Source organism: Lissotriton helveticus, chromosome 8 (assembly GCF_964261635.1).
Source record: "Lissotriton helveticus chromosome 8, aLisHel1.1, whole genome shotgun sequence".
NCBI lineage: Eukaryota > Metazoa > Chordata > Amphibia > Caudata > Salamandridae > Lissotriton > Lissotriton helveticus.
This window is the reverse complement of record NC_136069.1, coordinates 16,871,713-17,160,070: the sequence shown is the minus strand read 5'-3', so window position 1 is coordinate 17,160,070 and position 288,358 is coordinate 16,871,713. Positions and strand designations below refer to the sequence as shown.

The 288,358-nt window shown below is 48.8% G+C and overlaps 1 protein-coding gene across 2 annotated transcripts; it reads right to left on the bottom strand.

Moving 5' to 3' along the window:
- Positions 1 to 60,626: 60,626 nt before the first annotated feature.
- Positions 60,627 to 265,754, bottom strand: PKNOX1 (PBX/knotted 1 homeobox 1). 2 transcript variants are annotated; one of them, XM_078656380.1, is made up of 12 exons: positions 265,462 to 265,754; positions 220,533 to 220,634; positions 181,469 to 181,603; positions 160,398 to 160,525; positions 150,335 to 150,506; positions 133,941 to 134,111; positions 107,333 to 107,429; positions 104,978 to 105,075; positions 95,927 to 96,055; positions 85,148 to 85,224; positions 74,952 to 75,136; positions 60,627 to 63,705 (listed from the first exon to the last, which is right to left on the bottom strand). In XM_078656380.1, the coding sequence occupies exons 2-12, from the start codon at positions 220,584 to 220,586 to the stop codon at positions 63,485 to 63,487; spliced, it is 1,467 nt and encodes a 488-aa protein (XP_078512506.1). In that variant the 5' UTR covers positions 220,587 to 220,634; positions 265,462 to 265,754; the 3' UTR covers positions 60,627 to 63,484. The 2 variants fall into 2 exon arrangements, with proteins under 2 accessions (XP_078512506.1, XP_078512507.1); XM_078656381.1 differs by lacking the exon at positions 181,469 to 181,603 and having other exon boundaries at positions 60,789 to 63,705; positions 265,462 to 265,596.
- Between the last annotated feature and the right edge of the window lie 22,604 nt (positions 265,755 to 288,358).

Sequence of the window (288,358 nt, the reverse complement as noted above, 5' to 3'; positions counted from 1 at the left end):
GCGCGCTGCAATGCTAGGTCTGCAAGACCTAAAAAGGTCCTGTTCACTTCCTGATCACTCCACGGTACGCTGCCAAGTTCAAGTTCAAGTTCAAGTTCAAGTTCAGAGATTTGTATAGCGCACTACTCACCCATAGGGTCTCAAGGCGCTTGTGGGAGGGGGAGCATTATTTATCGAATAGCCAGGTTTTAAGTTCCTTTCTGAAGGAAATGTGGTTCTGTGTGAGGCTGAGGTGAGCGGGGAGAGAGTTCCAGGTCTGGGCCGCCAGGTAGGAGAAGGATCTTCCTCCCATGGTGGATCTGTGGATGCGCGGAACTGCGGCGAGCACTTGGTTGGAGGATCTTAGTTGGCGGGTGGGTGTGTAGATGGACAATCGTGTGTTGAGGCATTCGGGTCCTAGTTTGTAGAGGGCCTTGTGAGCGTGGGTGAGGAGACGGAACGTTATTCTCTTGTTGACGGGAAGCCAGTGGAGGTCTTTCAGGTGGCCGGTAATGTGAGCTTGGCGAGGGATGTCCAATATGAGTCTGGCCGATGCATTCTGGATCCGTTGGAGTTTTCTCTGTAATTTGGCTGTTGTTCTGGCGTAGAGGGTGTTTCCATAGTCCAGTCGGCTAGTGACCAGTGCGTGGGTGACCGTCTTTCTTGTTTCGGTGAGGATCCAACGGAAGATTTTTTTGAGCATACGGAGTACGTTGAAGCAAGAGGATGAGACGGCGTTAACTTGTCTGGTCACCGAGAGGGAGGAGTCTAGGATGAAGCCCAGGTTGCGTGCGTGGTCTGTGGGTATGGGTGCTGTGCCCAGGGCCAATGGCCACCAAGAGTCGTCCCATGCAGAGGGTGAAGATCCTAGGATGAGAACTTCCGTTTTGTCTGAGTTAAGTTTTAGGCGGCTGTTTTTCATCCATTCGGCTACTTCTTTCATGCCTTCTTGAAGATTGGTTTTGGCGGTGTTAGGGTCTTTGGTGAGGGAAAGGATCAGCTGGGTGTCGTCAGCATAGGAGATGATGTTGAGGTTGTGTTGTCGCGCGATGGATGCGAGGGGACTCATGTACACGTTGAAGAGGGTGGGACTAAGTGATGATCCTTGTGGGACTCCGCAGACTACTTCGGTGGCTTCTGATTTGAAAGGGGGGAGTCGGACTCTCTGGGTTCTCCCGGCGAGGAACGAGATGATCCAATCCAGTGCTTTTCATTTTAATCCGACGTCGCTGAGGCGTTGTATGAGGGTGCTATGACAGACTGTGTCGAAGGCGGCGGAGAGGTCGAGTAGGATGAGGGCAGCTGTTTCTCCGTTGTCCAGTAGCATTCGGATGTCATCTGTCGCTGCAATGAGGGCGGTTTCGGTGCTGTGTTTGGCTCGAAAGCCGGACTGTGAGGGGTCGAGGGAGTTGTTGGATTCAAGGAAGGCGGCGAGCTGGCTATTGACGGCTTTCTCAATGACTTTGGCTTGGAAAGGGAGGAGGGAGATGGGGCGGTAGTTCTTAAGTTCAGAGGGGTCAGCTGTGGGCTTCTTCAGGAGGGCAGTGAGTTCGGCGTGTTTCCAGCTTTCTGGGAAGGTAGCGGAGTTGAAGGAGCAGTTGATGACATCACGGAGATGAGGTGCGATGATGGAGTCTGCTTTGTTGAAGATGTGGTGGGGACAGGGGTCGGTTGGCGATCCTGAGTGGATGGAGTTCATCAGGCGGATGGTGTCTTCAGTGGTGATTGGGTTCCAGGTGTTAAGGTTGTTAGATATCGGTTTGGTTTTGGGGGTGGGTGGGGTGGGCTGTTCTTTCGAAGTGTTCTTAAAGCTGTTATGTATGTCGGCGATTTTATTGTAGAAGAAAGAGGATAATGAGTCGCAGAGGTCTTGGGAGGGAGTGATGTCGTTTGAGGCTGCGGTGGGGTTGGTAAATTCTTTGACGATGTTGAATAGTTCTTTACTGTTTTGGGCGTTGTTGTTTAGTCGATTCTTGAGTGCTGATTTCTTGGTGGCGCGGATCAATTGGTGGTGTTTGCGGGTGGCTGCCTTGAAGGTGGTCAGGTTGTCAGTGGTTGGGTTTTTTCTCCATGTTTTTTCTAGAGTACGGCATAGTTTCTTGAAGTTCTTAAGGTCATCGTTGAACCAGGGGGCCTTTTTGCTATCTTGTGTGATCTGGTGGTTTCTTAGGGGTGCTAATTCGTCAGCGCTGTGAGTGATCCATTGTTTGAGTTTTGTGGCAGCTTCGTTTGGGTCTGATGAGAGGGTTGGAGGGTTTTGGTTGAGCGACGTGATGAGTTGGTCGGTGGTGATTTTGTTCCAGTTTCTTCGAGGAATAGGTAGTGGGGGGTTGTGAATCGTGGTAGTTTTGTAGCTGAAGTGAACACAGCTGTGGTCCATCCAATGGAGAGCTGTGGTGTGATTGAAGGAGATGTGTTTGCTGGAGGTGAAGATAGGGTCGAGCGTGTGTCCAGCTAAGTGGGTGGTGGTGTTAACAAGTTGTTTGAGTCCGAGATTGGCCATGTTGTCTAGAAAGGTGGTGGTGTTGTGGTCGTTTTTCTTTTCCAGGTGGAAGTTGAAGTCTCCCAGTAGAATGTAGTTCTCGGAGGGGAGGACGTGTGGGCTGATGAAGTCAGTGATGTCTTCGCAGAATTGTTTACGGGTTCCTGGTGGTCTGTAGATGAGGGTACCTCTAAGTGTGGTTCTGGGGTCGGTGTGGATCTGGAAGTGGAGGTGTTCGGCAGTTGCGAGGTAGTCGTCGAAGCTGGTCGTGATTCTGATGGTGTTTTTATGAACGATGGCGATGCCGCCTCCTGTTTGGTTGGTACGGTCTTTTCGGATGATTTTGTACGTGTCTGGGATGGCTATGGTGATGTCTTGTGCTGATGATGCGTTCATCCAGGTTTCTGTAAGGAAGGCGATGTCCGGTGACGCAGTGTTGAGTAGGTCCCAGAGTTCTGTGGCGTGTTTGTGGATCGAGCGGGTGTTTAGCAGGATGCATTTCTGGTGGTTAGAGTCGGAGCTGTGTTTGGAGGTCGTGGATTTGGTGTGGGTCTTGATGCTGGTAAATTTGCAGGAGTGGCAGGCGAAGGGACCGTGGGTATGTCCTGGGGCAGCTTCGTAGCATTGTGGTTAAGGGCTAGGAGGGTGGCGGCGTCATACGTTATGAGGCTGGAGTGTGGTTTGCGGGGGCCAGGGGGTCTGGCGCTGGGCGCGGTCCAGGCGCGGACGGGCGTAGACAGGCTTACCTTTGGCGCACCTTCGGCGCGCATGTGGCGTGACCGCTGCGCTCAAAGACATCTGTCATATATAGATAGTGGGGGGGAGGGGCGAGGGCGGAGCAGCTGGGAGGCGGGAGGCGGGGTGGAGATCCGGGGAGGGAAGGCAAAACAACAACAGCAAAAACAAGATGGCAATCGGCCAAATTCAGTGCAGGGTTGGGGCACAAAGTATGCAAAAACGCTAAGATACTTCAAGTGGGACCGGCACAGGACACAATTAATTAAAAAGTTAAATGTTGGCAGCACAAACAAAGCAGAGCGTTGCAGCGCGCTATGGAAGGCTACCGCTACGCAAATATGCTAATCAGCACAAGCGCTACGTTCCTATGTTAATCTGCACAAATACTTCAAACAAATCGAGCGCAGTTAAATGCAGTTGAATCGAGCGCAGTTAAATTCAGGCAGTGGTCTTGTGGTCACGATACCGGAATGAGGGTCGGGGAAGCAGCGTGAGGAGGAGCGACCGCTTCTGACGGGTCAGGACGCCACCACTGCGCTCTTACCCCTGCACTACTAGTAAAGGCAGTAGCCTCCACCACTATGAGGGTGTCGCTTTGGGCACCCGTCCAGATCCAATAAGACCGCAATCCGTGAGCCACGCCTATGTTATGGCGCACAGGCATGGTCCGTATTTACCTATTACAGCATCTGCATTAGGGATACAGATAGTGCAGTTGGGCGCTCAGGGCGGGGGTGCACATCTATTACCATGCAGAGGGCGTTTCCATCCCAACTCCACACGGTGCGTTGTGGTCCTGTCCTGACACAGGCTGTGCTGGTGCTTCGTGTTGTAGTGACTGCGTGTGAGGCGGGCACACCATGTACTGTCCCAAAAAGAGGTGTAGCGTGTAGTGAGTCTAGTGGATCTCCAGAGGTTGTACAGAGGCTAAATAGATAGCACTAAATCTCTATGTTGTGGTAGTGTGGGCGAGCAGCTAGGCTTATCAGAGGGTTGTGTTAATGTATTGTACTCACAGTGGCAATAAATGAGACACACACTCAATGAATACATCTGAGACCAATTTATAAAAATTTAAATTTGCTATATTTATTTACTGAGTCCACAAAACTTTTAAAGAAGGAAATACGTTTGTGAATAAAAATACTTTTCACTTCCCAAAGTGGACGCAGTGCAATTTTCAGCCTTTGCAATGTTAACCTATAGGAAGAAAACAATTATGCGGTTTTACAGGTAAATACACAACTTACAGTTCCATTCTTCTGGGTGTAGGTTCAGCAGAGGGCAAAGTTCAGGTAAGCACCAACACTGCATCACCAGCAGTAGAGGGGCGACTGGGTGCACAGGGGTCAAATCTAGGGTTAGGGCCCAATGTTATGCAATGGAGACTCGGGGTGCTTGCAGACACCCTGCTTGCAGGTGGATAAAGCGGCTGCTGGGTTCAAGCTTCGTTTTTTGGCAAGCTTGGGGGGGGGATACAAGGCAGCACCTACCATACAACACCAGCGGCACAGGGGTGGCCGGATGCAGGGTGCAAACACAGTGTTGGGCGCCTAATGCAAATAAATGGGGGAACTATGTTTTGAAAACAGGATGTAGGCGTCAATCCGGAGGCTGCACGAAGATCATCAGTGACCGCAGAGGTACGTTGGGATGCTGTGGGTCTCAGGGACACTGTCAGTTTAGTTCCCCAAGGCCCAGGGCCCAGGGGCTTCGGGTGCAGGGGAGTCCTTTGACCTCGGGTTTCTCTTGCCAGAGCCGGTTGTTGGTGGGGGGGAACCTTTGGATTCACACTGCAGGGGTCATCATGTAGCCCAGGAAGGGCCAGCCAATGCAGAGGCAGGATTGGCTGCAGGGCACTCTAGGAGCCTGTTCCAGAAGTGGAGAGGGGTGCGATGCGACGAGCAAGTAAGTGTCTTTTTTATTGTCTCTCCTGTACCCCGAGCCACACATCCCCCGTTCCCCAACAATCCTTTGCCCCACCACTCTGTCATCACGCCGGCTGCTACTGGTCTGGGAGAGACACCTAAATAAATACTAGATTTAAGGGTGTCACAAGGGAGTAGCAGGTAGCGAGCAATGGGTTTCTTACCTGTGGAAGGGGGCATAGCCCTAGCCCTGATTGGATAAGTCCACCATCTTCAAAATGGTGGTCACTGGACAGTGTGCTTTACATCGCCTCCTCGACCCGAGGGGTTGAGTTGGGGAAGCAGGGCACACCTCCTATTCTTACTAAGTTCTCCCACCCAAAGTGGGGGTCTGAACCAGGAGCTGCCATCTTCTGCTAGCAGCAGAGGCCGGGGTAGCATTACAAAGGAGGTAAGGCCTTGAAGCTTCTCTCTGCAGCACGGTGCACATCCTAGGGGAAGAGGTGTGACACTTCTGCCCAGGATGAGCATTGTTTTTGGTCCCAGTGAGCAGGGCCCCTCTACCCAGGGGTCCAGAAACATGCCTGTTGGTGGCAGGCTGCCTACAACCCATTCAGTGACCACACCAGAGTTGGTAGGTCTTCAGGGGACACTACGAGGTGCCCTCTGAGTACATGGTGTAATAATTCCAAAACTGGCATCAGAGTGGGTTTATTAAAGAGAGTCATTTGGTACCAAACACTCCTGGGTTCAGAGAACCTATCTTGGTGCGGGGGAACTCGAGTTGTCGAGTTTCCAGCCCATGTACGCTCTATGGCTTCCCTGACACTTACAATATCTAAGAATTGAGTTAAGTATTGTAGGGGCATATCGTCTCACGCAGCTATCCCCTCGCTTGTAGTATAGTGCACCCTGCCTTAGGGCTGTAAGTCCTGCCTGAGGAGGTGACTTACCTATACCCTAGCCACTGCTTGTTGGCATGGCACACAGGCAGTGTGCCATGTCGACTTTGTCATTTTTCACTGTGCCAAAGCATGCAAGCTGCAGGGGCAGAGGCATGGCCTTGGTGAGGGGTACCTAGGAGACTCTCTTCAGTTCCCATGCCCTCGGTACCCTGGGTACCATTTACTAGGGCGTTACAGGGGGCAGAAGATTCCAATTGTGGAACAGTTTTAGGGAGGAAGCAGTGGCAGAGGGGACCTGGGTGGCAGGGACCCTGTGCACTATAATAATCCTTTTCCAAAAAGTGGGGGCTAACCATGTCAAAAGAGGCACTTTCTAGGTGCTTTATCTTAGTTATATTAAGTCTATCTATTGCTCCGGCCTGCGCCTCGAAGTCCCAATCCTGGTGCTTGAGGCTCTACTGCGAGGAATCAGGGTGTCCATTGCTCTGTAGCGCCTGGAGACTCCACAGGTCATCAACCAGCTACAGCAAATAAGGCCGTGCAGATATGGGTTTATGTCGTGGCCACCACAACATAATAAATTCCGGAAATCTGTGCTGTGTCTTTCTCCTGTTGTCACACGCCGTTGCCTCAGTGTTTCAAGGATGTCACCGCCCTTTTCAATAGTCCTGCACTGTCCTGTGGCACCACGCTGCACCTCTGCTCCATCACACGCCCTGGGAGGGCTCCCTGCAGTGCCATGTTCTGAAGGCCTGGGCTTCTAGCCACCAATAGCTGACACCAAAAGCTTTACACACCCTGGGAGGTCTCCCTGCCATGTTCTGAAGGCCTGAGCTTAGAGCGGCTGGTAGTGTGAAGCTGATAGCCCATCTCCTTCACATGCCCCAATAGGTCGCCCTGCAGTGCCATATTCTGAATGCCCGGCCATCTAGCCTCCTGAAGTCGTAAGCTTCCAACTCAGCTTCTTCAACCACCCTGCAGGATCTCCCTGCAATGCCATATCCTCAAGGCCTAGGCTTCTAGCCACCTGTAGTTTCAATCTATTAAGCACTTGCACTTTGCACAGAGAATAGATACGAGCTGTCTTACGTAAAAACACAACAAATACGGAGACAATTCAATGGGTTACTGTGGTGACATAAAGTGAAATGAGTGACCTTTCAAATTCTATAACAATATCATAGACATAAATTCTCTTTCCTTTTCCGGTCTTTCACTCTAGCATATCTTATTTCCATTAATTGTTAGCTATAGTGAACCTGGACATGAGATAGTTTTGAGTCGACGTTTCGACCCGGTATTTGTAGTTACATCACGTAGGGTCTTCTTCAGGACAAAAGTGGACTAAAGACAGCCCTTGTTCAGTTAGATTTCCAAAGGAAAAAAGACTCATCGTAGCTCGTATGGAGCTTGTCAAAAAAACATTTTAACAGATGGGGATCATCAATGTGCCTTCATACATGAGTCTGTAAATTTGATCAGCTGTTTTCCAACTTGCAGCTATATACCCAGCTGGTTGTGTGCTCAACCTCCAGGGCGTATAAAGGAAATCTTTCATGATTCCTCCTCTCACCATCAGTATTAGTAGAGGATTTCCAAGTCCATCAAATTAGGGGGCCACCCGCACCTCCTCGAATTGGCAGTTTTCGAGCGCCTCTCTCCTTCAAACCGCAGTGCCATATTCTGAAGGCGCGAGCTTCTAGCCGCCTGTAGTTTGAAGCTGACAGCCCATCTCTTTCACATGGCCAAAGAGGTCTCCCTGCAGTGCCATATTCTGAAGGCCTGGGCTTCTAGCCGCCTGTAGTTGCCAGCTGATAGTCCAGCTCCTTCACATGCCCCAGTAGGTCTCCCTGTTATATTCTGAATGCCCGGGCTTCGAGTCGCCTGCAGTTTCAAGCTGACATCCCTGCCGGCTCTCGATTCATATCACCTGCTGCCCTTGGTCCTTTCATGCCTGACCACTTCCTGAAAATGTGACAGCACAAAAAGACCAGAAGGTCACTCCAGCGCTAAGGAGCGGAGAAGAGGAAATAGACTCACAGCACCAAAAGGCATCCGATATATGTTTATTAATCTGGCATCCACCCTCAGATTATTCACAAGAAATGCTAAGCTTGACCCTTAATAAGCTGACAAGAGCTTTGTGCTGTTTGGTAGACCCCCACACACCCTACTGGTGTCATGCTTCATCACTGGGTCTGATCCTGGCCCCTAAAAACCAGGATGGGCTCAGCCATATTCCAGGGAGCACTTAGGATATTATCCTGCTGGGGCTCCTAAAATAACAAGCATTTGCAATGCAATTGGTCTTGCATTTTTGAGAGGTGAAGCTATTGGCATTGTAAATAAAAATGCCTTTTATTTATCTGTCTTGATAATTAACATATAAATAAAAGGCATTGTCATTTACATTGCCAATAGCTAAAAATCTTGCAAATACGAGACCTATTTAATTTCATAGAAACGCCCACCATTGTCACAGCCTGTTTGGAAAGTGAAAGCGTGCATGGCACGCCGAATGTTGCAGGAAAGCATGTCGTGCCTGCAGTAGGAGAAACTCATTAAAGAAAATAGTGCTCACAGACTAAATAAGACATACCGTGTAACAAACAAAGAAAAAGGGCCAGACCTCATGGGAGGTTGCAAATGAAGACAAGACGGTGCTAAGGAGGGACTAACAAGACAATTAACGAATCAGAAGCCAGCATTTAGGAAGGACAATGACACAAGCCAATGACAAATATGGGCGGAGAGTGGGCGGGGCATCAAGTCCATACTCAAATACAGCATGCCTCGCAAAGCAGTGAATGCTCTGCCCAAGCTCGACCTTAAAATAACTCAGAACACCTAGGTACCCCTTTATTAATTGTGCTCCGGATATAATTAAAAGTATATTAGAGGGGGGTGTCTATCTAGATAATTATCCTACACCCTGCATTTGAGTCAACATGTTTCAGCCCTAATGTGTAATGGCTGTAGGGTCCATGGTTTTCCTCTGCCCCTGGGCCATATGTACAAAAAAAGAAAGTTTGCAATTTCCTAATTGCTAATTTTTGCGATTCGCAATAAGGAAATCGCAAACAACTATGTACAACAGTGTCTCAGATACAGTTTGCGATTCCCAATGAGTCGCAAATGGACCTGACTCGTCTATATTTATGAAGCAGGTCGCAATTTGCGACCCTTTGGGAATGGCTACCATCACGGGGATGGTGGCCTGTTGGAGTTCAGCAGACCACTATGTCTGTGATTGCTTTTTAAATAAAGCAATTTTTTTTAGTAATGCAACCCATTTTTCTTAAAGGAAAACAGGCTATGTTGCAAAAATAAAAATGAAAAGTCTTCTTTTCGTTTTTTAAGAGTGGGCAGTGGTCCATGAGACTGACAGTAAAGTGCTTCATACATCTGGCCCCTGAATCTAACACCCTGGGAAATGTCAGTTGGAAAATCTCACAAGAACTACTTAAGTTCCGTCAAGACAACAACACAACATGCATCATATCTACCATGCAAAGGACAAAATCGCCCTCTTTCCATTGGAATTTCCGTCTTGGGTCCCTGTATTTTAAGGACAGTGTGCTACTCGGCACACCATCACCTTGCGATCGCAGACATGACACCCTTGATGAATGTGTGACTACAAGGGCCAATGGAGGCTAATCTCTATTCCTCTGGTGTGATGACCGGTCACCTCACAGGGACATTGAAATGTAGTTTAATCTCTGTTCCCTGCATAGGATTTTACGAGTGTTCTAGCCGCGAACCGTGCCTTCTTTCTGTACAACCGAGTGCAGCTCCACCTGAACCGTATGGGCATCTTCATCTGCCGGCCATCTCTAGCTATGACCTCAAGCGCTAGAGACAGCTGTGGGTCCAGGGAGACCATGATAGCACCTGCCTGCCTGGGGCTCATTACAAGTGGTCACTTGGCCTACCCAATCCTGGAAAGGCCCTGCGATGACAGGAGCAAGAGTCTCACCCATGAAGTGGGCAACACTGGCAGCTTCGCCACTTGACTCTGATCCTCTCAACTAGCCGGTCTGTCCTCCACAAGAAGGGAAGAGATTCGACACACCCCTAAGTGGAGGTAGTTACCATCTGTATACTACAAAGGACATTTATGCACAACACTGGCACATCCAAATCCCTACTTTCTGCACAGGCACAGCAGGGAGCCTACTAGTGTCTATCAGCAGAATAGAATCCATAACCCATCTGGAAGCAGAGCGACAGCCTCAGCCGCCCCTGCTGTCCTTCCATGCACAAACAGCACAGCAGCACCGGTCCATATCAACTGCTTAACTAGTCCCACTTGGGGTCACCAGTCCATATCAACTGCTTAACTAGTCCCACTTGGGGTCACCGGTCCATATCAACTGCTTAACTAGTCCCACTTGGGGTCACCGGTCCATATCAACTGCTTAACTAGTCCCACTTGGGGTCACCGGTCCATATCAACTGCTTAACTAGTCCCACTTGGGGTCACTGGTCCATATCAACTGCTTAACTAGTCCCACTTGGGGTCACCGGTCCATATCTACTGCTTAACTAGTACCACTTGGGGTCACCGGTCCATATCAACTGCTTAACTAGTCCCACTTGGGGTCACCATGCGTGTCGGCATCCAGTCTCCCACATATCCCCACCACTCTTGCACCCAGTGTCAGGCAACAGTACATAGATAAAACTGCTTGCGGCACAGAGCATGTCTGAAGCTACAGAAACATGTTACGGGACCCTCCTTCCAGGCTCTGGGATCACACCTTCCCTGGAGCAACCCACACTGAGTTCTGTGACAGCCCGAGGCAAAGCTAATGAGACAGGTGCCCAATATATGCCTTTCCACCACCTGAGCTTTGAGTGAGAGAGGCATGCATCCTCCCAACTGACGTGCTTGATTGGATGAGAAGGTTTCCTCTGGGCTGGGGCTGCTCAGTTATAAATCTTGTAATTGAGAAAGGCTCCAAAACGCAACAAACAGGGAAGTGGTTATTTATCCGTCCGCCGGACAGATAGTGCATCGTCTCTGCAATTTAGTCAACGACCGGCCAAATATCTGAAACTTCACTGTTTACCCGGCCACAGGCTAAATAATCGAGATCACTCGATCTCTTATTGGCAACCGGATAAATAGTGTAAAGCAGGTCTTTATTAAGCTGGACATGAATAAAAGAACAAGCATTTACAATGCAACGGTCTCGCCTTTGCAAAAGTTAGAGCTGTTGGCATTGTAAATGACACATTTTTCTCTACGTGTTGTTTTTGAAAACAGATAAATAAATAGCATTGCCATTTACAATGACAATAGCTTAATCTCTCGCAAATGTGAGTAGTGAATAATTGTAGTAGAGTTAGTAGTAGATAGAGTGAGTAGTATAGTGATTTGAGAGTAGTAGAGAGTGAGTAGTACAGAGTGAGTAGTAAAGAATGTGTAGTAGAGTAGTGGAGAGTAGTGGTGAGCAGAGTAGTAGAGAGTAGTAGAGCGAGTAGTAACCGGGTCTTGACACCGAGGTTCTGGCTAACTATAGGCCAATCTCGCTTTTACCTGCACTGGCGAAGATCACGGAAAAACATGCCCACGGTGTCCTGTCGAGCTTTTTGGAAGCGAACAATCTGCTCCACTCATCTCAATCGGGTTTCCGTCCTAATTTTAGTACGGAAACGGCTCTGTTGGAGGTCACTGAGATTATTAGGGAGACTCTGGATGTCGGCGGTAGGGCCATGCTGGTCATGTTAGATCTGTCGGCGGCCTTCGACACCGTCCCCCACAAGGCGCTTTTAGCGAGGCTTTATGACATCGGCCTCAGGGGGACGGTGTTCAGGTGGTTCACCTCTTTCCTTGAAGATCGCCGCCAGACGGTCTGGGTTTCCCAGAGCTCCGCCGAGATGCCGCCACTGGGAGTTGGGGTTCCACAGGGTTCTGTGTTGAGCCCCACGTTATTTAACATCTTTATGTCCCCTTTGGCGGCCTTGGTGGAGGCTTATGGGGCCCAGATCGTCTCTTACGCCGACGACACGCAACTCCTCTTCACTTGCGGGAAAGACCAAGAGTTTGATGGAGAGAGAATCCGGGACTGCCTCGCGCGGGTCTTCGACTGGTTCCAACGGAACAGTCTGAGGGCCAACTCGGGCAAGTCTGAGATTTTATTCTTTGGAGGTGTCGTCGAGCCGGACTGGCAGCATTGGTGGCCGTCCGATATGAATCCTCCCGCTCAGTCCTCCCGAGTTGCCAAGAATTTGGGCGTTAAGTTAGATAACCAGCTGGCGCTGCGAACCCATATTCTCGGCCTGGCCGGTACCTGTTACGGAATCCTGAAGATGCTCCGCAAAGTTTTGCCGTTGTTGTCGGAGGAGCACAGGAGGATTACCGTTCAGGCTCTAATCGGCTCAAGGCTGGATTATGTAAACGCCCTCTTTCTTGGCCTCCCCGACTATCTGGTTCAGCGACTCCAGGTGGTGCAGAACTCTGCCGCCCGGGCAATTTTTGGCCTTGGCAGACGCGCACATGCCTCGGGGTTGCTTCAGAAGTTGCATTGGCTCCCTATTAGGAAGCGGATCCTATTTAAATCCCTGACCCTGATGCACAAAGCTTTGCATGGATCAGGGGCGGGATATCTGCAGCGGAGACTGCACTTTTATCATCCAGTCCGCTCTCTCCGCTCGGAATCCCTCTTTAAAGCTGTGGTTCCACGGGTGAAGAAGGCTCGCGCTGGAGGGCGATCCTTTAGCTGTCGAGCTCCCCAGATGTGGAATTCGCTTCCACTTGCGTTGCGCAGTACTGCCAATCTGCTTCAGTTTAGGAGGAGCCTGAAGACTTGGCTTTTTAATGCTTAGCTTTTTCTTTAATTAAATTGTTTCTTTCTATTTTTCTTTTCATGTTTTGGTTTTAGCTGTGTTGTGTTACCTTTTTATGAGTCACTGGTGGAAAAGCGTCGGGACACTCCTAGTGAGTAGCCGTACGCTATACAAAAACAACATAACATAACATAACGTAGTATAGAGTTAGTAGAGTTGTAGATAGTGAGTAGTAGATAGAGAGTGATTAGTAGAGTGTGAGTAGAGTAGAAGAAAGTGAATAGTACAGTAAGTAGTAGAGAGTGAATAGTAGAGTGAGTAATAGTGAGTAGTAGAGTGGAGGGTGGAGTTGGAGGGTGGAGTTAGAGGGTGGACGGAGGAGTTGGAGGGTGGAGTTTGAGTTGGAGGGTGGAGTTTGAGTTGAAGGGTGGAGTTGGAGGGTGGAGTTGGAGGGTGGAGTTGGAGGGTGGAGTTGGAGGGTGGAGTTGGAGGGTGGAGTTGGGGTTGCAGGGAGTTGAGGGTGGAGTTGGAGGGTGGAATTGGAGGGTGGAGTTGGGTGGAATTGGGTGGAGTTGGAGGGTGGAGTTTGAGTTGGAGGGTGGAGTTTGAGTTGCAGGGTGGAATTGGAGGGTGAAGCTGGAGGGTGGAGTTTGAGTTGGAGGGTGGAGTTGGAGGGTGAAGTTTGAGTTGGAGGGTGGAGTTTGAGTTGGAGGGTGGAGTTTGAGTTGGAGGGTGGAGTTTGAGTTGGAGGGTGGAGTTTCAGTTGAAGGGTGGAGTTTGAGTTGGAGGGTGGACGCTTAGCCAAGGTGCAGGACTATCCTGGCCTCTGTGCCAGCAATGCAGGGCACGTGCGGAATGGCGCTGGGGGGCACACACTCACGCACCCACCATGAGTTAAATATAGCCAGCCCTTGGCCGTGGCGAACAATGGGCGAGCTTGGGTTACACGGCAGCAGGCTGAAGCGGTTTGTTGTGAGCGGAGGGGGCGCGGGCGGGGCAGAAACACTTGAAAGGTGCGTGAAGAGCAGTGTTCCCTCTAGGTCGCGCGCGCGCGTACCTCCCCTGACATCAGCGCGCACCACCTAGCGTGGAGCGCGCACACAGGACGTCCCTAGAGAGTCGCGCCGCCCGCCGCTTTTAAAAAGCGAGCGGCGCGATCATGAGGCACTTTTCCGTGTGGCGGCGGAGCGGGCGCGAGGAGTTCAGGTAAGGAGGCGGGAGGGCTGGTGGGGGCTGGTGGCGATTGTGGCGCTTACTGCTGTGTGGAGCGTGTGTGGCAGACTGTGGCCTTTTGTTTAAGTATTGCTGATAATCAGAGCCCCTTCACGGGCTCCGATTAACAGCAATAATTAAACAAAATGCCACAGTCTGCCTCGCGCTTTACTAACAAAAGCGTAGACACTTTCCAAACACAGCAATTTTCCAGAAGTGAAAGGTGCTCAGACATCAGCGTTCTCCACAACTGCAAAAGTGTGCGGAGGGCAAGACCGATGCCAGCGGGCAGGATGCGGGGGCACTCTGCTCGAAGTGAATGGTGAATGCGAGTGGAGGCATTGTCAACACAAAGTTCGTGTCCTCGAGAGGCAGCAAGCCCCGTCCTTTTCAGACTGGGGGGGCGTGTTTTTTTACCTTCCAGCCATTGGAGAAGAGGGGAGAAAGAATGTCAAAAACACGCCCGCCAATCCAAAAAGGACAGGGTTAGATCCAAAGAAGAATGTCACTGGGACCTCTTCTCCAATGGCTGGCCACCGTTTAGGAGGCCAGCCAATGGAGAAGAGGGGCAGGGTTAACCTCGCTACTCAAAGTCAATAAATCTCGCGAGCTCGAGTGCGCATGTGCGCAGCCAACGCCACGCAAGACCTTAAAAGGGCTCAGGGCAATGGCAGGGTGGCGGCCATCTTTTAATGGGAATGCAGCATTGGAAAATGCAAATGTGCAAACGAATGTACAAAGGTATAAAACATTTATGATAATATAAAGAAGAAATGTAGGAATCAAGCTTCTGTTTCAGGAGACTGAACATATGGCCTACAAATTTTGTGCTGCAGTCTGTTTTCTTCACTTATGAGAATATATTGTTTTTGTGTTTTTCATGATCTTCCGTTTGAGGTTTTCTTATGGTTGGGATCTTTTTGGGCTTCTTGCAGAAATCCTTGCACTAGTTTTGGGCTTCCTTTTAGTATTCCTATCTTGGCGTACAGCAGCATCAAACATGGAATACAGAGAGATAGGTGGTATTGGGGCCAGAGAGGGAAGACCACTTGTAGAACCAACTGGTGTTTGAGGGGGGTCACAGTGCTTTGGCAGGCCTGTCTAGTCAAGAAATAGTTTATTTCCAAGAAATAGATTCTTATAGACGTATTACAGACTTTTCTCACTTCATAAAAATAGACAATTCTAAATAGCCTACAACAACCATACATGGTTGTATCATTCGACCACACATACTTACAAATGATACAATTACAACCATTTGAACATAACAAATTCTCCATATGAAGACTCAATAGAATCGGCGCCCCAATATCTCACGTTTAAAACATAAAAAAAATATATAGAAATTTGAACAATAGCAAACAATTCATTTTACCCCATTAGGCATTTATAAAGTGCACTGTGAATAGCAGCTTATGTCAACCGCAGGGATCTCTCTTAATCATGCTTCTGTTAGGGACATATTTCCCGTCTTATAAACATATTCCTATTTGGAGATCCTCTCACTGCACTTAACATCTCCTTACTAAGTACAAACACACACATGCCAGCCCAGATCTTAAGATTTAACCCCTTGCATGCTGCCGCGATTCTGTGCCTGTGCGGAAAAATCGCGAGTGGGCGGGTTTATGACGGCCCCCAGCCGTCCTCAGCACACGAGCGCCGTAGTGCATGACGGCTGGGGGCCGTCATCAGCATGCAAAGGGTTAAGAAGGGGGTAATAGCACCTGATCTTCTTTATTTTACACAAATAGCTCCATACCAGACTCTTAGGCCTGGAACCAAGTCTTGGGTCATTTCCCTCATTTGGATCCTGTATTTTCTAAACACAAGTTGAAGAACCTTTTTCTTTTCTTCAATAAAGAACACACAATCCATCGTAGGTGGCTCTCTGAATATTTCCTGCCTCGCTTACAGGGGCACTGACCATTATTCTCAGCAACTTCTGGTTTTAATCCCTTAATACACCACCTTGGGTCAGCTCCCACCCTCAAGCGCAAGACTTCATTAACTAAGCGCTTGTCCAGAATTCCATACAGGTAACGGAAACAGATCTGAACTCTCCAGTGAGGTTAAGAAAGGAATAACTGAGCTCTTAACTTTAAGGTAGCGAAATCCTCTCTCTAACTATTTTTTAAAGCACTTTGCCTGAGACTACTCTTTTATATGGCTGATTGATTAGAACATTGGAATGTTGGGAGCTCCATTGAAAACAATGTAGTGCTCCGGGCTTATAATGGCTGGTATAAGCCTGGAGCTCCAACATTCCAATGTTTCTTTGTTCACAGCTCTGGCTGTCAACTAAGGCTTCAGGGAGCCTGAGGGGATTCCAATCCCCTCACGCTTCCATAAGGCTTTGTTCTTTTTTGTTAGAACATTCTGCCCTCTAGTGGCAGAATGTTCTAATAGCCTTATAGCCCTTCGTAGCTGGGCTATACCGGCTATTAAAGTCCCTCTCCCTTGTTAAAGGCCCTTGTCTTCGGCTCGGGCCTTTAACGCTGGAGATGGTCTTTAATAGCTGGTTCACCCTCTACGGCGGGCTATAAGGCTATATTCAACCTACTTCCCCATCTTCAGTGCCCATCCCCGGGGCCTCCAAATGCTCTACCATCAATGTCACAGGGTTCCTTTTTGCAGAGGAAATTTAACATCATCTCGGGGAAGATTTGTACTGACAAATTGTAGCCAGGGGCCCCATCTTTAAGAGAAAAATATAAGCGCTTGGCTCAGGCATCCGCCAGCGCACTCCAGTCTACGGTTCTAGCCAGTCCTGAAGTACGACACAGGAGGACACAGGACGACACAAGAGGACCCAAGGGAGAGGGAATTCAGGCAGTCACAGGGCATAAGCCGCACTGACTCACTAGGACGGTCGCCTCCACCCCCAGGCCTATCTGCACTGTAATCACCTAGTGTGCCTACCTCCACTTTAACATCATCTACCACTTATTATTAGTAATTCTGGCCAGCTTTTAATGGTTCCACTGATTTTTCATATCACATCACTTCCATATTGCAATTTTTTTTTTTAGGAAGTGATGAGGAATTACTGGGAACCACAGTCAACTTATATCAGTACCACTCGGCTCAACTTTGAGACTTTTGGGTCGCCTGGGCTGTTATCATTTCTCCAGGGGACCACTGCAGCCGAACCAACACACTCTGGCGAGAACAGCGTTGCGAGCAGTGACCTGCAGTGTGTAGTGCGCCACACCCCTGTATGAGCAGAGTCCCCTCTACGAGCAGCATCCTCTGTATGAGCCGCGTCACTCCCATCCTTTCAACGAGCAGCGTTCCTCCAAACTGACAAGTACCATGCATGAGGGGTTAGACTAACGCATTTCAGTGCAGGTTTCCACATCGCCATACTAGTCACGCATAATTACAGCTCCTCATCCCCACTTGCAATGATGAGGAGCTGATATTTAAGTAGATAGCATACTTCGCTGCAGCGGCTGCTTTCTGCTGCCACAGGCAATTTTACGCGGCTGCCGGGTCTGGAAGTCCCTTGTTGCTATGGTCACAGTCAACTTTAAAAGAGAAGTTGATACTTTCTATCCTGTTTCACCAGGCGCAGCCAACAGTGTAAAAAACAAAAAAACAAACTGTGAGTCTAGATGGGGCCCGGCCTCCCTGGGCCACGTGGTTCAAGCCACGACCCTGGCGCCACTAAAATAAACAGCAAGTGCGCCAGACCCAACTTCACGTGGATTTGGCGGTGTCGTTGTCAACATAAAGCTTCTCAGGTCTCCACACACTGACACAGCTTATTCATGTGTGGCAGCAAAAGTTGCCATATTTCGTAGTGAAGCGCACCGCACCTGTTCATGCTTTGAGCTTCTGAAAGGTGCAGTAGGTGAGTGACCTTCTATTTTAGGTGTTTTAAGGCGGTTTCAATTTTGATTCATTTATTTATTTTGACAGATTTGTATAGCGCGAACAAGACCCTTGCGGGTATCAGAGCGCTTTACAAGGCACATAAAGGTGATTTGACTAATACATAAGAATACGATGACTTAAGCAAATACATTCCTGGTCAAAGTTATCGACTAGCACCTATCAGCAGGTATTTATAACAAAGTTCAGGTGAATCTAGCTAAGAAGATCGCTTTCACGCAGGGGAGGAAACCAGACTGTCTCAATATCTCCCTTTAGAGCTTCTCATTGTTCACAAGGGTGTAATCTGCCTCTTTCCATGCTTGGTTTGACTTGAATGTCACTCATACGTACACTGAAACCATGGAATGTCACACACCAGCATTCTGAAAACTTGGCAACTATGCTTTGGGACATTTATAGGAGGTAAATCGAGTGAGACACAACAATAGCTTTTTTGTGCAACGGAGGAAGTGAAAGCTGCACACAGATAAGCAAAGCATCTGGGTAATTCACAGGAGGAATGCCTGTTCACTCAGCTGCCACCTGAAAAAAACACATTTTCATATTATTCACTGAGAAAAGTGGGTTTCAGGCACAGATGCCTTTTAGTCCCATTTTTACATTTTTTTTTTGGGTTTTATATAGTGCGAATTAGCCCCGATACATGGGATATTAGAGCGCTTTACATAGCATTAGTTTAGTTACAGAAGGACGCGTTCATTTTTGTAAGGCACAGGGAGATTAATGGATTTGCCCAGAATCACAGGATGTTGAGGGTCGTTGCCGTGACTTGAACCTGGATCCCCAGCTTCGAGCTCGACCGATCGACATTTTAGTCACTCTCCTCATATATATCAGGAATGGTCACTTCGTTTCTTTTTTTGTTTTTAACATGCTAAGGAGTGATTTAAGGGTGTCCTTTCCCAGAGAACAATATTGTCCATCTGTTCATGCCTTAATGTTCTACAAAGGCCCAGACATGATTCTTAAGTTGAACTTTATATGTAACGGTCTATATTCATTTTTAACATGACCTCTCTTTCTTTTTGCATTTACTGTTTAAAGTATGTATGGATAAGGACAAGAAACTTGGGCTTAAGGAAACTAAAACCAAATATTTAACAGGCCAGGACATTAAAGAACAAGCTACTTACCTTCAGTAATGCCTTATCTGGTAGAGGCTCTATCTAGCCGCTGATTCCTTACCTTTAAATAATCCTCAGGCATCTGATTGGCTACGGAAATTGTTTGAGCAGCATACTGCGTGCTTGTAGGTTTCTTCGTTCGGCTCTGTGTTTGCGTTATCTGTGATGGCAGTGCCTATATAGGGGTGCAGAGGTTACTTTAAGTGACCTTTCCACGCCAGAATCACGTAGATACTAAGTTTCCTGATATACCAGTGTTCAGATACTAAGGACCTCATAAGCGTACCTTGTAAGGAGAAATCCGTTCGCAGAGCGGGGAGGATGGCAGGGCCGGTAAGGGATCTGCAGCTCGATCTCCACCAGACGGGTAGGTACCTTGTTCATCTGACAGAAACTTCTAGCTGTGGAATGTTTAACTTAGAATAGGTACCTAAGCAATACCTCCCATGAGGTGGGTCTGCGAACAGATTAGCCAAAACGTTTTGTAGGGCCGAGCGTGCCAAATCACGTCACAACAGACCTGACTGTGCAGGAAGTGGCGCTTAGTAAAGGTTTGCAGAGATGCGCACTTTGCAGCCTGACAGATGTCCAGGACAGGGACTCCGAGCTTACGCAGTGGTCGCAGCCTTGGCTCTGGTGGAATGAGCTCGCAAGATCTCAAGGGGTTGCTTCCATGTCCATGTACAGGAATTTATATAGTGCAAATCACCAAGCGGTTTCTAAGCGCTTGCTTAGGGAACCCGTCCTGGTATTCCCCTGTGAGATAACCCCGGCAGGGTATCCGCAAGGTGAAAGCCAGGCATCCCGCCGCGAGGGGCCGTAGTGGAGATTAAGCAAGCTATTGTCCAGAGTCGCAGAGTGTGATCCCGTGAATCGAGTAGGCACCGGAGTGAGAATTGTCGAGTCCATGGACATTTTAGGACTCAAGACCCCGCCGAGCTGGGAATTGAACCCTGGTCCCGAGCTGACCTCTGCTTCCAGGTCTGCCTCCTCTAACCAGTGAGCCACACTTCTCCACTCGTGGCCAAAGTGTAGCAGTGTTTAACGCAGAGCTCAATCCATTGTGAGATGGTGCGTTTCTGCAGGTCTTTTCCTTTCTTCACTTCACCGAACCCCACAAACTGTTGATTGTCAACCCAGAACTCTCTGGAACAATCCATGTAGAATGACAACACTATTCTTGGGTGCAGTCTGTGGGGTCTTTCTTCTCCTTTGGAAGGGTGAGGGGGAGATAAAGGTAGGAAGGCAAGGTGATAGTCCGGCCTACATGAACGGGGTCCCAACTTTTGGAATAAAGGAGCACAAGACCTCCACACCAGTTTGTCCGGGTAGAGTGTTGTGAAAGGAGAGTGCACAGAAAGTGGAAGTCGTTCACTACCCCTCTCAGATGATGTAATGGACACCAGAAAAGCCATTTTGATGGTTAGTTTAAGCTTTAACTGAGGTAACTGATAACATCAGAATGGCCCTGGACAATGGTCAGGCGGCACTTCTGGTGCTGCTTGACCTGTCGGCGGCATTTGACACCATCTCGCACCAGATCCTACTGGAGAGACTTCAGGACATTGGAGTACAGGTGCTTGCACTGAAGTGGATGACGGACTTTCTTACTGATGGAGCCCAGACGGTCACTCTGGGGACCTTCAGATCAAAAACCACCAAAGTTACCCAAGTGTGGAGCCCCACACTTTTTAACATCTATGTTACACCCTTGGTTAAACTTATGAGGAACTTAGGGCCAGATGTAGGAGCCTAAATACCGGTCGGTAACGGCCGATTTCGGCCATTACCGACCGGTATTCAGGAATTGGCATGTAGGGGCCCTATTTTACCGATTCGGTAAATTTACCAAATCAGTATTTTTACCGATTCGGTAACTTGCAGATGTAGGTGGGACTCTTCCGAGTCCTAAAGGCCTTACAGATTCGGTATTTTACCACCCAATCCAATTGGGTGGTAAAATACCGAATCCAGGTGTGCATGCACATGTGTGCATGCACACCTATGCCATGTGACAGACAGACATGCCCTTAGGGCATGTCTGTGTGCCACATGGCACACATGCCTGAATTCGGGGTGCTAGAGGGTGTCAAAGTGACACCCCCTGCACCCTTGCAACATTCGGTATTTACCGAATCGGTAAATACCGATTTGGTAATGCCCATTGATTCCTATGGGCTTCAATGCCCATAGGAATCAATGGGCATTACCGAATCGGTATTTACCGATTCGGTAAATACCGATTTTTACAGAATCAGTAATTCAATTACCGATTTTACCTAAATCTCCTCCCTTCTATTTTACCGATTCATAAATACCGAATCGGTAAAATTCGGTATTTATGAATCGGTAAAATAGAATTACCTACATCTTGCCCTTAGGGTTCAATACCATCTCATACACGGACGACACCCAGCTCCTCCTCACCTTTGATAAGAACAGACCTGACATACAACTCATCTTTTCTGAAGGCATGAAGACTATTGCTGCCTGGATGAGGAATAACTTCCTCCAATTGAACGCCGAGAAATCGGAGATCATGTTGTTTGGAGGAGCAGCCATACGCTGGATCCCCAGATGGTAGTCCGAGGTGCTGGGCAATGCCCCGTCCCCTAAGGAAGTGGTCATAAATTTAGGAATCAGGATCGACCAGAACCTCACTCTTGACGCTCACGCCAATACTACTGCTGGCCCCTGCTACTACACCCTCAGTTTACTTAGAAGGATCTTTCCCCTGATACCTTCCTCTACCAGAAAAACATTGATGCAAGCTCTGGTACTAAGTAGACTGGACTATTGTAATGCACTGTTAGCATCGGCCAACGAAGCCTCCTTAAACAAGCTCCAAGTTGTGCAGAACACGGCTTCCCGTCTGGTAGCAAATGCCCCACCTAGAACGGCCTCCACTTCCCTCCTCAAAAAACTTCACTGGCTCCCTGTGAGAAAGGGGATGCAATTTAAGATAGGCTGCACTGTTTTTAAAGCCCTTAACAAACAGGGGCCTACCTACCTATCTGCTAAACGTATCAAGTATACCCCCTCACGACCTCTTAGATCAGGCTCCAAGCTCCTCCTCTGCACCCCTAGAATAAAAAAAGCGCGCAGCATTGGCAAAGCTGTTTCACACCTTGCCCCTGCTTACTGGAATGAGCTGCTCCTCCAGCTTCACAATTGCCAGAACCTCTCTCAGTTTAGGAAGCTTCTGAAAACTCATCTCTACTGATCCCCTCGGAACTGGCTATAGCACTCCGTCCTTAGAGCAGACATACCCCCTAGGGATGATTTAGCGCTATATACATTAAAAATAATAATAATAATTAGGAAGTGCAGAGGGCAATTATGTAGGGACTGGAAGAGTGCAAACATCTGGAAAGTTACAACCAGTTCAGGTTGGGGCATGATGAAATTAAATTCTTGGAGGTAATGTGTTGAAGTCATTTTAGAAAGCGAGACAGAACAGGTGACATAATTTATAAGCTTATATAGCGCAAGAATCGACCCCCGAAGGGTATCAGGGTAAGCATGAATAGGGAGGACTAATCTGGCGACTTCAGGAAAGCAGGTATGGCAGAAAGGTATCACCTGACGGTGCCCAGAGCAAAGCTTTGCTGGACGGATGTGAGAGCAAAGTAGAGAACCTGGGGCAAAGGCGCAGAAATGGTATCAACATCTTTGGTTAGAAATGTGTCCCAGCGGCAGACAAACTGTCTTAGGTTGAGGAACATCTGGCTGCCAGAATGACTTCACAGACTTCAGAGGAAGGTCAAAAACTGTCATCTGCTGCCAATCCACCTCAAAGCAAATGCAGGTTTGGATACAGGATCCTTCCCTGCTGCTGAGATGGAAGATCCTTCCGAAGAGGCAGCCTGACCGGAGGGCCGATGCTCTTGCTCAGGAGTTCGGGATATCATAGTCTCCGTGCCCAATCCAGAGTCACATGAGTGACTTGGGCCTCGTCATTCCTGATCTTCTTGAGAACTCTAGACAGGAGTGGTATCGGCGTAAAGGCATACAGCAGACCCGAGTTCCACTCAAGACAAAAAGTGTTTCTGAGCAAGACTTGCCTTAGAATCTCCAGCATCCAGAAGTGCCGACATTGCACGTTGTCGGCGGTGGCGAATATATCTAACCAAGGTTCCCCCTAAACTCTGAACAAACCTTGCACCACCTTCGAATGGAGACGCCATTCGTGATCTGATAGGTATCAATGGCTGAGTTTGTCCATTCAAATGTTCAGGAAGCCCAACAGATGTTGAATCATGAGGTAAATACCCTGACGTACCAGCCATGCCTCTTGACACCGGGTCCACAACCCCACCCTGCCCTCACCTTGTTTGTTACAATACTACATGCCGGTGGTGATGTCTGTGAACACCTGCACAAGCCTTCTGTTGTTAGAAGGATGAAAGGCTTGTAATGACAGTCAAATCGCTCTTAGCTCCAGCAAGATGATGTGGAGCGGACACTCTGTGGGAGAACAGGGCCCTATGATCTCCGCCTCTCCCAGGAGGCTGCCCCCGCTCAGACTTCACAGTCAGCTCTGGTTGCGGAAGGGAGAGGTCAGCTGCTGACCCAATCTTGGTACGACAGCCGCCACTGCTGGTCTTTTGCAGTACCCTAGCTGGAACAGGTTGGAGAGATTATCCTGATGCTGAGCCCATTGGCCTTCAGGTCCCACTGCAGAGTCCACATGTGCCAACAGGCCTGTGTCACCAGCGGTGCAGGAGGGCTCAAAGTCAGTTTCACGGAGAAAGGGTCCAAACGACACTGTACATAGAACAGCTGTGATGAAAGTGAGCATCTCAGAGAGTTAGGTGTGACGTGAGCACATTTACAGTGAACCTAAGAAAGTGCAGAAGGTCCGCCATGGTCTGGAGGTGGGAGACGACCGCCTGGTGCAAGCCCGCCTTCAACTGCCAGTCGACGAGGTAGGGGAAGACTGAACCCCGACCTCCGCAGAGGTCCTGCAACAGCTGCCATCACCTTGGTGAACATTTGAGGGACACTGGAGAAGCGAAAGGGGAGCACAGTTAACCTACAATGCTAGTGGGCCACAGTGAACCGTGGCAGGAACGATGGGGATATGAAATACGCGTCCTGCAAGTCCAATGCTACCACCCAGCCTCCGGGGTTCGAGGGCAGGCAGAACCTAAGCCAATGTGCGCATCTTGAATTTCTCCTTCAGAAAGAAGTAGAGAGGGTGCAGGTCTGGAATAGGGTGAAGGTCAACATTCTTTTTGGGCACCAGTAAGTAGTGGGAATAGCATGACTTTCTTTTGATGCCCGCATCCTCTCGATGGCTCCTTTCGAAAGGGCCGGGACTTTCTAAAGTGGCAAAAAAAGACCATCCTCCACCACCAGGTCCAAAGATGGTGGAATGGGCGGCAGGGTTTCAAGAACGGGGACGGTGTAACCTGCCTGAACGATCTGAAGTGCCCATTAATCAGATGTTCTAGATTCTGCCACCAAATGGGTTTCCATGATGGTATGAGGGCAAACTAAACTGGTTTGGAGGCTGCACTTAAGGGGGGGGGGAATATGGGGGTTGGCAGACGGGGTTGTCCTCTGGCTGGTTGTCCTACTGGGCTTAAGGTAACCACATCCGTGGCCACAAAAAGACTGAGGAGTCTGTTGACCTTGGAGGCTGGGCAGAAATGGACATGGCTAGTAAACCCTACCGTAACCACAGGACGGATGAAAGATAGAATGGAGTTGGAGGGGGCCATAGAGAAGCGCAAGGGGCTGTCAGCAGCCCAGCTGTACCGAACGTGCTCCAGCACTGAATTGGCTTTTCGCTAAAGAGGCGGTGCCATCGAAGGACATGTCCATAGGGAGAAGTGTGGCTCAATGGTTAGAGCGGCAGACCCTGATGCAGAGGTCTGGCCCGGGACCAGGGTTCAATACCCCGCCACGGCGGGTCTTGGGCTCAAATTTCCTCGGACCTGATAATTCTCGCCTCGGTGCCTATTCTAATCATGGGTCCCACTCTGCAACTCTGGGCAATAGCTTGCTTAATCTCCACAACGGCCCCAACAGCGCTGGGATGTCTGGCTTCACCTGGGGGGGCCCAGGAGTGGACATTTCACAGGGAAAAACCAGGAAGGGTTCCACAGCGGTATACGGACAGCGCCGGGACACTTCCGTTGGAGGTAGCTGTGCGCTTTACAAATGCTGGCATTTACATTTACATAAGGGATGCCTGGACATCCCCTGAAAAGCCAGTGGACCTCAACCAGGCATGGGTATGAGTGTCACTGATGATGCAATTGCTCTGTTTAGTGAGCCGGTCGTGTCCTATCCACAGCGAATAGTGAACTTTGCAACGTCACTGCCATCTGTCGAGCTTCTCATGGGGAACTTAAGAAGGGTCAAGAACAACAGTTGTCTGGCCTATTTGGGAGCCACCCAAATGAGAGTAAATGAGGTTTGCTGAAGCTTCCTGACGATGTACAGAAGGAGTGGGAGAGGAGGAAAAGTGTAGGCAACTATCCCATACCAGTTAATCTATAGAGCATTGTCCATGGTCTGAATGAGCGGAAACCTGGAGAAGTTAAGGTATTTTGCGTTGAAGTGGTGAATTAGGATGATCTATGACCCCCCCTTACAACGGGAGTAGGACATGTGGGTGCAGTTGGTACTTGTGGAGTTATTTCTGCACCCAGCTGAACAGGTCTGCAAAGTAGTTATCCGCTCCCACAAGGTACTCAGACATTAGGTGAATCTGATGGGGAATCACCCAATGGCAAATACTTTGCACAACTGTGGGGAGTGTGTGCTGCCTTGCTTCTGTAGACAGTACAGAGCAGTCATGTTGTCAAGCAACGAAGACCACTTTGTAAAGTGCTGAAGGAAAGCCTGGAGAGCTAGCTGCAAGGCCAGAAGCTGGAGGTGACTGATCTGGAGACCCCGCGGTTGCGGTGACCACATGCCCTGAACGGTTAGGTCTGAAAGTGAAGAATTAGTGGTGATGGTCACCTGCAGAATGGGGTCCATGAAAGGCTGGCCCTGTAGAACAAGTTACTCGCCGTCAATCATACCGTTTCTGGTAGAGACCCGAACCCCAGATTCCTCACCCTGTGAATTTCCCCAGGTGCCAGACTGGATACAGAAGCGTTTCATCAATTCCTTAACATGTAGATGGGTGGCATTCTGCAGCTTCGCATCAGATCCATTCTGCTCCAGATCGAATGTCGGGCCACCATATAGATGCCACCCCAGTGTGCAGACGTCAGTTTCTTTCTGATCTCCGTCCACGCCGTTGGACGCGGAGCTATGGATATCAGATACTGCAGTGCACAGGTCTTTAGATCTGGCTTCTTATTAATGGACAGTAAGAGTCCATTCCAAAGAATGAGGAGAAGGGAGAGCCGGTGAGGAATCTGTGGTTAGAGTATATCAGAAAAGGAGTTACAGAAGGTAAGGAAGGTAGTTTTTCTGAAAGAAACTTCTACCCACAGATTCATTACCTTGTGAATAGATACAAAAGCAGCATACCTCCTCTAGTGGCAAGTATGTGGACTGGCTCAGACCAGGAAATCCTGCAGGATAGATTGAGCTACAGGCCTGTCCCACAGGACCAGGCTACCCAGGCAGAAATGCTCTGTGAAAATGTGGAGAGACACCTACACCACGGCCTGGCGAATGTCCAGAACTGGCACACCGCAACCAGCGCAATAGTGGCAGCCTTTGCTCTGGTGGAGTGAGTGCACAAGCCTTCTGGGGGCTGTTTGTTGGCCAGCCCACAGCAGATCTTACTAAATAACACATTTCATCTAGAGATGGTCTGCTTTTGCTATGTTAGCCCCAGACAAATATGAACCATCCTTTCGAAAGTCTCGGGTTCGGTCTATATAGAAGCTAAACACCCTATTAGTGTCAAATGGTTCCTCATAGGCAGGATAAGATGGCACGTAGGAAGACGGCAAGGTGATGGATTACCCTACGTGGAAGGTTGTGACCACCTTAAACAGTAATGCTGCTTTTCTGCGGACAACTAAATTGTACGGGAAGAAAGATGTATATAGGGGAACTACTGACAAAGGCTAGAGTTCACTCACTCACCTAACAAGCTGTTGTTGTGGCGATAAGAAATGACATCTCGATTGTTAGGAGACGAAGATGACAACTGTGCATGGGTTCGAAGGGATTGCACATAATGTAAGTGAGCACCAAATGAAGGTCCCAATGTGGCATCACAAACGGTATTGGCGGAAACATGTGCATCAGCCCTTTGAAAAAACTCATCACGACAGGTGACCTGAAAAGAGATGGCTGATCAGGTAAATGCAGAAGGGTTGGAAGGGCTGAAAGGTAACCTTTAACTGTTGTTAAAGGGCCTTGCTGAGGATAAGGATAAACAAAACAGAAGAACATGTGATAAACATGCATTCAGGGGTTGGATATGTTTAGTACACCAAGCACCAAACATCTCCCAAGCCTGTCCTGTTGCAGCAAAAGGATGTCCTCACGACGTTGCAGCCGGATCAGAAGACATACGCTCATGGCCAGAAGTTTTGGGTACCGCACTCTACTCACCCAGTTCAGAGCCACTAGGATGTCTTGGGCTGAGTTTGTCTGCCCTGGCGTTTAATGCTGCCAGGTGCTGGGTAGAAGGGACATGCTATGAACATTAATCAACTTCCAGAGACACATGAAGTCCTGGCATAGAACCCACAAACCCCACGCTGCTCTGTTTGTTGCAATAGCAGGCGAGGCTGTGTTGTCAAAGAGAACCTGTTCCTCCTTGGTGGCCAGAATGAACACCTTCAGTGGCAAGAAAATCGCTCGCTACTCCAGCAAGTTGATGTGGAGCAGAGTCTCGCCCAGAGACCAGAGTCGTCCGATCTCCGCCTCTCGCAGATGACCTCCCCAACCCCAGAGACCATAGTCGTCCGATCTCCGCCTCTCGCAGATGACCTCCCCAACCCTAGAGACCAGAGTCCTCTGATCTCCACCTCTCGTAGATGACCTCCCCAACCCCAGAGACCAGAGTCCTCTGATCACCTCTCGCAGATGACCTCCCAACCCCAGAGACCAGAGTCCTCTGATCTCCGCCTCTCGCAGATCAATCAATCAATCATGGGTTTGTAAAGCGCCCTACTCACCCGTGAGGGTCTCGCCAGGTCTTGAGGTCTTTCCTGAACTTGTGCAGGGTCGGGGAGCGTCTGATGTTCACAGTGAGCTTGTTCCCAGTCTTGGCCGCGATGTAGGAGAAGGCTCTCCCGTCTGCTCTGCTTCTGCGGGTGACCTCTGCCAGGGCGAGGTCGGCGGAGCGGAGGTTCCCTTTGGGTACATGGAAGGATAATCTCTTGTTGATGTATTTGGGTCCGGAGTTGGTGAGGGATTTGTAGGCGTGGGTGCGTAGTTTGAGGGTGATCCTCTTCTTGACGGGGAGCCAGTGGAGGTCTCGCAGGTGTTGGGTCATGTGTTCGTGGCGCAGTGTCCCGAGGATGTCTGGCTGCGGCGTTCTGGATGGTTTGGAGGTTGTGTAGAAGGGTTTTGTTGATTCCGGCGTATAGGGCGTTGCTGTAGTCCAGTCTGCTGGTTATGAGTGTGTGGATGACGGTCTTTCTGCAGTCGGGGGGGGGATCCATTTGAAGGTCTTACGGAGGATGCGTAGGCAGTTGAAGCTGGTGGATGCAAGGGCATCGACCTGGCAGTTCATGGAGAGGGAGGAGTCGAGAATGATGCTGAGGTTTCGTGGGTAGTCTGTAGGTGTGGGTGGGTTCCCGAGGGCGGTGGGCCACCAGGTGTTGTCCCAGGCGGAGGTGAAGTGTCCGAGGATGAGGAGCTCGGTCTTCTCAGAGCTGAGCATCAGGTAGCTGGCTTTAATCCAGGCAGCCACGTTCTTCATTCCTTCTGGATTTTTTGTGAGTGAGAGGATGAGCTGGGTGTTGCCGGCTTAGGATACGATGCTGAGTCTGTGCTGTCTGACTATAGCAATGAGGGGGGCCATGTAGATGTTGAAGAGTGTGGGGCTGAGCGATGATCCTTGGGGTACTCCGCAGTTGATAACGGTGGGTTCGGAGAGGAAGGGAGTGAGTCTGATCCTCTGGGTTCTGCCGGAGAGGAAGGATCGGATCCAGTCGAGGGCGGTTCCTTGTATTCCCGCGTTGTGAAGTCTGGCTGCGGGAGTAAGGTGAGAGACGTGTCGAAGGCTGCTGAGAGGTCTAGAAGGATAAGGGCTGTGGTGTGACCATGGTCGAGTAGCATGCAGATCTCATCGGTGGCGGCGAGGAGGGCGGACTCAGTGCTGTGGTTGCTGCGGAATCCAGACTGTGAGGCGTCCAGGATGGAGTTCTCTTCTAGGACGGCGGTCAGTTGGGCGTTTGCAAGTCTCACAGTTACTTTGGTCGGTAACTTTTCAGGACTGTAGGGTTGGCCGTGGGCTTCTTGAGGAGGGGTTTAACCTCCGCCTGCTTCCAGACATCTGGGAAGATGCCGGATCTGAAGGAGGCGTTGATGGTTCGTTGTAATTAGGGTGCGACGGCAGTGGCTGCTCTGCGGAATATGTGCGGTGGACAGGGGTCCGTATGGGCTCCTGAGTGGGTTTTCTTCATGGTAGAGGAGATGTGTTCTGCGGTGGCGGGATCCCAGGTCATGAAGGTAGGCTTGTCGGTGGCCTGGGGGGAGGGGAGTGGTGTCCTGCATTTGTTCGCTGAAGTTGTCGTAGAGGGCCTTGATCTTCAAATGGAAGTAGGAGCTGAGCTTGTCGCAGAGTTCCTGGGGAGGTGTGACGTCCATGGCTTCGGGGGGGGGGGGGGAGGTTGGGGTTATATGATGCTGAACAGTTCCTTGGCATTTGTTGCGTTGGTCTGGACTTTGTCTCTTATGAAGTTCCGTTTGGTGTCTTAGGCGCTGGTGGTATTTCTTCAGGGCGTCCCTGTGGGTGTTGTGTGCTTCCGTAGTTTTCTGGTTTCGCCAGGTTTTCTCTAGGCGTCTGCAGGAGCATCTGGCTTCTTGTAGTTCGGTGGTGAACCAGGCGGCATTCAGGGGGCGTTGTTTGGCGGGGCGGCGGACCGGTGCGAGCTTGTCGGCACAGCAGGAGATCCATCAGTGTAGTTCCATGGTTGTGACATTGTTGTTGGTCATGGCGTTGAGTGGGTCTTGGAGGAGGGTGGTGTTGAGGTGTTCCTCCGAGACTTTGCTCCAGTCCCTTTGTGGTGGGCGCGGGGGGCTTTGGTGCGGTGGTGGTGTAGAAGGTGAAATGGACGCAGTGGTGGTCTGTCCAGAGGGCTTGCGTGCTGTGGCTAAAACGGATGTTGGTTCCGCCTGCGAAGATGGGGTCGAGGGTGTGTCCCGTTTTGTGAGTGGGTGTGTTGACTAGCTGCTTCAGTCCGAGGTTGGCGAGGAGTGAAAGGAGTCGGGGACGTTGCTGTTGTCACGGTGGATGTTCAGGTCCCCGAGTAGAATGTAGTCCGTGGAGGTGATGGCGTGGGGTGTGGCAAGCTCGGTGATGGCGGTTGTGGACTGGGGGCGAGGTCCCGGCAGTCTGTAGATGAGGGTACCGCGTAGCGTGGTCCCGGGGCTGGTGTGGATCTGATAGTGGAGGTGTTCTGTGTTGGAGTGGGAGTCGCTCATGCTGGATGTGGAGAGTCGGAGGAGGGTCTTGTGTGCGATGGCGAGCCCTCCTCCTGGGCAGTGCAGGCAGTCCATTCTCTGGATCTTGTAGCCGTCGGGGATGGCAGTGGCGATGTCGGTCCAGGTTTCGGTGAAGAAGGCGACGTCGGCGAGAGGGTGTTGATCAGGTCCCAGATCTCTATGGCGTGTCGGTGAAGGGAGCGCACGCTGAAGACAACGCAGGTCAGGGTTTCGGTGGTGTGTACGTCAGGCGGGCCTTCGGTGGTAGTGGTAATTGTGTCGATGGTGAAGGATCTGTGGCAGAGTCTGCAAGAGAACGGTCCGTTGGTGGTGTTATGCAAGGATCTTTCGCAGTCGGTGAGTCTTCTGGGGTTGAGTGCGTGGAGTGCGGTGGAGTTGATTCGGCGGGGTCCCGGAGATCCAGGGTTTCTGGCACTGGCCGCAGTCGGGTCGCAGACGGGCGCAGATGGGCTTGCCTTAGGCGCACCTTCTGTGCGCCAACGGGCGGGACCAGGTTAGGGAGGTGGAAGCGGGGCTGTGTCCCGGGGCGGGGCCGCAGGGGCAGCTATAGCGGGGAAGGGGAGACACAAAATAATACGAGGCAACAATCAGCCACACAGAATAAACAAGGGCACAATCTGCACACTAGAAACAGAGGAAAACTGAGAAAAATGAGATGACGTCCCCAACCCCAGAGACCAGAGTCCTCTGACCTCCGCCTCTCGCAGATGACCTCCCCACAACCCCAGAGACCAGAGTCCTCTGATCTCCACCTCTCGCAGATAACCTCCCCAACCCCAGCAACCAGAGTCCTCTGATCTCCACCTCTGGCAGATAACCTCCCTTACCCAGAAAGATGTGTCTGTCACAACCATTAGCTACAGGTCGAGTAGGAAGAAGGTTCTGCCGGACTGTTCAAATGCGGTCTAGCAACCACAACTTCACAGTCTCCTTCGACACCTAGATGGAATCTAATGGGTTGCCCTGGTGTTGAGCCCACTGAAACTTCAAATCGTACACAGAGCCTGGATGTGTGGTCCACAAGAAGGAAACAAGAGGCCCAGAAGCCTTAAAGCTGCCTTCATAAGACCCAGGTCAAGGGTTGAAACATTTGGATCATAGCCCGAATGTCCTGGACTCACTGAGGAGGAGGGACGGCACGGAAAAGGACAAAGTCCATAATGGCTCCAATGAAGGGGAGCCGTTGTGAAGGAGTCAGGTGTGACCTCGGCACATTGATAGAAAAACCATGACAATATCAACAGGTTGTCTGAAGGTGGTTAATGACTGTTTGAGGAGAGCCTGCCTTCAGTAGCCAATTGTCGAGGTATGGGAAGACAGGTATTTTTAAGCTCCGCAGATGGGCTGCAACCACCACCATCACCTTTGTGAACACCTGAGGAGCACTGGTAAGGCCAAAGAACAGCTCAGAGAACCAAAAGTTCTCATGGCTCACCTAAAAGCACAAGTAACGCATGTGGGGCTGCAGGACGGGGATGTGAAAGTATGCATCCTGTAAATCCAATGCTACCATTTAGACTTCTGCGTCCAAGGCAGGGAGGACTTGCACCAGGGTGAGCATCTTGAAATTGTCCTTCTGGAGGAAGAAGTTAACAGAGTAAAGGTCTAGTACAGAGTAAAGACCTCCAATTTGTCTTCTGCACCATGAAAGAATGAGGGAGCAACCAGTTCTTATATCCGATACCAGCGCCCTCTCTATTGCTTCCTTGGCCAAGAGGTCTCCCAGGAGTTGTTGCAATGTGGGTGGTATGTTGGGGGGAAGGAAGGGAAAGGGATATCACTATTACACGATCTGGAGTAGCCATTGCTCTGAAGTGATGCTCTGCCATCTGGGGAAATAAAAGGTACTCAACCTCCTACCGACTGTGTGCCACCAAGGACAATTTAAAATAGTTGCCAGTCGCTGCAAGGGCATGAGTGGGGTATGACATTGCCCCGAGGGCTTGGTCCACGGACTCCCCTCAAAAGGATTAGCAGGCCTGTTGCTGCTGGGGCAGGTATTGATGCTGCCTCTGCTGATATCTCCTTCCAAGGCCTCGAAAGGGGCGCTGTTATCTGGGAACTGACGAAGAGGTTGAGCTGGGACCAAAGAACAAGCCAGCCCTGGCTTTGCTCTCCATCAATTTTTCCAGGGCGGAGTCTCTCTTTGACCCAAAGAGTTTCAAGCCATTAAAGGGCTTGTCATAAGGGACTGCTGCACGCCTGATGAAAAGCATATACAGCGATTGAGAAATGGCGCCGATTCACCACGCTGGTCCCTATTGGCCTATCCAGACAGCCGGTCGTGTCCAGACCTCAACGAACTGTGTACTTTGCTACACGTTGATTGTCCAAAATAAAAATTTGCAGGGTCAGTCCGATGTCTTCTGGGATGGTGGCAAGATGCCCGCCACCCTGTTTCACAATGTGTTCATGTTCTGTCCAAGAAGACAGGAGGTGTTGACCAATCAATGGCAAAGACTGGTACTCAAATATTCTTGTTTTGAGTTTGGGCTCAGGCAGCTGGCGGAGGCCTGTTTTTACTAAGCTCTCCGGGTGGGGTTTTAGCATAAAAAATCAGGGTCCTTAAGAGCAGGCCTGTGTCATCTTGCCTCTGGTCTGTTAACTGGAGGGTAAGATCCTGGGTTCACCCATGTGCCCACCAGCACCTCAGTGAGGGCCTCTTTAAAGGGCACAAGAGGTTCTTGGCTGTTCTGTGCTGGATTCAGGACCTACATCAGGACATTTATTCTAGCTTCCTGCATAGGCAGCTTGAAACCCATGACTTCTGCCTCCCTCCTAATGACTGTGGAGAAGGAGGCAGAGACTGTGGTAGCCCGATTTGGGGAGGATAGCTTGATGATGTGTCTAAGTTCCTGGCATCCTGAAAATCTTCAAATACATCCCATTATGATACAAATCGTCAGAATAGCCATCATGATCACGTTGTTGGGGGTACAGTTCTGGAATGGAGTGGGCATTGTTTTGCATTCTTGGTGGAGGTTGCGTCTCCGAATCGGATAGAGCTATCAATTACAGAATCAGTGACGTCAATATTTGCTTCAAGGCTTGGGTAGCTAGGATGAACGCAAACTTGACTGGAGGTGGAGTGCCGCTGTCGGGGAAGGGTCCAGCGATGGGGATCTGACTGGCAGCTACCTTTGGGCCCGAAGGCGCTGTAGAGGGATCCGGCACTAGCCCTTCAGCAGTTAGTTCGGTAGAATGGCTCCTAGGCTAGAGGTGTCAAGGCTGCGTTTGGACTTTTTGTGCTTTTTATGTGACTCTCGAGACTTGTAAATGTAAATGTAAATTGATACTTGTATAGCGCACTACTCACCCGCAAGGGTCTCAAAGCGCTTGTACGAATACCGCTGTGGAACCCATCCTGGCTTTCCCTGTGAGGTGTCCACTCCTGGGCACCCCCAAGGTGGAGGCCAGGCATCCTTAGCGTTGTGGGGGCCGTTGTGGAGATTAAGCAAGCTATTGCCCAGAGTTGCAGAGTGGGACCCATGAATGGAATAGGCACCGAGGCGAGAATTATCAGGTCCGTGGAATTTTGAGCCCAAGACCTGCCGAGCGGGGAATTGAACCCTGGTCCTGGGCTAGACCTCTGCATCAGGGTCTGCCGCTCTAACCATTGAGCCACACTTCTCCACTTACTCAATCTCCGCAACTACAAATGCTTGCGTGAGTGGGTTTGGGAATGGGAGTACATCTGAGTCCTCGACCTGGCTAGGAGGCACATCACTGTTCGGACTGTAACCGGACGGTGTGGCTGAAATAGAGGCAGTAGCTGCTGGAAGACTGGTACTCGGGGTTGGCTGGAGTGGGCCTTGCTGGTGACTGAGTTGAGAATGGCCCATAAGAAGGGTCGAGTCTGAAGAGTCTGGAGATGTGATTTGGGGGTACTTATGGAGAATCCAAATCTGTGGAGGGAAATGGTGGCCTGGGTGTGCGTCACGCACTGCTGCCTGCCTGTGCTCTTGATTAGCCAATGAATGAGATGGGGGAACACTTGAACGCCCCCTTCTGGGATAGACAGCTACCACCGCTAGCCACTTGATCAACGCCCTTGTGGGCTACGGTGACTGTCTGCAATCCATATCGGGCTGAGGAGGGGAGTAGGCGGACACACTTTCCCTTACCTGCTGCTGGGGCTGCTGGGGCTGCTGGGGCTCTGACGCTGCTTGTTCCCCTGCCGCCGTTGTTCCACCTTCTCGGCCGCAGTTGGGGGAAAACTACAGCTCCCAGCAAGCCCTGGGTCAACTTCCTGCTCCGCCCACGCATCCCGAGGATTAGCGCGCCCGGAGGCGCTTAAATTGAGGAAGCTCCCATCAAGGAGCGGGGACCTGTCTGCAATCCATATCGGGCTGAGGAGGGGAGTAGGCGGACACACTTTCCCTTACCTGCTGCTGGGGCTGCTGGTGCTTTGACGCTGCTTGTTCCCCCTGCCGCCGTTGTTCCACCTTCTCGGCCGCAGTTGGGGGGGGACCTACAGCTCCCAGCAAGCCCTGGGTCAACTTCCTGCTCCGCCCACGCATCACGAGGATTAGCGCGCCCGGAGGCGCTTAAATTGAGGAAGCTCCCATCAAGGAGCGGGGACCTGTCTGCAATCCATATCGGGCTGAGGAGGGGAGTAGGCGGACACACTTTCCCTTACCTGCTGCTGGGGCTGCTGGGGCTCAGACGCTGCTTGTTCCCCCTGCCGCCGTTGTTCCACCTTCTCGGCCGCAGTTGGGGGGAACTACAGCTCCCAGCAAGCCCTGGGTCAACTTCCTGCTCCGCCCACGCATCACGAGGATTAGCGCGCCCGGAGGCGCTTAAATTGAGGAAGCTCCCATCAAGGAGCGGGGACCTGTCTGCAATCCATATCGGGCTGAGGAGGGGAGTAGGCGGACACACTTTCCCTTACCTGCTGCTGGGGCTCCGACGCTGCTTGTTCCCCCTGCCGCCGTTGTTCCACCTTCTCGGCCGCAGTTGGGGGGGAACTACAGCTCCCAGCAAGCCCTGGGTCAACTTCCTGCTCCGCCCACGCATCACGAGGATTAGCGCGCCCGGAGGCGCTTAAATTGAGGAAGCTCCCATCAAGGAGCGGGGACCTGTCTGCAATCCATATCGGGCTGAGGAGGGGAGTAGGCGGACATACTTTCCCTTACCTGCTGCTGGGGCTGCTGGGGCTCTGACGCTGCTTGTTCCCCCTGCCGCCGTTGTTCCACCTTCTCGGCCGCAGTTGGGGGGAACTACAGCTCCCAGCAAGCCCTGGGTCAACTTCCTTCTCCGCCCACGCATCACGAGGATTAGCGCGCCCGGAGGCGCTTAAATTGAGGAAGCTCCCATCAAGGAGCGGGGACCTGTCTGCAATCCATATCGGGCTGAGGAGGGGAGTAGGCGGACACACTTTCCCTTACCTGCTGCTGGGGCTGCTGGTGCTTTGACGCTGCTTGTTCCCCCTGCCGCCGTTGTTCCACCTTCTCGGCCGCAGTTGGGGGGGAACTACAGCTCCCAGCAAGCCCTGGGTCAACTTCCTGCTCCGCCCACGCATCACGAGGATTAGCGCGCCCGGAGGCGCTTAAATTGAGGAAGCTCCCTCTGCGTCGCGGACGCCGGGCGAAGCCCGGGCAAAGGGCGGGCCCTCTACGGCCCTCAGAGGCCGGAGGAGGACGGGACGGGCCACCCCCCTTGACCTTGTCACATCACATCACTGAGGTAACGACTTATTGATCCCTTCTCACACTGGTCGGAAAACATCGAATACCACCAGATTGATTTGATGTCCTATACAAATCCCATACCAGCAAACTCTGTCATGATTCGCAGGGGGGGTACCAAGACCCCTATTAGCCAAAGAGGCTTATGTTCTGGGTCACAAGACCAAATAAGGTTACCTCCGTCCACTGCCAGCACGAATGGATCTCGTGAGATCTCAGATAGCATACTCACTAGGCATTCTCCTGAACAAACTATTAGCACAGCGCCAAACTTTTCACTACTGGACGAGCTAAATTCTCTTTGTAATACAAGGTATGCTACTGTAGAAGATAGAAATGATCGTAAAATCCCTCAACCTAGCCCCGCTAAAAGAACCAGCACATCAATTACAATCGACAGCCCACAGGAAACCCCCCCCCCATCACCTAAAAATGCACTTAGGCAAAATATAGTACCTCCCCAGCTCTTACTCAGTAAAAGGAAGCGGGTTGGGGTTAATCCCATAGGGAACGAACCCAAAATACAAAAGTTGTGCTCTAATCCTACGTTGACCACAGATAATTCCCCCCCAATTTCGGAGGAAATACTAGACCAACTAGTACCTCCTTTCAACCTGATTTTTCTGTCTCAGATCAAACAACTGGTTAGATCAATTATTTCCCCGTTGCTTGAAAAAATGATCACTCTAGAAGACAGGCTCCTGGGAATTGAGAAAAGTATCAGGGCTAACTTATCTCCCATTGAGAAAATTGCAATACCTAATTGTTCCCACTCACTTGGTACAACCGAAGTCCCAACGCCACTTGTAGAAAACAGTAATGAACAAACTAATTCTCTAGTCACTAACTCACCACCCCCTGTTGCCCCCAAAGTGTACCCTAAATCTGGATTATCAAAAGAAATTCCCAATAGAGTAAAACCTTTTAAAACAACCCACATACAGTTACCTCCGGAGGCCGCTCCTTTTGTGTGTGTCCTTGCGGGAGTTCCCCCAATCAAACATGGAAAACCTGAAAGGGAACAAGACCTATTGAACAAAGTCACGTTTTGGCTAACTAAAAACAGGCCCTTGCCTCCAGACCTTGATGGGACAATCACGGCCGTTAGGAGGGTGGGTTGGTTAGGCCCCCTACAAAAAGACATTGCCGGCGATCTGGTCCTAATAAGATTTAGAAGCAGACTAATCGTACCCTACCTCCAAACTTTGCATCCCCGAGAAGGTGACTGCCCTATATCCATCTGGGACCTACACGATTTTTATCCAAGCATGGCAGTCACCCCTCGACCAAAACTAGAGGCAGAGGCAATCTACACAAGGGGTAGAAGCATTGGGCCATCGAGTGGCAGGGGCCTCTCCACTTTTTAATATCCCGTAACAATGGTCAGTGCCCACAAATATGGGAAATAATGAACTCTAACAGGAATCTAGGAAATTTATTCCCATAGCTTGGACAAATGTTTTTTAATGTATGTAAGTTTTTAATGTTTGTTTTTTACTGTATGCTTTTATGATTTTTAATTCAAAATCGAATAAAGCTAAAGAATTGACTCTAAATGGCAAAAGTTTGAACTGATAATGCTGGTGACTTAGCAGGAAGTGGAGGTAACAGCAATGAGTGTGAAGGGGGGGTCTGTGGAAGTCCTTCAGATCGAGTGCAGTCATGAAGTTGATTTTTTAAAGCAGTGCTATGCCATTCTGCAGAGTAGCGATGTGGAAGTGCTCTGAGGGGATGAACTTGTGGAAGAGCCCGAGGTCTAGGATAGGTCTTAGGGATCCATCCTTTTTGGGGAATAGAAGGTACAGGGATTTCATCCCATTGCTGTGATGTTGCAGCGGTACTGGCTCTATGAAACCCCCAAAGGATGAGCATCAGAACCTTCTCTTGAAGAAGGTGATGGTGCTCAGGGCTGAGGATCTGTTTGTGGGGTGGGATGTTTGTTGGAAATGAGGTGAACGTGAGGCAGTAGATGTGCTCATTGATGGAAAGAACCCACCAATCGGAGGTGATCTTTTCCCATCTGGGAAGAAACCCTCCCCCCCAAGTCTCCTCCCCAAAAGGTGTTGTGTGGTCATGAGGGATATGAGAGGCAAGTCACTGCTTGGAGGTAGAGACTCCCATGGAGGAAGTGCCTCTGCATCTACCCTTGGAGTTGTTACCTCAGAAGGACCCCCATGTGTATCCTCTGCCTTCTTGCTGGTGGTAGGCCTGCTGCTGATAGCACTGGGATTGGTCAGTGGCGGTGAACTTAATAGGTGGCTGTACCCTGCTGTTTCGGAAAGAAACCCCTGGCTGAAGGTGTTTGAATAGCACCCATGGCTTTCCCTGCGCCGCTGTCCTTATTTATCCTTTCCAGCATCTCATCAACTTCAGGGCAAAGGGCAAGCGGAAGAGATGCTGCTGGACTTCCAGCCTGAAGCCAGAGATGTGCAGCCAGGAGTGGAGGAGTAAGATGACGAAGGCATTAAGCCCTCTGGCCCAGGTATCCGCAGCATCCAGGGTAGAACGGAATGTGGCATTAGAGATTAGCTTTCCCTCTGCCACTATCTCTTCCCCCGTTTCCATACGTTCAGGAGGGATATGGTGGAGCAGATCATCCATTCTGTCTCGTACTGCTCTGTTGCAGCTTTCTCGAAAAGATCTGGCGTCTTCAGGAAGAATCACTGCTTCGTCAGGTGGGCCCAGCGCCTGTCTCTCCATTGCCAAGAGTCGTTTTGCACATGAGCCCAGACAGATGATACACTGAGTATTGTCGTGCTTTGGGGGGAGACGAAAATTACAAACTCTGTGTCGACTTATTGGTATTTTATGTGGCACCGAGGTCATTCCCTAAAGGTTGTCTGCTCCATTATCTTCTGCGCTTTTTCATTCTTTGGAGTATAGAAGGAAAGGAGCCCTGAAGGGTGGGGGTGTGCCCCGAGGATAGGTTATGTGGTCTTAGATGACGGTCCCCTAAGCGCAATGAGGGAGAACAGAAAATAACATCTGTAAAAGGTTTTCTCAATGACGCAGTTGGCGAGATCAGGTCCCGGAACCAGCGAAAGTTGAACGTGTCGAGGCTGCATCAAAACACATCTGAACCCAATGGTGGAGAAAAACATTTACCATGCAGCCAATGCCCATGCACATTACCAAGTAAGGGAGAACGTATAGTTTCTTACCTGTTGGTGTAGTTTTGGAGCTTGAAGACTTTCTGAATTCACTATGCTCTGCATTATTCCGCCATCTAGTGTTTGGGTCCGGAATTGTAGTCTTTTTTTTTTCCTGGCCCGGGTGGGCGTCGACATACCACCATTTGGTCCGGAAACTCCCACCTTTGGTCGCCATCTTCGGATTCTTTTTTTCTTATCTTGTGTTATTCTTGTTTTTCCTCTTATTTTCTAAATTCTTGTTCATCTTTAATCCCTTTCCTCCTGTCTCATGTTTCTGACGGAGGAGGGTGGGTTCGCCAGTTAATCCAGAAAGTCTTCAAGCTGCAAAACTACACTGACAGGTAAGAAACTATACGTTTTGCAACGTGAATCTTTCTGGATTCACTATGCTATGCACAGACTTTGTGGCGGTTTGCCCTTATTGTGGTGGCTGGGTGTAAGATGAGCTCTGGTTACTGAATATGTGTTGTAAGACCTTCTGTCCCACTTGCACATCCTTGTTTGGATATCCACACAGTAGTGCTTAGTGAACATGTGCACTGAAGACCATGTGACAGCTTGGCAAATGTCTTGAATTGGAGTGTTGGCTAGAAATGCAATTGTTGCTCCTTTTTTCCTTGTCGAGTGAGCATGAGCTGCTCCTTGTAACAGTTGCCCAGCTTGTTTGTGGCATAGTTGTATGGTTTGCGCAATCCATCGTGCAATGGTATTTTTGGTAACCGGTCGTCCCAAAAAACTGCTTGCGAAGGAAACAAAGAGTTGCTTTATCTTTCTGCACTCCTTTGTCCTTTCTATATAGTGCATCACAGCCCTCCTGGCGTCTAGTGTGTGCAGCACTCTCTCTGTGCTTGTGGTTGGTTTTTGGGAAAAACTTGGTATATGGATTGTTTGGTTGATGTGGAACCGAGACACCACCTTTGGCATGAAATGTGGGTCTGTTCTCATTACAATCCTATCACTGTGTATCTGCAGGTAGGGCTCTTGAAGTGTTAGCACCTGCAACTCACTTACTCTTCGTAGTGTTGTGATAGCCACTAAGGAGGCCATCTTTAGCGTGAGCATGTGCAGTGTAGCTTTGTGCATCGGCTCAAACGGTGCATTCATCAATTGAGTCAAACACTGCATTGAGGTTCCATGCTGGTGCTGGCATTCTGTTTGGAGGTGCGATCCTCTTCGCTCCTTCTAGAAATCTTTTTACTACTTGGGATGTGAAGAAACTTTTCCCCGTCTCTCCTCTTGTGTAAGCCACAATCGCCGCTAAGTGTACCCTTAGGGATGTGTAGCTGAGTTTACTTTGCAGTAGATGTGTTAAGTATTTTAGTACTGTTGACTCCCTTGTGATTTTTCTTTGCAGTTTCTCTCTAATGCGCCATTCTGAGAATCTTTTCCACTTTGCTACGTAGCATTTCCTTGTGGTAGGCCTTCATGTCTCCCTGAGCACTGCCATTGTTTAGGAGAGTAGGGTCTGCTTTCCTATGGTCACCCCACTTTTTGCTTTTGCTTTACTGGTTTTCGACTTTAATGTGGCTGTTGGCCTGCTAATCAGACCCACAGCCCTGCTGTTCTCTCTCTAAATTCATACCATGTACTTTAGGTACATCACCAATTGGGAATTGGATCACCTTTGTGAGCCCCTGTATAGTGTACCATAGGTACCCAGGGCATAGGTGCATCCAAGGCCTACCAGGGGCTGCAGCATGCATTATGCCACCCCTGGCTGACCATCCAGATTGACACAACTGGATAATCACTCAGCTGGGGCAAGGTCGTGTAATCACCCCTTGCTTAGATACAGTATTCCTATATCTAACCTTATATATAGACACATATGCACCTATAAGTCACTCCTATGGCAGGTCTTAACAATCCTGAAGGCAGAGTGCTTGGTTTTATGTGAGATGAGGCTCTAGCATGAGCTGAGCCTGTCTGCAGCTTTTGCAACCATGTCCTCATAGCTGTTCTATGATATAGCCATACCATATACTTTTAAGTGCATTATAATCCTCGCGATTGATTGCTAACTTTGGTTTGGCTTTCTCAAAACTTGTCGTGTAAGGTGTTATACACTTTGGAATACTACCCCCTCGCCAGTTCTGGCGACGGGGGTAGCATTACACCCTCCTAGAGGCAGAAGACATGTTCCTGTTAATCCCGGTTAAAGTTAACCAGAGCCTCAGCATCACAAAATGGATGCTGCTGCCACAGACACAAGTCTGACCTCCTGCTGCTGGGAGTCCTTCCAGCGAGGGAGGCTTGGACAATAGGTTTCCTGCCTTGGGAGGTGCTAGCACCACCCCAGACAGGCCTTAGTGTATTGGGGCAGGGAGGGCTGAATGAAATGAAACACTGCCTGGGGCACACAAGGTGCTCCATGCATAGTCCGGTTCAAACCAGTTGCTGGGGCACTCCAGCCCCAGCTCTGGCGCGAAACTGGACAAAGGGAAATGGGTGTAACCACCCCCTCCCCTGGTCCCACCCATAGGAGGGACCTAGCAGGTAATCCAGCCCCTTTGATTGGTATAAAGGTAGGAGCTGAGTCAAGAGACTTTAGATTTATCCTGAACTGAAACTTTAAACGAAACTCTGGACCTTCGACATTCTACTGCAACTAGAAGACTGAAGAATCTCCCTTGTGGTCAAGGAGTGACCACCCTGTGCAAACAGGCACCATCCAGCGATCTGCGGTTTGCTTTGTCGACGCTCCCGCCGGAGCCCGAGCACAGAGCCCGACAAGAACTGGACTTACAGGCTTCTTTGACCCCGATCCACAGCCACAGCAAAGCTGAGACCCGTGGAGGCGACGAGAGACGTGGGACCGGACATCTTGAAAAACCTGCTCATTGCTACTTGTGCAGCTTCTGAGGCACCCTCGAAGTTGTGCATTGGGGATTGAGAAGCCCCAGCCCCGAGCACCTTTTGCACCGACGCACAGCCCTCCACACTCACCGAGTGCCGCATGGGGCCTGCTGGTACTTTTGTGTTAGACGCGTCTGTCCGGTCACTTGCCCGTTGGCTAGTGGCCTCTGTGACGACGAACCTTTGAATTTGCACCGCCTGCCTGGTTGCTCCAGGCTTGCTCCTGCTTCCCTGAAAAGGAGAAGCTCCCCAGACCTTGCTGGTCTGCCTCGAAGCGAATATTCGATTCCTGCGTGGGTTGCATTTGCCAAGGCCTGTTGACTCCAATCCGGAAGCCGACACCGCCGACAGCGAGATCCTTCGTGGGACAGTCCGTATCCAGCTCCTGGTCGTCGTCGCGCCTCCTGGTCCACATGGCTGCAGAAACAAGCTTCACGACATCACCTGATTGCTTCGTGACATCGCCTGGTTCCTTCCTGGTTCCTTCCTGGTCACTGGCTAGTGATCCAGACTCTGTCCCCTCTGCTTTCAGGTACTCTTCATCCTCGATCCGCCCTTGGATCCAACTCTCCAGGTCGCCTGCAGCATCTTTTTACAGGTCTCCATAGGATTCAGCGACGAAGCCCGACACACCTTGACACCTATGCACCCGGCTCCTGTGGGTGAGGTAACACGAGTACTCCGGTGCTCCTGTGGGTATTGACTATCCTAGTGTCCTAGTTTTCAGTAGCTTTCTCCTAGTCCATCCGGAAGTGTCCTAAATCAACTAGTTTCTAACTCTTACATTCTCATTGTATCCCTATGGTAACTCGCGTGTGTGTTTAGACACTGCACACGCATCCCGTGGGCCTCCTGCTTCCTAACCTTTGGTAGTAGAGCGTAGCCCCAGCGATTCCCTAGGCCCTAGGCCTACTCCCTGTTCGTGACGTGGTTCTTATACCACTATTTTAGTATATGGTTTGCAACGCCCCTAGGGCTCGACTGTATTTTGTGCAACTTATTGTATGATAATTGAGTAACTTGTTATGTGCTTTGGCCTCTGACCTCATAAAGAGTTCAGAGGGGTTGTGTTAGTAATAAATACATATATAATTTATATATAACCTGTGTGGTGTCCTTTCATTTGGAATTCAAGGGGTTACATATGGTAAAACAGCTGGCTTCACGTGCTCTCTGAAGTTTTAGCCTAAGGCTGCTTTGTCCATGCTACCACTAGGATAGCTGGTCTATAAGGTTGACTTTACAACCATCACCATAAGGGTTGTTTGGACTGATACAGGGTGCCCACTAGAATAGTGGACATCACATATCAGGCCAACTTCTCACATTGGTGTGCAGCGGTTGGGATAAGAGCTTGCTGTTGTTTTACCAATTGTAATCTTAAGATATCATTTGAAAGATCACATTAAGGTACCATATAATACTTAAGTTCTACTGAACTTAGTTGTTGTAGAGCAAAGGGCCTAGCACACACCCTGACTACAACTCCTAGAGAGGTTTAGTAGGTAACACTTAGTGTAGGTAGGTGCACATACCACACCTCACTAGATCATGTCTCTGAGAGCAGAACCAAGTGGATCTCTCCCAGTGGAGGCAGATCCTTTAAGGATACTTTCCAGATATGATACCCTAACTTTCCAAGATTTAAGGCACGTGTGCACATCTAGAAGGTTAAAACAGGGTTCCAACCCTACCCTCAAGCACCTGATAGAGCTCATGGAAGAATATGATGCTCAGAAAGCCTCTAGCTCAGGCCCCTCTGGTAATGCAGATGAGGTACTACCCTCAGCAGACGATGCCACTGACCCTACTGTCATAGATGATGAGGAAGAAGTGGAGGCAGAAAAGTAGACAGACAGGTCCAAGTTAGAAGACTTAGCCAGGCTAACCTAAGCCTACATGGGGCTGATGATGGGCTAGCCCCATACAGACCTCTAAGTGGACTTAACCAGAGGTATAGGAGGAGAAGATCCCACTCTAGGGATTCTCTCTACTCTAACGCTTCAAGGTGCTCTAATGCCTCTGCTCAGAGGGGAATGACTTCTCCTCTGAGGAGAGAGCATCAGGCAAGGATGAAGGAAGTCAATCTGAGGATTGAGAGGGAAGAACTTGCCCTTGCCAAGGAGAAACTTGCCCTTGCCAGAGAGCAAAAGTTATGTGGGTTAGAACCCACTGGTGGCAGCACTATCCCTAAAAATAAAGACAGGGCCTATGATAATAGAAACCTGAGTAAGATTGTGGCCCCTACAAAGTTGGGGATGACATCCACAAATGGATAACTGCTTTGGAGAGGGTCTGCAAAGTACAGCAGGTACCCCAAAATCAGTGGGCAGCAGTCTTGTGGCTCCCCTTTTCAGAAAAAGGAAGAGACAAGCTCCTCACAGTTAGTGATGATGATGCTACCAATTACACTGTCCTGAAGAGTGCTCTGATTGATGGGTTTGGCTTAACCACTGAACAATACAGGATGTTGTTCAGAGATACCCAGAAGACACAGACTCAGGACTGGACTGATTTTGTTGATTGTGCCACTAAGGCTCTGGAAGGCTGGTTGCTGGGAAGTAAAGTTAAGGACTATACAGGATTGTATAATTTGATCATGAAAGAACAAATACTTAACAATTGTCAGAACCAGTTATTGCACCAACACCCGATTGACTCTGATCTGACCTCTCCCCATGAATTGGGAAAGAAGGCAGAAAAATCGGTCAGAACCAGGGTTAAGCAGAAAACCAGAACCAAGGTGGTGATCAGAAAAAGGCAGACCAAAAAGGTGGGGGATCAGAAACCAATAGACCAGAAGTCTTCAACAGGCCCCCGAAAATCTTCTAATGAGGGGGGGTCCCAAACTTCTAAGAAGAAGAAGAAAGATGGCCAAAAGAAACCTTGGTGTAACTTTAGTAAATCTGCCTCTCACTGGTTCAGTGAGTGCACCAAGAAGGACACAGCTCCCACCACTATTGCCCCTAAGGCAACTGCACCCCCTAGTTCAGTTAACAGTGGTAGTTCTCAACCCAAGGCTATAGTGGAGTTAACCCTGGGTACTGAGATGGATTCTGGCCTAGTCAGGATTACAACTCAGGCTGTTCTTGTCTGTGGTGTGGACATGGCAATGTCCCCTACTGTGAGTCCCAGTACTCTGGGCAAGTACAGGCAAACACCTTTGACCAATGATAAAGTGGCTCAGGCCTACAGGGACACATGTGCCAGTGTAACCATGGTGACACCTAGCTTTGTGGACCCTGGACAGATTATACTGGGTGATAATTACCTGGTGACCAATGCAAGCAATGTCACTACTTCACATAGTGTGGCAGTTGTTAACTTCTCCTGGGGAGGGGTAACTGGCCTCAAAAGAGTTGTGGCAAGTGCAGATCTCCCTGTAGAGTGTTTGCTGGGCAATGATCTTCAATCCTCAGTCTGGTCTGAAGTGGAGTATAGGACTCATGCAGAGATGTTAGGCATATCAGCTAATGTCCTTGCTGTGACCAGGTCACAGGCCAAAAAGAGCCAAACTGAACAGGCCTTGGATCCTGAAACTATGGACCAAGTGCCACCCAAGAGAAAGAGCAGTAGGGTTAAGGCAGTGCCTTCCCCCTTGCCTCAATGTGAAGATCAGCCTTCTCAGGAAGCTGATAGTGAGTCCCCTGAAGGAACTGTCCTAGAAGAACTTGAGCCTGAACAGGTTGAGTTTCTTGAGACAGGAGACCTTCAAGGGCAGACTTGAGGCAAGCGCAGTTAGACTGCCCCTCTCTTGAACCCCTTCAGACAGCAAGCTGCTGCTGAGGCTGCTGGGAATGCTACAGGTACCCATAAAGTGTACTGGGATGAAGGACTCCTTTATTCAGAGGCTAGAGACCCCAAGCCTGGTGCTTCCAGGAGGTTGGTCATTCCTCTGGCATTCAGGTGTTTCCTTCTTACCTTAGCCCATGATATTCCCTTAGCAGGATATCTAGGCCAGAACAAGACTTGGGACAGGCTTGTCCCTCACTTTCACTGGCCCTATATGTCAGAAGATACCAAGGAGTTTTGTCGCTCCTGTGTGACCTGCCAAGCCTGTGGCAAATCAGGTGGCACCACAAAGGCCCCCCCTTATACCACTACCTGTGGTGGGGGTTCCCTTTGAAAGAGTAGGGATTGACATTGTTGGACCAATGGATCCCCAAACAGCCTCTGGGCACAGATTTATTCTGGTGGTAGTGGATCATGCCACCAGATACCCAGAAGCTATTCCCCTGAGGACCACAACAGCACCTGTTGTGGCAGGAGCCCTCCTGCGAGTTTTCTCAAGAGTGGGCTTTCCGAAGGGGGTTGTCTCAGATAGAGGTGCAAACTTTATGTCTGGGTACCTAACTGCAATGTGGAAGGAGTGTGGTGTAAATTACAAATTCACTACACCCTACCATCCACAGTGCAATGGTCTGGTGGGGAGATTCAACAAGACCTTAAAGATCAAGGGTTTACCTGAAAAGCTTAGGCGAAGATGGGACATCCTTCTGCCCTGCCTTCTGTTTGCTTACAGAGAGGTCCCACAAAAAGGGGTTGGCTACAGCCCTTTTGAACTTTTGTTTGGGCATCCTGTAAGTGGATCCCTATGTCTGGTGAAGGAAGGATGGAAGTTACCTTTCAAAAAGCCTAAACAAGACATAGTGGACTATGTACTTGGTCTCCGCTCCAGGATGGCCGAATACATGAAGAAGGCTTCTAAAAACCTTGAGGCTAGCCAAGAACTTCAAAAAGCTTGTCATGACCAAAAGGCTGTGCTGACTGTGTACCAGCCAGGACAGAAAGTGTGGGTGTTGGAGCCAGTGGCCCCAGCAGCACTCCAAGACAAATGGTCTGGACCCCACACAATTGTTGAGCAAAAGGGAGAGGTCACCTACCTGGTGGACCTTGGAACTCCCAGGAGCCCCCACAGGGTGCTCCATGTCAACAGACTCTAGGCATATGTTGACAGGGCAGACATGGGCTTGCTCATGGCTACAGATGAGGGACAGGAGGAAGAGAGTGACCCTCTCCCAGACCTGTTGACTCAGAACCCTGATGATGGTTCAGCTGATGGTGTGGCCCTAGCTGGCAGCCTCACAGGCCAGCAGCAACAGGACTGCAGACAAGTTCTCCAGTCCTTCAGACATATGTTTTCCTTAACACCTAGTCAGACAAACTGGTGCACCCATGAGGTGGACACTGGTGACAGTCTGCCTGTGAAGAGTAAAATCTACAGGCAACCTGACCACGTCAGGGACTGCATTAAGACAGAAGTGCAGAAGATGTTGGAGCTGGGAGTTATTGAGCCCTCAGAGAGCCCCTGGGTCAGTCCAGTAGTCCTTGTGCCAAAACCGCACACCCAAGATGGTAAGAGAGAGATGAGGTTTTGTGTGGACTAGAGGTCTCAATGCTGTCACTAGGACATATGCCCACCCAATTCCCAGGGCAGATGAGCTCATAGACAGATTGGCTTCTGCCAAGTTTTTGAGCACATTTGACCTGACAGCAGGCTACTGGCAAATCAGACTAGCTAAGGATGCAAAAGCCAAAACTGCTTTCTCAACCTCAGGAGGTCATTACCAATTTGTGGTGATGCTCTTTGGCTTGAAGAATGCACCTGCCACTTTCCAAAGGTTGATGAACCAAGTTCTCACTGGGTTGGATGATTTTTGTGCAGCTTATCTAGATGATATTGCTGTCTTCAGCTTCACCTGGGAGGATCACCTGGTCCACCTGAAGAAGGTTTTAGAGGCCCTGCAGAAGGCAGTTCTAACTATCAAGGCCACTAAGTGCCAGATAGAACAGAGTAAGGTTGTGTACCTGGGCCACCTTGTAGGTGGGGGTCAGGTTCAACCACTGGAGAGCAAGATCCAGACCATAAAGGACTGGGCTCCTCCAACCACCCATACACAGGTCAGAGCTTTCTTGGGCCTGTCTGGCTATTACAGAAAGTTTGTTAAGAATTATGGGTCCATTGTGACACCACTTAATGACTTACCTCAAAGAAGATGCCAAAGAAAGTTTAGTGGACAGTAAGCTGTCAGAAGGCATTTGATGACCTGAAGAAGGCCATGTGCTCTGCACCTATTCTGAAGAGTCCAGAGTACTCCAAAGAGCTCATTGTCCAAACAGATGCTTCTGAGTTGGGGGTGGGAGCTGTACTTTCACAACTGAATATAGATGGTCAAGACCAGCCCATTGATTTTATTAGCAGAAGGCTGACCCCTAGAGAGAAACGTTGGTCAGCTATTGAGAGGGAGGCCTTTGCTGTGGTTTGGGCCCTGAAGAAGCTGAGGCCATACTTGTTTGGAACTCACTTCAAAATTCAGACAAACCATAAACCCCTCTTGTGGCTAAATCAGATGAAGGGTGGAAATCCCAAACTACTCAGGTGGTCCATTTTCCCTACAGGGGGATGGACTTTACAGTGGAACATAGACCTGGGACTGACCATGGCAATGCAGATGGCCTCTCCAGATATTTCCACTTAGAACATGAAGACTCAACTGGTCAAGGTTAGTGTAATGTCCCTGCGTTTGGGGGGGGGGGTGTAGGAGAGTAGGGTCTGCTTTCCTATGGTCATCCCACTTTTTGCTTTTGCTTTACTGGTTTTCAACTTGTCTGTGGGCCTGCTAATCAGACCCACAGCCCAGCTGTTGTCTCTCTAAATTCATACCATGTACTTTAGGTACATCACCAATTGGGAATTGGGTCACCTTTGTGAGCCTCTGTATAGTGTACCATAGGTACCCAGGGCATAGGTGCATTCAAGGCCTACCAGGGGCTGCAACATGAATTATGCCACCCCTGGCTGGCCATCCAGATTGACACAACTGGCTGATCACTCAGCTGGGCAAGGTCGTGTAATCACCCCTTGCTTAGATATAGTATTCCTATATCTAACCGTATATATAGACACATATGCACCTGTATGGCAGGCCTTAACAATCCTGAAGGCAGAGTGCTTGGTTTTATGTGAGATGAGGCTCTAGCACGAGCTGAGCCTGTCTGCAGCTTTCGGAACCATGTCCTTATAGCTGTTCTATGATATAGCCATACCATATACTCTTAAGTGCATTATAATCCTCGCGGTTGAATGCTAACTTTGGTTTGGCTTTATCAAAACATGTCGCGTAAGGTGTCATACGCTTTGGAATACTATCCCCTCGCCAGTTCTGCCGACGGGAGTAGCATTACACCCTTCTAGAGGGAGAAGACATGTTGTTCCTGTTAATCCCCGTTAAAGTTAACCAGAGCCTCAGCATCACAAAATGGACGCTGTTGCCACAGACACAAGTCTGACCTCCTGCTGCTGGGAGTCCTTCCAGCGAGGGAGGCTTGGACAATAGATTTCCTGCCTTGGGAGGTGCTAGCACCACCCCAGACAGGCCTCAGTGTATTGGGGCAGGGAGGGCTGAATGAAATGAGACACTGCCTGGGGCACACATGGTGCTCCATGCTTAGTCCGGTTCAAACCAGTTGCTGGGGCCCTCCAGCCCCAGCTCTGGCGCGAAACTGGACAAAGGGAAAGGGGTGTAACCACCTCCTTCCCTGGTCCCACCCATAGGAGTGACCTAGCAGGTAATCCAGCCCCTTTGATTGGTATAAAGGTAGGACCTGAGTCAAGAGACTTTAGATTTATCCTGAACTGAAACTTGAAACAAAACTCTGGACCGACCAGACGAGAGACGTGGGACCGGACATCTTGAAAAACCTTCTCATTGCTACTTGTGCAGCTTCTGAGGCACCCTCGAAGTTGTGCATTGGGGATTGAGAAGCCCCAGCCCCGAGCACCTTTTGCACCGACGCACAGCCCTCCACACTCACCGAGTGTCGCGTGGGGTCTGCTGGTACTTTTGTGTTCGACGCGTCTGTCCGGTCAATTGCCCGTTGGCTAGTGGCCTCTGTGACGACAAACCTTTGAATTTGCACCGCCTGCCTGGTTGCTACAGGCTTGCTCCTGTTTCCCTGAAAAGGAGAAGCTCCCCAGACCTTGCTGGTCTGCCTCAAAGCGAATATTCGATTCCTGCGTGGGTTGCATTTGCCAAGGGCTGTTGACTCCAATCCGGAAGCCGACACTGCCGACAGCGAGATCCTTCGCGGGACAGTCCGTATCCAGCTCCTGGTCGTCGTCGACACCTCCTGGTCCACGTGGCTGCAGAGACAAGCTTCACGACATCACCTGATTGCTTCGTGACATCGCCTGGTTCCTTCCTGGTCACTGGCTGGTGACCCAGACTCTGTCCCCTCTGCTTTCAGGTACTCTTCGTCCTCGATCCGCCCATGGATCCAACCGGACACTTCTCTCCTGGTCGCCTGCAGCATCTTTTTACAAGTCTCCATAGGATTCAGCGACGAAACCCGACAACTTGACACCTATGCACCCGGCTCCTGTGGGTGAGGTAACGCGAGTACTCCGGTGCTCCTGTGGGTATTGACTATCCTTTTTTTAATTTTATTTTTTTATTGAGAGACATGGTGCAATCCAAACAGTAGATCAATGAAAGTACAGTTCATTAAAAACCTAATCCGGAAAATACAATATTATAAATAGACATAATTTAGTTGGAATAAAACAGTCAAGGGATATACATTTTATACAAGTTTGAATGCTAAAAAGACCCAGTAAAGGGAGAGATAGGTAAGACCTGATAAACCCAAATGAATATGTATCGTAAGATTAATTTATTTCAGGTCCCTCCAGTCTTTTAGTGGTGCCCAAATTGTTCTGCCCATTTCTTTGGATTTTTTACCCTTAAATTTGTATAGACATGACTCTACATTGTGAATGTCCAGAAATTTGGCAAGCCACATCTGGAACGTGGGGGCATTGGTATCCTTCCAACCTGCAGAGATTAGGATTCGCAAAACAGCGACTGCGATAAAGACAAGGGCTTTACCAACCCTCCCCTCCTTTAGCTTGACGTCTGCCCCTGTTAAGACCAGGGTAGGGGATAGATCGATGTTATGACCTAGCAGCCCCTCCAGAAACCGAGTTATCTCCCTACGAATTAAAATAAGATTGGGGCAGTGATAAAACATGTGTAAAAGATCGGCAGGGCCGCTATTACATTTAGGACATCTGTCATCTTCTCTTACTCCCCATCCATACAGTTTTGCGGGGGTATGATAGAGATTGAACAGGGTCTTATAGTGTTGGGCCCTTAGGTTTGAGGACCAGAATATTTTCTTATTTAAAAGCAGGGCAAGGTCTAGATCGACATCAGGGTCCCCCAACTTCTGTGCAAGAGAGGTTTTAGTTTTCTCCAAGTCGTCCTGCAGACTAAGGAGCAGATGATTATATACTATTCTTATCTTTTTACCCCCTCCGATTAAGTAGTCAACCAATGAGTTACCAGGAGGCAGCGTGAGCCTTGGTCTTATTGCCGACAATGATTGAACAATTTGCCCGTATAAAAACCAATGGCTTTGGGGGACACCGAATTTCTGCTGTATCACCTCAAAGCTGAGAGTTTCGTTACCTGACATAATATCTCCCAGACACCTTATCCCACACTCCCTCCAAACCGTGGAGGTATTACTCTGTCCTAGGTGGGGGAAAAGGCTGGATTTCCACAAATTCATATTGACGTTAATTTTGGGGATATTCAGAATTTTTCTAATGGCCTTCCAGGTCCCCCAGACCCCTTCCAAAATCTTATATCTGGCTTTCTTGTAGTATCTGCGCTCAACTTCACAATTCAATACCCCAAGGGCGTTCCTCCCCAGCAGCAGCTCGAAAATAGATGGGAGGCTCTGATTCCCGGCCAGGTCTTCCTGAGGAGCGGGATCGAGTTGGAACAGTATATTAATTTGTGTAAGTAAGCAGGTAAAATGATAAAATCTAAGGTTTGGCATACCCAATCCCCCTCTTGCCAATGGGAGTGACAGAAGATTAGTTGAGCGCCTAATCTTACCGTATTGCCAAAGAAATCTTACAAAAGTGGCTTCTATTTTCCTAATCAGGCTATCTCCTAATAATAATGGGATGGCCCTAAAGAGATATAAAACTTTGGGGAACATGGTCATTTTTAGGACATTGACCCTACCGATCAAAGAAAGATGTAAAACATCGATTCTTTTCAAATCGGATTCGATTGATTCGATGAGGGGTGGGTAGTTTTCTTCAATGATCTTATCTACCGAAGCATTAACCCTAACTCCTAAGTATACTGCTGAATCTACAAATCTTTGATCCGTCTTAGTGATATTCTTAGTGCATATGATCTGGGTTTTCCTTCGTTTAAACGATAGCCTGAGTGATGCCCAAATTCCTAAGCCAATTGTGATAAGACAGGCATAGCTCGATGAGGATCCGTAGTTATTATTGCCAGATCGTCGGCGTAAGCCAGCACCTTTGTGGTAAAGCCGTTACATACCACTGGACTGATCTGAGGGGAGGCTACGATTTTCTGTATGAGGGGGTCTATGTACAGGGAAAACAGAATCGGGGAGCATGGACAGCCCTGGCGCGTCCCCCTCTTAATTGATATTTTGTCTGAGCGCTGGCCCATAACAAGAACCCTAGCCACTGGATCAGAGTACATGGCTTTAATGACCCTCACAAATTTGTTGCCGAAGCCTCTACCGGCAAGAATAGCCCACAGAAAGTCCCAGACCACGCGGTCAAAAGCTCAATTGAAAATAATTAATGAAGGAAGGACTCTATTTTTTGCCTCAGAAATCAAAGCCAAAGAGTATCTAGAATCCCAGGGGAAGTAATGAATGTTAGTATTTTCTGCATAGGTAATTAAGCATCACACAAAAGGTTCTGTGGGTCGGAGGTTTGCGGAGCACTGTTAGCATTGTTAGTTTAAGAGCTGTCAAGGGGCATGGCGATCAACTATATCTGAATGTATTGTATTTTTCTCCACTGCTCCAAATGTGACCATCATGTGCACAGACTTCGTCTGAGCGCCTCACGAGTGAGGGTGCAGGGAATGGGAGGGGGTCGGGGTTTGGGCGGGGTGGGGACGAAGGGGGGGAAGGGAGGGAGGCCAGAGGGGTCTGGTTGGGGGGGTACTGGGGGGCGGGGGAAAAAAAGCAAAAATTGAGATGACCTGGTGTTTTGAGATAAACAATATTGGTTTGTTAGTATCATTAAAAGTCGTAGTAGTAGTAGTGGCAGTTACGGATTGCTTGGAAGGTTCAACTCTTATACATGACAGGCATTAGAATTTGTACAGTCTATGTGGGTGGGCTGAATGACTGGAGGAAGCGCCAGAGGTTGGGACACTTTACTAAGTACAATAACATCGATATTCTCTGTTTACAAGAGACTCATCTTCCCTGGTCAAAAAGAAACCAAATGAATATCACGGGGTATGAGCTGCTGGCATGCTCATCCCAAACATCGACAATAAGGGGGGTCGCTATCTTGGCAAGGCCCTCACTTGTGGGGAGTAAGCGCTCTAAGGCAGATAGCTCAGGGAGGTGGGTAGTAGTGGAGCTCAATATAGGCTATACCTTATGTGTAGTTTACGGCTCCAACTAGGACGACCCAGAAATCTACGATTACCTGGAAGGAGAGCTAGCCAACTGGCCTACCCCTATCATAGTCTGCGGGGATTTAAACATCTCAGCTGACTGGAATACGGTGGCCGTTTATTCAGGACGTAAACCCAGAGTATATCGTGCACTAGATGCTCTCATAAAATCTCATGGGCTTATGGACGACTGGGGGACCAAGGAGCCGTTGGACCCTGGATACACATATTTTTCTTGCCCTTCTCAACGATATTCTAAGCTCGATTATTTTCTGATCTCCTCTCCAGAGATAAATAGGTGCATATCAAGAAACTACCGAAGTCAATTTCGTATCATAATCCTCTGATCTTGGTCTGCGAAGTGACTAAGGTGGAGAGGAAGCACAACAGCTGGACATTCGAGAGGAAACTACTCTCAGATGCCAGGTTTGTGGAGCATATTAGAAAATGGGCGAGAGAATTCTATGATGCAAATCGCTACAGTACGTCGCGTAACGGTGTCTGGGAAGCATTCAAAGCCTCTTTCAGGGGCGAAACGATCAGCTGCTCAGCAAGGTTAAGGAGAGAGGATAAGAGAGAGATCGAGAACCTCATGAGGGAGCTAGCGGTAGCGGAAGAACAGCACAGTAAAGATATTAGTCAAGGGGTAGATGGTCAGGCAAACTTAAATAAAATCAGTACTACTAAAGCTGATCTCCAGAGACTAATAACACAGAAAGAAGTTAGCGAATACCAGGTTTCTAGGGCAAGGCGCTACGAAACAGGAGAGCAGGCAGGGAGGGCACTGGCCTTACGAATAAGACAAGAGAGGACTAAGAACACCATCTCTAGTATGCAGGAAAATGGAAACGAGTATAGCGAGCCAACAGACATTCTAAGGGTTTTTAAGAACTTTTATCAAGCGTTGTATGATGATGAGGGAGGGATGTGTGATCAAAACCCGGTTTATGAAGACGTGGGTCCAGGGCTAGATGAGCTGGCCAGGGAAGATCTAGATAGAGATATGGCTTTGAGCGAAATAACTACAGCCCTGCAGGAGCTAGCTGCCGGCAAGGCCGCAGGCCCAGACGGGATCCCCCTGGAGGCCTATAAATGTATGGAACAAGAGATTGCCCCTATCCTGCTGAATAGATCAATGGTATCTTGTGTACAGGCATAATACCGGACTCTTGGAAGGAGACCAATATCGTCATCTTTCATAAGAAAGGGAAGCCCAAAGAGCTGCCGGGGTCCTATCGCCCAATTTCGCTTATTAACGCGGACACAAAGTTATATTCCAAGGTCTGGGCTAACAGGTTGGGGAGGATCATAGGTCATCCCGTCTCCCCGTGGCAGCATGGTTTTGTGCCGGGTAGAGGTACGACGGACCACACCAGTCTAGCAATAGCCTTATTCGACGCCCTTGGTGCTGCTGGGAGCGAGATGGCCATGATCCTCCTCGACGCGGAGAAAGCTTTTGACCGCGTGGGTATTGACTATCCTAGTGTCCTAGTTTTCAGTAGCTTTCTCCTAGTTCATCCGGAAGTGTCCTAAATCAACTAGTTTCTAACTCTTACGTTCCCATTGTATCCCTATGGTAACTCACGTGTGTGTTTAGACACTGCACACGCATCCCATGGGCCTCCTGCCTCCTAACCTTTGGTAGTACAGCATAGCCCCAGCGATTTCCTAGGCCCTAGGCCTACTCCCTGTTCGTGACGTGGTTCTTATACCACTATTTTAGTATATGGTTTGCAACGCCCCTAGGGCTCGACTGTATTTTGTGCAACTTATTGTATGATAATTGAGTAACTTGTTATGTGCTTTGGCCTCTGACCTCAAAGAGTTCAGAGGGGTTGTGTTAGTAATAAATACATATATATTTTATATACAACCTGTGTGGTGTCCTTTCATTTGGTATTCAAGGGATTATATATGGTAAAACAGCTGGCTTCACATGCTCTCTGAAGTTTTAGCCTAAGACTGCTTTGTCCATGCTACCATTAGGATAGCTGGTCTATAAGGTTGACTTTACAACCATCACCATAAGGGTTGTTTGGACTGATACAGGGTGGCCACTAGAATAGTGGACATCACATATCAGGCCAACTTGTCACATATTGTGCTCGCCGGTAATTTGAGGTGTGCAAACTCTAGGTCTTCAGGAGCCATGCCGCCAGTCTGAGGCTCTCTGGCTCTGGGTGTAGCACCCTTCTGTTCTGCATTGTTAACAGGTCCCTTAGTTTTGGGAATTTGTGTGCTGGGGCCTGCACCATCTCCACTATTTGTGAGAACCATGGCTGTCTGGCCCACTGAGGTGCTACTAGTATCAGTGACATGCTGCTGATCCTGCATTTGTGGAGCACCCTGTGTATCAGTGGTATCGGGGCAAAAGATACTGCAAATGTCTTTGACCTACTTATCCATCGAGCATTCCTTTGTGACAGATGGTCTGGTTGTCTGGATGCGAAGTGTTGGCATTTTGGTGTGTTGCAAATAGGTCTATTTGCGATGTCCCCCACTTCCGGAATACTTTCTGTAATTCCTGTTGGTTGATCTCCCATTCGTGGGATGCTGACGTCTGCCTGCTGAGTCTGTCTGCTTCCAAGTTGTCCTTCCCTGAGAGATGTATGGCTAGTAGGTCTATCCTCAGTGGAATGGCCCATGTCCAGATCTCCTGTGCTAGCCTCGATAGCGTTACTAACTGTGTTCCTCCTTGTTTGTTGATGTAGAACATGGTAGTGGTGTTGTCTGTTTGGATCAACACACAGTTTCCCTACAGCTCCTTCTGAAAAGCTTTTAAGGCTAAGAACACTGGTTTTAGTTCCAGGTAATTGATGTGCTTGACCGCATCCTGTTGCGACCATAGCCCCCTCACCTTGAGCTTGTTCATGTGCGTGCCCCACTCCATCTGGGAGGCGTCCGTTGTGATGGTCACTGTTGGAGTTGGTTGTGTGAATGGTTTCCCCTGTGACATGTTTTGTTTGTTCCACCACACTATTTCCTGATGCACTGCGTGTGTGACAGCCACTAGAGCTTCCCAACTCCCAGTTGCCTGGGACCATTGCTGCTGTATCCATACCTGGAATGGTCTCATGTGGAGTCGAATATTTTGGACTAAGTAAATGCATGACGCTATCATGCCCATCAGCTTGCTCACCGTCCTCACTGTCAGAACTTGCCTCTTGAGGTAATGACGTGTTTTCTTCAGTATCGCCAATGTTCTCTTCCTGCTAGGGAACACTTTGGCCTGTATGGTGTCGATCTCTGCCCCCAAGAATATCTTGATTTGTTCTGGTTCTGTTGACGATTTCTCCCAATGAATCAAGAAACCCAGTCTTGTCAGTATTAGTATGACCTGCTGGATGTGTAGTTTGCATTGGCTGTACAAACTTGCCTTTACGAGCCAGTCATTGAGATAGGGGTATACGTGTATTCCTTGCCTTCGTAGGTGTGCTGCGACAGCTGCTAGGCATTTTGTAAACACCCTTAGTGCAGATTTTAGGTTGAATGCCAGTACTGTGAATTGGTAGTGGCTTTGGTTGATCACAAACCTGAGCAGGCGCTTGTGTTTGTGGTTGATGGGGATGTGTAGGTATGCGTCCTTTAAATCTATAGTAGCCATGAAGACCCCTTGTTGTATTTGCAGTATTACCTCTTGTAAGGAAGTTATCTTGAATCTTTGAGTTCTTATGAATTGGTTCAGGAACCTTAGATCTAGGATAGGTCTTAGTGTTTCGTCCACCTTTGGCACCAGGAAGTAAGTTGAGTAAACCCCTTTGTTCCTTGGTTTTGCGGTACCACCTCTATTGCCTCCTTGCAGAGCAGTTCTTGCGCCTCTCGCTGCAAGAGCGAGAGCTCCTTTGCTGAGTGTGCCTTGCTTCTTGGTTTTCTGTTTGGAGGTTCTTTTTCTAACTCTATACAGTATCCGTATTGTATGATGTTTAGTATCCATTTGTCTGATGTGACCTTCCTCCATTCCTGGATAAAGTCTCTTATTCTTCCCCATACCCGTGTTGAGTGTTCGAGGTACTGTTTGTCGTTGAACGTTCAGCTGCATTTTTTCTTTATGCCTTTCCGCCCACCCCTAGGTGTTTCTAGGGTGGGGGCCTGTTCCATGGTGGAGTCACTTGGTTGAGGGCTTTTGGCCTCCCTTTCGTGTTTGTCCTCGTCGGTTTCCGCGCCCTCGAAAGGACTGTCCGTTCTGCTGCTGCTGTCCCTGCTGCTGCTGGCCTTGGTTGCTCCATTGGTAGCCTTGCAGTAACGTTTGGTGCGATGTGGTAGGCACGTTGCCTCCTCTACCACCCGGCCTTCTTGTAGGTGTGCCTCTTCTCATTCCTATGAACTGCACCGCTCCCATGGACTTTGATGTTTCATTGTCCTTCTTGAGCTGCGTCAACTTGTTGTCAATTGGTGTGCCAAACAGTTGCTCTCCATAAAAAGGTGTATTTAGGATGTTGCTTTGCACCTCTGGCTTGAATCCCGAAATTCTGAGCCATGCGTGTCTTCTCTCGGTCACTCCTATCATCATTAGCCTGCTCGATGTTTCTGCAGCATCCAATGCCGAATTTAGGCATGTGTTCGCCATGTTCTTTCCTTCTTCTACCAGGTGAGCTGCTCTTTGTTGGTACTGGTCTGGGAGATGCTTTAGGAGCTGCCCCACTTCATCCTAGTGTTGGTATGTGTGCATGTTGATCAGGGCGTTGGAGTTTGCGATGCACCAATGTATTGCCGCATTTCTCTCCACCTTTCTCCTTGTGAGATCCATGCTCCTATTCTCCTTGTCTGGAGGTAGTCCGGCATTAGTGGGTACATTGGCCCTCTTCGTAGCCGTACTGCAATTATGGAGTCGGCTGGCACGGGCCCTTGGATGTATGCAGGGTTCTTTGAAGAAAGTTTGTACTTTTTCTCAGTTCTTGGGGTCACAGCTTTGCATACTGCTGGCTCCTTAAAGGCCTCTCTTCCTTGATCCAGCACACTAGGGAGCATGGACAGCAATTGGCTCCTAGTTTGTTGAGGCAGTAGAGTCTCCAGGAGGAAACATGCCTTGGGCATTTCCTTCTCCATTTTCACTCCATAAGTCTGTGCAGCCTTCTGTATGACCGTGTTGTAGATCCCTATGTCGTCTGGCGGCGAGGTCCTCGAAGGGTAAGTATCTACCCCTTCTTCCGGCGATTCGGCATCGAGATCTTGCCATTCCATGTCTTGTGCCTCCGCGGACTTCGATTCCCGTTAGGATTGCAGATCTTCGTTGTCTTCTCCCACGAAATAGTAGTCTTCGTCTCCCAGTTACTTGACTGGCTCGGGCGTTTTCGGCTGTTCCGCGTCCTCGTCGTCCCTTTCGGCTTAGAGTGCGGGTTTCGGCAGGATGGTGTAGCTCATCTTCTCGTCTAAGTCCTTTTTCCGCTGCAGGATGCTCGCCATTTCGGCCTCGAGCCTCCTCTTCTTCCTCTCTATCTCGGCGGCATGTTTGGCGTCGAGGGGTGGAGCGCTTCTTTTCGGGGACGTCGCCGACGATGCCGGCCCCTCTTTTCTCGGCACCGAGGTGTCCTTTTCGAGGGCAACCTTCGACGATCTTTGTTTTTCGAGGGCTTACGCCGATTGGGCGTCCTGTTCGAAGGATCCAATCGGCTGAACTGTCTCTGGTAGCTGTTGCTTTCATCAAGTGTTTCGGCAGCAGAGCTCCCTTCGAGGACTTAGCTTCACTTCTACGAGTGTCGCTCGGGGCTTTAGCTTCACCCTTTCACGTGTCGCTCGAGTGTTTAGGGGTCAACGACTCCCTCACCTCCTTCGTTGTCTTCTTATGGACCTCGACGACCGTGTGGTCCTCCGGTCCTTCAGCGAGGTTGTCCTCTTCTCCACTGGAGAGACCCAAGTCTCGGAGCGATGGAGGTGGCCCCTGCCCCTGCATGTTGTGGTTTGCCCTCCTTCTCTGCCTCTCCCTTACTCTGAGGGTCGTGGGTGTAAACGCCGAACACGCGTTGCAGTCTTCGCTGCTGTGGTCGAGGGGCAGGCAGAGGTTTCAGACTGGATGTTGATCCTTCTGGGCGTACTTGTGGTGGCAATTGGTGCAAACCGTGAACTGTGTTTTGTCCATCCCTGCGCTCAGGGAGCCCCCTGCGAGCGTATTCTCCATTGAACGTTGAGGTTTTGGTCATAAACCTTCTTCCTCGTCGCCCCGGTTACCTGACCTGTTGTCCGGTGTAGCTGAAAACTTGATTTTCCTTGATTCCTCTTCAAACTCTAGAACTCTTCTGCAACGATCCAGACCCAATGGCAGAAAAAAGAATCTGAAGATGGCGACCAAAGGTGGGAGTTTCCGGAGGAAGCACGTCAACGTCACAAAGGACACCAAATGGTGGTATGTCAACGCCCACCTGGGTCACGAAAGAAAAAAAAAGAAAAAGAAAAAAAAAAGACTACAATTCTGGACCAAACCTAGATGGCGGAAAAATGCACAGCATAGTGAATCCAGAAAGATTCACGCTGCAAAAATATCTATACTTTCATTCTATAAACATTATGTTTCTGAGCATAGCTCAACACAGGGACTAGGTTCCAAACAATGTGGTTACAAATCTGAGGTATGGTGGCTTCTGGCACAGTGTGACTTTATCTCATCTGTTGCACTTTGGGTAATTTCTATTGATATGAAGGATTTTTCAATATATTTCAAAGGAAATTTGACTTTACTGCTATTGTTATGTAAAAAAGGGGCTTTTATCTCGACAACGGGGGAATAATGCAAGCATGTGAATCTATGAAAGATCCAACGCTGGGAAATATAGAACTTGCCACACATGAGAAGACAGAGCTGCCTACAGAAGTGAAGCAAAAGGAACAATACAATGAAAAACATTAACAAATACAGTGAGGGTCACAAAGACCTTTACTTACATATACCAGACAGTCCTACTTTCTGAGGTAGGAAATTCAAAGAGTGAGCAATACATAAACAAGACAGTGAAACCGATGAACAAAATATTACTCGCCCATGGTCATTATACCTTATAAATCAGACCAGTATATGATATTGTTATCGTTATGTGAATTTATTCCATTCCTTCAAGATTCAGAACCTCTCAAAAAAGGAACTTTAGAGTTTTATTCTCCTTCCTTTGCATCATTTTCATTTTGAATGAAACCTTAATTTCCAATTCTTAATGAATTTATAAAAAATACCGTTTTTTTTAAATCCAGTAATTCTTGGTAACTGGGAGATCCACGTTTCCTGGTGAGAAGAACAGAGGAAGGATACAGACTGGGAACAGCCACCCAGTCTGTACTATGTGCCATAGCCTGCTTCCAAGCCTCTGTCAGGGGTTTGGACACTTATTCTTTTAAGATTGGTACTTTATATTTAAGGTGCAAATAGTCTTTCAAACGTGCAACCAATCGACTTACAAAATTCCAAGACCAACACAAACTAGAGCTTCTCAAACAAGTATATAGATTCAATACAGAGCTGTACAACCTAGTGTCCTTCGTCCCATCAATAACATGAACCACGCCCCTGGGAATACACAGAAAATCCACACGAAACTCCGCATCCAGGACTTGAGGCCCCACGTGCAAGTTTGGCGAATCCGTAGGAAGACTCAAATCTCAATTCCATTCCTTGAAGCATTATGGTGATCTGGGATGCACACACAGTCCAGGCCTGGTCTCTAAAAATGTCCATGACAAGCTTGAACCAATGTGCCACACTTGAAAGCCCATGTCGATCACTATAAGCCATTGGCGTCCAGTCCATGAATAACATGAACCCGTGTTCAGGTAAGCATGAGGAAGATCCCCAGGAACCCTTGACCACTAACGTCCTTCCTCCTTCCACCAACGAGTAAAATAGAAATGCTCCTTGACTCGTTGTATCTTAGACTTCCCACCCCTGGATAAACTGTAATGCCACCCCACCAACATGTAAAGGCCAATCACCCGCTAAACAAACGAAGAAGGGACTCAACATACACACACGTGGGCCTCACTGACGAAACACTCAAGAACATGGATCCGAGCTTCAAAACACGTGCATATACGTTGCGTCTTCCTCCATTCATGAGCTACATTAGCTAGATCTCTAAAGTCTTACGTACGGCCCATATCCACCCTCACAGCCCAAAGGAAAACAAACACAACGTTCACATTGAACCCAACATTTCAGTCTCTCTAAAGGGCTTCTGAAACACACCCACTGCAAGCAGGTTGTCCGATGAACTCATTAATATAAGCCATGAATAATATGAACTGAAGCTTCACAAAACCACTACACATTAGCTCTTTGGCCTCTGGGGCTCTGTGCTATTGGGACAAAAATCCAGTATGTCTGCCTTTATGACCGATACACACACAAGCACACACACATGCTTCACCTCCCCTAAATAATCAACTAAGGGGGCACTACAACTCCCTTACTCTTAGCAACAGGATGGAACAGGGCTTCGGAGCACACTTACCATTCTCTCTAGGTTTACAGTTCAAGGCTTCATTCATATAGTTCATAAGAAGGCCCATATGTCAAGGTCAACAAGCAAACCAGAAACTTAAATCACAGACAGTCAATATATTGCCAGAAAAACGACCCCTCCAGGTCTCCAGATGTCACAGACAATTTGTAGTAAAAAGGCCAAATGAAAAACCATGCCACACCTCTCAGAAAATCAACTCAAGAGTAAAGATTGAATCAACAGGTCTCAAAGCTCTTCCTCACTGTGCTAAGAATCAACTAGAACACATGTTGCTCAAGTATCATCACCAATGTCACCTGTGAAGCCACGCCTTCAAAGACACACACATTATCCACAGGGCTTTTCCAATTCCACCTACAGCCTCTTGGTAAAAAAGAACCAGGAACCTAGAAAAGGACGTTCACAGTTTATTTAATGTGGGCTCACATCATTTTTTTATCCGGTGAACATTAGAGGCAAATGTGTATGTGCCTATCAGAAACAAACCAGATATCTCACAAACACACTTCGCAGTAACTCCACGTCTACCTGTATCACAACCCTGAGCACCACCAGCACACAGCTCACAGGCTGTTTCGAGTTCCTCCTGAAGTCGAGATGAACGAAGACTCAACAAACACTTCGCTCGTCACAAGCATCGAAGCCCACAGCGTCACACACATTCTCAAAGGCCACTCTTGCTAGGCATGTATGGAATACGAAGGAGGGCTCGCACAGACACTTTCTTTCCACCAGAAGCCCCACATCTCAGTCTATCAGATGAACAAGACTTGCCAGAAACACACAGGGGCACCTAAAGTCTCACATCCCACTTCCCTCAGGTTGGGTCCTTCATCTCGAAGGGGAGATCATTTGTGGCGCACTCCTTTGGCAGTCGTCTTACTCCTTCCTGGTGCTGTCCGCTGTGACCTCAACATCTGGAGCGGTGAAATGACATCAGCAAAGTACATGGCTGAGAGATGGGCAGCAGGTAAACTACAGGGCAGGGCGTGGTAGGCAGCGTCATCCATTCTTCGTAATATCCTGAAGAGTCACTTTCTTTCCTCAGACAGCAATACTTGACCTCAGGTTTTCAGCTCACAATGAAAGTAAACCAGAGGTGGCGGGTGCATGAGACTTTAAGCTATGAAATACAAAAGATGCACCCATCTATGCCTAAATATAAAACAGGCCAGAAATAAAACGTGTAAAATGTTTGCTGTGCAAACTTTAAAAACAGTCTTCTGCAGTGTTATGAGAGGTGAGACCCCTACATTTCAGTGTTCTACTGCAAGGGGTCACTGTTGTCCAGAACCAGTCCTGTAAGGTTTGATGTGGAGAGGTCCTCGTCGTCATCCTCCTCGTCGCTGCTGTCTAGTGTCTCTTCATCGTCGCTCTGCCCAGCCATCATCACCTGCTGCACCGCAAGCGTGGCCCCATCAGAGGACAGGGATTGCAGGCTGTCCACATTCATATTGACCGGAGTGGCAATCGTCACCACTGTTCCTACAACACAAGGAAAAAAGAATCAATTTCCAACATACCCAAAAACTGTGGTCTCCGTCTATTAGGCACAGCTTTTCTCCATCTGTTCCCATTTCAGCCTGTAAAGTACCCTTAATCCTTTCCCTTTAGATCTGGTCATCCCATGCATACATCTTTGACGCTACATCCATCCTCTGACCTCTCTTGTCTTTCTTCAGACTCGCCATGTGAACCCCCCCCACCCCATCATCCTTACGCTGACTTTCAATCGAAGCTGCTCTCCTGCTTACAGTTATTGTCATACTCTTTGGAGTCACCCTCTATTAAGAGAGCGCTTATGAACTGTAGCAATGAATGCCTATAGAGTGTGGACAGCTGCACCAGCCCACCTTAGCTTTGTTTCCCAGACCTGCTTCACCGTACTGTTGTTCAAATCAATGCAGGAGAAGGGTCTGGCCATCTGCAGAGTACAGGGAGCACACTGACACGTGCACACATTGAGCACATGCAATGACACACGGATCACGAGTGGAGGACGGGTACTGCTCCCTCCACAGGTTACGGGGAGACGATGATAATTTTACATACATGCAGAGGCCTTTTTATTTGTAGTACCGAGAGAAGGCCGGTCGCTATACGATGACTATATTGGACTCTTAACTTCCTCTGTTGTGTTAGTGATTGATTGTGGGACGCAGGGCACAACAGTCTGGGTTACGATCCAACACTTGCTCAGGGCAGCACGTGACCATCTAGTGTCATCTCGACATGCAGTCAGGAACTGTGCCCCTTCTAGGACACTTTGTCAGTAAGCTCATTCAAGTATTCGGCCATATAACCTGAAGTAAAAATATCTTGGATCACACCTCTCTTTGTTTTGTAAAAAATAAAAATCTGGTCACGATCCGTAAGTGCTTAAAAATTATTGCGCCCTTTAAAACACACTTCTACTAAAAGTGCTAAAAAGGTTGCTACAACCTAACTACAGGTTGTTCTGGCACAACAGCAAAGACTGGGAGAGTTCAGTAAGACGTCAAGCCAAACAGAGAGATGGAGAGAGCCCTATTCGATGTGCAGGACACCCTCATCGCTATATGGATCATAGGCAACAGTACTTTAAGAACATCCGAAACATGAGTGGCAGTGGGTATTGGAGAGAGCTCAGACCTTTCCTCTCGGATTGACAAACACAGGTGACAATAGGAGATGCATGGTCCGGCCCTGGTCGAGCAGCCTGCAGAGTCCCACAGGGTTCATTACTTTACACAGACCCAACATAGGATATTTCAAGACACTGGTGCATCATTCCACAATCATGCACAATATAATTCCACAGCAGGCGAACAGTATATCCCCCAAGATAGGATTCATTAATCGTTGATCAAAATCAGCAGTGGATGCTTGAAGACTGGCTAAGCATCAATAGAGAGAAAACTGAGTTTCTAATTGTTGTTTCCTACCTCACTTAACAGACGAATCAGAGAAACCCACTTTATATTAGACAAAGTGGTCATTCCACTGAAAAATAAAGTTGAAACTCTGAACCCTGTAAATCCATGGACTGTCAAACAACTGCAATCGCGGTGACTTCCCAATCCCATTTCAAGGTACTTGGCAGAGTCCATTATTTTTAGTAGGATCCAGAGAGATTACAAGTTATAGCCAGGGTGGATTATTCTAAATGTTTTGAACAACACAGAAGAATATCGCTCAATGTTAGGTAATTCAAAATGTTGCAGTCCCAGCTGGGATCAACAGAGCTGCCTGTAATTGTGTTTCCTCTGGAAGACGAAACCTCTCAGGTGAAATATGACAATGCCCTAAACTACCCTACATCATTCACGTGTGACCTTATGAGAAGATTTAAAGTAATTTTCAGTACCACCTAAGATTAATGAGGTAGGGTAGGAGGACATTTCCACCTCAGAGAATCATGTAATGGAAGAATTACCCAAAACACCTACTGCTAAATGAACAGTCGTGCTTTCACAAGAATTTAAACATTCATTTGTTCTGTTGATGTGGGAGGTGGCTTGCATGATCCCATTACCTCAAACACACCTATAGGTTTTGAGCTCCTCTGATGGATACTGACTCACTCACATGTCTGTGGGTGACCATGCCCACATCAAGTTTGTCTTTCTTTGAGCCGTTACCACTACCATCAAAGAAAGGAGACACGTGCGCTGCAGGAAATGGCAAGCAGGGAAACACCTCAACAGAAAGCTATAAAAACACGCAAAAATGTTGTGTTTTAGTCAAGCTATGCCGTAGAGTTTTCACGATCATTGCTCAACAAACAGACAGAAAGCCTTATCTGGCATTTCAACAGAACAGAAAATCTACCAATTTCTAACGGAAAATCTCAATATAGAGTGAAAGCCATCAGCTGAATTTGCTCCACAAATGTAATAGTATAATAAAGGATATTTAGCTGGTGGATTGTTTCCTGAAATTGGAGGATTTTCAGGTCTCTAGAAATTCTAAATGGGAGCTTAACTCTCTTGTGCAAGATGAGAAAGAGCAGCTTCTGCATTTCTTAAAGTGTCATGTTTTCACTGAAGTTACAGCCCACTTCCTCCTGTATTTTGTCAGTTAAAATGCATTTACAAAGTGGTATTTTTAGAAAATGGACTGCCCTGGTTGAATTTACTAGCACAATAAAACAAACGAAAATAAACAAAATATTGACACTTATAGCCAATCATTAGTTGAATATTTTCAAACGAAAACATATTTTGCAAGATCCCGCATGTGTGGATATATTCTATTAGCAATGAAATGAAAAGAACATGTATAAAGCGTGGTAGCTACCCTGAGGCGTCCTAGCGCTGCAGATGAACGCGGACAAGGAGAGTACTGAAGTCTATAGGGGGTTGTTGAATAGCAGAGTTTTTAGGAGTTTGCGGAAAGATAGTAAGTTGGGCTCTGCCCGCATGTAGAGGGGAAGGGTGTTCCATAGTTTAGTTGAGTTGTGGGAAAAGGAGCGGCCGCCACGCCTCGCTCTCTTGATTTTGAGGACTAAGGCGAGGGGAGAGGACGAGTATCTGCAAGACTTCCATGATGGAGAACTAGCTACTTCACTGCTAAAGGTGTATCCACTGCACAAGCATATTACCAGCGGTTCTAGAGGTTGTGCCAACACCTAGTAGTGCCTACTCCTGCCAGTCCAGCCCATGGGTAGGAGTCTGAAAAGCAAACATGGGAGTCAGGAGGAGAAGGTGAAACAGTAGGTCGGGTGAGGGTCAGGCACTGGTGGACAGTGTAGAAGTCAATACTCATGGGCACGGTAAAGAGATGGAACAGGGAGACGGTGAAGAGCAGGCGAAGGTGGACAATGTGAGAAACCCGTACTCCAGTAACTGCAGACTCCTTGCCTTTAGACTAGATACCACAGCAATGCATCCCAACGTGAAGGGTCTGGGGAATGGACTCTGCAGAACCAAGTGGGCGCCGTGACCTCTCTGCAAGACTCGACAGTCAAGGCAGCAGTGTTTCATAAATGTATACACTGATGCCCACGTCACAGCCTGGCAGATGTCTAGAAAAAAGGTATCCCTCTCATTAAAAGTCTTTGTAGCAGCCTTGGCTCTGGTAGAATGAGCCAGCAGGCCTTCAGTGGGTTGCTTCTTGGCCAGTACAAAGCAGATATTATTACCGAGGAAAATCCACCTTAACAAGGTCCTCTTCTACACCATCTTCCCTTTTTTTATCCAAAGAAACCCACAAAACGATGATCGTCCATGCAATTGTCTTTTGTGCAGTCGGTGCAAAAACGTAGAGCCAAGCTGAAGCGTCACCTCTTCCTTCACGGGGCGTGGCGACACAAAAAACGCTGGAAGATTAACGGACTGGCCATCGTGGAAGGGAGTTACGACCTTTGGTAAGAAGGCCATCCTAGTCCTCAGTACCATTCTGGGAAGAAAGTGCTGAAGGGCGGATGGACCAAAAGCATGTGCATCTCACAGGATGTGCTGACGTAATAGCAATGACAGACCCTTAAAGAATAGTTGTGGCTAGGCTTGAGGGCGTGCACCTGGGAAATGTCAAGACCAAATTCTAATTTATTAGGGCTATATTAAATGATTGTGGGAAAACACAGGATTCAAACCTTTTATACAATGCATCACAACAGGTGACAAAGACGGTTGGTCAGGGAAATGCAGAAAGACCAAAAGAGCTTAGCAAATAATCTTCCATTGTGCCCACAGAAAGGCACTGCTGGGCTAACAAAAAGTACAAATAAGAACAATTAGTGGAAGAGGCCAGTGTTTTGAGCACCACAACTGGCAACAAATTTGTCTAAGCGCTCAGAACAGAACGGCTTTGCACAAGGCGGTCCTGCAGTGAGGATGGCACCCACCACCTTGGCCAGCAAATCAAAAGTATTTAGCCGCAGCTGCTCAATCCCCACACAAGGGCCGTGGAGACTGATGCAGGACCCTCCCCTGCTACGGAGGATGGAAGCCTTATCAGAGGACACATGCGGATGATGAGGTGCTCTGGGTACCACACTCCTGGCACAGTCCACAGCGATAATACGGACCCCAGTCTGTCTGGATATTCCTCTTACCTCGAGGTAGCTTCAGAAACGTGCACAGGCGTCCTCCCGTCTATTCCTCCCAGAGTGAGTCTTCTCACGAGTGCCTTGGAAGAAGCTGCAGTGCACAGAACTGTTGACTCTGCGCATTTTCTATGGGTGGGAAAGATCTAGCCGGGGCACACACCACTGCTCGAAGATGCCCTATGCCACCTCAGGATGAATATGCCACTCATCGTCTGCCAGACGAAGCCTGCTGAGTTCATCCACTCTGGCATTTAGAGGTCCTGCCAGGCGGCTGGCAACCAGAAAGATGTTCTGCTGATCCAGCCAACTCCAGAGGCTCCAGGACCCCACTCTGCTTCTTGCAATAACACAAGGTGGTTGCGTTGTCCATGAGAACTCGCTTAAAGCTTCAAGAGACCAATATGTTGCTGTCTTTCCGCTGGCGAGCAGAGACCTCTGATCTCCACTTCACTCAAATTTACACCCTCCCCTCCATTAGTGACATGCCTGTCACCACTGCAAACTCTGGGTGTGGAATGGGAAGTTGCCTGATGTAGCGCAGTGTTGATGTTTGTTTGCAACTGCATGAGATCCTGAGCAGCCTCCTGCAAGATCTGGATGGAGTTGGAGATGGTTGCCTGATGCCGGGCCCACGGCTGAGTCTACGTTTGCCACATGGCATTCAGAATGCGAACGACACGAAGGCCAGAGGACCAAGAAGCCTCGGAGCCATCACCATAGAGACCCAGGACGATCCCTCACATTGGGATTATATTGTGAATGTCGTGGACACGGTGCACCTCGGTGTCACATACCACTCACATAGCTAAAAATTCTGCTATCATACAGCCAAGGTGTAAGTGGCATCAGCTAGCTTCTAACCTCAGACTGCCCACACTCGCCCAAGACAGTAGTCCAGCTTTATCTGGTGACACTACAGAGGATTCCCTTCGCTTTCACTCATAGATGAATGCAATAAGTGATGAGTTAATCCCGCTTAAACTGTCCATCAGAACCTCAAAAGTGAAATAACACAACGATCCATGGTTACGGCAGATTTAGAAAACAGCATCTTCGCTGCAACCAGCTCGAACGTAGGTGGAGTAGGGGCTATGAGCCAGCAGGCTTGCAGGCTTTCAAAGTATATAGGAAGCAGGAAGCAATTAAATCAGCAAAAAAAAGACTACCTTTTTAATAAAAAACCTGAGGCCAGGCATGATCAAAAAGCGATCCTTTCAATCGTAAAATCTTTCACTGAACCAAGAGCACTGTGCTTATATATCCCCCCCTCTGAGTCCCTTTGAAATGAAATAGCACTCTTCTTTCATGACAAAATCAAGAATATCCATAAGTACTTTGGAACACCCAGCTCAAGAAAACCTGACAGTGATCAGGAATTGGATCTTACGCACAGTAGGCCCACTCTACAAGTCTTCCAACCGGTCACGCTTACGGACACTCAGGCTGCAAATACAGCCTGTAAATCAGGCTCACCACTGGATGCGTGTCCCCCCGCAATTTTGCACCAAATTATAGATATAGTTAATCCTGTGATCAACCACATTGTAAACTCCTCACTATGCACCGGTATGGTCCCTGATGAATGGAAACTGGCCATTGTGAAACCACAAAAAAAAGCAAAACGTAGAGCCATCCAACTTCTCTAACCTTCGCCTAATTTCTCTGCTAGTAATTCTGGGGAAAATCACGGAAAAAATGGTTAACAAGGATCTCTCTACATTTCTACAAAACTCTCTGATTTTCCATCCAAGACAGTCAGGTTTCCGTCCCAAACATTCTACAAAATCTGCACTCCTTGAAATAGCCGACACCCTAAAATCTATTACAGATAAAAGGTAGAAAAGCAGTATTGATCCTGCTTGATTTGTCAGCCGCTTTCGATACCATCTCCCATGAAATACTATTGGCTAGACTAAAAACCAGCGGCATCTCCAGCATTGTTTTGCCCTGGACTAAATCCTTTTTGTCTAACCGTGGGCAAGCGGTATCTCTGGGTACTTTTCTCTCCCCGAACGATCCATCACAGAAGGAGTTCCACAGGGCTCTTCACTCAGTCCGCTCCTATTTAATATATACATGACCCCATCATTTCCTTTATCTCGTCATTCGGAATTGAGGTAACATCCTACGCCGACGACACACAGCTGATCTTGTCCCTTGACAAGTATTCTACAGCTGCAGAAGGGAACTTTAAACTCTGCCTCACTGAGGTCATTCATTGGATGAGAAATAACTACCTCAGGTGTAACTCTGACAAGACGGAGATTTGGTTAATAAGGAAAGAGAATCCCTTTCAGCCCAGGGCTTGGTGGCCAGAAGACGCAACAGTACCCCCCTCAACTGTCGAAGTGGCTAAAAATCTGGGAGTTCTATTGAATGCTTCCCTCTCATTCAAACCTCATGCACTCAAGTTAGCAGGGACTTGTTTCGGCCTAATCAGAACATTAAAGAAATGCTTTGATTTGATTCCTCTTTCGCTAGGAAGACAGTGGCGGTGGCGTTGATTCTCTCGCGGCTGGACTACTGTAACAGCCTTCTGGCGGGGATTAACTAATCTACTTTGAAAAAACTACAAGTAGTTTAGCATGCGGCGACCCACTTGGTACTAAAAGTTCCGCGTAGGGCTTCCACCTCAGCGCCTTTGAAATCTCTTCACTGGCTCCCCCTTCACAAGAGAATCCTATTCAAACTTCTCTTAACCACTTTCAGAGCGGTTCGTCAACTAGGCCCAACATATCTTTCAACAACATTTGCACCTTATACCACAACGAGGACATTTAGATCCACGTCGGCTAACCTCCTCAAACTCCCCTATTTCAGGCTTAAAACCCTCGGAGGGAAGTTGGCAACGGTGTTAGGAACCAAAGCCTGGAACCTTATTCCGAAAAAATTGAGGACCCTAGAAACAGAAGCACAGTTTAGGAAGGCCCTAAAAACCTGGATTTTCGGAGCATCAGATGCATTCTGCTCAGCCCTTATTTAGGTCCCTGTTCCGTTGAGCTAGTCCTCAATTGTTCAGCGCCAGGATGCTCCTTTCGGAGTGACAGATTGCGCTCTATAAGTCCCATATTCCATTCAATTCAATTCAATTCAATTCAATTCAGTGGAGGAAAGGCCTTGAATTGCCCCATTGAATGGAAATATTTGCTTAGGACTCAGGATGGACTTCGGCTTGTTGAGGTTGAGACCCAACAACATCAATAGTGGGGGTGTCATCTAGAGGTGACCTACAACTGACAGAGCTGAGCCCGCCTTGAGCAGCCAGTCGTCTAAATACATGAATACGTGTACCCACAACCTCTGAAGATGGACAGCGACCACTACCATTACTTTCGTGAGCACCAGAGGGGCAGCAGTAACGCCAAAGGAGAGCACAGTAAATTGAAAATGGTCCTGGCCCACCTTGAACCGCAGGTAAAGCCTGTGGGACCGCAGGACGGGTATACGGAAAGGAGCGTACTGCATAGCCACTGCAGCATGGGAGGAAGAATTAGAGGATTACTGTTCATCCTGGATGGAATGGGCTGGCTCTATCTCTATTCTAGCTCCCTGAAACAGCCTCTGAATTTCTCACACTGGTGAGGAAAGTGGTTGGCTGGCATCAATAACTCAAAAGGTCCTGTTATAGCACGACTATCAGTCCAATGACTAATAATTTTTTTCTGCAAACAGCCTGCAGTCTTTGAAAGGCAACATGTCTCTTAAGGTCCTGTGGAACGGCCAGCAAGATGCTGCCGGCCTTGTCCCATAGTTCATGGGGTACCTCCCCAGAAGGTAAATAGCATTACTAGAGTGCTAAACATGCCAATGAAAACCTTTTCGCTGGTCGGAAAGGAACTAAAACTAACCGTACTTGTTGAGCCTTGAACAATGAGGTTCTCCAGAGAATGATGCTTGGTTAGGAAGTCCGGGCCACCGGGGGCTGGCCTACACTGCCTAGGCCACAGGTCGACTGACTGGTGGAGATATGACTTAGACGAAAGACAGAAGAGCATCAGTAAGGAATTTATAAAAAAATAACAACAGCTCGCATGAAGCTGGGCCTGGTTGAAGAATCAGTCAAACATTTTATTTTGTCTTTACAAGGGGCAACTGCAATCGTACTGCTCCAGCTGCCCTCCAAATCACCACTGGAAACTAGTTGCTTTCTTCTAACGGTGGATGAGGTGTCAAATCTAACTCCATTTCAGGAGATATATCTAGCCTACTGGTGTTCTGTACGTCCGTGTACAAGGAATTTCAGTATAATGAGGGGGAGCAACCTATCCTCACCATCATCAAAGTCTTGAGGGACAATGAGTGAGTCTTGCACTTTGTCTGAATAAGAACTACCAGCTCCTGAATTTGGACAGGCCTGTATAATCGTTGGTTGTGTACTGTAATTTCATAGAGAGACACAGGCCTGGATCAGTGGACGTGGGTTTGGGGCCAGAGATCGGCGCCGGAACTGGATCGTTGATCATACCGTTGGAGTCAGTCTGGGCACAGGTACAGAAAGAACTGCCACGGACATTAGTGCTGGGGTAGAAGTCAGTGGAAAAGTTGGCAAGGGCCCAGAAACAAGCCCCGCAGGGGCAGGCAAATTATGATGGAGCCGCCGAGAGAAGTCTGACTGGGGACCATGGTAGCTCTGTGTGGATCCAGAGGGAGCTGGAATTGCACCTAGGATCTGCAGTACAGCGAGACAACATGGGATTGTGATCTTTGCCAAGATGCCCTCGCGCCTTCTCACTATACTTTGAGTGGCAGTATAGGCGAGTCCTACTTTGCCCTCTCACGCTTGTGTCTAGACTTTGATATGGACTTACCAGAAGACTTTGACCTAGAAGTGGATTTCTTGCAGGAGCAGCCCAGTGGCAGGGCCTGTGCCCAGTCCCAAGACCTGGAGTGGGAGTGGGACCTGTGCTTCGACTGTGACCTCTTCTTGTGTTCGTCTGTGTACAGTTTCACTTCTCAGTCCAAAAACGCCTTCAGATGCATGAAGGCACATTTGCCGCACAACTAAGAGTTGTGTCTGAAGCCCAAGCATCATAAACACACCTTGTGTGGGTCAATCACCGACATCTGCTACTGCAGTCTCTGCATGGCTTGAATCCTGTTTGTGGCACAGATATCAATTTCTAGCACACTGAGGAGCTCCAGATCTGCCAGGTAATGTCCAAAAAGAAATGAAGTCAGGGCACAGGTGTGGAACTTATATGCAGCTCCGCTTGTAACTTCCAGGGCAGTATGTTGTCATTGGGGAACCGCACGGCCCTACCTATTGGCCCTCTGGGGAATTGCTAAACAATTCTCCAGATCAAGTCTGGTACTGAGGGACAGTCTAAAAGTAAGGAATCCTCAGTTAGAAGTATCCACAACAATATTATTGGTGGATGGGTTGAATTAAATTAACTTAAATTCAACTGAGACTGTGGCAATACCTGGACTTCAATGGTAGCTGGCCACTAGCCCTGACGGCATTTCTCAGAGCAATCGGAAATATTTTTAAAGCCATTTTAAAGGCTGTATATTTCAAATGTTTTGTAAAATGCCATCTTTTGCTCAGGAGCATTCTTGGGTACAAAGGTGCCAGCATCAGAGTAAATGTAGGTATACTGGTATCTCTGCCTGTATCCTGCCAATAAAGTCAATTTTTAGGTAAAGAAACATGGGTCTTTCCAAACTTTTCTGAGTCGACCCAAAGCATTCCGCAGTAGAATAACAAAGACTTGGGACCTCAGTGTTAACTAGAAATCAAGCCCCTACCTCAAGAGAGAGTAAAAGACTTTTGTGGTTGCAATTTGAGACTAGAAGGCGGTAGGTCCTTCTGGTTTTCTCTGCTTATGTTAATTGTACTGTTTACTTACAAATTAATAAAGGTCATTTTATTTTCTTTATAACGCAAACCTTAATAGCACATTGAAGTTATTGAGGAGTACAGCTCAATACCCATCTACAGGTCCAATCTCTGCTGGTTCACTTACCTCTGCCCCACCCTGTGGATAGTTCCTTCTTTGATTTTACCATCCTCAGCTTGTAGGTACAGCGGTCCACCTGTTAGCCTCCACCCTTCCACACCGGTGGAGACGGCTCTCCACATCTAAGCTATTATGTTTCGATATCGCAGGTACAGCTGTCCACCTGTTAGCCTCTACCTTGGTCATACTAATTTAATATAACTGTCTAACCGTTAAATTACTTACATCTTCCATACCACATAGTCATCTGTTGAGACCTCGCACACGCTCCAATCCTATAAGTTTTTACTTACTAGTTAGTTTCCAACTTCCCCAGGCTGTAGATATTGAACTCAACTTAAGCTTGGACACACTCCATCGTGTAGATGTAGCTCTCCACCCTGCTCTCCCAGTAGGCACAGGAGTCTACTAAGCTTGCACCTCCACCAGCTCATGCGTACAGTTGACTACCGTTACCATCCACATACCCAGATGCAGTTCTTTATCTGCTTGCTTCCATCTTTGCCATTCTCTACGTACAACATTTTGTCCGTTAGCTTCTATCCCACAGGGGTGGCTGTATATTTCTAAACTTTCACCTTTCGTACCCAACAAGTGTTGCCATCTATGAGTTCACTCAGACGTTCTCCACTCCTTGCATACAGTTCACCACCTCTTAGCTTCCCACTTCCACATCCCTTTGGTACAGTTCACCTCCTCCTAGCTCCCACCTTCCACGGGCTAGAGACGTGGCTTCCTACCTTCAGATGATACAGTGTATTGATGAGGCATGTCTTGCGAAGCACCTGATGCTCCTGATGCAATGGAGTCTGGCCAGAATCTCTGCACAGATCGCATTTGAGCGACCTTTTTCTTGGACTTGGGGAGTTCAGCAGAGCTGGAGTCCAGCATGGGCTGAAGAATTCGCCTTCGAGCATTGATAAACCTGAGGGGGTTCAAGATACAAGTGAGCAACATTGATTTAGTAGGTCACATAAAAAGTCAAAACAGTTGCTCTTAGTAATGGTCAAAACTAAACTAAATGAGATGATGGCATTGCAGTTACAGTAAGCCAAACAGAGGAACGTCTAAGGCTCTAAACAACACCTAGAAAACAAGAAGAGCTCTGAATGGCTGACCAGCATCCGGAGGACAAAGGCCAGGGAAAGTTACTTATTGTCTAATTTAACAATTTCATTCTGTGTGTTGTAATGGCGATTCTCCAATTAACATGCATAGAGATCTTGATTTTATTATAGACAACGGAGGCTAACATTATACCTGTATAATAACTTTTTATTGATGCTTCAACATGCAGCCCTTTAAAGAACATAAAATACACCACAAACAAAACATTCCAGTTTTAGAACTTTCAAGACAATATACAACTCCATTTCACTACGATAGTCCTCTTTTAGGTTACGACGAAAACAAAAGATGCTCCTTGGATTGACTGGAAGAACAAGTTACTTACCTTCGGTAAAGCTTTTTCTGGTGGATACCGTATCTGCCTGTGGATTCCTCACCTTTTGAATTACCCCATGTGCAGCATTCCACTGAAACCTTTCTCAGTATCTCTCCCATGTCGACGAGGACGTCACAATGGAATGGCTCTGCACGGGACTCCACGTGACGTCATCGGAGCCATGAGAAGATCTTGTCGGTGCGCTGACGTCCGTTCCACCCGTTTTTTCCGTGCTCTTGAGGTGAACGGGTGAACCGACAACATTTCCTCAAGTATACGTAGTATACAAAATACAATTAAAACTGGAAATTCCAAATCATCGACATTTCCTAGTATCAAGCATCACATTATTTCAACAATAAAATGCACAGAATGCATATCAATTATTTGTTGGTATAAACAGGCAGCCAAAGGTGAGCTGGGTGGATCAGTGAGGAATCCACATGCAGTTATTGTATCCACCAGAAAAAGCGTTACCAAAGGTAAGTTGCTTGTTCTTCTGATAGATACATCCGCCTGTAGAATCCTCACCTTTTGAACTGAATCCCCAAGCAGTCCTGCTCCTGGCGGAGGGTGCCTGCCTACCTACACCACAAAAACCTGCAGTACAGAACATGCAAAATGGCCGTCCCTCCTCACCTTCGAGTACAAGCACTAATGCTTCGCAAACGTGTGGAGGGAGGCCCAAGCTGCCGCCTTGCAGATGTCTTCAACCGGGACACTTCTAGCCAAAGCCGAAGAAGAAGACCTAGCTGTGGTAGAATGAGCTTGAATACCTTCAGGAGTCTCCTTTTTGGCCAAGGCATAGCAGATCTTGATACAGAAGAGGATGATCCACCTGGACAGCGTTCGCTTGTGGACAGCCTTCCCCTTCATCTTACCCACATATCCGATGAAGAGTTGGTTGTCCAACCTGAATTCCTTGGTCCTGTTCAGGTAGAAGCTGACAGCCCTCTATGGTCCAGGCCGCGAAGTGAGGATAGAAAGAAGGCAAATTGATGATTGCATTGGGTGGAAAGGAGTAACCACCTTAGGCAGGAAAGCAGCTCTGGTCCTAAGAAGTATCTTATCCGCATGGAATAAAGTGAATGGGGCTTGGAGCTAAGAGCTTGCAACTCACTCCTAGCGGAAGTGATTGCAACCAGAAATATTGTCTTAAACGCCAAGAAGCCTAAGGGACAACTATTGTGAGAAGCTGGCCTGGAATATGGTGTCCACTAATGTAGGTGGGCACCTTGCACCAGTCCAGACATTACTTATGGAGATTTAAGAGGTCTTAGACAACCATAGAAAGCTCTTGAAGTTTTAGCTGTGGAGAGTAGCCTTCAGGCTTAGTCCAGAAGGAATGTAAAGCAGCTCGTTTTACCAGAATGCAATCTTATAGTAAAGATAAGTATTTATAAAAATATGTATTTATTATAATACACTCTCTAACACATTTAGATACCTCATACACGGAGATAAACAATGCACACATTATTTTCCATAGAAATATAGTAAACAGCATGAAATACACAGTGGACCAATCGGGGGACCAAACCATATACTAAGAAAGATGTATAAGAAACATGACTCGGGTCAAGACAAGGTTGAGAGAACGTAGAAGTGCTGGGGTCCTAAGGAACCAGCCAAGGTGAGTAGGTAGGGACCCCACGGAGTGCAGTGTGGGAACACAACTGCGTGGTCTGTGCAACTCTACGTGTGAGTCATGGTTGGATTTTTAAAGATTAAGATCCCTTCCCAGAGGACCCTGAATTAACCTCATGGAGGACAGAGCCACCCCACTTGTGGATACCCTAGTACCCATGTTGCCTACATGTTACCTGCACCAGGGACGCCTAGTGCATAGGTGTCAAGTGGTGTCGGAAACCACGGTCGAACCCAATGGAGGACTTCAGGAAAGTGCCGCTGCTGAAGTAGGAGAAAGTGTCAGGTGAAATCCGAAGGTGGATTCTAGATGAAAGGTACCTGTGAGCAGAGAGGACAGAATCTATGTCACTTAGGAGTGACCAGGAGACTTGGAAGATGAATGCCCTCTAATCTCTGCGGCTGTGAGGACCAGGCGACCCTGAGGAGGACCAGGGGCTGTGCACAAGCTGTCCCACAACAGATGTCGAGTGCTGATAACGAAGTTCTTGCTATCAAAATTTATTTTAAAACAAGTTATTTTTCTAAATATATCTCAGATTGATTCTTGAGTGATTGTCTAATTTTTTGCATCTGTGAGTAAAACAAATGCTTAGCACTACCCTCTGTTAAGTCTAAACTGCTCGCCCACACTATCACAAAAGAGAGCGTTTAGTATCATTCATTTTGCCTCTGTAAACTGATGAGGGTTGCCTGGACACTTTACACTGTGGACCTCGTTTTGCTCCACTAAATAAAGAGCCAGCGTCCTACATCTATTAGTTGTTGGATACACGGTGGAAGGTGCTGCAGCGAAAGAATGAAAGGAAGGGCGTATGCCTGCCAAACAATGCGCGGAGCCACCTGTCCGATGGCAAGAATTGTGGGATCCTCCCTCCCACCAGATGGCTGTGCTATTCTAAGGGCTCGCTGACTGGTTTGCAGGTGGGGGTCACTAGGGAAATAGTGGCCTGGGTGGGACCTTGACCTGGGCAGTAGGGGAGGTGGGCACCAGGCCTCAACTTCAAATCTGTTGGGCACCTTGTGACGGTTGGTTTGGGTGGTGGTAAGGGGCCCCTCAGCCGAAGCCATGAAAGGAGTGGTAGGGTTGATGCTGCTGGCAAAGCGGGGCAGACCAGCCCAGAGAGCCTGCCGTGACCTTGCTCTCTTTGAACTGCTTGAGAGCAGAGTCTGACTTGTGCCTAAACAGGCAAGTCCTATCGAACAGCATGCCTATGAGAGAAGAGTGGCCGTCACTCGAAAAAATGGGTGGACCAGTGGGAGCCCAAAAAGTCTTGGCAAATGCAATCAATGCAGGAATTGAAGAAGAAGCAACGTCGGGACCAGCAAGGTCCAGGGGACTCACCACAAGCAGGGGAGTCAGGGCAGTCCCCGAGCAATCAGGGGAGCCCAAAAGAAACAAGTGAGACCCTCAAGTGGACCCACAGGCCAGAGGCACTGGAGTCGAGAGCGGACTTGGAGCAGATCACCAAAAGATGCAGACCACAGCGCACACGATGCGATGGGGCTGAAGATCCTGGTCTCTAGGGGTGTTGGAGGTTGGAGCTACTTGGAGCCCGAAGATCTTCTAGAAAGGAAGCCAACAAGCCTTTGCAACTGCAAAGTTGACGCAGAGCACAGGGGTTTTGTTAATGCAACTCTCATGAGGGATACTGGCCTCAAACTTGGTGAAAGGGAAGGGCAGGACTCGGGAGCTGTGGAAAACCACCACCTGTGTTGCAGAACCTTTCGGAGTCCAGAGGAGCTCAGGATCAGCAGAGCGGTCGACTTAGTTGCTGTGCCTGCGAATGCAGCGGAGTGACTCCTTCACTCCAAGGGAGATTACATCAGGTGTTCTTGATGCTTCACAGGCTTGGAAGGCTCCTGTATGGTGCACAGGCACAGACGGAGCAGCAGACTGGAAGGGAAACAAAGTTAAGCCCAAACGAAGCCCAGAGTGCCCAGATGGTAGAAGTAGTGGCGTCTGATCTGAATCTTATCCCACGACACATCTAGGGACCTACACTAAATTAAGCCCTTACGTCCCCTAAGGGAAGAGTTGTGACGATTCAGGGGACCGGGCAAATTAGCTAATCAAGAGGCGTGTCCCCCTCTCAGGCTAGTTTCACCCCTAAGATGGGCTACCTGATGTGGACACGACTTTTAGAATTCCACCATCTTGGTCTTGACTGAATTACGCTCTCTGGGTCAGGGTTATGGCCACTTCCAAAAGCAAGTGGCCATATAGAGGGTGTAAATACCCTAAAGGTAAGTAGCCCATTGGCTACTCCCTGTTACTCCCCTTAACACCCCTAAAATGAGTATTTAGGTGGCACAATTGACACCAGGAACGTAGATTTGATGGATCCAGAAGATGAGGACAACGAAGAGCCATGTGATTTGAAGACTGGCTGTAGACTTTGGGCACCAAAACCTGCCTGCACCATTCTTGACAATTGTGACCAGCGGCTCGTCCTGCAGCTGAACAGCTTCCAAGAAACCTGGGAGACTGCCAGCCCTTCGCAAATTGCGAGCAATCTCCAATGGATTAGAGGCGCTACTCCCTTGTTGTCCACAGGTGCCGTAAACGCAAAGTCCGGTTTATCAAGTTACCGCTCCCTGGACAGCCCGACACAACAAGAGGACCCCTTGCTCCTGAAGGTCAGATCTGTCTCCGCACCAAGTGAGCGGATATCAGGACCAACTGGAGCCCCACAGGACAAGCACCCGGGGTACCAGGCCCCTTGCAGCAAACAGAACCCGTGAGAGTCCAATCCGGATTCCTACTGCACCAAGACCGAGCAGGCATCAACAGACATCAGCACTGCAGAGACCCACCTCCAGAATAGCCTAGCTGTCCTGATTTTGCGTATTTCAACCAGCGAGACCGACGACTGCAAGGCCCTAGGATGCACAGAGCCCAGACGACCTTTCCACTCTTCACCTGAGCACCCCAGCCCGGAAACCAATGAACCGGTTGTGCCCCCTAGCCTCCAGGACTCTTGTGATCAGAGCCCCACCGTTTGGAGCTCCGGGACTTGTCCCGAAGTCCCCCTCTGCAGCATGTTTCTAGGTGCCCCCCTTCTTTCCACCGGCATAGCACACAGAGCTACAAACTAGACCAGCACCTATGCACCCGGATGCCCCAGGGCGCAGGTAACGAGAAACAGCTGGAGGCGCTTTGGAACTTGGGCCCGACAACTTTAAGTTCAGAAGGAGACTTCCAGAAACTAACCATAAATAACCGTATGCAAAATATGCCTTTTCTCCCATAGGGAAGCATTGCTGCCAAAAAACGCATTTAAGATAACTGTTTACTTACCTGTGAAAATTCATATTTAAAAAAGTAGCTACTTGATAACGAAGTTCTTGCAACAAAATTTATTTAAAAACAAGTTATTTTTCTAAATATATCTCAGATTGATTCTTGAGTGATTGTTTAATTTTTTGCCGCTGTGAGTAAAACAAATGCTTAGCACTACACTCTGTTAAGCCTAAACTTCTCGTATCATTCATTTTGCCTCTGTAAACTAATGAGGGTTGCCTGGACACTTTACGCTGTGGACCTAGTTTGGGTCCACTAATTAAAGAGCCAGTTTCCTACATCTATCAGTTGTTGGAGACACGGTGGAAGGCGCTGCAGCAAAAGAATGAAAGGAAGGGCATATGCCTGCCAAAGAATTTGCAGAGGCAACTGTCCGATGGTAAGAATTGTGGGATCCTCCCTCCCACCAGATGGCTGTGCTATGCTAAGGGCACACTAACTGGTTTATAGGTGGAGGTCACTGGGGATATAGTGGACTGGGTGGCTCCTTGACCTGGGCAGTAGGGGAGGTGGGCACCACGCCTCAACTGCAAAACTGTTGGGCACCTTGTGACGGTTGCTTTGGGTGGTGGTAAGGGGCACCTCGGACGAAGCCATGAAAGGAGTGGTAGGGTTGATGCTGCTGGCAAAGCGGGGCAGACAAGCCCAGAGAGCCTTCCGTGACACCTTGCTCTCTTTGAAGTGCTTGAGAGCAGAGTCTGACTTGTGCCTAAACAAGCAAGTCCTATCGAACAGCATGGCTATGAGAGACGAGTGGCCATCACTCGAAAAGATGGGTGGACCTTAGCAAAGCATGGCGGTGAATGGCGACATTGGTGCCAGTAGCTCACCGAATGGGATTGGTGGTGTACAAGCGTCAATAAATCATGAACTTAGCCAGTCACGACTGTCCTGCATAGCCTAAACGAGGACAGGTTGAAGATCATAAAGAACGCATTGATGGACTTGAGCAACTGAATTCAAAGGGCATTGGAATAGCGACCCAGGGGGAAGCTGGCATGTAAAGATAGAATTGTCTTCACCCGTTTAGACTACATATCGAGGGGAGTTGTTGGGAACGTATTAGAGTCAGTCTTGATTGCAGACACCTCCGCCAAAAGCGTTTGGAGAGGGGTTCTGAGATTTAAAAAAAAAAAGCAGGGTTGCCCAGGGCAGAGAGGTGGCGTTGTGCATTCTGGCGACTGACTGGGGGGATTGAGCAAGGTTTGACCCATGCCCCCTACAAAGTATCCATAAGGGCTTTGTTAAAAGGCAAATGAGCCTCAGTGGATGTTTGTCCCGCTGAAGGACTTCTGTAGGAATGCTGGGCTTGACCGTCAAAGTGAAGTGGAAGGCTAGTGTCAAAGACTTTGTCTGCTCTACACATTAGCATGGCGTAGGAGGCACTCTCCCTCAGTGGCACGACCAGGGGGTGAGCGGAGCCTCAACTCAGGGGAGGTATCAAGACCACTCGCATCTTGTAACTCATCGTACCAATTCCCTCCTTGGTGTGGCTGGACAATCTCATCACCCATGTCGTAATCGTTGTTCAAATCAGTGCCAAACAGGGAATGCAGAGTATGTGTTCTTCCTTGTGAACGGAGGCAGCACTTCGACAGCAGTTGGCTGAGGTCGAACCAACTCTGACTCAAGAGTACAATAGGTCCTCTGTGTCATGCTGTCGAGGGAGATGGCATCAGTGTCGAAGTTCCAGGAACTGGAATGGACATCGGTGCCAAGGATGGAGTCAAAACTGACACCGGAGGGGGTCTCGTGGTGCACTCAGATGGTCAAACTAGTAAAGAGTGCGAACCACCATCAGTATTATAGAAGGGCCTCCGGGTTTTGCGGGGTCCGAAGGCGCGCCAGAAGGAGATGGCAAGGATATGATGGTTTGGAGCATGGCTTCGCGGAGCTCCTCACTCTATTTTGGAGTGGCAGCTTCTGGATCAAGACACGAACCAAACTTGCAAATTGAAGCTGTTCGATTGCGGAGACTTCTATATCTTGGTTATGTGGAGTTTCACCCCACGGTCTCATTCTGGCCTTCGGGTTCATCGAAGCGCAGTCACTGCAGGCCTTGTGACTCGATCCAGAGCACCACAGGCAAAGGTGAGGAGTATCTCTGATAGACATCTGTTTGCGACAATCCCTACAATGTTAAAAACCTGCCGCTTTGGAAGATGACATTTCCTCTGCTCCCCATTTCTAAATTTGTTTCATGTAAAAGGGGTCTCAAAGATAGGCAAGGGTGCTCCAGGTCTGTTTCTGGTTGCAAGAAAAGTAAGGAAGTGATATCAGCATGCAGGAGTCATGGCTAAACAGACGTGCGTGCCATTCCTAGAGTGGAATGCCATCATTGTGGAGTTGCACGGCACTACCAACCAGCCCAAAGATGTACTTCTGAAAAGTGTCCAGATCAAGTCTGACGCCTGGGTTTTATTAAAACGTTGAGGAACCTCCAGCTAAAAGTCTCATAACTTGCACACTACTCGCATGAAAGCTGGGCAGACTACAACTGGGGCTGAAGAAGGGCTCTGGAGTAGCATAGATGCCTGGTCTTTGCCCAGCAATAAGATTTATGACTTAGAACCAATTGGGCAACACCACTTGCAGGACTTTAAGACGTGTACCGTACAGAGAGGAAGGAAGACCTTAGCCTGAACTTCCATTGATGAGTTAATTTTCTTAGGAATTAGTGTCTCATCAGTATAAATGTTTACTGATCAGATTAAATCGCCTTACAGCCTTAGATAAATGTTAAACACCTCTGCTGATTCATAGCTGATCCATCAAAGGCACTATGGTAGACTAATTTAAAATGTTTGATAGGTCATAGACAAAAACAGCTGACCCAGTTATATGGTGTGCCCAAATCCAGAGCCAGCAAAATCAATCAGGTAAAAGAATGTGGTCTATAGTAGTGAATTCGGCAGGCTGACTCAATGATATATTGGAGTGCCTCCAACGACCACGTCCAGGAGCCCTTCATGGAGTTTAGAATTGTGATTTACCAATTGCTTTTGAGTGGCTGATAATCACATGGTATCTGCCCTACCACAAGAGTTCCACTAACCATGGCTAGGATTGGGAGCTGAGAAAACCGCGTTCAAACTATCTTTCTTTTTTTTTTATACAAGATGCCTGTTTTAGTTTGGCAGAGACTGTTCACCGAATAGCATTTTTAGTACTCACCCACATGACAAATAATCCAGAGGGCTAATGAACATGAGAGCCCAAAGAGACATTTGAAAGAACATGATAAATTCATGTCTGGTCACTCAACCAGGCTAGCTCTAGGCAAAGCCAACTGAGAGAGGAAACCAAAAACTTCTCCTCTCTTGCGTATGGCTACAACAGCTCTTTCTTTGCTTTCAAGAGACAAAACCTTCTTGAAGATGTGCACTGGGAAGACCACAAAATCCTTTAGGCTGGCCCCAGTCCTTGCACCTTGAGTAAGTCTTTAGCAAGGTTGCTGCAACCCATCCTACCATATTGCAAAAAGAAATGTATCCATTCAAACAGCAACTGGAACCCGTGGCCTCTAGGCCACCAGTGTTGAGGACTGGGCAGGCACAATCCCCATGCACATGGGTACAGGTCTGCTGTACAGCCCAATTAGAAACCTTGGGCTCAAGGCTTGCTGACAATCCAAGCCAGCACTCAAGAGTTTAATAAATGCAAGACTACAAGAGCCTTTGTGAGATCTTAAATATAAAGAACACTCTCACTGATACCAAAGACCAGAAGAGAAAGAGAGAAAGAAAATAAATCCTTGCAATCTACCACAGAGAGAAAATTCTGGGGATTTTGAAGCTTGTGATTGTGCAACATGGATATGGCGAACCGGAGCACAACTTTTGTAACATTATTTCTGGTGCAGTTGTTTGAATCCTGTGAACCTGAATTAGGAAGGGACGGGCATCTCAATAAACACCAGAAATGCCACCAAGGCCACTACCTAATGGGTTTGCAAAGCAGTCGTTTAAGTAGATGTTGAATAGCTGACCTCTGACAAATCTGGTACGCGTCAGCAAACGTTTTGATTTCATGCTTAAGGATACCTCGATCTGACGATGTTTTCTTTGATTTCAGTCTCCTTACCTCCATTTTACAGGTGTACATAACGAGGAGTTCCCTTTGGTACAACTGATATGACCCCGTGTTAAGAGATGTTATCACTGCTGAACTATTACTACTTCAAGTATAGATCCTAGGCCATCTTGTAAATCGCTCTCTTACCATGGAGGGCCTGAGACGCGCTATATGACATCTCACCAAAATAGAGGAGAAAACATTCTACTGTCCTGAGAATTAACTGACCACTCCACTCAGAAAGGACTAGTTCGTACCACACACTTGGCACTGAATAAGCACCGGCCACTGAACCAATAAACTCTAGCACTCAACACAGAAGTGAGCAAGGTTGCTACAAAAGTTGGACAAGTGACAGCCGCGTTCGATGCTCATCTGAAGATCACCTTGTACCGTCCAGAAAACACTGCATTTCAACAGCAAACACTGACCATCATGAGGTTCTGGATGGATGTTATTCTACTCACCAGTTGTTCACTTGGAGGAGAGTGAGGTTCGTTTGCCCAGCAATTTGTTTCTTCTCATCTTCAGTAGGGTAAGGATGCTGTTAAAAATAAATAAACTTTAAAATGGTGTTATACAAAAGAAACAAATGATATCCTTCTAACTGATGCTGTGCACAGCTCTGCCAGCTCATGGAATTGCAGTTTTCTCACACATTTATATTTTTGGCTTTAATCACACAATTATATCAAACAACTCCTTGTGAAGTCATCAAAACAAAGCCGGCTATTAGCCTCACTCTTGGGTACAACATAATGTAGTGAAGGGTGTCGATGTTTGAACAGCGGGTCAAATTGTGTCTCGGCTTCTGGTTGAGGTGGTCCTTGAGAGAGACCAATATAAAGTAAACCTCCTGAATCTGAAGCGTCTCATTCCTCTTTCCTTACCTGTTTTGAGACTACAGCTAGCGCCTCATCAAAGGTCAGCATTGTTTTCTATGTTCAGAAACTACCGGACCATTTGGTCTCAATTTAAGAGTTAGCTTTTCAGGGGTGAAACGCTGGTACAGATTGTAAATTGATACTTGTATAGCGCACTACTCACCCGCAAGGGTCTCAAGGCGCTTGTACGAATACCGCTGTGGAACCCATCCTGGTTTTCCCTGTGAGGTGTCCACTCCTGGGCACCCCCAAGGTGGAGGCCAGGCATCCTTAGCGCTGCTGGGGCCGTTGTGGAGATTAAGCAAGCTATTGCCCAGAGTTGCAGAGTGGGACCCATGATTGGAATAGGCACCGAGGCGAGAATTATCAGGTCCGTGGAATTTTTGAGCCCAAGACCCGCCGAGGCGGGGAATTGAACCCTGGTCCCGGGCTAGACCTCTGCATCAGGGTCTGAGGCTCTAACCATTGAGCCACACTTCTCCAGATGTATTGGGCTCAATGTGGTTTCGCCTTCAAAGGTACGCTGATGTTCCCATTTCTGTGAATGTGATGAAGTCCGGTGCGATGACACTGCCTTGTGCTTTGGGCTCGTAGCATATTGTTGCACTGGTTTCCCCTTCAGTACACCCATGTTTTTTGCTGTTCTGATCACCCGGTTCTGGACTTGTTAATGTGGGTGGGTCTCACTACCGGTGTCTCACCCAGAGCAATTACATGGCAAATGGAACTGCGCATGTTTACCGCCAGTGTCTACCCTTTAAGACCAGGCCGCTGCGATGCAGCAAGGGTAAGGGGCACTTGGCTGGTTACATGTGAACACGCCTGCTCGCGTGTGCAGGCTGTGCATGGGAGACTACTGTCATGCACAACCCTGTAACAGCGCACTGGTAGCGTGGTGCAATGGGGACTCTGAGGATTAGGTATGCACTAATAGAGAAGGTTAGTGTGTTTACTGTTTTGCCTGTAGCGGCACACCATTATTCACATAGAGAGGGAACTGCCTAAGAGTGTAGGCTCACTTCCCCTTGCCCTACAGAGACCACGGACATATCGAATTGAAGTGTAACCTGTGCGAGAACTCCAAATATGAAACTTCCAAAACGATTGTTTCCATATTTCCATGACTTAGCTCAGGATCAGAGCCCAGGCCTTTGGTCATTCTGCTGTGCTTTCTCCAGCGGTAGGAACAAAGGCCGCTCCACACCAAAGGAGCAATTAGCAGTACTTCTCTCAATTCCTGAGGAAGAAAGGGGTGGGGAGGAATGCTTTTCATCAATCACTCACCTGTTACACTGTACCACGGCTGGGCCTGCCTAAGCCCACTGACTAAAGGAGAGAGCCCAGACAACTGGAGCCAACCCAGAGGGGGGCCCTCTTTTTTAATCCTAGTTTGTAAGTCCCTGGCAGTGATGTCAGCGAGGGGTGGAGCTGAGACCCCAGGAGCTGACGTGACCAGTGGCTTCTGGATGATAATCTTCGACTGTCCCAGCAAGATTTACAGGAGGGTTGAGGGAGGGGTGATGTGGCACCCTAGGATTGGCCAGGGGTGCCTGTCTTCTGGAACCTTCCACTTCCTTTTAAAGACTTTTGCACAGGGGTTACTCTTTCTTGCCTGCAGATTTGTACAAACTTCCCTGCTAGATACTGCCATGGAGAACTGGAAGGAGGAACCCCTGAGTCCTACTCAGGACCAAGGACCCTGCCCAATTGACTCCAGGACCAGTGGGTCTCCCCAAGGGCCAGTGAGGCTGCCCCTTGCACACCTTGAGGACCAGTTGGGGACAATTCCTGACCATTTCTGCAGCTTGAAACAAAGGTCAAGAGGAGAGCTGGCACGGGGAACCAGGAAGACCAGCTCTTTGAACGACGGCATCACTTTGGTGGTGAGAAGGGTTGCTGATGGCCTGAACTCGCCACCAGGAGTAAAATAAGCCCCGAATCGTCCAAATCGGCCCAACGGGGCCCGAGTAAGGAAAATGCTACTTACCTAGTATGCATCTGTTCTTGGCATGCAGAGCTGTAGAATCTCATGCTTATGCATAGATCGCCATCTAGTGTTGGGTCCAGATATTTGCATTTTTTTTCCCCCAAGAAGTCTTCCTAGTCACGAGGTAGGTGACTCCTCCTTTCGGTGATAGTGCGCATGGTCATCGACCCCATCTTCAGATTGTTTTCCCGCAGAGGGTGAGAGAATGGAGTGGTAGTAAAGAATAGAGTTGTCCACGTGTGGTATGAATAGTAAAAAGAGAACTACAGCAGCTACAGTTACCCGTCGAGGTGGGTGGGCACATGAGATTCTACAGCTCTACATGCCAAGAACAGATGCTTAATGGGTAAGTAACATTTTTCGTTCGAGGCATGTGAGCTGTAGATCACATGCTTATGCATAGACTATACAGCAGTCTCCCCTAAAGCGGTGGTACCCTGTAACTGATGGAGTTGTCTGAAACAGCGTTTTAAGTACTGCTTGGCCCACATTAGCTTGTTATCTTGCTAACACATCTACACAATAATGCTTGCTGAATGTGTGTGGTGTGGACCATGTTGCAGCTTTGCAGATGTCAGTTATAAGGATGTTCCCTAAGAAAGCCATAGTATCCCCTAGCTGACAAGTGGAATGTGCTCTAGGAGGTACTGTTTGAGTCATTTTGGCTTTTGCATCGCAATTCTGAATACATTTAAAGATCCACCTAGCAATACCCTATTTGGATATAGGATTGACCTTGTGAGGTGGTGCAAAAGCGACAAATAGTAGTTTAGTTTTACGAAAAGATTTTGTTCTTTCAGTGTAATAAAGCAGTGCTCTTCTAACATCTAAGGTGTGTAGAGCTCGTTCTGTGACGGAGTCAGGTTGAAGGAAGAAAACTGGCAATTCAACAGACTGATTTATGTGAAATGCAGATACAACCTTAGGTAGGAATTTGGGATTGGTACGGAGAACCACTTCATCTTGATGTAGCTGGAAAAAACGTTCTTCTATGATTAGTGCCTGAAGTTCACCCACTCTCCTCGATGAAGGGATTGCAATGAGGAAAGCTGTTTTCCAAGTAGGGAACTGTAGCTCACATTTGTGCATGGGTTCAAATGGTGGGCCCATTAACCTTGTGAGAACTATATGACGATTCCAGACTGGGTCAGGAGGGAGTCTTGGTGGTATAACTCTTTTTAGTCCTTCCATAAATGCTTTGATTACAGGCACTCTAAAGAGGGATACATGTTGCCTACTTTGAAGATAGCTGCAATAGCGGCGAGATGCAGTCTGATGGATGTATAGGCCAATGATGACTGCTGTAAATGTAACAGGAAGCAGGTAATGTTCTGTATGGAAGCATCAAAAGGGTTGATGTTATTGTTATTGCAATAGATTACAAATTGCTTCGATATTGTAGCATAGCAGGCTCTTGAGGTAGGCTTTCTGGCCTCCTAAATAATGTTCATACAGTCTGGTGGAAGGTTCAGATAATCAAGCTCTAGGACTTCAGAAGCCAGATCGCGAGGTTCACTTGTTTGGGATCTGGGTTTGATTTCTCCATGGCTCTGTTTGAGGAGACTGGGAGTTAAATGTAATTTTTGATGCGGTACCAGTGATAGTTCCAACAGGGTTGTGAACCAGGGTTGACGGGCCCATGTGGGAGCAACTAGGATAAGTGTCAGGGACTGCTGTCTGAGCTTCCAAACCACTTATGGAATGAGTGGGAGAGGCAGAAAAGCGTAAGCAAATATCCCTGACCAGTTCATCCATTGAGCAGTGCCTTTGGATAATTGTGGATACCTGGAGGCGAAGTTTTGGTATTTTGTGTTTTGGGGTGTTGCAAACAGATCTATGTGAGGGACTCCCCAAGCTTGGAAGTAGGGGTGGAGGACTTGAGGGTGAAGCTCCCCTTCGTGTATTTCATTCCTCTGCCTGCTGAGGAGGTCCGCAATCTGATTGTTGACTCCTGGGAGGAGTTCCGCTAGGAGATAGATACTGTGGTGAATATCCCACTTCTAGATATGTGGGACAGTTGGAGAGAGTGTGTTCCCCCCTGTTTCTGTATGTAATACATTGCTGTCATGTTGTCGGTTCGAACTAAGACAGTTTTGCCAGACAGGTGATCTTGAAAGGCTTTAAGAGCTAGAAAGATTGCCACGAGCTCTAAGTGATTGATGTAGAACAGCCTTTGTTGGTGGCTCCGCAGACCTTGCACTGTGTGTTGTTGAAGACGAGCTCCCCATCCAGTTAAGGGACGCGCCCGATATTAATACTGTCTGTGGAACCGGGTCTATGAACGGCCGTCCTATTGACAAATTTTGTGTGTTCCACCACTGCAGAGAGCGATGAGTATGGCTGCTAACCAACACTAGATTGGTTAATAGACCGTGTGACTGGTTCCACTGACTGGCTAAGCATTCTTGAAGCGGAAGCATGTGTAGCCTGGCATGGGGAACAATCACGATGCAAGATGCCAATAGTTGCATAAAAACTCGAGCTGGGAAGGACTGATTGGCTTGAAACTGGCGAATTAACGCCTGAATGTCTCAGATTCTGCCTGCCTTGGTAAAGGCCAGAGCCCTTTGAGTATCCAAGGTGCTCCTAGGTAGTTGTGAGTGTTGGCTGGCTGAAAATGTGATTTTACCACACTGACTGTAAACCCCAGTTGGTGAAGTAACTGAATGGTTACGGAAGTGTACTTGCGGCATTGTTGATACGTGCCAGCTTTGATGAGCCAATCGTCCAGGTATCGGAAGACATGGATGCTTTGTCTTCTCAGATGAGCAGCTACTACCGCCAGACACTTTGTGAAGACTCTGGGGGCAGTGGTGACTCCGAATGAGAGTACCTTGAATTGGTAATGTTGACCTGCTACCACGAACCTGAGAAATTTGCGATGAGCCGGTGGGTTGGAATATGAAAGTAGGCGTCCTTTAAGTCTAGAGTAGACAGAAAGTTGCCTTTTTGCAAAAGAGGTAGTACCTGTTAAAGTGTTAACTTGTGGAAAAGTAAAAAGAATACACGCCCGCCCTTGATGTGGTGGTACGGGCTCTATGGCTCCTTTTAGTAATAGGATTGTACCTCTTGTTTGAGGAGGTGTAGGTGATCCGGTGAAAGTTTGTGTGACTTGGAGGAATGATTGGAGCAGTGTTGATGAACTCCAGGCAATAACCAGAATAGATCATTTGTAGAACCCATTTGTCTGTTGTTATTGACTGCCATTTTGGTAGGAAATGTGAGAGTTTCCCCCCCCCGACAGGTGTTAAATTGTCGGGGGAAGTGTGGGCAAGTCACTGCTTTGTTTTGGAGGGAGAGGTACGTGTGCTAGAACCTCTACCTCTGCCTTTGCTGTTGTTCCCTCTGTAACCCCCTCTGGGGTTGATTATTGCCCTTGTAAGTGGATGCAGTTGCCGAGGAAATGTTTTTGGACCCTGCTCGATAGAAGGAGCGCCGAAAGAACCACAACCTTGTACAGATTGAAGGGTTCCCATTGATTTAGCCACTTTAGTATCTTTCTTCATCTTCTCCAGAGAATAATCTACTACTGGCCCAAAGAGATGCTCTTTATCAAAGGGGGTGTTTAATATGGAGGTTCGCACCTCAGGTTTGAAACCAGATATGCGCAGCCATAATTGTCTTCGTAAAAGTACAGTAGTGTTCACTGCTTTAGCAGATGTGTCCGCTGCATCTCTGGGGCACCTGATTTGGTTGTTTGAAATTAATAGTCCCTCACGTATTATGCCTTGCGCTTTGATTCCTTATCTGGGGGTGGAGCATTTCCAGTAGTTTGGGAGATTGCCCTTTTAAGTGTGTAGGAAACTACCAACGAGACTAAGGGAATCTGTCCTCTTATGTACACTGGTGCAGGCTTATATTTTTTTATCCACCTTAGGTGTAAGTATATGTGCCCTGACAGGATCCTTAAATATGTCATCCACATGCCTGATCATTCCCTTTAGCATGGGTACATATGTGTAGACGTTTGTGTACTGTTGAGTGTCTCAAAAATGAAATCCTCTTCAAGGGATTCTTTGTGGAGCCGCATCCCACGGTAATTGGCAGCCCTGCCTAGTAACTCAATATAACCTACACTGTCGTCTGGTGGAGAGGGCCTAGTAGGATATAGGTCAGGGTCATTGTCTGTGGGCGGGTCAGTGTTGTAGGGATCTCAGTCGTCAGTAGGTCCCGGTTGACCATCATCATTATCATCATCATCCCCATCCCCGTCACCTTGGTTTACAGGTGTATGTGGTGGTGAGTGCTCAGGTGAAGTTGGTAGAGGAAGAGACTGAGGAGAAGGTGGTGATGGAAGAGGAGGGGAAGGTTAGTTCAAACAGTTCTCTTCTTTCATGGAATGTGATATTCCTCTTCAGTATCAGTCCTTCTCTTTGAGGTCACCTTGTTGGTAATATGTCCAGTTTTAGGATGTATGTAAAGCACAATATGTTTCGGGTCTGGTTTGTCGAGTGGATTGTCGAAACGGTGTTTTTGGGGCATCAGTCTATTTTGGTACTGAAGTTCTCGGTGCCGGCGGCTTAGGGGTTGGTGTCTTCGGATTCAAAGTGTTTCACGGTTCCAGGTGGTGAGGTTCGGATCCAGACTTGGGCTTCGATCCCGAAGGCTTTGGCTCAGTGCCCTACTTGGAGTGAGGCTTCTCGGAGACGGAAGGCTTTTTGGATGGCTTCGGTGCCGAGCCTCAAGGCGGGGCTTCGGAAGCCAGTTCTCGGTGCAGATCGGGCCTGAGGGCAAGGGTTGGTCCGGAGCCTTCTTTCTAACTGGTTGACTTGGGAGTCGGGGCAAAGAAGGGACTGTACTTACAGTACGATGTCCATACAAGATGTCGTCATCCTGGTCGGAGCCCTCCTCCGAAACGTAGATCGGGTCCTGCTCCTCCTTGGCCATGATAGTGTCGCCGGCTTCTTCATCCGATCAGGTCCAAAGAGGTCCGGAACGGAGCCTGTGCGTTGGCCCTGCATGTCGCATCGTCGGGCCCAACGGACGCAAAGCGTCTTCTTGGAAGGTCACGGCGGGTTGAGAGACACGGCATCACGGATGATGGCAATATGATGTAACACTTGTTAATATTGTTAAATCCAGGTGTACCCGCTATCATAGTGGTCACCAGAAAGTAGAATTTGGATTGCATTACGGAATTTGGAACTCAGAAGACCAAATACATCACGGTTTTTAAGTGACTACGGACTCTTAACAAAGGTGAGATAGAAACTGAAAGAATATGTTAAGAAGATTTGCTTTTGTGGACTGAATACGTACCGAGTTGAAAGTGTTTTTGGAAGTAATGATCCGAGTACCTCTTAGATCATCACAGGATCTGAGGTATTTGCCCTGAGGAAGCCCTATTCAGGGCAAAACGCGTTGGCTGCACTCTGGGTGCACTATTCATATGTGGTCCAAGAATCCATTAAAGGATCATGCCTAACAGCTTTTGAAGAGTCCAGATTGATTAATCTACTGTGCATTTGTGCATTTTGAAATGTTTATGTTGCCTCTCTGTGCTTTTTCTTGTCTTCTTGGAGCAGAAAGCCTTACACGCGTCCGAGTCCTGTTCTTTGTGTTCTGGTGACAAACACAGGTTCCACACTCCATGTGAGTCGTGCGCGGGTATTTCGCGTGGCACCGAGGGCAGTATTTAAAGGGAGTTCATTCCATCGACTGCAAGTCGAATGGAGGCGGTTAGGCCCGACGGCCTACCACAATTTTTCTGATCGAAAGAGGGTTTTTTCGAAACAAACACGATACGCAAACAATGGAATACGCCATCGGAAACAATACCTTCGAGGGTGAGTGTTCTATGCACCGTGGGAAACCGGAGGATAGGTGTCGAACCAGAGCGCAGCGAGTGACATCGGAACCCGATGGTAGAAAAAAAACAATCTGAAAATGGAGGCGATGATCATGTGCACTATCACCGAAAGGAGGAGTCACCTACCTAGTGACTAGGAAGACTTCTTCGAAGAAAAACAAAGTGCAAACATACGAGTCCAACACTAGATGGCGGTCTATGCATAAGCATGTGATCTACAGCTCACATGCATCGAACTGGCATTTTCAATTTTGGCGACTTTTGAACTTGTCTGCCACAGAGTCCCCTGGGATGGCCCAGGGCTGGGGGTCAGCGCATAAAAGATACAAAAATAAAGTGCACCAGAAAGGGGTTGTGTGGGGCCCCCTCTCCTGTTTCTGCTCTTCTCCCGGGGACTCTATCCCCTGGCGTGTTTCTATCTTAGGAGGCCGGGACCTCATACCCATCCCCTAAAGCCTCCCAAGGCAGGGGAACAAAGAAGGACGGTGATGGAGCGCCGTCATGCTCCCCCGCGAAAAGTGGAGAGGGACCCAGGACACCATCTCTGGGCCAGATGTCAGGGAAGGCCAGACACAGCGCGTGTCTGCCCTCAGAAGTGGAAAGACCACAGTGAAGCGGCTGCCTCCCGCAGAAGCATAGCAGTGTGCCGGCCGCGTGAGGAGTTAGCGAGGCCAGCCAGGGGTGGGCTCCCCGAGCTGCTCTCCAACAGTATTTGTGCACATGGGATAACTGGGTGGGACTGGGTACCCGGAGCAGAAATAACACAGAAATAACGCTGCGCAAATTCACTTTAAAAAAAAAAAACACAAAGCAAAAAGTAAAACCTTTGCAGCTCTCCCCGCTCAGTGGGAGAGCTTCAACTACAATATGCACAGCTCCGCAGAAGAGCCTCATAATGCCCTGCAGAGCCGGACCGTTTTTCTGGATACTTTATATATACAATAGCATGGACTCACATACTATGGTTGGACTACCAAATATGACAACCTTATAGTGAGAGCAGAGGACAGGAGAGACAGTTAAGATTTTTAATAACTTGTCCCACTGGTTTGGGTGCTATTTCTCCCTTTGTGGTGGTCCCAGGATGACGGGCCACCACCAACAAACTCAGAAGGATGCCTCCTTTCCCCCCAAATGGATTTCCAGAGTACCCATCCTAAGTTGGGGCGAACAGGGAACTCCCAACTCATCACCACCCCTGAATTTTCTTTATATTTTCAAGTATTCTTCAGGATGGAACTTTTGCACTACAGCCTGGAGTGTTGGGCTGAGTGTATGGTTACATGCAGCAAGGCTCTGAAAGGCCTAAATGTGGTTACGTCCTCTAGGGGTTGATTGTTAGGAAATGGAACTCATCTGGTTGCTCGTTAAAGAGTAATATGCACATAATGAATGCTGCTAGGACGTCGCATACTGGCTGAGCAGCAGCTGCCTGAAGCTCAACTCGAAGAAAACAAAGTCCTCATCCTCTGATTCACCCCTCCGCGTGGGACAACACCTGGTGGCTCCCTGCCCTCGGTAACCCTCCAACACCCCTAGACCTCGCCGGCAACCTCTGATTCATACTTGACTCCTCCCTCACCATGAACCGACAGATCAGCACCATATCCTCCACGTGCTTCAACACCGCCTGCATACTCCGCAAGACCTTAATGGACCCCCCCCCCGAATCCAGAGAGACCGTCACCCACACACTCATAACCAGCAGACGCCCTGCACGCCAAAACCAACAAATCTCTACTCCACAAACTTCAGACCGTCCAGAACGCCGCAGCCGGACTCGTCCTCAGCATCCCACAACAAGACCACATCACCCAGCACCTATGAGACCTCCACTGGCTCCCTGTTGAAAAAAAGAGTGATATAGCTCTGGCTTATTACTAGGACCAGTTAACTTGCTAATCACAGACCATCGAACATGTGTGGTTCAACTTATAGTGGCTCAAAACAATATGTGGGTCAACCAGTGTATCTCCTTCAACCTTACTCATGGAATACAGAACGGGGATTCAGAGGCCCAGCTAACATTAACCTTCTTTTAATTCTTCTAAGCCCCCCAGAGTATGGTTCCCACGAGATCTATGTGCTGCAGCATTTATTTTACGTTCCTCGATCTGTCCAGAAGTGGATTGTCATATTGGTTCTGTAGTGAAATTCAAGAGATCAGAACATGAATACCTGCAGCGCAATTAACATGAGTCAATGGATATGTTGTCTGCGACAATTCACTCCAGTTTATAAACATCAAGGAATGTCTTTGTGACATAAAATAAAGACTACTTTCACTACACACGGTAGCTGACAGTAGGGTATCAATCAGGTCTATGAGCTAAGATACAGCCATACGTGCCTATATCTCAAGGTAAGTAAAAAGAATGCTGGCCTTGCACCGAAGACTTGGAAAAAAAGTGAAATACATTTCAAAGGAATAACATCTCACACACAGCACAAAAAACTCAGCTGAAAGGTGACCTACCCTATACACAAGGAAAATGTAGAATATGAACCAATTTGAATCACCCAGCCAATATCATACCCAAGAAACCTTTAACTTCAGATTTCTTACCCCAATGTGCTGAAAGAGCCAGGACCGCATGACGTTTGTGGCGTGCTTGGGCAAAACCCCTCGCTTGTTCTTCGAAGAGCTGTCATCTTGATGCAAGATGCTCAGATCTTGATTTAACTGTAGCTGAAGCTACATTGAAAAGGAAAAAAAAGTAATTTTAGAGAGTTTAAGAAAGCAATGCAGGAACATTCAGTGCTGTACCTGAAAAACAACGTCTTATTTTAGAACAATTCTCCTGCAAACATATTCAAGATCAATCCGTCACTCCATCATTGACGTTTCAAACATGTTTAAATAGTCCTTCAATTTCCATAAACCAAAAGAAAATTACCTGTAAAGCTGGCTCTTAACACAGATCCAGAAACCTGAAGGAACTGCAGGGAGGCTAAATTCTTCCCAAAATGATTTAGGAGAACTGAACTAGAGCTACACAGAAATGTGTGTGTATAATAAAATTATACATAATGTTAACAAGGTCAGGTACATGATTATTATAAAATAATAAGGTAAAAGGCCACGAAATAGCAAAAAGGATGGATTGTGAAAAACAACTACTGTTGAAAAATAAGCACTGGGTTGTGGCTAGTGGAGCATCAGAACAGACCGGTTCATAGCCTGCTTGAAGAGAAGACATTTCAGTGTAACATTGGAAATGACCATAAGACCACGAAGGCCCGGATCTGAAACGGAGCACAACACTTGCTGTCTTATGAGATTAAATAATGAATTGCTGTTACTACAGCTGAAACAATGGTCTCCTTGCTTGGCATGTGGGGGTACAATCTTTGTTAAACATAGAAACTCTCTGAGACACCCGGAGCCCTTGTGGGTGCCATAGGCCCCAAGTTAAAACAAGCAGGCTTGAGGGACGGAACGGTGCCATAGCACCAATACTGGGCAGAACAAAGGACGGGGAGAAGCAGGAGCAGCGCCATTTATAGAACGCAAGAGCTAATAGTGCACCCGTAGCATGAGCACAGAGAGCGCCATGGCAGAAGAAGAATCACTGAAGAGGGGGGCTGCTTTTCAAAGTACACTCTGGGATGGGGTCTCCCAGCCTGCAACTAAATGTGAGCCTTTAGGGGGGAAAAAGGCAACTAAGGAGAAGAGGTGCAGGGTATATGTACTTCATGAACCTATAAGGAACAAACTTTGAGACCGGGTCTTGGGAGTTTCCTCTTACTTTCTAGCAACCTCACTCTCTTTCCTGTTACTCCTCCCACTTTCCTTACCAATCTCCCAATTGAAAGCCGAGACTATAAAAAGTCCCAACAAGGAGCAACTTGTCCTTTCCTTACATGTAGAGCTGATGCACAGGAATACGAGTATGATTTTCCACTGCAGCAATACTCACGGAAAACAGAGAGAGAAATGATGAGATTCTGAATGCAGCGAGGTCCATGCCCATAGAAGAGTAAGGGCTTGAACTGCATTCTCCAATCCTCTCATTTCAGAACAAAATCCTACAATTCGAGATCACAAAACGACTAGAGATCTGTGTTGAAACCCACACGCTTGAGCATGTCTAGTTTTAGACCAGGAAGAGTCTGTCAGCCTTGAAGAAAGTTCACTGTAACCTCACCGCAGGCATTCTTGCAGTTCTGATCCTGCTGGGATTCCAGTAGCTGCAGCAAGATAGATCACTTGAGGCATCTAAACTGCTTATCACGCTGGACAGGAATAACTGCCAATGAGTGTGAATGAGTGCCTCCATTAGTGTGGGATTCTTCAGGTGTCGGCGCTATTGCCTATACTCTACAGTATTTACCTCTGACCAAAAGAGAAAAGGTTTGCCATTATAATAAAACAAACATACAGAGAATCAGAAAGGCAGAGATGAAGGTGGGAGATTGCAGGAGACATCATCTAACCTCTCTATAGCATGAGCGTACCACAAAGCAATAGTCAAGAACAAGAAACATGCTGTTTAAGCCCTGAAAAACACTCTCCACCTCTGCCCAGAGGAATGATGCTCATGGCAACTGGTGACCTGGGGAATGAAGAATTATTTGTCCAAAGTACAATCAACTGTAGAGTCCACTTTTCCACTTTATACAGTGGCACCTACAATGTTAAGGACTCTGCAATAATTAATTCCAGTAAGTCGGAGGTTCTGCTGGTAGGGAGAGACACGGTGCTATGGGGGGAACATTTGTGGCCGGCAATACTGGGCTGTGCACCCACCCCTAAGCAGGTGGTGAAAGATCTAGGTGTCCGGGTTGACTCTGCCCTCAGCTTTCAGTCTCAAACTAAGAAACTTGCAGGGACCTGCTTTGGCATATATTACGTGGGCTCAAGCCGCTGCTGGGGTTCTTTGACCCGTCCATCAGGCAGATGATTATTCAGGCCTTCATCTTGTCAAGACTGGACTATGCCAATGTACTCTATTTAGGGGTCAACAAGACTGAACTCCTGAGACTGCAGAGTCTCGAAAACGCTGCAGCCAGAACTCTTCTAGGCCTCCCTAGAACCTGTCCCACCTCCAGTGCGATTCATCGGCTACATTGGCTGCCTGTTGCCAATCGAGTGGAATTCAAGTCCCTTTGTACCGCGTTTAAAATTCTGAAATCCTTCTCTCCTGGCATTTTGACAAACCTGCTCTCATGCTATTCTCCCTCGCGCCAACTTCGTTCGATGGGACAACACCTGTTGACTGTGCCTCGAATGAGGAGGGCTCGGTCGGGCGGGTGCTCCTTTCGTTTATTGGCTGCCAAACTTTGGAACACTCTGCCACTATCCATCCGTGCCATGAATAACTATCTGGTCTTTCGAAAGGACATCAAAACTCATATGTTCCCTTCGTTTTAGTGTTTATCTCCTGTCATCAGCCTCTATGTTTCTGCCTTAGTGCTGGGACGCCTCTTTACTGAGGCAGCTGGGCGCTCTACAAAACCTGCTAACTTAACGTAACATAGCATAGTCCCAGGTAGATGGAAAAGTGAGGCATTAATTGCCTGTAACAATTAATTGGAGCTTGTCATATTGTAAATCTAAATCTGTGCACTGTTGTGTCAACTAGTGCTAGGTACAGCCCGCCAAATCAATTTCAAATAAATACTGATCAATTTCATTTCATCATTCAGGATGTAAGTTATTAGGCAGAGTTTTATTGTAAAGTGTATTTCTGATGAAGGAAAATGAGGTCCTTTCTTATGTTTAGTTAAGTTTCACGCAAAGCAAGGATACAGTAACCACAATTGAATCAGGTTTATTGGGTCATAGGATATTTTTATACAAATTGCATCATATATATTTACCCATATACAAGTCATTTTTGTAGCATAAGCGGCTGCCAACAACGTGAAAGTTTAAAGTGAGTTGTGATTAAGTGACATGGAGAGATTGGTGACACAGTAAGTACGAGAGACAAAACACTGACCCTGCTGCTCTAAACACCCAAAAAAACGGATTCAATTGTGGTTACTGTATCCTTGTTTTGTGTGTTCCTTCTTAAAAAAAAAATTATTTTCACATTTGCCTGTAGTGTTAAAAAACGTGTTCTTTGTAGATTCAATTGTAATGAGAAGTAATATTGTGGTCATACCCGACAGAACCACTGTACCTTTTGCATTACCCATACCATAGGCAGTGGGTTGCAGGAATGTGTCTCATGTCGACTCTACACTTTTCTCTGCATCAAAACATGCAGCCTGCAATGGCAGTGTGTGTGTGTGTGTGTGTGTGTGTTAAGATGCAGGGCCTCTAAGGGTGGCACAATATGTGCTGCAGCCCTTAGAGGCCTTCCCTGGTCACTGTGCCCTTGGTACCCAAGGTACCTTTTACAAGGGACTGACATGTAGCCAGCGAGGTGCCAATTGGGGGTACAAAGGTACAGTTTTGGGAAAGAACACGGGCCCTGGGAACCTGATTGGCTGGGACCCAGGGCACATCAAGTCAAAGTGCATCAGAAATCTGGCAAAAGGTGTGTGTGGGGGGGTTACTGCAACAGAAACTCAGCTTCCTACAGCGCTGGGTGATTATACACAGAATACAATTCAGACGTTTAAGCTGCCAGAAGCAGGCACGCAGCTTTTGTAGAACTAAGTTTCTAAGTAAACGACAACAACAGTAAGGATTCCTAAAGTTCTTACCACTTTGACAGTGGAAGGAACAGAGCCAAATGGTTCTGGCCATAGCATATGGGGTCTAGTAACAGATGTTTTTGTAAACAGGAGCTTGGTTTTGTTAGAATTCAGTTTAACCCCTTGAGTGCTCATAACGGAACCACGCCATCATGAGAACACGCCGCCCGTGACTCATGACGACGTGGTTTCGTCATGAGCACAGAAGCACTGCGCTCACCCCCTAGCCCCCGCGCCGTGGCGGAATTTGCGGTGCAGAGAAGGGGTTAAGAGAATTTTATAACATCAATGACAGAAAAAATGTTTGGGTTGAGGGGGAAAATTAGTCAATGTCAGTAAAGGAAAGTGGAACATTTCTTAACTTCCACCAATTTCAGACCTGCGGAGTATCATCAGCATATGATTAAAACTGCACACACATGAAAAGTCTGAGCCACAGGAAGCACGAATTGTTTAGAAAATATTGAGATTAAAGCACCAAACCCATGGGAACTCCTTAGCTAACGGATGCCTTCTCCGATTTAAAGGGGGAAATTAAAATTAAATGTGAACCATCAGAAAATGTTATTTACTTGTAATCCTAGTTCTGCATTGTAGAAATCCTCACTGAAGTCATAAATGTAGAATATTATCACACAATTGAGGCGGCCCGGGACACTTCCTTCTGAATGCAACAGAATCAATCAGTAGCAGCAAGACCGGCTAATGGTTACTGCATTTTTTTAATGAATAAAAGAATTCTTTGGTACAGCAGTACGACTACATTGCAGCACTTAACCCAAAGACTAGTATTACGTTAACCAAAATAACCTATAACCTTCACTCAGAAGAAAAGAAAAATTACGGAAAAGGCGCCCGTCAGGTGAAAAGTGGGGAAGCTGCAGAAAAACACACCCTGTTGCTTTACGAAATCAGCAGCTTCTTTTTCCAAACATGCGCTGCACGGGCAGTTGGGCTCACAGCCTCAGTTCTTTTTGCACAGCAATAAGTAATGTGTGATACCTATATTATAAACAAGCATTGGAAATGCAATAGGTCTCGCAATAACGCGAGTCTGAACTATTAGCATTGTAAATGATAATGCCCTTTATTTTTGCGTTCTGGTTTTTGGAACATAAATAAAAGGCTTTGCCATTTACAAGGCCTATAGCTTAAATTTGCGTTAAAACGAGACCTATTGCATTGCAATGGTGGTGGTGCTGCTGAGTTTTCTCTGAATCTGCACTCTGAATCTGCACTCTGAATCTGCACCCACAATCTGCACCCACAATCTGCACCCACAATCTGCACCCACAATCTGCACCCACAATCTGCACCCACAATCTGCACCCACAATCTGCACCCACAATCTGCACCCTAAATCTGCACCCAGAATCTGCACCCAGAATCTGCACCCACAATCTGCACCCAGAATCTGCACCCACAATCTGCACCCACAATCTGCACCCTGAATCTGCACCCTGAATCTGCACCCACAATCTGCACCCACAATCTGCACCCACAATCTGCACCCACAATCTGCACCCTGAATCTGCACCCACAATCTGCACCCACAATCTGCACCCACAATCTGCACCCACAATCTGCACCCACAATCTGCACCCTGAATCTGCACCCTGAATCTGCACCCACAATCTGCACCCACAATCTGCACCCACAATCTGCACCCACAATCTGCACCCACAATCTGCACCCACAATCTGCACCCACAATCTGTGAGTGGCGTTGCGCGTGTGAGTGGCGTTGCGCGTGTGAGTGGCGTTGCGCGTGTGAGTGGCGTTGCGTGTGTGAGTGGCGTTGCGTGTGTGAGTGGCGTTGCGTGTGTGAGTGGCGTTGCGTGTGTGAGTGGCGTTGCGTGGATGATAGTGGGCTTGCGTGGGTGAGTGTGGTGTTGCGTGGATGATAGTGGGCTTGCGTGGGTGTGAGTGGCGTTGTGTGTCTGTAAGTGTTGCTGTGTGGGTGAAAGTGGCACAGAGCCTTTGATGTGGCCTGGCGCAGGAGAAATGCTGCTGCTGCTAATTAAATACAAGAGCGGCCGGGAAGCGGCCGGAAAACACAAGTACGGCCGGCCACATAATTAGGGGAGGAGAAGCCGCACAGCACACGCTGGGAGAAGCCCTTTGATGTGCTGTGCGGCCGCGATGCGCGCTCTGTGCTGGGGGAGGGGGGAGGGCCATTAGCCTGACGAAGGGTGGGAGGGACATTGAGGAACAGATGGCCATGAAAGTGTATGGGCCAAAAGCGCGTGCCTGTGGCCACGTGCACTTGAAGAAAACGCCACGAAAAAATGCGGTGGTTTGACAATCAGTTCGAGCACTTGAATTCTCGCCATTTCCCATTCCTTCGGAATGGTAAAGGACGAGACCTAATGAAAAGACAATATGTATGTAAAGGGATGTAGAACATCAATGTAGCCATATTAGTGCATAGAAACAATAAAAATCTGCTTAAAAAACATGTGTGATTTCTGAAAATGTCAATAGTATCATTGAGACCCGGGGAGGAGGACGGGTCGTTCAGAACTTCAGTGAGGATTCCTATGATGCAGACCTAAGATTTCAAGAATCGTAGGATCCTTTCTCATAGTTGTAATCACAGAACAGCAGGCAACATCCTCTATACAAAGAGAACAAGAATAAACTACAAGAAGTAATAAATTACCTAATCTAACAAGAGATATATTATCTCAATGCTGTTTCAGAAAAATAAATTCCTTAATATTGCTTGACCTAATAAAGTGTCAGCCCTCAAATCCTTACCTAAGCAACAATGCTTTGACATTTGTATGTACTGCTCTCCAGATGGCTGCCTTAAATTCAGTCAGAGGAAAGTGTTGGGAGGTGTTATTACCACTATTCTACTACTGTGAAACACTGCGTATTCCTCTATTGAGCAAAGAGCTTGCAGCTCCCTAACTTTTCTTGCTAAAGTGATAGCCACCAAAAACGCTACTTTTCAGGAAAGGCGCTGCAAAGAGGCCCTACGTATAGACTTCACTGGAAGAGCCACCGATGTGGATAAGAACAGATTTATCTCCCATGGAGGAAGCGGTAGTCTATTCGTTGGGAAAGACCTTTGTTAACAGATTTTCATAACTGGAATTGTAAAGCAAGCTCTTTTTGTCCCTTCCTGGACACTTCAACAGCTGCAAGATGGACTTTGATGGAAGCGTAGTGCAGGTTGGATTCAAGCAAATGAAGTAAACAAGAAATGATCACATTCTCCAGACAGTTTGTAGAATCATGTTGATTGTACAAGCACCATATGGCAAACCTTTGTCACTTAAGAGCATAAGACACCCTTGTGAAAGGACTCTTGGACTGTTGAAGGAAGTGAATACTGTACTGATTGACTTCAGGAGCGCTGCTCCCAAGTTCCATAACTGTACATTGGGGTTTTGAATTTTGCCTTGCATTCTTGATAGAAGCTTATTTTTGCACTGGAACTTCTAAGGTCCACCTAAGAAACCCAAGGGATTTTTTAGATGCACTAGATGTAACGTATGCAAATATGCTATGGATAAAATCACTTGTTTCCAATCCATCACCAAGTCTAAGAACTACATACAACAGTTTAGTAACTGCAACACCAATTTTGTGATTTATTGCATAGTTTGCACATGTCAACAGATATATGTGGGCAGTATTATTAGACCCTTAAAGGAATGCATACAACAACATATTAGGGCATTAAGGAATAACAACTGTAATTACCCCTTAGCTAAACACTACAACACCATTCATGCAGGTTCATAGGTTATAAACATTGGGTTTCATGCACTTACTCCTATTGCAAGCAACCCGAGAGGTGGAGACAGAACCCTGACCCTAAGAAAGGAGGAAACAAAATGGATAACTACATTGAGAGCAGTAGAGCATGGGCCCAATGGTGATAAGGAATTGCATGTGTTCTTAAGGGATTGAATTATTTGCATAATGTAGGAACATTCTAAACATATGCACTGTAGCTACTATCAGCCAAACAACAACTAATGCTATACCTACACGGGTCGCGTGATTACATATTCTCTTATGCATATGGATATGTATATTTGGGAACCATTAACACTGTATGAATACGCCCAATGTTGGATTTGGAAATTGTTATTAGATCGTACACAATCTGTTCTGTTAGAGATTTTAAATTTTTGTATAAGAGAAATGCTTCATTTTGTTTTTCCAATCATTCATATAACATTCTGGAGCAAAGACCAAGGAAATCTCTACAACTGCTCTCCAAGATGCTTACATGGAGGGACCCTGCAGTCCTGTCACTTCGCCATCAAATAAAGAGGCTAATACATCTGATCATAGATCAATGGGCCGGTCTACAGAGCGGCCTTCTCCTTTCCTTTAATTCTGGAAGGCCTTTTTTTTAGGCATACCCTGGCCTTTTAATAGCAGAGCAGCAAACACACCCCTACAGATTCCATTATAGCTAGTGACTAGGCACCATAAGCCTAAAGACACTATTAGCCGTCAATAACACTGGAGAATTCCTCTGGTGGAAACTTACAATACCAGTTCACGTGTAAATTCTGTCTCAATCAACAGAACCCAAGCCCTCCCAAATCCCACTGGAAAACCTTAGTAAGAGAGATACAAAAAAGTGGCTGCAACAGTGCCCGGTAGAGAGCTAGATGGAGATTAATGAAGAAACTAAATAAATAAATGTATGAAAATTACCTAGGTTTGTCATTTCAGAGAGTAAAAAACCCATTTATAGCAAAGGAGGGAGTTGTGTTTCTTTCATAGAATTCATGCTTTAAACCAAACTGATTAGCTGCATTAGTAGAAAGTTCTGAAGTGGTGCTGTATTCCCATAATTGAATAATCCAGTTAAGGCACATCTGTAGCCAAGGAAGGCTCCAAACAATTCCATGCAATAAGTCAGACCCCATAGCAACGAGATCCATTTTATGTTGAATCTATGGCAATAAAAAACATGCTTGAAAACATGAAGAAAATACCTGTGAATTCTGTATTCTTATAGTTCCAGGTGACAGTGTTTGTGTCACCACTTGACCTTGTGGGGTGACCACTGTAACAGGTTGATACACCGTGCCACCTACAAAACATGCAGAAAACAAACGTTTAGGGTAACAAACAGATGAGCTATGTTTCCTGTATAACACCACTACATAACACATGCACAATGCTGCAAGAAGGTTGTGGTACGATCACAGACGAAAGAGCAGCAAATGTACGTGAAAGGACAGATAACAAGCACATTCTCTCCTCCCCACCCCCCCTTCCAGCAGCTATGTCTCTCAGGTTTATTCTGGCAATTTAGCAGTTTCTTATTTTTAGGATGACAATATGACTGATTTCGGTTCTTGTCATCTACGTGGTTCGTAAAACACCTAGAAGAGACACTTATCAGTATCATTATGGATTTAACTGTATTTTTTGCCTACCTGCATCATTTATTCTGGATTAAAATAGATCTTGCCTTCATCAGGACTGTGCCCAGATTTTCCTCTGTTCTACTGGAATTGCTGGAAGAGACCATGGATTTGAACTGTTTTCTGTGTCTGGTCTATCCAAGACCACAGAAGTTCACACTCCTGTTTCCTCACTGAAATGCAAACTCCCTCAACCGATATTCCGACTCCCCAAAGTAATCACTGTCAATCTCCCATCCCACACAACTTGCCTGCACTTGCAAAATACAGATACACTGTCCTGTTTTCAGTGTTTATTTTTTATGGATTTCAGAAGTGTTTTTTCACTGTTTTCTGAACATTTTGAAATGAGTACTTACAAGAGTTTATTCAATTACCTAACTCCTAAAATAGACAAAAACTATGTTTTTCCAGTGTTTACAAAACATGTTTTTGTAAAGATGTTCCTTAAGCCCACAACTGATTTCAAGCAAAAGTAATGTAAGGTATGAGGTGTCTTTCTATTGCCAATGTGACCAACATACTTATGTTAGACTGTTGTACGCACAGCAAGGCGAGGTATTGTACTCTCACCCACTTCTCAGTACCCTCTCTCACATCTAATTACCTCTCACACTCATTAATTGAGTCAGGATTCTATCTGGTTCACAGAACTATTGATGGATTAAAAAAAAGAATGGTATATTCAAATAATTCAATAAACAAATTCCTTGACACACTTGGGGTTCATTCACCCACTCTTTACGGAATATTATGATACTGTAGGGGTGGTCAACCCTGCCCACAGCATAATACCTTGTGAAACCATTAACATTTTGCATTACACCAGATTAATCTGTAGCCCTGCATTGCAAAGAAGTTGAAAGATGATGTTTTAAGCTTGCTCATTCCTGCTATTCTGCACTCCTTGCCTGCTCAGATCAAGGCGGTGCTGCTGTTGTGTGAACATTCATAGCTGGCGAGTGTTCCCATGGCAAACGGCCCACCTTAAGTCAGTACTGACCTTTTAACAGGCGTCACGCTGTATTCTCTAACTTGATATTCTGCTAGCATTGTAACTATGAGATCAGAAAACCCAGCAGTAAAGAGCCGTTGCTCAAAAATACATGATTATCAGAAAATATCGCACATAACATGGGGGCACCTTGCAGCTATGAAATGTTTTTATATGTGGAAAGTCTTGTGTCATGTTTTCTCCACTATCTAATGCGCATGGTGACAGCACTCTTTTGACAGGCACCCGTCACTGCATCTTGCATTGAATATTTAAAGCCTGCGGCGATCAATACTGAATTGTTAGAAAAGGGGGCTGATGTATCCAAGTATCGAACATTTACCCAAAAGACCATTCTGTGTCTGTGGTTAAATGTCATACTACACATCGGTCAAGATTCTTATGAGGCAGCCATTGCACCAGTGACAAATGAAACACTGCCAAAGGCACAAATATGGTTTTAATATTCACAGATTCTCTATCGCACATTAAATAACTATTTCAGACCTAAACATGGTTAAAAACCCTCCACCTTTAATCAAAGCACACAAATCTGGAGGAAACAACAGGAAGAAGAAACAATATTTTAGTGACATCACTAAACAACAAAACTCAATCGGAATAATCTTAGACCAGTCTCACTTGCCGCTATCTTGTAAAACAATTTATATTGGGTTGGCCCCCTCAGATATAAATAAAAGTGTGTCATTCTCACACTTTCCTTTCTGTGATTGGCACTTATCTTGATTGAATCTTATTATCCAGATAAAATGGGCTACTGTGTGCTTAGACTTCAAAGATATCTGCTGTCAACTGAACACTTTGGGGAGACAAGTAACAGGTGCAGGGAGACAGACAGACAGACATGTCCAGAGTTGGAAAGAGAGGGATCTTTCAAAGAGGACCTGTGAACACATGCGTCTAACCTGACATTGTCGTCATGGTCACACTTCCTTGCTGCAGGGCAGTTGCTGGTACCATAATTCCTTGGGTACTGAGGCTGCCAATTGTGCTATGAATTTGCTAAAAATAGACAAGTAAAAAACAAGGTTACAGATGCAGTTAGACAAATTGTGATGAGCACAGATCTTATTTGTAGTACTGATAATTCTATTTAATGGTTTATTTTTTAATACAGTAATAGGGTGTTGGAATAACTAACTAATTCAGGGGAAAAAATCAAACTCAACAGAAATGGAAGGAGCACAGAGAGTATTCTTACCAGAGTTATTAGATTAGTATTCAATTTGTGCATGTTAACGCAAAGCAAAATACTTCTACATTTTCATAGCAGCTCTAATGGTTTCAGACATCAAGCTGAACCTTTTATATGGAAGTCGTGGTACTTTCACAAGCTGTATTTAAATACTTCAGAGTAGTGCCTTCAGGGTGTGGTCCCTGCTGCAAGGCTGGAGCCATTGAACACAGATCTTTTCACATGCCACCCTCAAGATATGCTTCTGTGGATTGGTCTCCTTGCGATTATGTTCAGATAGTCCACAGACGACAGCTTTAGATGTAAAGTTTTGTGACAGGGTGTGTAAGTGAAAGTGTTTCCCCAGCCTTGCCTGATATTCTGTTGTGTCCTTGGGGAGTATTCTGATTTAATCTCTTTTGAACTGCGTTCAAACATCTTGCAAGGTATTAATTTAGCTACAGACCCTCATGCCATGAGCGGCTGCCTGCAGGTACCAATACCTTTGTAATTAAAAGGAGGGCGTGGCTTGCGAGCCCAAGATGGCAGCCGCTCTTCATAGAGCTTCGCACTGCAATCCCCCGTAATCCGTCCCTTATCCTGCTCACTGCCTGCCATCACCTTGCCTGCAGCAGCGCTAACATCCACAGTGTCTGGGGAACTGATTTGTCTCCGTATGGACAATCAAAGTCCGGGGGAGACCCGATAGCCCCTTCCGGGGCCGGAAAACGGTGCTAGGCCACGGCTCACGAGTAGGTCGCCGTGAGGAGAAAGACCAGTTGCCCAAGGGGCACTTCTCTTCCTCTCCTCCCTGGGAGGGGCGACGAGAGGCCTGTGGCTGGTGCTGGGTAAGCGAGGTGGTGGTCATGAGGAGAAAGACCAGTTGCCCAGGGGGCACTTATCTCCCTCTCCTCCCTGGGAGGGCCGGAGGTGCAACGAGGAGCCTGATCGCCGCCCTGTCGGTGGGCGCACACGGGGCCTCGCTACAACTGAGCGCTGGCCGGCGGGGCTGGCGGTCCGTCATTCAATCCCTGCAGGCCCGGACGGGGGACTTGCCTGCCACACCTAGATACATGAGCTAGATACATGAGACACTTTCCTGAGGCTCAGCCGGGAAGGCGAGGAGTGTGCATACATTGTTTTTAAATTGATTGCTAATTTTAAACATTGTGTGCTTTTAAAAATTCTATTACTGCTAATTTTAAATATTGTGTGCTTTTAAAAATTCTGTTACTGTTTTGCCCTGCATTTGCCCCACGCGGTGTTTACTCCCTCCCGCACTGCCACCGCGAACCCTGCAGCCGACTAGGAGCTGTTCAGGGACTCGCGCGGGCCTAGGCGCCATTTTCAGACCAGTTTGGGGTGACGGTCTAGTTGTTTTTAGCTGCCCGCCCTCCAGGCATTCAGTCGCTACTTAAATCGCGCTGTGTCTTCGCGCGCCAGCTAGATACATGAGACACTTTCCTGAGGCTCAGCCGGGAAGGCGAGGAGTGTGCATGCATTGTTTTTAAATTGATTGCTGATTTTAAACATTGTGTGCTTTTGAAAATTCTATTACTGCTAATTTTAAATATTGTGTGCTTTTAAAAATTCTATTACTGCTTTGTCCTGCATTTACCCCACGCGGTGTTTACTCCCTCCCGCACTGCCACCGCGAACCCTGCAGCCGACTAGGAGCTGTTCAGGGACTCACGCGGGCCTAGGCGCCATTTTCAGACCAGTTTGGGGTGACGGTCTAGTTGTTTTTAGCTGCCCGCCCCCTCTCTCCCCTACTTATGGCCACCATCAAACGTCCGCGCAGCAGGCGGGCGCGCCAAAGGCAAGCCCGTCTGCGCCAGTCATCGCCAGGACATCGCCTTTTGCCAGTTCCCCTGGTCGAGTGCTGCCGGAGCCACTTACTTACAACAGAAAGGTACTTTTAACTCTGAACCCAGGTGGGGAGAGGTGTGGGACACTGCCAAAACAACTAGGGGTGACAGGTTTGACCTGTACGGTTTGTAACTTTGCTGCCCCAGCACCTGGTCGAGTGAGACTTGCCAGGGGACTGGAGACTCACGTACAGGTTACGGTTTTCCAATTAAATGTTAGATCACTCGCCAAACATCATCTGGAAGTACAGACACTCATTGCTGATGAATCCACTGATGTGTTCTTTATTTGTGAAACCTGGCTACGAGATGACGATATGACAGGAATAGTGAATCTTACGCTCCCCGCAGGATATCTGATCGAGACACTAAATAGGGATACCAGAGGCGGTGGTATTGCAGTAATTTATAAAGTTCAATACCCCTGTTCCTTTATCAAGGAAGATCTATGTGGCAGTGAATGTGCCCGTTTTAAGACTGCTATTAGTGCACAGTTCACACTCTCAGGACTGTATATCTACCGCCCACCGGGGCCTGCCTCGAAGTTTATTGAGGCTCTGCTAGAAGCAGCTAACTCGCTAGTGGTGGGATCGGCCAACTTTACAATCTTGGGAGATTTGAATCTCCATTTCGAGCAGATCCAGGATCCCACTATCCGCAACTTGTTGGCTGACCTGGACGCCCTACAGCTAGATTCGCGGATTAGTGTTGCTACGCACTTGGCCGGCCATATCTTGGACCCAGTGTTCTCTAATATTCCGCAGGTGAAAGGGGATTTGCCTAAACCTATGGGCTGGACTGACCACTTTCTGGTCAGAGTCAGTATGGAGATTCCTGAGCCTTTCTCGATGGAGGAGGTGAAGAGGGTCTTGAAAAGGCCCTGGCATAAACTCAAACTGAAGGATTTTCATGCTCTCCTAGGGACGTTCTCCCTGGAGGGCTTGGCTGATCCGGAGGTGGCGTACTCTGCCTTTTGTGACTGGATCGTAAGAGGCCTGGACGCTCTCATTCCAGTCAAATGGACCAAGGGGCGCAGGTCCATCTCTAATACATGGTACGGTGAGGCTCTGAGAGCATTGCGGATGCAATGCAAGAGAGCCGAGCGGACATGGAGAAGGGAATATAAAGAGGAAGATAAAGTAATCTATTTGGCAAAGATGAAGTTGTATCATAAAGCGATTTGTTCTGCGCGTGCTGCATTCTATGCAGAGGAAATAAAAACTAGCCCTAATCCTACTAAATGCATTTTTAAAATTGTGCAAGAGCTAAAGAACTCTAGATGTAGAATATCTAATCTATCCTCTGCACAGCAGTGCGAAGAACTATCCATCTTCTTTGTTGATAAGGTGCAAAAAATTTAAAAGACCTTTTCGCAGTACCTTCCCGGTCCATCTGTTTTTGTTGATACTAGGGTTGGCAGCTCCACCTTAGCAACTATCCCAGAGATCTCTGGGGAAGAGTTAGCTAAATTATGCAGGAAAGTGAAAGCGGGTTCTCCATCGGACCCTATGAGGCCGGCTCAATTTTTGGAGTCCCTGGTGCACTTCCAACAGTCGATCGGCGCCATACTTAACCTGTCCTTTTCCACATCTATAGTCCCTAGGGCTTGGAAACAGGCATGGGTATCCCCCATTATTAAGAAGCCCTCACTGGATCCGTCAAAACCAGAAAACATCAGGCCAATCTCCCTTCTTCCGTGGGTGGCCAAGATTGCGGAGGCTCATGTGAATAATGTTCTATCTCTGTATATGAGCCAAAATGACATTCTGGATCCGTCGCAAAACGGGTTCAGGTCTGGCCATAGCACGGAGTCCGCTCTTCTTGCCTCTACGGAACACTTAAGGATGATCCTTGATGCCGGTCAGAGTGCAGCGCTGATCCTGTTAGATCTCAGCGCTGCCTTTGACACGGTCTCACATGACATTCTTCTGCACCGGCTGGAGGCGGTAGGGATCACGGGATCTGCCTTAGAGTGGTTCCGGTCTTTCCTAGAGGAGAGATCCTTTCGGGTTGCGGCACCGCCATACATCTCTCAGTCTCACTCTATCGGTCAGGGGGTTCCGCAAGGCTCTGCACTCAGTCCATCTTTGTTCAATCTGTATGTGCAACCTCTGGCAGTTGTCGCAAAAGAATGGGACTTAGCGCTGGTGTCTTACGCGGATGATACCCAGCTGGTTATCACCCTAGCTGAAGGGCCATCTACATCAGCTACTAGGTTTAGAGATGGTATGGCAGCTGTCGCCCAGTGGATGGCAGACAATTGTTTACAGCTCAATGCTAGCAAAACAGAGGTTTTGCTAGTAGGGAAAAACACCGCCCTCTGGAATGAGCATTGGTGGCCGGCTTCGCTGGGCACGATGCCAACGCCAAAGCCCCTAGTTAAGAACTTGGGAGTGTGGATGGACTCCTCACTTAGCTTTCAGACCCACACAAAGAGAGTGGCAGCTACCTGTGTGGGCCTGCTGAGAGGCCTAAAACCTATCCTGAAGTATTTTGAGCCAGCAGTGCGTCAGCTTATTGTTCAAGCCATGATTATCTCTCGCTTGGACTATGCCAGCGTATTGCTCCTGGGTGCTAACAAAGCTGAGGTACTGCGACTCCAACGGGTTCAAAACCTGGCAGCGAGTACTCTGATTGGGCTCCCTCGCAGATGCCCTGTCAGAGCAACGATTGGAAGATTGCATTGGCTCCCGATTGCTTCTCGGATTAAATTTAAAGCCCTCGTCATGGCGTTTAAGATCCTTAAAACCGGGAGACCGGTCTTATTGCGCCCATTGTTGACCTGGTTCGTTCCCCGGCGTAGCCTGCGCTCGCTGGGACAACACCTGGTGAATGTACCACAAACCAAACTATGCCGCATGGGAGGGCGCTCCTTTCGGGTGTTGGCGGCTACACTATGGAACTCCCTGCCGGCCCACATCCGTGAAATAGAGAACCTGTTGGCTTTTCAGAAAGCCAATAAAACTCTCCTCTTCTCATCATCATAGGCTGTTGTCTACATCTGGCTAACCTTGAGTACCTGTCTCTTTGCTCTAGCAGCGCCGGGACGCCTCATTGCTGGGGCAGCTGTTGCGCTTTACCAAACCCCTAACATAACATAGCATAACTCCTGACTGCGGCTAGGGCCAAAGTTGGACAGGAGGACAGGGACCGCGGCGGAACGTGCCTTTGCCCTAAAGTGGAGCAGGCCGTCACCTTCCCTCTGGAACTACACCTCCACAGACGACTGGCCTTTCCCGCCTTAACTGGCCGAGTCTGGGACCAGGCCCGAGTTAACAGCTGTGAGGGGCGCCTGCTGGGCTGCGATGGGCGCTGAGAGCGGGACCGCAGGGGCTTCCTGGATTAATGGTGCGATTGTGCCCGCTGTCTTCCGTGCCCCCTCTCTGCCTACGGGAAGGCGCCCCATGCACACCGGTTTTTGCTCCCCATTGTCTTTCTTCCTGGTGCCACTGACATGTAACGGAACACAACTGCTTCTTGGGGTACCAAAGGGAAAGACACGGCCAGGCAATACCATTGATGCCTTAGGGGGGGATATAATACTGCTGTCCCTTCGTCATTCAGGGCTGCTCGTGCTGCACTACACACAGAGGGGCACTGCCCACCATTGGCGCTTCCATTACTCACTACCCCAGATTGTGCAGGGGGCTTCCTGCTGAGGCCTGGGGTGTCGCCTTGCCAGGTTGGCCACGCTGGGTATGTGGTTCCCCTGGCATTTTCAGGACCACTATATGATGAAGATACCCTGGCTGTTCGGCTGGAACTAAACCCCTCACACGTCTTGTTAGACGGACCGGGAGGGTCGGCCGAGGATAAGGGGAGAGGTCTCCGGGGAGAGCCGTCTCCAGTGAATCGTACAGACAAGTAACTCCCCCCCCACAGACGGACACCACACAATGATAAAGTTCAACGATACTTTATAGGTAATTCTTCAAGTACGGTAGAATGGTACAAGGAGGTCTGGACTCAGGGGTCCCCTCTATTCTGGTCTCTGTTTGGGAAAAGGGTAGCGGGACAGTCTTGTTACCAAAGAGATGGAAATAGCTCTCAATCCTCGAGCTCGGTGGTGTAGATGAACGGGCCGCGGCGGAGCCAGCAGGTCCCGTGATGGATGAAGGAAGACGACGGTCCGCGGCAGAGCCAGCAGGTCCCGATGAAGGTGGTGGTTACAAACGGTCCGCGGCCACGCCAGCAGGTCCCGACGACGATGAAGGATAGGGTGGTTCCCAAAGCCGCGGCAGCGCCAGCAGGCAAGACGAGGGTGCACAAGACAGAGCTACGGCAGCGCCAGTAGTCCGTCAAGGATGAGTTCTTCTTTGCGTCTCTCGACTCCAAGATACAACTCCCGTCCGGCTCTGGAACTGCCCCAGTTATAGGGCTGATGTGCTTTGATGTCCGGACCCTCGCACTTGGAGGTCGGGAGGTCCGGGATGAGGGGGTTCAGACACCCAGCAGGGGGGTGGAGCCAGCGCCCGGGGAGGCGATGGGCGAGCGGTACTTGGCGGGGGAGAGCCATCGACACCTCTTGCTCCCATTGACTGACCAAGTAGCCCGCTCACCTCCTGGGTGGATGTTGGTGCCGGAATGTCTGAGGCCTGGCCAGGCCCAGGGTTGAGGTCGATCGGGGGCCAGGCGGCCTCGTGGTGGAGTGTCCAAGATGGCGCCCAGGATGGGCGCGCAGGCCGGTAGTGGGTCGGCCTACGCGGTCAACAGGTTCGAGTGTAGGGGTCCCTGCGGGGACGGTGGACGTGTAATGGTGGTGTGTGGTACTTGCGTGGCTGGTTCGGGCCTGGTTGGGCCGGGGGAGAGCGGCCCTTCATGTGGCCTGTCCAACATGCGTCCCCCCCAGCTGAAGGCGGGGAGAGTTACCCATTCTCTTGGGGACTCTTCTCGTCGAGGCGGAAGAACCGGGACAGGCCGTCTGCGTTGGCGTGATCTGGCCCAGGCCGATGTTCAACTGTGAAGTCCATCCCTTGTAGGGAGATGGACCAGCGTAGTAACTTCGGGTTTTCCCCCCGCATCTGCATCAGCCACTGCAGGGGTCGGTGGTCGGTCTGTACCCGAAAGGGTGTGCCAAAAAGGTAGGGCCGGAGCTTCTTGAGGGCCCATACCACCGCAAAGGCCTCCCTCTCTATGGTGCTCCAGCGTTGTTCCCGTGGTAGGAGTCGCCGGCTGATGAAGGCCACCGGCTGATCACGGCCTTCGGTGTTCACTTGAGACAGGACTGCCCCAATGCCATGGTCGGAGGCATCCGTCTGGACGATGAACTCCCGGCTGTAGTCGGGGGCCTGGAGCACAGGGGCGGAGCACATGGCGGCTTTCAATTGTTCAAATGCAGCTTGACACTCTGGGGTCCAGTTGACTTTCTGGGGCTGATTTTTTGACGTGAGCTCTGTGAGGGGCCTCACGATAGTACCATAGTCTTTCACGAACCTTCGGTAATAGCCCGTGAGGCCCAGGAAGGCCCGTACCTCGGTCTGGGTAATGGGGGGCTGCCAGGACTGGATGGCGGCAATTTTTAGCTGCAGAGGGGCCACCAGGCCGCTTCCCACCTGGTGCCCGAGGTAGGTTACAGACCCTTGCCCAATTTGACATTTGCTGGCCTTGATCGTGAGGCCAGCTTGCTGAAGGGCGTGCAGCACTGCTCGGAGGTGGCGGAGGTGCTCGGACCACTGGTTGCTGTATACAGCGATGTCGTCTAGGTAGGCGGCGCTGAATCCTTCGAGCCCCGCCAGGACCTGATTGACGAGTCGTTGGAATGTTGCTGGGGCATTCTTCATGCCGAAGGGCATGACTGTGAAATGGTAATGGCCATCGGGAGTGGAGAAGGCAGAACGTTCTTGTGCCCGGGGTGTGAGGCCGATTTGCCAGTAGCCCGCCGTCAGGTCGAAGATACTGAGGTAGCGGGCAGCTCCCATGCGGTCGATTAGTTCATCTGCCCGGGGGATGGGATGTGCGTCTGTCCTGGTGACCGCATTCAAGCCCCGGTAGTCGACGCAGAACCGGAGTTCTGGTGTGGTGCCGGGGGCAGCTGCTTTGGGGACCAGTACTACAGGGCTGGCCCAGGGGCTGTCTGAGGGCTCGATGACCCCGAGCGTGAGCATTTTGGCTACTTCCTCCTGGATGCAGGCCCGTACCCGATCTGGCACGCGGTAGGCCCAGTGGCGGATAGGGGGGCTGTCCCCCGTGTCCACATCGTGCGTACACCAGGAAGTGACACCTGGGGTGAGGGAGAACAGGCTGGCGAATTGTGACAGGAGAACTTGGCACTCCTGGCGTTGCTCTCGGGTGAGGGCCTCTGAGAGTCGGACCCCCTCTACGGAACCATCTTTCTCCCGCGTTCGTAGGAGGTCCGGGAGGGGCTCGGAGTCCTCTTCAGCCCCATTGTCTGTGGCCATCAGGAGGCTGAGTTCTGTCCGTACAAAGTGCGGTTTCAGTCTGTTAGCGTGGAGGACCCGGAGGGGGTTCCGGGAAGATTCCAAGTCGATGAGATAGGTAGCCGGACCCTTGCGCTCGACCACTTTGAAGGGCCCTGTCCACTTGTCTTGTAGGGCGCAGGGTTCGGTGGGGGACATCACCCATACCTGTTGCCCAGGTTCAAATTCGATGGAGGAGGCATTCCGGTCATACCACCTTTTCATGTCCTCTTGACTGGCCTCTAGGTTGGCTTTTGCTAGTTCTCGGAATCGCCGGGTCTGGTTGCGGAGTGTTAGGAGGTAGCGGAAAACATCTGGTGGGTTCTTTAGAGGGGGCATCTCCCAGCCTTCCTTAACTAGGCTGAGCGGCCCGCGCACGGGGTGTCCATATAGCAGTTCAAATGGGCTGAAGCCCAGGGACTTCTGGGGAACCTCTCGATATGCGAAGAGGAGGCACGGCAGCAGCACATCCCACTGGCGACGGAGGGGCTCTTCCAACCCCCCGATCATCCCTTTGAACGTGCGGTTGAACCGCTCAACGAGGCCGTTTCCTTGAGGGTGATAGGGGGTCGTGAACCGGTAGGTAACCCCGCACTGTTGCCAGAGAGATTTCATATATTTCGAAATAAAGTTCGTGCCTCTGTCACTGACGACCTCCCGGGGGAAGCCCACCCGGGAGAAGATCCCCATCAGCGCCCGGCCGACTACCGGGGCTGTCACAGTCCGCAGGGGAACAGCCTCCGGGTAGCGGGTGGCGTGGTCCACTAGCACCAGGATGAATCGATGGCCTTGTTTTGTGCGCGGGTCCAGGGGCCCTACGATATCGATTCCGACCCTCTCGAACGGGGTGGTGACCACGGGAAAAGGTTGCAGGGGGGCTTTCAGTTTGCGGCCGCTCTTTCCACTGGCTTGGCACGTGGGGCAAGATCGGCAATGCTGGTGTACATTGTCCCTCATTTTGGGCCAGAAGAAGTGGGTCACCAGGCGGCTATAGGTTTTGTCTTGACCCAGGTGTCCTGCCAGGGGGACATCGTGGGCCAGGTTTAGCAGAAAGTCTCTAAAACGGAGGGGTACCACTAGGACTCGGCTGGCCCCCAGCTCCGCGATTCTTTGCTCACTGTACAGCAGATCATTGTCCCAGTAGACCCAGTGAGTTCCGGAGGTATCCCCTGCGCTTTGGGCTAGCGCTTGCTGGCGGAGTCCCTCGAGGGAGGGACAGGTCTTTTGTTCTTGGCGAAATTGTTCTTGCGTGGGCCCCCCCTCTTGAGGCCACTGGTCGGGGTTAGCGAGGTCTGGAGGTTGAGCTGGTTCGGGGGGGACGTCACGGTCGGTGGTTTCGGCGGGGGCGACCGGAGGCGGTGGCGCCGGCCATTCGGGTTCCTCTGGGCGGGGGTTGGCACGGGCGGTCATGGACCGGGTGGTGACGCACGCCCAGTCCGGGACGCCCAGCATCCCCAGGTGCTCTTTTCGTTCGACTGCTGCCCATGGAGAGCTTTCCAGGTCATTACCCAGGAGGCAGTCTACGGGGGCATCATCTCGGACCGTCACCTTCAACATGCCGGAGACCCCTCCCCATTCGAAGGGGACGCAGGCCATCCGACACAGACTTTCTGAGTTATCGGCTGAACGTACAGGGCAGAGAATGTTTGGTAAGTATTGTTCGGGGGTCACCAGGTGACAGCGGACGGCTGTTACACTGGCCCCAGTGTCACGAAGGGCTTCAGCCCGGCGTCCATTGATGCCCACCCATTGGCTGTACTTCTGGGTATTAGCGGGTAGGGGGACCCGCGGGACCATGTCCCTCCCCCCTAGGCAGGCGAGAGCCATGGCGGCTGGCTCCCATTCTTGGTGTTCCTGTTCATATTCTTCTTGTTCCTCTGAGATCTGTTCCTCCCCCAGAGCAGCAGCGGCTACTTGGCGGGGTCTTGGGCTCTGGTACTGGGGGCAGTTTGGGTCGTTTGCATAGTGTCCGACTCGTTGGCATCGATGGCAGGTAACATTGGCTCGATGCCCCGGTCGCGCTGGGGTGCTGCCCCGGTTGGCCGGGGGGGTGGGGCTGGTAGTGAGGGTGACCGGAGCGTTGCTTCTTCCGCGTCCTTGGCCTCCACCTCCTCGGGGACGGTGCTGACCATTGTTGTTCCGGTTCTGTTCGGAGGACCCATTTCGACTCACTCTGGTGATCTCCCACCGGTCTGCTTCGGCTGCGAGCTGCCGGGGATCCGTTAACTTGCTGTCGAGGAGGTGCTGACGAAGTTCAATGAAGCAATTGTTCGACAGATGCTCCCATACCATAAGATTGAACAGTTGTTCGTAGGTTGTGACCTTGCTTCCTTTGATCCAGCCCTCGAAGGCTCGGCTAAAGTAATTGACATAGTCCACCCAAGTTGTACCTGGGATGCGGGTGCAGTCTCGGAACCTCTGACGGTACATCTCGGGTGTGAGGCCATAGCGGGTGAGGAGTGCAGCTTTCATATGGTCATAGGAGGTCATCTGGTGGTCCGGGAGTTGCAGCAGGGCGTCGCGGCCCTCATTGAGGAATCTCCCCCACAGACCGGCCCCCCAATCGCTTCTATCGATCCGGTGTGCAGTCATAGCGATTTCATAGGCCTTAAACCATTGCTGGATGTCGTCCTCTCGGAAGTATTCTCGAACGACATCCTTGGGGATGTGTACCTTCTTCTCTGTTGCCCCTGGAGTGTGGGGTTGCTCGGGCACCCCTGCTTCTTTATTCTGTTTGCGTAGGTCGATTTCAGCTAATTTCCGCTCATGTTCATATGCCAGTTTCTTTTCCTCGAGCTCCCTTTGTCTCTGTTTCTCCTCTCTTTCTTCTCGGAGACGCAGGTGCTCTAAGTTGATTTTCTGTTCGGCCAACTTTAGTTCAACGTCCATTTTGAGCCGGGCCATTTCCAGCTCGTGTAGTCGGGTTCTTTCTCGTTCCTGGATCTCGTCTGGCGAGAGACCCGTTCTTCGTTCTTCAGGGGCCATGGGGGTTTGTGCTGCGATGTCTTGATCGGGGGTTCCGGCAGCCCCGGTTTCTGCCCAAGATTCCAGGGCCTGCTTAAAGTCATCTTTGGTATTTAGTCCGGTGGTAGCGATCCCTAATTCGATACAGAACTGTTTAAGTTCACGATGGCTGTACTCGTCCAATTTCTCCATCTGGAATTTCTCCGTTGATCCGCTGTCTTTAGTTGACATCGTGATTCGCCGTGGGGTGAGCTACTCTCTGTACGGTTTATGCGGTGATTCGGATCCCGTCGCTGGCCACCAATGTTAGACGGACCGGGAGGGTCGGCCGAGGATAAGGGGAGAGGTCTCCGGGGAGAGCCGTCTCCAGTGAATCGTACAGACAAGTAACTCCCCCCCCACAGACGGACACCACACAATGATAAAGTTCAACGATACTTTATAGGTAATTCTTCAAGTACGGTAGAATGGTACAAGGAGGTCTGGACTCAGGGGTCCCCTCTATTCTGGTCTCTGTTTGGGAAAAGGGTAGCGGGACAGTCTTGTTACCAAAGAGATGGAAATAGCTCTCAATCCTCGAGCTCGGTGGTGTAGATGAACGGGCCGCGGCGGAGCCAGCAGGTCCCGTGATGGATGAAGGAAGACGACGGTCCGCGGCAGAGCCAGCAGGTCCCGATGAAGGTGGTGGTTACAAACGGTCCGCGGCCACGCCAGCAGGTCCCGACGACGATGAAGGATAGGGTGGTTCCCAAAGCCGCGGCAGCGCCAGCAGGCAAGACGAGGGTGCACAAGACAGAGCTACGGCAGCGCCAGTAGTCCGTCAAGGATGAGTTCTTCTTTGCGTCTCTCGACTCCAAGATACAACTCCCGTCCGGCTCTGGAACTGCCCCAGTTATAGGGCTGGTGTGCTTTGATGTCCGGACCCTCGCACTTGGAGGTCGGGAGGTCCGGGATGAGGGGGTTCAGACACCCAGCAGGGGGGTGGAGCCAGCGCCCGGGGAGGCGATGGGCGAGCGGTACTTGGCGGGGGAGAGCCATCGACACCTCTTGCTCCCATTGACTGACCAAGTAGCCCGCTCACCTCCTGGGTGGATGTTGGTGCCGGAATGTCTGAGGCCTGGCCAGGCCCAGGGTTGAGGTCGATCGGGGGCCAGGCGGCCTCGTGGTGGAGTGTCCAAGATGGCGCCCAGGATGGGCGCGCAGGCCGGTAGTGGGTCGGCCTACGCGGTCAACAGGTTCGAGTGTAGGGGTCCCTGCGGGGACGGTGGACGTGTAATGGTGGTGTGTGGTACTTGCGTGGCTGGTTCGGGCCTGGTTGGGCCGGGGGAGAGCGGCCCTTCATGTGGCCTGTCCAACACGTCTGAATCATTTCCGCTGCCTACCCGACTGCTTACCTCATGGGAGAAGTGAAGGGGGCACATCGGCTTCTGGGACCATCAACTCAACTGGGGCTGCATGTGCTTAATGGCTCCTGCTGCGCAAGCCGGGCCCCGGACGCTTCTTTGTTCTTTCGATGGGTGCAGTCTTTCACCACCCATCCTCTTGCTCCTCACGGATGCTCCTGCCTGCTGGCCCCTGGGGAGGGGGTGGTTCTGGGTGCATGTCCCTCACTCCCCAATGAACGACACAATGGACTCCTTTTAATGACCCCTGGCCTACACAGAGGGTCCGTCATTGCAGAAGAGCCTTCTCCTACGTAGCAGCCAAGGCCTGGAAAGAGCTCCCAGCTAACAACAAACGCTCCCCGACCCTGCACATCTTCAGGAAGAACCTCAAGACCTGGCTTTTCGACTGAGCCGGAGCTGCGCTCCCCCCCCCATTGCGCCTTGAGACCCTCACAGGTGAGTAGCGCATTATATAAAACTATGATTGATTGATTGATTACTGAAGCCTGACACACTGTGAGAGTTCATCTGACCAGGGCCTGGAGTGGAGAACACCATGGCCAAGGATAAAGATCACAAAACCCCAATGCAAGGCAAACTAGAACGCTTCACAAGGGTGGTGGTGCCTTCATCGGTGTCCCAGCAGTGCCGGATAGCGCAACCCTGTTGTTGGCAATCCAGTCCTCTCGAGAATCTCTGAAGGGTAAGATGAGAGAGGTCTGATCAGAAGAATACCTTCTATGGCAGGATTTACTGAGCATTTTGAAGGGTCACCAGGGCAGAGGCCAGAATCTCTGAGGTGGAGGACGTATCGCATGGACTACAGAAGGAGGCCTCGAAGCTAGGAGCTGTGACAAGAGGCCTTCGCCGGAGGGTGGAGGATACGGAAAATCGATCTTGAAGCAATAACCTACGCTTTGTGGGATTTCCGGAGGGGGTCGAGGGTCCCAACAAGGGGGCCTTTCTGGCCTAATGGCTGCGGCCTCCCACCCATCCAACCAGTTCTTCCCCTGCCTTATTATAGAACGCGCCCACAGAGCACTGACTGCTGCAGATGCCTCACCGTGTCCGGTGATTCACGCTTTTTGAACAGAGACATGAGAGGTCCGCCGCCTGGGAGAGATTCGATACGGAAATTAAAAAATCATGGTGTTCCCCGATTATACTCGAGAGGTGTAGAAGCAATGACACACCTTCAATTCTGTCTAGGTTAAATTACAAGCTCTCCAATTGAACTATTGAACTACATGGTGCTGTTTCCAGTGAAGCTTACAGTTATATTCAAGGACAAGATATTTTACTTTCACTCTGGAGGAAGCCTGGGGCCGGCTGGAGGAGCATCTGCCCGTGCGGAAGACGGGGGAGAGCAACATGGTGGGGGTGGTCCCTACTCGGCAGGGACATGACCCAAGATGCGCCGCAATGGAAGATGGAGGCGAAGCCGAGCTGATGCGCCTTGGGGTAAGGCAATCCCGATGGTGGAACAAAAGCGGGGCTGGGGATATCCTCAGACCCCGAGGGCGATGTACCCTTGCTACGCAAAAAGTCAAAACCTGCTTGTGAACAGAGCGGCCAGACTACGTGTGTAACAGATCTCTCCTCAGATACAGATGACATGCACCCACTGGCCAAGGAGATAGCATGACTGGAACAGAGATAGCGACCCCCGTGGGAAAACTGACATAGCGGAACAAGATGGGAGTGGCAACTGAATGGCAGTAGTAAGTCAATATCGAAGTTAATGGGGTGATTGGAACCTCTATCCCGCCCTTCCACGGCTCTCAGAAGTTTCTGGGCAAGGAAATGCGTTACTTACCTGCAACTGCAGTTATCCAGTATTGGTATCTTTCATAGATTCACATGCCTGAATCATTCCCCGTCGTCGGGATGGGAGTCCCTGGTACATAAATAAAGTAATGTCCCATTAGACATATAGAGTAATAGGCCAAAAAGGCCTCACATTAGTAACATATCCAGGTCCTTTTGTAATAAGGACCAAACTCTAGAGAGCAACCAATCAGCTGCCACTACCCTTTGGAACCTTCCTGGAAGGAGCTCTAGTCCAATTGGTTTTCGTAAGCACAGTGCTATATAGAGGTACAACTGAGAGTACTAGGTGAGCCCTTCCAAGGGAGGCAGGCAGGTTGCATGTGAATCTATGAAAGATACCAATACTGGATAACTGCAGTTACAGGTAAGTAACGCATTTCTTATCCAGTATTAGGGTATCTTTCGTAGATTCACTGCCTGAATCAGAATAGAAAGCAATGATGAGCACATTTCCCTTTTGCACAAAGAACAGAAAAGCATTAGTTAATAAAGATATATATATATCCAAACACAAGGTTGCCCAATTTGAATGAAGCCACACAGCCAAAGATTCCATTAAGCGATTTATTCAGGAGGAAAGCAGCAGCTTGTAAACCAGAGCGAAGTCCTCATTCTTCATGTGCCCAACGCGTTTCGTGCTTTTGAGCACTTGTTCACGGGCTGGTTCTTAAAGGCAGTCCCAAGAGTCAATGAACCGCACCTGTGTACTTCCACACTCGCCTCAGTGGGCGTGGCAGCTCATGCTGCATGCTGGTATTTGTGGTGCAGAACAGTGTTGCTCCAGTGAGTGGCTCGTGCCCAATAAAAAACAGTGTAATCCCCCAGTGGGTTGAAGATCAAAGTCCGGCGCTTAAAAGGTGCTTTATAGCGCTTGCATCCCCGCTACTCTGGCACTTGTAGTGCTGTCGTGGTAGGCTTCAGCATGAGCATGAGCTGCCACGCCCACTGAGGCGAGTGTGGAAGTACACAGGTGCCGTTCATTGACTCTTGGGACTGCCTTATATATATATATATATATATATATATATATATATACACACTAGCTGTACCTGGCCATGCGTCCCTTGTAGCTGTTGCGCAGAAAGCAAATAAATAGGGTCTGTTCGGCCTTTCGGTTAAAAACACGCGCGTATTGTACACGTGCGTATTCGAATCCAAAGTTGTGTATATATAAACATGCGAAAATGTTGCAAAGTGAACCAACTCCTCCCCCCTCCCTCCACCCACTTCCCGGTCTGCAATCCAGACACCAACTGTCCATCCTAATATATGTAGACTATTGTCTCTATGCGTCCTTTCTGAATGTTGCAAAGTGAACCAACTCCTCCCCCCTCCCTCCACCCACTTCCCGGTCTGACATCCTGACACCAACTGTCCATCCTAATATATGTAGACTATTGTCTCTATGCGTCCTTTCTGAATGTTGCAAAGTGAACCAACTCCTCCCCCCTCCCTCCACCCACTTCCCGGTCTGACATCCTGACACCAACTGTCCATCCTAATATATGTAGACTATTGTCTCTATGCGTCCCTTGTAGTTGTTGCGCAGCACCCAAATCGATAGGGTCTGTTCGGCCTTTCGATTAAAAACATGCGCATATTGGACACGCGTGCTTAATCGGATCCAACGTTGTGTCAAAATTTCAAAGCAATCAGTGAAGAACTTTCGGAGATGTAAGATTTTGAACAAACGAACATTGACATTTTATGTGCCTGTTCGGGCTTTCGATTAAAAACGCGTGTATTCAAATCCAACGTTGTGTATATAAAAACATGCGCGTATTCGAATCCAACATTGTGTCAAAATTTCAAAGCAATCGGTGAAGAACTTTCGGAGATGTAAGATTTTGAACAAACGAACATTGACATTTTATGTGTCTGTTCGGGCTTTCGATTAAAAACGCGCGTATTCGGCACGCGCGTATTCGAATCCAACGTTGTGTATATAAAAACATGCGCGTATTCGAATCCAACGTTGTGTCAAAATTTTAAAGCAATCGGTGAAGAACTTTCGGAGATTTACGATTTTGAACAAACAAACATTTTCATTTTTATTTATATAGAAGATATATATATATCAACATTAAAATGCAAAGCAATAAGTTGCAAGTCTGGCAAAAGGTATAATAATGACAGAGAAATGTGAGTGGAAAATAAGAGGAAGGCTGGTGGAAAGGAAGAAAGGCTCACCTCTATCGAAATAGATGACGCAGCACCGCCTGTCCCACTGCAGCATCCTTTGTTAGCTCTGTATCCAAACAGTAATGTTTGGTAAATGTATGCGGCGTCTTCCATGTTGCCGCTCTGCAAATGCCTGTGATAGGCACACATGCAAACAGTGCCATAGAAGTAGAAACTGCCCTGGTGGAATGGGCACGAATTCTTGATTGTAAAGTTTGACCATCTTGTTGGTGACAGAAGATAATAGCACCAGAGATCCATCTGGAAATACGTTTTGTAAGGGGAAACCCTTCCTGGGCAAACTGTAATCCACAAAAAGTTGGTTGGACTTGCGGAAAGTTTTTTTCTGTCAAGGTAGAACTTAAGGCAGCGTTTCAAATCCAGTGAATGTAGAGCTCTTTCAGCTACTGTTATAGGGATTGGAAAGAAAGCCTTTAAGACAATAGGCTTGTTTAGGTGGAGGTCCGACGGGACTTTGGAATACATTTTGGATTAGTTAGAAGGATTACCGTGTCGTTCTTGAATTGAAGAAAGGGATCTTGTATTGTGAAAGCGTGAAGGTCGCTGACTCGTCTTGCAGATGCAAGGGCAAGGAGTGCAGTCTTCCAGGAAAGGAACTTGAGGTCAGCTCTGTCGGAGGTGGAGACTTTACGGGAGGAAAAGTCAGAAACAGACCTTTAAGAAATTGCTTTATCAATCTGTGTGACGTCCTGTAGAAGATCTCCTGAAACTGGATATTGCTGCCAGGTGAACATTAATAGAAGCGTGGGCAGGGCCCGAAGTAGCTAAATGAAGTAGGTATGTCAATATCTCTTCTGGAGAGGATGTGAAGGGATGAACCTTAGCCGACCTGCACCAGATACAGAATCTTTTCCATTTCAAGGAGTAAGTCCTGTTTGTACTATCCGCTCGAGTGCGAGATAGAACAGCTCTGCAGTCCGGAGGAATGTTTAAGTCCTGAAATTCATGGAACTCAGACGCCAGGCCGATAATTTGAGAGATGTTGGATCCGGGTGTTGGACTTGTCCCTGGTTCATTGTGAGGAGGGATGGAAAAGGTGTCAATTGAATTGGAGGATGCAGGGAGAGGAGATGAAGTTCCGTGAACCAATGTTGGCGAGGCCATGCTGAAGCTATTAGAATCAGCATGCAAGGCTCTGTCTTCATCTTCCTGAGGAGCTTAGGAATCAGGGGAATTGGTGGAAAGGCGTAGGCGAATATGCCGAACCATGCTATTGAAAATGCATTCCCCAGAGTTCCCTGTTGGGGATGCCAGCTTGTGAAGTGTTGGCATTTGGCATTCTGTTGTGTGACAAACAGATCCAAGAGTGGTTCGCCCCACAGAGAGAAGATGCTGCTGAGAGTATCTTGATTTAACTCCCACTTGTGGCAGGTTGTCTACATCCTGCTCAGCGAGTCTGCCAATGATTTGTCTTTTCCTGGAAGATACTCCGCTCGCAGGGAAACTTTGTGCCAGTTCCAAATTTTCTGAGATTCTTGAGAGAGTGAGAGTGAACGAGTCCCTCCTTGCTTGTTCAGGTAGAGCATTGTCGTAGTATTGTCCGTTCTGACAAGCACTTGTGAACCTTTTATCCTGGGAAGGAAAGCCAGGAGGGCTAGATAGACAGCTCTGATTTCTAAGAGGTTTATGTCTAGCTTCCGCTCGGAAGACGACAACTTCCTGCTGATCTGAAGCAAGGCTCCCCAACCTTCTAGAGACGCATCCGTGGTTATAACTCGAGGGAAGGCTTGAGTTAGGAAGGATAGGCCTCGAGACAGATTTTATGGCAGAGTCCACCAGTTTAGAGCAGCGACCATCTGAGGAGTCACCTGTATCATGTCGTCGAAGGATCCACTGATTTGAATCCACTGAGCGGAGAGAGCCTCTTGAAGAGGACACATGCAGAGGCGACAGTAAGGAACTAGGAGAATGCAGGAAGACATCGTTCCGCGGAGAGATTTGAATAGGAGCACTGAAAGAGATTTTCTTCTGCGTACACGTTCTGCCAAAAGCAGGAGCTTTTGTTGTCGCTCCTGCGATAGGTAAGCTTTTTTCAGGACCGTATCCAGGACAGCTCCCAGAAATGTTATCCGCTGAGAAGGCTGGAGGACTGACTTGTCTGGATTGAGGGTAAGACCTAAACTTTTGAAAAGCCATAGGCAGGCTTTGAAAGACTTTCTCGCACTGTCGAGTGAGGGTGCCTTGACAAGCCATTTGTCGAGATAAGGAAAGATCTGGTGATGTTGTTGTCTGAGGTATGCAGCCACTGGAGAAAGGAATTTTGTGAAAATGCGTGGGGCTGATTTGAGCGCGAAAGGCATGAATCGGAATTGGTAATGTCTTCCTCAGAAACTTCTTGTGCCTTCTGTGGATAGGAATATGAAAGTAGGCATCTTGGAGGTCCAAGGATACCATGTAGTCGTTCGCATTGAGAAGTTGCAGGACTTCCTGGATAGTGACCATGCGAAATGATTGCTTTTTCAAGTATTTGTTTACACTTCTTAAATCTATGATCGGTCTCCATTTCTTTTCCTTTTTGCGCACCTAGAAGAATCAGGAGTAAAAACCTTGTCCTCGTTGACGAACAGGAACCCGTTCTATAGCACCCTTGTGGAGCATTGATGATATTTCTAGGCGTAAGAGGTGTAAATGTTTGTGATTCATATGTGGAGTAGGTGTTGGCGGTGGAGTTTGCACAAATTCCAGGGAATGTCCAAACTGCACCAGCTGGAGACCCCAACGATCCGTTGTGATCTGATTCCAATTTTGAAGATAGTGGGATATTTTTCCTCCTACTTTGGAAGGTGGAAAAGAAACGGGGACTGGTGGTAGAGAGAAGTCATTGGCGACGGGGGGAATCCTTCTGTCGTCCGGCTCTTCCGCGGAAAGAAGACTTGTTGTACGAAGTCTGCGCCTGTTGTCTCTGCTGAAATTGTGGTCTGTATTGCTGGTTAAAGGAGGAGTATGAAGACCTATATTGCTGATAGCCTCCTCTGTTAGAATATTGCCCTCTACCCCTTGAGCTTCGAAAAGGGGTGCTTTTATATTGAAGGGTACCCAGAGCTCGGCCATATCCGTACCTTTTTTGATACCCTGGAGGGCCTCATCAATATGGGTACCAAAAAGGAGTTGTCCATCATAGGGCATGTCAAGTGCTTGGTCTGGATTTCAGGCTGGAATGTCGTTGCCGCAGGACTGCCGCCCCAGCCAGTTGGCGAAAACCAGTAGATGCGATGTCCGTCGCACAGTCTATAATTTTAGAAGCCGACCTTTCGCTCTCCAGAAGCACCTTTCTTGCTTCTTCCTTAGATTCTTGCGGCAAGGACTCAAAGTACGGTGTAATATCTGACCACATCTGCCTGTTGTAGCGTCCCAATAGCGCTAATGAGTTAGACGCTCGTACTGTTAGCACTGACATGGAGGAAAAAAACGCTTTCCAATATTGTCCAGGCGTCTGCCCTCTTTATCCGGGGGTGCTGAAAGTGGGGCAGAAGGGTTTTTCGATCTGCATTGAGCTGCCTGAGTAGTAACTGAATCAGGCTTGGGATGTCTAATGAGGAGGCTGGAGCGCTGTCTGGAGCCCTGTATTTCATATCCAATCTTGGCAAGACAGGAGGAACTGTAGAGGGATCCCAAATGTAATCTATGATAGGCATAGACCTAACAGATTTCTTGTATGGTTCCTTGAAATCATAAAGGAAAGAGTCCTGTTGGTGGGAAGGCATTGGCAACTGGAACCGTTGTGCTGCTCTTTTCAGGAGATTATGGAAACCTCCTATATCTTCGGGAGGCGAGTCTGCCTGAGGAGTCAATGGTGATGCTGGAAGAGGGATAACATAGTCATCCCATTCGTCGTGGTGTGAATGCGTATCCTGGATTTCCCCTTCATCACCATCCTCGTCCGTAGATGGAAGAGGCGGCACAGGAACCTCAATGGTAGGAGGCGGTGGAAGTGGGACTTGCGCTCTCTGTGGCAGAGAGAGAACAGGAACAGGAGACAACGCAGAGGTAGGGAACCTCTTTTTGTAGTCAGAGATCATGAATTGCAGGTCAGAGAGCAAGGCTGAAGAAGACAAACCATCTGTGGCTGTTAATGATGGCTGTCGTCATGATAGTATACCTGCTCATCCATGTCTTGATCATCATAATCAGAGTCTTCCTGATACTTAACATTAAGTTCAGAGGGACTTCTTGCAGCTCTAACCATACTGTCCTCATCCGAATCCTCATCCAAAAGGTGAGAGGGAAGTAATGGTTGAACCCTACTGGGTGATGTAAGGGAAGGTGTCAGCCTCTGTTTAGTTATTTTTTGTTGAAAATATGTAATTTCTGCCCTTGATTTAGGTGTTGTCGACCAGGCGGTTGTCGGTATAGACGTCGTAGACGAGGAATCATTGATGGTTACGACAGACACTACCGTCGATGAGGGACCTCTTGTCATCGAAGTGGTTGTCGACGGGATGGTCGTCTGCGGTACACTCTTCGTCGACGTGCGCATCGCCGACGAGGCACTACTCGCCGAGGTCGTCGTTGAGGGAGTCAAAGCTGTTGTCGCAGTCGACGAGGATTTCTTCATTTTTATCGTTGACGACAAAGGTGTACCTGCCGTCGACAAAGATGTCGTAGTCTGCCGTCGACAAAGATGTCGTAGTCGACGACGAAAGGGATGCCGACAAGACTGAAAGTGTAGAAATGGTCGTCGTCGACGAAGTCAATCCAATGGCTCTATGAGGAGATCTTGTTGTCGTCAAGGCCATCGTCGACAAGGTGGTAGTCGACGGGGCTGAGGAAGGCTTTTTAAAAGTGTGTTTCACCCTCGGCGGAGGAGTTAGAGGGTCTGAAGCTGATTTTTTCAACCCTTGGAGGGGAGAAGCCTCCCTGGCAGGTAAATCTTTAAGCTTTGGAGCCTCCGAAAACTTTTTCTGCATCTTCTTTTGAGGTTGCTGCATAGAAGGACCTGGAGAAACATCTCTGCCTTTTCTGAGGAGTCTTTGAAGAGGATTTCGATGAGCTCTCACTCTCCTCAGAGGACAAGGGGTCTTCTTAGTCCTTAAGCCTCTGCAGCCAAGTTAAAAGCCTTCCCTCACGATCTTTTAAAGTCTTCGTGGAAAAAGTACGACATACCTTGCAGTCTTTAGGAGTATGGTCTGGATAAAGACAGTAGAGGCAGTCCTTATGCTGGTCGTCGACATGCAATCTCTTCTTTTTGCAAGTATCACAGGGCATAAAAGGCCTTTTTTAGAAGTATCCGACATGAAGACAGCAAAGACTTCACTCAGATAGAGAAATATCCGAAGGAAATACCTTAAATCCAAGAAATAAGGCAAACCTGAGCAGTGCTCAGTGGAGACTCCCTTAGCACGACGTGCGGTAGAAAATCTGAGGGACTAGAGCTCCTTCCAGGAAGGTTCCAGAGGGTGGTGGCAGCTGATTGGTTGCTCTCTAGAGTTTGGTCCTTATTACAAAAGGTCCTGGATATGCTACTAATGTGAGGTCTTTGGCCTATTACTTTATATGTCTAATGGGACATTACTTTATTTATGTACCGGGGACTCACATCACGACGATGGGGAATGATTCAGGCATGTGAATCTATGAAAGATACCCTAATACTGGATAATGTTTGTTTCTTTTTCCCTTCTTGCGTTTTTCTCTGCTTTTTAGGTCTCGCCTAGGCAGCGCGCATGCGCTTCTCTAGGAGAGGGCCTTGAGCAATCGGTCTATACTTTTCAAGCACTCGCACTCGTGCTTGTGGCTGCATCCACCTTGCGGGAGCAAGCAGAGGCGCTTTATTTGTAATTAACGTGGCCGTGCTGCTGCTCAGCTCCCGCAGGGTGGATGCCGCCACGAGTGCAAGTGCTTGAAAAGGGAAAGAAGTGGTCTTCCCTCACCTCCCGTGAGATCTATCCTTGTACCTAATTTGTTGACATTTAGATTACTAAATGTTGTAACACCAGCTTCCGCATGAGATCATCATGCGTGATTAATCAATTACTCTCCCCATGGTCCCCCTGTTTACTAAAAACGGGGTGCTAAGGAACATTCACATGTGCTATAAGAAGGGACCACCCTGTTAAATCTGTTTCAAGTTCTATCTACTCACCGTTTTTTGTTTCTAATATTCGGCCTCTTTCTGCTCTCCCATGTGCCCCCTTCGAGGTCCTCCTCTCCTTCCGCATTCTGCCAGCACCCTCCTACCCAATAGTCGTCCACCACCACCACCACGTCCATCACCACCACATCCACCACCACCACGACCACCACATCCGCCACGTCCACTACCACCACCAAATCCACCACCACGTCCGCCACCACCACGTCCATCACTTACACCATGTCCACCGCCACCACGTCCACCACCACCACGTCCACCACCACGTCCACCACCACGTCCACCACAACCATATCCACCACCACGTCCACCACAACCATGTCCACCACCACCGTCCACCACCATCACGTCCACCACCACAACGTCCACCACCACAACGTCCACCACCACCACGTCCACCACCACCACCACCTCCATCACTTCCACCACCACCACATCCACCACCACGATGTCCTCCACCACCACATTCACCACCATGTCCACCACCACATCCACCACCACCACGTCCACCACCACGCCCTCCACTACCACCACCATGTCCACCACCACCACCACGTCCAGTAAAAGACTCCAAAAGTGAAATGCCGGTTGCTGTGAATAAAAAGAATTCCTTGAATTCGTCTACAGTGGAGTGCGATTTCGAATTGGGGGCACTTTGATGGATATATATATATATAGCTACACTATAACTATTTTCTCAGTATCGCCTTGGAGGACCCACAAACCTGGGTAACTTAGAATCCCCAAGATGTGGAAAACAAATGACACAGATTTGGTCTGGATACCTTTTGTGGAGATAAAAAGTCACAGAGGAGTGAGGAAGACCTATCTCAAATTCTAGGAGGGAAAGGCATAGCAGCCATGTGGTTAAAGCTACGGGGATCTTCCTTAGATCCTCAGTTTATTTCCGGACAACATTTGTCAATTATATTTGCAAATCAATTTGTTATTTACCTCGCCTACTAGATATAGTGGTCTCAGTTCTTTGGGGCCCACGTCACACCTTAGTTGTCTGCAAGTCTTTAGAGAGGTTAAGTCTTAGTATCTCAGAGTTCACACATCTGCATGGGGGATGGCAGGACCCTAAGTGACAATGTCAGATGGAGCAGAGATCACCAGCGAGCAGACATTAGTTTCTGCAAGTACCAAAAATTCAGATGCTCAGGGACCAAAGAAGCCTACGGCTTTACAACAGACATTAAAAGAGCTTTGGTGTGAATGTAAAGGTGTGAGAAAAAGAGGATGATATGTCAGCACTGAATATAAATTCTTACCATGCATTCATTTACTACGCATACATTTACCATGCATGTAATACAACACAATGATCTCCTGTGAGAAAGTGCCCTCTTTTTGCATGGTTACCCCCACTTTTTGCTGAATTGCTGATGCACTTTAACCGAGTGCGCCCTGGGCTCCTGCCAATCAGGTACCCAGGGCCTATGTTCTTACCCTAAAACTGCACTGAAGCCTAAACCCAATTGGCATCTCTGGCCACAGGTCAGCCCTTGGTAAATGGTACCACAGGTACCCAGGGCACTGTGACCAGAGAAGGCCTCTGAGGGCTGCAGCACTTATTGTGCCATCCTTAGAGGTCCTGTACCCCGACACTCACACACTGCTTTTGCAGGCTGAGTGTCTTGGTGCAGAACAAAGTGAAGTGTCGACATGGCATACATCCCTGTGTGCCATGCCTACAACCCACTGCCCTGACATAGATCAGTCACCCCTCTATACCAGTGGTGAGGGTACAGGTGCATGAGCCCTGTACTCCTAAAGTGTCTGAGTCCCTTTTTAGACATTGTAAGTGCAGTGCTGTCATTAAGAGTATATGGTGCTGGGAGTTTGTCATTCCGAATTCCACAGCACCATAATCGCTACACTGAAAACTGGTATCAAACTTCTCAGCACATTAAACCCACACTGGTGCCAGTGTGGGATTTAATGAAAAATGCACACAGAGGGCATCTTAGAGATGCCCCTTGAAAATTAACCTACCACTAGTGTCCAGGCTGAGTGGCTGCTTTCAGCTGCCACCACCAGACATGTTTCTGGACCCCTTGGTCGAGAGCCTGCTGCTCTCTGAGGCCTGAAACAATGCACATCCTGGGACGAGGTGCCAGGCCTCCCGCCCGAGGATGGGCAGGGTTCACAAAGGGGAAGCTTCAAAGGCTTGACATGTTTGTGAGCTTCCCCGGGCCACTTGTTCCTCAGAAGTGCCTGACCCACCTGTGTGAGATCTAGGTACTGAGAGGTTGATTCTTGGAGTCAAGGGTATTTGAACCCTTTTCTCCCTAAGAAGTGGAGGGGGTTGACCTACCAGGTCATTCCCTTCCTCTACTTCCTCATCTGATCGTCTTCACCATTTTCAGATGGGTGGTCCTTAGCATACCCAGCCAACAGCTCCTGGAGCTTTTGTTTGGTGGGATGGGGGCCCATGGTTATGTTTTTAGTTGTGCATAGGGACCGTACCTCCTTGAAAGACAAGTGAAGGTAAGGGGTGAGGTCAAGCTCCTCAACCCTGTCCTCTATGTCATTGTGGTTATTTTCACGAACAGCTGGGTTCTTATTTTGAGACACCGTTAAAAAACTTCTAACCCCTCTAACCCTAGGTACAGTGACTTTTTATTTTCTAAAATTCTTAAGGGACTTAAACAAGGCCCTAACAAGACTTTTAGCAATTTTGCAAAAAATGTCAATTTGAAAAATCATCAGAATTCTAAAGACAATTTAAGAGTTCAGTTGTGTGATCAGGTGGTAACCAAGTAGTCCAACAAATGCAAAGTTGTGTATCCCATCGCTGATCCACCAATGTAGGAAGCTGGCTCTGTGCACACTACACCTCCCTTTTTTTATAGTATATACAGAGCCAGCTTCCTACACCTCCCAATTCTATTACCCTTAAAACATCCCTTACTCCCCCGTTCCCCTACTCATCTCCACATCTTTAAAACGGTTCATTACCCTGTAATATTACCAATCCCTGAGCCCTTAAAACACGAACAACTATTGTACCCTTCCCCATACTTCAACCCTAAACCACTTTACTCCTGTACCCTTACTCATTCCTGAACCCTAAAACCACCTTACTATCCATTCTACCTCCTAACTTACCCATTCCTGAACCCTTAAAATCCCTTTCATCGCTTACTTTCCCTTAGTTCCTTTATTTAATATGTTTAAAAAGCACTTACCTGGCTGGTAAAGTCCTGTGTTGTGAAGTGCCAGAAAATGGCACGAGTAGTACTTACCTGCGATGCAATGGCCGCATCTTAAAAGTAATGCATGAGAACCTTTGCGTTATGAGCAATACATATCATCAGTTCTATTACGAGAAGCAAGGCCCAAAGTGCACAAGATTACTTAAGCTGAAGAAATCCAGCGCACTTTCACGCAGGAGTGAGGAGAGGGTGCCTGGGCTGCACTACCACTAGTTTGTACTCCCTAGGACTGTACATGAATGAAAATGGGAGTGGAAGCAGTCTTCAACAAAGAGAACTTGAAATGTGGCTGACAACAGAGTACTTTGGCTATCATGGAATAATGTATTGAAGGTGTCAGCATCAGAAGAAAGTGGTTGTACCTGGGGCTGTACAGGGGAATAGGGACTTCCAGAGTCGCTGCTCAGAAGAGTCTCGCTGTTCATTTTAGTTTTCAGGCAGGCAATGTAGCGGCTGCAGAAATCCTTGCACAGTTCATTGACTTTTTCAAGCTCAAGCAAATGAATTCGCAGAACTTGGATCGCTTTCACCATCTATAGAAAAAGAAAAAAGATTTTTTGAGAAAACAAAATAACTCTTTCACATATTATGAACAAATTGCATGCCTGTAGCGTGGGTGTCTATAACACGTTAATCTCTCCATCTCTGAACACAATCTGAATACTGTTCCCACCCGACTAGCCCCTGAAAGCACATGAAAAAGGATCCACACGAAGTGCAGGAAGCCTGGCCAACAAAGGATTGCAATTCGACAGACTTGGTCATGCGTCCCAGGAACCTTCATTGAAGGCATAAACGCTGGATTAATTCCCACGCGTGAATGGACCCCAGAACACCTTCATATGTATAGGTTTGTTCCATGAAATCAGCTCAAAGAATGTCCATAAAACAACAGGTATATGTGTCTATGGAATGGAGGCTAACAGAGGCCTCATTTTCCAATAAAGTTCAAACTATTTTAGATTATATTCATACGCTGGTACCCAGCTGTGTTCCCTGCCCAGGAGAGCGAGGGTAGGAAATGTAAAAGTTATTCCCTGTTGTACTTTCCTAGCAAGGAACACAACTGTGCTCCCCCCTGGAGGGAGCAGAAAAATAAGCTGCTTGTGTCCAGGTGGGAGCAAAGGAATTAAGCCAGCCCTTGCCAGCGCCCACGAAAGGTGCTGGCTGGTGGGTTGGGGGCCGTGGGGCTCTCCCGCAGTCCCCAACATCTGGCAATGTTTTGAGAGCCCCGGGTGGGCACCGTGGCACCCAATTTAAAGTAAAAGCCAGCTCCCGCTGGCACCCACTATGGGTGCTGACTGGAGAGCTGGCAGGTGCCACGGGGGCTTTGGGGCTCCCCCTGTGGCCACAGAGGATAAAAACAAAGTTTGTCTCAGGTGGTGCCAGGACACCCCAAAATTATTTGGGGAAGAATAATAAATTAGCTGCACTGCCATCTCATTTATTTTTTACTGCTCCGTACAAGGAGCACCCCATAAGGCCCTACAAGGGCCTTATTATTAATATTTTTGGATCCTGGGGGTGCCCCTAGAAGCGTCAGAGGCATCACCAAGCTTTTTGTAATGTCATGGAAAGATGCAGGGAGCACAGCAAAAAAAGCACAGTAAGTCTCCTGGGTCATTGAATCCATAACCCTAGGAGAGCTCGCCAATAGTTTTCAAAGCACCCCAGGCTGGAGCTCTATGCTCTTCCGCTTGCATGTAGGGACCCCTTGTGGTTGGTTCTATGTCTGCACTTTGTAGTCTGAAACACGTTTAAAAAAAAACGCACATTTTAAAGTTTTTTTAAAATAATGCTTAATTGAAAATATTTTGTAACAATCACTATTAAGAAACATTGAAGTGTGTCACTATATGATATATCTATTCAATTATAGTTATTGGTGACTCTTTGACAAATCCAATAGGTCCGCCTTTATGTGATGGCCCCTTGATAAAGAAAATAGGTCCACCGCTTTTTATATTTTGTTATGCTAAGCATTTGACAAAGCCAGGAAGTCTGCCTTACTTAAAATGGAACCCTTTATATTGTTACATGACATATTCAGCCGTACGCGTTGTGTGGTCAATGGGTGTGTGCCTGCTGCACACAGCCCAGGCATAGGTGCCCACAAGGTTTGGGCACAGGCTCTGGACACAGGCCAGCCTGTGCCCAACTCCACGCCGCGCATGGCGTTGGAAATCTTACTTTACATTAAAAGAAAAATAGAAATTCACTGGGGAAAAAAGTGCATTATAGGTAGGAATTGAGATATTTTACACAACATTAATGAAGAACCTTAGAAATGCACTAAAAAACAAAGGGTAAAAGAATATTTTAGTTAGGTAAAAATATTAGTTAAAACATAACATTTTAAATTAACAAAACCACTGAAATTCACCAGATAGAGTTGCTTTAGGGCACGAGTGGTAGGTACTTGAGATAACTACAAATTGTGCCCTCGCCCACACTGATAAATACCTCCTGTAGGAAGCTGGCTCTGCATATGCTATTCCAAAGTAAGGTATAGTGTGCACAGAAACCAGTGTATACCAAGAGGTATACCAGAGGGTAAATTAGATAATCATTAACCGCTCTATTTGTGGTAGTTTGGTCGAGCAGTTAGGCTAATCAGGAGGGGGTGTTAAGCATTTATTGTATTCAAGACTGATGGCACACACTCCGACAGAATCCAGACCAATGAGGTAAGTATAACAAAAAGTATACTCATGTTTTATTTCTAGACCCAAGCAGGAATTGGCACAGGTAAGATAGATATACTTTTTTAATGCAAAAGTTTACAAGGAAATGCAATTGTGATGGAAACTGACTTCGTTGCAGGTTTGTATTGGCTTTGAACACCGTTAAAACACATTCAAATTACTTTATAGTACTTTTAGATTACTTTTTAGTTACATTTTTACTACTTGGTGTGATATGCCTAGATATCACACCATGAATCTTACAAAACACAGGTAAGTATGATATTTTTTAAGTCAAAGAAAGTTATTTTGGTTTCTCATACCAAAAAAATCAGTTCAACACTTGGAACATTTTTGGACAAAAATCATAACACTGGTTCCTATTGAGGAAAAGAGTGTTAACGGTTTACAGTTAAGTAAACGACCTGCAAGTATGGCTTTTGGAGTTTAGGACCAAGGTTCCCCAAGGTCAAGTTAGGGGCTCAAATCGCACAACCAGCAGCACTAGGGCGGCCAAGTTCAGAGGCCCAATGTTAGCCAATGAGGTTAGGGGGCCGTCGGATGGGGGCCGCTTATGAGCAAGCCACTTGGCTCTGGGAGCAAAGCTCCTGGGGTTAGGATCAGCACAGCAGGAGTCAACAATCGGCACAGAAGCTGCACCAGCAGCAGCACGGAGGCGGCCGGCTGCAGAGTGCCAAGGAGACGTCAGGAACCCTGTGATTTGCAAGGAGATCTCTGGTTCGAAGAAAAGGCTGCAGGCTCAAGCAAGGTGAATTCCTAAAGGCGTCCACCGGCAGGAGAGGTAAGTTGGGTTCTTGGGGGATGCATGGACACCGTGGGCTGGGCCACCCAAGGCATCTTCTTACCAGCTCCCGTCGCGGTCGGGGGGACCCTTCAGGTTGAGACTGCAGGCGTCGGTTTAAAGCTCGAGGTAGGTCAGGGATCACCAGATCCCAGGTCAGGATCACTGGGGAGATCTCCTCATGGTGTTGGGCCCTCAAACTTGGGCTGTGGACGTTGCGTGCCGAGTGGGGCAGAACAGTGGAGCCGTCTGTGTTGGGAGTCTTTGGCTGAGAAAATCCAGTGCTCACAGGAGACAGGGTCTGTTGATGAAGGCAGGGAAGGTCCTTCGGTTTCTGGGTGGCTGCTGGACATGCCAGGCGTTCGCTGTGAGCAGGTTGAATTCAGGACAAGTCGGTAGGGCTGGGGTCTTAGCAGTTGGTGTCTCCTTCTTCCTGGGTCAGCACTGCTCTTCGGTCCTTCTTTCTTACTTGAATCGGAGGAAGTAAGGTTTAGGGTTGCCTCTAAATACTAAATTTAGGGGCGTTACAGGGGTGTGCAGGTGGGGCCAGTAGGCCCCCTTCCTTGGGGTGAGTACACCCCCTATACTGCAACCCTCCAGTGCGAGGAGGTATGATCCTCTCTCTAATTGGCTGTGTCCCCTCATCTTCAAATGGAGGACACTGAGATAATTTTCACCTTGCCTCACCCACCTGAGGGGTGGGGTTGCAATAGATGGGCACACCTCTTCTCCTAAATTGTTTTACCAGCTGATTCTCCCACCCAAAGCGGGGGTCAGAACCCTCGGGAGCCAGTTACTGGGGCCAGCAAAAGGCAGGGACAGCTTCCAAAGGCGTCAGGCCTTTGAAACTTCCACTTCGTGGAGCCAGCCCATCTTGGTGGTGAAGGCATGATACCTCTGCCCAGGATGGGATTTGTTTCTGCACCCAGAGAGCGGAGGCCCTTTATGCAGGGGTCCAAAAAGCTGTCTGGTGATGGCAAACAGCGGGCAGCCATTCAGGTACCACACCAGGGCTGGTTGTTTTTCAGGGGGCATCTCTAAAATGCCCTCTGAGTGCATTTTACATTTAATTCCCACACTGGCATCAGTGTGGATTTAATGTTCTGAGAAGGTTGCTACCAAACTTCCCAGATTTCAGTAAAACCATTATGGAGCTGTGGAGTTTGTAATGACAAACTCCCAGACCATATACTCTTTATGGCAGCACTGCACTTACAATGTCTAAAAATGGACTTAGACCCTCTAGGGGTACAGAGCTCATGCACCTGTACCCTCACCTGGGGTCTAGTGCTCCCTGCTAGAGGGGTGACTTACATAGGCCCCAGGCAGTGGGTTGCAGGCATGGCACATAGGAATGTGTAGATAATATCTATGGGTGTAGCCTGCACACCTTTATCACTTTTTTGTTTTTAAAAGAGAGGTTTTCGAGAGTAATCTACACTTCTGTGACTTTTGACTGTTTTGTGCTACCTTGGAACCTGACCCTGCTCCTGTCAGATTTGAAATGATCTACAAATTAATGTTTTTAGATCCTGTCCCATGCAACAAGGTGCACTTCTTTTGCCCATATGGTGTGATATATTTAAACATTTTTTTTACCAATTTAACCTTAGTACATTAATCGATATATGCATTGCAACCATGTACTTTATACTGTTAGCAACCATAGAAACCATATACATATTAACACTTTTCATGTCATCCGTGTTGTCCAATATTTAAATTTTCCTCTACACGTTATGAATTTGACAACCCCAAAATACGACAGATGGCTCAGGAAGCCTATCAATCCCTGATACTTAGTCTTCTATAAAACGCCAATTGGGCGATGAGACTACGGATTTCTGTGAATTGTGAATTAGGTACATATACTTTATAGTTTATGTGAGTAAGGTGGGGATTTATGCAAACCCCGTCCTGAAGAAGGAGTTTTTGAACTCCGAAACATGTTCATGTAGACGCACACATGAGGTTGCTGTACATAATACTACACTAACAACCTCACACTGCACCTTTTTTTAACAATACCAGCCCGGGGGCAAAATAAAGCTTTTTTTCACCCCACGAGCCAGGTATTTTTTAACCATCACTTATCACCTCTCAAACCCCACCACTCACGCTCAATCACTACCCAACACATACCACACATAGTCCTTTATCAGTGCTCCCACGCAGTTGTCGGTCGAAGCACGCCGCATCCCGTAGAGGGGTGCGAAGACCCCTATGATGAAGCATGACACCAAGGGGCCTGTTGGTGTGTGAGGGGTATTTTAAAAACACTAAGTGCTCCCCACCACAGTAGGGAACACTGTCACCGCTTGAGTGGATTCCACTTTGTTTATGATACATACTCGGGGAGACCGAACCCACTTGTACTCTCTCCCTCCCTCTTTTGTTTACAACATGCTGGCACTTGTTCGGCATCGAGCTTTACCGTTGTTTATGTCCTATATGTGTCAACATTAATACATCTCTGGATGGCAAACAGGTCAGTGCTTGCAGTCTCAACGGCTTTGATGCCAAAAGTGGATCAAGTACCTACGATGGCAATGGATGTTGGCACTTGTTTGGCATCGAGCTTTACCGCTGTTTATGTCCTCGATATGTCAACGCTAATGCATCTCTGGATGGCAAGCAAGTCAGTGCTTGCAGTCTCTACGGCTTTGATGTCAATGGCGAACCAAGGAACTTCGATGGCAATGAATGCTGGCACTTGTTCGGCATCGAGCTTTACTGCTGTTTATGTCCTCAATGTGTCAACGCTAATGCATCTCTAGATGGCAAGCTGGTCAGGGCTTGAAGTCTCAACGGCTTTGATGTCAAGGACGAACCAAGTAACTTCGATGGCAATGAATGTTGGCACTTGTACAGCATCAAGCTTTTTCGTTTGCGCTGTTTATGTTCTCGATGTGTCAACGTGAATGCATTTCTGGATGTCAAGCAAGTCCGCTTGCAGCACACGCGCTCAAAAAATGTGGAACTTAGCAACATTTTTAATGTGATGAAATAAGTCACTAATCTTTTGTTGGAAAACCGCTGTAGGCTTCTTCAAACATTGTAGTGTAACAACAGGTCGATGGGGTGCGAGTAGGGCGGGTGTTTCATGACAAGGGCTCATATAAATAAATAAATAAATAAATAAATAAATTATAATAAACGTTGCCCTGAAGAAGACACCGTACTGCCGCAGACCCGCTTACTTCATAGTCCGTTCTTCACATGCAAAGAACGTGTGCAGGGGCTCAAAGTTTTTGTTAGGAGCTAGTTTCCAGCGCTGCTTTTGAATCCCAGTGCTGCTGAGTACCAAGGGTGCCTATGGCTGAATCCACCCCACGCCACTTCCTCCCATCGCTCGCCACTACCTGCCTAATCCTCTCTCTCTTGCAGTTTTTTCTCATCCGTTTGCTCTCCTTGTCGCTGTTTTTCTAGCTTTCTCTTCCCCCTTCTCAGTCCCTTTTTTACATTTCGATGTCTGATCCCCAAAAATTAGTGCCGCTCCCCACTACGTACAAGCACCGGAACAAATTAAGCACATCGCGGGCGCATCCTTGGTGCAGGCAGTTCCTTCCCTAAAATCCTAGGGAGGGCGGGCGTTGCTTCCGCAGCCTTGTCCTTGCCCAGTAAGAAGCGCTTTCAAGGACTCCACAGCAGCAGCCCTGATTTTGGACACCCCTGGCAGCAGAACACGGAGTCAGCAGACACGTCCCGCCTCTATAATTCTCACCCCTTTTCCAGGCATTTTAATTAAAGGGGCCTCCCTGAGCCCCCCCACCCGAGCCTGGTCTTGGTACACAATGCCCTCCATGTCTTGTGTATCTCAGAGACACAAAGAGGCACTAAAAGATTAACTGCACCGCACTGCATAGCTCTGAGCTGCCAAGGCGATCACCTTAGCGAGGAGAGGCCCTGGCACCAGCAGGGCCCTGGAAAGTACCCTTCACAGACAACCTGCCAGCTTTTTGTTTCGTTTCTTTCATGCATTGAATTTAATTACATTGAACAGCAGCTGAATTAAAAAGACATCCTGTGCATTTGAAGGCCGCAATCACTGGAGGAACGCCTGGCTCATCTTTCAACGCAACCAGGGCACCAGCTTTCACGTTTTACAAATTATGCTTACATTTTTTGTTATTATGCAACAATACTGTATCCTGGTGTCGAGATGGAGAGAGTAACAAACATTTTGCGAATGTTCGACCTGGGACCCAGTCACCCTGAGGTTAAGCAATTCCATTGGTTGGCATGGGGGTCTTGAGCTTGGAAGCTCTGTCGTGGAAGAGTCTAAGCTGCAGCCATGTCTCTTTAGGGTGCACGTACTGCTTGCAGAAGGGCATAGAAGGCTTCCTGAAAGTCACCAGCGTGCTCGCCCCTCAGTCGTGGTTGCTTGCCAGAACAAACATGTCTTGTTTACGCTCCTGACTTTACAGGGCTTCCTCAGTAGAGGAAAATAGAAAGTGAATCTTCTCATGAATGCTACAATGGAAAAGACAAGGTTATTGGCATGCCCCACAAGTTATCAAATATTCATATAGGTGAAATATCCAAGCATTCTCATTAAATTGCTATAGTAACTCAAAAGTCCCAAAGTAGTAGACTACGTAGTTTTAAAGATGCTAACATTTAAAGAAGGGTTTTGATGCTCGAAAATGTACCATGTAGCATATCAGCACTGAAAAATGCAAGATATTAAAGTAAATTATCAAACTTTTAAAACTGAACAAAACACAGGCAGTTCTGGGCTACTTTGAATTTACCAACGTGAATCCCCTGAAAGGAGCTTCGAGCGGATAATGCATGCAGGGCCGAAAAAAACCTCTCCAGCAGGATTACAGGCTGGCCAGGTCAGGCTGTGCCAAGCGCTCGAGGGGCGACCGGCAGGTACTGGCCTTCAACGAGCCACCTCAATGAGGCGCAGAGAAAACCAGTAAGATGACCACAGCACTATTACACATTTACAAACGCACACCACGGGATACGAAAACACATCCAAGATCTCCAGCAGCATGTTTGCCGAGCAAGACGGGACGGGATATTTGCAACAGGAAGAACGAGACGAATTATCCCTAAAATCCCATTTCAAGAGAAGCCAGGGCAGGCACACAGGCAGATTTCCCCAAGAGAGCTTAGGCTGGAATGACAAGCGGACACTTAAGGACGCTGGGAAGGTGTTTTTTTGTTTGGGAGGTTAACTCCTTCGACGCTGATGACGGAACCGCTCCGTCATCAGCCGCAGTGGCGCTGTGCTGATGACGGAGCGGTTCCGTCATGGCCCGCCCGACACGCCTGCGCGGCGCTGATTTCGCGCCTGTGCGGCGCTGATTTCGCGCCTGTGCGGCGCGTTCTATTGATCGGGCGGGGCCATGACGGAACCGCTCCATCATCAGCACAGCTCACCCAAGGCTGGTGACGGAGCGGTTCCGTCACCAGCGTGTGAGCGCTGTGCGCCCCCCGCCCCCTTAGCGTTGCGGCGGAATAGCCGCAGCAGCGAAGGTGTTAAACTATTGTTGAAACTTTATGACAGTGCAAAAAAAAAAAAAAAAGATATTTGAATTAGTTATGGTAGAATGGCAACAAATGCAATTATCAAAGCCTGATTCTCCAACCATAGATTGCCAATGTGATGAGACAAAAAATAAACACAAAAACAACTCAACAAAGAAAATGAGGCAGCAGGAACAGCAGCAACTATAACAAACAAGCATTTGCAATGCAATAGGTCTCGGATTGATGCAAGTTTGAGCTATTGACATTGTAAATAACAATGCCTTTTATTTTTGTTTTCTTTTTAAAAACATAAATAAAAGGGCGACCCTTGACCTTGCCAGGTAGGTCGCTCCCCCACTACACAGCTCCGCCTGTGTCTCCTGCCCGCTGCTGCTGGTAAGCTCGCAGTCTGCCCCTTGTGTTCCGTGCCCCGTTTTGTCTTTTGTGCCCCTTCGTTCTCTGTGGCCCGCTTTTGCTTCCCTGCCCCTTCTGTTGTTGTGCCCCATTCTTCCTTCTGTGCCCCTTCGTTTTCTGTGCCCCGTTTTACTTCCCTGCCCCTTTTTGGTTGTTGTGCTAAGTTTTTGTCTTCTGTGGCCCTTGTTTTTTGTGCCCCGTCCCTGCACCTGTGCCCCGGCATCCTCACCACTGCAGAATCCCACTGCTGCGTCCCCGCCCCCCCCTTACGGTCCATTCGCTGCCCGTGCCTCCCTCCCACGTCCCAGCTGCTCCTACTTCCCACCTCCCCATTTATGCCAGCCGATGCGGACCCGTGCAGGGGGCGCGCCGCTGGCGCGCCAAAGGCCCGCCTAAGGCAAGCCCGTCTGCGCCTGGACCGCGCCCAGCGCCAGAACCCCTGGTCCTTGCGCTCCCCGCGCCCACCATGATGACCGCCACCAGAACGAGGCCAGCACACTCCACGCTCTCAACCCCGGATGGATCCACACCTGCTTCAAGGCCGCCCTGAAACGCACTTCACCCGCCGGAGCTGCAGCTACACCAGCCTCAGAGCTGCCGAAGCACCGACCAAGAAAGACCCCAATCACCTCCGATGCATCCTACTGAACACCCGCTCCGCACACAAACACGCCATTGAGCTCTGGGGCCTGCTCGACACATCATCACCGGATGTCGCCTTCCTAACAGAGACCTGGATGAACGACTCCTCCGCACCCGATATCGCCATAGCCATCCCAGACGGCTACAAGATCACCCGCAGAGACCGCACCAACGGAGTAGGGGGAGGAATCGCCATCGCCCACAAGAACACCATCAGGATCTCGACCAGCACCGACGACACTCTCTGCACCGCCGAACACATGCACTTCCTGATCCACACGGACCCGACCACCACCCTCAGATGCACCCTCATCTACAGACCCCCCGGACCCCGACCCCAGTTCAGCGACTTCATCGCCGACTTCATAAGCACGCACGCCCTGACCTCCACCGACTACATCCTCTTCGGAGACCTGAAGTTTCACCTGGAGAACAACAACGACAGCAACTCCACCACTCTGATCGACAACCTCGCCAACCTCGGACTAAGACAGCTCGTCACAACGCCGACCCACTCCGCCAGCCACACACTAGACCCCGTCTTCTCCTCAAGGTCTCACATCTCCTTCAGCCACACAACCGAACTCCTCTGGACCGACCACCGCTGCGTCCACTTCATCTTCCAGAAACCCACCACACACCACCGCACCCAACAGATCCCACGCCGCTGCTGGAACAAAGTCACCGAAGACCAACTACAGACAAACCTCGCTCTCAGCCCACTCACCGACCCCTCCAACACCGACGACGCTGCCCACAACCTCAGACGATGGATAGGCGACTGCGCCAACACCCTAGCCCCACTGAAAAAAAACACCTATAGAGACACCAGCAAGAGAGCCAGCTGGTTCACCTCGGAACGCCTAGCATCCAAGCGGACCTGCCAGAAACTAGAGAAAAAGTGGCACAGTGAAAAGACACCAGACAGCCACGCAGCACACAAGGACGCCATCCGCAACCACCATCACTTGATCAGGTCCGCCAAGAGGATCTCCTTCAAAGACCGCCTCGACAACAACGTGCACAACAGCAAGGAGCTCTTCAACATAGTGAAGGAACTCTCCAACCCCAGCTCCAACACCAACGACATCCTGCCATCGCAAGCCCTGTGCGACTCCCTCGCCACCTTCTTCCACTGCAAGATCTCCGACATCCACGACAGCTTCAACACCCAGACAGGCCCAACAGACTCCGACACACCAGACTCGCCGCACACCATCGACCACGACCCCCTGACAGCGTGGACCAACGTGAACATCGATGACACCATCAAAACCATGAAAACCATGAGCACATTCCACTCCGGCTTCCTGTCAGACCCTTTCCCGCACCACATCTTCAACAAAGCCAGCAGCTCCATCGCACCCCACCTGTGCAACGTTATCAATCTCTCCTTCGAGACCGCAACCTTCCCAGAGAGCTGGAAGCACGCCGAGATCAACGCCCTACTCAAAAAACCCAAGGCGGACCCGAGGGACCTCCAGAACTTCCAGCCCATCTCCCTCCTCCTGTTCCCAGCCAAGGTCATCAAGAAGATCGCCAACAGACAGCTAAGCCACTACCTCGAAGAAAACAACATCCTGGACCCTTCCCAGTCAGGGTTCTGCAGCAACCACAGCACAGAGACTGCCATCATCGCAGCCACCGACGACATCAGGACCCTGCTAGACAACGGCGAGACCGCAGCCCTCATCCTGCTGGACCTCTCTGCCGCCTTCGACACGGTCTGCCACCGCACTCTACGCACACGCCTCCATGATGCAGGGATCCGAGACCAGGACCTGAAATGGACCACCTCCTTCCTCTCCTGCAGAACACAGAAAGTCCGCCTTCCCCCATTCCGATCCGAAGCCTCCGGAATCAACTGCAGCGTACCCCAGGGCTTATCCCTCAGCCCGACACTGTTCAACATTTACATGGCCCCGCTCGCACGTATCGCCCGACCTCAACATACTCTCCTACGCCGACGAAACTCAACTGATCCTCTCCCTCACCAAGGACCCCCTCACCACCAAACCCAACCTCCACGAAGGCATGAAGGCCGTCGCCGATTGGATGAAGAGCAGTCGACTAAAGCTGAACACAGACAAGACAGAGGTCCTCATCCTCGTTTCCAACCGATCAGCCTGGGACGACTCCTGGTGGCCTTCGGCACTGGGGGCGGTGCCGACACCCACCGACCATGCACACAACCTGGGAGTCATCCTCGACTCAACGCTCTCCATGACCAAGCAAGTCAACGCCGTCTCCTCCTCGTGCTTCAACACCCTCCACATGCTCCGCAGGATGTACAGGTGAATCCCGACAGATACAAGAAGAACAGTCACTCAGGCGCTCGTCAGCAGCAGACTCGACTACGGAAACGCCCTTTACGCAGGAGCCCCGGCAAAGCTCATCAAACAACTACAACGCATTTAGAACGCCTCTGCATGCCTCATCCTTGACGTACCACGCCACAGCCACACCACCCCCCACCTGAGAAGCCTGCACTGGCTCCCAGTCGACAGGAGAATCTCCTTCAAACTCCTCATCCACGCACACAAGGCATCCCACAAGACCGGCCCAGCCTACCTTAACAGAAGACTCCTCTTCTACGTCCCCAACCGCCAGCTACGCTCCGCCGACCTCTTCCTCGCCACCGTCCCACGCTTCCGAAGAACCACCACCAGCGGCAGATCCTTCTCCCACCTCACCGCCAAGACCTGGAACACCCTCCCCCTGAGCCTACGACAGACCCAAGACCTGCTGACCTTCAGGAGGCTACTCAAGACCTGGCTGTTCGACCAGTAGCGGCACCCTCCCTTTCTCCCCCCCCCCCCAACCCCCCCAACGCCTTGAGACCCCCACGGGTAAGTAGTGCGCTCTGCAAATTCTGTGATTGATTGATTGAAGGCATTGTTATTTACAATGCCAATAGCTTAAACTAGCGAAACTGCGAGACCTATTGCATTGCAAAAGCTTGTTTCTATTTGTATGCATCGCAAGCATAACAGGTTACACTTTTACATTCATGTTCTCTGCTGAGTAGGTTTAATTCTAGGAACATGAATACTGCTATGGAGTTCTATAATATAACAAAAAAAAAGAATTTTAACATCCTTAAAAAAAATAGGCCTCTGTTAGGCTTACATTCCCTGAATATATGCATATGGATTCATGGACAAAAACATTCTTTAATGCAGATTCTGTAGAAGAAAACTATACATGTGAAGGTGTTCCTGGGTACACATACAGAGCGGGGAATTATTCTAGCATTTATGACCATCAATAAGGTTCATACGAAGAACACGTTATTTACCTTTGATTACTCTCTTTCTGATACAGGCTCTTTAGCCGCAGATTCCTCACCTTTTACATATTCCCTATTCATCAGACGGGATACGGACACTTTTTAGCAGTACCTCTACAAACCGGTAAGTGGTGCAATATGGCTTCACATTAATGCCGTTCCGTAACGACATGCAGAGCCTATACAGGCCCCACTCCTGTACAGATTCCGAGACTAGAGATCTTATTAATGGAAGGAGTCCAATCACAGAACAGGGAAAATGGAAGATCAGTGAGGAATCTGTGGCTAGATAATCTCTACCAGAAAGAGCATTATCAAAGGTAAGTAACTTGTTCTTTGGATAAAAACTTCCAGCTGCCAAGTCCTCATGTTTTGAATAGATACCAAAGCAATATCTAATTGGAGATGGGCTGTGAAGGGACTCACACCAGAAAGTCTTGTAGAACCTAGCTTGCAAAATATACTTCTCGGCGGATCGGCTAACTAAACAATAGTGCTTCCTGAACGTTTGGAGGGATGCCCACGGTGCCAGCGTAGCTGCCTGGCAAATGTCTGAAGATCTTTATGCAGAGTATGATCTAGAGGGAGATGGCTCTCTTCTGCACAACCTTGTTTTTTTTTGCTCCAACAAGAGACCACTAAGAGCTGATCATCCATCTTGTGTTATTTGGTACAATCTATGTAGAAGCTCAGCGCTCTCTTGAGGGTCCACACAATAAAGTCTCTCCTACTTAGTGGGGTGACACGGAGCATAGAACTCCGGCAAGTTGGGAGTTCGACCGGCGAGGAACGGAGTCACAACTATTGGCAGAACGTTTCCCCCCGTCCTAAGAACAACTCAGTTTGCGAAGAAGGTGGTGAACGGCGAATTTGTGTTAGCAACAAGGACCCCCTGATACGGATAATTATCCTGGGACAGTGAACGGCGAATTGACACAGCTTGCAGCTTAATCACACGCCACGTTGATGTTATAGCAATGAGCAACAGTGTCTTGAGAGAGAGGAGCCATAAAGGACAGCTGTGAAGCGACTCAATTGGAGGGCACATTAGAAAGGTGAGGACCAAGTTAAGTTCCCACTGTGGCACAACAAAGATATAGGAAGCAAATGTAACCCTTTTGAAAATCTCATAACAACAGAAGACTTGAACAAAGAAAGCTAATCCGCAAAAAAGCTGAAAGATACTCTAACTCTGTCCAGGGGAAGGCATTGTCAGGCTCGGGACAAAACAAACAATAAACTTCAGATAACTTGGCCTGAAGGGGGTCAATTTAGAGAGTACTGTGCCAAGTCACAAACGTGTCCCAGCGACAGGCGTATACTGTTTTTGTTGAGGGATGCCTGGCTGCCAAGATTACATCAACCACCTCCAGAGGAAGGTCAAAGTTTTTCATCTGTCGCCGTTCAGTCTCCATGCAGAAGGTGGAGATTGCGACGGCCCCGGCGCATAAACCTGCCTTGCTGACGCGACAGCAGATCCTCCAAGAGGGGCAGCCTGATCAGAGGACAGATGCTCAATCCTTGGTGTTCAGGCTCCCATACACTTCGTACCCAATCTGGGGCACAAGGATGACTCGGACTTGGTTGTTCCTAGTCTCATTCAGTAATCAGGCAGGTGTGGTGTCGGCAAGAAGGTGTACAGGAGCCCTGAGTTCCACTCGAGTTGGAACACACCTCTGAGTGAGAGACAGCTTGCAAACTCCAATGCGCAGAAGTGCTGATACTGCGTGTTCTCTGCGGTCAAGAACAGATCGAGCCAAGGCTCTCCCCATTTGCGGAAGGGACCCTGTGCCTCCTCTGGGTGTAACTCCATCCATGAGCCAATAGGTGCTGACAGTTTAGCTTGTCTGCTCTGGCATTCAATGATCCTGCCAGCAGGTGATTCACTACCAGGAAGATTCTTTAGCTGTCCAGCCAATTCCAGTTATGTTTGTTGCAGCGCCACATGCTGGTGGTGTTATCGGTGAGCACTGGTACCAGTCTCACTTTGATGGAAAGAAGGGAGGCTTTCAAACCCAAACGGATGACCCTCAGCTTCACTAGGCTGATGTGGAGCTGGGACTCCGCCGGAGACCAGAGGCCTCTGATCTCCATCTCTTACAGGTGGCGTGACTCAAACCAGGAGTGACGCATTGGTCAATACTTCAGTTCTGGGTGAGGAAGGCAGAGGGGTCTGCCGCTGACCCAATCGTGCTCCAGCAACCACCACTCCAGACCCTTTGTTGTCTCCTCCGAAACCTGAAAGCGGTCGGAGAGGTCCCCTTGATGTTGGGCCCACTGAGACTTCAGATCCCATTGAATAGCCTGTATATGCCTCCTGGCGAGCTCGACCAGCAGGATGGAGGAGGGCAGTAGGCCCAGCAACCTCAGAGTCGACGTCACTGAAATTCAGGACCAAGGCTGAAAGACTGGTATCTGACTTTTTTTTAAAGATACCATACAAGACTGGTTGGAATTCCTCCAAGCCATGGGATGCCAACCCTCAGTTGTTCAGAATGCCAAGCCACTTGGCTTCGCCCTCGATAGCCGAGTCAAACACCAGAATCACATCGCAGAAATGGCCAAAAATGCCCGATTCCAACTATGGCTGACTGGGGAATGATCCCAGGACAGGACCTAAAATCAATTGCACAGGTGTTGGTTCTTTCCAGGCTTGATTACGGGATCTTGCTCCTCTCAGCCATCCCCAAAGTTCACTTGGGTCCGCTCTCAGCAGTTCTACATGCTACTTTTTTATCTGTCACAAAAAATGTGAGCATGTCACCCTCCTCCTGCTAACAAAGGCTGCCTGTTGAAGTGAGAGCCTGGCACAACACACAGGACTGCACTCTTCACCCATTAATTAACTGAACATTTTGGCACAAAATGGGGTGCAACAAATGCGCACTTTGCTCTCCTGGAGTCCCTCACTCAGTGATTTTACGGAGCGCCACAAGAATTTGGTACTCCCTTTCTCCGACCTTCCGTATGACCACATGTATACTTGGGCTAAAATAATTTTGCTCCCACTCGTTCCTGAATATCTCCTTTAATTATTCCGATATTGTATTTCAGTTGTACTCTTGCGCTGACTGTTCGGGAACTGCTCCAATGCACAGTTATCTCCCGCTTACACTTGATGCAGGCTTTTATCTGTACTGTATTGCTGCTGCGATTGTCTGATAACTGTTCTCTTCTAAAGCACTCTGATAAATCTGGGCTATGTTTGTGGTATATAAAATAGCAGATAAATACAAATAAATTAAAGTATGTTGAATTCCAAAAGTGTCTTTCCAAAAGTAAGAATATTGTAAAACAACAAGAGTGAAATTCAATGTTTCAGACTATCAGTGATGGATAACTGGTGGACAGTGAACATTTATGAGGCAATCAAAAGATCAAGAAGGGCTCAAAGTGCCCACCGTCATTGAATGCGGCACAGTAAGTGAACGCTTAACTTACCAGACTATCAGTCTCGGGGTCTTCACAGAAGAATGGTTTGCCTTCTTTGTCTTGCTCCCTGACAAAGTTTTCAATATCGACATCAAAGCTGGCTGATGTGGTGCACTCCGAGCCCTGTGTGGATCCCTCGCACTTTTCAAAGAGCAGAGCTAGGAGCGGGAAGAGAGGGTGCCTGTGAAGAAAGAACCAGAAAGAAAGATACTTCAGTATCAGTCAACAGGAACTGCGCTTGGAAATGTATAGCACAATGAGCACAAAGCATGCCCCCACAAAGACCTGAAGCACCATCCAAAGAGGGCTGCTTGACTGCCACCATAACGGAAGAGGGGTGCACAAAGCATGCTCCCTGCCCCCCACAAACACCCAGAGGCACCATCCAAAGAGGGCTGCTTGACTGCCACCATGATGGCAGAGGGGTAATGCAACGGTGCCCCACAAGTTCCTTCAACACACAGCGCTAACATCCTCCAGGACCAGAGATTTACACGGATGATGCTCACTCACTACTCTCCATGTGTCTTTTCAAGAGAGGATACATGTGTGATAAACAACGGCCTTACAGAAAGGAACAACGAATAAGGTTCTGGAAACCAGACTAGATAGGAGAGTGAGTTGTAGCATTTACTTCCTAGTATCCTGGTGGATGCTATCAGTTACCTCTGATCTCCCGGGCACATTGATATTATTGCTATTCAATTGGACAACCAGGTTACTTACTCTGGGCGCTTGAATGTCTAGGGTATTGAACCAGAGTACTTAAGCTAATTCTAGAAGGCTGCTTCTGGAACCACCAAGAGCCCGTCTATGATTATTTTCAAGCCTGTGGTGTTCTCCTATGTTCTTAGTCTTCTTGAAGACTTGGTACCCAGACCCCCATCTATGTTATGCTCAGGGATTAAGCCCATTTTCTCCGTAGCATTCTGGCATCTCTATGCGTTCTCCATCTGTGAGCAGGGAGAGGGATTCTCACAGGATGTAGCAGCTCCTGGTGAGAGCTAGCGCCACCATTGTGTTAGCATCTTCTGGAAGGAATTAGTTAAGCCCATCGTTCACCAGCAGCAAACATTCTATCAACTGCATCAACTGGGAACTCTACTTCATGCTTCCATCCCTGGACTGGTGGGCCTTCCCATGCCTGGTCTCATCCTCTCCAGCATCTCTTTGCTGGATCCTGCATTGTCTGCTTCATTCATTGTAGCCCAGCCGGCACCAACCCCTCAGGTGCTCAGCTTCCTTGATGCCTATACCCAGTATCTTGTCTCTAAGTCATTCGATTCTCTTCCTTGCTAGTTCTGCAGTTTCACGATTACAGCCATCTTGCTGTGCACAGTCGTTCGACACCTTATCAAGTATCTGATACGACTGGCTGGGCTGTGCCACTCACTGCTTCTCTCTCCCTCATGGATTGCAATATCTTTGCAGTGCCTGAACTTTTTCAGTTTGCCTTTGTTTTTGTGGATCTCTACTCCTGCTATACAGTCTACAAATGTAAGTAAAAGGTTGTTCTTGACCTCCCCCCCTTGTTATCAAGACACAGACAGGTACTTTTCTGTTGATTTAGCTTTGCCTCTTGTCTTGCAGGTCTCTGTCTCCCAGTACAGTCATCCTGTATCCACTCTTGATCTGGTTAGACTTTCCACTCTGGTTTTCAGTCCTAGCACTAAATCCAGCCAATGTCGCAGAGCTCTCATTTCAGATAGGTCAAGGGTGAAACTTTGGTGCCTCCTCCTAGCACCTAGGAAAATTATCTGTCTTGGTGTAAGAGGCACCCTGGACCATCAGTACACTGGACAGAAGGAAAACGTTACTTACTGGTAACAAATGGTTTGCAGCTTGCAGTGCTGTAGGTTCACGTGCTCTGTGCACGTCAGCCATCTTGGAACATAAGAACTTGTTTTTCTTTGGAGGAGTTCTTTCAGTTTTGAAGCGACTCATGATAATTTCCATGAAACCCCCTATCAGACTTCCATTTACAGTGTGGTTTTCCACTACAGATAAGTGTAAGAATAAAGGTGCAAAGCAGTATAACGTATGTGAACTGCAGTAATGAGCAAATAATATTAAGACATATATAATGTAACAACTATTACGTAAACTCGCATCAGAGGAGGGAGGTAGGTAGGGGGGTGTATTAAATCTAAATCACTGCAAACTAATAGTTGCTGGGAAGTAGCTTTCATGTGTAGCTGGAGACCACAAGCAGGATCCACTTTCAAAAGGGCTGGCATGGGAGCAGATGCTGAAGACGTGGGAAACAATGTTTTAAGGACAGTTTGACCCGCTTGTGCCAATGGTGGGCCTGAATGTTCATACAGTAATGATTACTCACCGTGGGAATGGCTGACCAAGAATAGGTTTCGCAATTGACTGTTAATGGAATGTTTATTAGAGAAGCCATAATGGCCCCCATGTTACGTGCGGTATGTCGTCTAGGTACAGATGGTGGTGTATGATCGACCTTCACTTAGTGGATTTTAATGCATTTTACAATGCACCTGGTTCTGCTACGTGGGACCACTAATTGGTTAAGTGCTGAAGATCGTAGCTTTCTAGCCGGGCTGTAAGATATTAGGTGATCTTTAAGGAAGCGAGGCCCCTGATCCTGCATTACTTTGTAAACTATGCACATCGCTTTGAACTTTATCCTGTTTTGAATGGACAACCAATGGTAGGACCTTAGAGTATCTGAGATGGGTGCGAATTTTGGTTTTTTGGACAGCAAGCGTGCTGCCGCGTTTTGTACCATCTGCAACTTCTTTATGACTCTGGATTGTGCATTCAAAAAGAGTCCGTTGCAGTAATCCAGTGAACTTAATACCAATGACGTAACCAGGGTCTTGGCGGCTGTGTCAGGCAGAAAAGGCAAAATGTTCCTGATTATTCTAAGTTTAAAGTGGGCCGTGGACGCTACTTTATTGGCATGAGCCATGAAGTTCAGCTGGTTGTCAAAGACAACTCCCAGATTTCTCACCTTGGGGGTTGGGCAAGGTGGGGTGCCAGATGTTGATGGCCACCAAATGTTGGGCCACGGTGGCAAGAGATTGCCAAAGATTACGACCTCCGTTTTCTCGGAGTTGAGCTTCAGGCAGTTTCCTGCCATCCACTCACCGATAGCTATCATGCCTCTTTGGAACCTTTCTGCCACCTCCTGTCCGTCCCCCTTAATGGCCAACACCAACTGTGTGTCGTCTGCGTACGAGGTTAGGCTCATCCCATGTGCCTTGATGACACTGGCAAGGTCCGACACATAGATGTTAAAAAGTGTCGGACTAAGGGATGAGCCTTGAGGAACCCCACACGGCAGCGACAGTTTGGCAGATCGAAATGGTCCAAGAGTGACCGCCTGCGTTCTATTAGCCAGGAAGGAGGCGAGCAGGTTTCTCGCTGCGGAGTGGATTCCCATTTTTTCGACACGGTTGACCAAGGTCTTATGGTCAACCGTGTCGAATGCTGCCGAGAGGTCCAAGAGCACCAGCAAGGCTGTCCCTCCTTGGTCCCGGATGAGTCTAATATCATCCACTGCCTTGATGAGGGCAGTTTCGGTTCCGTGACATTTACGGAACCCAAACTGGGTATCATCAAGCAGGTTATTTTTCTCTATATATTCCGACAGCTGCTGGTTCATGGCTTTCTCTGTCAGTTTGGCCAGAAATGGAAGATTTGCTATGGGCCGGTAATTTTTCAAATCATTCCATGGCTGCATTCTGATGACAACCCTATCCTTATGAACCTGAAAAACACGTTTAGTTCACTCACTCTTGGCAAGGAACTAAAAGCAACATGAAAAGCCACCTTCCAAGACAAAAGCTATGGCGGGTAAGAATGGAGGGGCTCAAAGGGAGGCCTCCTAAGTCTAGTTAGAACAATAGTAGGGTTACCTAAAAGCACAGGAGAAGCAAGAGGGACATTCCTTTTTAACCTTCTCATAAATGCCCTAATGTTTAATATTTTGGAAATAGCTTTGCTAACGCCTATTTTGTACGTAGAGCGCAATTGCCGGCAATACATTTGGATAGAAAAGTAGGCTTTGTATGACCTTACAGGTGAAATAAGTTGGGATATTGTGTTCTGTAGCTTTTATTGAAGGCAAATTTCAAACCACTATGGTAACACACAAACCTCTTCCCTTAAGCAGCTCATCATAGTCATGTTGCAGATTTCCTAGCTTCCCTCAGGACATGCATGCACTGATCTGGGAGGTGCAAACATTCAGTTGACATGATTTAGTGACAGATTTGGGTGCAGCACCTCTCCCCTATCTGCCGAGAGCTGGTTCAGAGGTGTCGAAAGCTTCTTGTTGGAGACTCTGCATCATATGTAATTGCCTCATATTCGCGACCACGTATTGCATCAGTGCTCACAAGGAAACCATGTAGACAAATAATCTATGACAGGGTGATTGAGAAGAGTGGGAAACATCCTAAACCACGATGTTTCAAGAACGGCTCACCTGAACAACGAAGATAGAACAACGAAGAGGGCTGAACCACGAAGGTAACATCCACGAATGAAGGAACAACGAAGAATGGAACCACGACTTTTAGAACACCGGAGCATGCTAGGAAAACTTTTAAAAGGGTAAATGGGGGTGTGGGGGGACTCCCCCCACAAATACGATAAAAAAAATATATATATATATTGAAAAATACGTGAAGATTAAAATCAAAACAAATAGGTTGTTGAATAAATTAGTTAACATAAATTACCAGTTTAATTTCAGAAGATGGCAGTGTTGCTTTAATTTTAAAACGAACAGCATATAATCAGTGTGCTCGTTTTTGAAAACAGACCTAAAATAGTATTTTAGAAAAAAATGGCATTAAATCTAATTTTTTTGTGGTTTATGGAGTAGTGGTTTAAAATGTAGTGGTTAAGTAATGGTCGTGGTTTAGCCTTCGTTGATCCAGAAGTCGTGGTTTAGGCAGTAGTTTTTAAGTCATACAACCGATGAGTATTGCCCAGGGATGGCTTCCGGGAGGAAAGTACCCCAACATTAGATGCCAGCCCCGACCGTCAAGGCTTTTTCGAGGACGGTACCTTGGACAGGCCATGGAGCTCTCAAACCTGTTCCCTGGTGGTGTGCTGAGGCTCTGATCGAGGTCAAACTCCAGAAGGAAGATCTTCAGTGTGCAAAGGCTTTCTGAGTCGATACTAGAAACTCGAGGTGTGGTCTTAGTCCTGGGTGTGGGTTTCGATGAGGATCCTGGAGAGTCTTCTTAAGAGTAATCGTATTGTGAGGAGACATGCTGTGGACTCCGCCCATGTATGACTTCCTGACAACTATGTGGAACTCCCTCATCATCTGAGCGAGATGTAGCACCTACTCTACTCCTGTGGTGGACGGCGACACCGTACATTCTCTGTAGCAACCTACTCTACTACTGCGGTGGACGGCGACACCGTACATTCTCTGTAACAACCTAATCTACTACTGTGGTGGACGGCGACACCGTACATTCTCTGTAGCAACCTACTCTACTACTGTGGTGGACGGCGACACCGTACATTCTCTGTAGCAACCTACTCTACTACTGTGGTGGACGGCGACACCGTACATTCTCTGTTGCAACCTACTCTACTACTGTGGTGGACGGCGACACCGTACATTCTCTGTAGCAACCTACTCTACTACTGTGGTGGACGGGGACACCGTACATTCTCTGTTGCAACCTACTCTACTACTGTGGTGGACGGCGACACCGTACATTCTCTGTAGCAACCTACTCTACTACTGCGGTGGACGGCGACACCGTACATTCTCTTAAGCAACCTACTCTACTACTGTGGTGGACAGCGACACCGTACATTCTCTTAAGCAACCTACTCTACTACTGTGGTGGACGGCGACACCGTACATTCTCTGTAGCAACCTACTCTACTACTGTGGTGGACGGCGACACCGTACATTCTCTGAAGCAACCTACTCTACTACTGTGGTGGACGGCGACACCGTACATTCTCCGAAGCATCCTACTCTACTACTGCGGTGGACGGCGACACCGTACATTCTCTGTAGCAACCTACTCTACTACTGCGGTGGACGGCGACACCGTACATTCGCTTAAGCAACCTACTCTACTACTGTGGTGGACAGCGACACCGTACATTCTCTTAAGCAACTTACTCTACTACTGTGGTGGACGGCGACACCGTACATTCTCTGTAGCAACCTACTCTACTACTGTGGTGGACGGCGGCACCGTACATTCTCTGTAGCAACCTACTCTACTACTGCGGTGGACGGCGACACCGTACATTCTCTGAAGCAACCTACTCTACTACTGTGGTGGACGGCGACACCGTACATTCTCTGAAGCAACCTACTCTACTACTGTGGTGGACGGCGACACCGTACATTCTCTGTAGCAACCTACTCTACTACTGCGGTGGACGGCGACACCGTACATTCTCTGTAACAACCTAATCTACTACTGTGGTGGACGGCGACACCGTACATTCTCTGTAACAACCTACTCTACTACTGCGGTGGACGGCGACACCGTACATTCTCTGTAGCAACCTACTCTACTACTGCGGTGGACGGCGACACCGTACATTCTCTGTAACAACCTAATCTACTACTGCGGTGGACGGCGACACCGTACATTCTCTGTAGCAACCTACTCTACTACTGCGGTGGACGGCGACACCGTACATTCTCTGTAACAACCTAATCTACTACTGTGGTGGACGGCGACACCGTACATTCTCTGTAGCAACCTACTCTACTACTGCGGTGGACGGCGACACCGTACATTCTCTGTAGCAACCTACTCTACTACTGTGGTGGACGGCGGCACCGTACATTCTCTGTAGCAACCTACTCTACTACTGCGGTGGACGGCGACACCGTACATTCTCTGAAGCAACCTACTCTACTACTGTGGTGGACGGCGACACCGTACATTCTCTGAAGCAACCTACTCTACTACTGTGGTGGACGGCGACACCGTACATTCTCTGAAGCATCCTACTCTACTACTGCGGTGGACGGCGACACCGTACATTCTCTGTAGCAACCTACTCTACTACTGCGGTGGACGGCGACACCGTACATTCTCTTAAGCAACCTACTCTACTACTGTGGTGGACAGCGACACCGTACATTCTCTGAAGCAACCTACTCTACTACTGTGGTGGACAGCGACACCGTACATTCTCTGAAGCAACCTACTCTACTACTGTGGTGGACGGTGACACCGTACATTCTCTTAAGCAACCTACTCTACTACTGTGGTGGACGGCGACACCGTACATTCTCTGAAGCAACCTACTCTACTACTGTGGTGGACGGCGACACCGTACATTCTCTTAAGCAACCTACTCTACTACTGTGGTGGACGGCGACACCGTACCTTCTCTTAAGCAACCTACTCTACTACTGTGGTGGACAGCGACACCGTACATTCTCTTAAGCAACCTACTCTACTACTGTGGTGGACGGCGACACCGTACCTTCTCTTAAGCAACCTACTCTACTACTGTGGTGGACAGCGACACCGTACATTCTCTTAAGCAACCTACTCTACTACTGTGGTGGACGGCGACACCGTACATTCTCTTAAGCAACCTACTCTACTACTGTGGTGGACAGTGACACCGTACATTCTCTTAAGCAACCTACTCTACTACTGTGGTGGACGGCGACACCGTACATTCTCTTAAGCAACCTACTCTACTACTGTGGTGGACAGCGACACCGTACATTCTCTGAAGCAACCTACTCTACTACTGTGGTGGACAGCGACACCATACATTCTCTGAAGCAACCTACTCTACTACTGTGGTGGACGGCGACACCGTACATTCTCTTAAGCAACCTACTCTACTACTGTGGTGGACAGCGACACCGTACATTCTCTGAAGCAACCTACTCTACTACTGTGGTGGACGGCGACACCGTACATTCTTTTAAGCAACCTACTCTACTACTGTGGTGGACAGCGACACCGTACATTCTCTGAAGCAATCTACACTATTATTGGGGTGCACGGCGACACCGTACATTCTCTTAAGCAACCTACTCTACTACTGTGGTGGACAGCGACACCGTACATTCTCTTAAGCAACCTACTCTACTACTGTGGTGGACGGCGACACCGTACATTCTCTTAAGCAACCTACTCTACTACTGTGGTGGACAGCGACACCGTACATTCTCTGAAGCAACCTACTCTACTACTGTGGTGGACGGCGACACCGTACATTCTCTTAAGCAACCTACTCTACTACTGTGGTGGACAGCGACACTGTACATTCTCTGAAGCAACCTACTCTACTACTGTGGTGGACGGCGACACCGTACATTCTCTGAAGCAACCTACTCTACTACTGTGGTGGACGGCGACACCGCACATTCTCTGAAGCAACCAACTCTACTACTGGGGTGGACAGCGACACCGAACATTCTCTGTAGCAACCTAATCTACTACTGTGGTGGACAGCGACACCGCACATTCTCTGAAGCAACCTACTCTACTACTGTGGTGGACGGCGACACCGCTCATTCTCTGAAGCAACCTACCCTACTACTGTGGTGGACTGCGACACCGCACATTCTCTGAAGCAACCTACTCTACTACTGTGGTGGACGGCGACACCGCACATTCTCTGAAGCAACCTACTCTACTACTGTGGTGGACGGCGACACCGCACATTCTCTGAAGCAACCTACTCTATTACTGTGGTGGACGGTGACACCGTACATTCTCTGAAGCAACCAACTCTACTACTGTGGTGGACGGCGACACCGCACATTCTCGGTGTTGAATTACAGAATAAAGTGCCCATTCAAAAACTATTTGGAAAGAAACAGGGTTTTTTCCTCTTAAAGGCGTTACAAGCCAAACAGGTGCTTCAGTGTGGTCCCTCCGTAAACAGAGGTCACATACAGAACGAATTTTGGACTGATCACAAGAATTGCATGAAGGGGTGTATTCTCCTTGCCCTCACCCCAAACAAGTCATTCTCATATGTCCTTGCCCCATTCTCTCCACACAATTCAGTTCTAAAACAGTCAACTGTAGAGTGATTAACTTGACGTTTTCACAAACTGAACCCTGGTCCTTCATCGTCAAAGTGTTGACTTCGATGTGCAACAGAACCGACCTCTCAAAAACACGTATGACCACGATGGAGGAAGAACAAAATAAGGTGGATATCCGCTGTGCTGGTGAATTGTGTGTTTCAGGAGAGATATCAGAAGGACTTCTTCTAAGAAAAAAAGTTGAAATGCTCTGAACCCTAAACAAGTTGGCAAGAGCGTGCAAAGGATGTGATCTAAAGCCAGACATGCGTGTCTGATATTGAGTAATCTGCTAGCCGTGTTCATGAGGCCTTTCCTCAGTTTTGAGTAACCTGTGTCCAAACCTCTGCACACCCTAACTCTGATGAGTTCCTGATGCTAGCTTATTGCTGGTCTCATTTCTAACAACTAGTTTTAGCCTAATACCAGCCTGGCATACTACCAAAGCCCAGCTAGCCTAAGCTATTAAACTATGCAATAAAGCTGTGCCCTTGAGTTGTAGCCATTTATTGAGCGTGGATTCTATACACTCATTACAGTGGTTTTGAAAATGGTTGTTAAGAAAAAGACAACACTTGAACCAGGCACACGTTCTTTCACAGGTACTCATTAATGCAGAGAGAATAAAAAAGAGACTGGATAGGGATTTACCTTCGTTCTCTTTTTTTACTTTTTTTGTTATGTCACCTGCAATCATTTCTTGTTTGCAAATCTAAGTGATTATCTTTCACCATTTGGGTCATCGACCGAGGAATTGATAGAACTACAGAAGCTTACACTTTATATCATTTCAGCATGTGTTTTAGGGTGTCCAAAAAGGGTACAAAGAAGAAACACAAAAAGGGATACCTGGGAGGTCAAGGTCTGAACTAATTAGGAAATTAATTGACAACAAGTAATTCAATCAGAGAAGTACAAACAAGTGAAATCGGACACAGAGGAAGTGAACATTGCTTAGGTTTCCAATTAGACCAAATATAATTACTATTAACGGTGACAATTCATTTTGTTGTAGTCCCACTGTGGTGCATGGAATACCTGTATATAGAGTCCTTGTCCGCATCCATGGGTGTCTGCGATTGAACGTGGACTGGGCTGACGGTGTCGTTCGCAGGATCGGAGACAATCTGCTCTGGTTCAGTTTTCAAATCAGACACTACTTGCATCTGCAAAAGAGGATTGAAAAATTCAAGGAAATTATCCGTGTGACCTTTACATTTATGGTTTCAAAAAACAGTTAACGTGTTACAAGCTTCTTAACCTCTTATCTCAATATAGGTTTCTAATATTTATCTTTGACTTCGTGGTATTCTTCCAATTGGCCTGTGCCACTGGAAATCCCCAAATATATGTGCTATCCTTAGGGTAGCTTTTTCCTCTTTCTTAAATGCCTTTCTCTCTACTATTTCAAAGAGAGTGGGTAACCCAATATACCCTTGGAGGCTTGGGCGATAAAGATACAAAAAGAAAGAAATATGCTTACAAGGGATTTTGTTCGAAAAATATTTTTAGAGATATTATCTCAAAGGTATTTATGGGTTACACCCTAAATAGTGGTGAACAACAGTTTTAATCAAGCAATTCATAAAACATTTAAATGAAGCTTATGATTTTGAAGAAAACAACAATTGAAACATAGCACACAGGGCACAAATTCTACTTCAGAACAAACATATATTTAATATATGAGGAATCAGGGAATAGAAGGATTGGAACAACCAAACATAGACTGTGAGGTAGCGTGAATTAACCTACACAACAGCTATGTTAACATCTTTTCACATATACATAGAAGGATGTCAATAAATAAATAAACAACCCCTTCAAAACAGTTAATGTTGAACGAAAAAGATGCAGAAGTCGACGTTTCGGTCTGTGATGGCGATGAGACCGTCAGACCATCTTCAGGACAAGAGGTTGGTAAAAATCCTTGCAGGAAAAATCTTAGTGGATTCCTGAACATGAATCAGATAATATTCTCTGGATTCAGAAAGAAGCTTGTAAAAGGTAATGCAATTCGTGGTATTAAGGGGTTCGTTTACCAAGCTGAAAAGTTCCAGCTGTTAGCGATGTATTCGCTGAGGGCTCTTCCTACGTTGTAAAAATCAACGCGCCTGGGCTCACATCACTCCGACGGCCTCATCGCCATCACAGACCGAAACGTCGACTTCTGCATCTTTTACGTTCGACATTAACTGTTTTGAAGGGGTTGTTTATTTATTTATTTACACTGAAGACACCACCAACGTTATGAACTCCATCCACTCCGGCTCCCCCTCTGACTCATGCCCCCATCATATCTTCAACAAAGCCGACACCATCATCGCACCCAACCTCCGGAACGCCATCAACATCTCCTTCGCGTCAGCCACCTTCCCCGAGAACTGGAAGCACGCAGAGATCAACGCCCTTCTGAAGAAACCCACAGAGGACCCTAAAGACCTCAAGAACTTCCGCCCTATCTCTCTTCTCCCCTTCCCGGCTAAAGTCATCGAGTAGACCGTCAATAAAAAGCTGACCGCTTTCCTCGAGACACACTCGACCCTTCCCAGTCCGGATTTCGAGCAAACCACAGCACCGAGACTGCCCTCATCGCATCCGCCGATGACATCAGGACCCTGATGGACAACGGAGAAACAGCCGCCCTCATCCTCCTAGACCTCTCGGCAGCCTTTGATACCGTATGCCATCGCACCCCAACAACCCGCCGCTTCAACACTGGGATCCAAGGAAAAGCCCTAGACTGGATCACCTCGTTCCTCTCCGACAGAACCTAGAGAGTCCGCCTCCCTCCCTTCCGCTCAGCAGCCACCGAAATAATCTGCGGCGTACCCCAGGGCTCCTCGCTCAGCCCAACACTCTTCAATATCTACATGAGCCCCCTCGCCACCATCGCACGCAAACACAACATCAACATCATCTCCTACGCCGACGACACCCAGCTGATACTCTCCCTCACCAAGGACCCAGCCACCGCCAAAACCAACCTCCAGGAAGGAATGAAAGACGTCGCAGATTGGATGAAGCTCAGTCACCTAAAGCTGAACTCAGACAAGACGGAGGTCCTCATCCTCGGACATTCCCCATCCGCCTGGGACAACTCCTGGTGGCCCACGGCGCAGGGCACCGCGTCGACACTCAAGGACCACGCACTCAACCTGGGATTCATCCTGGAATCCTCCCTCACGATGACCAAACAAGTCAACGCCGACTCGTCCTCCTGCTTCAACACCCTGCGCATGCTCCGGAAAATCTTCAAGTGGATCCCCATCGAAACCAGAAAGACCGTCACCCAGGCCCTCGTCACCAGCCGACTGGACTACGGAAACGCCTTATACGCAGGAACCACCACCAAACTTCAGAAACGACTACAACACATACAGAACGCCTCCGCACGACTCATCCTCGACATCCCTCGCCACAGCCACATATCCGCCCACCTGAGAAGCCTGCACTGGCTCCCCATCAACAAGAGAATCACGTTCAGGCTCCTCACCCACGCACACAAAGCGCTCCACGACATGGGACCCGAATACCTCAACAACCGCCTCTCATTCTACACTCTCACCCGCCAACTCCGCTCCGCCAGCCTCGCCCTCACCACCGTCCCACGGATCCGCAGAACCACCACCGGAGGAAGATCGTTCTCCTACCTGGCAGCCAAAACGTAGAACTCCCTCCCCGCACACCTACGAATGACCCAGGACCATCTCACCTTCAGGAAACACCTCAAAACCTGGCTTTTCGAGCAGTAGCAGCACCCACCCCCCCTTTCAGCGCCTTGAGACCCTCACGGGTGAGTAGCGCGCTCTATAAATGTTTTGATTGATTGATTGAGATACGCATTTCTGCCTGAACAAGTCGAAAGTGGCCTCGGAATGGGAACAAGGAAGAAAGCTGGCATATTTGGAAAACAACACCAGGAAGATGTTCTTCCAAGACTAGAGGTTTATTTGGAGTTTTAAAAGTAGCAAAGTCCCTGGTTGTCTGAAGACAAGTCACCTTAATAAAGTGCATTACTGTATCAAAAGTGTGCGATAGAGTGCAGTGCAGCTAAGATAAAACCAAATTCAGATTATTATTTTTTTTTTAAATATAGCCTTACCACCAATTTCCCTAAACTCTTTGTCTGCTACTTTTTCATTGGCGGTCAATGCTATGAATCCAATTCACCTTATTAATAAGGGAGTCCATGGTAGCTGGCAGAGCTTTAACACGCACCGTGATCTTCTTTCAAATACTGCCTGACAGCATTGGGCATTAAACATTTTTAGTCCCCCCACATTAATCGCGTATGCCTCCCCAAATTTCATAGTACGAAACATTTTATTCTTCCAGCCCTGGACTGTCGGAACCTTTGCCGTCCTCCAATACTGGAGGATAAATTAACAAGCAATCGTCAAAGCTACTGAAATAAAGTAATGTTGACTTTTTACTAACAGATGGCTCCTTTTTGAGACACCAAATAGTAGAATGGTGGCATCTGAAACTATTGTTTTCTAAATAGCCTGACTGATTACCTCAAAGAACTCCTGCCAAAAATTCAAAAGATGCGGGCAAGAATGAAACGTGTGAACCCAGCCTCCTTCGCCTTGTTGACAGCGAAAACAATGATTCAAAACCGCTGAATACATTGTATGTAAAGTTTCCGGGATATAGTATGCCATCCATCTAGACAGGAATAACTTCTTTTAACCTCATTGGTGCTCAGGACGGCCCCCGGCCGTCCGACCTCACGGTGGGCGTGTGCTGAGGACAGCCGGGTTCGTCCGAATCCCGCCCACTTATTAATTCTCCCGCACAGCGGGAGAATTCGAGCAGCGCCGAAGGGGTTCAAATCTGCCACCCATAGAGATTAATCTCCTATCTCAGTAACAGAATGCCAATCTCTCTCTGATAGTTGACATTGTGTTCTCTCTTCTATTCTGGAAAGAAAACTAATTGAATCAACCGGCAAGGAGAGATCAAACAGCTCTCAATACCAATTTCCTATTCCAAGCAATCTGACCTTCACTACAGCTCTACTAATTGAACGATGGTCTTACCTGTTGAAAGTGTCTGGTCTGATTGAAACTTAAAAAATGTGGCATGCATTGTGGACCAATCCTTGCTATTAGTTCTACCCAGGTGGTAGATCTGCGTTGAACAAAAAAGTCGTTTTAGGTCTTAAAAACTGTGTAGTTCCACAATCTCTGCTAAGAGGAGCCACAGGTATCGGCAACAACGACAATCCATCAAAGGGTGTCTTATAGTTTACTTAAGACACTCATCCGTCCATAAATATTCAGTAAAAATTTGTATCTGCTCTTCTTCGATATTTTAGCTACTTTAATAAAGACCGGTAGACTATTTTCTGAATCCGGAATCATCTTATTAATAAAAAAGATTATCTAGTGCTTTGCACTCATTTTAATACCTGGAGAAAATATCCATCAAAAGGGCCTGAAAATAACTTTGCATACTGGGCAACGCCAATCCTCCTTGCGACTTCTGAAGTTGTAGAACCCCCAGCGGCACCCAGGAGGATTTTTTATTCCAGATAAAGCTTCTAAAAACTGTGCCTGGTTCCTGAAAAGTACTATTTGAGATTGTTACAGTAATTTTAGAGAAAATAAAAATTATCACTGGTAGCACCGACATTTTGATCATTGAAACACGCTCTATTATTTCAAGGGGCGCAGGGACCAGCTATCGAGTTTTCCCTTTCTCTTTCGCAACATTAAGCGGCTCGTCTCAAAGCCACTTTTATCTTCATGAATTAACCGTTGAGCTGCTGGCATTATGCGGGTTGCCCAGATTTTCATTAATAATTCATAGTCTGTGTTAAGTAGACTAATCCTTTCATATGAATGGATCGATTTCAGGTTCTTGTCTTTCTTTAAAAATAAAACAAGTGTGGATTCTTAGAAGGTTGAAGGGATCTCTCCTACTTTGATATAGTTAAAAAAAATCAACTGAAAAAGGGACAGGGTGGCTAGAGAAAGTCTTAAACAATTCTGTGGGTAGCCCGTCATTTCCACATGCTTTAGCATTTGGCATTTTTTTAAGCGCCTCTTGAATTTCAATGCGCGTTACAGACTTCAGTAAAGACTGAGACAGTGGATTAGATAGACTAGGGTGTTGAATGGTAGCATGAGTACTGTACGATGCTAGTCTTTGGCACAATGTATTGTGTCTGATAGATGTTACTGTAGTGTTGTAAAAACATTTTAGCAATCTCATCCTTGTCTGTTACTAATAGCCTTGTGACAGGATTCTCTAGAGATTTTATCGTGGCCTTCTCGCTTTTAATACTAGTGGACCAGGCCAAAAACTTGCCATTTTGTTGATTTTCATCGTATATTTTTTGTTGGTAGGTGTTGGATGTATTAATCTCCTCCGAACTATAGTAGCCCCTTTGATTTTGTTTTGCTGATGCCAGTAAGCCTACCATTGGCTCCATTCCAGAATCCCTCTCTCTCGCTTCAGTTGCGTTATCTAATGCTGCCTGTAGGTTCGCTACTCGCTGGGAGGACTCTTTATTCTGAATTGCCTTAAAAGCAATAATCCTCCCCTAAATGTTGCCTTAAAAGCCTGCCAGATGGGAAACAAAGAAGTCATTGCACTATTAATAGCAAAAATCTCTTGAATGAACTGCTTCATTGATGAGTAGAGAGCAAGGATCTGGCTAGCTGCCTTATGGGTCTATCCCTTTTACTTAAACCAGCCTCTACTACTACAAATACAAATGAATGATCTGAAAATGCATTGGCCAAAATATCTGACTGACCTCTCATCAATAATTTTGAGACAAACCAACATGCGAGGCAGTTTTAAATGAAAGTGAAAAACATGAGTATTGTTTAATATTTGGTTGATCTTCCCTCCAGGGATCTAGCAACAGATAGCTAGACTTGAAAGCCTCTATTAACCTTTTCGTCTTTGGTTTTAGTTGTTTTATTATTTGACATATCTCTGGCCAGATCTTGGATCAAGTTAAAATAGCCTCCAAAACTCAAGGGGGCCAGTCCCAGAGCCATTTCATAAAGCTGGGTAAGAGAATCAATATTGTCACTTATTGGACCATAATAATTAATAAAGTTTAGACTCCATCCTTTAATTGCAGCTATGACCCAAATGCATCTACCTTGTGGATCCCCGGTTACCTCCCTAATTTCCCAATCAATACTGTTGCCTAATAGTATTGCAACGCCCCTTACCGCCGTCTGTGCTGGGTTTTTCGAGCTCTATCCGCTTTAGCCGTTCTAGAAACCTTAACCAGAGTGCAGGGCTTGACAGGTGTGGGAAGCTGGCCATGTATATACTATAACAAAATGAGGTATAGTGTGCAGGGGGGTCTCGAGGTCAGTAGCCAATTGGCTACTTACCTTAGGGTGACTACACCCTTGGTGTGCTCACCCCACATGGGGGAATGGGCACAATCCCTAATCCTGACTGAAGAGTGCCCGGCATCTGCAAGATGGCGGGCACTGAAGAGTGGGGTTGGCAAAGGTAGGCACAGGGGAGGCTGGGGGTCACATTACAAAGGCGGCAAGGCCTTTGAAGATCCTCTGCCACAGAGGGTTCTTCCTGGCCTGGGGGAGGTGTGAACACCTCTACCCAGGAAAGACTGTTTTTGGGTTCAGGGAGCGAAGGCTCCCACCCCAGGGGTTCAGAAACATGTCTCGCGGGGGGCAGGCTGCTGTGTACCAGTCAGGAAACCCACCAGAGGCTGGTTGTTTTTCAGGGGGCATCTCTAAGATGCCCTCTGGGTGCATTTTTCATAAAATCCCACACTGGCATCAGTGTGGGTTTAATGTGCTGAGAAGTTTGATACCAAACTGCCCAGTTTTCAGTAAAGCATTATGGTGCTGTGGAATTCGTAATGACAAACTCCCAGCACCATATACTCTTAATAGAATTATTGCACTTACAATGTCCAAGAAGTGGTCTAGACACTGTAGGGGTACAGGGTTCATACACCAGTACCCTCACAACTAGTATAGTGTACCCAGCTAGAGGGTTGGCTGACCTATGCCACAGCAATGGGTTGTAGGCATGGCACACAGGGATGTGTGCTATGTCGACTCTTCACTTTGTTCTGCACCAAAACACGCAGCCTGCAATGGCAGTGTGTGTGTGCGTGTGTAAAGGAACAGGGCCTCTAAGGGGGGCACAATAAGTGCTGCAGCCCTTAGAGGCCTTCCATGGCCACAGTGCCTTTGGTACCCATGGTACCTTTTACAAGAGACTGGTGTGTGGCCAGAGAGGTGCAAACTCGGGGTACAAGGTTTTTGACAAAGAACACAGGCCCAGATTGGCAGAGACCCAGGGCACATCAAGTCAAAGTGCATCAGTAGTTTGGAAAAAAGTGAGGGGGTTACTGCAACTGCAACCCAGCTTTCTACACAAGCCCGTCCCCCCCCCGTCCCCCCCAACCCCCAGCCCAAAGGCCAGGAGACTCAGCCAAAACTGGGAGAGACTTCCTAGTCTTTCAGGCGAGGAAGAGTAGAGGAAGTGGTTTGAAAGTTGCTGGGCCTTCTCTGCCTTACATCCTTCTGTCCAGGTCAGTCCCTTTAGGGAGCTGGCCTACCTCAACAGTTTCAGGACCTAAATCCCAATGCTCCTTTCCTAGCTCTTTAGTGTATTTACCACATCTTTTTAGTTTGGGTTCAAAGGTGCCTACTTCTGCAAATTCTAACTTAGCTAGGGCAAAACCTAGCTTACCCACAGAGGTTACCCACAGCTTGAGTAACTCCACCATGACCAATAGGGTCAGGGGGCCAAACATGGTATTTGGCAGGGGGTCGGCCACCATGCCAAGAACAGTGCTGCCATGAAGGCGAACACCCAACAGAGGCTACTGGAAGCTCTTCACTGGTAGGTAAAGTGGCTAACTGACAGGCTTCTTTGGGCTCTGATGGCCTATCTACTGTTTTAGGGTGGGGGGGCAAAAAAATTGTAGTGAACACCCTTCTTCCACTCCTCTGTTCTGTCAGCTGAGGAGCCACCAACTCAGGCTGGCAGTTGCCCGACTAGTCAGCTCTTTTTGTTGGCTAGGGAGGACTTCACCAGTGCCAATTTTGGAGTTCTCCCTTACTGGGATAGAGTCTCCCTGGCCCACTGGAACTGTAGCTAACAGTTGTCCACCTTCCCTACACGGGCTCTTCTTTTTCTTTTGGGGCTTATCTGAACTAACTGCATGTTCAGCCCCCCAGGTTCCTTGGATGAGGTCTGGCACTGGACCAGTACCTCTCTTTGGCTCAGACCAACCTCAGGGTGGTCGTTCTCAAGGAGACAATCAAAGGGGAGGTCTTCATTGACTACCACCTTTCTCCAACTAAGGGATCGGGCTATTTCTAGGGGCACTACAGCTATAGGAATAACAATGACCTTCCCTGGGACAGCCCTTACTCTTTGTGTTTCCTCCGGGACATACTGGTTTGAGGGTAACAAACCTGTCATGCACCACAGTGTGACTGGCACAGGTATCTCTCAAGGCAGTGGCTGGGATTCCATTCACCAGTAGGCGGTGGAAGTGTCTACTCCCCTCTTTAGTCTCCAACTCACCTTTTGGGTCCATCTTCCAGTTCTTTTTATTTTTAGGACAGCTAGTGTCCTTGGTGTTGTCTTTTGACAGTTGCGACACCATACCTGGTTGGGATCCCAACTCTTACCTTGGGCCCCAGTTTTAGTTTGTGGGGTGTCTTTGGGCCCACCCTCCTGGACAGGTTTTTGGGGGGCTACCTGGAACTTACGTTTATCTTTAAGAGGCTCACTATTTTTCCTCTGGGGAGGTTTTATAACCTAATTCGTTTGGTCACCCCCAGTGGACAGACTGGTCACCCTTGTCTTGACCCAGTGGTCTGCCTTCTTTCCCAATTCTTGGGGAGAAACTGGACCTAGGTCTACCAGATACGGACGCAACTTTGCATCAGTGCAATTACTTAATATGTGTTCTTTCGTAAACAAATTATAACGACCATCATAATCTTGCATTTTACTTCCAGTCAACCAGCCATCTAGTGTCTTCATTGAGTAGTCTACAAATTCCACCCAGGGCGGACTCTAGGTTTTCTAAGCCCCCCTGAATCTAATTCTATACTCCTTAGTAGTGAGTCCAAATCCCTCAATTAGGGTTCCCTTCATGAGTTTATAGTACTCTGCTTCTGCCCACTAAGGGTCAGAAGTCTGTCTCTGCACTTACCAGAGAACAGTTCCCAAAGGAGTGCCCTCCCCTCCCCCCCTCCCCCCACCCCCAGGGAGTTTTCTTTCATTTCTGGGTTCACAAGAGCTATCAAAGGATTTGAACCACTTAGTGATATCATCACCATCCTCAAATTTAGGGGCAATTTCTTTGGCGATTTTGGGATCATACCATTGCTCTCTGACCCTATTTATTAAGGTGGAAGGTATCCTCATCCCCTTCATCTCCCTCTGAGTGGTCTTCACCATTCTCAGAGGGATGGTCCTTAGCATACCCTGCAAACAGCTCCTGAAGCTTTTGTCTGGAAGGATGGGTCCCCATGGTAATATGTTTTAGTTTACATAGAGATCTTAACTCCCTTAACTCCCTGAATCCTAAGTGGAGATGAGGGGTGAGGTCAAGCTCTTCCACTATATCATCTATGTCATTAGTTATACTTTCACTAACAGCTGAATTCTTGTTAAGAGTCATTGTAAAAGAAAAACTTTTAACCCCTCTTATCCCTAACTGAGGTGAGCTATTATTTTTCTAAAATTCTAACGGTCTTAACCAAGGCCCTAACAAGACTTTTAGTAATTTGGAAAAATCTGTCAAATTCAAAAATCACAAGTCTAAAGACAATTGAAGAGTTTTGTTGTGTGATTAGGCGTTGGCCAAGTCAATCCAACAAATGCAAAGTTGTATATCCTACTGTTGATTCACCAATGTAGGAAGCTGGCTCTGCAAATACTACACCAAAATGAGGTATGATGTGCACAGAGACCTGTGGAACCCCAGAGGTAGGCAGAGCTAAAAGTGGATAGCACCTTTCTCTCTATTTGTGGTAGTGTGGGTGAGCAGTATGGCTTTATCAGAGGGTAGTATTAAGCATTAGTTGTTCACACTCAGGCAGCAAATGATGTCACGCCCTCAAAGACTGAACTCAGACCAATTTGTTCGTAGAAACAATATTATTAAGTGATTTTATTTCTGGAACCAAGACAAGCCAGGTGCAGGTAGGTGAAATAAATGCTTTGCAAAATCTTACGCAATTCTTTACAATTGAATACAAGTATAAATACAGTTGATTGAATTACAGTTAAGTCAATGTTTTGAAATTACTTTACAGTCACTTGTCAGATAAGTATGTACTTTACTTTTCTGATTACTTTTACTAATCAGTGTGATATGCCTAGATATCACACTGAGACATCTCCTACACAAAAGGTAAGTAATTCACTTTTGGTACATAAGCAGTTTTTCAATGTTCCATACAAACCAACTCCACACTTTAAACAATTTTCAAGAAAAGCAGTCAATGCAATCCTATGGGAGGATATTGAGTTATTGGATTACTGGTAAGTACAAGTTTGTGGGAGTTGGTATTACGGGTTAGAACCAGGGTTCCCCCAGGGTCGAGGATGCACTCTCAAAGCACTCTCAGCAGCACTAGGGCGGCCGGGTGCAGAGTGCTGAGGCCCAATGTTATCCAATGAGGGATAGGGGGCCTACTGTTGTGACTGCTCACAAGCAGGACACAAGGTTGTGGGAGCAAAGCTCCTGGTATTAGGCTCAGGGCAAAGGGGGAACCAAGTTAGCACACAAGGTGCACCCAAGCGGCAGTTGGGTGCAGGGTGCTGTTTTGGCGTTGGATGGCCTTTTTTCAATGAGAGTTGCTGTTTTGGATTTTGGTTGCAGGCTTGGTCCAGGAAGACTTCCGGGAGGAACCAACAACTGGGCAGGTAAGTTAGAGGGCTCGGGGACGCAGGTGCACCTCGGGTTCTCTACTCCAGGGCGCAGGGCAGCTGAATGCCGGGGTGTCTTTTGAGGTCGGATTTCACCTTACTGGGCCACTCAGGGTTGGGGAGGGGGGTCACCGTGCAGAGGCTGCAGGCAACGTCGGGGAGTCCTGCAAGTGTCAACCCACGCTGGACTTGGACTCTGGAGTGCTGGGGGACCTCGCTTGGACCAGTGGGCCACTCTAACTCAAGCCGTAGGTGACGAGTGCAGAGGTGGTACCAGGAATCGAGTTTCTTTGCTCTCAGTAGGCTCAGAGCCTGTCTTGGGAGTTCCTTTTGGATAGAGCTGCTGTTGACAGGAGATCCCGTCTTTTTGGAAGGAAGTCAGTCCTCCCAGGGTTCTGGAGGTCCCTGGCTGCAGGACAAGGTGACTTTTGGTGCCAGATCTCTGGATACTGCAGACGGGCCGGTATGGCTGGGGCCAAGTCAGTTCTTCTCTGCAGTCTCCTCTGCTGGGAGTCTTCTTTCGTCCATCTTCGTAGGTTGCAGGAATCGGTCTTCTTGGTTCAGGGCTGCCCCCAAATACTGTATTTAGGGGGTGTTTTAGGGGTCCCTTGGTGCACTCACCCCACGTGGGGGAGTGTGCATATCCCTAATCCTTATTGGAGAGTGTCAGCCATCTGCAAGATGGCGGGCACCGAAGAGTGGGCTTCACTGCGCCTCCCCCACCTAGGGGGTGGGGTTGGCACAGGTGGGCACACCTTCTAGGCTGTGCTAATTGTTCCAGACGAAAAGGAAGGGAGACAGGAAGGGGGCCTGCTCCTGGTAGAAGGAGAGGCTGGGGGTCGCATTATAAAGGCGGCAAGGTCTTTGAAGCTCCCCTGCCACCGATGGCTCTTCCTGGCATGGGTGAGGTGTGACCACCTCCGCCCAGAACAGGCTTTGTTTCTGGGCTCTGGGAGCGAAGGCTCCCACCCCAGGGGTTCAGAAACATGTCTCGTGGTGGCAGGCAGGTGTGCACCAGTCAGGGAACCCACCATAGTGGGGCATCTCAAAGATACCCTCTGAGTGCATTTTTCATTTCATCCCACACTAGCATCAATGTGGGTTTAATGTGCTGAGAATTTCGATACTAAACTTCCCAGTTTCAGTGAAGCCATTATGGTGCTGTGGAGTTCTTAATGACAAACTTCCAGCACCATATACTTTTAATGGCATTACTGAACTTACAATGTTTAAGAATTGGCTTAGACACTGTAGGGGTACAGGGCTCATGCACCTGTACCCTCACCACTGGCATAGTGCACCCAGCTAGAGGGGTGCCTGACCTATGCCAGGGCAGTGGGTTGTAGGCAAGGCGCACAGGGATGTGTGCCATGTCAACTCATCACTTTGCTCTGCTCCAAAACTTGCAGCCGGCAATGACGGTGTGTGTGTAAAGGTACAGAGTCTCTACGGGTGACACAAGGAGTGCTGCAGCCCTTAGAGGCCCTCCCTGGCCACAGTGCCCCTGGTACTCATGGTACCTTTACAAGGGACTGACATGTGGCCAGAGAGGTGACAATTGGGGGTACAAGGTACAGTTTTGGGAAAGAACACAAGCCCTGGTAACCAGATTGTCAGGGACCAAGGGCACATCAGGTCAATCAATGTGCATCAGTAGTCTGGCAAATAGTGTGGGGGGGGGGGTGGGGGGGGGTTACTGCTACAGAAACCCAGCTTCAGACAACAGCCCCCTCTCTTTCCGTAAGACGCTTCATCTGATCTGAGAAATTGATTTAGGGTAGCGTAATATCTACTCCTGCTGGGTGGGGCTGATTTTTTAATGTTATATTCCCTCTCCGTTTGGACATGCCTACGGTACGGAGTGGGTTTAGGGAGAGCAAGACAGGCCAGGCCGCAACCTACACTTAGGAGGGCTACTTCCGCTGGAACACTGCGCCTTTCACAAGGACTGTTTAACGCGTGCCTTGCGATTCTGCTCCCCTTGACCATTAACCCCCAATGCAACTCCTATTTTCCGGTCTACCTTGCCATAGCCCAGTAGCACAACTGAGCTTTCCAAAATCAAGACAACTATGACTTCTAAAGTTTTTACCAAGAACTTAGATGACTCTAACAAAAACAACAGAGATTTTAGGGAGCACACTTTATCGGTTAAGATGGACAAATTCAGGAAGGATCTGGATAAGTTTAAATTTGAGAGAATATATCCTTATTCAAGTGACACATATACCCCCCCAGAGTTTAGTACCACTGGCCGCAGAAAGGGATCTTCTTACAGTACATCTAGCTTAGGTGAGAATCCCTCGGGCAGCGATACCAGCAGTGACAAAACCAACACACGAGGTCGTGGTCAAGGCAGAAGAAACTTTAAAAATAATTGGAGAGGTAACCAGCAACAACAATGGTGGCCACCCAACCCGTGGCACTTTGGCGGCAAGCAACCTTTTTTCCCCCCACAACAACCAGGTCCTTTTCAACCACCTATGGGACCAATTATAACCAACTTCCCCGGGAACTTCCCAGCAAACGATTTCAGCGGGCAGCCTTTTTTAGGGTTTGGCCGGGGCAGACCTCGGGGCAGAAGGAGAGGGAACACACAGCCCCAAGTTCACTTCAGCCCCCCACCAACTCCATCGGAAGGGAGGACGCTGAGCAGCAACTCGTCCAAAAACAAGGAGGCTGGACGAAGCAGTACAGCCTCAGTATAGTTATGAACCTCAGCAGACATACCCCTACTCTAATAGAAGAGGAAGCCTTGATCCAAGGACTGGCCTGTGTGTCCAATCATCACAATGATGAGTTCGAAACCCGCTCGGAATTGGCAAGATTGCTGAGGCGGTTTTTTGATCACACTCCTGCATTCTGGCCATCTATTAGCGCATTAGAATTGAAAGTGTTTTCATGTTTACTCTCCCCTAAACCTCTCTTGAGCTTTTTTACTCCCGCGGTACCTCGCTCACATTGAGTTCTTTGATTTAGAAACACCCGTCTTCTTGGAGTGTTGTCTCTCTCGTCTCTAAGACGACCGATTATACGACCAACCTATGACCTCCCTCGGCCTTCAAAACTGACAGCCAATGAGGACGCAGATGAGTTTTACTGTTAACCTATCAGGTGAGGCGGCGACGCGCCCCACGTGACAGCTTCTCCAACGAGAGCGCGGCTTATTAACAGCCTCCTTCTAGCCGTCCGGTACCTCCCCAATCGGCCAGGACGCCGGCCCAGGAGTACCGACGGAGAGGTAAGAAGGAGTCGCCTCGTTTTTCTCTTTTTTCTCTTTGTAATTTTGCGCGTCCTCTCCTCGCAAGACTGCGCTCTTTTTCATACATAAGGGTCTTTTCTGTGACATGGGGTTGCGGCTCCGCTACTGCTGGGCACGTTTACCTCATGATACTAATACCGTTCATTATCGGCTACTGGTAACAGGAAGTGCATTGTTCTTGTATGTGCATACTGTGTCTGACATGTGACTTACATGTTTTCTAGAGCAGTGCTTCATTTTCCCCTGAGCCGTTGCCAGGTGGGGTGAGGCCAGTCTACCTTACAGATCAAGGTAAGGACTCAGAAACATTTGGCTTACGAATTTTCTTTCCAAATTAATTAACTTCGGGCGATATTGATATAGAGTGCCCGTACATCAATACTCTGATTATGATGATATGTTTGATCCACATGAAATGGACTCTTCTGACAGCCCATAGGATATTGATAGCTACACTTAACCCTTTTCTCTTTCTATAGTGATGAACACAGACTGTAAGGACACCCGGAGCATTCAGGTGACCGTGTGCACTTGTCTATGTTTTCCTGGTGTTACCCTTCACTTCACTTAGTTCACTTGGTGCAGTAGCCCTGTTTTGTATTTTGGTCCTGATGAATGCAAGGACGCAGTAGTCCTGTGATTGCAGAAACTAGTCGACCACTTTTTACCTTAGGCGGTCTACATAATCAGACAGCCCTTGGTTACACTAATTTTTAATATTGGTATGTGAAGCACACATTGAATAAAGTTTTGTTTAGTGCTTTTTCTAAACCAATTTTAGACACACTCCTCTTTTGGTTTTTTCACTCCTTCACTTCTTCTAGCACTGCACACCCCAGTCCCATGTCTTTTGCCACTCACAATATCGAGAGGCATACCACACTGTCATTACCTAGACCTTTCGAGGAACCCCCTTACCACCGGGTTGACCTCTGATTGTGGCATCGATCTTCCTAGACGGGTGGTACGGACAAAATCCCAAATGATGAAGGGCGGATCCGTATGGTGACTGATGGGTTTTTTCCTCACCCTGGTGAATGCTTTCTGTGACAGATCCCTTTAGAGGTTAGGGTTAGGTTGTTTTTTCTTTATTCCTGGGCACATTTTTCGAGACCTTCTGGTACCTTTGTTGTTTGCAATGTGCATCAGTAGTCTGGCAAACAGTGTGGGGGGGGGGGTGGGGGGGGGTTACTGCTACAGAAACCCAGCTTCAGACAACAGCCCCCTCTCTTTCCGTAAGACGCTTCATCTGATCTGAGAAATTGATTTAGGGTAGCGTAATATCTACTCCTGCTGGGTGGGGCTGATTTTTTAATGTTATATTCCCTCTCTGTTTGGACATGCCTACGGTACGGAGTGGGTTTAGGGAGAGCAAGACAGGCCAGGCCGCAACCTACACTTAGGAGGGCTACTTCCGCTGGAACACTGCGCCTTTCACAAGGACTGTTTAACGCGTGCCTTGCGATTCTGCTCCCCTTGACCATTAACCCCCAATGCAACTCCTATTTTCCGGTCTACCTTGCCATAGCCCAGTAGCACAACTGAGCTTTTCAGCCGCTTTTCATCTCCATTGCAAAGCTGCAGGCACTTCTTGCACCGTTGCGCTCAGTGTGACTCCCCCAGTGTCTCCTTCACAACGACTGCAGCGGCGGTCTTCTTCCTTGTGCAGTCTCCCAGCTTTCCGGCTATGGCACAGGCTAGCGAAACCAGATCCTCAGCAGGCGGAAATAGCGACCGCTGGAACATATATGTCCAAGAACCTCCCAGACACAGGGTGATGAAATGTGTCTCTATGCCTAGCAGCAAGGAGTAGGGTCGCAAAGCAACGTGGCGGCCCTACAACCGGAATCGGATGTGACCTCCTAGCAAAGGAGCATGATGTAACAGACTCGCCTTCGATTTAAACTAGGCAATGAAGGAAGTTGTCAATGATTTCTGTGAGTGGTAATCCTGGTGTGTTGAGTAACCTATTTTTGAAGGCATTGGGCTGGACTTTTTTGGGTTGGTCTACTTTAATTGTATAGCAATCAGTCAATAAATCAGTAGATTTGTAGAGTGCGTCTTATCACAAGTGAGGGTAGGCAGTCGCTGGCGGAGTCCAGTTGATCAGCCAAATAGCCAGGTCTTCAGGGACCAAGCACACTTACGTACCACATATGGCTGACCTTAACTTAAATCTGTGCAGTGGGATCCATGCTTGTAACCAGTCACTCAATCCCATACTTGTAGTGACGACAAGTAAGCTCTTTTCTGAGCTAACAAGACGTACACCCCTAGAGCGTAACACTGGCCATTGGGCACAATGTTAAAGTGTTTTTAGTGCAAAGTGCGAAGGAGCTATAAGCACATTTGGTGTTATTTCTCTGGTTCAGAAGGTGCACATATCTGTAGTGAAGAGACTTAAGCTCTTTCAAACATTGCCTATCCAACATTAAGTATCCGCTCAAAGCAGAACATTGGCCACCAGGCACTTTGCTAACCTGTTCTAGGGAGTTTTGCACACATTTGTTACTGGTTCTCTGGCCCAGAAGGTGCTAGGACTCATGTTTTTACTGTGTTCTTTTTACTAATGTTACCATATACTATTTGTACTTATCTCTCACCTTTGAAACACATCAATGTGTGCCTGGACCAGTGGGGGCAGGATTCCATTTGACTCCACTTGTGTTTACGCAGCACAAGATGGTGTTCACTCTTGTGCTTGCTTGCCAATGTTCATTTTGACATTGGAAAGTGTGCATGAACATCTCCTGTCCTCCTCCCCAAAACCACTTCTGATGGCTCGGAGGAGAGTGCCACCCAGATCGCTTTGATGTTGCCCAACTCCTTTACCAGAGTGAAGACTATGCCTCTCCCATTTCCCTTTTGTGAATGTCATTCTCTTGACAGATGGCCACCCAGACCAGAGACATTGCATATCTAGCCAGCCTAAACCAGTCCTTTGGAGGAAGAACCAGGGCTGCATATCATTACCAGAGGAGCACCCAGAAATTGAATGGAGCGACGTCATTTAACATCTGAGATATTCTAAGAGAGAAGATAATGATAGTCAGGACCTGGGGTGGAACTGCAGCGGTGCTGCCACGCTCCCTCCAGACTTTGCCGTAAGCCTTGGAGGAAGTGTGCAGAGACACCTTACAGCTGACTACTGAAAAGAAGGGGAAAAAGATAAACTTACCCACCTGCACAGGAAACAGAGGGCTCGGGTGCAACCAAGCAAGGGGATCTGTAAACAACACCCAAGTGCCAGTTAACGGGAAGGACTGGTATGGAGGGCATTTCGACAGTCTAAGACAGCCCTGAGGATGCCCTAGTCAACTGTCCAGGAACAATCAACCACACCTGGCTGGAGGAGCTGTTCCAACACATTCACAATCGAGATGCGTGAGGCCCTGACCCTTCCAGACACTTAGGTTGCCCATACTTACTTCTCCCGGCATTTCTGGAAGTTATGAGAAATGGTGGACTGGGGTTGCGATTCCTCTACTAGAGTGGAGGTTACCCGGATTCTGTAACCGTTGGAATCATGATCCTAGCTGTGGTGGTTTCTGACATATTGCGTTTAAAATCACCAGCCACAGACCCCTAAAAAAGGCCAGTAGTTAACTTGCCACTGGCCTTTCCAGAGAATGCTGAATGTGCCTCTAACACGTGGATGCACCCGTCACTGGTTAAACAGATATTTTTTATATACTGGCTTCTTTGCCCCAGATTATATCCTAAAGGGACATCTAGGGTCAACTGAGACCCTAACTAACTGTTCAAAACCCCTGCGCAATGTTTCATGGACTTGGAACTCTAGTGACATTTGTACTAAAGCCTCTTCTGCACCCCACCATGAAGGTCCCAAGAAGTTCATTTCGAAAGGTTAGCATTTAATCTTTTGGGTGGTGGATTCTTTGGATAGTGCACACACACTGCATTTTTAGACGCTTGTGGTAGGTGCAAAGGATGTATTCCTGAAATGCTTTCTAATACCATGACATCATACAACATGTATTTGTGAAGCACATTTTCACCCCCAGGGCATGTTGGTTCTAAATAACACATGTTTATTGTCACCCACCTCCCTGGTAATCACTTTATTGATCTCAGAAGGATTTAGGGCTGAGTGGACCTGCCTGGATTCAAACCTGTGACCAGGAACACATCCAGGGGTGGATGCATTACACCACTAAGCCAGCTCTTCGTTCAAAGGGTAAAACAGTTCACTTACAAATATTGCGGCATTGTATATTCCGTCTGGTGCCTTCCCCCATTAAATAAACTACAGAAATGCTTCAGAGAAAGTCATGGGCTAGCAGGGTCTCCCTTTAGGTTAACGCTAGCCACTTGGCTCATTGCAAAGTACACAATGTAGAACCTAGAAACACTTTAGGGGTGTACATGGACAAGAATGTGGTATGCCCTTCTGGTTTTGTTGAGCGACCAGTGTGGATAGCATAGATCCCCTTTACATACCAGTCATAAGGTCACTTTAGATTGCAAAGTAAAGAACTGACTGGACCTTAAAGTTATTAAATGTTATCTCAAGGGTCATATTGTTTCTGATTTTCGTACCCCACACCAACGTCTGAGTAAGTTGTGATTGATCAGCCTCGCTATTCATAGAAAGTAAAGTGCTCAATGGAAAGATGTAGTCATTTATTTGAGTGCAAGAGGACTGTGGCCTCAGGATCGAAGTGATAGACCACAATCAGCATCGCTCATTGTCCAGTAACATCCGACTGCTGTTGAACCCCAATAAAAGCCCTCAAAGGGCTTGCGCTGTCAGTATGCTCTGGTGACATAGGTCTAGAAGGAAGCTGTTGATACTGCAGACAGGTAACCGTGGTTTATTGGGTGCGGCACTCACACACAACAATGCTGCAGTGGAGCAAGCAATACTGTATCTCAGGTTTGTAGCCACCCTTCTGAATCACTAGACTTCTTCAGCTGAACTACCTAAAATGACTTACATCTCTGAATGTCTGAAACTGGGTAACATCTAGATGGTGTAAACTATATGTGATATCTCCTGGCAGTTCATAATATACCTACCACTAATTCATCTGCCTCGAAAGCTACATTTAAAATTCGTTTTTTTAAATAAATATACTCTAACTCAATGCTTAACTCAGAAGGAAACTGAGAAAACACCTTCGGCATACAGTAGTATAACTATACCGCTAATCACTAATACACATACACCACAATCTCAAATCACTTACTCCTCATTCTATTTACTCAAATATAATGTTACCACGTAGTACAAGTAATAATGCCATGTTAATTATCTCTTTCTTAAACTGTTTCCACACGGCCTCTTTAAAATTGTATCATAAACAACTTTCCAAATAAGTGCAAATGATCTTCACTGAAGTCCATAAGAATTAAATAGAACAATCTCATACCCAAGAAAGGTGGTAGAAAAAACAAGGAGCTTTTAATTGGAGGGAGAACAAAAAGATGTGGACGTATTATAAAACAAGGTTGTAAGGGACGCTTGACCAGCAGCCAACCCAGAATCAGCCAAAACAATATTGACCAGTAAAAGTGTAGTTACATCTCCATGTGGCTACACTGCCAATCACACAATGGGATGTTCATGAGAAGATTGGCTGTGGTCACTTCAACTCTAGTAAAATGAGCCGAAGGCTTACCAAGAAAGGATAGATTTGCTTTCTGGTAGCAAGAGAAAATTGAAGGTACTATTGCACTAAGTATGTGATGTGACAATTCACAAACATCAAAAACAAATGGACTCCACTGGAGGGTGGGTGTGGTCCCTACAATGGTGGGGAGCACTGAGTGTTTTTAAAATACCCCTCACACACCAAAAGGACCCTTGGTGTCATGCGTCATCATTGAGGTCTTCGCACCCCTCTACGGGATGCGGCGTGCTGCTACCTACGACTAAGCGGGAGCACTTATACACAGACTATGTGTGGTGTGTGACATTTAGACCAGGGAGAACGAATCCACAACTTCTCTCTCTCTCCCCCATTCTTATTTTTATAATTCACAAACAGCCACTTGTTCTTTGTAATCTTCCTCATTCAAACCAGATAGTATTTGAAAATCTTTGTCACACCTAGAAAGCCCTTTCTGCTGGAGGGGAGGGAGTCGGGATAAAGGAAGGTTTATCGTGGTCTGACTGAAATGGAAATCTTAAATTGCCTTGGTCAAACAAGTGGGGTGAGCCCTTCAATCTCATGGTCTTAATTGATTTAGTGGCAACCAAGCCTGTAAAAAGCATTCTTAGTGTGTTTATGGAAAACCTTTCTTATTTCTGGAGGGAATGAAAAATCCAGAAGAGACCTACTTGTGGAATTTCCACCACCAGAGCGATAGTCGGGTCGAGGAAATTTCAATGGTGGAGAGGATCAAAGAACAACCAGGAGGAAGAAAAGAGCAAACTCGTCTATTCATTTAAAAATCTGACTTAAAGTATTCCCTATCAGTTTAAAGAGACCTCGAAACACAGGCTACTACGACCTCAAAGCCTTGTCTTGGGAGAAAAGGTGAATGGTAATGACATCTTTGAAATAAATTCACTCCTTCAAATGACATTGAAAGTCCAAGGTTTTCACCAGGAAGCGTTCAGAGACAATCTACACGACTGCATGATTGTCCAACCGCATCAATCTTGTGAATATCTCAGCGTGGAGCACTCCAGATGCTCAAGGGACACTTTTGAAGGATTCAGATATTGTCTTGTTTGGAACCTCATCGTTTGGACTCTTTGAGCACAGCCGATGAGAGGGAACCCTGCATTACATTACATCCCCTACAGAAACTACAAAATACACAGATCACATTCCCGGCACAGAACAGGGATTCCTAACTATTAAAAAACACTGATCAGTCCTGTAAGATTGTGGGAATTCATAAAATATTAGTACAAGAAAATGTATGAAAATAAATACAAGGGATCAGGAGTAATAATTGAAAATACCTTTGCAGATGATCCTTCAAAGGTACCGGGACCCAAGTCCACGTGGCCATCGGGATAAGCAGCGCTCAGGAACCCAAACCCTCTACCTTCTGCCGTCTCCAGCTGACCAGAGTCAGCTTCCCTCTGCTCCCAAACCTAGCAGAAGGAATAAGGGAGCATCCGCTCCAGTGAATATGGGACAAAACAATCTCTTAAGATACAGGTCATTCCATAAAAAACACAGATACCGCACTGCATGCCAAAAAACGCTTTTCATACATAAGTGTATGCACAAATACAGTGGCCATCCAACGACCGACTTCTGGCCTCATTATGAGAAAGCAAGAAAGGAGAGTTAATCAGGACTGTAGACATGGGCATGCTTTCAGATCAAAAGGACAACCAGCACAGAGGGATGTTATAAAACCCTATACATTTAGACACACTGGCATATGCCAGACAATCAAGGCATGCAGCAGAAAAAAGTGGATTCAACTTCTAATGAAGTATAAATGCATGATGTCATTGTGCAGCCTGCCAAAAGATTCAAGCAACAGGTCAACAAGAGGCTGTTCTGTTTATAAAAAGGTCTCTCTCAAATGATCCTAGGATCATTATAAAATTCTTGATGGCTCCACCTTAAAATGGATGAGCTAGCTTTCACAAAGATCTACTACGAACGGTTTGGGATGTCAATAATGGAACTCTGATACGGGAGCACCGTACTGCTACTTTAATGAGATGAAGCTAAAAGTTGAAAAATAAAGGCAAAGCTATGGGCACTTCCCAGGAGCTTGACGATAGGGTAACAGCAAAATGCTAGACCCTGTGGGTTCCACCTGACGAAAGCCTAGCTGTTGAGGTATGGTAATGTATTAACACGGGCCCTGCCTTGAGAAAAGAACCTCAAGTACTTCAACGTCAGCCTGTCAGTAATGAGTATGAAACCAGCAACTACCCTTCTATGGTCGGCAACACCACAGCGGAAAGGACTACTTTCCCAAACCTTGAATGGAATATGACGCAAAAACCCTCCTAAAAACATGTTCCAAATAGAAGTTCAAAAGACAGCAGGTCACAGTCTGTGCTCCTTTTTGTTTTAAAAATTGCCATTTGTATTTCTTAGCGCTCTAATCAAAACTACATATAATCAATGGCAGATTAGATGGGAATCAATCCAGAAGAGAAAACTACATAAAGAAGGTTTCCACTATTGGAGATGAGTGGATTGCTTCCTCTACCAGGGTAGGATGCTGGTCAGTGGGTTTATGTACACAATCTTGGAAAGAGCTAGAAATGAATCATGTCTAGAGCTTAGCATACACATAGCGGAGGGATCTAAAGACAAACTTTTCACAAGACTGAGTTAGTGAAAGCAAGTGAGTTGCTGGGTTACCAGAAGCTGATGCATGTTCCAAGAAACAGGGTGATACTGTCCCTTTCAGAAGTGGTGATCCATGCCAATCACACTGTAGGTGATTGACGCTCTTTTGCTATGCCTACAAGCAGGGCTTTCTAACCATGCAACGTTACAGCAGCAAAGAGATGAATGGAGGTCACCGCCTGCTGCTGGAGACAGACGACTGCTTCTAACACCCGGCAGCAGTAGCACTGGAAGTTCTGCACCACCTCATTGATCTCGCAATGAGTAACATCCACGGTAAGACCCAGCATTTCTACTTTTCTCACAGTTGGAATCCCATGACCCAAGTCAGCAAATGGGAGCTACAGCTCCGCCATGTTTGTTATACTTTTAAGCAGCTACTAGCGTTTAGCCAGCCTGTTGAATGCTACTCTTGGGGAAACAGCCACCAAAAGAGGTTCAACAAAAAAGTATAGTCGAAACTAGTTTGGTCAGGTTGGTTTTTAACCGAATACACACACACCGAAAAAGATAACTAGATTAACCACTGCACTCATCTGCTATACTGTACCAGGTTAACCTGGAAATAGTTGTCTGCAACCACTCCACTCTGCCAAGCAGTGCCTTTTTGCCCTGCTCCAGTCATGTCAAAATACTGGCGCTTTGCTTCAGAAATCACAGATTGACCCCGTCAACACACGACCACTTCAGGAATGGCTCCTTGTTTGCAGAACAAACCTCCAACTACAACCAAGCATCATGTCTGCTCCCCAAATGCTTACAACTTTGATTCTTACATTGAAAAAATATTAAGGACTACTTCCCCACACTACAAGTTATCCTGAAACTCTGCAGCCTATGTTACTCTGTTCCTCGCTTACCACAAATACCTGAGTAGCTACCATACTTCACTAACATCCACACATAAGGGGAAAAAATACAAAGTGGCAATTATTACATATGGCACCATGTATTTCGTTTATTCAAAACATAGAATTAAACTTCCTTTGATATAACCATGATGTACCCACCCTCTAAAATGTGAAACATGCAACGGTTAGTAAATATCTAATTCAGCTATACAAAATGTTCACAATGGAGGACATTCTGCTTGCAAGTGCCCAAAGTTATCAGTGTTTCTCTAAGGGACATTCCAAACTATTCTGCAAAAATATTCTGTGCTGCGGTTACAAACAATTGCTTCTCTGACTCCTGTTTTTGCTCACTGGACTCTATTTAAGACTGGACTAGAGAGCGTTTTATCTGCCTCAACAAAGGCAGGTTGCAAAAAAATAAAATAAATATATATAAATATATATATTATTTTTTGTTGTTGAAAAAAATCAAAGGTTACAGGGACGTTCTAGTTAGGCTGATATTTCACTCATACAAAGCCAGTGAAATTCGGCAGTTATACTTAGCTGAGCCAACTATAAATCACGCCCCAGCCATGCACTGCTTAGTATTTATTCACTCATGACATGATCAGTGACTTTACTGACGACATCTCAAAGGACGACATCAATGATGATATCATCCGGTGACCGAGTGTTTCTAAAAAGTTTATGAGTGTTAAATATATATACAACAAGGTGTATTGATGAATCAGTGGGTGTATGAGTGCCTGCATGGGTGATTTAGTGGGTGCATGACTGACTGTATAAGTCAGTGGTTATACGTGTCTCAGTGAATGTATGGGTGAGTGACTAATTTGTGTGAAAATCTGTATCAGTCTGTCAGTTGGCGTGTAAGTGGCTGCATGGGTTGGCGAGTAAGTACATGAATATGTATATAGGTTATTGATTGGTTGTCTGAGTACCAGTCTGGGTGTAAGAGTGTGTGGGTGGGTGGGTGAAGGGGTGTGTGACGGCCTGCATGGATAAGTGAGTGGGTGAATCACTGATTGTATGGGTTCATGAGTGCATCTGAGAGGTGCTATATGGGTGAGTGAGTGTGTGTATGGCTGTGTCGGTGAGTGAATGGATGTGCCAGTGGTATATGGGTGAGTAACTGCATATGTGAAAGGTAGTATAGGTGAGTGTTGGATTATATACGTGACTTTTTGAGTGATTGTGAGAGTGGTTGTATAGGTGAGTGTGTGCTTGTGTCAGTAACTGTATAGGTGAGCAAGTATGTGTTAGTATCTGTATGAATAGGAGTTAGTGTGTGTATAACTGTACAGGTGAGTAAGTGGCTGTGTGATTGACTACGGGTGAGTGAGTAGGTGTGGGAGTAGCTCTATGGGTGACAGTGTGTGTGAGTGGCTGTGTGGCTGTATGAGTAGATATATCAGTGGCTTTATTAGTGAGTGGGTTGGTGTACGAGGTGCTGTATGGGTGACTGAGTGGATGTTTGTGTAGACCTATGAATCAGTGAGTGGGTGTGCAAGTACTGGTATGGGTGTGTCAATGGGCATATCCGGGGCAGTGCTGAGCTGGTTCACTTCATTTCTCCATAATCAAACACAACAATTCAAAGTTAATAACTCCCTGTCCAAGCCAGTCCCAGTAACCTTGGGGGTACGGCAAGGATCAGCACTATCTCCAACACTGTTTAATCTCTTCCTAAAACCTCTAACAGAAATTCTACAAACTTCTAACGTGCAATATCTCATGTACGCAGATTATACACAGCTATACCTCAAGATACACACCCTAGAGCACATCAAACTTCTTAACACAGCTCTTAAGAACACCCAAACTTGGCTGGCACAAAATCATCTTAAACTGAACGCCCTGAAGACCGAATTACTACTAATAGCCCCGCCGGCGCAAATCCTGAAAATGCAAGATTGGATCAAACATATCACGGCGTTCAACATACAACCTACCATTGTGGACTCAGCGAAGTCACTTGGAATAACTTTAGACAGTAACCTCAACATGCAAAAACATATCAGCAATGCTACAAAGGGAGCTAATCTCCAGATAAACACATTGAGGAAGTTAAAACCCTTTTTGCCACACAATGACTTTAAGCAGGAAGTACAAGCCCTGGTTATACCCAGAGTGGAATACGGTAGTGTCTCCCTTTGTGGACTACCCAAAACTTCAACTGCACCTCTTAGAGCTTCAATTAACGCCGCAGCAAAACTCATAACTGGATCTAAACGTAGCTCCCACATCTCCCCGGACCTTCAATCCCGGAACTGGCTACCCCTAGATGCGAGATTCCAGCTGAAAATTGCGTGCATGACGCACAGAGCCTTACATCAAAATACACCCTGTTACCTGGCACAGAAACTAACGCTCTCTGGCGGGTCCAGATCCTCAAGAAATGCGGAAAAACTACTGCTGAAACCACAAAAATTCCATTAGAAAAAAACCTATAACAGATCCTTCTCTGGGATGGCACCCAGAATATGGAATGCCTTACCACCAGAAACCAGGCTTAACCCGTCCATTTATGCTTTTAAAAAGGAAGTTAAATCCATCCTCATGGCCAAATACACAGGAGTATGGTCTCCAGAATCATCGTGTTGAAAGACATTCGCGCTCCCAACCACAAGACACTCACTGATGTTAAACTTAACTATACTGTTCTTTTACTATATTCTTGTACTTTTGCTTGGGATCCGCTCATACCAACCATGATGTTTTTTTTAGTATATCCTTTGCACATTTGTTTGTATCTACTCCTATGGCCTGTAAGTAACATTTACTGTTTGTATAGCCCTCTGACATCCACTAGGATCTTCTTGTTTTTTAGTATATTCTTTGCACATTTGTTTGAATATACTCTTATGGCCTGTATAAGCAACATTTACTGTTTGTATAGAGCTCTGATATCCGCTAGGATCTTGTTCGCGCTTTATAAAACTTTCAAAATAAAAATAAATAAATAAATAAAGAATGATAGTATGAAAGTTGGAGTGGGTGTATGAAAGGTTACATTGGGGTGCGAATGACTGCGTCATCAGTGATGTCATAAGTGATGTCATTTGAGATGTGATCAGTGACCATGTCATGAGTGATGTAATATGTGAGGTCCTAAGCAGTGCATTGCAAGGGTGCGAGTTATAATTAGCGCAGCTAACTAGAACTGCTGAATTTCTCTGGTTTTGTAAGAGTGAAATATCAGCTTAACTATACCATTGTTGTAAACCTTTGTTTTTTTCAGTGAATTTCTAAGATTGTTTAAATGCTAATTGTTAACTATAACATCCTTGCAACCTTTGGTTTTTTAGGTTTCGACCTGGCGAGGGGCACGCAGTGCCACTCCCAGATCGAAAACTATTGTCTACAGTAGGGATGTCGGCACCGCCTCTGCCTCTCATTGGCTAGCTCCATAAATGGAGGCTAGCCATTGGGAGGCAGAGGCTGTCAATCGCGCTTTCTCTCGAAAACGCGATTCGGGGGCGTTTCTGGTGCTTTTTTTAAGCCCCGCCCCTTTGTCCCGGGCCGCGCTGCGATTGGCTGCCGGCCCGGGACACCCCCGTGACGTCATTCCCGGGCCGCGCTGTGATTGGCTGCCGGCCCGGGACACCCCCGTGACGTCAGCCAATCACAGCGCGGCCCGGGACCTGACTTGTTGAAGATTGCTGGAACAGTCCGCTGCTTCACTGCAGTATCCTGTTTCTGCGGTATAACCTGTGAATTAAGGACTGTAACTGACTCCTGTTGTGACTTGGTGCTGCCAGCTGCGTTCTGAGTACCCCCAATTTTTTGCGATGTTAGTTGAATTACTATTGTTGTTAAGGCTAACTTTACTGCCTTTACTACCACAAGTATCTCCACTTCTGGGTGTGGCAGTGTGCCGCGCATTCTCCGTATCGCCACTGTGGCCCGGGGCTGTACCGCCTCCCTCCATCCCCGTACCTGCAGCTGTGTTTGCCAAGATGAACCGCGGGCCCTTGCACCACCTCTGCCCTTCGGCGCCATTCGGATTAGCTCACTGCTCCGAGGTCCAGCTGGAGCTCTCAGTATTCCAGCTCGAAAGACCGCAGACACCTCATGCACCTGCACTCCTTTCTGCCGTGAGCTCGCTGCAAACCGATGCTCGATCCTGCAGCCCCAATCTGCCACAGGTGAGAAAAACGTTTTTGCGCTGCTACCGCAGCCGCTGCTCCGTAAACGCTACTCCGCATCCAGCGTATCCAGCGCCGGCACCACCGAACAACACACGTGGTAGTCAGCCTCAGCTACAGCCTTCAGACCGGCGTGGGGGCGTCGATAGTAGAATACCACATCCACAGGACACCGCGACCTCCAGCTCCGGTACTTTACCACTACATTACCGCTTCTTGCTCTCTCAAAGCAATTCACACTCCGGTCAAGGGGTTAGGGGGAACCGTGGAGAGCTGTGCACAGACCACCTCACGAGGCCACTGCTGTGGCCACCATCTTGCCTCGTGCATCTTGCATTTTCAATGCAGAGCTATCACAACATGCTCCCACTGTGCCTCGTAATAGCTATGATTTGTGGATAATTCAATGTGCTGCATATTTTTAGCCCTCATCTCTGCATCTTCTGTACTGCGCAAAGCTCAGCCAGTGCCACTACACCCTCACTTACTGCACCAGGGCATGCAGCGTAGCACAAAAGACGTGTGCTAATGTGTAGAGCTGCCGTCTTCGGAACTGCTGCGGTGTTGACTCATCCTGTGATTCTAGGCAAATGTCTTAATCTCGGCGTTCCTTGAAAATTCTGATCTTCAGTAATGAAACCTGACGGTCATGTAAAGTACTTTAATACATATGGACCACATATGCGCAATGCAAAAAAAAAGCGTCTCTCAACTCTTCTCAGGTTAGATTTGCTGTGCGTTTTTAATTTGGAAACAGAGAGAGCTCTGTCAGTGTTCCCACATCGAGACTAGCAGCATCTCCTGATATTCTTCTGTTGCAGTAATTCTGTCAATTCATCTGAACCCAGACCTGCTGAACCCCTGCTACTGTAGTACAGAGAGCGCTCTGCCAACGCCCACAATCAGCAAGCTCTTGTGATGGCTTGAAGGTAACCTTAGCTTTGATTCTTATGGCACCAGAATCAGTTATATGCGTTATCAGCCCTCGGCCACCACACACAGTACTAGCCCATTTAACAAAACTCCCCTCCTTATAATACCACCAGTAAAGACACAATATATTGCCTTTCTTAAAAAGTCATAACACTTGAACGGAGTTTCAGTAACTTATATTGCACAACTATTCACCAAGCTACAACTTACAACGAAAAACAGCCTAATATTAATAACAGGCGAAACCTAATGCATTTACCAATGCTTGTTTCTTTTCCCAAGGTTTTTTTAAATTCTATTTTTTAATTATAACGTCCATTTTTTTGTAAGTGAACCTGTAAGATTGTCATACTTTCTTTCTATAATTGGATATTGTGTATTTTATTTATATAATACAACACACATTTTTTGATTTCATATGTGTTTATCAGAAAATAGATTAATAACTAGTTTTATTTTTAACAATTTTGTAAGTCGGCACAATATCGTTGCATTTACTGTTGAGATTCTGTCATCAGTAAATGTATTTCACATACTGAAAAATACACTTAAAGCCATTTTTTGAATAAAGTTTAACTCAAAATATTTAGTAAAATATTGTTTTCACTTTTCTTTCTGTGATCAATCTACAAAAAAGCCAACTTTACAAAAAACAAAAAAATTGTATTTGCGACTACTGTCGTCACCGCAATGACATGGGTAGTCGCGAAGTGGGTGGTTCATACAAAGTGTAAAACATATATATATAGACATATTCTAAAGTAGATTTAACAGTAGACCTTTGTTAGTATACTTTTCAAACTCATATTTTTGTAGTGAGTTTACAGAATAACCGCCTTCAAACACTATCTTCCGTTTCTGTGAAGATAGCGGCAAACACGATGACATCTGTAATCGCGATCCCCGCGGACAAGTTATGAAAACGGAAAACAAAAGCAGACATTTAGTGGCCACCAACACATCCAAAAGTAATATCCATTCTGAACATTGCCCTACACATATTACTATAAACAAACTTCTTTGAAAGCATGTTTAAACTCATATTTTTGTTTTAAGTTTCTTTATAAACCATCTTTCAGACCTAGTTTCCGCGGTTATTCGGGACGTCGAGATGACGTCATTAACCTCAACGATCGCACCTTTTCCATAAAGTGGAAACATGTATATATGCACACATATTACAGTATTTACACACTAGGGGTTTATTACTGTACACTTCAAACTCTTGTTTTTCTAGTGTATTTCTAGAACAACCATCTCTAAAATCTATTTTACGTTTTCGAGGTGAGGCCGGAGATCACAATGACGTCGGTAATCGCGATCTCAGCTGTTACTTCGCGGAAGCAGAAAGCAAAAGCAGGAATTCAATAGCCACCACCACATAAAAAAATTATAACTATATAATTAATTCTAACCATCACAGTAGATAACTCATTATATAAATTACTCTATAAAAACATATTCAATAACTCTATAACAATGCAAATTGATGATTCATTGATTTTTTTTTTAATATTTCACCAATATTAGCAACAACATTGATATTCGCCATGACCCCGCAATGGTACACACGGGGCGCGCTGGCAGTCACGGCGTTGCAACTAATATCGCGTGAAAAAAAAACCCCTTAATTTTGGACACAAAAATTGTGTTACTAACAGCCCCATTTCTCAACCATGGGGTCAGAGTATCTCCATCCTGACCCCTTATGCGGGCTTTCACACAGATTTTTACCCCAAGGAACCATTCCCGATAGATAAAATGGCGCCGCAACCTTAACTTTCTGTTCAGGTTGCGTCCAGCATTCCAGTTGGTGGTTGAATTTGCGATTCATCGTGAAACCTTAGTGAAATATCCGCAGTCAGAGATATCACTATAATTTTAAACTTACATTTCTCAACTTCTGCTGAACGGATTTTCAACAAATAAGCAAATGGCACATTCCTGCCCCGGAATCCACCTCCCTGCCAAATTTGGTGTAAGTCCGTTCAGCGGTTTGGGCTGTAGGTGTGGCTAAATGTTCACATGGGAATTAACATTAGAAAGATATCCTTTTTTCGCACCCCAAATTCTCAGTCCCCACTGCATAGATCACCCCCTTAAACCTTCTATTACAATAGAATCTACTGTGACACTTTTTTGGTTAAATTTCATGCAGATTGGTCAAACGACGCCGCAGTTATAGCCAAGTCAAAAAATGCCTTTCCTATGAAAGCTAGGTCGTACTACAACTACTGTGAGAAGTTGGCCTGGTAGGGGATGTTTCCAATTCTGGAACCACCTACTACCTGACCAAACAATCCCCTTATGGTGTCTGGTTGTAAGTCAACCTTATTAGACAAGCTATCCTAGGGGTAGCATGGACTAAGCAGCCTAAAGGCTTAACTTAAGAGGTCGTGTTAAGCGAGCTGTTTTACCACATACAATCCTGTAATACCAAATGAAAGGACACCACACAAGTATATATTATAAAAATATATGTGTTTATATTCTAAAAAGTCATCCCCAGTATTCTTTATGAATAAAGGGGCACAAGCGTTAAATCAAAAGCACTGTTTAAACATACAAAGTTGCACAATTATGGATGAGGGCAGGGGGCCACTCGAACCATATACTAAACAAGTGGTATAAGAGAGGCCACTCGAACAGTGGTTAGGCCTAGGGCCTAGGGAATCGCTGGGAGCAGTCAGGACAAGCAATGCTGAAGTCGGGAATGGCCCTCGGGATTCGGGAGATGTGCGGAAAGCGCACGCACGCACCAATGTTAACCAATGGTGCGTAAAAGTTGTAAAGTTAAAGTTAAAGGACACTTCCGCTGAACCTAGAGGAACAAAACTTAACACACAGACCCTAGAGGTGTGCACCAGTGTGGGAACACCGGCGGAGCAAAGTTACCTCACCCACAGGAAGTGGGTGCACAGGGTCGAAGTGGCGTCGGGTTTTGACTCGCAGGCTCTTGGTGCTTGAAGCTGAAAGGGCTGCAGGCGGGTTAAAGATGAAGTGTCCGGTGGAGTCCAAGGGTGGACTCAAGTTGTAGAGTACCTGAAAGCAGAGGGGACAGAGTCTGGGTCACTCAGCAGTGACCAGGGTGGAACCAGGACGGAACCAGGCAATGTCGGGCGCAATCAGGTGGTCGTCGAGGAGCTTCTCTCCGCTGTCACGTGGGCTCTGGGGCATCTGCGACGTCCAGGAGCAGGTCACGATCTGTCCCACGCAGGCTCTCACCGTCGGTGCAGTCGGCTTCCGGTTTGGAGCAAACAAGCCTTGGTAAGAGCAATCCACGCGGGATCGGAAGATTGCTTCTCACTCGGACCAGGAAGGTCAGAGTCGGGGCTCCTTTTCAGGGGAGCTGGTGTGGATCTGGAGCAACCAGAATCACAAGTCTTCTTAGGTAGTTCGTCGGCACAGGGACCACAAGCCAGCTGGCAAGTGACCGGGCCAACGCGTTGAGCCAAATAGTGCCAAAGGGCCCCACGAAGCACTCGTCGAGTGTGGAGGGCTGAACTTCGGCTCAGGAGTAGCTCAGGGTGGGGGCTTCTCAAACCCCGGTGCACAGCTTCGAGGGTCACTCGTGGGCTGCACGGTCAGCGTCTCGTGGTCAATTCAAGATGGCGTGCCCCACGCTTCCGGTCGCCTCCACGGGTCTCAGCTTTGCAGGGACTGTGGATCGGGCTGTTAGAAGCTGGGCAGGCTTGATCTCGTCGATCTCAGTCGCTCGAGTTCCGGCGGGAACTGCAACTAAGTAGACGTCGGAGGCTGGATGGTGCCTGCTGCTGCAGGGTGGTCACTCCTTGACCACAAGGGAGATTCTTCGGGCTTCCAAGTTGAAATGGGAGTCCAAGGGTCCAGAGTTTCGTTTCTAATGTTTCTTCCAGGAAATCTGATGTGCATTGGCACTGCTCCCACTCTTATTCGAATCTGGTGGGCGTGATTACCTGCTAGGTCCCCTCCTATGGGTGGGACCCAGGAAGTGGGTGGATACACCCCCTTCCTTCGATCCAGGCCGCCCTGGCACGAGGGCTGGAGTGCCCCAGAACCGGTTTGGCCGGATTATGCAAGGGGCAGCCTTGTGCGCCCCAAGCAGTGTCTGGTTTCTTTCAAACCTCCCTGCTACAATACACTATCTCCTGTCTGGAGGGCGGTGACACCCTCCTGTGACAGGAAACCCTTTGTCCAGGACCCCCTTGACTGAGTTTCGGTCAGCTCCAGGGGTCCAGACATTTGTCTGTGGCAGAGGCATCCATTTTGTGGATCTTAAGGTCTTTGGAGAAATCAACCGCATTAAAGTAAAGTAACATGTCTTACCCCTCTAGAGGGGTGGAATGCCATCCCCGTCGCCAGAACTGGCGAGGGGATGGTATTCCAAAGCGTATGACACCTTACACGACATGTTTTGATAAAGCCAAACCAAAGTTGCTAAATAACCGCGAGGATTATAAGGCACTTAATAGTATATGGTATGGCATTATCCTGAAACAGCTTAGGGATTTGTTCCCGACGGCTGCAGACAGGCTCAGCTCATGCTAGAGCTCCATCTCACATAAAACCACGCACTCAGCCTCCAGGATTGATGAGGCCTTTCTATAGGAGTGGCTCACAGGTTTACATGTGTCCAGATATAGGTTTAGACATAGGTATACTATATCTAAGCAAGGGGTGTGTACACCACCTTACCCCAGCTGAATGATCAGCCAGTTGTGTCAATTTAAGAACCAGCCAGGGGTGGCAAAAGATATGCTGCAGCCCCTGGTAGGCCTTAGTGGCTCCTGTGCCCTGTGCACCTATAGTGCATTCTACAGGGGCTGACAAGGAGTCCATTTCCAATTGGTATGTGCCTATAGCACATGGAATCCATTTTACAGAGAGAGCAGATGGCCTGGGGCCCTGATTAGCAGGGGACCAGGTCAACTAAGTCAAAAAACCAGCTAAACACAGGCAAAAAAATCTGGGGTAACCATAGTCAGGTAGCCACCTTCCTACAACTACCTACTGGCGACCGCCAGTAGGTGATATATATATATAGATATACTTTTTTTCCAATGAAAAAAACAAAGATGACAGGGACGTTCGAGTTAGGAAATAGAATTTTAAAAAAAACTTCGAAATTCACTGACCATGTCATGATATAATGTGTGAGGTCATAAGCAGTACAATGAGGGGGCGTACGTTATAGTTAGCTCAGGTAACTATAAATGCTGAATCTCTATGGTTTTGTACAAGGGAAATCTGAGCCGAACTATATCCCTGTAACCCTTATTTTCTCAGTAAATTTTTAAGGTTTTTAAAATTCTATTTCCTATTCTATTGTAATGCGGTAAAAAATGAGAAGGGCCCATGGGAGCAGGTTCTCATGCTAGCTCCCCCTATGAAGGTCCTCGTGTCCTGCAGTCCACTACCCTATACTGCCTTTGGTTTTGTGCCTGCTGGTCATTATTCTGCCTCTTGCTGATCATTTCTGACCTTGATTTTGCCTCTTGCTGCTCTATTCTCACTTCTATTTTGCCTCTTTCTGTACATTATTTTGCCTCTTTCTGTTCGTTCTTGACCATTATTTTGCCTCTCTTTTATTTTGCAATTTTTTGCTCGTTTCTCACCTTTATTTTGCCTCTCACTTTTATTTTCCCATTTTTTGCTCGTTTCTGGCCTTAATTCTGCCTTCCTGCTCATTTCCCACCTTTATCTTGCCTCTTTCTGCTCATTGCTGACCTTTATCCAGCCTCTTTTTGCTTGTTTCCCACCTTTATTTTGCCTTTCTGCTCCTTGCTGACCTCTATTTTGCCACTGTCTTCTCAATCTGCCCATAATTTAAGTTCTTTCTACTCACGCCTGACCTTTATCTTGCCTCTTTCTGCTTGTTTCTCACCTTTATTTTGCCTTTTGCTGCTGATTTCTGACCTTTATTCTGCCTCTTTCTGCACACTTCTGACTTTTATTGTGCCTCTTTCTGCTTGTCTTTCACCTTTATTTTGCCTTTCTATTCATTGATGGCATTGATTATGCCTCTTCGTGCACGTTTCTGACCTTTATTCTGCTTGTTGCAGACCTTTAACACTCTTTCTGCTCATTTCTGACCTTTATTCTGTCTTTCTGCTAATTTTACACTTATATTTTCCCTCTTCCAGCTAGTTTCTGACCTACATTCTTCTGCCTCTTTCTGCTTGTTTCTCACCTTTAACTTGCCTCTTTCTGCTCATTGCGGACCTTTATTCTGCTTTCTGCTTGTTACTAAGCTTTATTCTGCCTCTTTCTGCCCGTTTATCACCTTTATTTTGCCTCTTTCTGCTCGTTGCTGACCTTTATTTTGTCTATTTCTGCTCGTTGCTGAACTTTATTCTTCCTCTTTCTGCTCCCTTCTGACCTTTATTCTGCCTCTTTCTGCTAGCTTCTAACATTTATTTTGTCTTTTTCTGCTCGTTGCTGAACTTTATTTTGCCTCTTTCTGCTCATTTCTCTCTTTAATTCTGCTTCTTTCTGCTCGTTTCCCACCTTTATTCTGCCTCTTTCTGCTTGTTTCTCAACTTTATTCTACCTCTTCCTGTTCGCTTCTCAATTTTATTTTGCCTCTTGCTGCTCTTTTTCCTTGGGACCACGGGCGGAGACTCAAGGACCCCATGGTCCCAGCCGGCACTCTGCCTCTTGCGGGATACGCCATTGCTGCTGCCCAGAGGGAGCTGCTGGAAAGGCAGCCCCCTCTGTGTAGGAGCAATAATTTAATCTCTATCCGTGCCGGCATGTCTGTGGGCAGGAGCACTTTGACACCGTCCGCTTGAACCAGAGTGTTTGCTTTCGCAGCCACGGGGAGGTGGTGGTCCTCGGGGTCCTACTTGGCCCAGGAGGGGGTCAGCGCGGCACACTCCGATTTAAAAAATATATATTTGGCCCCATGGAGGTGGCGGCCCCCAGGGCCCCAGGGGGGATCTGTGGGACCCCCTATTGTGTTATTTAGCCCCAAGGCGTGGTGGTCCACGTGCCCCCATCAATGTTTGTTTAGCCCTAGGAAGGTGGTGGTCCCTGGGGATTATAAAGCCTCAGGAGGGGGGGCACTGTGTGCCCCCTCCTTTTCTACAAAAAAAGCCCCAGGGAGGTGGTGGTCCCTTGGCCTCCACGAGCCTTAAATGCCCCCGGGACAAGGTCCACCCAGGGGCTCCATTTTACATTTGTGCTGAGAATTTCGCTAATCTGCAGCATACATAAAAAAATGTATTTTTTGCTCTGCTGGCTTTCCTCTGGGATCCACCAACCAAGGCATGGGGGTCCGGGTATTCCTGCCCTCTTTTCTTTTTCCCCCCATTTTTTTGTGAGACTAGGCTGAAGCAGCGTCCCAGGATGGCTAGCAACACTTCCTGGTTGAAGTGTTGGGAGCCAATCAGAGCTCTGCATTTCCCTGCACAAGCTTGTTATTTTTTGCAAAAAAACAAGACCGCAGATAATCAAATTTGGATTTCGTTCAATTTCTCAACACCTACTGAATGGATTTGCACCGCATAACTGAAAGCGTGACCTGCAACCCAAAATCTGCCTTGCTGCACAATTTGGTGTAATTTCGTCCAGCGGTTTGTGTCTAAAGCTCCTATGGGAATTAAGATGGAAAATGCTTATTTTTTTACCCACTTTCCCCAACCCCCTCTTCACCTTTTTCTCGGGCCCCACTTGACGGGTCACCCCAAAACTGTCCATGCACAACAGGAGTCACTATGACACTTTTTGGAAACTGCTTTTTGGAATGCTTTTTCTATAGAAACCTGGTCCTAACTAGAACTACCTACTGGTGACCACCAGTAGGTGATATATATGTATATATACACACACACCCACATATACCCACATAATATACACATTTGTTTCAATGAAAAGTTAAAGGGATCTTATACTTAGATGAAATTACCAGTTAAAACATAAAATTTACAATTAACAAAATTATTGAAATTCACCAGATATGAGCATCTCAAGTAATTATAAATCATGCCCCAAGTAACTATAACTCACACCCCTGCCATGCACAGTGTTGTCATGAATAATGTCATTTCAGATGCTGAAGTGATATAATCGATAATATCAAATATGTCATAAGTGATTTAATAAAGGAAGTAACTAGCAGAGCATGGCAATGGTGCAAGTTAAAGTTACTTTAGGGCACAAGTTGTAGTTACTATAGATAACTAGAATTGGTGAACTTCATGTATGGTATGTTTAAACTGATTTTCACCTAACTATAACGTCCCTTTAATTTTTTGTATTTTCAGTGAATTTCTAAAGTTTAAAAAAAAATGCACAGTAAAATAATATTACTATTTCCAAGTATGACATCAGTTTAACCTTTGCTTTTTTTCCAGTGTATTTATATTTTTTCAGTAATATTTACATCACTGTGAGGCATGGGGTTGTGCGCCATATTCCCCGCAACGCATTGCTGAAAATGCTGATGCCCACTGCTGACTATGTGTAACAATATAAACAGTAAAGCAGGCATACTGGCTTTGTAAAAAAGTCACCAATAACTATGATCAAATGTAAATTTCATAAATTCAAACATTGCAATGTTTAATAAAAGTGATTGTCATCATATATTTTGGATTAATACCATGTCTTTGAGTCTTTCTTTTATGATTTTTCAAGGCACAAAGTGCAACCCCAGAACCTACCGCTAGAGGTTCCGTCACTCCAGCTGCAGAGCATACAGCTCCAGCCCAGAGTGCTTTTATAGAATGTGGTAAGCTCTCCTAGGGGTCAAGGATTTAATAACCAAGGAGACTTACTGTTTTTTTCCCTTGTTTTTTTAATGTTGCCAAAGGGCTACTGCACTCCCTGCAGCTCCCCAAAACATAAAAGAAAGTGTGTGATGGTGCCCCGGCCTCTTCCAGGGCCACCAGTAGGAAAATAAATTGCATTAAAAAAAAACTGGGGCATTATGTGGTGCTCCTTGCTAGGAACAGTGACTAATAAATGATCAGCTCAGGCCGCCTCATCTATTCAGATTTAAATTAGTTTGGGGCCATTGCGTGTGGGGGGTGAGGGGGGCACAAGGGCATCCACGTCCCGTCTGGCAGCCTGCAAGTTGTCCCATCGAATGGGGCCGTACAGGACCCGGTAGTTTTTGGTAATCTGGGGTGCCCCACTGACCACGCAGGGCAACCCACAATTTTGTTTTATGATGGGGTCCACAGAGGAAATCCCAGCCCGCGCTGGCTCTCTGAAAGTGGCCCCATTCCACAGGCCGTGCAGGAGCTGGCAAATTGCATTTATTTTAATTCTGGGTGCATCATTGCCCCCACAGCATATTTAAGGTTAGGGCTTGTGGATGGAGACCCAAGGCCCTAGCAGACCCATTGCCAGCAGCCATCCCTCATGCTAGCAGGAGCCAGCACTGCTCCAACCACATGGGAGCAGCTTTTCTTTTGCTCCGTTGGGCGGAAGCAATTCTAATTTTCTCTGCCCACAAGAGCCTCAGCAGGGAAACACTTTTGTGCTCCCACCCAGCGGGAGTAGCTTTCTGCTACGCCGAGTGGGAGCAGATTGGTCTACCCTGCCCGCGCTCTATCGGGCAAGTAATCTATGGTGCCCCATGGGTTTGGTCTCCATGACACCGCAACGAGTAAGCCTAAGGAGTTGGGTTCCCCAGCGCCACAGAATGGTTCAAGGAGGGGACCGAATGTCTCTGTCCTAAAGTTATGTTTATGGAGCCTCAAGTTAGTTTGGGGGAGGGGCCTGCAAGTCCCCCCTCCTTTATTTTAAAGATGGCCCAGAGAGACCAACCGTCAATATATCTCTATTTTTTAACCTTTATTTCTCCAAATCAACTGAACGTATTGACACCAAATCATAATAATTACCCTTTATAGGTAAAGATCGAACTTTCAGCCAAATTTGGTGTAATCCTATGGCATTTCTTCAACATTGTGGTCAAATTTTCGGCGTTTTGCCCCCCACCCCTCCCTTTTTCATGCCACCTGCTTGATGGATTACCCACCAAAGTATTTAGCAAAACAAAAAACACTCTTCCTATGGAAAGTCTGACCAAACCATAACTGCACAGCGGCAACCGCCACTGTGATATATATATGTGTAAATGAAATAAAATACAAGGGTGAAAAGTCTGTTGTAGTTAGGAAAACTTTATTTATTCTTTCTATACAAACCAAAAAAACTATACAAAAATTAGAAATTCTGAAGTTATAGTTATAACTTACATTTAGAATGTATGCACCACCTTCAAATTACTATAAGTGGCGCACTTCTGTACATAGTCTTGTCGCCTCAATCGGCACACTACATTCCCAGGCCCAGCGCTCCCTGTGCTGTTGCATTACTCTTGCTCCTGTCTTCGGCTTGCTTTTTCCCCATTTTCACTGCTTCCTCCGAATATATACCTTTAGTACGCATGCTTTACATCGCATGCCATTAGAACGCAGTCGTTACAACGACTGCGTTGTTACATTGTGAACCATTACATCGCAAGTCGTTTCAATGACTTGCTGTAGGGGGCACGTTGGCCTTAGGAATAGTATCATTTACTATTCCTAATCCAGTTCGTGCAACAGCAGGGACGGAGTTGGATTGTAAATCCAACCCCTTCTGCCCCCTACAGCAAGTCGTTGTAATGACATGCGATGTAATTGTTCGCGTTGTAATAGCATGTGATCTAAAGGCTGATTCCTCTTTCTTGTTTTTTACCTTGTTTTTTTGAGTGCCGTTTCCTTCCTTTTTTTTTTGTTTTCACTGCTTTCTCCTTGCTTTTTCCCAGTTCCTTCTCGTGGCTTTTCCATCATTTTCATTGCTTTTATCTTCCTTTTCCCTGTGTTTTAAGTGCCTTCTCCCTGACATTCCCTCCTTTTAATTGCTTTTCTCCCTGTTTCTACCTCATTGCCACTCCCGCCTTCTGCCTGTTTTTTCCACCTTACACCTAGCCCCGCCCACCACCTCCCACTGCCCCTCCTATGAGTTACTTTTTACCTTGTTTTTGAGTGCCTTCTCCTTGCTTTTCCCTCGTTTTCACTGCTTTCGCCTTCCGTCCCCCCCTTTTTTAGGTCTCGCCTGGCGTTAGCAGCGCGCATGCGCTGCTCTCGCTATGCGAGGGCCTTTTGGAATCGATACAGATTCCGAAGTGACTTAAAGCCATGCCCCTGCTTCCCATTGGCTCGCGTCATCGTTTGTGGTAAACGGTGGCGTGTGATTGGAAATCTGGCTCTTGGTTACCTCCTTGTCCACTTTTTGGATGGCCCATGTGGACAGGTCGACGCCATCTTTGTGGTTCTTTTCTTACTGAGCTACTCTCACTGCAGGTACAACATGCTTTTTTTAACGGAGCATTGCGCTTTCAATTTTAAATATGCTCTGTTCCCAATTAGCCGCAAAGGACTTTTTTCTTTTCGACAAGATTTTTTTAAAGGAGCTTTGCGCTTTAAATTTTAAATACGCTCCACTCCGGACAGACACAGCAGCTTCTCGAGGAGTTTATGGCTGGTTCGACCACTACACGTAAAATGCAAATAAATAAACAGATACCAAAACTAAATTATAAAGTGATTAAAAAAAGAACTGTATGGGTGATCTTAATGTGTGTGTGTGACACTCTCGCTCGCATATATATGCCCACATCTTGAACAGGGTAGACAGTGTTACATGTTTTGCTGCTAGCACTCGATACTAGCCGTAACATTGTTTGGGTATTAACTCCTCGGCCGTCAAACGGCATCGCACCAGCCCCCTCGAGAACTTGGGGTCTGGAAATAGGCCCCTCTTTGGAGCAGGAGCTGGGAGAGTGCAGAGCCGACAGAGCCGGGCGGGGATATTTGCCGTGTTTACATGCAAGGGAAGCCGCGGTGGCCACGTTCAACCCAGGAAAGAGACAATCAAACTTCTTTCTGATAATACGCCTGTTCTACGACAAGATCATTCGGGGGGGGCGGAACTTCCAGAAGGAATGACACTACTATAATATTTGGAACACAAAACGTATTAGTGTCACGATCGAGGACAGTCTGGGAGGTTCTCTAAAGCGTCACAGAGGAGGGCCTGGTGGAAGCTGCCAAGGCGAGGGCAAATGTGACGCTTCGAGAAAAAGCCCATAAGTTGCTAAGGGTGCGACTGTCGCTAGTGCCCGCGGCTGCGGTGGGGAACTCGAGGGCCTCGTCTGCAACTGTCACGAGTCTCAGTGGCTGCGATTAGGGATATACAGGGCTTCTGTCTGCGACTCTCACGAGTCTCAGTGGCTGCTCTGTGCATGTGGTCCCAAAGGGATCACTGTCTGCAACTGTCCTGATTCTCTGTGGGGCTTTTGTGTGTCTCTGTCACAACTCTCACTGTCTGCGAAATACACGGCGCTCAGTGGCAGTGGCGAGGGGTACACGGGGTTTCTGTCTGTGAGTGCCCCGAGTCCTAGGGGCCTCTGTGGGTGGAGGACAGGAGGCGTGTGCCTGAAGACTGCAGGGGGTCTCGGGCATGGGGTGGGGTCATGGTCAGCGGCTCTGTCTGTTCCTGGGTAGCCCGGTGCTCAAGAGTAGCGGTGAGCGTTTGGTGAGGGAGAGGAAGGGCCCCGGCTGCGACTGACACTGGTGTCAGAAGTTGAGGTGAGGGAACAGCGGGGTTTGCTTATGACTGGCACAGGTCTGCGACGCTGCGCCGGCTGGGTGGGCGCTCGTGGTGCAATGCCACAAACACTCAGACGCCGTGGCGAGGGTAAAGGGCACATGGAGCTTCTGTATGCCACTGTCTCGAGTATCAGTGGCTGCAGTGAGAGGTGGATGGGGCTGCTGTCTGAAACTGTCTGCAGCTGTCATGAGTCTCAGTGGCTGCAGTGAGTGTGAAGTGGGCTGGTCGTGGACATGGGGCACAGGGGTCCCTTCTATTGCTGGCACAGGTCTCAGAGGCTGCAAAGGGGCAGTGGGGGCACAGGGGGCTTCCTTCTGCGGCTGGTACTGACCGGACGGGGTGCGGTGGGAGGAGGGGGGAAACCCCATTCCCAGGGTGTGCAGGCATCTCATCCGTGTCTGCAATGTCCGTTGTGTGGTCACTCTCCACACCTTGGGCGTTCTAAAGTGATTGCTGCCTCTGTGCTCTACTTGTGCCTGCTGTGTCTCTTCCTTTGTTTGTACACACACTGAGCCTTAGTGTTCCACTCTATTTTTAGGCACATATGAGACACTTACTTAAGGTCGTAAAAATGACACATGTGTAAGAATGGCACCGTCTCACCTATATCTGTACCCCCTTACTTAAAAAAATTGGACACCCTCCCATGTACAAGTAAACCCCATAAGCTTAATAGCTGTGCGGGCAGCCTGGAACCTTGAAGAGAGTGAATGTCTGTTGCCGCAGAGTACAGCCCTTGTGATCGTCGGCATGATTTAAGTGAACTAACTCTTCAAAGGGTACATTACGTTACATTATAGTAGTTAAAGAAATACGGTACCACCGCATGTTCATTCCTCATCGTTGCCGCTTGAACGCTTATTTCCCAAATAAAAATATTGATATAGATCGAGTGGATAGTTTTTGTGTGTTTGTTTTACAGCTATGCCATTTGGGATTTCCATTCCAGTCTCTACATTTCAGAATGTTCACTGGCCTGCTTGCATCTCCATTAACCAGCATGCCCGATTTCTAAGCTGCATTATTCCTGTTCCCCCCCCCCCCGCTGCACGAACGCCTGCAAAGCAGTGCTGTCTTAACCCCTTCGGTGCTCATGACGGAACCGTTCCGTCATTAGTCCATAGGTTCTTTAGAACCTTCAGCACCGCAGCGGAATTCGCGCAGCACTGAAGGGGTTAATTAACAAGCATTAAAAATGCAATAGGTCTCACATCTCATTAAGTTAAAGCCATTTGCTTTGCTATACAATACCATTAGCAAAGCAAATGGCTTTAACTTAATCAAAGGCGAGACCAATTGCATTTTCAATGTTTGTTTTTTGAGTGCCTTCTCCTAGCTTTTCCCTCATTTCCATTGCTTTGTCCCTGTTTCTCCCTCATTGCTGCTCCCACCTGCTCTCATGACCTGCTTAATGGAGGCTGCAGCGCGATCCCATGGAGTAGGTCCCAGGCCCAGCTCTCCCAGTGCTGCATTGCTCTGGCTCCAGTCTTCTCCTGGCTTCCCAACCCCCCGTTTCCACTGCTTTCTTCTTGCTTTTTCCCCATGTTTTTAGTGCCTTCTTCTTGCTTTTCCCTCATTTACACTGCCTTATCCTTCAACCCCCACTGTTTTTGAGAGCCTTCTCATGGCTTTGCCTTCTTTTTTATTGCTTTCTCCCAGTTTCTCATTGCCGCTCCCGCCTTCCGCCTGTTTTTCCCACCGCTAGCCTAGTTCCGCCTCGCAGCACCCCTCCCTCATCCCAGGACCTACTTAATGCAGGCTGCAGCCCAGCCCCAAGGAATAGATCCCAGGACCAGCAAGTTGCATCGCTATGGCTCCTGACTTCTCCTTGCTTTTTCCTTGTTTTCCCTGCTTTCTCCTTGCTTTTTAGGTCTCGCCTGTCGATGCGCATGCGCATCGAGCAAGCGAGACTATAGGGGCTCATCGACTCTTTATCTAACTTGCAAGGAATCGTGGCGATTCCTTGCAGTGCCCGTGACTTTTAAGCTCAATGCGCATGTGCATTGAGCTTAAAAGCGCGTGCACAGCCGCCCGCATTCCTCCGACACCTTTGAAGTGAAGCTTAGCTTCACTTCAAAGGCCCGGCTTCTTCACACCCACATGCCGCTCTGCCCCGCTCCGCCCCCTCCCCTGAGTCATCCTGCCTGCCCCTTCCCGCCGTGTCGCATTTCTCCTCCCCCCTCCCCTCTCTTCCCTCCGTCTTGTTTATTTTACCCGCTCTGGCCCCTCGCATTTCTCCTCCCCCCTCCCCTCTCTTCCCTCCGTCTTGTTTATTTTACCCGCTCTGGCCCCTCGCATTTCTCCTCCCCCCTCCCCTCTCTTCCCTCCGTCTTGTTTATTTTACCCGCTCTGGCTCTGGCATGGATGCAGCCTCTGCACCTAGGTTGGACACCGCTGGTTGAAGAGCACTCGGCATGCACAGGTTGAGTCTGCAGGTAGAGGACTGCAGACAGGGCCAGGGTTGTTCAGCTACAGAAGGGACAGGGATTGTCAGCTGTGTGGAAGACAGGCCTGCAGGGCGTCACTGCAAGCTCGGTGACCCACATCACAGCTTGTTAAACCTTTACATGCTCCGAGCACTTGGCCTCTGACACTACATGTTTTACGGTTAAGCAGTCACACGGAGAAGGCCTGGGGACCTGCGGCGCCGGCGCGCACACACGCCACTCTGAAGAGATTCGTGTTTTTCCCCCTTCGTGGCAGCGCAGCTATACAATACTGCGACAAAAGCTGACAGCAGAAACCAGGCGTCCCGCGCTCTGGTGTGCCGTGCACTGCAGGGCTGCGCGGGGAGCTGTGGAACCGAAGCCGCCTTCTTTAATGCGCCAAAAACGACTACCAGTGTGACGCTGCCACAAAACATCATGTGATTGGTTGCTTTTCGGCTTTAACTTCACCCGCCTATGGGCCACCACACGGTGTCTTTGTTCGCAGGGCATCCAGCCGTTTTCTATACATGTAAGGAGGGGGGAAGACCGCAACTACTGCATTACGAATAATTAATGGTCACTTCGCCTTACACGAAGTCGCCACTCATTTAAAGGTCAGGCCTGAATCTCGGAAACGGGCGTAACAAACAACTCCCATATACTGAACAGCTTTTTGACACTGACCAACTTGATATCTAGGGTCAAACGACCTTACTCTGTGGTAAACAAAGGTGGGCACATCCCTAATCAGAATTGGTGCCAAGTGTGAGGGGAATGTCTGAGGGGAATCTCTGATGCTCACCACACACGCACACAACCACACACATGTTATCCTATCAGATTATGTCTGATATTATTAGCAATCCTCTGAGCGAATGCAGCAATTACTGAGAATCACGGCTATTACGACAAGTGACCAACCAGGTTTAAGCCCCTTTGCTATGAAGAAATGTCGGGAAAGCGCTGTTCATGGGTGGTGTAGGCGTGGGTTGTCTGTGCGCTACTCACTTGAGCAGTGCTCCTTGCCCGGTTCATATAAACCATCAAAGGTGGCACACAGTGCCTGGCACCCCACTTACTGCAGACTACTTACTCTTGCACATAATCTTAAATTTAACATATTTATCTGGCTAATTGGGAACAGCTTCAGTGTTCGATTACGTCCTCAACTAGCCTTCTTTGAGCGAGACTAGCCCATTACGTGGTGAGCAGAACCCAGCGAGACACACGCGGACAGTGCCAGTAACTCCTTTCTCTCCCATTGCCCTCTGTCTATGACCCTTCACCAGTCGCTGTCTCTTCTTCTCTGCCCGTCACCTCTGCAAGGGGGTCTCCTTTCTTCATGCCCTCCCGTCCTTTGTTGACATTGTCACTCTCAGCTCTCCTCACGCGCCCTCTCTCCTGAAGTGTCAGTAATCGCGGCCGCCGTTTCTCCCTCACCTCTCTCCCTACTTCCCTCGATCTGTCTGTAACAGAGTCACTGCTCCTCCCACTCTCTCTCTCTGTCTGCCTGACGCCCTCTCGCCTATCCTCCTATCCTGCCATCTCTCTCACATCCTGACATCTCTCTCACATCCTGACATTTCTCTCACACTCTCTCCCATCCGGCCATCTCTCTCTCCCATCCTGCCATCTCTCTCCCTTCCTGACATCTCTCTCTCCCATCCTGCCATCTCTCTCTCATCCTGCCATTTCTCTCACACTCTCTCCCATCCTGGCTGCTCTCTCCCATCGGGCCACCACCCTCACCCTCACTCACCCTCACTCACTCACCCTCAACCCCTCAGCCTCACCCCCTCAACCCCTCACCCCCTCACCCTCAACCCCTCACCCTCACCCCCTCACCCTCACCCCCTCACCCTCAACCCCTCACCCTCAACCCCTCACCCTCACTCACCCTCAACTCACTCACCCTCAACCCCTCACCCTCACTCACTCACCCTCAACCCCTCACCCTCAACCCCTCACCCTCAACCCCTCACCCCCTCACCCTCAACCCCTCACCCTCAACCCCTCACCCTCAACCCCTCACCCTCAACCCCTCACCCTCAACCCCTCACTCACCCTCACTCACCCTCACTCACCCTCACTCACCCTCACTCACCCTCACTCACCCTCACTCACCCTCACTCACCCTCAACCCCTCACTCACCCTCACTCATCCTCACTCACCCTCAACCCCTCACCCTCACCCTCACCCACCCTCAACCCCTCACCCTAACTCACACTCACCCTCACTCACCCTCACCCTCACTCACCCTCACTCACCCTCAACCCCTCACTCACCCTCAACCCCTCACTCACCCTCAACCCCTCACTCACCCTCAACCCCTCACTCACCCTCCCTCACCCTCACTCACCCTCACCCACCCTCACCCTCACTCACCCTCAACCCCTCACCCTCACACAGTGCAATAGGTCTCGGAGCATTTGAGTTAGAGCTTTTAGAATTGTTTATGGCTTTTTTTATTTGTAATTCTTTAGCATTGGCTACAGGAAACAAAAATGCTAAAGATTTACAAAAAAAACCCATAAACAATTCTAAAAGCACTAACTCTAATGCTGCGAGACCTATTGCATTTCCAATGCTTGTTCCCTGTTTTCACTGCTCCTTTTTCCTTGCTTTTTCCTTTGTTTTTTAAGAGCCCTACTCCTGGCTTTTCTGTAGTTTTCACTGCTTTCTCCTGCCTTTACCCCATTTTTTGAGGGCCTTCTCCTTGCTTTCCCCTTGTTTTCATTGCTTTTCTCCCTGTTGCTCACTCATTGCTGCTCGCGACTGCTGCCTGTTTTCCCACTCCCACTAGTCCCCAGTTTTTGAATGCCTTGTCTTTGCTTTACCCTCGTTTTCGCTACTCTACTCTCTCCGTGCTTCTCCCTCATTTTTATTGCTTTCTACTTGTTTTTTCCTTTTATTCTTCGATTGATCCCAACAAAAACCTAGCACCCGTATACCCCTACAGGTGATCAGCTGTGCTCTATAACCCCGAGTTGATTGACTGATTGACATTAACTATACCTTACCCCTTCTCTATGCACTGGTTATACCCTTCCATATTACATCACTTTTACCATGTGAAATCATGGCATTCATAACACCACTTCTGACATCTTAAAGACAGGATTTGTGAGAACACAGGGAACGGCAGAACGGCAAGCCATAGTTAATGTAGTGTGGTAGGTGACATGGAGAAGAGTGGAGTGGCGTAGAATAGAGTAGAGTGAAGTAGTGTAGAGTGCAATAGCGCAGAGTGGAGCAGCCTACAGTGGAGTGAGGTACAGTGGAGTGGCGTACAGTAGAATAGCGTAGAGTAGAGTGTTGTATAGTTGAGTGACTTAGAGTGGAATAGAGTGTAGTGCAGCAGCGTAGACTGGAAAAGCGTGCAGTAGACTAGCATACACTGAAATAGCATACAGTAGAGTAGGGTAGAGAGGCATAGAGTAGAGTAGCGTACACTGGAGGGGAGTAGTTTGGACTAGAGTTCAGTGGAGTGGCATAGAGTGCATAAAGTATAGTGGTGTGGCGAACATCGGAGTGGGGTAGAGAGGAGTGGGCGAAGACTGAACTAGTTTAGAATGGAGTAGGCTGGAGTGGCATACAGCCGGGAGGCGTGGACTAGCACAGAGTGAAGTGGCAGAGAGAGTGTGGTAGAGTAGAATAGCGTACAGTGGAGTGACGTACAAAGGAATAGCAGATAGTAGAGGGGCGAACAGTGGAGAAGTGTAGAGAGGGATAGCAGAGTGAAGTGTTGTACAGTGGAATAGTGTAGAGAGGACTGGCATACATTGTAGTGTCATACAGTAGAGCGGCATACAGTGGAATAGTGTACAGTGGAGTGGTGTACACTGCAGTGGTGTAGTGTGGTAGAGTGGAGTGGTGCACAGTGGAATAGCATGAAGTGGCATAGAATGGAGCGATGTACAGAGCTGTGGCGTAAAGTCGAATAGTGGAGTAGTGTGGAGTGGTGTAGCATACAGTGGAGTGACGCAGAGTGGAGCACAAAGGAGTGGCATGCAGATTAATGTTGGAAAATGGAATACAGTGGAGTGCTGCAGAGTGGAGCGGGGTAGAGTAGTGGGGTACACTGTAGTAACATACAGTGCAATAGCGCACTGTGGAGTGACGCAGAGCAGAGTGTTGGAGAGTGGAGTGGCACGGAGTACAGTGAGGTTCACTGTGGTGGCGTTCAGTGGAATAGAGTGGAGAGTAGAATACTATATAGTGTATTGGGGTAATCTGTAGTGGCGTATACTGTAATAACGTACTGTGGAGTAGCATAGAGTGGAGGGTTGTTAAGTGGAGTGGCGTACAGTGGAGTGGAATGGTGTTGAGATTAGTGACATACAGTAGTGTGGCGTATAGTGCAGTGTTGTACAGTGGAATAATATAAAGTGGAGTGACGTACAGTGTAGTGGCGTAGAGTGGAGTAGCATGTAGTGTTGTACACTGTAATAGTGAGTAGTGTAGTTCCTATTTCCCAATAGGCTCTGCGCATTGGAATAATATATCCTGCAGCTTAGACGTAGGACTGAGGTCTATTAGGTCTCTGACGAATATATTAAACTTAATTGTGAGTGCCAGCTAGCTCAGAGGTCACTAGAAACTTTCTCGAAAGTACAAGAAGGGATTCGTCTCTGACAACCATATAACATGACAACTTTGTTTCCCAAGAATAAGAAATCAATCTCTAGAGTCACGGAAACAATAGATAACTATTTTACTCAGTCAATCGTGCATGCTTCGTTTCACCAGAAGTGCTGAAAAAATAGAGAGACAGGCGTTTTCAATAAAAGGGTTTTATTGAACAGTCTTCTATCTCAGACATGAGAAATGTACCGTTACGATAGTAATGCTGGTTATAAAGTACAAGAGGGGGTGGTGATGCACAGAGCATCTGAACCAATCAAACACTCACACCCAGTCAAAAGATCTGGGTTTAATCCATCACCGTTCTTTAGCCCACTCTGCCACCCCAGTTCAGACATGGCTATATGCAAATCAGTCTGACCCTGTGCCTCATGGGAACAGTCCAGCCCGAACTGCCAAGCAATGCCTTCCCTGGACCGGAAACAAGCTTCCGAGGACCGGTTTCTGGTCCTCGGAAACGCTCCGTCCATCATCCCCTTTTGTATCGCTTTGTTCGCCCTAAGTGTGGCAGGGTATGCTCAGACGTGAGTCCCTTGCTCACTTGGCCACTGGATTCAAGATAGCCTGGCTGATGAGGATTATGAATCCGAAACCGGTCCCAGGATGCTTGTTTCCGGTCCAGGGAAGACATGGCTTGGCAGTTCGAGCTGGACTGTTCCCATAAGGCACAGGGTCAGACTGATTTGCATATAGCCATGTCTGAACTGGGGTGGCTGAGTGAACTAAAGAATGGTGATGGATTAAACCCAGATCAGTTGACTGGGGGTGAGTGTTTGATTTGCTCAAACGCTCCGTCCATCATCCCCTTTTGTATCGCTTTGTTCGCCCTAAGTGTGGCAGGGTATGCTCAGACGTGAGTCCCTTGCTCACTTGGCCACTGGATTCAAGATAGCCTGGCTGATGAGGATTATGAATCCGAAACTGGTCCCAGGATGCTTGTTTCCGGTCCAGGGAAGACATGGCTTGGCAGTTCGGGCTGGACTGTTCCCATAAGGCACAGGGTCAGACTGATTTGCATATGGCCATGTCTGAACTGGGTTGGCTGGGTGAGCTAAAGAATGGTGATGGATTAAACCCAGATCAGTTGACTGGGGGTGAGTGTTTGATTTGCTCAAACGCTCCGTCCATCATCCCCTTTTGTATCGCTTTGTTCGCCCTAAGTGTGGCAGGGTATGCTCAGACGTGAGTCCCTTGCTCACTTGGCCACTGGATTCAAGATAGCCTGGCTGATGAGGATTATGAATCCGAAACCGGTCCCAGGATGCTTGTTTCTGGTCGAGGGAAGACATGGCTTGGCAGTTCGGGCTGGACTGTTCTCATAAGGCACAGGGTCAGACTGATTTGCATATGGCCATGTGCGAACTGGGGTGGCTGAGTGAGCTAAAGAATGGTGATGGATTAAACCCAGATCAGTTGACTGGGGGTGAGTGTTTGATTTGCTCAAACGCTCCGTCCATCATCCCCTTTTGTATCGCAGTTATAAAGTACAAGGCATATAATACGAACAGTATTATAAAGTAGTACTTTAAAAGCATGATATGGTTTCTAAGCCATAAGTTGCCTAAAATATATAACATGCATAAAATATATACAGTGTTAAAAGAATGGCTAAAAGTACTCAACTGGTGCTTCTAAAATACGCCTACCCCAGAGTACCTGACCTAAGCCTAGCACAAGGGAAGAAGTAAGTGATGTGTAGCTTAAGTTTAGTATTTTTTGCCAAGAATCTGCCAGGAAACTAATCAAGAATTCTCTAAGGGTCTAATCAGCTCCGTACCTTGGTTCTAGAATGAAGGAGGTCTTGTATCTCTCTCTCTCAGGACTCGATTTCCCAGATACCCGCAAGGGTAAGCCGGAAACACTGGAGCTGGATTTCTCGGCAGGAGAAAAGACAGCGTCTTCTCAGTACGTCAGTTGGAGGGTCGGCTTCATTCGGCACTTGCAGCAGCAGGGCGTCGGGCAAGTAGTTAGTCGATCTGCTACTAAACCACCATGTGTTTGTCTGGGCAAATGTAGGCATATTTATACCTTGCAGGTGCCGAGTTTGACGTACGATTGGACTTAATAACGTCACTCAAAGGCTCAATTCCTAGAAAACTCCAGGATTTCTTGGATAACTTAATATTCAAGCAGGGGGAAGTTCCTAGCTGCTGAAGGCGGGTTTTTCCAAGAAATCGTTGTGGATTCTCAGAACTTAGTGGAAGTAGCCATTGCCGTATTCGGGCTGCATAGGCTCATTCCATGTATGGTAAGGATTTCTATGCCTATATAAGGAATGGATAAAGTATACCTATATAAGGGCATAATCGGGAAAATTACACTAGGGTCCTAGATTCGTTTACAACAAATGTACACTGATTTCTCGTAGAGTGGAGTGGTGTAAAGGGCAGTGGCGTACAGTGGAGTGGTGTCGAGAGTAGAGGTGTACAATATAATGTCGTACAGGGCAGTGGTGTGCACTAAAGAGGCGTGGAGTGGCAGATTTCAATAGCGTAGAGTGCAGTATTGTAGAGTGAAGCGGTGTACAGTGGAATAGCGTATAGTGGAGTAGTGTAGAGTGGAATGACGTCAACGGAGTGTTATACAATGGATTAGGGTTGAGTATAATGGTGTAGTGTGGAGTGGCATACAGGGGAGTAGCATAGTGGCATACAGGGGAGTAGCGTAGAGTTTAGAAGCGTACAGAGGAGTGATGAACAGTGGAGGGGCATAGAGTGGAGTGGGATAGAGAGGAGGGGCGAAGAGTGAAGTGTGTTATTTAAAACAGAGGTAGCGTGAAACTGTGAGAAAGGATGTAGATGTAATGTAGCAGGAATATACATTATTCAGTATTAATGGTTATTTTTGGTAGGATGTTTGAATAGTGTAAGTAGTGTTAAAGTTATACGTTTTAAAAACCTTAGTTATATATAGTACCATGGTAAGTTTGCGGTATACTGCTGTACATAAGAATGCAAAGTCAGTATGTGATTGGCTAATGTTTACTAAAGGTAAAATGCAGCCATGTAGTTTTTAATCATAGTTTTGATGCGTTCTGCATTTCGCTGCGTTGTGGGATTGGGTCTTAGATATAAGGATGTAGTAGGTTTCATTGTTGTTCATTACCTATTCCCACTTAATTAAAGTGGTAATAGGTAGAGAAATGTATTTATACATTTCTATGTATTTTTATAGCAGTCTAGGGAGACATGCACATTATTTCTTTAAGTTGCACGGCAATTATAAGGATGATTACTCTACTCTGCAAACTTTTTTGCAAACATTTAAATGTTGAAATTAGAGAATACACTTTAGTACACTATATTTGTACACTATAGTGTATTTAATTGTATTTTTAATTATTTAACATTCTTTTTTATTTTTTGTGTTGGTACAGTGGTACTCCCGAGGCAGTACAGCTGTACTCTGTACATTTTTTATGACAATATATAGAAACGTGTAAATATTTTTCCCTACCTCTTACACTTTATTAAAGTGGTAATAGGTAGGGAAAAAATACCAAACTTAATAATTACCTAGATCTGAATGTGTAATGCAGGATGCAAAAAAACTGTACCTAAAACCCACACGGCTGCATTAAATGTTTGTAAAGGCAGTCAATAGCCAATCACATGTAGTCGTTTCCAATCGGTGCGTTGTTAAAACTTGCCAGGGGCACTGCGAGTTGCATCATTCCCGGATGCCAGTGACGTAATTCTGCAAATGCATACGTCTTTTAGAACTTTGGTGATGCCCTCTATGAACCACATCGGTGCTCATGACGAGCTGAGCTCGCGATGAGGCACGGTGGCCGTGTGCTCATGACGAGCTGAGCTCGTTATAACGGCCGCAACGCTCGCACGCGGAGCTAATTCCCCCGCTGCGCTGAACGTTCCACTGAAACGGGTGTGGCCGTGGCGAGCTGAGCTCGTCACGAGCACCGGGGCGCTGTGTGCCACCCCCTCCCGCCCCCACTGCGAAGGGGTTAAAAAAACATGCAGAAGCCGTTCTTGTTTAGAGCACACAGCTAGTGTAGCCGATTATTGTAGAATTTCTAGCAAGAAACTGAAATACAGAGTCGCCTTGAAATGTAATCCTGAGCCGCCATCTAGTGGAAGAAATTATAGTACACCCTAGTTTTATTCACAAAGGACTGCATAATGAATGCATACTAGGTTCTACAGCTAGAAAATTAGGCTCCCATGCACTTTGTAATGCCACGGTCGAACATTAATATGGGGAGTGTTTGTACCACTGGATGAACTGCAACCACCTCAAGTTAAATCCCGACAAAACAGAGTTGGTTTTGACTGGGAGTGGTTGCAGTCCATGGTCCCCGTCTTTCTGGCCTGACTCACTCGGTCCCCCTCCCTCCCCGGTCCCCAAGGTCAAAACCCTAGGCATCTTCATCAATTCCCAGCTTTCGCTTCACACTCAGGTTCACTCGGTGGTGTCCTCCTGCTTCTTTTCCCTTCGCACTATCCGTAAGGTTTCCCGTTTTTTCTCCGTCCCTGCCCTTAAGCTCATCCTCATGGCCATGGTGCTATCGCGCCTTGACTATGGGAATGTGGTCTACAACGGCGCCCCAGACTACCTGACTCACCGACTCCAGCAGATACAAAATCAGGCTGCTCGCCTGATTTATGGACTCCCTAAATTTCACCATACCACCCCCCTGTTGCAATCATTGCATTGGTTACCGGTGAAGGAGAGGGCTCTCTTCAAGCTGGGTTGCATGACATACCAGGCTAGATCTGGGACCGCCCCTGCCTTCCTCTGTGAGATTATATCTCCGTACATCCCGGCCAGAGAGCTCCGTTCCTCCAGCCAAGCTCTACTGACAGTTCCTCGCTTCAGGAAGAAGAGGTCTGGGGGGACGAGATTTGCGGTCCTAGCCCCTTCTTTTTGGAATTCCCTACCTTTTGCCCTCAGAGCTTCCACTTCTTACGTGGAATTCCGCAAACTCCTCAAAACCTTCCTGTTTCCCAGACCCCCAGCAGTCTAGCTCCCGCCCTTGACCCCACCGGCTTACCGCTATCTAGCGCCAGGAAACCGTCCCGGTAACAGAGCGCTTTAGAAATTCATTAAAATTCAAATTCAGCGGTTTCCTGGCCCACACTTGGCCGCAGTGAACTTTCCCGGTGAGGCTGGGGTGGGTCTACATTCTCTAGCCATCCTTGAGGCAAGGCAGGGCTCCAGACAGCATCACCCTTTGTGAATCCCACAGCGCGGGACGCACCAGGGCGCGTACCCGGGCGAAGACTGGGCCAAGAGCTGGCCCGTCTGAGCTCGGTGTAGACCGACAGAGGCCGGGCCGGGCCGGGTCCACTCTCTTCGCTTACTTGCCCATTGCTGCACCCTTGAAGATCTGTCTGCCGCTTTATCTGTGTGTTTAATTATCTTTTCTACTGTGGTTGTACGGGGGAAAGAGGGGTCATACCAACACTCATGCACAACAATGGACAGTTTCTTGCTTGATCCGTGGCCGGCAGCTAAACGCAGGAAAAGAACGCAGAAATCAAAACCATCTAACTTTAACCCCTTACTATACCGCCGCAGCCGCCGCAGCCGCCGCAGCGCTAAGGGTGTGGGGCGGCCGCGCGGCGGTTCCGTGCTTGTGACGGAACCGCTCCGTCACGGCTCGCGGGTGAGCTGTGCTTGTGACGGAACGGTTCCGTCACGGCTCGCCCGTTCTTTAGAACGTCAGCGCAGGCGCGGAATTCGCGCCGCGCAGGCGCGGCGGCAGGGCCATGACGGAACCGTTCCGTCACCAGCACAGCCCACCCGTGGCTCGTGACGGAATGGTTCCGTCACGAGCATGGAAGAGGTTAAGCAGACCACGGTGACTCGAAGGATACCGAAATAGCGTGCCCTCCACCCCTGGCTATTGACCTTTTGGACATTATAGATGGGCTCCTCAGCCATCTTGTGGATGATAAATTACATCCGATCTATGACCGGTTTGCCGCCAGCCTAAATTGATTAAATCTGGTGAGGGATACTCAGCAACTTACAACTGCTGGTGTAAACCCCCCATTAAGCCCTATAGCACCTGTTGCGCAACCTCCAGGGGGAGGGGAATAGGGGAAAGTGGTGGTGCCGACACCCTGGATTTGGCTACAACCAGGAGCAGCTCCCACTTTGACAACCCAGGAGAGAGGGGCTCGGGCTTTCTTGACATGCCCTTAGAGCCGGCCTGACAGAAACCGCACAGGGTCGGATTTTCTTCCAGTGATTACCCTTCCCCCTGCTTTCTGCCACTGTGTGATTGTTTCAGCCAATTTACCTAGTCTGCCTGCTGGCGCCTCCGAATCAACAAGGGCCCTCAAGAATAAAGTGACCTATTGACTGAACAAATGGTGAGCTCTCAGTGAGAGTTTCATAGTGAGATCCTATCTGTGGGTCATGTGGTGGTTACTGGCCCCTGGTGAGGAAACACTTGGGTGACACCGTAATCCTAAATGTTCGCAACCCCACAGTTGCATGTGAAGTCCTGGCATAAGCAAGAGCTGGAATGGTAAAACCAAGTCCTATAAAGATCCTGCCATTGGGTTTCTTTAATCTTTGGTAAATTGGAGAATGGGCAAAGGCCAAATCATTTTTTCCCGCAGCTCAAGATGGCTTCCGGCCCGGTCTAGGGACTGTGAAGCAGGCTCTCAATCTGTCCCTGATTCTCGGGAGGACAGGTGCCTTGCCTATGGCTTTCACGGACCTCTCCTGTGCTTTCGACTTGGTAGACGGATAGTTGTGGAAACTGATGGAGCAGGTAGGCGTCGATGCCCTGTTGTTGGGCTGCATTAGGCTTCCATTCGGATACAAAAGTGTGTTATACACAGTCTGGGGATTGCACATAGCTAACAAAGGTTGTTAGAGGGGTCAGGCAGGGCTTTATATTAGCCCCCTCCCTGTTTTTATTTTATACTTTTTCTCTAAACACTTTCTTAGGGTCCTCAGGAAAAGATGTTCCCAGAATCGGACCCCATACAGTCTCAGTTCTGCTTAACGCAGACGATGCAGTCCTTTTAGCATTAACAGCCAATTGCCTTCAGAATCTTTTAACCTTCTTTATGATTGGATGTCAAAATTAAATCTTAAGGTAAATCAGCAAAAGTAATTTATAATGACATGTGGCCACAAACGTATAAAGTCCAAAAAGTTTTACATTAGGGGGACACTGATAGAAAAGGTACACTTTTTTAAAATTATTTAAGCATTCTTTTGGATGCTAATAGGACGTGGGACAAGCTAATTAACCAGGAAATACAAAAGATGGGGACAGCCTGTGATACGATCCTTAGATTTGCTTTAAGTTCAGCCACAAGCCGATTACGGAGATGATCCAGCTCTACAAGAGCAAGTGTCTCTCGGTTGGCACATATGGAGCACTACTTTGGGGCCACATTGCTCCTGGGAAATTACAGGTAGCTGAAAACAAACTCTTGTGTGGGCTTTTTGCCATTTCCAAAGCTACCGCGAGCTTTATCTCGCATCAGGAATTGGGTATGGGCATATCGGAGGATCACGTTGGCATGGCTCCTTTGTTGTTGCGGCTGAAGTTATGGAGTAGTTATAAGGCAGGGCTCTCCAGGCAGGTGTTGGAGGACTGCCTAATCTAGATCAATCAATTAGGGTTGGTAAGGCACAACTACTCACCTGTGAGGGTCTCAAGGCGCTGGGGGGGGGGGGTTGGGAGGGGCGGCTCCGTTGAGAGCTGGGGTCACCCGAATAGATAATATGATCGCCATTCCATGGCTGACATGTTAAAAACACTTTTTATAGCCTGGGACACAGTTCCCGCTTTGATTCGCCTGAAAGCATTGGTCCCCAAATGTAAGAAATGGTTAAACGAAGCTTGGTATCACATAGAGAGGAAATCAGAATGGAGAGGTCACTTTGATAAGAGCTCCGTTATTAGCGACATGCACATTTCCACCACCCTAGGTCTGGAACCTTATGTATCCTGGATTGCTAACCCTGAGCACGGATCTATTTGAACCGGTGGAGACTGAATCTGGTCCATTGGTTCAGTGGCCTGTCCCTAGAAGGTACCTGGCTAGTCTCTCTTCGATGCTGCCCATGGGCGTCTGCCTCTGCCCAATCCACAGTGCACTGTATGCTCTTTTGCACTCGGTATCCCACCTTAGGAAAGCGTTTTTTTATGACCAAGTCTTCTGCACAATCATTTTTCTTCATATAAAGACGGGTTGGTTTACTTGCAAAGTCTAGGCTCTCTTAAAATATGCACTGCTATACTCAGTTACACTCTTGCTGCTATGAAGTTATGGAAGAGTATACATATTAATTGCACTATGCGATGACTTTATTATGGTGTTTTAAAATGATCATTATTTATTCGCATTTTATTGTATTATAGCTGTGAAATGTACTTTATACCTTGTGCTTTTATGGCCATATTTATTTGGCCGAATAACGATACTTTTGAATATGGGGAGAATAAGAGGAGCTGTTTAATTGCTTTAATTTCTTACATTCCTAGTAAAAGCAAAGACCTATAGTTGGAGTGCCCGAGTAGCCCCAACAGTTATTCTGTTCAAGACAGCAGGTAGGTGTTGGTACACCTGATTGAGACCAAAATCCTTTTACTCTAACCCAGCGGATCCTGCTTTGCCATGGACTCCCTGCAGCATGTACCCGCCCCGTAAGGCCACACTCAACTTCTCTTCTGCAGCTCCTGCAGACATCTGTGACCTCCATGGTAAATGTTCATACCAGAGGGTGCTCTCCAAGTTATTTTAATCATGATTATCACCACTTTCTGATTATATTTTATGTTTGATCGACTAGAAGCGTAGAGTTTGCTGCCACCGGCAATAGTGATTATCACACACTTAATGCAGTGCTAACTTGTCAGAGCAGTAATTAAAACAGCAGTAATTGGCTCCCAATTTTCACAGAAATGCACTCTTCTTTAGAGAGCAGTACATTACTAGTCGCAGTATAAATGTCATGACAACAACAGATATCACTAAGCTAAAAAGCCTTAATACTTGAATAAATAATTACTGGACTTTCCTGAAGAACCCAAAAGGATGATTGCGTACCATAATCTATAATCCTGCCAAATGTAATGTTAATCCATTTAACCGTTAACGAGCAAGATACAAAAGTCTATGGAAAATGCATCAGTGAAAAAGCGCTTTTTGGGACCCCTTCGCTTTTATCTTTGTTCCCCATTAGCCAATCATCGCAAAACTTTGCATCCTCTGCCAATGTAGAAGGTTTTGTGTAGATTCGTCAAACGGGTGCAAACTAATTAATGGTGAAAAATCTGAGGTAATCCCATCTCTGGTAACCCTAACTATAGCTATAGTGGCTACTACCACGCTGTGACAGATAGAAACAAAACATGCTCTTCCTATGGAAAGTCCGACCTAACCATAGCTACACAGTGGCGACCGCCATTATGCAATATATAAATAGAGAGAGAGATACACAGCACGTGAATATACAAAAATAGACTGGACCTTTCTGTCTTTCCATTAGGGCTCTTCTGCCATTGGTGAGGTCAAGTGTCATTCACATTTTGTTTCCACCTATCACAGTACACAGCAGAGGCCAAAGGATTAACCCACTTCAACCACTGTCTCTCTTCACTCGAATGGCATCATGCTATCTGCCTAAAAATCCAATTCTGTGCCATGGCTGGAAGGCTGAGCCCTGCTTTCTCTGCTGTCATTTCAGGTTTGTAGGTAGGCATTTGAGACAGCTGCTTAGCTATTTAACCAGGCTACTGTTTTCCCAAAAATTGTTTTATTAGACACATGAACAAGGGAGCTTTCTGTTGGCAGGCTTCATCAACTGGTCCCATTTTGCTTTCGCCCACCACAGCATACAAGGGTCAAAGGGTCAGCCACTTCACCCACTGGCTCAGTTCACTGCGCAAAGCGTGTGCACATTGTTCACATCTGATTAAAAATAATGACTTTCCTTTGAGAGACAACGCTTTTTTAATTGAGCTTTTAAAGTTTATTTTAGTATTTTATCTTTAAAAAATAACTATTTGTTTTGCCTGCAATTCAGTTTCCAATTTAGATGTCGATTTATTTCTGGTCTCATTTTTAAGGTTGCAATAATAAAGTGTTTACGTGACATTCTGACATTGCAGCTACCCGCATTTTGAGTGTGTGGTTGGGTGATTTCTTCTCACCCACTCAAAAAAATATTAGAAAAAATTCATAACAAAAAGGCTTCGGGATAAGTCTCTAGCAAAACAGCTGCATCTGTGAATGTTTTTGAAAACATTTTTTTTTATAGTAAGCCTATTTTGTCTGCGGTTAGGTTGCGCCCGTCTTCTTTTTTCCGCTTATTTTATGCGATATGCATGCAATAGAAAAGGTAAACTAAATACACTGCAGCAGCATGCCAAGGGCCGGAGGTATTGGCTTTGCATATGCTTGTTTCATTTATATTTGCAATGGCTGTTTTTTTACTACTCCTTTTTTTTTAAAAACGCATTCTATCTTCAGATAACAGCATTTTATACTTTATACTTATTTTTACACGTCTAATGTCCATTACGTGTTTGAAAAAATAATTGAATAAAAAACAACTTTGCAGCTTGCCAAGCCCAACCGTTTTGTCGTTGCCAATGCTCATTTTCCACTTTTTCAGGCACTATTACGTATCACAACTGCACCTCATGGAATGTCTATGCGTGAGCTTCAACTGCACATCTTGTCTGCGTCTTGGAAGTATCCGATTAAGATTTCTATTGTCATATAGTTACTGCTTACCTATATACCGTGTTAAGTTAGCATGAGCTTATTAAATGTTTGAACGCCATTTTTCCTTTTTGCTGCTTCTGCACCCAGCACATAATTGTTGTTTTAGCTTTCAGCCTAGAAGAGCATTGTGATTTACGTGAGAATAATATGTTATTGCTCTGATATCAGCTTTGCTTGGTAAACTATGTCTGTACAGTGAGTGCTGAAGCTTCAAGGATAACTGGACACAGTATTGTTGTGAGGTCTGATCTTCGCACCTTCATAGACATAACATAAGTGCAGCTTCTGCCAAATTCTGGCTTTAGGCGCGTTTTATATTGCTTTGCTTAGCGCACAGACACACACTTGATGCTGTTCGCATGCAGAGAGCTGGTGGAAGCTGATGTGATCTCTTCACACTAGGATCTTGAGGTATGGGGCCGCCCTGCTAAAACCCAAAGAGACCTTCTTAGATATTAATATAATATGTGAGTTAGGGAGGGTGAGAAATAAGTGTTGTTAACCCTTATTAATTACAGCATGTTAACATGCTGTCACCTTTTGCTTTCTATGGACTTGTAACTATGCTGATAACTTTGCTTCTGATAATATGTTTGCTTGTATTATATAAGATACTGCGTTTGAGAAGACGGCATTAGTAAATAAATATTTCAAATGTGCACGTGTCCTCATTTACTCCACGTTCTGGTTTGAAATGATTGTATAACGAAAGAGTGCTCATGTGTTCCACGTGACCTGAGGTATTGTAAGTTCATGTTCTGGTTTGTCTAAACATTGGGAGTTCGTAAGGACCAATGAGACACTGTAGCTAGCTCGGTAAGGGGATTTTGGGTACTGAGGTGAGTTTTGGGCCACACTAATTCACTGAGGTTCCAAATCTCTATGCACAGTTCTGTAGGAGAACGGAATCCCTGCGACACTATGACCTGTGCAGAAGCAACAACTTGACCTGGAGTCATTTTATTTGTGGAATCCATTATAGAGCCCCTTGTCAAAAGCAGCTCGACTGGACACCATTGCAGGAGCAGTGAGCCCACCAACCGGGCACACTCGAAGCACTATCCTAGGAGTAATTCAATCTACAGCGACGAGAAGCATCAAAGCTATAAGTGTTGACATCGCCTATACTGAGCCTGGAAACCCATTGAGCTGCCATGGAGAGCTGGCAGGTTATCTGCTTGTAAGTGGCAAAGTCCATCCTTTTAACACTCCTGAAGCTTTCATGCAACATACAACTACCCCAGCAGTAAGCCAGCATGCAGGCTCATGCCAGCACCGCCCAGCCCTGAGACCACCTCTGGCCAGCCCTGAGACCAGCACCGCCCAGCCCTGAGACCAGCTCTGCACACATGCTCTACCCTCTTGAATACCACTCACCTGTTGTTGCCCATCTTGATAGCCATCTATAGTTATTGCTTGGGTAGCCATCATGGTAAAATAACTGATGACGTCATATCACCTTCAGGTACAACAGATTATCTGATAGGAAAAACAAACAAGTGATTTACTTTTCGTAACACTCATCGAGCTGATCAAAAACTATGACAAAGCCGCGCAGCCTTCTACAATGAATGAACCACGCTTTAGGAACTCACAAAAATAAGAACTTACCTGTAGTAGCACCAATAACTCACACCTACGCTGCTTTGCAATGGTATTTGACACGAGTAAATAGCAGGAAACTCACACGGCACACACCCCTGGTCTCCCCAACTCTGACCTCAATATGGCAGCCTGAGAAGGGTCCTGCAGCTGAGCCAAGGGGGGCAGAGTATGGGATGTGGGTGGGGAGGGGGGCAAAGAGGACAAGAGGGCCACAAATCACACTACTTGAGAAAAGACAACCAAATAGTTTTTGGAGGTGCAAAAGCCAAACAACCTACAGTTTATGTTTTCTGTGAGGTCTAGTTCCCGTCAAAAATGGAACCTGGCTCACACAGATCAAACCTTAAGAGACAGGCCAGTAGTTTCAAGAAGTATCACCTCGGATAAGTAGAGCAGAGAGTCTTCAAAAATAACCTGCTTACAAAGAAAAAGTTTCCCCCACATATTTAAGAAAGAAACTTAAGACTTCATGAGAACAACAAAGGAGACAGAGCTATGTCTCATTACTGGGGTTTGGTGGCGGGCAGCAACAAGTGTGCCAATGCCCCAAAGTCTGATAGTCGAGCCCAGAGCAGCAAGGGGTTCTGGGTGGATGTCCTGTGGGTGCCCTGTCGTTGACCACCGAGTGCCAGGGCTGCACCCCTGCTCTTCTGATGCCTTTGGGCACATTTCTGTGTCTAAGAAGTGAGGGCGAACTCTCTATGCAGAAAGTTGAGATTTAGATTCAGCACGCCAAGATATGAGAGATGTTCATCCAAGAGGAGGACTTCTATTTATAGGTACGTGTAGTTAAAAATAAGACCATCTGAGACAGAAAAATAATCCAAAACTTGTATAGTATTATACCTTTACATCTTCTCTAGTATATACCCCTTTCGTCAGTGTTACCCTATGGTGCTGTACTCAGGTTGACTGGGATCAAGGGCAGACTAAGTGCTAGTTAAGACGCACGTGGCCGCCTAGCCTTAAGTGAACCGTTGTACCGCCACAGCACTGCGCGAGCTGCATTTGTGGAAACAGGACAGTGGTCAGACTGAATGCCTGCTTGCTTATGACATGGCAGGAGGGGTGGCTCTTCCTTAAAACTGGGGGGCATGACTGGGAGCGGATATGGATTGGTGCATGCTGGCGGAGAGAGTGGTCTATGAAGGTAGAACTGTCCCTAGAAATGGGCCAATGTCTGGGGAGAGTGGAATGCCTACCGTGGTGATATGTGCGCTCCCACTGTAAATGCCAATCATGATGTTCTCCGCCTGGGGGTCCAGAGTTGGCAGATGCCTACCGAAACATTGAAACGAAGGGTGAGAAGTCGGGGGACTGCTTGGGACTGATGGGTCCTGGCTGTTATAAGCCTATGTTCTTTTTGATGCCACAACGTGCACTGGGTATTTTCTCTTGTTCTTTTGTTTATCTCCATACAATAAAGAGATCCTTGAAAGAAAAAAAATAATTAAGTTGCATAGGCACTTTCATGACACTGGCTTTGCGATAGTGATTTTTGGGTACTCTAAACAGTAAAAGTTGGATATTTCTGGTGACAGGCGGCACAAAGCTGGTATAGAATGCAGCCAAGATTCAGATATTGCTCAACTAATAACGACTGTCTGCAGGTTCACAAGGAGACTACGGCTTTCGGGATAGAGTTGTATCTTCGACAAACAGCTTCTTTGAAATAAATACATTGTTGAAGCGGATTAAAGACGCAGCAACTTTTTCTCAACTCAATGTACGAGAGTGCAACCAAGACAAGGAGACTTGATAGACACGCATCTGTCAGTTACCTCAACATTGAGAGAAGACAAAAGTCAATAAAAAGGGTTTCTATAACATTTTAAAGATTGCAAGTCCTGAAGATGGCCTTAAGGATTTGATATAAATAAGGCCGAAACGTCGACATAAACAATCCACATCTTATTAGAAAGTTTTGTTCTGGACAATGTGGTCTTTGTTTATTTGACAAGACCTGCTGCCATAAATCTTTGAGAGTGGAATTCAACACAACTGGATTTTAAGAACAATTCATTTACTTCTTGTCCAATTGTATATTGATTTAATCTTTGTTTCTTCTATGTTTGAAGATATAATTGATGTACCCTGAATTATGATTTTGACATAAAAAGTTTTTTGAATCTATTTTCCCGTGTAGCATTATCTGTTCTAAAAGAGTAATTACCATTGTGCCTAAAATATAAGTGGCTAAATAACTACACAACAGGTTGAGATTCATTCAAAATTGATTACAAATTTAAAGATTTGTGCTATTCGATTGCCTGTAATTCACAAATTAACGAATTCCCTTGTTGGCAAATATTTTGAAACTGGATTCATGATGGCCATAAGAAAGGGCCATAATCAAACAACTTTAAAATGGCAGAGGGGCGGTCCTCTCCGCTCTGGGAGGACAGGTCGGAGTCAATAGAAGAGTTTCTGCTGCCGACAATCTGTTAACTGAGATTCACTCGGTGCTTCTCAAAGGGCCTGCTCAAAACTGTGGGCATTGGGGCTGCAGGTGACAAGACTCCGGCGAGAGCCCTGAAAATGTGTTTCATCAGGATTTGTGTAGCAGCTGAGAGACAAACAGAGCACACTGAAGGCTGCTAGCATGCCGGCTTGGTGATCACCGACATTCACATTTGACTGGTCACCTCACCTCATAGTCCTATAATGAAGTCACAAGGATGGAACGCAATGGTGAATAGGGGAGTCACATGCAGTGGCAATCCTAGGCCCAAGTACGGCATGGGAGGCTATTGGTGAGAGGTTGTCTTCCTTGACTGAAGCTCAGAATCCCTGTTGTAGTCATTGTTTAACTGCAAGTTACCAGACACACCTATACTACATCTGATCCCCATCTGATTCAAGTGGCACACCTGAGGGATTCTCTCCGTCACAGGGATTGCTCAACTCTTCACGGTTAGCACTTATTTACGAACAATGACGAAGCACTCGGTCAACAGATCTGAATGTCACAGCGGAGAACATGTGGAAGAAAATGGTGGTAACCAGAAATTGAATGGATATAAATACTACAGGACTGAGGTCATGACAGCCTCTGGCACAGAGGACCCATGGCCACCATGTTTTTGTCTGGATGCAAGTAGCTGTATTTATGCAGCATGGACCTCGCTGGGAAGCAACAGAATGCAACAGAAATTGGCAAATGTCAGTTATACATGACTAACATGTACATGCCATTCTCCTTACCGAAGTGAAGACAGTGATAGCTTCTCATTTCCACCATCTCAAGGCTGCACTCTGGGAATGCACTCTATAAAGGCATCCTGAAGTCACTGATGAGTGTGGCAGGGTCACAAATCCACACACCTGCCAGATCAGGCCTGTGAACTTCCCTTCAGTAGGAAAGACTACATCATTGACTGGGTTAACATTTGAGAAAGGTTGCCAGCATTTCCATTATTCATCCCTGCCCTGTGCCGACAGTAAGGTCCAATCTTTGCAGGGTAAAGGACAACTGAAGCAACTTAGGGTCTGTGGAGCAGGGCTTTGATGAGCCAGGACCACAAACATACTCCCAGACGAGTCAGCCATGAAGGGCCTGAATGCCGACACGGCGGCCAAGCCTCGTTCCTCAATATTAGCCCAATGATGCTCCTGAGGGAGTAGTCTGCAGCTGACAAAAGCCACCAGCTGTTCATTCCCTTTTCCACTCAGGCAAAGGCAGCCCCAACTCCCTTGTCTGAAGCATCCATCTGGACAAAGAAGGGCTGATTGTTGCCAGAACAGGTGCACTGCATAGAGCACAAAGCAAGCCTGTTTTCAAAGGTTCTCGAACACTCCTCAGGCCAGATATCTTTCTTGGGCTCTTTTCTGAGTTCAGGGCCTTTAAGGAAGAAACGACGGTCCCATAGTTGGACACAACGTTTGTGTAGTAAGGAGTGAGGCTCAAGAAGGCTACCATCTGCCTCTGACAGTAGGAACCAACCTCCCAGTCCAAGACTGCTTGGGCATTTGCCTCCAGGAGGTTCATCTTCTCACTACCTACATAGTCCCCGAAGCAGATCACAGAGGAATGGCCAATTTTGCACGTGTTTGCCTTAATGGTCAATTTAGCCCCAAGTGCCACAGTAAAAAAAAAAAAAACACACACATTAACCCCATTTGTTCACCATCGACCCTTTTGGAATCCACAAGCATTCACCTTCGCACTCAATTTAGCAACCTATAAAACCTTCCAAATGCACCACAGTCCATCAGGTGACTGAGTTTAGGGGTGGGCGTAATTTGGTAATTGTGTTACGCAAATCTCAGCGAAATGGTAAAAAATCTCTGTGAACACTCAGAATTGCTTGTTCGCAATGCTTTTTTCTTGTTCGCAATTGCTGTTTGCGTACTTGGGAGGAAATATCTCGCAAACACGCATTTTGAGTACGCGAACAAGCAAAAAAATTCACGAAGTCACGGAACTCAGAATTTTGGGCAATTTCGCGTTCTCCGCAGAACGCAAAATTACCCAAATTCTGCAAATTCCACGAGCGGGACGGAATTTACTGCCCAGGCCTAACTGAGACACCCAGTCACTCACTCTGTCATCCACACAAACATGTGAACACGAGGTCACTAATCAACAGAAACATTTATATAACACTTTAACTGGGAGATACCAAACCGAGCACACCACAGTGGCTTCAAAACTGGACAAAACATACCAGATGAAACGTTCAGAACAGGGACCAAGGGGTCAGACATTCGCCGAAGAACTGGATGGAAAATTCTAGATTTGACCTCCGTACCTGGATAGAACCTAAGAGGATAGGCCTCAAGAACAGCACACACTACAATAGATCCTGTATCAGAAGTAAATACAGTAATGCAGAGGCCTCCCGGGATGGACATGAGACTCCAGATGTGGCCTTCTTAGCTGTACACAATAATCCAGATGTGGCCTTCACAAGTGGGCACAATACCAAAGAGGAGACTTGCTCAATTAGCCACAACATTCCTGCTGAGCCTCACATTACAACACAAGGTCAACCATGCAACATCTGATAAATGGGACCTAACAGGCCTTTCACGTGTAGGGGATCTACGGGCAAGTGGGGACGTGATGTCCTTTGGAGACTTGCAAACACCAACTGGCACACAGAGGCATACCGCTCCCGCCAGATCAGTCAAGCATTACATGGGCACTACCAAAGGGGAGGAGTTTCCTGAATCCTCTCCATTGGAAGACAGACTGCTTGATGAATATGCAAATAAAAAAGGCAATTTCCCTCACTTATCATAAAATCCTAAATAATTCCCCTGAACTGTTGAGTCGTCTACATGAAGGCTGGGTGGATGACCTGGGATAGTGGGAGGATGACGAATGGCAAGAGGCAGTGGCATCCCCTACAGAGGTGTCTATTCACTCCCGTGTTTGACTAACACAACTTAAGATCTTACATAGGTCCTACTGCACCTGTACAATGCCTGTCAAGATAGGCAGGGCTGAGTGGGTGTTGTGCCCCAGACAGTGTGTCAAGAAGGCACATTTTTTTCACATGTTGTGGGACTGCCCGGTACTCCGGGTTTACTGGGATGCGGCGACGTCCTGTATCATGACAGTGTGTACAGGGAAAAAGACAATGTTGGCAAAGTGGTGCCTATGAAATATATGGGAGGCAACAGACTAAAGCACCAAAGATCATCTCTGGGCGACACTGGGCTTTATGGTGGCCAAGCGCAACATAGCTAAGATGTGGAGAGCTATCTATGTCCACCCTGACACTGAGGGAATGGAAAGCAGACAGGAACTGGTGCATGCCAGAAGAGGGTGGTCTGTGAGGGCAGAGGATGTGCACAGAAATGGGCGAACTTTTAGAAAAAGTAGAACGAATATAGGGGAGCGCTATTCACACCGGTCAATAGAGTCAACCCAATGGAGCGGTCTTAAAGAACGTTGAACGAAGGGGTTAAAAAATGTTGCAATTTTGGAGAGGTCGGGATACTTGAAATGTATGAGGCTCACCCACTGTTCGAATGGGTCTCAAAACCATGTACCATGAGATGTGCTTTCATCGCAGCGCCATGTTTACTCATTACAATAAAAACACTTTTTTTTAAATGCAGCACCTGACGTTGTCTTCACCTTTCGTCGGATCCTAACCCCTCCCTTCCTTCGACATTCATTTAATCCTGCACCAGCCATTCCTGTGGACCGCACTCCACTCTGCACCTAGTTGAGGTTTCATCCCCTCATCAGTCCTATCAAAGGAGCCAGTCCACAACCAATGGCAGGCAGGCCTCATCCAACCGACAGGGCTGCAGCTGCCTGTTTGTACCGCTTTGTTCGCCATAAGTGTGGCAGGGTATGCTCAGACGTGAGTCCCTTGCTCACTTTGCCACTGGATTCAAGCAAGCCAGGCTGAAGACGGCTGTAATGCCAGAAACCGGTCCTCGGAAGCTTGTTTCCGGTCCAGGGAAGGCATGGCTTGGCAGTTCGGGCTGGACTGTTCCCATGAGGCACAGGGTCAGACTGATTTGCATATGGCCATGTCTGAACTAGGGTGGCAGAGTGGGCTAAAGAACGGTGATGGATTAAACCCAGATCTTCTGACTGGGTGTGAGTGATTGATTGGTTCAGATGCTCCGTCCATCACCACCCCCTTTTATACCGCTTTTGGCCGCCATAAGTGTGGCAGGGTATGCCCAGACGTGGGTCCCTTGCTCACTTTGCCACTGGATTCAAACAAGCCAGGCTGAAGACGGCTGTAATGCCAGAAACCGGTCCTCGGAAGCTTGTTTCCGGTCCAGGGAAGGCATGGCTTGGCAGTTCGGGCTGGGCTGTTCCCATGAGGCCCAGGGTCAGACTGAGTTGCATATGGCCATGTCTGAACTGGGGTGGCAGAGTGGGCTAAAGAACGGTGATGGATTAAACCCAGATCTTCTGACTGGGTGTGAGTGATTGATTGGTTCAGATGCTCCGTCCATCACCACCCCCTTTTGTACCGCTTTTGGCCGCCATAAGTGTGGCAGGGTATGCCCAGACGTGGGTCCCTTGTTCACTTTGCCACTGGATTCAAGCAAGCCAGGCTGAAGACGGCTGTAATGCCAGAAACCGGTCCTCGGAAGCTTGTTTCCGGTCCAGGGAAGGCATGGCTTGGCAGTTCGGGCTGGACTGTTCCCATGAAGCACAGGGTCAGACTGATTTGCATATGACCATGTCTGAACTGGGGTGGCAGAGTGGGCTAAAGAACGGTGATGGATTAAACCCAGATCGTTTGACTGGGTGTGAGTGTTTGATTGGTTCAGATGCTCCGTCCATCACCATCCCCTTTTGTACCGCCTGTTTGTGAGCAGGTTTGCATGGGTGCCTGTGCTGCACCAGCTCTATGTGAGTGATGCGTACACTGCTACTGTGTTGATCTGCACTCTGCGTGCTTGAAAAGTAAACTCTGTGGGCATAGTACTGATACTGTCCATGTTCTACCTACACTGTGGGAGTGTGAAGGAATCTTGCCATGTGTATCGTACTGCATAGGTATCCACAAAATGCTGCATTATGTCAGCCAATGTGCATCTGTGCTTGTTGGGAGGAAAGACTGCAGCGATGGTGGCTGTTAAACCTCTGACCCATGTGTGCTGCCTGTTCTTTGGTATACCTGTTCTATGTGTGCTCCGAGTGAGAAGGGTTGCATGTTGCCTGTTGCTTTGGTGTACCTGTTCTGTGTGTGCTGTGTGTGAGGAGGGTTGCATGTTGCCTGTTGCTTTGGTGTACCTGTTCTGTGTGTGCTGTGTGTGAGGAGGGTTGCATGTTGCCTGTTGCTTTGGTGAGTACCTGCTCTGTGTGTGCTGTGTGTGAGAAGGGTTGCATGTTGCCTGTTGCTTTGGTGTACCTGTTCTGTGTGTGCAGTGTGTGAGGAGGGTTGCATGTTGCCTGTTGCTTTGGTGTGTACCTGTTCTGTGTGTGCTGTGTGTGAGAAGGGTTGCATGTTGCCTGTTGCTTTGGTGTACCTGTTCTGTGTGTGCTGTGTGTGAGGAGGGTTGCATGTGGCCTGTTGCTTTGGTGTGTACCTGTTCTGTGTGTGCTGTGTGTGAGAAGGGTTGCATGTTGCCTGTTACTTTGGTGTGTACCTGTTCTATGTGTGCTGGGTGTGAGGAGGGTTGCATGTTGCCTGTTGCTTTGGTGTACCTGTTCTGTGTGTGCTGTGTGTGAGGAGGGTTGCATGTTGCCTGTTGCTTTGGTGTACCTGTTCTGTGTGTGCTGTGTGTGAGGAGGGTTGCATGTTGCCTGTTGGTTTGGTGTGTACCTGTTCTATGTGTGCTGGGTGTGAGGAGGGTTGCATGTTGCCTGTTGCTTTGGTGTACCTGTTCTGTGTGTGCTGTGTGTGAGGAGGGTTGCATGTTGCCTGTTGCTTTGGTGTACCTGTTCTGTGTGTGCTGTGTGTGAGGAGGGTTGCATGTTGCCTGTTGCTTTGGTGTGTACCTGTTCTGTGTGTGCTGTGTGTGAGAAGGGTTGCATGTTGCCTGTTACTTTGGTGTGTACCTGTTCTGTGTGTGCTGTGTGTGAGAAGGGTTGCATGTTGCCTGTTGCTTTGGTGTACCTGTTCTGTGTGTGCTGTGTGTGAGGAGGGTTGCATGTTGCCTGTTGCTTTGGTGAGTACCTGTTCTGTGTGTGCTGTGTGTGAGAAGGGTTGCATGTTGCCTGTTGCTTTGGTGTACCTGTTCTGTGTGTGCTGTGTGTGAGGAGGGTTGCATGTTGCCTGTTGCTTTGGTGTGTACCTGTTCTGTGTGTGCTGTGTGTGAGAAGGGTTGCATGTTGCCTGTTGCTTTGGTGTACCTGTTCTGTGTGTGCTGTGTGTGAGGAGGGTTGCATGTGGCCTGTTGCTTTGGTGTGTACCTGTTCTGTGTGTGCTGTGTGTGAGAAGGGTTGCATGTTGCCTGTTACTTTGGTGTGTACCTGTTCTATGTGTGCTGGGTGTGAGGAGGGTTGCATGTTGCCTGTTGCTTTGGTGTACCTGTTCTGTGTGTGCTGTGTGTGAGGAGGGTTGCATGTTGCCTGTTGCTTTGGTGTACCTGTTCTGTGTGTGCTGTGTGTGAGGAGGGTTGCATGTTGCCTGTTGGTTTGCTGTGTACCTGTTCTATGTGTGCTGGGTGTGAGGAGGGTTGCATGTTGCCTGTTGCTTTGGTGTACCTGTTCTGTGTGTGCTGTGTGTGAGGAGGGTTGCATGTTGCCTGTTGCTTTGGTGTACCAGTTCTGTGTGTGCTGTGTGTGAGGAGGGTTGCATGTTGCCTGTTGCTTTGGTGTGTACCTGTTCTGTGTGTGCTGTGTGTGAGAAGGGGTGCATGCTGCCTGTTCCTTTGGTGTACCTGTTCTGTGTGTGCTGGGTGTGAGGAGGGTTGCATGTTGCCTGTTGCTTTGGTGTCCCTGTTCTGTGTGTGCTGGGTGTGAGGAGGGTTGCCTGTTACTTTGGTGTGTACCTGTTCTATGTGTGCTGTGTGTGAGAAGGGGTGCATGCTGCCTGTTCCTTTGGTGTACCTGTTCTGTGTGTGCTGGGTGTGAGGAGGGTTGCATGCTGCCTGTTCCTTTGGTGTCCCTGTTCTGTGTGTGCTGTGTGTGAGAAGGGGTGCATGCTGCCTGTTCCTTTGGTGTACCTGTTCTGTGTGTGCTGGGTGTGAGGAGGGTTGCATGTTGCCTGTTGCTTTGGTGTGTACCTGTTCTGTGTGTGCTGTGTGAGAAGGGTTGCATGCTGCCTGTTCCTTTGGTGTGTACCTGTTCTATGTGTGCTGTGTGAGGAGGGTTGCATGTTGCCTGTTGCTTTGGTGTACCTGTTCTGTGTGTGCTGGGTGTGAGGAGGGTTGCATGTTGCCTGTTGCTTTGGTGTACCTGTTCTGTGTGTGCTGTGTGAGAAGGGGTGCATGCTGCCTGTTCCTTTGGTGTGTACCTGTTCTATGTGTGCTGTGTGAGGAGGGTTGCATGTTGCCTGTTGCTTTGGTGTACCTGTTCTATGTGTGCTGTGTGAGGAGGGTTGCATGTTGCCTGTTGCTTTGGTGTACCTGTTCTGTGTGTGCTGGGTGTGAGGAGGGTTGCATGTTGCCTGTTGCTTTGGTGTCCCTGTTCTGTGTGTGCTGTGTGAGGAGGGTTGCATGCTGCCTGTTACTTTGGTGTGTACCTGTTCTGTGTGTGCTGTGTGAGGAGGGTTGCATGCTGCCTGTTACTTTGGTGTGTACCTGTTCTATGTGTGCTGTGTGAGGAGGGTTGCATGCTGCCTGTTGCTTTGGTGTACCTGTTCTGTGTGTGCTGTGTGAGAAGGGGTGCATGCTGCCTGTTCCTTTGGTGTGTACCTGTTCTATGTGTGCTGTGTGAGGAGGGTTGCATGTTGCCTGTTGCTTTGGTGTACCTGTTCTATGTGTGCTGTGTGAGGAGGGTTGCATGTTGCCTGTTGCTTTGGTGTACCTGTTCTGTGTGTGCTGGGTGTGAGGAGGGTTGCATGTTGCCTGTTGCTTTGGTGTCCCTGTTCTGTGTGTGCTGTGTGAGGAGGGTTGCATGCTGCCTGTTACTTTGGTGTGTACCTGTTCTGTGTGTGCTGTGTGAGGAGGGTTGCATGCTGCCTGTTACTTTGGTGTGTACCTGTTCTATGTGTGCTGTGTGAGGAGGGTTGCATGTTGCCTGTTGCTTTGGTGTGTACCTGTTCTGTGTGTGCTGTGTGTGAGAAGGGTTGCATGTTGCCTGTTGCTTTGGTGTCCCTGTTCTGTGTGTGCTGTGTGAGGAGGGTTGCATGCTGCCTGTTACTTTGGTGTGTACCTGTTCTGTGTGTGCTGTGTGAGGAGGGTTGCATGCTGCCTGTTACTTTGGTGTGTACCTGTTCTATGTGTGCTGTGTGAGGAGGGTTGCATGTTGCCTGTTGCTTTGGTGTGTACCTGTTCTGTGTGTGCTGTGTGTGAGGAGGGTTGCATGTTGCCTGTTGCTTTGGTGTCCCTGTTCTGTGTGTGCTGTGTGAGGAGGGTTGCATGCTGCCTGTTACTTTGGTGTGTACCTGTTCTGTGTGTGCTGTGTGAGGAGGGTTGCATGCTGCCTGTTACTTTGGTGTGTACCTGTTCTATGTGTGCTGGGTGTGAGGAGGGTTGCTGTGCTGTTGCTTGTAGATGCGCTGCGTGTATTACTGAACCTGGTCTAAATAGGACCAACAGCCACCAACTTCTACGTGATGGAATTGGGGGTCAGGGTGCGTGCAGCTCGGTCCATCCGACCGGAAGCAGTGCCTGCTCCATGGGTGGCAGTAAAGGCCCTCCACACCCTGCCTGCTGAGGAGCAGAGAACGCGGGCATGGGCTCAGTCGAAGGTCGTGCCAAGAGGAAAGGACATACCGGAGGAGGCAGGCGGTCGAGGGGTCTCACCCAGAGAGGGGGGGGGGGTGTTCAGAGGCTGCAGGCTCAGAGCCCCCTGGCGCCAGCTGTCTGGAGCCGGGGTCCACAGAGCACATTTCTGATGAGGTGTGAGCCTTGCATGGAACAGCTGGAGCTGTCACTCACTCATGCCTTCTGCAAGCCTGGCAGCTGTGCGAGGGGGGTGGGAGCGGTGCCCTCGAGGCGGGGAGGAACAGGGCTGGAGGCTTTCTGCATCGCCAACATGGCATGGGCCTATTCCCGCTGCAATGATCACCAGCCCTGGTGCCAGCCCACGGGAACCAGAGGCTGGTGGCTGTGAAACTCACATGGGAGGGATCTGGGGGTTAAAGGAAGCCTGGCGGCACAAGAGGATACATGGATTGGCCATTGATGACTCTGGGTGAGGGCACAGGCTGATGCAGGGAGTGGGCACTGAAGCCTTTGGGTGCAGGGCACAGGCTGATGCAGGGAGTGGGCACTGAAGCCTTTGGGTGCAGGGCACAGGCTGATGCAGGGAGTGGGCACTGAAGCCTTGGGTGTAGGGCACTGTCTGATGCAGGGAGTGGGCACTGAAGCATTGGGTGCAGGGCACAGGCTGATGCAGGGAGTGGGCACTGAAGCATTGGGTGTAGGGCACAGGCTGGTGCAGGGAGTGGACACTGAAGCATTGGGTGTAGGGCACAGGAGGATGCGGGGGGTGGGCACTGAAGCATTGGGTGTAGGGCACAGGCTGATGCAGGGAGTGGGCACTGAAGCATTGGGTGTAGGGCACTGGCTGATGCAGGGGGTGGGCACTGAAGCATTGGGTGTAGGGCACAGGCTGATGCAGTTGGTGGGCACTGAAGCATTGGGTGCAGGGCACAGGCTGATCCAGGGAGTGGGCACTGAAGCCTTTGGGTGTAGGGCACTGTCTGATGCAGGGAGTGGGCACTGAAGCATTGGGTGTAGGGCACAGGCTGATGCAGGGAGTGGGCACTGAAGCCTTTGGGTGCAGGGCACAGGCTGATGCAGGGAGTGGGCACTGAAGCCTTTGGGTGTAGGGCACAGTCTGACGCTGGGAGTGGGCACTGAAGCCTTTGGGTGCAGGGCACAGGCTGATGCAGGGAGTGGGCACTGAAGTATTGGGTGTAGAGCACTATCTGATGCAGGGAGTGGGCACTGAAGCCTTTGGGTGAAGGGTACAGGCTGATGCAGGGAGTGGGCACTGAAGCCTTTGGGTGCAGGGCACAGGCTGATGCAGGGAGTGGGCACTGAAGCCTTTGGGTGTAGGGCACTGTCTGACGCTGGGAGTGGGCACTGAAGCCTTTGGGTGTAGGGCACTGTCTGATGCAGGGAGTGGGCACTGAAGCCTTTGGGTGCTGGGCACTGTCTGATGCAGGGAGTGGGCACTGAAGCCTTTGGGTGCAGGGCACTGTCTGATGCAGGGATTGGGCACTGAAGCCTTTGGGTGTAGGGCACAGGTTGATGCAGGGAGTGGGCACTGAGGCCTTTGGGTGTAGGGCACAGGCTGATGCAGGGAGTGGGCACTGAAGCCTTTGGGTGTAGGGCACTGTCTGATGCATGGAGTGGGCACTGAAGCTTTGGGTGTAGGGCACAGGCTGATGCAGGGAGTCGGCACTGAAGCCTTTTGGTGAAGGGCACAGGCTGATGCAGGGAGTGGGCACTGAAGCCTTTGGGTGTAGGGCACTGTCTGACGCTGGGAGTGGGCATTGAAGCCTTTGGGTGCGGGGCACAGGCTGATGCAGGGAGTGGGCACTGAAGTATTGGGTGTAGAGCACTGTCTGATGCAGGGAGTGGGCACTGAAGCCTTTGGGTGCTGGGCACTGTGATGTAGGGAGTGGGCACTGAGGCCTTTGGGTGTAGGGCACAGGCTGATGCAGGGATTGGGCACTGACGCCTTTGGCTGTAGGGCACAGGCTGATGCAGGGAGTGGGCACTTAAGCCTTTGGGTGCAGGGCACAGGCTGATGCAGGGAGTGGGCACTGAAGCCTTTGGGTGCAGGGCATAGGCTGATGCAGGGAGTGGGCACTAAAGCCTTTGGGTGAAGGGCACAGGCTGATGCAGGGAGTCGGCACTGAAGCCTTTGGGTGTAGAGCACAGGCTGATGCAGTGAGTGGGCACTGAAGCCTTTGGGTGTAGGGCACAGGCTGATGCAGGGGGTGGGCACTGAAGCCTTTGGGTGTAGGGCACAGGCTGATGCAGGGAGTGGGCACTGAAGCCTTTGGGTGAAGGGCACAGGCTGATGCAGGGAGTCGGCACTGAAGCCTTTGGGTGTAGAGCACAGGCTGATGCAGTGAGTGGGCACTGAAGCCTTTGGGTGTAGGGCACAGGCTGATGCAGGGGGTGGGCACTGAAGCCTTTGGGTGTAGGGCACAGGCTGATGCAGGGGGTGGGCACTGAAGCATTGGGTGCTGGGCACTGTCTGACGCTGGGAGTGGGCACTAAAGCCTTTGGGTGCTGGGCACTGTCTGATGCAGGGAGTGGGCACTGAAGCCTTTGGGTGCAGGGCACTGTCTGATGCAGGGAGTGGGCACTGAAGCCTTTGGGTGCTGGGCACTGTCTGATGCAGGGAGTGGGCACTGAAGCCTTTGGGTGCAGGGCACTGTCTGACGCTGGGAGTGGGCACTGAAGCCTTTGGGTGTAGGGCAGAGGCTCATGCAGGGAGTGGGCACTGAAGCCTTTGGGTGTAGGGCACAGGCTGATGCAGGGAGTGGGCACCGAAGCCTTTGGGTGAAGGGTACAGGCTGATGCAGGGATTGGGCACTGAAGCCTTTGGGTGTAGGGCACAGGCTGATGCAGGGAGTGGGCACTGAAGCATTGGGTGTAGGGCACAGGCTGGTGCAGGGAGTGGGCACTGAAGCATTGGGTGCAGGGCACAGGCTGATGCAGGGAGTGGGCACCGAAGCCTTTGGGTGAAGGGTACAGGCTGATGCAGGGAGTGGGCACTGAAGCCTTTGGGTGCTGGGCACTGTCTGATGCAGGGAGTGGGCACTAAAGCCTTTGGGTGTAGGGCAGAGACTGATGCAGGGAGTGGGCACTGAAGCCTTTGGGTGTAGGGCACTGGCTGATGCAGGGAGTGGGCACTGAAGCCTTTGGGTGTAGGGTACAGGCTGATGCAGGGAGTGGGCACTGAAGAATTGGGTGTAGGGCACTGTCTGATGCAGGGAGTGGGCACTAAAGCCTTGGGTGTAGGGCACTGTCTGATGCTGGGGGTGGGCACTGAAGCATTGGGTGTAGGGCACTGGCTGATGCAGGGGGTGGGCACTGAAGCATTGGGTGCAGGGCACAGGCTGATGCAGGGAGTGGACACTGAAGCATTGGGTGTAGGGCACAGGCTGGTGCAGGGAGTGGGCACTGAAGCATTGGGTGTAGGGCACTGTCTGATGCAGGGAGTGGGCACTGAAGCCTTTGGGTGCAGGGCACAGGCTGATGCAGGGAGTGGGCACTGAAGCCTTTGGGTGTAGGGCACAGGCTGATGCAGGGAGTGGACACTGAAGCATTGGGTGTAGGGCACAGGCTGATGCAGGGAGTGGGCACTGAAGCATTGGGTGTAGGGCACTGGCTGATGCAGGGGGTGGGCACTGAAGCATTGGGTGAAGGGTACAGGCTGATGCAGGCAGTGGGCACTGAAGCATTGGGTGTAGGGCACAGGCTGATGCAGTTGGTGGGCACTGAAGCATTGGGTGTAGGGCACAGGCTGATGCAGGGAGTGGGCACTGAAGCCTTTGGGTGCAGGGCACAGGCTGATGCAGGGAGTGGGCACTGAAGCCTTTGGGTGTAGGGCACTGTCTGATGCATGGAGTGGGCACTGAAGCATTGGGTGTAGGGCACAGGCTGATGCAGGGAGTGGGCACTGAAGCCTTTGGGTGCAGGGCACAGGCTGATGCAGGGAGTGGGCACTGAAGCCTTTGGGTGTAGGGCACTGTCTGACGCTGGGAGTCGGCACTGAAGCATTGGGTGTAGGGCACAGGCTGATGCAGGGAGTGGGCACTGAAGCCTTTTGGTGCAGGGCACAGGCTGATGCAGGGAGTGGGCACTGAAGCCTTTGGGTGTAGGGCACTGTCTGACGCTGGGAGTCGGCACTGAAGCCTTTGGGTGTAGGGCACAGGCTGAGGCAGGGAGTGGGCACTGAAGCCTTTGGGTGCTGGGCACTGTCTGACGCTGGGAGTGGGCACTGAAGCCTTTGGGTGCAGGGCACAGGCTGATGCAGGGAGTGGGCACTGAAGTATTGGGTGTAGAGCACTGTCTGATGCAGGGAGTGGGCACTGAAGCCTTTGGGTGCAGGGCACAGGCTCATGCAGGGAGTGGGCACTGAAGCCTTTGGGTGAAGGGAACAGGCTGATGCAGGGAGTGGGCACTGAAGCATTGGGTGTAGGGCACAGGCTGATGCAGGGAGTGGGCACTGAAGCCTTTGGGTGCAGGGCACTGTCTGACGCTGGGAGTGGGCACTGAAGCCTTTGGGTGTAGGGCACTGTCTGATGCAGGGAGTGGGCACTGAAGCCTTTGGGTGAAGGGTACAGGCTGATGCAGGGAGTGGGCACTGAAGCCTTTGGGTGAAGGGCACAGGCTGATGCAGGGATTGGGCACTGAAGCCTTTGGGTGTAGGGCACAGGCTGATGCAGAGATTGGGCACTGACTCCTTTGGCTGTAGGGCACAGGCTGATGCAGGGAGTGGGCACTTAAGCCTTTGGGTGCAGGGCACAGGCTGATGCAGGGAGTGGGCACTGAAGCCTTTGGGTGCAGGGCACAGGCTGATGCAGGGAGTGGGCACTGAAGCCTTTGGGTGAAGGGCACAGGCTGATGCAGGGAGTCGGCACTGAAGCCTTTGGGTGTAGGGCACAGGCTGATGCAGGGAGTGGGCACTGAAGCCTTTGGGTGTAGGGCACTGTCTGACGCTGGGAGTGGGCACTGAAGCCTTTGGGTGCAGGGCACAGGCTGATGCAGGGAGTGGGCACTGAAGTATTGGGTGTAGAGCACTGTCTGATTCAGGGAGTGGGCACTGAAGCCTTTGGGTGCAGGGCACAGGCTCATGCAGGGAGTGGGCACTGAAGCCTTTGGGTGAAGGGTACAGGCTGATGCAGGGAGTGGGCACTAAAGCCTTTGGGTGTAGGGCACTGTCTGACGCTGGGAGTGGGCACTGAAGCCTTTGGGTGCTGGGCACTGTCTGATGCAGGGAGTGGGCACTGAAGCCTTTGGGTGCAGGGCACAGGCTGATGCAGGGAGTGGGCACTGAAGCCTTTGGGTGAAGGGTACAGGCTGATGCAGGGAGTGGACACTGAAGCCTTTGGGTGAAGGGTACAGGCTGATGCAGGCAGTGGGCACTGAAGCATTGGGTGTAGGGCACAGGCTGATGCAGTTGGTGGGCACTGAAGCATTGGGTGTAGGGCACAGGCTGATGCAGGGAGTGGGCACTGAAGCTTTTGGGTGCAGGGCACAGGCTGATGCAGGGAGTGGGCACTGAAGCCTTTGGGTGTAGGGCACTGTCTGATGCAGGGAGTGGGCACTGAAGCATTGGGTGTAGGGCACAGGCTGATGCAGGGAGTGGGCACTGAAGCCTTTGGGTGCAGGGCACAGGCTGATGCAGGGAGTGGGCACTGAAGCCTTTGGGTGTAGGGCACTGTCTGACGCTGGGAGTCGGCACTGAAGCATTGGGTGTAGGGCACAGGCTGATGCAGGGAGTGGGCACTGAAGCCTTTGGGTGCAGGGCACAGGCTGATGCAGGGAGTGGGCACTGAAGCCTTTGGGTGTAGGGCACTGTCTGACGCTGGGAGTCGGCACTGAAGCCTTTGGGTGTAGGGCACAGGCTGAGGCAGGGAGTGGGCACTGAAGCCTTTGGGTGCTGGGCACTGTCTGACGCTGGGAGTGGGCACTGAAGCCTTTGGGTGCAGGGCACAGGCTGATGCAGGGAGTGGGCACTGAAGTATTGGGTGTAGAGCACGGTCTGATGCAGGGAGTGGGCACTGAAGCCTTTGGGTGCAGGGCACAGGCTCATGCAGGGAGTGGGCACTGAAGCCTTGGGGTGCAGGGCACAGGCTCATGCAGGGAGTGGGCACTGAAGCCTTTGGGTGTAGGGCACTGTCTGACGCTGGGAGTGGGCACTGAAGCCTTTGGGTGTAGGGCACTGTCTGATGCAGGGAGTGGGCACTGAAGCCTTTGGGTGAAGGGTACAGGCTGATGCAGGGAGTGGGCACTGAAGCCTTTGGGTGAAGGGCACAGGCTGATGCAGGGATTGGGCACTGAAGCCTTTGGGTGTAGGGCACAGGCTGATGCAGAGATTGGGCACTGACTCCTTTGGCTGTAGGGCACAGGCTGATGCAGGGAGTGGGCACTTAAGCCTTTGGGTGCAGGGCACAGGCTGATGCAGGGAGTGGGCACTGAAGCCTTTGGGTGCTGGGCACAGGCTGATGCAGGGAGTGGGCACTGAAGCCTTTGGGTGAAGGGCACAGGCTGATGCAGGGAGTCGGCAATGAAGCCTTTGGGTGTAGGGCACAGGCTGATGCAGGGAGTGGGCACTGAAGCCTTTGGATGAAGGGTACAGGCTGATGCAGGGAGTGGGCACTGAAGCCTTTGGGTGTAGGGCACTGTCTGACGCTGGGAGTGGGCACTGAAGCCTTTGGGTGTAGGGCACTGTCTGATGCAGGGAGTGGGCACTGAAGCCTTTGGGTGAAGGGTACAGGCTGATGCAGGGAGTGGGCACTGAAGCCTTTGGGTGAAGGGCACAGGCTGATGCAGGGATTGGGCACTGAAGCCTTTGGGTGTAGGGCACAGGCTGATGCAGAGATTGGGCACTGACTCCTTTGGCTGTAGGGCACAGGCTGATGCAGGGAGTGGGCACTTAAGCCTTTGGGTGCAGGGCACAGGCTGATGCAGGGAGTGGGCACTGAAGCCTTTGGGTGCTGGGCACAGGCTGATGCAGGGAGTGGGCACTGAAGCCTTTGGGTGAAGGGCACAGGCTGATGCAGGGAGTCGGCAATGAAGCCTTTGGGTGTAGGGCACAGGCTGATGCAGGGAGTGGGCACTGAAGCCTTTGGGTGTAGGGCACTGTCTGACGCTGGGAGTGCGCACTGAAGCCTTTGGGTGCAGGGCACAGGCTGATGCAGGGAGTGGGCACTGAAGCCTTTGGGTGCAGGGCACAGGCTAATGCAGGGAGTGGGCACTGAAGCCTTTGGGTGAAGGGTACAGGCTGATGCAGGGATTGGGCACTGACGCCTTTGGGTGCAGGGCACAGGCTGATGCAGGAAGTGGGCACTGAAGCATTGGGTGTAGGGCACAGGCTGATGCTGGGAGGGGACACTGAAGCCTTCGGGTGCAGAGCACAGGCTGATCCTGGGAGTGGACACTGAAGCCTTTGGGTGCTGGGCACTGTCGGATGCAGGGAGTGGGCACTGAAGCCTTTGGGTGTAGGGCACAGGCTGATGCAGGGAGTGGGCACTGAAGCCTTTGGGTGTAAGGCACAGGCTGATGCAGGGAGTGGGCACTGAACCTTTGGGTGTAGGGCACTGTCTGATGCAGGGAGTGGGCACTGAAGCCTTTGGGTGTAGGGCACTGTCTGACGCTGGGAGTGGGCACTGAAGCCTTTGGGTGTAGGGCAGAGGCTCATGCAGGGAGTGGGCACTGAAGCCTTTGGGTGTAGGGCACAGGCTGATGCAGGGAGTGGGCACTGAAGCCTTTGGTTGTAGGGCACAGGCTGATGCAGGGAGTGGGCACTGAAGCATTGGGTGCAGGGCACAGGCTGATGCAGGGAGTGGGCACCGAAGCCTTTGGGTGAAGGGTACAGGCTGATGCAGGGATTGGGCACTGAAGCCTTTGGGTGTAGGGCACAGGCTGATGCAGGGAGTGGGCACTAAAGCCTTTGGGTGTAGGGCAGAGACTGATGCAGGGAGTGGGCACTGAAGCCTTTGGGTGTAGGGCACAGGCGGATGCAGGGAGTGGGCACCGAAGCCTTTGAGTGTAGGGTACAGGCTGATGCAGGGAGTGGGCACTGAAGAATTGGGTGTAGGGCACTGTCTGATGCAGGGAGTGGGCACTAAAGCCTTGGGTGTAGGGCACTGTCTGATGCAGGGAGTGGGCACTGAAGCCTTTGGGTGAAGGGCACAGGCTGATGCAGGGAGTGGACACTGAAGCATTGGGTGTAGGGCACAGGCTGGTGCAGGGAGTGGACACTGAAGCATTGGGTGTAGGGCACAGGCTGATGCAGGGAGTGGGCACTGAAGCATTGGGTGTAGGGCACTGGCTGATGCAGGGGGTGGGCACTGAAGCATTGGGTGAAGGGTACAGGCTGATGCAGGCAGTGGGCACTGAAGCATTGGGTGTAGGGCACAGGCTGATGCAGTTGGTGGGCACTGAAGCATTGGGTGTAGGGCACAGGCTGATGCAGGGAGTGGGCACTGAAGCCTTTGGGTGCAGGGCACAGGCTGATGCAGGGAGTGGGCACTGAAGCCTTTGGGTGTAGGGCACTGTCTGATGCATGGAGTGGGCACTGAAGCATTGGGTGTAGGGCACAGGCTGATGCAGGGAGTGGGCACTGAAGCCTTTGGGTGCAGGGCACAGGCTGATGCAGGGAGTGGGCACTGAAGCCTTTGGGTGTAGGGCACTGTCTGACGCTGGGAGTCGGCACTGAAGCATTGGGTGTAGGGCACAGGCTGATGCAGGGAGTGGGCACTGAAGCCTTTGGGTGCAGGGCACAGGCTGATGCAGGGAGTGGGCACTGAAGCCTTTGGGTGTAGGGCACTGTCTGACGCTGGGAGTCGGCACTGAAGCCTTTGGGTGTAGGGCACAGGCTGAGGCAGGGAGTGGGCACTGAAGCCTTTGGGTGCTGGGCACTGTCTGACGCTGGGAGTGGGCACTGAAGCCTTTGGGTGCAGGGCACAGGCTGATGCAGGGAGTGGGCACTGAAGTATTGGGTGTAGAGCACTGTCTGATGCAGGGAGTGGGCACTGAAGCCTTTGGGTGCAGGGCACAGGCTCATGCAGGGAGTGGGCACTGAAGCCTTTGGGTGAAGGGAACAGGCTGATGCAGGGAGTGGGCACTGAAGCCTTTGGGTGTAGGGCACTGTCTGACGCTGGGAGTGGGCACTGAAGCCTTTGGGTGTAGGGCACTGTCTGATGCAGGGAGTGGGCACTGAAGCCTTTGGGTGAAGGGTACAGGCTGATGCAGGGAGTGGGCACTGAAGCCTTTGGGTGAAGGGCACAGGCTGATGCAGGGATTGGGCACTGAAGCCTTTGGGTGTAGGGCACAGGCTGATGCAGAGATTGGGCACTGACTCCTTTGGCTGTAGGGCACAGGCTGAGGCAGGGAGTGGGCACTTAAGCCTTTGGGTGCAGGGCACAGGCTGATGCAGGGAGTGGGCACTGAAGCCTTTGGGTGCAGGGCACAGGCTGATGCAGGGAGTGGGCACTGAAGCCTTTGGGTGAAGGGCACAGGCTGATGCAGGGAGTCGGCACTGAAGCCTTTGGGTGTAGGGCACAGGCTGATGCAGGGAGTGGGCACTGAAGCCTTTGGGTGTAGGGCACTGTCTGACGCTGGGATTGGGCACTGACGCCTTTGGCTGTAGGGCACAGGCTGATGCAGGGAGTGGGCACTGAAGCCTTTGGGTGTAGGGCACTGTCTGACGCTGGGAGTGGGCACTGAAGCCTTTGGGTGCAGGGCACAGGCTGATGCAGGGAGTGGGCACTGAAGTATTGGGTGTAGAGCACTGTCTGATGCAGGGAGTGGGCACTGAAGCCTTTGGGTGCAGGGCACAGGCTCATGCAGGGAGTGGGCACTGAAGCCTTTGGGTGAAGGGTACAGGCTGATGCAGGGAGTGGGCACTAAAGCCTTTGGGTGTAGGGCACTGTCTGACGCTGGGAGTGGGCACTGAAGCCTTTGGGTGCTGGGCACTGTCTGATGCAGGGAGTGGGCACTGAAGCCTTTGGGTGCAGGGCACAGGCTGATGCAGGGAGTGGGCACTGAAGCCTTTGGGTGAAGGGTACAGGCTGATGCAGGGAGTGGGCACTGAAGCCTTTGGGTGAAGGGTACAGGCTGATGCAGGCAGTGGGCACTGAAGCATTGGGTGTAGGGCACAGGCTGATGCAGTTGGTGGGCACTGAAGCATTGGGTGTAGGGCACAGGCTGATGCAGCGAGTGGGCACTGAAGCTTTTGGGTGCAGGGCACAGGCTGATGCAGGGAGTGGGCACTGAAGCCTTTGGGTGTAGGGCACTGTCTGATGCAGGGAGTGGGCACTGAAGCATTGGGTGTAGGGCACAGGCTGTGACAGGGAGTGGGCACTGAAGCCTTTGGGTGCAGGGCACAGGCTGATGCAGGGAGTGGGCACTGAAGCCTTTGGGTGTAGGGCACTGTCTGACGCTGGGAGTCGGCACTGAAGCATTGGGTGTAGGGCACAGGCTGATGCAGGGAGTGGGCACTGAAGCCTTTGGGTGCAGGGCACAGGCTGATGCAGGGAGTGGGCACTGAAGCCTTTGGGTGTAGGGCACTGTCTGACGCTGGGAGTCGGCACTGAAGCCTTTGGGTGTAGGGCACAGGCTGAGGCAGGGAGTGGGCACTGAAGCCTTTGGGTGCTGGGCACTGTCTGACGCTGGGAGTGGGCACTGAAGCCTTTGGGTGCAGGGCACAGGCTGATGCAGGGAGTGGGCACTGAAGTATTGGGTGTAGAGCACGGTCTGATGCAGGGAGTGGGCACTGAAGCCTTTGGGTGCAGGGCACAGGCTCATGCAGGGAGTGGGCACTGAAGCCTTTGGGTGCAGGGCACAGGCTCATGCAGGGAGTGGGCACTGAAGCCTTTGGATGAAGGGTACAGGCTGATGCAGGGAGTGGGCACTGAAGCCTTTGGGTGTAGGGCACTGTCTGACGCTGGGAGTGGGCACTGAAGCCTTTGGGTGTAGGGCACTGTCTGATGCAGGGAGTGGGCACTGAAGCCTTTGGGTGAAGGGTACAGGCTGATGCAGGGAGTGGGCACTGAAGCCTTTGGGTGAAGGGCACAGGCTGATGCAGGGATTGGGCACTGAAGCCTTTGGGTGTAGGGCACAGGCTGATGCAGAGATTGGGCACTGACTCCTTTGGCTGTAGGGCACAGGCTGATGCAGGGAGTGGGCACTTAAGCCTTTGGGTGCAGGGCACAGGCTGATGCAGGGAGTGGGCACTGAAGCCTTTGGGTGCTGGGCACAGGCTGATGCAGGGAGTGGGCACTGAAGCCTTTGGGTGAAGGGCACAGGCTGATGCAGGGAGTCGGCAATGAAGCCTTTGGGTGTAGGGCACAGGCTGATGCAGGGAGTGGGCACTGAAGCCTTTGGGTGTAGGGCACTGTCTGACGCTGGGAGTGGGCACTGAAGCCTTTGGGTGCAGGGCACAGGCTGATGCAGGGAGTGGGCACTGAAGTATTGGGTGTAGAGCACTGTCTGATGCAGGGAGTGGGCACTGAAGCCTTTGGGTGCAGGGCACAGGCTCATGCAGGGAGTGGGCACTGAAGCCTTTGGGTGAAGGGTACAGGCTGATGCAGGGAGTGGGCACTAAAGCCTTTGGGTGTAGGGCACTGTCTGACGCTGGGAGTGGGCACTGAAGCCTTTGGGTGCTGGGCACTGTCTGATGCAGGGAGTGGGCACTGAAGCCTTTGGGTGCAGGGCACAGGCTGATGCAGGGAGTGGGCACTGAAGTATTGGGTGTAGAGCACTGTCTGATGCAGGGAGTGGGCACTGAAGCCTTTGGGTGAAGGGTACAGGCTGATGCAGGGAGTGGGCACTGAAGCCTTTGGGTGAAGGGTACAGGCTGATGCAGGCAGTGGGCACTGAAGCATTGGGTGTAGGGCACAGGCTGATGCAGTTGGTGGGCACTGAAGCATTGGGTGTAGGGCACAGGCTGATGCAGGGAGTGGGCACTGAAGCTTTTGGGTGCAGGGCACAGGCTGATGCAGGGAGTGGGCACTGAAGCCTTTGGGTGTAGGGCACTGTTGGAAATGGGATCCCCGGCTGGCCAGGGCTTTCGCCAAAGTCAGTCAGAGACCACCACACCCAAGTCAGGGCAAGGGAGTTACACGCCAAGATAACCCCTACTCACCCTCTAGGTAACGTGGCGCGAGCAGCAAGGCTAAACTTGGAGGCGATGTAGGCTAAGTATTTGCGCACGCACCCCAGCAACAACAACCAAAGGCCCACCACAAAGGAAACTCCACACAAGGTTATATAAAAATAGCCTTTGTATTACACCAAAACACATTAGATAAAACACACACTTTACAATGTGCCAGAGGCACGGGCAGAATTTACAAGGGGATATTTACAAGACAGGGCCACCTGGACCACTGTCAGGAATCAGAAGTAGCACTTTCAGAAATAGCACTTAGAAGGTAAAATCACTGTAGCACACAATAAAAATAGAGCACACAACCAGTCACTACTGGTAACAGGACCTCACTAGCACCACCTGTACTAGGGAGAAAACAACCACCTATGTATTACAATACCTGTAGGGGTGTAAGAGGAAAACACATGATGCAATGCATGACATTCATTCAGAGGTGTAAAAACAATATCAATTGCGCCAATCTCACAAGTCACCACCTGTGACTGTCCATGTGTCCCAATGTCAGGGAGGGGGCCTAAACGTGGCAGCTGCCCACGAAGTGCTGGGCAGCTGGAGATGAGGATGGGGCCAACGCTGGAGCCTCACAGGCTCTGCAGAAATAAATGTCCCCCTGAGCCCCTCTGGGCTCTAGCAAATGTCTGGTCCCTCTGAGCCTCTCTGGGCTCTGGATAAACAAATGGCCCCTGAGCCTCTCTGGGCTCTTAAACAACAATGGGGGCGCCTGAGCCCCTCGTGGGCTCTCAAAAATGCCCCCTTGAGCCTTTCAGGCTCAACACAAAATGCGCCGTCTCTAGAGCCTCTCCGGGCTCAGCAACACAGGTAAGGCCCCCACGAGCCTTTCACTAGGGCTCTCAGTAACAGGGGCCGCCCCTCTGGGGCAGGGGGGTCCCTCACGGGGACCCGCGAACACGTGGGGCGCCTTTGGTGGGAGTCCCCCCCTCTGGGGGACTCGAGAACACTGGCCCGTCGTTGGAGTCCCAAAACTGGGGACTCAAGATTCACTTTGGCCCCGGAGCCTCTCAGGGCTCACAACAAGGACCGTCTGGCTGGAGGGGAGAGGGCGGGCACCGACAGCGTGTCCCGACGCCCTCCTCCCTTCACTTGTTCTCCCGGCCCCACTCACCGGTACTTGGAGCGAGGACTCCTCTCTCCGGCTGCTTCCAAAGCCGGCTCCTCTGGCTTCTTCCGGTGCGGGGCTCTCTTCTCCTCACGGGAGCCCCGTGAGCAGCGCCACCCTTTCTCCCCTTCTCACGCTGCGGCGCCGGGGGCGGGACTTCCGGTCCTTCTCCCGGTCAGGCCGCGTAGGGATTGGCCGGCCGGCCCTTCACTTCCGGGTCACCGCTGGCAGCGCGGCGGCCCGATTCAGGCAGGCAGGCGGGGTGTAAGCAGACGATGACTCAACCGAGGGGTTGGCTCCCTCGAGTTGATCAACAACGGGGCAATCAATGCCGGGTGGGCACCGGCCGAAGCAATCAAGGCGGCGCCCGAGCAAATCCAAAGCGCTCCAAGCGCTATATGTGGGAAATAAAGCGCTCCCTGCGCTAGGATACCATTAAAGCGCTCAGAGGCGCTTGTGGGGGGCAAAATACAGCGCTCCCAGCGCTGGGACAAAATCAAGCGCTCCCAAGCGCTAAAGTACCAAAATAGAGCGCTCCCAGGTGCTATAAGTAAAACAAAGGTTCAGCAGAGTCCTTCAGCAAGGCAGAGGGGCAAGGCTGGGCCCAGAGCCAGCACACTGGGTCTCCAGGCAGGGAGACACCCCAAGTGGCGGTCCTCTGGCCCAGCAGCAGCAACAGCCCCCTCAGGATCCTAGAAGAGAACAAAAACTGTGGGGACACAGCCCCATTTTTATACAGTGCATTCCTTTGTTCAAGGGTGCAGAGTGGGGGCGGAACCAGTCGCAGCTGGTTCTTGAGTACTCTGTTTACCTCAACCACCCTCTCTATTCACTGGCAGGGCTTGGGTCATTAGACACACCACAGGGGGGCGGAGCCAGCATTGTGTGGGGAAAACCCAGCCCATCCAGGACACAGGTACACTCCTCCCACACATCACTCATGCTAATCTCCCACTCACCACCGGGCAGACCCATCCAGACTTCCTGGAGCCTGGCATGCCAGCCAGCTCCAGCCAATCAGACGCCAGCACCCTCACAGCACACGTACAGCCACGTCTAGAAATGGCGCTTCCCTACTAGACACATACATGCTGCATACAGCATCTCGCAGCATTCACTCTCACGAGTTCACACATACCAGACTCAAGCCTGTACACCCCACGCATCAGGAACTACCAGGGACACATACATTCCCCATGCATTCCTATGGGCGGGCAGGCCTAGCTCAGCACATGCACTCAGAGTGCGCACGCACTTTCCACTGGGACACAGTGAAAGTGCGCAGAATCCCAAAATCACCATCTCCAGGTCACCATTTCAAGCAAAAAGTCTAGGGGTGAACCTGCCCTAAGGGCCAAAGTCCAACAGTCACTGTCTGATGCAGGGAGTGGGCACTGAAGCATTGGGTGTAGGGCACAGGCTGATGCAGGGAGTGGGCACTGAAGCCTTTGGGTGCAGGGCACAGGCTGATGCAGGGAGTGGGCACTGAAGCCTTTGGGTGTAGGGCACTGTCTGACGCTGGGAGTCGGCACTGAAGCATTGGGTGTAGGGCACAGGCTGATGCAGGGAGTGGGCACTGAAGTATTGGGTGTAGAGCACTGTCTGATGCAGGGAGTGGGCACTGAAGCCTTTGGGTGCAGGGCACAGGCTCATGCAGGGAGTGGGCACTGAAGCCTTTGGGTGAAGGGTACAGGCTGATGCAGGGAGTGGACACTAAAGCCTTTGGGTGTAGGGCACTGTCTGACGCTGGGAGTGGGCACTGAAGCCTTTGGGTGCAGGGCACAGGCTGATGCAGGGAGTGGGCACTGAAGTATTGGGTGTAGAGCACTGTCTGATGCAGGGAGTGGGCACTGAAGCATTTGGGTGAAGGGTACGGGCTGATGCAGGGAGTGGGCACTGAAGCCTTTGGGTGAAGGGCACAGGCTGATGCAGGGATTGGGCACTGAAGCCTTTGGGTGTAGGGCACAGGTTGATGCAGGGAGTGGGCACTGAAGCCTTTGGGGGTAGGGCACAGGCTGATGCAGGGAGTGGGCACTGAGGCCTTTGGGTGTAGGGCACAGGCTGATGCAGGGAGTGGGCACTGAAGCCTTTGGGTGCTGGGCACTGTCTGATGTAGGGAGTGGGCACTGAGGCCTTTGGGTGTAGGGCACAGGCTGATGCAGGGATTGGGCACTGACTCCTTTGGCTGTAGGGCACGGGCTGATCCAGGGATTGGGCACTTAAGCATTTGGGTGCAGGGCACAGGCTGATGCAGGGAGTGGGCACTGAAGCCTTTGGGTGCAGGGCATAGGCTGATGCAGGGAGTGGGCACTGAAGCCTTTGGGTGAAGGGCACAGGCTGATGCAGGGAGTCGGCACTGAAGCCTTTGGGTGTAGGGCACAGGCTGATGCAGGGAGTGGGCACTGAAGCCTTTGGGTGTAGGGCACTGTCTGACGCTGGGAGTGGGCACTGAAGCCTTTGGGTGTAGGGCACTGTCTGATGCAGGGAGTGGGCACTGAAGCCTTTGGGTGCTGGGCACTGTCTGATGCAGGGAGTGGGCACTGAAGCCTTTGGGTGTAGGGCACTGTCTGATGCAGGGAGTGGGCACTGAAGCCTTTGGGTGCTGGGCACTGTCTGATGCAGGGAGTGGGCACTGAAGCCTTTGGGTGCAGGGCACTGTCTGATGCAGGGAGTGGGCACTGAAGCCTTTGGGTGTAGGGCACTGTCTGACGCTGGGAGTGGGCACTGAAGCCTTTGGGTGCAGGGCACAGGCTGACGCTGGGAGTGGGCACTGAAGCCTTTGGGTGAAGGGTACAGGCTGATGCAGGGAGTGGGCACTGAAGGCTTTGGGTGAAGGGCACAGGCTGATGCAGGGAGTGGGCACTGAAGCCTTTGGGTGTAGGGCACTGTCTGACGCTGGGAGTGGGCACTGAAGCCTTTGGGTGTAGGGCACTGTCTGATGCAGGGAGTGGGCACTGAAGCCTTTGGGTGCTGGGCACTGTCTGATGCAGGGAGTTGGCACTGAAGCCTTTGGGTGTAGGGCACTGTCTGATGCAGGGAGTGGGCACTGAAGCCTTTGGGTGCTGGACACTGTCTGATGCAGGGAGTGGGCACTGAAGCCTTTGGGTGTAGGGCACTGTCTGATGCAGGGAGTGGGCACTGAAGCCTTTGGGTGTAGGGCACAGGCTGATGCAGGGAGTGGGCACTGAAGCCTTTGGGTGTAGGGCACAGGCTGATGCAGGGAGTGGGCACTGAAGCCTTTGGGTGTAGGGCACAGGCTGATGCAGGGAGTGGGCACTGAAGCTTTGGGTGTAGGGCACAGGCTGATGCAGGGAGTGGACACTGAAGCCTTTGGGTGTAGGGTACAGGCTGATGCAGGGAGTGGGCACTGAAGCCTTTGGGTGTAGGGCACAGGCTGATGCAGGGAGTGGGCACTAAAGCATTGGGTGTAGGGCACAGGCTGATGCAGGGAGTGGACACTGAAGCCTTTGGGTGCAGGGCACAGTCTGATGCAGGGATTGGGCACTGAAGCCTTTGGGTGTAGGGCACTGTCTGACGCTGGGAGTGGGCACTGAAGCCTTTGGGTGTAGGGCACTGTCTGATGCAGGGAGTGGGCACTGAAGCCTTTGGGTGCTGGGCACTGTCTGATGCAGGGAGTGGGCACTGAAGCCTTTGGGTGTAGGGCACTGTCTGATGCAGGGAGTGGGCACTGAAGCCTTTGGGTGCTGGGCACTGTCTGATGCAGGGAGTGGGCACTGAAGCCTTTGGGTGCAGGGCACTGTCTGATGCAGGGAGTGGGCACTGAAGCCTTTGGGTGAATGGTACAGGCTGATGCAGGGAGTGGGCACTGAAGCCTTTGGGTGAATGGTACAGGCTGATGCAGGGAGTGGGCACTGAAGCCTTTTGGTGAAGGGCACAGGCTGATGCAGGGAGTGGGCACTGAAGCCTTTGGGTGTAGGGCACTGTCTGACGCTGGGAGTGGGCACTGAAGCCTTTTGGTGAAGGGCACAGGCTGATGCAGGGAGTGGGCACTGAAGCCTTTGGGTGTAGGGCACTGTCTGATGCAGGGAGTGGGCACTGAAGCCTTTGGGTGCTGGGCACTGTCTGATGCAGGGAGTGGGCACTGAACCTTTGGGTGTAGGGCACTGTCTGATGCAGGGAGTGGGCACTGAAGCCTTTGGGTGCTGGGCACTGTCTGATGCAGGGAGTAGGCACTGAAGCCTTTGGGTGTAGGGCACTGTCTGATGCAGGGAGTGGGCACTGAAGCCTTTGGGTGTAGGGCACAGGCTGATGCAGGGAGTGGGCACTGAAGCCTTTGGGTGTAGGGCACAGGCTGATGCAGGGAGTGGGCACTGAAGCTTTGGGTGTAGGGCACAGGCTGATGCAGGGAGTGGACACTGAAGCCTTTGGGTGTAGGGCACAGGTTGATGCAGGGAGTGGGCACTAAAGCATTGGGTGTAGGGCACAGGCTGATGCAGGGAGTGGGCACTGAAGCTTTGGGTGTAGGGCACAGGCTGATGCAGGGAGTGGGCACTAAAGCATTGGGTGTAGGGCACAGGCTGATGCAGGGAGTGGGCACTGAAGCTTTGGGTGTAGGGCACAGGCTGATGCAGGGAGTGGGCACTGAAGCTTTGGGTGTAGGGCACAGGCTGATGCAGGGAGTGGGCACTAAAGCATTGGGTGTAGGGCACAGTCTGATGCAGGGATTGGGCAATGAAGCATTTGGGTGTAGGGCACAGGCTGATGCAGGGAGTGGGCACTGAGGCCTTTGGGTGTAGGGCACAGGCTGATGCAGGGAGTGGGCACTGAAGCCTTTGGGTGTAGGGCACTGTCTGATGCAGGGATTGGGCACTGAAGCCTTTGGGTGTAGGGCAGAGGCTCATGCAGGGAGTGGGCACTGAAGCCTTTGGGTGTAGGGCACAGGCTGATGCAGGGAGTGGGCACTGAAGCCTTTGGGTGCAGGGCACAGGCTGATGCTGGGAGTGGGCACTGAAGCCTTTGGGTGTAGGGCAGAGGCTCATGCAGGGAGTGGGCACTGAAGCCTTTGGGTGTAGGGCACAGGCTGATGCAGGGAGTGGGCACTGACGTCTTTGGGTGTAGGGCACAGGCTGATGCAGGGAGTGGGCACCGAAGCCTTTGGGTGAAGGGTACAGGCTGATGCAGGGATTGGGCACTGAAGCCTTTGGGTGTAGGGCAGAGACTGATGCAGGGAGTGGGCACTGAAGCCTTTGGGTGCTGGGCACTGTCTGATGTAGGGAGTGGGCACTGAGGCCTTTGGGTGTAGGGCACAGGCGGATGCAGGGAGTGGGCACCGAAGCCTTTGGGTGTAGGGTACAGGCTGATGCAGGGAGTGGGCACTGAAGCCTTTGGGTGTAGGGCACAGGCGGATGCAGGGAGTGGGCACCGAAGCCTTTGGGTGTAGGGCACTGTCTGATGCTGGGAGTGGGCACTGAAGCCTTTGGGTGTAGGGCACAGGCTGATGCAGGGAGTGGGCACTGAAGCCTTTGGGTGTAGGGCACAGGCTGATGCAGGGAGTGGGCACTGAAGCCTTTGGGTGAAGGGCACAGGCTGATGCAGGGAGTGGGCACTCAAGCCTTTGGGTGAAGGGCACAGGCTGATGCACTGAGTGGACACTGGCGCATTTGTGTATAAGACGCTGGAAGATGCAGGGGAGTGGACACTGGTGCATTTGTGTATAAGACGCTGGCAGATGCAGGGGAGTGGACACTGGTGCATTTGTGTATAAGACGCTGGCAGATGCAGGGGAGTGGACACTGGTGCATTTGTGTATAAGACGCTGGCAGATGCAGGGGAGTGGACACTGGTGAATTTGTGTATAAGACGCTGGAAGATGCAGGGGAGTGGACACTGGTGCATTTGTGTATAAGACGCTGGAAGATGCAGGGGAGTGGACACTGGTGCATTTGTGTATAAGACGCTGGCAGATGCAGGGGAGTGGACACTGGTGCATTTGTGTATAAGAGGCTGGCAGATGCAGGGGAGTGGACACTGGTGCATTTGTGTATAAGACGCTGGCAGATGCAGGGGGTGGACACTGGTGCATTTGTGTATAAGACACTGGCAGATGCAGAGGAGTGGACACTGGTGCATTTGTGTATAAGACGCTGGCAGATGCAGGGGAGTGGACACTGGTGCATTTGTGTATAAGACGCTGGCAGATGCAGGGGAGTGGACACTGGTGAATTTGTGTATAAGACGCTGGAAGATGCAGGGGAGTGGACACTGGTGCATTTGGGTAAAAGACGTTGGCAGATGCAGGGGAGTGGACACTGGTGCATTTGTGTATAAGACGCTGGCAGATGCAGGGGAGTGGACACTGGTGCATTTGTGTATAAGACGCCGGCAGATGCAGGGGGTGGACACTGGTGCATTTGTGTATAAGACGCCGGCAGATGCAAGGGAGTGGACACTAGTACATTTGTGTATAAGACGCTGGCAGATGCAGGGGAGTGGACACTGGTGCATTTGTGTATAAGACGTTGGCAGATGCAGGGGGTGGACACTGGTGCATTTGTGTATAAGACGCCGGCAGATGCAAGGGAGTGGACACTGGTACATTTGTGTATAAGACGCTGGCAGATGCAGGGGAGTGGACACTGGTGCATTTGTGTATAAGACGCTGGCAGATGCAGGGGAGTGGACACTGGCGCATTTGTGCATAAGACGCTGGAAGATGCAGGGGAGTGGACACTGGTGCATTTGTGTGTAAGACACTGGCAGATGCAGGGGGTGGACACTGGTGCATTTGTGTATAAGATGCTGGCAGATGCAGGGGAGTGGACACTGGTACATTTGTGTATAAGACGCTGGCAGATGCAGGTGAGTGGACACTGGTGCATTTGTGCATAAGACGCTGGCAGATGCAGGGGAGTGGACACTGGTGTATTTGTGTATAGGACACTGGCAGATGCAGGGGGTGGACACTGGTGCATTTGTGTATATGATGCTGGCAGATGCAGGGGAGTGGACACTGGTGCATTTGTGTATAAGACACTGGCAGATGCAGGGGAGTGGACACTGGTGCATAAGACGCTGGCAGATGCAGGGGAGTGGACACTGGTGCATAAGACGCTGGCAGATGCAGGGGAGTGGACACTGGTGCATAAGACGCTGGCAGATGCAGGGGAGTGGACACTGGTGCATTTGTGTATAAGACACTGGCAGATGCAGGGGGTGGATACTGGTACATTTGTGTATAAGACACTGGCAGATGCAGGGGTTGGACCCTGGTGCATTTGTGTATAAGATGCTGGCAGATGCAGGGGAGTGGACACTGGTACATTTGTGTATAAGACGCTGGCAGATGCAGGTGAGTGGACACTGGTGCATTTGTGCATAAGACGCTGGCAGATGCAGGGGAGTGGACACTGGTGCATTTGTGTATAAGACACTGGCAGATGCAGGGGGTGGACACTGGTGCATTTGGGTATAAGATGCTGGCAGATGCAGGGGAGTGCGCACTGGTGCATTTGTGTATAAGACGCTGGCAGATGCAGGGGGTGGACACTGGTGCATTTGTGTATAAGACACTGGCAGATGCAGGGGAGTGGACACTGGTGCATTTGTGTATAAGACACTGGCAGATGCAGGGGGTGGACACTGGTGCGTTTATGTATAAGACGCTGGCGGATGCAGGGGGTGGACACTGGTGCATTTGTGTATAAGACACTGGCAAATGCAGGGGAGTGGACACTGGTGCATTTGTGTACAAGACGCTTGCAGATGCAGGGGAGTGGACACTGGTGCGTTTATGTATAAGACGCTGGCAGATGCAGGGGAGTGGACACTGGTGCGTTTATGTATAAGACGCTGGCAGATGCAGGGGGTGGACACTGGTGCATTTGTGTATAAGACACTGGCAGATGCAGAGGAGTGGACACTGGTGCATTTGTGTATAAGACGCCGGCAGATGCAGGGGAGTGGACACTGGTGCGTTTATGTATAAGACGCTGGCAGATGCAGGGGTGGACACTGGTGCATTTGTGTATAAGACACTGGCAGATGCAGGGGAGTGGACACTGGTGCATTTGTGTATAAGACGCCGGCAGATGCAGGGGAGTGGACACTGGTGCGTTTATGTATAAGACGCTGGCAGATGCAGGGGGTGGACACTGGTGCATTTGTGTATAAGACACTGGCAGATGCAGGGGAGTGGACACTGGTGCATTTGTGTATAAGACGCTGGCAGATGCAGGGAGTGGATACTGGTGCATTTGTGTATAAGACACTGGCAGATGCAGGGGGTGGACACTGGTGCATTTGTGTATAAGACGCTGGCAGATGCAGGGGGTGGATACTGGTGCATTTGTGTATAAGACACTGGCAGATGCAGGGGAGTGGACACTGGTGCATTTGTGTATAAGACGCTGGCAGATGCAGGGGGTGGATACTGATGCATTTGTGTATAAGACACTGGCAGATGCAGGGGGTGGACACTGGTGCATTTGTGTATAAGATGCTGGCAGATGCAGTGGGTGGATACTGGTGCATTTGTGTATAAGACACTGGCAGATGCAGGGGAGTGGACACTGGTGCATTTGTGTATAAGACGCTGGCAGATGCAGGGGGGGATACTGGTGCATTTGTGTATAAGATGCTGGCAGATGCAGGGGAGTGGACACTGGTGCATTTGTGTATAAGATGCTGGCAGATGCAGGGGAGTGGACACTGGTGCATTTGTGTATAAGACACTGGCAGATGCAGGGGAGTGGACACTGGTGCATTTGTGTATAAGACGCTGGCAGATGCAGGGAGTGGATACTGGTGCATTTGTGTATAAGACACTGGCAGATGCAGGGGGTGGACACTGGTGCATTTGTGTATAAGACGCTGGCAGATGCAGGGGATGGATACTGGTGCATTTGTGTATAAGACACTGGCAGATGCAGGGGAGTGGACACTGGTGCATTTGTGTATAAGACGCTGGCAGATGCAGGGGAGTGGACACTGGTGCATAAGACGCTGGCAGATGCAGGGAGTGGATACTGGTGCATTTGTGTATAAGACACTGGCAGATGCAGGGGGTGGACACTGGTGCATTTGTGTATAAGACGCTGGCAGATGCAGGGGGTGGATACTGATGCATTTGTGTATAAGACACTGGCAGATGCAGGGGGTGGACACTGGTGCATTTGTGTATAAGATGCTGGCAGATGCAGCGGGTGGATACTGGTGCATTTGTGTATAAGACACTGGCAGATGCAGGGGAGTGGACACTGGTGCATTTGTGTATAAGACGCTGGCAGATGCAGGGGGGGATACTGGTGCATTTGTGTATAAGATGCTGGCAGATGCAGGGGAGTGGACACTGGTGCATTTGTGTATAAGATGCTGGCAGATGCAGGGGAGTGGACACTGGTGGATTTGTGTATAAGACGCTGGCAGATGCAGGGGGTGGATACTGGTGCATTTGTGTATAAGACGCTGGCAGATGCAGGGGAGTGGACACTGGAGTTTGAGTGTAGGTGCTCTGTCAATGATGACGCGGGGATCCGCCATCCATAATTGGGCGAGGGACCTTCCGTAGATATTGTCTTCCTATTATAAGGCGCTCCAAAGGCTCAGCGTGTCGGCTGCTGTGGCTAATAAGCAAGTACTGGCTTCGTCTGTCGCAGCTCTTGCAGGGCCACTAAGCAGGCATGATACTGGCTGCTTCCGAGTCCTAACAACCTTTCAGCAGCAGTCATGCAATAAAAATGCAATTAAATGCAAATTGTGGTATTAGCAAGAGAAATTCTCGACATAAATGAAATGCATGGACTGCAGACAGCGTACACACAATTAGATGCAAATACCAATTTTGGGCATTTCATAAGCATGCTTTTATCTACCGACGAATTCAAATTCCTAACAGAACGTGAAAAATACACAGACACAGAACAGGCAAAAAAGATGGCCCTGGCAGCGGCCTCCTCTCAATGTGTCCATGGAGCACAAGGTCCAGAAGTGTAAAAGGGCGCGTTACTGGGCACTTGGGGTAGTAAGTACAAGGGTCAAAAAACTCTACATTCAATAATGGAGTGAGATCAATTTCAGCCCCATACCGAGTTCGGCTCACATTAAAAAATAAACTAGAAAAACAAATGAAAGGGAAATCCATACAGAGGAATAAACCTCTATAGAATTCTCAAATACAAACCCAAAATTTGGGAACTGTCTGGTTTAACAAAAGCCAACGCAATTTATATAATTCTAGAACCTCAATGATATACACTTCTGTAACGACATCAAATCAAATTTGAGTGGACGAAACCGTTACTAAACAAGAAAGAAATGTGATATATTATGTATGCATAACAAGATTTGAAAAATATCTTTAGAACCTGGTTTCATATCTTGCCTGTGTTGTTTTAAACTCTGCTTGTAACTGGTTCATGAGTAAAAGTAGACATTTCGTTATCAACGCAAAAAAACTCATAAAATATATCTTTTTTTTAATTACACCATGAATTTTGTAGCCTTTCCACTAGACATGGCTTGAAAGAATTCAGAAACAGGCAACACTTTTTGTAAAAAAGAGAATCCCAGATATATGATTGCCTTTTACTGTGTATATATCAGATCAAATTAATTTCAAGATCATAAAAACGGACAGTGTATGTCTAATAAACAGTTGAAAAAAGATAAAAGGGAGGTAGCTGGGTCATTAGATTAATTAGTTTGCAGGTGGTATGTGCAGTTAGGTCTTCCTAAAGAGGTGGAATTGGAGTATTTTTATAATGAGGAGTGGGGTTGGCAATAGTGTTGTTTCAGATTAAGTTGGAGATTGTGCTACACTGAAAGAAAATTAGAAAACTAACCACAAATAAATGTTATCAAAAACAATTATTTGAAAAGTGACATTTTTGACGGGGATATAGTGTGTAGAAGTAAAGACGTTGTGAGATGTTAACAATGAACCCATATTGTGCTCACACAGTATTTGCCGCTTTGCAAACACAGTCTACAGGGATAGCAATATTTCCTCAGACATTCAGGGACTTTTGAGGGATCCATGGTCGAGTTAGTATGACCTTACTGATTTTGTAACCACTTTGGTGAAACACAAATTGCATTTATACAAACTTACTTCAGAGCAGGAAATAAACTAGGGAGGATAAATCACAAAGAACAGACAGCTCGCATTTTTTAGTCTGGCATTTCAAACCCAACGCTAGGTGCATTAAATTAAAATTTCAGTAAACAAGAGAACCCCTGAAAAATACTAATGACACAAAGACTCTTTCAAATAGCCCCATTTCTCCAGACTACACCCAGATTATTGACTGATTTTCAAGAACACAGACAATAGGGCCCATGGTATGAATAGTGAAGTGCCTTAGGTCATAAAAGCAATCATAGTGCCTGAGGTTGTATTGCAGACACAGACATGATGGGACTTTTTTATGTACATCTTTATTTAAATGCCGTACATTGTCCTGAAAGTACAGAGCTATACATTTAAAATATATAGCACTGGATGTTTGTTTGTTTCAACTTTATTTCGGCTAATATAGCCATAAAAGTAGGAAGTACAAAAGAAAAACTTTTACAGACAATTATATACAGTACCCTATACCAGCAAATAGTCACATAATCAAGTTACAATGAATGAAATGGGGCAATCGAACAATTAATCCATATCAATAATTTTTTCAAATACCACATTAAAATCAAGATCTCACTTTATAATTTAGATAAAGCACTGGATGGTGATTTGGAGTACAACTGCTTGTATGATGCAGTATCCGAGTTCATTTTGTATAAAGGGGGGGGGGGGGGGGACTTGGATAGCCAATCGAACGTTGTAGTGTCACCGGCCATGGGACATTAGTAATAAGTAAGAGCACACGCCGCAGACAGTGCCCGGGAGCCAATGACTGTCTTAAAAGCCAAAGAAAAAGACCTCAAGAAGCTCCGCCTCTCACGAGATTGTGACTGGGGATTTAGTCATTGATAAGAGAGAGGTGGGGTCTTCAACTAGAAGGATAGCACGTCTGAGATCTACTCCACTGATTAAACAAGCATTTATAATGCAATAGGTCTCGCATTCACGCAAGTTTGAGCTATTGGCATTGTAAATGAGAATGGCTTTTATTTAAGTTTAGGGTTTTAAGACATAAATAAAAGGCATTGTCATCTAATAGCTTAAACTCTCTCAAATGCAAGGCCTATTGCAATGCAATAAAGGGCCTTCTCGACCGCTTGTTAGATTGTAAATATCAAAGAAAGAGACCGGCCTGCGATGTCTTCAAAGTATTGATAAATAGTGCAGTGAAGAGGATGTGTAATTGTTGTAAATTACAGACACAAAGTGTGAAGCGAGAGTTACAAATGATCTGAGCTATAAACAATTAACAAGGCGCTCCAACACCTTTTCCTCTGTGATTACACTGATGCGGCTCAGGAGGAAGAGCGGGAGAGGCGGGGCTATTTCCTGTCCTCTCCGTGATTTGAGTGTGCAGTGTCGCATTGCATAATGTCATTGCTATGTTTGGCCTAATAAAAAACACTCGAGCTGTAGAAGGGACCTGGCTACACCTCTTGGTGCAGGGCGAGCTGTGCTTTATGGCAGGCATGGAGGGAGGGGGGATGGTCTCTGTTGCAGCTCTGTCTTGTACAGTGCCCCTCCTATTACTAGTGAGTGAGAGGTGCTGAGGTGGTGGCATAGGTGGTGGTATTGTTATTGGTGGTGGTACTGGCATTGTGGGGTGGCGGTAGTGGTACTGGTGGTGGTAGTGGTGGTGGTATTGGTATTGCTGGTGGTATTGGTACTGGTGGTGGTATTGGTGGTGGTGGTGGTATTGGTGGTGGTATTGGTGGTGGTGGTGGTATTGGTGGTGGTATTGGTGGTGGTGGTGGTATTGGTATTGGTGCTGGTGGTGGGATTGGTGGTGGTGGTGGTATTGGTACTGGTGGTGGTATTGGTATTGGTACTGGTGGTGGTATTGGTATTGGTGGTGGTATTGGTACTGGTTGTGGTATTGTTATTGCTGGCAGTGGTAGTGGTACTGGTGGTGGTAGTGGTAGTAGTATTGCTGGTGGTATTGATAATTGGTGTTGGTATTGCTGGTGGTATTATTGCTGGTGGTGGTATTGGTGGTGGTGGCATTGGTGGTAGTGTTATTGGTGGCAGTAGTGGTATTGGTAATTGGTGGTGGTATTATTGGTGGGGGTACTATTGGTAGTGGTATTAGTGGTATTGGTGGTGGTATAGGTGGTTGTGGTATTAGTGATAGTGCTAATGGTGGCAGTGATATTGGTGGTGGTGGTATTAGTGGTGGTATTGGATGTTGTATTGGTGGTGGTATTAGTAAATAGTGGTGGCATTCATGGTGGTGGTGGTGGAAGTGGTAATGGTGGTGGTGAGGGTATTGATGGAGGTGGTATTGGTGGTGGTGGTGGTATTGGATGTCGTATTGGTGGTGGTTGTGGTATTGGTGGTATTAGTAATTGGTGGTGGTGGTGCTATTGATGGAGGGGGTGGTGGTGGTGGTATTGGAGGTGGTGGTGGTATTGGTGGTGGTGGTGGTGTTAATAAAACAGGCTTTTGTCCAGTGGACATGATCATAGGGTAGATTCATCTCGTCATTTTATCCACTGTACCAAAGCGAAGCAACAGAGTGTCTCGGCTTGTTGGAATAAAAGTCAGAGCCTTCCAGAAAATAAGTGGACATTAGCCACAAATACACATAACAGAAAAAACGAGACTGCAGAACAAGACGCCAAATACCAAGTGATATGCAACACAAGACAACAAAGTCCAGGGAAAAGCAGAAATATTGGGGGGGAAAACAATATTTCACAACATCTGGACACTCAATCATGCCCATAAAGCATTACTGTATTTTAATCTACTGGATGGGTGGGCCACTGATGAGGGGCACAAGCGGGATGTACCTTCGAACAGAGTCCAGTGTTCACCCTCCCCAGGGAGAGATTTACCCGTTGCACCATTTCCAGCAGCACGAGACACCTGGTACTTTACAAAGCAAGGCGCACTCCCTATTTGTTCAGGTGCAACGCTCTCTCAACAATGTTGTGTGTATCGGAGCAAGAAGGGGTGCTCCTAAGGCAATGCATCCTCACATACAATGTGCAAATGATGTCCCACTCTGATTATAAGTGCTCTAACTGTGCCAGTCATGAACAGAGCACAGCGGGCTGGTCCTGCCACTGGGCCTGGTACCAGGCCAGTCTGTGCCCAGGATTCCCGCGGTCCATAGCCCAGCAACGGGCTGCCAGGCAATCCTCACCAGGCAACCAGATGCAAACCCAGATGCCTGGCTCCCCGGGGAGGCAGGAGAGGCCTTTCCACGTGCCTAGGCGCCGCCATCCCATAATGGTTTTACGTTCATGGCCCAGCATGGCAGGCTCGAGGGATGTACAAAGACGGCAGCAAAAGGTTCTCAAACGCAGGCTCGGGTTCTAAAGACCCCTGTTAGGGAGATTACCCATCCCTTTTCTCTGCTTGCCTTCTGATGTAAGTAAGTAAGTAAGCATTTTATTTGTTGATTAATTAAAATCATTACAAGCAAGAAAAAAAATAAGAGCCACCAAGAAAACCAAGCATATACTAGACACAGAGTTATTAACATCTTAAAATGATCCACCAATAATGCGATAATAGATGATGGTTAATCCATATTGACTATCATAGATAGGGTAGAACAAGCCATCACTCATAGAGCAGCGTGTGTGCATCTGCACTGAACTCAAGGGGTGGGGGGGGGGACAGGGGTGGGCTCCTCATAATCCAAGTCCACGAGTAGATCTGGTATCCTCCAGATGTGTCTCTTCAAAATGTGTCCAGCGAACAGGAAGGGGTGTCAGCGTATCTTTCTCCACAGAAGGGTGGGTGTGTTTGTAACTGCAAAAACTGGGGGAAGCCTAACCGGGTGCAGCTCAGAAAATGTTTGCAAGTCTAAGAACTGGGGTGGGCCTAACAGGGTGCACCTCTGAAAAGAGGGGGTAGGCAAGGATGAATGGGTGAAAAGCGACCCTGCTTCTGCAGAGGGTGGACCCCGGGCTCTGCCTCTGTCACAAAGGGGTTGAGGAGATTAGAGGGATCTGTGCAGGGTCAGAGAGAGACTGCGCCTCTCCTAAAGACGGTGGGTCTGGGAGCTCTCCTTTTGATGCGGCAAGGGTTCTGCCTCTAAAGCTGGTGGGGTTGGGGTCACTGCCATCATAAAGGACAAGGTTTTATAGGCACGTCCCTTCAAAAGGGGACTCTGCCTCTCAGAAGGACTGGTCTGGTGCAATTCACTTCATGGGGGCAGAAGACACCCTCACAACAAGAAAGGTGGAGGGCCTTTGTCTGGGTCAGTGGTTCTTAACCGTGGGGTTCTGCAAAGACTACTCGGAGGGTCTGTGACTGCCTTAGAAAATTAAATAATATTAACAGATTAATAAAGTACATATAAAGCAAACATCGAAATGTTATAACATTCTGCAAATCTGCAGCGGTTTGAAATTGGAGGCTAACAATGCAGTTAATATTCTCAGATGCATGAGTGGAAGCAGCGCAAGGGCATGAAACAGAACACAGTACGGAGAATGGGGCCTCGAATTTACAAAGATCCAACTCACCTAAAGATAAACTATTATTTTCCGTAGTTTGTTAATTACATATTTAATCATTTGTGTACTTTGCTGCTCAAACTATCAAAAATGCTTAGTACGGAGTCCCCGGCGTTCAGTAATGACTCAGTGAGGGGTCCCCGGTTTCCAGTACAGATTAGGTGGGGTCCACAGAAGTCAAAAGGTTAAGAACCACTGGACTAGGTAGTAGGAGTGGCAGCCCTAGTGGTGACTATGGAGGGGAATCCACCTCTAAGGAGGGTGGGTATGGGGGCAGAAGTAAAGATGAGGGTCTGTGAGTGAAGAGGTAGGTTGGGGGGTGACCGCTCTGCCTCTCAGGGGGACAGATTTGACACGGACACTGCTGGATATTGAATATCGGGGTTGGAGGGGTGTCTACAGCTGAAGGCCTTCACTCCTGGTTGTTGGGCGTGGCGACAGGTGAGGGGGGTCTGTTTCTCAGGAGGACAGGCCTGACACTGAGAGTGCTGGGTATTTAATATCTGGGGGGGGGGGTTATAGCGCTGAAGGCCTTCACTACTGGGTGCTGTGGGTGGAGATAGGCAGAGGCCGGGGGGTGTGTGTGAGAGCTCTGCCTCTCATGAGGACAGGTCTGACACTGCTGGGTATTTAATGGGGGGGGGGGGGGTGTCTTGTACCGAAGGGCTTTACTCCTGGTTGTTGGGTGTGGAGATAGGCATGGGCTGGGGTGAGAACTCTGCCTCTCATGAGTAGTGCTGGGTATTTAATATCTGAAAGGGTGGGGGGTGTCTGGCACCGAAGGCCTTCACTCCAGGGGGTTGGCTGAGGAAATAGACAGGAGGGGCTCTGCCTCTCTTGAGTTTTTGCTTTTTTTTCTTTTTTTTTGAGAGTTTTATATAGCGCTGGCTAGACCCAGGAGGCATCCGAGCGCTTTACATGAGAAGCTAATATGAGGCAAACATGGCATACACGAAGATAGTGAAACAACATATAAAGTATACAAATCAAGAATACATAAATGTGGAAAAAGCTATACACAACCAGTAAACGGGAAGATGATGTTGGAAGAGGGACAAATAGTTACCAAACAAAAATAACATGATGAATTGGAGAGACAGGTGCAGGTCACAGGTTATAACACTCAATATTAAATTGGCCAAACATGTCATACAAGTAGATAAAAGAATAGTGAAAACAATATGTGAGATACACAAATAAAATAGATTAATAGGGTCAAGAGCTGTACAAATTAAGTAGTTTGTAGGAGGATGTACAGGAAAAGGATAAATATTACTGACAATAAGAAAAATGGTGAGATTGGAGATTAAGTGCACGTCCCAAGTTATGATCCCCAGTAATAAATGTGGAGGTGAATTTGTAGGTCGTTTTTGAAGCTGAAATAGGAGGGGTTACAGCGCCGGCTTATTGGGAGGGCATTCTAGATGATAGGGCCGTTACCAGAGAAGGAGCGTGATTGTGTGGATTTCTTTTTATGCAGTGGTGGGATTAGAAGGAGGGTGTTGGTGCTTCTCAGAGGTCGTGTGGTGCCTGCGATGAGGAGCTTCTTGGAGAGGTACTCTGGAGTGTTTTGGTGGAGAACTTTATGAGTGATGCAAGCAGTTTTGTAGGCTGATCTACCTTCTATAGGGAGCCATTTAAGAGATTTGAGAGCTGGGGAGATATGGTCGAAGCGTGCAGGCCTGAGAGTGCTGGGTATTTCATATCTGGGGGGCAGGAGGGGGATGATTTGCACCGAAGGCCTTCACTCCTGGGGGCTGGGGTGGAGATAGTCAGGGGCAGGGAGGGGGGGGGTGAGAGCTCTGCCTCTCATGAGTACAGGCCTGACAGTGCTGGGTACTTAATATCTGAAGGGGGGGGGGGTTGTCTGGCAGAAAGCCTTCACTCCTGGGGGCTGATTTAAACAGAGGGGGGGAGGGGAGCTGCCTCTCATGAAGACAGGTCTGACACTGACAATAATGGGTATTTAAGATCTGGGGGGGGGGGGGGGGGTGTCTGACACTGAAGGCCGTCACTCCTGGGGGTGGATTTAGACAAGGGGGAGGCGGGGTGACAGCTCTGCCTTACATGAAGACAGGTCTGTCACTGTATGACAGTGCTGGGCATTTAATATCTGAAGGGGGGGGGGGGGGTTCTGGCACCGAAGGCCTTCACTCCTGGGGACTGGGTTTGGAGATAGGTAGGGGGGTGGGGGCTCACCCTCTCATGAGGACATGAGGACAGGCCTGACAGTGAAGGGTATTTAAAGGGGGGTGTCTGGCACCGAAGGCTGTCACTCCCGGGGTCTGGGTGTGGATTGAGGGGGGGGGGGGGGTCTGTCACTCCTGGGTGCTGGGGTGGAGATAGGCAGGGGGAGGGGGGTGAGAGCTCTGCCTGTTATGAGGACAGGTCTGTCACTGACAGTGTGACAGTGCTGGGCATTTAATATCGGGGGGGGGGGGATCTGGCACCTAAGGCCTTCACTCCTGGGGTCTGGGTGTGGATTGGGGGGAGGGGGGTGTCTGTCACTCCTGGGTGCTGGGGTGGAGATAGGCAGGGGGAGGGGGTGAGAGCTCTGCCTGTCATGAGGACAGGTCTGTCACTGACCGTGTGACAGTGCTGGGCATTTAATATCGGGGGGGGGGGGTCTGGCACCTAAGGCCTTCACTCCTGGGGGCTAGGTGTGGATTGAGGGGGGGCTGTCACTGCTGGGGGCTGGGTGTGGATTGAGGGGGGGAGGGGGTGCCTGTCACTGATGGGGGCTGGGTGTGGATTGAGGGGGGCTGTCACTGCTGGGGGCTGGGTGTGGATTGAGGGGGGCTGTCACTGCTGGGGGCTGGGTGTGGATTGAGGGGGGCTGTCACTGCTGGGGGCTGGGTGTGGATTGAGGGGGGGAGGGGGGGCTGTCACTGCTGGGGGCTGGGTGTGGATTGAGGGGGGGAGGGGGTGCCTGTCACTGATGGGGGCTGGGTGTGGATTGAGGGGGGCTGTCACTGCTGGGGGCTGGGTGTGGATTGAGGGGGGGAGGGGTGCCTGTCACTCCTGGGGGCTAGGTGTGGATTGAGGGGGGGCTGTCACTGATGGGGGCTGGGTGTGGATTGAGGGGGGCTGTCACTGCTGGGGGCTGGGTGGAGATAGGCAGGGGGAGCTCTGCCTCTCATGAGGACAGGCCTGACACTGACAGTGATGGGTATTTTAATGGGGGGGGGGGGTTGTCTGGCGCTGAAGCAAGTCACTCCTAGGGGTGGATTTAGACAAGGGGGGGTGAGAGCTCTGCCTCTCATGAGTACAGGCCTGACAGCGCTGGGTATTTAATATCTGAAGGGGGGTGTTGTGTGGCAGAAAGCCTTCACTCCTGGGGGCAAATTTAAACAGAAGGGGGGGGCTGCCTCTCATGAAGACAGGTCTGACACTGACAATAATGGGTATTTAAGATCTGGGGGGGGGGGGTCTGGCCCTGAAGGCCTTCACTCCTGGGGGGTGGATTTAGACAAGGGGGGGTGACAGCTCTGCCTGTCATGAGGACAGGTCTGTCACTGACAGTGTGACAGTGCTGGGCATTTAATATCTGAGGGGTGGGGGACTGGCACCGAAGGCCGTCTCTCCTGGGGGCTGGGTTTGGAGATAGGTAGGGGGGTGGGGCAGGCCTGACAGTGATGGGTATTTAAAGGGGGGGGGGTGTCTGGCACCGAAGGCCTTCACTCCTGGGGGTGGATTTAGACAAGGGGGGGGCTGCCTCCCATGAGGGCAGGTGTGACACTCCTGGGTATTTAATATCTAGGGGGGGTGTTGTCTGGCGCTGAAGGCCGTCACTCCAGGGGGGTGGGGGTGGATTGAGGGGGGGGGGCTGTCACTCCAGGGGGGTGGGTGTGGATTGAGGGGGGGGAGTGAGAGCTCTGCCTCTTGAGGGCAGGCCTGACACTGACAGTGATGGGTATTTTAAGGGGGGGTTGTCTGGCGCTGAGGCCGTCACTCCAGGGGGGGGGGTGTGGATTGAGGGGGGGGGGGGTTGTCTGTCACTCCTGGGTGCTGGGGGTGGAGATAGGCAGGGGGGGGGGTGAGAGCTCTGCCTCTTATGAGGGCAGGCCTGACACTGACAGTGATGGGTATTTTAAGGGGGGGGATTTAGACAAGGGGGGGGCGGTGACAGCTCTGCCTGTCATGAGGGCAGGTCTGACACTCCTGGGTATTTATTATCTGAAGGGGGGGGGTCTGTCTGGCGCTGACGGCCGTCACTCCCGGGGGGGTGGGTGTGGATTGAGAGGTGGTGGTGGGGGGGGGGTGTCTCAGATTCTCGAGCCCCCGCTGTGCCCTCCCTGCCCAGCCACAGCCTCTGATTGGTCCTCCTGGCGCAGGCCCCTCCCCCCGCGCGCGCGCTCCTGCGCAGGCCGCGCCTCCTCATGCACGCGCCCTGCCCGCGCGCGCGCCCCCTCGTCCCTGCCCTCCCCCCGCGCGCTCCTGGGCCTAAGGCGCGTTTCCCGAAGCTTCGGCTCCCGGTACCGGGTGCCGCCCCCTCCGGCGGCTGCCGCCGGCCCCCCCTCCCCCCGCGCGGCTCCCAGGCCCCGCCCCGCCGCTCGGGCACGGCCCCGCCGCTCCCCGAGGCGCCGGGCCGCGCGGACGGAGCGCTTTGAGTGACAGCTTACCTGGTGCCAATCTTCGTCACACTGACAAGCGGCTGCAGCAATCCGGGGCCGCAGGGGCGCGCTGCGTCATTGCGCTCCACGCAGCTCCTGCATATTCATGAGGAGGGGCGGGGAGCGGCGGCCGACGTCCTGAATATGGATAGGGAGAGGGCGGAGAGCGGCGCGTCGGCATATGAATAGGCATGCGGTGGGCGGGTCACTCTATGACGTCACAGACGGGGTACTGGCAGAGGGCGCACGGTACGAGGCAAGGAGAAGGGCCGCAGTGCGCAGGCGCCTCCGTGTAATAGAAATAGAAAAAGGACTGGAGACCCTCATCTCGGTAAACTGTACAAGAAACAAAAGACGGACTCTGCTCCCGTTGACACGTCACGCGTACCCCCGTCCACCCCTCGCTCGTGACACCCGCACCCACGGTAATACGTCACACACGCACTCCCGGTGTTACGTCACACACGCACTCCCGGTGTTGCGTCACACACGCACCACGGTAACACGTCATACACCCTACTTCGGTGTTACGTCACACGCGCACCCCCCCCCCCGTAAAACGTCATACACGCACTCCCATCTCCTCCCTCGTGACACCCGCTGATACGTCACACGCTCAGGCAGGCCGTTGTAACGGACGAGCAGGATGTATTTGTGCGGTGGTACATAGCGCCCACATGCCTCTTCAGAGGCGTCAAGGCGCTTTACGACAGCACGAGGAGCGTCACACGAGAGACTGAGGGTGACCAGCCATGCAAACAAATGGTGGACGGAATGCTGAATAAATCAAACATTCACCCCCAATCAAGAGATCCGGGATCAATCCATTGTTCTTGAGCCCACTCTGCCACCCCAGTTCAGACCCAGCCATATGCAAATCAGTCTGACCCTGTGCATCATGGGAACAGTGCAGCCCGAACTGCCAGGTCAGGGAAGGGAAGGCGTGGCCTGGCAGTTCGGCTGGACTGTTCCATTGGGCGCAGGGTCAGACTGATTTGCATATGGCCATGTCTGAACTGGGGTGGTGTGGTGAGCAAAAAAACGATGGATTTAGGCCCAGATCTCTGTACTGGGGTGAATGTATGACATTGTTCTGCATTCTTTGTACCTTACTGTGGAACTATTTGAGACTCCTCACTATTTGTAATATTCGTTTTTCAGACTGTCTATTTGTATTATTGATTTAACTGATTGTTTATGCTCCCTCTTGTATCTACCCTATTTTGCTACTCATTTACTACCTTCAACTATCCTTCGCTCAAAAGCTTTTAAATGCTCTCTTGTTTCTCCTACCCCTTGTTGTAAAGCGCTCTGATATCTGCAAAGATCTTGTTCGCGCTATATAAAACTCTCAAAATAAACTGTTGTTTTTGCAAGGGTAAACGGCAGCAGGAGATGAGAAAGAGAGCTACTACAGATTTTCGTGGAGCAAATTACATATTCATTACAGGTTGCATGTTTACAGAAGTTAATGCGATTCAGGTTACACACATGGTGGTGGCAGACCAGGTATGGCGCAGGGACATAGGCGGAGCGCAGCCGGGAAACATACACAGCCACTAGTATGGTTTTCAGCCCAAGGGTCACGTGCGACCTTTATGCCCTCGCACCACGCCCAGTCCAAGGGATGATTCTTCGATATGTTTTACTGTATCGGCCCAGGTGGCCTCTACATCCCTCCTTTCTTTTAGATGAACAAAAGCGAATAAGAAAAAGCAAAATGAAGAAAGAGGAAAGGAACATAAGAATACAAGTAAATCGAACAAGGTAGTATCCTGTTTTGAAAGTCACTTTCCTTTACTTGCGAGTGCGAAGTCCCATCAGCACACAAAGTCTTTCAGTCTAGCTGGGCGCTGGTCCAGTCTACTCGGGTGACTGTCCACACCTTGGAGTCATATGGCGTGTGAAACTTCCAACCAGGGTGCCTATCCTTGATGACTACTTTGGACCCCACGCGCACTGTCGGAGATTTGGCTCCTCGGCTCACTGTCGCCTTGTCGTTGGTCGTCTTCCGTTTCTTCTGTGCTTTTACACTGCCCAGGCAGGGTGGCGCCCACTCGGGGTCTGCGGGAATCAGGTCTCGTGGTGACCGCCTGAGCAGGAGCGAGGGTGGCTCACACCCAGTTGTTGAGTGAGGCGTTTGCCGATATGGTAGCAGGAACTGGTGCAGGCACGCCTCATTGTCTTGGTGTTGTTCCACTCCGATTCGGAGGGCTCTATTAAGTGTCCCCATGAACCTCCCCACCTCACCGTCGGCTTGAGGCCACTGAGGTGTAATTCGACGGTGTCAGATGGCTTTCCACTCCAGGAAGTCGTGGAAGTCTTGGCCCTGGAACGGTGGCCCGTTGTCGGACTTTATTTCCTCAGCCAGCCCGAACATGGCAAATGTCTTCTTCAGGGTTGGCGTAACATGGGTGAACGTCGCTGACGGCACCAGCTCAACCATGGGGAACTTTGAGAAGGAGTTCATTACGACCATTGTGTGCCGCCATCTGGGAAGCTCCCAAAGTTGATACTGATCTTCGTCCAGAGTGTACGGCACGGTTCTTCGGTGACCACCGGCACTGGGGTGGGGTCACCCCCAGTGATGGTTTGTAGGTGGGAGCACCTGACCTCTTCCTCCACCATGTCCATGTTCGGAAACCACACCTTCACATTTAGCCTGGCCTTAGTCTTGGTGGTGCCTTGATGTCCTTGATGTGCGAGCACGACCATACGCTGGTACAGGTCTTTTGGAACAACAATGAGTTGTCCTCTTAATATGAGCCCAGACCCACTGACACTGAGTTCATGTCGTACCCTTCAGAGTTGATGTCAGGAGTTCTGATCCTCGGCAATGAGTAGGGAGACTCCAACTAAGAACCGGTGCCATCTCCCTTTTTCCAAGGCCTCCTTCACTCTTCTCAAGGTGTTATCTTCGTCTGTGGCATTGCGAAGATCTTCTTTCGTCACAGCCACAGGGCTGTGTTGTCTTCCATCATGTTTATGAATGCCTCGGTGTTGGCAGCTCACTGTTCTCCGCCCTGGGATGTCGTGACAGAAAGCCGGCGGGGTTGTACGCCCCTGATCTGTACAGCAATTGGAAGGAGTATACCTGCAGCTGCATCGCCCACCTCTCAATTCTTGGTGGCGCTAGATGTGAGGACCCGCTGAACAGTGGCAGGAGGGATTTGTGATCAGTTACCACCTTGAAGGGATGATCCCACAGGAACAAATGGAAATGTTGGCACGTCCATCTTATGGCCAATGCTTCCAGCTCGATTTGAGTGTATCTGGCTTCCGTCGGGGATAGTGCTCGGTGGGCGTGTGCCACCGGGGCATGGACTCCTCTGGTGTCCCCCTGCAGAACGACTGCCCTGGGCCTGACTGGGCTGGCATCAACAACAAGTTTCGTCTTCTTCTTTGGGTGAAAGTACGCTAGGGTCGTCTGATCCAGGAGGGCTTTTTTGATGTCCTGGAACGCAGATTCTTCTTGGGCGTTCATTTCCACGGCATGCCTGTCTTTGTCAACCGTCGATATGGTGACGAGGTTCCGGATGAACCTCCTGCAATACGTCACCATCCAGAGGAAGCTCAATATTTCTGTGGGATTCTGTGGGACAGGTGCGCTTCTGATGGCTTTAACCTTGCACGGGTCTACGCGGAGTCCGTCTCTTGAGAAGCCATATCCGAAGAAGTCTATTGATCCTTGGTAGAACGCGCACTTCTTGTGGAGCGTGAGTCTGCAGTCTGACAGCCTCTGCAGGGTCGCCCTCAACCGGACCTGATGTTCCTCCAGGCTTTGTGAATATATTAAGATGTTATCACTCAAGTTGATCACTCCGACCTGGACGGAGAGGGCTTCCCTGATGGTGTTCTGAAACACCTCTGCGGCGGACGACACCCCACAGCTAAGCCGGGTTTACCGTTGGAGGCCGACGTGCGTGGATAAGGTAGTGATGTACCTACTTTCTGATACCAACTCCAACTGGTGGTATCCGGAGTTTAGATCGAGTTTTGAGAACCACTGTGCGCCGTTAAGGTCCACCACGATGTCATCCATCGGCGGGGTTGGGTGTCTTTCCCTCCAGATGGCCCATTTGGAGAGACTCATGTTGACAACATAGTCGAATGGCGCTAGGTTGCTTCGGCTTTTGTGCCACTACCAACGAGGACACACATGGGGTGGGCCCAACACCTTCTCTATGACCCCCAAGTCTTCGAGGTTCTGCAGCTCTTTTTCCACAAAGGGGCAGAGGTGAAAAGGGATCCGTCTGTGCCGGAGTGCCCTCGGCTGGATAGCCTTGTCGATATGTAGCTTCACTTGGCGCCGTCTTAGCTTGCCCAAGCCTTGGAAGAGCTGGGGAAATTCACTCAGCATGTTGTCCACATGGGTGTCGTGAACCTGTTTGGCAAAGAATACCAGCTCCAGGTCTTCTGCAGTGTGGCAGTCCAGCAGCGTCCCTTTCTTTCCTTCCACTACATGGAATTTGTTTTTTACTGAGTGTTCAGAGCTCGAGACTTCGACTTCCATTGTTACCCGGAGAGGTAACGGCTCCTTGCCTCCATAGGTGTAAATCTTAGCCGAGCTGGGTGCCAGGCATGGTTTGGGTGACAGCCGCTCTTATTGATCTGAGTCCATCACATTTACATTACAGATGCACCCGTATCTATCAGGGTGTATATTGAGGTTCCATTGACCGTGATGTTGCACATCGGGGGTGGGCGCCTCTTGCATCCTGGCCTTCCAGCGTATGAAATGACAAACGTGCCATTGTTGTCTTCATAATATGCGGTGGCGCCTGATGTTACCCCTGGGTTGTCGTGCTGTTCGAGTGAGAGGTGTTGAAGGGTCGTTGGGTGCCCTCTGGAAGCGCCGCCATGAGATCGCTCCACGGCACACGCTGGCATAATGATTGTTCTTGCCACATTTGGAACAGGTTTGTCCTCTTACTGGGCACCTATCTTGTTCTTTGTGGTCGAACCCGTAATGCCCACAATTGCCTCTTGGCTGTCTCCCTGTGCCTCGCCTCTGTCCTGGCGCGGGGCGCCTTTGTATGAGGTCCACCGTCTCTTCCTTGACGGGACTATTTTATGCAATGACGTGGCCGTAGTATTTCTAACTCCAACGGCTTCCATTTTTTGGTCCTTTTTTTGTCTGATAGTTCCTGTGAGCGGGCCAGCACAAGGATTTCATTCAAGGATATCCTTGGTTGTCGAAACATCTGGCGTTGCAGCGCCACAGACTTGCACCCCTGGATGATCTGCGCCCTGATCTCCTCATTTTGGTCAATGCCTGTGCACATGCGTGCCAACTTCGTAGAACATAGCCATCGTTTCCGCCTTGGTTGGCCGGGCCTGGCGTAGCTTGAACCGTTCATAGTAGGGTTCATCTGCGGGTCGAAGTACCTGATAAGTGCTGCGATGGCCGTATTGTACTCATGGGCCGCTCATGTGTCGGGTAGTGTCTCGAACAGCTCATAAAGCTCATCGGCCCGAAAGTGCATCAGTTGTGAGAGCTTCACCATCCCATCGTTCTCTCTGTTCCCAGTGAAATAGTGGTTTAGGGGACCTACCCAGAGCTTCAATCTGGGCGCAGCTGTGGCCCGGTCCGCGTGCCGGCTGAACGGGGGTATTGGCGTGACTGATACGTGTGAGTATGGCGCCATTGGCACTTGTGCCAGTGGCTGTGGTGGGGGAGAGTCTCCCATGACGCGCCTGGACTGGCCTTTGCCAGTGGTGAGCACCCCCTCCCAGCTGCCGTGACTGACCTGCTGGCTGTTGGTGCTCACTCCCACCAATGCTCTTCTAGTGATGGCTGTGCTGGATGTTACTGGCACCTGGTGCTGGGGGCCGACTGCAGGCACTTGCACTGGTTGTGCGCAGTATGCAAGTGACTTTTTTGCTTCCCCTTCTGTTTTTTTTCCCCTTGCTGCTTTTCTTATCTGTTCTGTCGCCCCTTGGTCTCAGTATCTCAGTTGGGGCACATACTGCCAGCAGGGAGGAATCTCCGGTCGTTACCAGGCTGTCGACTGGCCCAGTGAGGGAGTTGCTCCTTGGGTCTTAAAGCCCTGCCCTCATGCTGTGCCTCTCGTGCAGGCTCCTCCTTGATGCTCTGAGGCCCTGCCGTGGAGCTCTTCCACCCAGCCAGGGCCTGTCTCTCTCAGACCTCAGGTGTTCTGGCCTGTCGTCAGCCGCAGTGACGCCACACGCACTGCTGCTGATGAGCAAGTACCCGGCAGGCAGAGCTGGCTTGCGGGGCCGCACCGAGTCACTGGCGGCAGATCTGGCCACACGCAGCTCACCGGACTGGCAGTGAAGCGGCATAAGGAGACGGGAGGATCCGTTCATACCTTCGTCGCCAGTGAGGTGGTGGCAAACTAGGTATGGCGCTGGGACATAAGCAAAGTGCAACCAGGACACATACACGGCCACTAGTATGAGTTTCAGCCCAAGGGTCACGTGCGACCCTAGCCTCCTTTTATTTATGCCCTCGGACCCACCCAATCACAAGGGTTGATGCTTCGATACATTGTACTGTATCGGCCGGGTGGCCTCTACAGCACAGACCTATACAGGTTCACTTAAGTTCCATTACAGAGTTCTAGCACTCGTGCGCTTTGAAGCAGGCAGGGTCGCACCAATAAATGCCAGGGTCTATGCCTGGTGGGCAACTCGGCGAGGATGTTGTTGTGAATGATGTCTTTGGAATAGAAGAGTTTTGAGGTCCGTTTGGATGATCCGGAATGAGGTGCTGCTGCGAAGGTTTGGAGGTAGCGAGTTCCAGATTCTAGGCACCTTACCTGAGAAAAACTGCACCATAGGTATTTTCCTTTTTGAAAGTTGGGAGTTAAAGCCGCAGACTGTCAGGATTTCATGAGGGTCTAGAGCCGCCTGATAACTTAAGTTTGTTTGCTAGGTAGCTAGAGGTGGAGGTGTGAACGGCTTTATGGGTGATGCAAACAGTCTCATAAATGGTTCTACCTTCAATAGGAAGCCAGCAAAGTGTTATCAACAAAGGTGTGATAGGGTAATTTCTTTCAGCCCCATAGACGTGCAACTAAGTGTAGGATGCATGTTAGAGGAGAAAAGGTGGGTCTTTGGGAGGCCTACAACTATAGAAGTACAGTAATCCAGTCTGGAGAGTACCAAAGAATGGACAAGAGTTTTCATGCCTTGCTCAGGAATGTAATGTTAGATCCCCCAGAGAAGTCGCAGTTGGAAGCGTGCATTCTTGCCCATGGTGTTGATTTGGGTTGTCTTTTGTTCAGGATGACACCTAGGGATATTTTCAAGGTGAAGTGTATTTTGTGACAAAGTACAATACAAGTCTTCAGATTAGCTCATTTGATACCTAATGCAAACGCGAATTCATTACATACCCATACATGCCAACATTTTACAGCAGGCAAGTGGGAGATTAAAAAAAATAGTCAGAAGAATGTATTTCCCCACTGACTTATATTGGAGCAGAGGCAATCTATTGGTATATATGATGACATCCACCAATGCATTTTTAGCAGCTTTTGTAGGAGAGGGAAGGTGCACCAAGAGTAGAGTTAATTTCCTCCAAGTTAATCCAAATATTTTCTTTATTATTGTGGATAGTAAAAGATGGACATCAGCCAACGTGTTTCGTTCCTATGAAGGAACTTCATCAGGGCTGAAAACATATATATAAATCACAACATCCAACATATTAAAATCACATAATTCGGAAACATTTAAAAACACATAAAATGACACACATAGATTAATTACAATTCATACCATACAATAACATAACAGAACAACCCAACTAAAAGACATCTATATATCATACATATAAATACATATAATCCAATGCATTTTTTGCAGTTTAACAGCATAGCACAAACAAAAACTGAGTTCCAAACTCTGTGTTTTGTTTGCGTTATGTAACACGTCCAAAAATAAAATGTTGAGCCATGTCACATGCTCTAATCTCTTGGTCCAAGAATTAAGGACAGAGTGTTCATCTTGGATGTCCAAGGTAATTCTTGGAGGGTGAGATTGGAGCGTGCATGACAGGTATAAACACCTTTTATTTTTGGCAATTTTACAAAACTCCGAATCGAAGTTTGTGTATACAGGAATCTAGAGGCCGGAGGCTAGCCTTGAAGTCGGTAGACTCTTGCCTGAATTGGCAGGTTGTCACGTATGCATGCATGTACCTCGACTCTCTGCTTCTTCTTTCTGCCCTTACAACCTACACAAATTCACTTTTAAGTACCCTTCTGCCATGATGGCAAAAAATATTCTTGATATTTGGGCACAAATTTATTGTAGCATTTGTACAGCAATGTAGAAGGCTGTATTTTGTTGCCATGTATTTGTTTCAACTTTATATTCTTTAAGGGTAGCTTATTTATACTTGCATTTGCATATGCTTTTTTTGTTTTTCTGCTTCCGAATGAAAACATTTCTAGCAATTGTTAATGAAGGTTTCAATTTTATGAAGGAAATGGAGGTGAGGTTTATGCTTTTTTTGTTGTTTTACTGCTTTCTTATAGTAGCCAGTTCAAACCTACACCTTACATGAATGCACAGACATGACATGTTAACACTTGATCATAGCAACCAATAGCAATGTCGAAATGCCATTCCCTCATCTTCATTCTTTGCACAGAAGAATAGCCATTAAATCCTCTTGTTCATCTTTTCTTGAAAATCACTGCTTTTCATCCATAACTATAATAATTACATAATTATCATTATCTTATATGTGTCTAGGCATATCACATTGTAGCAGTCTTAATAATTTGGGTGGCCCTCCTCAACTGATATTGGGTGGGATAATCCTAGCCTCCATGTCTCAAATAGAATTGAAACTTTCCTTTACGGTAGCTAGGACATTTTTTAATTGTAAGTTAGGACTGGAGGCTCTGATTATGCTCGTTCGAAGTTTACCAGTAAAGCTTTGCATCTCTAATGAGATGCAAAGTGGGTGTTCCAGGGCAAAATAATAGGAGAAATGTCGCTAAGATACATTTCTCCTATTATCAAGCTGCACGCCAACAAGCAGAGTGTTAGGAAAAGTAGCGCTAACCACAGTTAACGCTACTTTCCTAACGCCTGCTTGTGACCTGATTTAGCCATGTAATCCAATGGGAGGTGGATTACATGGCTAAGATTACCCTGGCCTATCAACAAGGTTATCGCCATTTTCAATGGAATATCGCTGGAAAACCAGCGATATTCCATTAAAAACTGCGATAATCCCCGCTATTGCTGGGATTTTTATCTCCATGGCGTTAAGCGTTGTTAATACAACGCTAACATGGAGATTATCGCCAGCGATAGCCAGCAATAGATTTTCTCACGCTAACAGCGGTCAGCGATAATTATCGCTGCCGCTTGTTAATATGCCCCTATGTCACCAGACATAATGGAACTTCTTGAAAATGGAATCTGATGACTAATCTTAAGAAATCTTCCAATTTAACCTCTAAAAGGAAGGCCTTAGAAGACATAGGGCCATATGTAGGTAATCTCTATTTACCTATTCTTAAATACTGAATTTTACCGAATAGGTATTTAAGAATAGGTAAATAGTATGTAGGTAAAAATTCGGTAAATTTTACTGAATCGGTAATATTCGGTATTACCGATTCGGTATTTACCGATTCGGTAATTCCCATTCATTCCTATGGGCCTGGAGGCCAATAGGAATGAATGGGAAGCCATTCACTATTACCGATCCGGTATTCACTATTACCGATTCGGAAAATACCGAATCGGTAATAGGGGGACCATATTCAAGGGTGGCAGGGTGTCACATTGACACCCTGTTGCACCCCTGAATTGTGCATGTGTGCACATGTGGCACACATACATGCCCTAAGGGCATGTATGTCTGCCACATGGCATTTTTAAAAAAGCACAAAATTGCTTTTTTAAAGGTTTTCGATATTCACCACCAACTTGTAGTTGGTGGTAAATAACGAATCCTTAAATAAAAAATGCACTCACTTGAGTGCTCCCTACATTAATGATTCAGTAATTTACCAATTCGGTATTTTAAGAATTCGGTAATTTAACCGATTCCTTAAATTACAGATTCGGTAAATTACCGAATCCTTGAAACCTGCCTCCTATATCTCAATTCCCTAAATACCGGTCGATAACGGTGAAATGTACCGAATTTCACCGTTACCGACCGGTAATGTCCCACCTACAAATGGCCCATAGCTCTTGTGGCCGAATGAGCACCAAACAAAGGTTAGTTCCCACTTCCTGCATTACCCCATCTTGCTAAATGATCATCCTGACAAGTCTAACTCCAGCACATCCAAAACCTTTTTACAGGAAAAGAAAAAAAAGAAGCATGGTCAATTTGGCAAAGAGTTGTTTCCTAGAAAGGTCAAATGATCAGGCCAGCTGTTAGGTACGGGATACTGTTTACATCCCAGGTCTTTGCATAATTGGGTACTAGGGGTCTTGATACCCTCATACCCCCATAAGCTGGCATACAAATGGGTGGGAGCCCACTGGGTTACCTGCCACCAGACGACGTCTGCCAAGATTGCCAACCAAGATGGATTAATGGTGGACTATGCCTTACCTACCTCTGTCAGTTATGAAAGGAAGATCAGAATGGATATAATGTCCTCCTCCAAAGTGATCCACATGCCGTTTCATGCACCAAGCTGACCAGGCAGACTTGTATCTGCATGTGGAAGGAAGCTGTTTGCAAAAGTCCTGACATATTCCACCACTACCTGAGATTCACCAGGCCTTGAGAGCCAAAATGTTGTTCAGAATCATTGAGTGTCATTCCTCTCCCAGACCCAGACGGATGTCCTGAGAACTGGTAAGCAGTAGCGGCTGCTACTGGACAAAAGTGGTGTGGCGGGGGAGACGGGGGAATTAAAAAAAGGAAACACGTGGAATCACGCCAGCCACCTCCTCTACCCGGTCCTCTTCATCTTCCTCGAGTCCGGCAGCAGGAAACACCCAGGCTCTAAGCTCCCTACAGCCAATCAGAACATGGAAAGTGAGCATGATGCTAAAAGGGCCAGCCAAAGCGTCATGCGCACTTAAAGAGGACATTACCATCCATGAAGTAGCGACTAGAGATATCCTACACTTTTCATTCGCAGGGCATATTAAGGGGAGCAGGATACACCTATTTAACATCTATTCTAGATGGATCACACGGGAGACAAACCGATGTACATTGACGATCCTAGAGCAGGTTTTAGATAAATGCCCCCCAAACTCTAAATCATAGTGGGAGGGAATTTTAACTGCACATTCGAACCCCTATCTAGGGAGGATCCCCTGGGCATAGAGGAGGAGGACTCTAGATGGTCTATCCTAGCCCTCTCATTAGCTCCAATTAGGAACTGGTCAGCAAGGGCAATTCAGATCAATGCCCTGACCATGGAATTTAATTTAAGAGCTTTAAATGGCAGGACAATCTCTGATCGCGCTGGAGCAATGACCTCTAACCGGCTTAATGGCCCGTCCAGAATAGATTATATCTTACTGGACGTTACATTGTGGCGTGACCTATTAGATATGGAGGTCGTACCTTCACAGGATAGCGACCACAACCCCTTATGCGCAAAGCTAAGGTGGGGGTAAATTAAAGGGAAGTGGACAAAAAGCCCCGGTGAGGACAACCAATGAAGTTATTCCTTACAATGGTAACCGCAGGTTGAAATGGGATAAGGTGCAGTTCCAGGAAGGGAACCTGGAGAGGATTGGGGAACATGTAGCAGAATTAACATCAGAGCTGGAGAAACTTGAATTGGGAAATGTTAGTGACCCGGGGTTGGCCTTCTCCTCAGCTTATAAGAACACGATAGAGGATGTAGGACAATACTTTGTAGTTCAGGTCAAAAGGGGTAGAGAGAACAACAAACCAGCTACAACTAGTAACCCGTGGTACTCAGTTGAGTGCAAGGCGAAACGGAAGGAGCTAACAGTCGTCCTGCTCCAAAAGGATCCCTCACTAGTTAGAGCGGCTAGGAAGGATTATGCGAGGGCGATAGCGTTGGCTAAACGAGAGCGGGAGGAACAACATTGGCAGAATCTAAAAACCGTAGCCAATAAGAAGAATGCCATGCTGTTCTGGGATTTGATCAACAAGGCTAGGCAGCAAAGTATACCACCTATCGCCAACCATATAACGGAACTCCCACTTTTCTGCTTTGTATGGAGGGAGAGAAGTATTAGGTTCACCTCCCCCCGATTCAGATGCTAGGATTCAATCTCCACTGGTGTTTGAAGAACCATTTCTGCCCTCCGAAGTAATTCTGGCCATTAAACATCTGACCCCCAGGAAGGCAGCTGGCCAGGATGGGATACCGGGAGATCTACTCCTGAATGATCCTGAAGCCTGGGCCAGACTTATTGCCGTAGTAATGATTTTGATCTCCAAGGGTTATCCTGTGCCAGACTCATGGAAGGGAGCAGAGGTGGTAACAGTATACAACAAGCATTTACAATGCAATGGTTTTGCCTTTGACAATGTTAGAGCTATTGGCATTGTAAATGTTAAAATTTTCATCTATGTTTTTTTTGAGTAAACAGATAAATAAATGGTGTTGTTTAGTAGTAAATAGCTTTATTTTTCGCAAATGTGAGACTTATTGCATTTGTACTTATACACACACACACACAGGTATATGTACACAGAGCTATACATACACACAGAGAGAGAGAGAGAGCTAGAGTGAGAAAGACAGAGAGAGGGAGCTAGAGGGAGTAAGACAGAGAGAGAAGGAGCTAGAGAGAGTAAGACACAGAGAAGGAGACAGAGGGAGCTAGAGGGAGTAAAACAGAGAGAGGGAGCTAGACAGAGAGAGGGTGCTAGAGGGAGTAAGATAGAGAGAGAAGGAGCTAGAGGGAGCTAGAGCGAGTAAGACAGAGAGAGAGGGAGCAAGGGAGAGAGAGGGAGCAAGACGGAGAGAGGGAGCTAGAGGGATTAAGACGGAGAGAGAAGGAGCTAGAGGGAGTAAGACAGAGAGAGAGGGAGCTAGAAAGAGCAAGACAGAGAGGGAGCTAGAGGGAGTAAGAGAGAGGGAGCTAGAGGGAGTAAGACAGAGAAAGGGAGCTAGAGAGAGCAAGACAGAGAGAGGGAGCAAGAGGGAGTAACAAAGAGAGAGGAAGCTAGAGGGAGTAAGACAGAGAGAGGGAGCTAGAGTGAGAAAGACAGAGAGAGAGGGAGCTAGAGGGAGTAAGACAGAGAGAGAAGGAGCTAGAGAGAGTAAGACAGAGAGAGAAGGCGACAGAGGGAGCTAGAGGTAGTAAAACAGAGAGAGAGGGAGCTAGACAGAGAGAGGGAGCTAGAGGGGGTAAGATAGAGAGAGAAGGAGCTAGAGGGAGCTAGAGCGAGCAAGACAGAGAGAGAGGGAGCTAGAGGGAGCAAGGGAGAGAGAGGGAGCTAGAGGGAGCAAGGGAGAGAGAGGGAGCTAGAGGGAGCAAGACAGAGAGAGGGAGCTAGAGGGATTAAGACTGAGAGAGAAGGAGCTAGAGGGAGTAAGACAGAGAGAGAGGGAGCTAGACGGAGCAAGACACAGAGAGAGGGAGCTAGAAAGAGCAAGACAGAGAGGGAGCAAGACATATAGAGAGGGAGCTATAGAGAGTAAGACAGAAAGGGAGCTAGAGAGAGCAAGACAGAGAGAGAGGGAGCAAGAGGGAGTAACAAAGAGAGGAAGCTAGAGGGAGTAAGACAGAGAGAGAGAGAGAGCTAGAGTGAGAAAGAGAGAGAGGGAGCTAGAGGGAGTAAGACAGAGAGGGTGCTATAGAGAGTAAGACAGAGAGCTAGAGAGAGCAAGACAGAGAGAGAGGGAGCAAGAGGGAGTAACAAAGAGAGAGGAAGCTAGAGGGAGTAAGACAGAGAGAGAGAGAGCTAGAGTGAGAAAGACCGAGAGAGAGGGAGCTAGAGGGAGTAAGACAGAGAGAGAAGGAGCTAGAGAGAGTAAGACAGAGAAAAGTAGACAGTTTTAGCTAGAGGGAGTAAAACAGAGAGAGAGGGAGCTAGACAGAGAGAGGGAGCTAGAGGGAGTAAGATAGAGAGAGAAGGAGCTAGAGGGAGCTAGAGCGAGCAAGACAGAGAGAGAGGGAGCTAGAGGGAGCAAGGGAGAAAGAGGGAGCAAGGGACCAGGCAAAACCTAAAAACTGGCTCTTCAGGCAGGAATAGTTGGCCCACAACACCGCTCTCCGCTAGCACAGGGACACCTCTGCTAAGGAGGCTGTGCACTCTTGAAATCCTCATTCATTCAAACTAGGATCACGCTCACTCCTGCTATTGACAAATATTCCCCAAGATCACTTACAGCACACACCACTTTACAAACTGGCCCCGCTCTGCCACCCGGGGAAAAACAATAGGAAATCCCCATGCATTTTTGGTTTGAAAAGACTGCAGACATTTGCGTTAAGACCTGCATTTACGATCTAACTTGGCTGTTTTTGCAGATTGTTGCACAACAGCTGGATACTTTCTCAGACATTTGATTGCACAGTCATGCTACATGCTATTGTGCCCTTAGGTATTATCCTAAATACAGTTTACATCTACTTATGAACTGTCTGGGTCAGCCATTAAGTCATCTATGTCTCTTTTTGCATGCGGTCAATACAGCTGGGTTTTTCGTTATATAACTATTTGCATTTAACATATCTCCCCAACCCCCACGAGGCGTAAATCATTTTAGAAATTGTGCCACCAATGGAGTTTGTATGCCTTTTTAGTGATTGTATTAATTTTAATTACAGTTGCACTACACTGTTCTCGCGTTGATTACATGGATTGTTTCAATAAAGTATGATTAAACTTGAAGCCAAATTCAATACATTAATATGCTGTGGGAAACAGGCAAAACATAAGTACACCAAAATGTGTAAACGAATAGGTAGACAGGAAACCTGGTACCCCAGTTGACAGACACAATGCCACTGCTTTTAGGTGATATCAGTCTTCAGTTGCCGAACAACAATTGTGAGCAAAGACGTGGCCCCAGTGCTCTCATCAACGGCTAATCCGTCCCTGGCACGTAGAAAGTTTCTATTATCCTCCGAGGATCGGTGATGGCAAGAAGGTTGGAATGGGTCGTGACTCTGCAGTATCCCGGACGAGGCCGCAAACTGTTAGTACATGTCTCAGCGCAGCAGCGTTAGCTGTATAGATAAGGCGCAGGTAAGCTGCCACTTACTCTCCCCCATGCCCACGACACCGGCTGCAGCCTCACTCTGCTTACCTGAAAGTGGTCAGAGAGAAGCTGTAACCGCGCTCCGCCGCCATCTTCTCATCAGTAGTGAATGTGAAACACCAGAGAACCCGGCTGCTACAGCGTGGAAATAGATAGAGGACAACAAGGAAGTATCAACTTGCGAAGAAGCAGCCTCCAGGGGAGAACTCTCCGACCGCCTCCAAGACGAACGGAACCACGCCTAGGGAAAAAAACGCGGGAACGCCCCCGAATCTGGTCCGGCCTTGACGGACAGATCCGGCTCCCAATGGCTAGCCTCCATTTATGGAGCTAGCCAATGGGAGCCGGGGGCGGGTCATCGATCCCACATAAGACTCATAAGGTTTTTTAGCGCATGCGCACTACGTGCGCACTTGCAGGCAAAACCTAAAAAGGGCCCCAGAGAGGACCCTGCCAATTACAGACCGATCAGTCTGATTGACGTGATCCAGAAGGTGGTTGGCAGGGTCATCATTTCAAGGGTAGGTGTCTGGATGGAAGAGGAGCATGTTCTCTCCCACTTCCAAGCAGGGTTTCGCCAGAAGGTGGGAACAATGGACCAGGTCTTCCGTTTTTTTGCGATCTATTGGAAGGCTGTGACCATTACCAACGGTAGTCTATATTTGGCATTCATAGATCTCAAGACAGCATTCGACCTGGTCCCCCGAGCAAGGCTCTGGGATATCCTGGAGAAGATGGGTTTCCCAAAGCCTCTTCTGGGTTTTATTGTAAAGCTACATGAGGGGAACTATGCGAGGATCAGATGGGGCATCCAGGGACAACTGACAGAGAGGGTGCCCGTGAGGAGTGGAGTCCGCCAGGGATGTGTTATGGCACCGACCCTGTTCTCCCTCTTTGTGAATGGTGTGGTGGATCATCTGAGGGAGGAAACGGCAGATGCGCCATCCCTGGGGGGGGAAAAAACACCTACTCTACTCTTCGCGGATGATACCATCTTGATCTCTAAATCCCCCATAGGTCTCCAAAAACTCCTGTATCGCTGTAGTGAGTTTTGCATTGATAGAGGCCTTACCCTCAACACCTCTAAAACAAAGCTTATGGCCATTTCACCCTCCAAGAGATTCAGGAACAACGTTTTACTTAATGGTGGCCCCTTGGAGTTGGTCGACTCCTTTGACTATCTGGGTGTTAGGGTAAACAGTCGGATGAAATGGAAAGATCACCTGGCGAAAATGTTAATAAACCACAAAAGAGTTGCAGGGGTGGTTTTAAGGGAACAGCGGGAGTCGACAAGTAAACCTGTGGCACCGACCCTCGCAATATATGATGGCCAAGTATTACCGGCAGCCCTCTACGGATCTGAGCTATGGGGGTTTGAGAATGTAACGGAGTTAACCACATCAGAAGACAAGTTTATGTGAGATTTGGTGGCCCTCCCAGTCTCCACCCCGTTGATTCCTCTACGGCTAGATCTGGGTAGGTGCACCCTTAAAGACACAGTACGTTTGCGCCCACTACTTTTTTGGGTGCGACTAAGAAGGACCCAGGAACTACACAATTATGCTGCAGCCCTAGATGAACTTATCTTGCTCAACACAGCTAACAAAATCAAGTGGTTGTGCAACCTGAGACAGCTGGTTGAGCAACTGGGCCTAAGTGAAGCATGGCTGAGCCAAACCCCGCCTCCTAAAGCAGTGATCAAGAAGCTTTATTGGGACTGGGTACAGGAGACGGGCATACGTAGGAGTGAAGGGGGGCCCCTTTCCCAGCGATTTCTGGAGTTCAAATGGACAGGAAAACTGGAACCCTTTCTCGATTTTATAGAGAAACCCCTGGATAGAGCACTTTACCTGAAATTCAGGCATGGAACTTTGCCGGTAAATGACTTTTCTTCTGGGTGGAAAAGCAAAGGTGTTCTTACTAAATCCTGCCCTGGCTGTGCAGCCCCCAATGAATCAGTAGCGCACTTTTTCTTTGCTTGCCCGGCTTACAGGGTCGCTAGGAAAATATGGCTAAAACCACTATGTACAGGGTTGGGCTTTAGATGTCAAAAAATGGCCCTACGGGTTCTCCGCACTGACACGTCTTCTACTGCTTTGGTGTGTGGGGTAGCCAAATTCCTGGGTAGTGCATGGCAGACACGTACAAGGAGGGCCAAGCCTACCCCCCATTTAGCCTAACCGCCGGACAGTCCCACGGCAGGAAGTGCCTTTTACGATTTTATGTGACAATATCTTGAGTTTGATTTTAGATAATTTAAATTGAGTAGTATATGAGGATGGTTGAAAATATATGAGCGCTGAACCCCTACTCTTTTATCTTTTTAATGCATTGTATAAATTGTATACTTTTATGATGAAATTTTTTTTATCGAATAAAGTAAATACTACCTAAAGAGTACACTCGCCACTCCTCTCCCTGCAGTGCTCTGGCATCACGGAGCACAGCTCCACCACAGCTGAGCCACTGCAGTTGGAAAAATAAATGATAACGCTGCGTCATTATAGTTGTATTTTTTCTCTTTCAACTGCTCGGAGAGCAGTGGGGTGACGCTCCTCGGCCTTAGCGAAGGAGCTGCCGCTGCTAGTAAGTATCACCGTATAGCCGCATGACATCTCCAGACGCTATGGGAACAGTTGTATTGTATAGTAGTGCGACATTTATATAGCACTTACTACCCCTTTATGGTGTGCTGAAGCTTATGTCTCCACGATCAGCGTGCTGCACCATGTAGGGTGTGTGGTTAGAAGGATGTTGTGTTTGATTTGATCCTATGTGGAAAGTGTTTCCATGTCGTGCGTGATGACCATAAGTTGCGGTTATCGTATTACAGTACACAGCGCATTGTAGTGTGTTGGATGATGAAGTGTAAGAGATAGACGGGCAGTTTTATGGTTTTCAGCATGCTGTTAACTTTGAAGAGCTCTGCAGGTCGCTTTATGGGTATTTTATATGATCTAGCTATGCTGACTTCGCTCCGACTCCCCCGGCAGCTCACATCTCTTTTATTGAGCGGTGTTGGAGACTGGGAAGAGAGGGGCATCTTCGGGTGAATGAAAGACTCGAATGGCCTTCACGCGTGCCCCCTTTGAAAGAAGAATCAAGTTATGATACAAGATGTTCCCTACGAATTATAAATCCACAGTAATGCTGCCTAATAAACCTACAAAAAGTGATAATGTATGAAAAAGAAGCACTTATCTGTGGCTGCTGTAAGCAACAAAGAAAGGGGATGAGGGGATGAGGGAATGGCAGTATACACTGTTATGGACATTCCTGTTGGTTGGTACGATCACGTGTTAACTTGGCATACCCATGCATTTATGTAATATTTAGTTTTTGATTGGTTGCTGTAAGAAAACATTAAAGAAATTAAAGCATACACAGAGCCTTGGGGCCTGACCTAGAGTTTATAAGGGGAGTTTGCTTGTGAGCCAAGGCAGAGGAATTGCAGAGTTGACCGGTTGGTCAGGCGTGGTCTTGCCTGCGCTGCCTCCAGGTGGACTTTTCTTACCACAACTTCAATAAGAACTTAAATCTACAAACAAGCATTCTGCTTCATTTCTGTGAGGACTACACATATGGCAACAAATTGAAGGGCTATATTGTGGTAAAGCGATACAAAAGGGGGATGATGGACGGAGCGTTTGAGCAAATCAAACACTCACCCCCAGTCAACTGATCTGGGTTTAATCCATCACCATTCTTTAGCCCACTCAGCCACCCCATTTCAGACATGGCTATATGCAAATCAGTCTGACCCTGTGCCTCATGGGAACAGTCCAGCCCGAACTGCCAAGCCATGTCTTCCATGGACCGGAAACAAGCATCCTGGGACCGGTTTCGGATTCATAATCCTCATCAGCCAGGCTATCTTGAATCCAGTGGCCAAGTGAGCAAGGGACTCACGTCTGAGCATACCCTGCCACACTTAGGGCGAACAAAGCGATACAAAAGGGGATGATGGACGGAGCGTTTGAGCAAATCAAACACTCACCCCCAGTCAACTGATCTGGGTTTAATCCATCACCATTCTTTAGCCCACTCAGCCACCCCATTTCAGACATGGCTATATGCAAATCAGTCTGACCCTGTGCCTCATGGGAACAGTCCAGCCCGAACTGCCAAGCCATGTCTTCCATGGACCGGAAACAAGCATCCTGGGACCGGTTTCGGATTCATAATCCTCATCAGCCAGGCACAGGGTCAGACTGATTTGCATATAGCCATGTCTGAACTGGGGTGGCTGAGTGAACTAAAGAATGGTGATGGATTAAACCCAGATCAGTTGACTGGGGCTGAGTGTTTGATTTGTTCAGGCGCTCCGTCCATCATCCCCTTTTGTATCGCTTTGTTCGCCCTAAGTGTGGCAGGGTATGCTCAGACGTGAGTCCCTTGTTCACTTGGCCACTGGATTCAAGATAGCCTGGCTGATGAGGATTATGAATCCGAAACCGGTCCCAGGATGCTTGTTTCCGGTCCAGGGAAGACATGGCTTGGCAGTTCGGGCTGGACTGTTCCCACAAGGCACAGGGTCAGACTGATTTGCATATAGCCATGTCTGAACTGGGGTGGCTGAGTGAACTAAAGAATGGTGATGGATTAAACCCAGATCAGTTGACTGGGGGTGAGTGTTTGATTTGTTCAGGCGCTCCGTCCATCATCCCCTTTTGTATCGCTTTGTTCGCCCTAAGTGTGGCAGGGTATGCTCAGACGTGAGTCCCTTGTTCACTTGGCCACTGGATTCAAGATAGCCTGGCTGATGAGGATTATGAATCCGAAACCGGTCCCAGGATGCTTGTTTCCGGTCCAGGGAAGACATGGCTTGGCAGTTCGGGCTGGACAATTCCCACAAGGCACAGGGTCAGACTGATTTGCATATAGCCATGTCTGAACTGGGGTGGCTGAGTGAACTAAAGAATGGTGATGGATTAAACCCAGATCAGTTGACTGGGGGTGAGTGTTTGATTTGTTCAGGCGCTCCGTCCATCATCCCCTTTTGTATCGCTTTGTTCGCCCTAAGTGTGGCAGGGTATGCTCAGACGTGAGTCCCTTGTTCACTTGGCCACTGGATTCAAGATAGCCTGGCTGATGAGGATTATGAATCCGAAACCGGTCCCAGGATGCTTGTTTCCGGTCCAGGGAAGACATGGCTTGGCAGTTCGGGCTGGACTGTTCCCACAAGGCACAGGGTCAGACTGATTTGCATATAGCCATGTCTGAACTGGGGTGGCTGAGTGAACTAAAGAATGGTGATGGATTAAACCCAGATCAGTTGACTGGGGGTGAGTGTTTGATTTGTTCAGGCGCTCCGTCCATCATCCCTAAGTGTGGCAGGGTATGCTCAGACGTGAGTCCCTTGTTCACTTGGCCACTGGATTCAAGATAGCCTGGCTGATGAGGATTATGAATCCGAAACCGGTCCCAGGATGCTTGTTTCCGGTCCAGGGAAGACATGGCTTGGCAGTTCGGGCTGGACTGTTCCCACTAGGCACAGGGTCAGACTGATTTGCATATAGCCATGTCTGAACTGGGGTGGCTGAGTGAACTAAAGAATGGTGATGGATTAAACCCAGATCAGTTGACTGGGGGTGAGTGTTTGATTTGTTCAGGCGCTCCGTCCATCATCCCCTTTTGTATCGCTATATTGTGGTAAAGCCTAAAGCTCAAATCTTGAGCTGTTGATGTCTCGTACTTATTTCATTCACGCAGGGCACAAGTCCTATAAAAAGGAGTGGGGGGACTGACAATATGCAAATTACCCCATGACGTCACATGCTCTACATGTCATGGTGTCTGAAAAATACACCGGGACACGTTCAGCTTATTTCTGAGGGCCCTGCTTCTTGGCAGGGGGAACGGCGTCCACCCTGTGAAAAGAGTGGGGGGACACCGTCCACCCACGTGTACCCCCGAATCGAGCCCTGCAAGTGGAGTGGTGTGGCTCACTGGTTAGAGGCGGCAGACCCGTAATCAAAGAACGGCCCGGGACCAGGGTTCAATTCCCGAGGCGGCAGGGTCGTGGACCAGGGTAATAACGGACTCGATAATTCTCGCCTCGATGCCTACTCTAACCAGGGAACACACTCAGTAACTCTGGGCATTAAGCTTGCCTCATCTCTACAACGGCCCCCCACAGACGCCGGGGATGCCTGGTTTCACCCTGGGGATACCCAGAAAGGGACCATCTCACAGGGAAAACCAGGACGGGTTCCCCAGCGGTCTTCAGCGCCAGGATACTCCATGGAGTCACAGTGTGCTTTACAAGTACACCCACATTTACATTTACATTTACGTCATTGAATTAAGTAGGAGAAGCCTAAGTATGTAGAAGACTTGAGCACTGACCAGGAGGCGGACGCCTGAAGTGTAACACAGGCAGCGTCATTTGTGCGTTCTAGCTAGCCGGGGGAGCGCTTCAGAGGGAACTGTGTGGAACTTTACAGTCAGGTGGTGACGTATGAGCCTAAAACACAGTGTGAGTAAAGCATTGCATGTATAGGTGGTGACTGACGTCAGCATGCAACATGGTGGCCATTTTGAGTGCATTAGAGTTATCACGCGCTGTGAGGGTACACACATTACTGGTTTCAGGGCTCACTGGAAATTCTTTTTAAAAATTGAGAATGTATTATGTTTATCAGAGGTGTGCTAGTGGAATAAATGTTACTGGCTCCTTTTCACACTAAATGCTAGATTAACAAAACTTCTAAGAACAAACACTAAACCACTTTTCCTCAGACCGTTTACTTATTTTATCTTTTTGATTTGATAACGCTTTATAAACTAACAGTAAACTGTGAAGTTCTATTACTTGATTATATAAGGCCCAGGTAAGCCACTTGTCAGATGGAAACGGTGGTTAAGGGCTTTTGAAAATTATCTTGTGCGCATCAATGCGAGACAAATGGATGAAGAAAGGATGTTTATGCTGGTGTTCAGTGCATTGGGGCAGAAGGATTAAAAGTCTTTGATCATCTTCCAGAGATAGAACCTGAGGAGTTTGAATCATGAAATGTGCATGAAGAGGCCTTAAGAGGTTGGAACGTTTATTAAGAAGCCTAGTGTAGTGGTGGAACAGCACAGCACGTTGCGAGCCAAGCCCCCTTTTGGGAGCTCTCGGACTTGTCCACAAGTTCCCCTCTGCAGCCTGTTTTTAGGTGCCCCCCTTCTCCATAGCACCAGCTACCAGCCTCACCAGCATCCGGCTCCCGCAGAATCCAGGCAGTTCCAGAAGAACTGCTGGTAGTACTTTGGACGTTGGCCCACTACAACTCCGAATCCTGAAGGTGAACCCCTGAAACCGACTGTAACTATCTTTATGCTTTTCTGACTTCTCCTTCCTTAGGGTTGCATTGTGCATAAAGGGGCACAACTTTAAAAACGTTACTTACCTATACAAATTGCTATTGAAAACAGTACTTACCTTTGAACGAAGTTCATGGTTTGGAAACATATATAAAAAGAAGTGTTATTTTTCTAATTTGGTCTCGGATTTATTCTTTGAGTGTGTCTCTCATTTATTGCCTCTGTGAGTACAACAAATCATTAGCACTACCCTCTGATAATCCTAACTGCTCGCTCACGCTACCATAAAAGAGAGCATTAGTATTAACTTCTTTTGCTTCTGTATACCAGCCTGGGTCTCACTGGACTCTCTACACAGTGTACTTCTTTTCAGTACAGTACATAGCGAGCCAGCTTCCTACAGTATTGCCAAGTTGCAATAGGAGATCAGGTTGTTG

Excerpts from the sequence above, each read along its gene's own strand:
- PKNOX1 (XM_078656380.1), bottom strand. The coding sequence starts at position 220,586 with ATGATGGCTACCCAAGCAATAACTATAGATGGCTATCAAGATGGGCAA. Across the intron at positions 75,137-85,147 it reads CTCCTCCAAGTGAACAACTG|GTTTATCAATGCTCGAAGGC; the intron begins GTGAGTAGAATA and ends GAACCCCCTCAG. Across the intron at positions 63,706-74,951 it reads ATACACTGTATCATCTGAAG|GAACAGTGGTGACGATTGCC; the intron begins GTAGGAAGCCAC and ends CTTGTGTTGTAG.